The sequence below is a fragment of the Tasmannia lanceolata genome, unplaced genomic scaffold (assembly GCF_043159265.1).
Source record: "Tasmannia lanceolata isolate RefF3 unplaced genomic scaffold, GAP_Taslan_0.1 ptg000002l, whole genome shotgun sequence".
Lineage (NCBI taxonomy): Eukaryota > Viridiplantae > Streptophyta > Magnoliopsida > Canellales > Winteraceae > Tasmannia > Tasmannia lanceolata.
Window position 1 is genome coordinate 57,471,091 of NW_027518679.1, and position 265,837 is coordinate 57,736,927.

General features: G+C 38.1%; 19 protein-coding genes, 5 long non-coding RNA genes and 3 pseudogenes across 40 annotated transcripts; 15 read left to right on the forward strand and 12 right to left on the reverse strand.

Moving 5' to 3' along the window:
- Window positions 1–15,193: 15,193 nt before the first annotated feature.
- Window positions 15,194–17,909, forward strand: LOC143880797 (uncharacterized). 2 transcript variants are annotated; one of them, XR_013251790.1, is made up of 3 exons: window positions 15,432–15,830; window positions 17,487–17,547; window positions 17,623–17,909. It is a non-coding gene; the product is annotated as an uncharacterized LOC143880797 (long non-coding RNA). The 2 variants fall into 2 exon arrangements; XR_013251789.1 differs by having other exon boundaries at window positions 15,194–15,830; window positions 17,487–17,909.
- Window positions 17,910–31,755: 13,846 nt separating this feature from the next.
- Window positions 31,756–44,032, forward strand: LOC143880808 (HNH endonuclease). 2 transcript variants are annotated; one of them, XM_077383791.1, is made up of 7 exons: window positions 31,756–32,285; window positions 36,624–36,678; window positions 36,898–36,972; window positions 37,148–37,239; window positions 41,674–41,755; window positions 43,354–43,455; window positions 43,550–44,032. In XM_077383791.1, exons 1-7 carry the CDS (start codon window positions 31,900–31,902, stop codon window positions 43,673–43,675), a joined length of 918 nt encoding a protein of 305 aa, XP_077239906.1. In that variant the 5' UTR covers window positions 31,756–31,899; the 3' UTR covers window positions 43,676–44,032. The 2 variants fall into 2 exon arrangements, with proteins under 2 accessions (XP_077239906.1, XP_077239912.1); XM_077383797.1 differs by having other exon boundaries at window positions 31,758–32,285; window positions 43,372–43,455.
- Window positions 44,033–48,400: 4,368 nt separating this feature from the next.
- On the forward strand, window positions 48,401–57,110 carry LOC143880827 (2-oxoisovalerate dehydrogenase subunit beta 1, mitochondrial-like). Of its 2 annotated transcripts, XM_077383805.1 has the most exons (13): window positions 48,403–48,678; window positions 49,553–49,664; window positions 49,946–49,981; window positions 50,257–50,316; window positions 50,920–50,977; window positions 51,052–51,149; window positions 52,026–52,115; window positions 52,490–52,558; window positions 52,629–52,715; window positions 54,717–54,812; window positions 54,894–54,971; window positions 56,747–56,833; window positions 56,914–57,110. In XM_077383805.1, the coding sequence occupies exons 1-13, from the start codon at window positions 48,500–48,502 to the stop codon at window positions 56,947–56,949; spliced, it is 1,086 nt and encodes a 361-aa protein (XP_077239920.1). In that variant the 5' UTR covers window positions 48,403–48,499; the 3' UTR covers window positions 56,950–57,110. The 2 variants fall into 2 exon arrangements, 1 of the variants encoding a protein (XP_077239920.1); XR_013251796.1 differs by lacking the exon at window positions 56,914–57,110 and having other exon boundaries at window positions 48,401–48,678; window positions 54,882–54,971; window positions 56,747–56,795.
- Window positions 57,111–60,370: 3,260 nt separating this feature from the next.
- XCT (XAP5 family protein) lies at window positions 60,371–71,912 on the forward strand. 2 transcript variants are annotated; one of them, XM_077383829.1, is made up of 13 exons: window positions 60,371–60,526; window positions 61,861–62,042; window positions 62,239–62,304; window positions 62,432–62,496; window positions 62,606–62,718; window positions 68,867–68,945; window positions 69,068–69,144; window positions 69,225–69,286; window positions 69,548–69,679; window positions 69,782–69,835; window positions 70,442–70,507; window positions 71,164–71,238; window positions 71,674–71,912. In XM_077383829.1, the coding sequence occupies exons 2-13, from the start codon at window positions 61,872–61,874 to the stop codon at window positions 71,722–71,724; spliced, it is 1,011 nt and encodes a 336-aa protein (XP_077239944.1). In that variant the 5' UTR covers window positions 60,371–60,526; window positions 61,861–61,871; the 3' UTR covers window positions 71,725–71,912. The 2 variants fall into 2 exon arrangements, with proteins under 2 accessions (XP_077239944.1, XP_077239949.1); XM_077383834.1 differs by lacking the exon at window positions 60,371–60,526 and having other exon boundaries at window positions 61,844–62,042.
- Window positions 71,913–74,484: 2,572 nt separating this feature from the next.
- LOC143880839 (cation/calcium exchanger 1 pseudogene) lies at window positions 74,485–76,936 on the reverse strand (annotated as a pseudogene).
- A 9,142-nt stretch (window positions 76,937–86,078) lies between these two features.
- On the forward strand, window positions 86,079–115,412 carry LOC143880867 (uncharacterized). Of its 2 annotated transcripts, none has more exons than XM_077383844.1 (15): window positions 86,079–86,324; window positions 86,428–86,559; window positions 96,753–96,890; window positions 97,756–97,806; window positions 98,490–98,579; window positions 98,685–98,831; window positions 99,059–99,169; window positions 103,590–104,378; window positions 104,937–105,107; window positions 107,375–107,540; window positions 107,735–107,880; window positions 108,897–109,175; window positions 109,396–109,530; window positions 109,613–109,794; window positions 115,095–115,412. In XM_077383844.1, exons 1-15 carry the CDS (start codon window positions 86,232–86,234, stop codon window positions 115,159–115,161), a joined length of 2,697 nt encoding a protein of 898 aa, XP_077239959.1. In that variant the 5' UTR covers window positions 86,079–86,231; the 3' UTR covers window positions 115,162–115,412. The 2 variants fall into 2 exon arrangements, with proteins under 2 accessions (XP_077239959.1, XP_077239965.1); XM_077383850.1 differs by having other exon boundaries at window positions 96,774–96,890.
- A 1,320-nt stretch (window positions 115,413–116,732) lies between these two features.
- Window positions 116,733–130,323, reverse strand: LOC143880883 (T-complex protein 1 subunit theta-like). Its single transcript, XM_077383861.1, has 13 exons — window positions 130,015–130,323; window positions 127,307–127,569; window positions 127,063–127,209; window positions 126,795–126,956; window positions 125,474–125,551; window positions 122,228–122,361; window positions 121,087–121,159; window positions 120,932–121,009; window positions 120,699–120,821; window positions 120,430–120,524; window positions 118,075–118,284; window positions 117,602–117,659; window positions 116,733–117,120 (listed from the first exon to the last, which is right to left on the reverse strand). Exons 1-13 carry the CDS (start codon window positions 130,160–130,162, stop codon window positions 117,055–117,057), a joined length of 1,635 nt encoding a protein of 544 aa, XP_077239976.1. The 5' UTR covers window positions 130,163–130,323; the 3' UTR covers window positions 116,733–117,054.
- Window positions 130,324–132,171: 1,848 nt separating this feature from the next.
- LOC143887509 (pentatricopeptide repeat-containing protein At5g66520 pseudogene) lies at window positions 132,172–134,829 on the forward strand (annotated as a pseudogene).
- A 1,142-nt stretch (window positions 134,830–135,971) lies between these two features.
- On the forward strand, window positions 135,972–140,234 carry LOC143880891 (protein CYPRO4-like). The gene is made up of 2 exons (XM_077383874.1): window positions 135,972–137,827; window positions 139,776–140,234. Exons 1-2 carry the CDS (start codon window positions 136,160–136,162, stop codon window positions 140,055–140,057), a joined length of 1,950 nt encoding a protein of 649 aa, XP_077239989.1. The 5' UTR covers window positions 135,972–136,159; the 3' UTR covers window positions 140,058–140,234.
- Window positions 140,235–142,589: 2,355 nt separating this feature from the next.
- LOC143887514 (uncharacterized) lies at window positions 142,590–144,226 on the forward strand. Its single transcript, XR_013254218.1, has 4 exons — window positions 142,590–143,144; window positions 143,347–143,391; window positions 143,528–143,654; window positions 143,964–144,226. It is a non-coding gene; the product is annotated as an uncharacterized LOC143887514 (long non-coding RNA).
- A 981-nt stretch (window positions 144,227–145,207) lies between these two features.
- On the forward strand, window positions 145,208–149,406 carry LOC143880899 (protein NRT1/ PTR FAMILY 5.4-like). Its single transcript, XM_077383885.1, has 3 exons — window positions 145,208–146,377; window positions 146,814–147,277; window positions 148,269–149,406. The coding sequence occupies exons 1-3, from the start codon at window positions 146,213–146,215 to the stop codon at window positions 148,513–148,515; spliced, it is 876 nt and encodes a 291-aa protein (XP_077240000.1). The 5' UTR covers window positions 145,208–146,212; the 3' UTR covers window positions 148,516–149,406.
- Window positions 148,531–149,073, forward strand: LOC143845516 (protein NRT1/ PTR FAMILY 5.10 pseudogene; annotated as a pseudogene).
- LOC143880919 (uncharacterized) lies at window positions 149,387–151,879 on the reverse strand. The gene is made up of 2 exons (XR_013251817.1): window positions 151,087–151,879; window positions 149,387–151,000 (listed from the first exon to the last, which is right to left on the reverse strand). It is a non-coding gene; the product is annotated as an uncharacterized LOC143880919 (long non-coding RNA).
- LOC143880911 (uncharacterized) lies at window positions 151,488–152,409 on the forward strand. Its single transcript, XR_013251816.1, has 2 exons — window positions 151,488–151,836; window positions 151,981–152,409. It is a non-coding gene; the product is annotated as an uncharacterized LOC143880911 (long non-coding RNA).
- Window positions 152,410–157,737: 5,328 nt separating this feature from the next.
- Window positions 157,738–161,457, reverse strand: LOC143880926 (BEL1-like homeodomain protein 11). 4 transcript variants are annotated; one of them, XM_077383929.1, is made up of 5 exons: window positions 161,317–161,457; window positions 159,665–160,431; window positions 158,301–158,677; window positions 158,148–158,208; window positions 157,738–158,047 (listed from the first exon to the last, which is right to left on the reverse strand). In XM_077383929.1, exons 2-5 carry the CDS (start codon window positions 160,427–160,429, stop codon window positions 157,901–157,903), a joined length of 1,350 nt encoding a protein of 449 aa, XP_077240044.1. In that variant the 5' UTR covers window positions 160,430–160,431; window positions 161,317–161,457; the 3' UTR covers window positions 157,738–157,900. The 4 variants fall into 4 exon arrangements, with proteins under 4 accessions (XP_077240044.1, XP_077240029.1, XP_077240023.1 ...); XM_077383914.1 differs by having other exon boundaries at window positions 159,665–160,825; XM_077383908.1 differs by having other exon boundaries at window positions 159,665–160,825; window positions 161,222–161,380.
- Window positions 161,458–164,013: 2,556 nt separating this feature from the next.
- On the reverse strand, window positions 164,014–176,119 carry LOC143880956 (BEL1-like homeodomain protein 7). Of its 4 annotated transcripts, none has more exons than XM_077383935.1 (6): window positions 175,939–176,119; window positions 175,594–175,702; window positions 172,774–173,951; window positions 165,414–165,790; window positions 164,969–165,029; window positions 164,014–164,890 (listed from the first exon to the last, which is right to left on the reverse strand). In XM_077383935.1, the coding sequence occupies exons 3-6, from the start codon at window positions 173,809–173,811 to the stop codon at window positions 164,303–164,305; spliced, it is 2,064 nt and encodes a 687-aa protein (XP_077240050.1). In that variant the 5' UTR covers window positions 173,812–173,951; window positions 175,594–175,702; window positions 175,939–176,119; the 3' UTR covers window positions 164,014–164,302. The 4 variants fall into 4 exon arrangements, with proteins under 4 accessions (XP_077240050.1, XP_077240062.1, XP_077240056.1 ...); XM_077383947.1 differs by having other exon boundaries at window positions 172,774–173,993; XM_077383941.1 differs by having other exon boundaries at window positions 175,594–175,844.
- A 3,793-nt stretch (window positions 176,120–179,912) lies between these two features.
- Window positions 179,913–188,055, reverse strand: LOC143880986 (uncharacterized). 2 transcript variants are annotated; one of them, XM_077383964.1, is made up of 3 exons: window positions 187,954–188,055; window positions 180,291–180,433; window positions 179,913–180,191 (listed from the first exon to the last, which is right to left on the reverse strand). In XM_077383964.1, exons 2-3 carry the CDS (start codon window positions 180,382–180,384, stop codon window positions 180,043–180,045), a joined length of 243 nt encoding a protein of 80 aa, XP_077240079.1. In that variant the 5' UTR covers window positions 180,385–180,433; window positions 187,954–188,055; the 3' UTR covers window positions 179,913–180,042. The 2 variants fall into 2 exon arrangements, with proteins under 2 accessions (XP_077240079.1, XP_077240086.1); XM_077383971.1 differs by having other exon boundaries at window positions 180,291–180,413; window positions 187,954–188,031.
- An 894-nt stretch (window positions 188,056–188,949) lies between these two features.
- LOC143881009 (dynein beta chain, ciliary protein) lies at window positions 188,950–209,722 on the reverse strand. Its single transcript, XM_077383994.1, has 4 exons — window positions 209,583–209,722; window positions 197,915–198,112; window positions 194,972–195,099; window positions 188,950–189,651 (listed from the first exon to the last, which is right to left on the reverse strand). The coding sequence occupies exons 2-4, from the start codon at window positions 198,063–198,065 to the stop codon at window positions 189,352–189,354; spliced, it is 579 nt and encodes a 192-aa protein (XP_077240109.1). The 5' UTR covers window positions 198,066–198,112; window positions 209,583–209,722; the 3' UTR covers window positions 188,950–189,351.
- Window positions 207,971–209,444, reverse strand: LOC143881002 (uncharacterized). Its single transcript, XM_077383984.1, has one exon. It carries the CDS (start codon window positions 209,211–209,213, stop codon window positions 208,149–208,151), a length of 1,065 nt encoding a protein of 354 aa, XP_077240099.1. The 5' UTR covers window positions 209,214–209,444; the 3' UTR covers window positions 207,971–208,148.
- Window positions 209,723–211,368: 1,646 nt separating the features above from the next.
- LOC143881025 (uncharacterized) lies at window positions 211,369–217,003 on the forward strand. The gene is made up of 2 exons (XR_013251832.1): window positions 211,369–211,530; window positions 216,865–217,003. It is a non-coding gene; the product is annotated as an uncharacterized LOC143881025 (long non-coding RNA).
- On the forward strand, window positions 211,536–213,146 carry LOC143881015 (uncharacterized). The gene has a single exon (XM_077384006.1). The coding sequence runs from the start codon at window positions 211,894–211,896 to the stop codon at window positions 212,956–212,958; it is 1,065 nt and encodes a 354-aa protein (XP_077240121.1). The 5' UTR covers window positions 211,536–211,893; the 3' UTR covers window positions 212,959–213,146.
- Window positions 217,004–218,830: 1,827 nt separating the features above from the next.
- Window positions 218,831–224,154, reverse strand: LOC143881030 (Pentatricopeptide repeat (PPR) superfamily protein). 4 transcript variants are annotated; one of them, XR_013251839.1, is made up of 2 exons: window positions 224,014–224,154; window positions 218,831–219,417 (listed from the first exon to the last, which is right to left on the reverse strand). XR_013251839.1 is itself a non-coding variant. In XM_077384029.1 (2 exons), exon 1 carries the CDS (start codon window positions 223,396–223,398, stop codon window positions 221,536–221,538), a length of 1,863 nt encoding a protein of 620 aa, XP_077240144.1. In that variant the 5' UTR covers window positions 223,399–224,113; the 3' UTR covers window positions 218,833–219,385; window positions 221,408–221,535. The 4 variants fall into 4 exon arrangements, 3 of the variants coding, with proteins under 3 accessions (XP_077240144.1, XP_077240138.1, XP_077240150.1); XM_077384029.1 differs by having other exon boundaries at window positions 218,833–219,385; window positions 221,408–224,113; XM_077384023.1 differs by having other exon boundaries at window positions 218,833–219,417; window positions 221,408–224,113.
- Window positions 224,155–228,610: 4,456 nt separating this feature from the next.
- CLH2 (chlorophyllase 2) lies at window positions 228,611–232,042 on the reverse strand. Its single transcript, XM_077384044.1, has 2 exons — window positions 231,721–232,042; window positions 228,611–229,529 (listed from the first exon to the last, which is right to left on the reverse strand). The coding sequence occupies exons 1-2, from the start codon at window positions 231,982–231,984 to the stop codon at window positions 228,858–228,860; spliced, it is 936 nt and encodes a 311-aa protein (XP_077240159.1). The 5' UTR covers window positions 231,985–232,042; the 3' UTR covers window positions 228,611–228,857.
- Window positions 232,043–233,414: 1,372 nt separating this feature from the next.
- Window positions 233,415–234,467, reverse strand: LOC143845522 (uncharacterized). The gene has a single exon (XM_077353900.1). The coding sequence runs from the start codon at window positions 234,465–234,467 to the stop codon at window positions 233,415–233,417; it is 1,053 nt and encodes a 350-aa protein (XP_077210015.1).
- Window positions 234,468–238,786: 4,319 nt separating this feature from the next.
- LOC143881065 (protein LIFEGUARD 2-like) lies at window positions 238,787–243,366 on the forward strand. Its single transcript, XM_077384054.1, has 4 exons — window positions 238,787–239,534; window positions 239,638–239,751; window positions 242,753–242,910; window positions 243,019–243,366. Exons 1-4 carry the CDS (start codon window positions 239,282–239,284, stop codon window positions 243,223–243,225), a joined length of 732 nt encoding a protein of 243 aa, XP_077240169.1. The 5' UTR covers window positions 238,787–239,281; the 3' UTR covers window positions 243,226–243,366.
- Window positions 243,367–245,373: 2,007 nt separating this feature from the next.
- Window positions 245,374–249,961, reverse strand: LOC143881070 (uncharacterized). Its single transcript, XM_077384067.1, has 6 exons — window positions 249,730–249,961; window positions 249,480–249,626; window positions 247,669–247,761; window positions 247,452–247,586; window positions 246,078–246,188; window positions 245,374–245,741 (listed from the first exon to the last, which is right to left on the reverse strand). Exons 1-6 carry the CDS (start codon window positions 249,845–249,847, stop codon window positions 245,665–245,667), a joined length of 681 nt encoding a protein of 226 aa, XP_077240182.1. The 5' UTR covers window positions 249,848–249,961; the 3' UTR covers window positions 245,374–245,664.
- Window positions 249,962–257,695: 7,734 nt separating this feature from the next.
- LOC143881077 (pentatricopeptide repeat-containing protein At3g22690-like) lies at window positions 257,696–262,802 on the forward strand. 2 transcript variants are annotated; one of them, XR_013251851.1, is made up of 4 exons: window positions 257,696–258,854; window positions 258,951–260,276; window positions 260,411–261,885; window positions 261,992–262,802. XR_013251851.1 is itself a non-coding variant. In XM_077384079.1 (2 exons), the coding sequence occupies exons 1-2, from the start codon at window positions 257,766–257,768 to the stop codon at window positions 260,238–260,240; spliced, it is 2,379 nt and encodes a 792-aa protein (XP_077240194.1). In that variant the 5' UTR covers window positions 257,696–257,765; the 3' UTR covers window positions 260,241–260,367. The 2 variants fall into 2 exon arrangements, 1 of the variants encoding a protein (XP_077240194.1); XM_077384079.1 differs by lacking the exons at window positions 260,411–261,885; window positions 261,992–262,802 and having other exon boundaries at window positions 258,951–260,367.
- The last annotated feature ends 3,035 nt before the right edge of the window (window positions 262,803–265,837 follow it).

The window sequence follows — 265,837 nt, forward strand, 5'->3', positions numbered from 1 at the left end:
ATCGTAGGGTTGGGATGATCCTATGGATCTGATTTTTGTAGACACCCTATCTATGTGAGGGCCTTTAAAATGGATGGCTTGGATCACCCAAACAATGTGGGCCCCCACTGTATTTTAAGCTAGTGTGTAGAGAACTCTCTACACATATGTGTAGGAACCGTTTTCTCATATATATATATATATATATATAGTGTAGAAGGCGAACCTCGTTGAATTATAATGAGGTCTTGCCCTAATGAAGCATGCATTCCATTGAAATTGTTTCCCAAGATAAAAAAATTCCCCATTTTCAAAGAAAGTTACAAACGTATTAGTACTTGGATTTTTTTCATGGAATATTATTTTCCATGGCATTTTTTTACACGTCATGCATAGTATTACTGGGACTAACAATTTTACACTCATGTTTTGTTGGGGTGGGATCCACAATCTTCACCCAAACCCAGGCATTCGGTGGGGCCAACTATTTTACGTTATAATTCAATGAGGTTCGCCTTCTATACGTAAGAATGTTGAACATATGACACCTCATATTCACCTCATCTTGATATTCAACTTTTTAAACTTCACCAAAATTGTCTAATCATGATTGATTATTTCATAAAATCATCTACCCACTTAACATTGACTGAAATTTGGACACTTTTAAGTAGGGCTGCAACTCGGGTCGGATGGGTCGGGTTTTGAAGAACCCAACCCTACCCGAGAAATATCTCGGGTCGGGTCGGGTTTTTTTACGTTGATGCAATTTTTAAAGGAAAACTCTTGTTTGGCGAGGCAACTCAGCTGATAGAAGTAGAAAAACTCAATCATGGCAAACTCTTTAGTGCATTAACTAATGACTAGTCCAAAGAGAATAAATTGATGCATTACCAAATGAAAATGATTATACTCATATGAGATAAACAACAAACTATTTAGTGCATTAACTATTTAGTTGAAACTTGAAACCCTAGAGCTAAAGGGGGGGGGGGAGGAATGAATAGAAGATGGAAAGAGTCCCTGTGATTGCGTGCGAGCGTGAGTTTTACTTTTAAGTTTTCACTTTTAAAGTAACAAAGTTTTAGGAAAAAAAAATACATACTATAACTTAAGTAACTCGGGTCGGGTCGGGTCGGGTCGGGCTCCTTCAAACCGGCTCGACCCGAGATTCATGAGGGCTTTTGAATTGTTGACCCGGCTCGACTCGAAACCCAAGAAACATGAACCCGACCCAAGCTATTTTCGAGTCGGGTCGATGCGTGTCGGGTTTTACCCTACCCAAGTTGCAGCCCTACTTTTAAGTCTTGAAATTTTATTCAAAACTTAGATTTTGACCAAATTCAAACTCTATACATTTGTTCTATGGGATTTACTAGGCAATTTCGCATAAAGCCATTTTGCTGCTCAATTTTGCATGAGAGAACAGCCATGTCATATGAATTAAATCTGATACGAGATGACTGTTCTCTACTGAGAAAGTGACCCACGAAATGGCTATTCGTGAAATTGCCTAGCAAATGGCTACCCTATTGAATGATAGTTTATCAAGTGGTTGTAATTGAATCCTTGAAATTCCTTTTATACCCATCTTTTTAAGTGCTTTTTATGTCTTTCATTTCCTTGTGGACTTGGTGGACACTTCTAATTTGTGCCTAACCAAGAAATTATAAGGGGCGATGGCACTTGAAAGGCAAGGGGGACAATTGCCCCCCTTTATTTTTTAATATTTTTTTATACTTAGCCCTTTTTAAAAAAATATGCCCCCCCTTTTCCAATCATCCCTAAGATAGAAAATAAGTTTAAAATTTTAATTTTACCATTTTTCTCTCCCTTCCTTGTGCAAAATTTTAGATAGAAATTTTTTAAGATAGAAAAAAATTACTATAACTTTTGCCCCCCTTGTGCAAAATTTCTGGCATCGCCACAAAACGAACTACACTATATTGAGAGAATAAGGAAAAGCTGACTAACTGGGCATCTTCAAGGGAAAAATTGCCATGAGAGAATTGGTTGTTAATTAATTAACCAATTTAAATTTTAGGAATTGAAAAGGTGAAACAATTTTTATACTTATAAATTCATAACATGCAAAAATAGCAATTTCTCTAAAAATTTTAATTATTTATAAATTAATATTTATAATAGATTCCGTTTTTAATCTGGAATTTATCTTGGGTAAATAAAATGGGATTTGCTAGCGTCCATCGTAGAAGGCATTTCGCGGATGGGCTGTTGCATGTGAGAGCAGCCACCTTGTGAATGAAGACAAAATCTGCTGAAAGTGAGCTTGTGTGGCTGCTCTCACATGCAACAGACCAACCGCAAAATGCGTTTTGCGATGGACGCTAGCAAATACCAAATAAAAAATATCTTTTTAGTAAAAACAGTTTTGGTTTTTTCATTAACTCCTAAATGGTTTTGTATTACTATATTTAATATTTTGTTATAGTTAAAGAACCAATTCATCTTCTCCAATAGCCACAAGAAGTGAATGTTGGAGAGACGTTTTCTCCTTAAAGGGTGTCTCTTGCTCTTTAAAAAGAGAAGAATTAAACTGCCACGAACATAGAAAAAAACTGTGGACCCCGATCCGGGAGAGAGAGGTGGGGGACGAGCCCCCAGCGGCCTCTGGATCATCCACGTGTGAAGGAGAACTCTACCAAGGAACTCTCAAAATGGTGCCACCCTCATATCATAGCACGAGTGACGATATAAAAGAGATATCTCTCGATTCGGGAACAAGTCCGGATTCGAAACGTTCCTAAACAAACTCAGAGTCGCCATCCATGGTATATGGCCATGGATCCTTAAACAAATATGCTCTGTATACCATGGATAACCAGAAATGAATGGGTTCGTGCCTGATTATGAATGGAGAAGGTCCGAAAAGCACCCCCAATTCACCCGAGTGCGAACACTTGGTCTCTTATGCCATTTTTATTAATTTTAAGAAATTTTAGGCAAAATCATATGAAATGGGAAAAATCCTCAGGAGTCGTCTACCTAAGCATGCATTTCCTGATAATAGAAATAATAAGCACACAAAAAATAAATGAAAGAAGTGTGTCACCTGAGCATAGCTAGATTATGAGTGACATTTCTAATGAGTGTCTAAGTTCTGGTGGACAAACACATGCACACTACAGCTAAAAGTATAAGGTATGAACAAGATATAACGAATATGATAAGTAGAATAAGCAGGACAATAAAATAAGTAAATAAATGAGATATAATAAGCAGTAAAAGCGATAAATCAGTAAAAGAAATATAGTTAAGCATATAAGTAAGAAATAATAGACTGGTAAGCAGTAAAGATTTACAGCTAAACATGTAAGTGATCAAATAAGAAGATAATTTCAATCTAAAAGAAAAAAAACACATAAGAAAAATGATAACCACAAACACAGAACTCTAAAAAGAAACATTAACAACAAATCTTAAGGTTCTAAAATTGTCCTCGACTCTTGGATGGTCTGATATTCATCCAAGCAGCCTACGTATCCCCGCCTCTACAAGAATCAGAGGAACGTAGTTTTTCGCACCTATTCTAAACTATGATGCCTAAGACATCTAGACCTCTTCCTAAACTCGACCTAAAAGACATGACTAGTTATTAAAGGTTTCTGTACGATTATTTAAATTTCAGTGGATTATGGATTTTAGGACACCCTATATGCCCTAACTAAATGCAGATTAGCCCTAAGCTAATGCAGGTGATTCCTATAACCTATGTGTAACTGGGCTATTTCTTAAGGAAAACAAAGGGCGGACTAACGCATCCTATTCTAGTCATCAATCGGCGATGTGGATCGCCAACTGACCGAACGGAGGTGTTCCTATAACTCTAGGACAAACTCCTAACTCTAAAGCAAACCGACAACCACCAAAACACTCTACCGAAGACAAACCCTTAACTCTAGAGGAAGAGCTTTTTGAAATCAAGGTTTTAAAGTTGTTCATTCAAAAAAAGTTTAAAATGATATTTACAAAAGTTTGACTGAACTTGGGATAAAGATCCCAAGCTGCACTACGTACCTCGTGGGAGAGGATCAAGCTAACGTAGTTCGGAACATATTCCGAGATAAAGATGCTAAACAAGTAAACATGTGTGATTCACAAACAAGTAAACTAGCGTGCTCACAAACAGGTACATCAGCGTGGTCACAAACAAGTAAACTAGCATGATCACAAACAAGTGAAATATCAATCAGATAAAATATGTCTAAAGGAAAAGACACCCCTAAAACAAATGAGACAAAGCATGTCTCCTATGGGGCTCCAAGCTATTCACATTGTTGTAAAGAGAGGAAGATGAAAAGAGGAAATGCTAAGAGCATTTATACCCGAGTAGAAGGTACACTATCTCCTCTTGGAATGTTTCACCAACCCAAAGTAACCTCAAAACACAGAGACCTAATAAAACTCTTAAAAAAAACAACTTGCCTCCTTAGCCTTATAAAAGTAGTTGTGGGGATAGCTTACACCCTTGAGAGGAAAGGGAATTAATATCAACTCAATACCCATATGAGAATAGCAAATGAAACAGACTCCAACACTCACTCGTTCCCACCCAAATCACTTTTGGGTGCTCATATCAATCCAGTGCTTGCTGAAAATAACTAAAGAAAACCACCCATATCTCATTTGGGTGCCCATAACAGTTCAACACTCATGTAAGAATAACCAAAAGGGGTTTATAGCATTCCCTTGCTCGCCCCTACCCCAAATCACTTTTGACTGCGCATATCAATCTAGTACTCTGATGAAATTGACCCAAAAGACCCTTTTTGTGAATGGCATTTCCATGTTTCAACAATAAAAATGAGGGCTGTTAATATGAAATGGGATGAGGGCTATTAATATGAAAAGTGGTGTATGGGCTGCAATTATCAAAAAGGTTATGGGGGCTATCCATATCAAAAGTGGTGTATGGGCTGCAATTATCAAAAAGGTTATGGGGGCTGTCCATATCAAAAGGGTGTTAGGGGATGTCATTATCGAAATAAAGGAAGGGATGTGCTCTAAAAAATGAAGATGATCAAAGAATCCCAAAACATGTTGTTATAAATTGTTATAGAATGTCTATTCTCACAATTTTACTGTTTCAAAACTTTGTATAATCTATTTGAGAAAAGCAATGAGCCATAACACATAAAAGAATCAGATGTCAGTAAATGCCATGAACAAGATATTTTGATATGAGTACAAACTACAAACTAGAGATCAAGTTATATAATAGAGACTTAGGTATACAATACAAGGGACCTAAATGTCAGGTCCTCAAAATTCATTCTAGCATGAATATTGCCATGCCTTAGAAATCATTTCCAATTTTACCATGTTTCCTTACAAAAATTCTATTTGATAAGTCAGCCATGGTGAAAATTAGTTGCACGGTACGTGTTTCTTTTTGTTCGATCATACATTAGGAATGGTCCAATGCACCATTATGTACATACCCCATTTTGCTTAATCTACTTCACATGCTAGAACTAACTGTGTTCTAATTGTTAGGATCAGCCAATTATAATAGCACTCAGCCATGATTAATCTAGGTAGGTCCCACTAAAATAGTTAGTCCAATCTGACTTTTAAACTGCCCACCAGTAAGTGGCCTGTGTGAAATTGTCATAGCCGATGATGTGCTCTGAACCAATTATTAGCTTAAAAATTCAATACAATTTAGAGTCCAATTATCAAGTTGGGCTTTTCAATCAGTTCTCACAATCCCAAACAAACAGGGCACAAACAGAAGCACTATTTGACTCAATTTTTATGGCCTTAACAGGGATAAAGTGAGGTAAAGATGACATTCAAACATCCTGTTAAATAAAACTACCGAGCATGCATAATCATCTTCATCTAAACTCTAAACATGAATGACAAAATTAAAGAAAATGTAGGGAGAAAATTACCTGAAACTTACGGTATAAGTGATCACTTTCTTCTACTTCTTGTCCGAATTGAGCGTTTAGATCATGGTAATGACTGCAAAGAGGTTTGTAGGAATAAAAAGGAATGGATCTATGACTGATTGGGAGTTGACGATGGTGATGCCGGAGAAGATGGCTGAAGCTTCAATTTTCAGAAGAAAAGTCACCGGAAAAAGTGATATCACTCTCTTGCTCTACTGTTGCTTTGTAGAAAATGAAGAAACCCCCTGATTTTTCATTTATATGCAATGTGATGGCTAAATGATGGTGATGAGATAAGATTCTCACTAGAATTTCAAAGCATTGTTGCCGGATTCCATAGAGATCGTCGGATTCCGGCGAAACTTGCCGGTAAAGATAAGAAGTTAGGGTTAGATGTAGGGTTTTGGAGTGTAAATCTAGGGTTTTAGGATATATATCTTGACTTTGGTTGAGTATAAGAAGGAAGAGAACATGCTAGTGATGATGGAGAAGAATTCCGGCAGTCGGATATCCAGCGAAAAGGCCGGAATCCGGCGAAATCTCACCGGAGAAGATGAAGATTAGGGCTTGGACTTCTTAAATCTACTTTCTCTCACTAAAATCCCCACAGCTTCTCTCTTTAAAAGAAACATATGAAAACTCTAATTAATTAGCCATCTGAAATGAGAACTCTTAAGCTCTATTTATTGAGATTTTACATAATTCCCCCCCCCCCATTATGTTATGGGACAACCCTTCCATGTTATATTTGCACTTGATTTTTGCCAATATTAGGTGGTCGACAGAAAAATTTTAAGGAAAAAATGATGGAATAAATTCGTGCCCCTCTAATTGCCCAGGGACATCCTCCCGCAACAAATTACCCTTGTTTTATTCCCAACAGGTCACCTCCTGGTCAGGATAATTCACACCCCTTTTGTGGCACTAAATTTACACAATACTACCTACCCCTCTCGTTTGCTATGCAAACCGCAACGGATTTTTCTAAAATTTTAGATGGACCTAAATGGGACCCGAACCTATTCTAGGAAGAAACTTGAGATACTAAATCATTAATTTGGAAGGGTTTCATTCAAATACACCAAATTGGGGTTCGGTCAAAATGGGGTGTCTACAAAAACTCATTGTATTTTTTACAGAGAAGGTTGCAAATTGTTTGATAGAGAACCTACTGTTTTTACATTTTCTCTCATGTTTTGCTCTATCTTCCTCTGTTCCGTTCCATATTTGAGCATAGTTCTGAAGTGATTCGAAGTAGACAGGTAAGCGAGTTCACGTCTACTGGAGCCTGTTAGGGCTGTTTTATCATAGAGCGTTGATTCGCAGATCCCGGTTGCACCATAGTGGACAGATACGATTCTTAAATAAAGTGAACATGTGGCACGACTCAGCTGTTCGTCCTTCTTCAACAACAATCTAATTTTGCAAAGGGATTTTTGTCAAATCGTTGAGTGCAAAGTGACCTTTTACACTTTATTCTCATTTTTGAATTTTAGAATAGTACATAAAAATTGGGTTCGAGCAATACCAAATTCTGGTTCGACTAACCAGATTTGGGTTCGAGTGCACCAATTTGGGTTCGAGTAAGCCAAAGATCAATCCCCTTTTCAAAATACTTCTAACATTAGGCTTTTATCTTAGTTGGAAGGTGCTCTGTGCCAATGTGATTTTGGGTAGAAGCCCACTTAGGTGCCATAAAAAAAAAGTAAAAAAGAGAGAGTAATGCTTTGCCTATAATTGACTTACAGGCAAAAATCCTTATTTTATAAGGTCTAGATTTTCTGGCTATTGTAATTAATCTTTAGTAATGCTTTGGATAGAGTTTAAAGATAAAGATTTTTAAGCAAAAATTCATATCCCTAACCATATTATTAGCCTTCACTACAAGAAACTACACCTATCCCAGCAGTCGGCTAAAGTACAAATATGCACCGATAAAGCATGGCAAATTCCCGACGCTCAACTAACCACGGGCTAAAGTGGGAATGCTACTTAGCAAACTGTGTTTCAATTCATCATTTCACATTACCAATCTACAACTTCAACAGGGGATCAGGACCAATATCCGTTGCATACACTTATTTGCTTAATCATGCTTCCACAACATTTCCAAGAACAACACCTCTACCCCACATTGCCCTTGGCTCTCCACTCTACCTAAAAACAAATCAAGTAATTACCAGTCTTTTTCTGAGAGTTTGTCTATGGAACGCATGATCAATGGTCATTGCATAACATACCATAACAATGTGACATAAGAAGTATTGGATGTACTATATTCATACAAATATGTACATATTAAGTTACATATTGTTTCTCACTTGTGGCACGAATAGAAATAGAGTCGATGAGGTAAATACAAAGTTGAAAGAACTAGATCCATTCCATCAGATTTCTATTGAGACTCATATACCTTGGGTTCGCACCTCAAGAAGTCAAGAACCACCAAAAGAATACCTCTGTAAAATGCCATTTTCCGCTCGATCGATTGCACCCAAAAAACCAAGTGGAGCATTAGTAATAGGTTTTGCTGCTCATAAATATTACTCATTCACATTATCTGCAAACAATGAACCAATAAAAGACTCAAGATATATGGACTCCCAATGGCATAGCAGCCCAATCAATTTGACTCAATCAAATGCCACTGAATCAACAAAGAACCAAACAAGATTCGGCCATTGCACCGAGCAAATATCTACTCAATGCACAAATAAAAATTTTCAATGCAGCCATATGGTTTTGAATTTAACAGTGTTTGATTATCAATTTTAGCAAATCATTGAACTCAACATCAGAATTGAAGGAATAGACCCTCCATACACTTATGTTAGCCCTCTTAACTAAGTAAGCTATCTAAAAAACTAATATATACAACGTAAAAAACTAATAAGATCCGACACTTACTTCACTTAAAAAACTAATAAGACCATATACCATAACAACCAACTGAGTATTTGGACTCTCTGAATCCGCCACTTCAGAGAGACTGCACATACTATTAAAAACAATAATAAGAACGAGAACTAACTTCATATCCAATGTAAAACCCATAAATATGTTGTCCAGGAATACAATTTCATTCTTCTCATACTAATTTCAATCCTATAGCAACATTATCTAGAAATGGAAGAAGAAAAAGACCATAAAAATATAGAAACAGACATTGAAAATCAAATAAAAAGGGGCACGAAGAAGAAGAATAAACTGTAACCTTGACATCTTCCATGTGGTTAGACCCTTGTGCATAGATTCTTATTCCTGAAAAAAATACCAAAAATCATGAGTTTTCATTGCTTGTTGTGGGAGGCCCTCGGTTCAGAGTATGCCCGGAAAACTCGAATTTATTGTAACTCAAGCTACTTATCTTTTGTTGGCCGGTGCCCTTGTTGGAATGAGTTCTGTGGGCATTTGCCGAAGTTCGAGCCATTCAAAGGTTTTCATGTTCTGTGAGCATAGGTCACCTTGTGGGCACTTAAGCCTTTGAATTATTTATTAAATTGCTGTGAGCTATCAGAGTAGCTCCATTTGAAATTTCACTTGGCAACAAACATAAACTTGTAGATGGATAGAGTTAGAGGGCATATGGACAACTATGAAAATCAATTAAAATGTGTTAATGCAGGTAAGGAGAGGAATGAAATAAATTGGCTACAATCGTTTCTTTGAGAGAGGAAGCCTAGGCATAAAAAAAAGTCTCGACAATAAAAATTGGTGCATAGACTTTCTAGATTTAGCATCTGTTAAAGGTTATTACACTCTCGGTCTCCTTAGCAGCACACTTCCCAAAAATGCCTCATAAGCAACTTCACACAGAAAAGACAATCTTCGTTTGTGCAATTATTAAAACATGGTAGTGCCAATATCAATAGCCTCAATTAAATTATGATTCTCCTTTTTTTTTTCTCCAACACACGCATTTTTTTTCCTTTTTTTATCCAACACATACCAATCTGCACTTGGCATTTTTTTTATAATTTATTCTAAGTGTTTACTCACAAATCCCAACTCTCCTAGTACTCATTGCCAGGAAGCTTGAGTGATTGTCCATTTGAAATCACCTTCTTGAGAATTTTGCACTATCCTATCTTTGTAGCTTGAAGCTTAGGATAGCTAACCTAAGAGACACTTGTTGAAAGAACATAATATCATCACCTTCTTTGAACTCTTTGGCTCTGCAAAGATGGAAATCAACATCATGCTTGTACTTTTCATTACTTGGTATGTGCTTCTTTTCAATCTTAGTTAAAATATTTTGTAGTTTTTATATTTATCCCTTGATTAATCTTATAACATCGACCAATCTTATCACATGTGGCTGCTCAAGGAACTAAGGAACTAAATAATTAAAAGGATTATACAGTTAATCATGAATTAAGAACACCCATTAAAATTCCATTCTTTTGAAACTTTTTCCATACATGCAATAAAATTATTTTTGGACCCCTTCTATCTTACAGAAGATAATCCAATTTAAGAGAAGCCTATACAGTATTTACTTTTTTTATTAATTGTATTCTCAGGGTCGGATTGTGCTACAAAATTGGAAAATGTTATTGGGTTAGGATGGAAAAAGATGACAAATACTTGTAGAAGTTCAGAGCCAGTTGATATTCCTCTCCGGTCTTTATTGAGGTTGCTCGTGTCTTCTCTCATGTGCATTGAGGATGTTTCATATTGTATAATACGAAGTAGAACAATACAACGATAGTGAGAAATGTTAAACATCTTTCATACGTTGTTGGGCAGAAGAAGAAGATCACTTGTGGTAGAAGCCGGGGAGGTCGCAGAAGGGCATTTTGGTCTTTTCAGTACAATGAACCTAACAGGTCAATAAGTTAAAAATCGAACCTGAATGGTAATTTCAGAATCTTTCCAAATTTAAGTGATCAATTTATCTAAACAAATTGTAAGCTTTGCTAATAATGAATTTATAGGGAAAAAACCATATTTTTTAAGATCTAGATTTTTTTGTTACTTCAATTAATTAAAGTGATGTTTTGGGGAATAAACTTAAAAAGATAGATTTTTCAGCAAAAATCCCTATTACTAACCATATTCTTAGCCTTATGTAACTTAACTACGTATCTTTTGTCGGTGCTCTTGTTGGAATGAGTTCTTTAGGGGGGCTTAGTCGTGAGGGATTTTGAAACCACATTGTACTTTGCAAACTATGGGTTACTGTGAGGAAGTTCAGTAGACTGTGGATGACTCTGGGAAATGTCTTGGACTCTTCAATAGGCCACTTCAATGGTACCTAGTCTTTGAAATTCTGCATTACTCTTAAAGAAATAGATGACTGTAAAATCCTAAAAGGTTTAAGTCAAAATAAACAAATGTCGTGGGTCTATCTATGACAGGGTAAATGAATTGATTAGATCATGCAAATAAGTGAGTCACACCAAACTTATGGTCACTTTCCAGGAGAAAGGGTATCTTAATGATTTTTTATGAGATAAGGGGATTTTGGTCATTTTTTTTATACGAAATATGGACAATTTGGTTATTTTCACAAGATAAGGGTATCTTCATTATTTTTCATGAGATAAGGGCATTTTGGTTATTTTCTCTGAAATAAGGGTATTTTAAGGTTTATTGTTTTCTAGTATTTTTTTTTTCTATTTTTCTTATCTTATCAGAAGGCAAGGTTTAAAATTTCGGTTTCGGTATCTATTTCGGACCCCACCGAAATTTTGTAACAATTTTTTTTAATAAAAAAAATTCCATTAAAACAAAATTTTGACCGAAATTTGGTAATTGGAGAAATTTGGAATTTCGGTGGCGAATTTCGGTTTCGGTCGAAATTTAAAACAATGATAGAAGGATATTTTGATCATTTTTTTTTATGATATAAAGGCATGTTGTCATTTTTCACGACATAGGATTCTTTCCTATTTAGGATTTTTTGTATTTTCTCATTTTCCATGATATAAGGGTATTAGAAGATTTTCTTTAAGATAACATTATTTTGATTATTTTCCACGACATAGGAGCATTTTGGATATTATTCTATTTTTCATTTTTTTTCCTTTTTTCTCATTTTCTCATTAGATAAGGATATTTTTGGTAGTTTTCTTGAGATTAGGCTATTTTTGTCATTTTCCATGACATAGCGGTATTTTATGATTTTATCCTATTTTTAGAATTTTTTTCATTTCCTTATTTTCCTTGAGATTAGGTTATTTTGGTTATTTTCTTTTAGATAATGGTATTTTGGTCATTTTGATGATATACGGGTACGCATTTTAGAATTTCTATATTTTTAAAGAGTTTTTCCATTTTTCTCATTTTTATTGAGATAAGGTAGTTTGGTCATTTTTCATGATGCAAGAGTCCCCCCCCCCCCCCCCCCCCCCCCTATTTTATCAATTTTCCATGAGATAAAAGGTATTTTGGTAATTTTCCATGATGTGTATGTTATGATCTGTCCTTTTTAGAAAATTTTCTATTTTTCTTATTTTTTTTCATGAGATAATTAAGTGCATATTGATCATTTTTCATGAAAGGAAAGAACTGCCGATTAGAACTTTGAAGAACTGCCGATTAGAACTTTGAGAATAATTCTCAGGTGGCGATTTGCTAGGGTCCATCGCACGTGGGACGTCTGTTGCATGAGAGAGCACCCACCTATGCTCACTTTCCAACAGATTATGCCATTATTCATGAGGTGGGTGCTCTCTTATGCAACAGACTTCCCGCGAAATGCCTTTTGCGGTGGGCCCTAGTAAATCCCTTCTCAGGTGAGTGTTTTGACAAAAGAATGGGATTTTGGTGGAGTCTTGGAATAAATCCTAGACCTCCCAACTAACTCGGGTTTTTAGAGTAGAAGCTACAAGTCATGTGTGAATTAAGGCATTATTCCTCAAGTCCCCATGAGTTCCCCAAAGTCCACGCGACTAAACCTCTTTTAAGGGCATTGACCAAAGTTTTGGTCTTTATACCTTCAAGGCTTTTAAAGTTCTACGAGAGTGGGGACTTATGCACTATTTATCAAGCTTTAATATGTCAAAGATGCAATTGTAGAGGAATACATCTTTTCACTCTAAAAATTAGGTCACGGGTTCAGAAAGAGAAAAGAAAAAAAGAAAAGGTTGTTCTTGGGAAAGAAATCACAATGGATAATAGTTACTGCAACAACAACAAGGATGTGTTCCCAAAATCATTTCCATAGGATGATCGCAACCTTCTAATCTATAGAGGTTCCATAATATGCAGTTTCTCTTAGATTGGAGGGGTAGGATCATCCTGGAAATGATTTTTTGGTACACAACCTATGTACAACGTGGCCCATCAAATGGACCGTTTGGATCATCCTATGGTGTGGGCCATACGACTCATTTTGAAATACATGGGTGGGGCCTACCTTGCTCAAAGATTTAAACAAATTAATTGTTGGGCCGACCAACCGTTCATATTGGAGAGAGAGAGAGAGAGAGAGAGAGAGAGAGAGAGTGTGTGTGTGTTGTACCGGGTGTGTACCAGAAGGGGTGTATTTTATCCTAGATAGGGGCCGGGGAAATATCGCTGCCTATTTTTAATATAAGCCTTTTTAGCGACCCTAACATAGGCCGTCACTAAAAGTATTATTTGTGACCTTAATTTTAAATTCGTCGCTAATACTCTTGCGCCACCCATTGGTTGTTGCTATAAGTGTTATCTGTGACCCACATTCTAAATTCGTAGCTAATGCTCTCGCGCCACAAGATGCCAATTTTTGGCACAAAAAAAAATCACGTTTTGCGACCAATTAAGTATTAGCTACTACAAGAAAAACGTCGCTAATACAACCATCAGCGACCCATTTTTGGAGTTGTCGCAAAAAAAAAAAAGTATCTTTCTAATTTGAGGAGACGACTTTAGAAAATGGGTCGCAAATAGTACTATTAGAGACCGCTTTTAAATTGGGTCGCTAAAGAATGGTCGCTAATACTATATTTTCTTGTAATTAGTTATTAAATCGCAGTGAGCTATCAAAGCCGCTCCATTTAAAAATTCACATGGTAACAAACATGAACACGTAGATGGGGAGTTAGTGGGCATATGGATACCTATAAAAATCACTTAAATATGGGAACTCATTTGTTAAAAGGTGTTAAGACAGATCAGAAGAATAATGAAATAAAGTGAAAACTACTACCACCTCCTTATTTTCTTTGAGACAGGAAGCCCTACAGCTTCAAAAAAAGTCCTGACTTTGAAAACGGGTGCATGGACTTGTCGACACTTACGGAAAATATTGCCAACAACAAAAATGTTATATTATCTCATTAGTAAAGAGGAACGAAACTTGGCTCAGGTCGGCTTCTGAGGAACTTTCCTCAGACCCCGATAATAGCAAAGAGTGTGGGGGTGTGGAAATATCAATTCCATGCTTACTTTTTATTTTCAGAAGTAATTGATATTTCCACACCCCTTGCTACCGACCTGAGCCAAGTTTCGTTCCTCTTTACTAATGAGATAATATAACATTTTTTTCCTTATAAAGTATTTAAAAATTTGTTAATTATAAGAACTAAATAATTATACATTTAATCATGGATTAAGAATATTCAATAAAAGTCCATTTACTTGAAACTTTTTCCATACAATACACTTGCTTGTTTTACTATATAGTTAATCATGGATTAAGAATATCCAATAAAAGTCCATTACCTTGAAACTTTTTCCATACAATACGCTTGTTTTTTACTATACATTTAATCATGGATTAAGAATATCCAATAAAAGTCCATTCCTTTGAAACTTTTTCCATACAATACCCTTGTACGTTTTTGGACCACTTCATGTATAGCAAGGCTATGAAGTGACTATGTAACCATATATAGAAGATAATCCAATTGAATAGAAACATACATACAGTGTTCTGATCAAAGCAACTGCCATTATAAAGACATCGTTGTCTTAGCTACTTCTAAAAGATTGGTCTTGGTATAAGCTAATCTTTAATTTTTACTTAATACATGATAATGCATTGAATAATTACTTTTTATGCACACTGCACTACACAGATACATGAGAAAAAAGCATTAGATATATAGAAATACATGCTTACATATAAAGCTTTCTCTGAAGGAAAAAAGAAGACTTTATGAAATGAAGTAAATGCTCATCACATAGGGATGAGACAAAGAGAAGAGGGTCACATGATTTTGATAGGTTAAGATGCTTTTTTTCCTTTTGCTTCTGTGAGTCTGTGAACCTTATGCAACATAAAAAGAGGTCACGTAAGATGGTCCCCCTTACATCTCCTCTTGGTTTTATGCACAGTTTCTCTTGTGTACAGTGAGAGTGAGAGAGAGAGAGAGAGAGAGAGAGAGAGAGAGGTTGGCTGTAGAAGCATTAAAGGGCCTCTCCACCACTACTAAAGTTATTAAAAGTCCTTAGTAAATTTAGAAACCCTCTCAAACCTGCATAGTGGTGGCGTGGGTATGACAATATTCAATTTCTCTTTGTTTTTGGGACCACACCTTTTTACTACCTAATACAAAGACCTTTCATTCTTGGGTAATAAGTAATAAACTAATAAACAAAGACTTAATACATGAGATAATTGTCATTGAATCCCTCCCTCCAGTTTCTATTTATTCCTCCTCTCTTCCCCTCAAGAAGCCCCCTTGAAGAGAAAGAAAAAGAAGGAAAGAAGAGAAGGATTCCTTCCAAAGAGGGGTTCTCTTCCCTTATGGTGCACCACTAGAGGTTGAAGCTGCCAGCATGATCTGATTTATTTCTTCCCCACAAATCTCTCAAGGAAAAACCAGATCATGCTGGAGTTTCACCCTTTGATGGGAGCACAAGAAACCCTAGCCCCTCTTGCAGAAACTCTAGCCCTCTTATCCACCTCTCTCTCTCTCTCTCATCCAAGGAATTTATTGTATGGGTTTTGGCCAAGAGGGTCTATAGAAAGCCATAGTTGAAGAAACAGTCAACAGAAGGGTATATTGTTTTTAAAATTTCAATTGATTTCAGCTTTTGAGGTGCCCATGATTTCCTTTTTTTTTTCCTTTGCATGCAGTTATTTACTTAAATACTGTTATTGATGGGAGCACAAGAAACCCTAGCCCTCCCTCTCTCCCTCTCTCTCATATATCTAAGGAATTTCTTATTAGGGTTTTTGACCAAGAGGGCCTAGAAAGGCCATAGCTGAAGAAAAGAAGGGTTTGTTGTTTTAAATTTCAATTGATTTCAGCTTTTGAGGTGCCCATGATTTCCTTTTTTGTTTTTCCTTTGCATGCAGTTACTTACTTGAATAGTGTTAGTTATTTGGAAGGTCCTTCGTTTTCTGTTATGGGAAGATGCTTGAGTTTTGGAGATATGTAGGGTTTTGATTGGAGACTCATAGTTTAGACGTGGTTGCTATTTTCGAGACCTTTCTTTCTCGGGTACTGAACCGTGGTTTTTTGTCTCCTACACTGTTACTTTCCTCTAGGTAGGTATCTTTTCTTAATTTTTTTTCCTTTTTCCCCTTTTTATTAAAATATTCGTATGGCAGCTGTTAGATTTTTCTATTATTCTGTCAAGAAATTTTATCACCCTTTCAATCTGAAATAGAGTGCAATTTCTAACTATCAAACATGAAGAAAATCAATGAATGTTCGAATCTCTGTGCCCTGTACTTCAATGGGGATTCCACTTCTCTCTCTCTCTCTCTCTCTCTCTCTCTCTCTCTCTCTCTCTCTCTCTCATGCCAATGGGTATCCCCATTAGCATTTTCATGGCTTCTTCCCATTTTTTCTATGTTTCTTTTTCACATTGGTTTTACACCATTTCTCTCATTTTTTTTGCTACTTTGAAAATCTCTCTCTCTCTCTCTCTCTCTCTCTCTCTCTCTCTCTCATGCTCATGGGCATCCCCATTAGCATTTTATTGCTTCCCATTTTTTCTGCATCTTCATGGCTTCCCATCATTTCTAAGTTTTTTATTCACAATGGATTTACACTATTTCTCTCTTTTTTTTTTGTTGCTACTTTGAAAACCTCTCTCTCTCTTTTTTTTTTGTTGCTACTTTGAAAACCTCTCTCTCTCTCTCTCTCTCTCTCTCTCTCTCACACACACACACACACACACACACACACATGCTCATGGGCATCCCCCTTAGCATTTTCATGGCGTCCCATTTTTCCTAATTTACACTATTTCTCTCATTTTGTTGCTACTTTGAAAATCATTCTCTCTCTCTCTCTCTCTCTCTCTCTCTCTCTCTCTCTCTCTCTCATGCTCATGGGTATCCCCATTAGTATTTTCATGACTTCCTATTTTTTCTAAGCTTCCTTTTCCCATTGGATTTGCACTATTTCTCTCATTTTTGTTTTTCCTACTTTGAAAATCTCTCTCTACTTTGAAAATCCCTCCCTCTCTCTCCCATGCTCATCGGTATCCCATTAGAATTTTCATGGCTTCCCATTTTGTCTGAACTTCTTTTCTCATTGGATTCACACTATTCCTCTCAATGTTTGCTACTTTGAAAATCTCTCTCTCTCTCTCTCTCTCTCTCTCTCTCTCTCTCTCTCTCTCTCTCTCTCTCTCTCTCTCTGCGTTTTTGAAATTGAAATATCCATGAAAACACAGCGTTCTTTGTTATTTTTGTTGCAGGTATATGCTGGGATCAAACCAATGAGCACAAGCTGGAGGTACAAAACATCCTCGAAAAGAGGTACAACAAACCCCAGATTTGAAAAATTATTGATAAATTTTAGATTCACTGACTTGTTCTATTTCTCTTGAGTAGAGCTTTCATAAAATCCAGGAACAGAAAGGCTTACATTAATCTCCTCAAGTATAGTAGTACTGCAGAGGTCTTAACAACATAAAAATATTCTCTTATTGAAGATGTTTGAACAAATTTCTTTTGTTTTTTTCACTCCTTTGCATTAGAAAGATTAAAGCACGGGTGATGGATATTTCTTTGAAGATAAAGGCGTGCTTGAGAAAATAGCTTTTTTTCCTCAAATTTTAGCAAATCCATGTATTTTCTTAGGATCTGTAATTAAAAAGACTTGGTGGAATATTACTCTCTCTCTCTCTCTCTCTCTCTCTCTCTCTCTCTCTCTCTATATATATATATATATATATATATATATATATATATATATATATATATAATCTTTGTCTGTACTATGCAATCTTAATGTACAAAACCCAAAAAGATTTTGGATTGAAATAGGAAGAAGCCAGTAATATTCGTTCAGCTTCTTGTTGTTTTCTTCCAAGCCATCACAAAATGGCAGCAAAAGGAAAATGCACCTCATGAAATATAGTAGTGATGAATAAGCTTAACTACAAAACAAAAGAAAAAACTCGTCCTATTGAAGATGCTTGTTCAAATGTGAGATTTTGTGGATTTAGACTTGATAGTAGGATATCTTTTTCTTCTATAATCTCTTTTTTATTTGTCTGTTTAGAAAACTGATAAAAAGGAGATGAAATTTTCATTTTTGACCCTGACTTTAGCCGCCTTACATAGTTACATTGTATCTTTCCAACATATGTACCAAAAGAAACCATTTGAGGCAAATTTCAAGCTCTCTCTGCTTAGTTTTTTATTATAGTTTCTACATTTTCTTTCTTTGTCCTCTCCCTTATAGTACACTGAGTAGGTTTTTCGTTTCCAGTTTCTAAACTTCAATGACTTGTGGAGAATATATTCCTTAGACAAGCAATTCTCTCTCTCTCTCTCTCCATTTTTGCTTGGAAGCTGTGGGCAAAAGTTCTCAATGCCATAACATAAATAGGTTGTGCCCCAAAAAACATTTCCATAATATATATCGATCGGAGGGTTAGGATCATCATTTTTGGGACAAAACGTTGTGACCCAACAAATAGATGGTTTGGATCATCCTAGATGTGGGCCGTACCTTACTTCTTGAAAAATACGGGTTTACACCACCACACACCATATAAATTCTCAAGGTTCTACATGTATTTCTGATTTGAGTTTGTAAGTACTTGTACCCATGTAACAAAAAAATGCCAATAATTAGATTCCTTCACCCCCTACTATTGCTCTTGCGCTAGTCCTTCACGGGTTTGTTTCCATGCCATTTAAGGATCTTACCATGAAGTGCAATTCCTACTGTCTTGTTTGACCTCCCCATCAAAATGGAATTGTTTTCTTGCACCATTTCAAGTGTTATTAAGATGTGACTAGGCCTCGTGATGTGGTGACGTCTGAACTTTGAAGAAAGTGGGTTGTTGAAAGTGAGACACAAGGAAAGGCCAGTCGGGAACAAGTGCTATTTTTGGGAGAGAATCTCCTTCCAAATATTTCCCCGAAAAGTACTGTGTTTTTCTAGTGTTTGGCCCTAAGTAATTTTCCATGAAAATTATTTTTCAAAATCAATAATCTTCATGAAAATTCTATTTACACCATTGGATTCTAGAATTTCTTCTTCCATTTAGAGCAGGTTTGGATGTGCAGAAAGTTTTTTCTGGCCTGGAAAATATGTAAGAAGTTGTAAATCAAAATCAATATTTGTTGGTTTTGTGAAAAGACATTGTGGTCTTCTGGGATATTTATTTTGCGTGGAAAATGTGTGCCTTTTGTGGTTTATATAGTCCCTAACGTCTAGGCCGCTAGAATATGAAAGAGTCAATGGCCAATGGGCATTTCCTATGATCTTGCTTATGATTCCTAAAAGACTCATGGCATGAGTCTACAACTAGGTATTTAATATATATTTACTATTTTAGGTGTGGCTTGAGTCATAAGTATGGAGTCATTGCTGTAGAAATTGTAAGCTTAAGAAGTTTAAGGGAAAGCTTAGAGAGAAGCTTCAATGGTGGAGGCTTAAGTGGAGGCTTAAGTGAGAACAAGTGTAGAGTTTTCTTGTAAGTGTGTTTTGTTATATAAAGATCTTTATATTTTGGTGATACACTTAGTTTTTGGTGGATTTCTACGCATGCCCTTTGGCCATGTATCTCCCAAGTTCTTTTACCTTTCTCTTATGATCACAACACGCATAATCGAACCTTCAAAGTGGGCCAACAAAATATATTTTCCTTGAAAAAGCTTTTATGGATTTTTTTTCTTAAAAGTGAGTAAAGTGACCCTATAATAAAATGACCAATACCCTATCTAATAGAAAATGACCAAAATACCCCACATCCTTATGTTGTGGTAGATAAAAAGATGAATGCATTTTAGTTATTTCCTTTGAGATGACGGTTTTATTGTCATTTTTCGTGAGTTAGGGCTTCTGGAAGGGCAGTGAAATTACTTTCTTACCCTTAATAAGCCTTTAAACCTTCTGGTGCCATGTGTTGGCTCGGGCCTAACACGTGATCGCTTACGGTCCCCTCTTCTTGTTCTTCTTTTTCTTCTTCCTTTTTCTTTTTTGGATGACATAGGGTATCCCCACGCCAATTTTTAGGGTGGGACTACTCCCTCGCAATCATATGTAAACCACGAGCATCGGGTAAGCCCGAAGGATTCTAATTCGGGTTAATGCGGAGCAAAACCCATGACTTCAAGCCAAAGAGCCACACCTGTACGGGTTGTTAGGGTCCCTTCCGGAGATACAAGATCGAACACTCACAGCATGTGAACGGGTTGCACAAGAAACACAGTACTGCATCGTGCCATGTAGCTTTGGTAGGGTCTACCCATCATGAATATGGGCTTCCTACTTGCTGTTGTAATTTACCCCTAACAACTGCCTAGCAAATCCCATAAAATATATTCTAAACGTGTTTCTTTCCTTTGTTGGTCGTTTTCTTTCCATGAAAAAAATTTATTGGAAAGCTTTTTCGATTGATAATGTTCACTAGAATTTTTTTTCTACGGTGGATTTTTTGGCAGAGCATGCTTATGGGTGAGGCCCATCATTTTACAACACATGTTATGATTAGGTGAGGCCTATCATTTTACACCTCATCTTTTGATAGTATAGGGCCCACGATCTACCCAAACCCATGTATTTTGGTACGTCCACCATTTTAATTACAACTGTGAATGGCCTACCATCTCCACCCAAATCCATGAATAGGGTAGGCCCACCATTTTACCACATGTTTTGATAGGGTGGGTCCCACGATCTCCACAAAGGCCCGCACATAGGTTGGGACCCAACATTTTACACACGATGTTTTGATGGGGTGGGTCCAATATTTTACACCCAAGCATAGCATGGGTTGAATCTTAGGTTTATCATTTGATATCCTTACAAATAATTGCATCATTGCATCAGGTTCTCCCTACTAGTAAATAGTAATCCAGGCTATAATGCTAAAGTGAAGGCCATCCATGCAAAAAACCAATCGAAGGGAGGCATTTGAAGGGCGCCCACTGGCCGGATTGGAAGGGGAAGTGATATATCCGCCCCTTTTGATCACCAGGAACACCCCCTGTCAGTGTTTGTGGCAATCAGGGGCATCGAATTCTTCTGACATAAGTACAACATCGCTTCTTTAGTCATTGATACACTGACAGGGGGTGTTCCTGGTGATCAAAAGGGGCGGATACATCATTTCCCACTGGAAAATACACAAGCATAGTAAAGGTAAATGCACTTGGTGGCATGATCCAATGGGGAGCCGTTCAGTTTAGCATTCCACCTCCCCAAAAAATCAGTTGGGAGAAATAAAATAAAAACAAAGGGATAACGTCCAAACAATACATTATGAATCTCTCTTTGCTTCTTATCAAATAAGAAATCCAGAAAAAGGCCTCCGATACATTTAGGTTTACACCAGTATATTATTTTTTTGTTGGGTATGTTGGGGTTTGGCTGGGACTCCTACCAATGTCACAATACCCCATCCCTAACTCTGAACACAAGAGAGAAGGTGATCCAAAACTCGGGATAGATGGACACTAAACCTGAGTATTCAAACTACAAAGTACCCCGAATCGAATACTCCTTGTTGTAGATGCAAATATTATAACAATGCCTGCAAAAAAAGGGAAAAGATAAAGGGTTAATGAATGTTAGTACATGATAAACATATGAAGGGAATATATACTTACAGTGGTTCTCTCGTTTTGAACCTTCTCTATACGTGATTTGAAAATGGGTGGGAATTTCTAGTGCCATTCAAAGGGAATGAGTGATGCTGTCACAGCATGACCTATCTTAGTCTATTTTTCCCATTCTTTTGCTACAAGGGTCATAGAAAGATGATAGATCATGCTGGCAGCTTCACTTTTTCCTGAAGGCACTGTTCAAGAAAACTTAAGTCAACTTTCCAAATTAAGTAAAAAAGAGACCCACATCAACCTTTGCACATTTAGGAGAGAAGATTTCTTTGCATGTGTTAGTAGATAAAAACTTTGAGTGCAACTTTATAAACATAAAAAGTAACAAAAGAGGAAAGAAAAAGGAAAAGGAAAAGGAAATAAAACTTTCATTTGATGGGTTTAGAAGTTAGAAGCTTTTGAGTTCAACTTTCTTATCATAAGAAGCAAATAGAGAGAAAGGGAATGGAGGACAAGGAAAATCAGAGAGCGACTTTCTGAACTAAGAAAAGCTTGTGAAATATATATGGTTGAACTTGCACCATTGAATAGGAAAATCAGAGAGTAACTTTGAGTGCTAAGCAAGTAAGGAAAAGAAAAGATGGGAGAACTTTTGATAAAGGAAGAAAGATGAGAAAGAGAAAAATAGGAAAAAAGTAATTATGACTGCTAAGAAAATAAGGAAGACAAAGGTGGGACACTATTGGAAAAGGAAAACAGAAAAAGAAAAAAAACAGAGCTAAAGGGACTAAGGTGCAATCTTACAATTGTAGAGAAGCAGAATGGAAAGGAATTTCAAAGGCAAAGAGGTTGTAAAATTTAAAAAAAAAACATATGGGTGTTGAAAAATGAAAGCAAATAAACAAAGATATTGACAGAAACTACGGAGAAGCTGGTCTGGACTCGTGTGGATAAAAAAAGATATTGGGGGTTGAGAGAGAGAGAGAGAGAGCAAAAAAAGACAAGCAAAAGAAGAGTAGGTTCAGATGTTTTAGGCGTAGGTTCTGCTTGTAGGGCGGCACGGGAGAGGAGGAGATAAGGACCCTACAAAGGGCTAACCTTTTGGTTGGCCAAGAAGAGTAATAATTGGGCTGAAATATGAAACTGTGGCTGAGATGAATTAGCCGTTGAGAGAGAGAGAGAGAGCATTGAATGCATGTGTTAGTAACTCAGAGGTTTAATTCGAATTCTGTTTCCACAATAAAGTTGTGGATGTATCCAACTCTTGCAGAAAGATGTTTGTTAACTTACCCTAGACATCCTTGTTCTTGCATGAAGATGTTTGGTTTTGGTTGCAGGTAATTACCTTGACATCATTGTTCTTGCATGAAGATGTTTGGTTTTGGTTGCAGGTAATTACATAGACATCATTGTTCCTGCACGAAGATGTTTGGTTTTGGTTGCCGGTAATTACCTTGTGGAGTAGTGGTGAATTAAAACTTAAGCAGTCAAGAGGGAGGAAACAAGCCAAAGAAGGCTCCTCGTAGAGTAGTGTAGAGTAGTGTTTTGTTGTATTGAGTGGTGGTAGGGGGCATAGAGAGAACAGAGAGGAGACAAAGAGAAAAAGCATCAATCCCAAGATTCTACTAGCAAAATACTACTTGTTTGGATATATTTTGCTAATAGTTTGTTGGTATGCCACGTCACCCCGACAATGGGGAGACAAGAAGACAAGTCAAGTATTCCCCCGGTAGTTTGTGATTTAGCATAAGCACGACAAGTATCCACATGGGAAGGTATGAGGGGGGAAAAATTAACTAAAATTTTATTCAATAAAAAAAACTAACTCAACCTCTCCTTCTCTCTTAACTCCCATTCAACCCCTCTTCTTATCATACTCTCAAACTTCGCTCATATTAAATATCACTATTAACTATGACTAGGACTCCTAGATCTAGGAATTCTATTGTTACTAAAATTCATCCTACATCACTTTGAAACTCTACATGCAATCAAATGAAGTATTTTGCTGGCGTGGCAGCCAAAAACCACACAAAACCCCTACAAAACCTGAGATAATGTGTAACCCAAAAAGGGTCTGTGCAGTTTCGTTGTTTTACCTATGTCCCAGTAGAGTAGTTGTCAAGTGGTCTCCTGGTACAATAGTAGTGAAGTAGTCTTTAGACCCGTTCAACAAGAAAATGATCTGCCTCAAGTCACTCCCCTTTCTTCATCACGTATCACCATCATCTCATAAACCCCTCTTCTTTTTCATCTCTACACCACACTTCATTATCTCTTCTGTTTCCCAAATTCACAGCAAACCATACTCAATCATATTCAAAAATCAGAAAATGTTTTCAAAAACCTAGTAAGAAACCTAAAATACTCAAGAAAAAATATATGGGAGAAGGGCTCTTCCGTTTTACCGATCTGAGGTAACATTGTACTATTTAGTTTGAAGTACTGTATTTTTTTTTGCCTTGTCCGTGGATGTAGCCTATTGTGGTGAACCACATATATTCTTGCCTTCTTGTGGTCGCTTGTTATATATTTATTTGCCCCCCCCTTGTGGTTGTGATTATTTGGCATATATATTTTCTCCATCTTAATCATAGGGTGGGTCCCACGATCTCCACAAAGGCCCGCACATAGGTTGGGACCCAACATTTTACACACGATGTTTTGATGGGGTGGGTCCAATATTTTACACCCATGCATAGTTGAGTCTTAGGTTTATCATTTGATATCCTTACAAATAATTGCATCATTGCATCAGGTTCTCCCTACTAGTAAATAGTAATCCAGGCTATAATGCTAAAGTGAAGGGCATCCATGCAAAAAACCAATCGAAGGGAGCCATTCGAAGGGCACCCACTGGCCGGATTGGAAGGGGAAGTGATATATCCGCCAGGAACACCCCCTGTCAGTGTTTGTGGCAATCAGGGGCATTGAATTCTTCTGACATAAGTACAACAACGCTTATTTAGTCATTGATACACTGACAGGGGGTGTTCCTGATGATCAAAAGGGGCGGATATATCATTTCCCACTGGAAAATAAACAAGCATAGTAAAGATAAATGCACTTGGTGGCATGATCCAATGGGGAGCGGTTCAGTTTAGCATTCCAGCTCCCCATTGCGCTACAAAAAAATCAGTTGGGAGAAATAAAAAAAAACAAAGGGATAACGTCCGAACAATATACATTATGAATCTCTCTTTCCTTCTTATCAAATAAGAAATCCAGAAAAAGGCCTCTGATACATTTAGGTTTACACCAATATATTATTTTTTTGTTGGGTAAGTTGGGGTTTGGCTGGGACCCCTACCAATGTCACAATACCCCATCCCTAACTCTGAACACAAGAGAGAAGGTGATCCAAATCTCGGGATAGATGGACACTAGACCTGAGTATTCAAACTACAAAGTACCCTGAATCGAATACTCCTTGTTGTAGATGCAAATATTATAACAATGCCTGCAAAAAAGGGAAAAGATAAAGGGTTAATGAATGTTAGTACATGATAAACATATGAAGGGAATATATACTTACAGTGGTTCTCTCGTTTTGAACCTTCTCTATACGTGATTTGAAAATGGGTGGGAATTTCTAGTGCCGTTCAAAGGGAATGAGTGATGCTGTCACAGCATGACCTATCTTAGTCTATTTTTCCCATTCTTTTGCTACAAGGGTCATAGAAAGATGATAGATCATGCTGGCAGCTTCACTTTTTCCTGAAGGCACTGTTCAAGAAAACTTAAGTCAACTTTCCAAATTAAGTAAAAAAGAGACCCACATCAACCTTTGCACATTTAGGAGAGAAGATTTCTTTGCATGTGTTAGTAGATAAAAACTTTGAGTGCAACTTTATAAACATAAAAAGTAACAAAAGAGGAAAGAAAAAGGAAAAGGAAAAGGAAATAAAACTTTCATTTGATGGGTTTAGAAGTTAGAAGCTTTTGAGTTCAACTTTCTTATCATAAGAAGCAAATAGAGAGAAAGGGAATGGAGGACAAGGAAAATCAGAGAGCGACTTTCTGAACTAAGAAAAGCTTGTGAAATATATATGGTTGAACTTGCACCATTGAATAGGAAAATCAGAGAGTAACTTTGAGTGCTAAGCAAGTAAGGAAAAGAAAAGATGGGAGAACTTTTGATAAAGGAAGAAAGATGAGAAAGAGAAAAATAGGAAAAAAATAATTATGACTGCTAAGAAAATAAGGAAGACAAAGGTGGGACACTATTGGAAAAGGAAAACAGAAAAAGAAAAAAAACAGAGCTAAAGGGACTAAAGTGCAATCTTACAATTGTAGAGAAGCAGAATGGAAAGGAATTTCAAAGGCAAAGAGGTTCTAAAATTTAAAAAAAAAACATATGGGTGTTGAGAAATGAAAGCAAATAAAGAAAGATATTGACAGAAACTACGGAGAAGCTGGTCTGGACTCGTGTGGATAAAAAAAGATATTGGGGGTTGAGAAAGAGAGAGAGAGAGAGCAAAAAAAGACAAGCAAAAGAAGAGTAGGTTCAGATGTTTTAGGCGTAGGTTCTGCTTGTAGGGCGGCACGGGAGAGGAGGAGATAAGGACCCTACAGAGGGCTAACCTTTTGGTTGGCCAAGAAGAGTAATAATTGGGCTGAAATATGATACTGTGGCTGAGATGAATTAGCCGTTGAGAGAGAGAGAGAGAGAGAGAGCATTGAATGCATGTGTTAGTAACTCAGAGGTTTAATTCGAATTCTGTTTCCACAATAAAGTTGTGGATGTATCCAACTCTTGCAGAAAGATGTTTGTTAACTTACCCTAGACATCCTTGTTCTTGCATGAAGATGTTTGGTTTTGGTTGCAGGTAATTACCTTGACATCATTGTTCTTGCATGAAGATGTTTGGTTTTGGCTGCAGGTAATTACCTAGACATCATTGTTCTTGCACGAAGATGTTTGGTTTTGGTTGCCGGTAATTACCTTGTGGAGTAGTGGCGAATTAAAACTTAAGCAGTCAAGAAGGAGAAAACAAGCCAAAGAAGGCTCCTCGTAGAGTAGTGTAGAGTAGTGGTAAGTAGTGTTTTGTTGTATTGAGTGGTGGTAGGGGGCATAGAGAGAACAGAGAGGAGAGAGAGAGAAAAAGCATCAATCCCAAGATTCTACTAGCAAAATACTACTTGTTTGGATATATTTTGCTTGAATTTTGCTAATAGTTTGTTGGTATGCCACGTCACCCCGACAATGGGGAGACAAGAAGACAAGTCAAGTATTCCCCCGGTAGTTTGTGATTTAGCATAAGCACAACAAGTATCCACATGGGAAGGTATGAAGGGAAAAAAATTAACTAAAATTTTATTCAAAAAAAAAACTAACTCAACCTCTTCTTCTCTCTTAACTCCCATTCAACCCCTCTTCTTATCATACTCTCAAACTTCCCTCATATTAAATATCACTACTAACTATGACTAGGACTCCTAATTTATCTAGATTAAGGAATTCTATTGTTACTAAAATTCATCCTACATCACTTTGAAACTCTACATGCAATCAAATGAGGTATTTTGCTGGCGTGGCAGCCAAAAACCACACAAAACCCCTACAAAACCTGAGATAATGTGCAACCCAAAAGGGTCTGTGCAGTTTCGTTGTTTTACCAATGTCCCAGTAGAGTAGTTGTCAAGTGGTCTCCTGGTACAATAGTAGTGAAGTAGTATTTAGACTCGTTCAACAAGAAAATGATCTGCCTCAAGTCGCTCCCCTTTCTTCATCACGTATCACCATCATCTCATAAACCCCTCTTCTTTTTCATCTCTACACCACACTTCATTATCTCTTCTGTTTCCCAAATTCACAGCAAACCATACTCAATCATATTCAAAAATCAGAAAATGTTTTCATAAACCTAGTAAGAAACCTAAAATACTCAAGAAAAAATATATGGGAGAAGGGGTCTTCCGTTTTACCGATCTGAGGTAACATTGTACTATTTAGTTTGAAATACTGTATTTTTTTTTGCCTTGTCCGTGGATGTAGTCCATTGTGGTGAACCACATATATTCTTGCCTTCTTGTGGTTACTTGTTATATATTTATTTGCCCCCCCCCCTCCCTTGTGGTTGTGATTATTTGGCATATATATTTTCTCCATCTTATTTGTGCAAGATCTTGAGTTTTTTCGTGTATTCGCCGGTGGTGGATTGACAACGTTATTGAAGGTGGATTTTGGCCGCTACAATTGGTATCATAGTCGGGCGTGGTAGCCCGGTGTACCCTCGAGGATGGAGAAAATTCCTCTGCGAAGATCTCAGTAACCCCAGTGTACGCCTCGAGGATGAGGAAAAATCATTCGGGAAAGGTCTCGTAGTTCTCGCGTAGTCGCCGTCTGGAGGGGTAGATTGTTGGGGGTTCCAAGCAAAACCAAAGATCCTACATCACAAAAGTGAATAGATGTGGATGGGCTTATAAGGACTTGGGCACCCTCCCCTTACTAGTTAGCTTTTTGGGGTGAGTTCCACCCAGGTTACAACTAGTGGTCTCAGAGACAGGGCGTAGTAACTTCTGTGTGGCCTCGAGGACTGAAAAAACCTCAGGGAAGATCTTGATAACCTTGGAATACCCTCGAGAATGGAGAAAATTTCGCAGGGAAGATCTCGTAGTTCCCATGTTGCTCCCGCATGGAGGAGCAAGATTGTCAACATTGCTTCCAATGTGGAGGGGGAGAATGTTGGGGGTTCGGTACAAAAGCAAAGACCTACGTCGGAAAAGTGAATGGATGCGGAATGGCTTAGAAGGACTTGGGCACCCTCGCCTTAATGGCTAGCTTTTCAGGATAGAAAATCCCCCGGGGAAGATCTCGATAACCCTGGAATGCCTCCAAGGACGGAAAAATCCCTCGGGGAAAATCTCTTAGTTCCCGTGTTGCTCACACATGGAAGGGGCGAGATTAACCACGTTGCTTTAGCGTGGAACGGGAGATTGTTTGGGGTTCCATGCAAAAGCCAAGTAGAAAGCTTTGGTCTTGTTGGCCCCACTCGCGTTCCTGCTGGATTGGATACGTGTTAGCTGTAGGAAGTATGGTTCTGAACATGACTTCGGTTCGTCAGTTCAAGCTCAACTCCTCGCTTTAAATCCGTTTCTTAATATGTATTGCAGTATGGGGTTAGGGAAATTCTGATTATCATCCCTCACTCAGATATTTCGAACCAGCCAGGGCATCCCTGCATACTCCTTTTGTAGCCCCTAACTAATAGTGCAGTTGAGCTACTCTTTCTATTCATCGGTAAGCTCTTTCTTTTATGGGCTCCTTAAACGCCAATTGCCTGACAGGATATAATGACAATAATGGGTCTTAATCGGACGAGGCACATGGAGGGAAACTTGCACGTGTGGTTCTGGCTGGGGTTCCCAATATGCGGAAGAAGCAAAAGGCCGAGCAACGACTAGCGTGGAAGAACACAGTAATACCCTTAAAAGTAAGACCAGACCTCTTGAAAACAAGTTATGTTTCTGGTACTCAAGGTTACCTGTTACGTCCAGATGGTCCCCTTTCTTTTTTAGTATTAACTTATTGGTCGCTCTGGAGTAGCTCGTCGCCTCTTTTGTTTAAAGTCCTGTTGCTCGCCTTTTTAACCTCAAAAGAAAGAGGCTAGCATAGGTTCCCAACAAGCTAGCAGCAGTCAATCACTCATTTGTTTGGGGGCCTCCCCCAAGCCCCCTGTCCTCTCAGTCGCCGAGAGCTCGGACTACAGGCATGGTTCAATAGTCAAAGCAACTTCGTCACTTTTGGTCGAGTGACAACAAATCCCCCTCTAGTAGTCGTAGTGTACAACCACAAGTCAGTGGGAAGCAAGTGAACGGGGCTAGGCTGGATTCCTTTCCAATTTGCTATTGATTTCACACGATCACATAATAGCTCCATTTTGCTTTTCCACGGAAAAGTGAACGGATGTGGATAGGGTGTAACGACCTAGGCACCCTCCCGTGAACGGATGTGGATAGGGTTTAACGACCTAGGCACCCTCCCCTTAACAGCTGCCTTTTCAGGGTGAGTTCCCAAAGATTTATATCAGGGAAATGATACATCCGCCCCTTTGGGGCAGCCCCAGCTAATGTAAAAAAGTAGTCATAAATATACTAGAGGGGGCTATCCCAAGTAGTGAATATATCACTTACCTTTATATCATCGAAGAATGTGGGTCTCGCTATATTTTTTAAATACATGCTTGTATGTGCATGCCAATAATATATATAAAACGAGTAATGCAAGTCAAATTATATGATGACCTGATAGTGTATATCCATGCTTAGCAGAGGGTACATTGGGCTTGCCGATTTGGATAATCTAAATCATTCATATGTTGGTTCCTTGTTGATAGGCCTAAATAGGTCGAACAATAAAAAAAAAAAAAAGGGGAGTGATACACCGACCCCGTTACCCCATATATCTTAAATCGACCCCTCATGTGTCTTTCTCTCTCCTCTTTCTATCTCTAACCCAGATGAGAGAGAAAGAGACATACGGAGTCGATTTAAGATATTTGGGGGTCGATTTATCACTGCCCTAAAAAACCTTCTCCATAGGATGATCATAATCCTACGATTTATTTGGTGTGAAATGGATGGCTTAGAAAATTCTAAAAATGATAGCATAGAAACCTCCACATATTGAAGGGTTGGAAACATCTAAATATAAAGAGTTTGAGGGTACGACCACAACGGGACTAACAAATGAATAGTTTAGGGGCCATGTTTGGATGTATGGATTCTATTTTCTCAAAAAATACTGTCCTTGAAAAAAAAAAAGTTTTACACTGTTTGGTTAGTCATTTATCAGAGATTTTTTTCTTGAATTAAATTCTTCAAAAAAAAAAAACCCTAGAACACCTCCTATTTCACAAGAAATGACTAAAATACCCTTTTATCATGCAAACTAACCAAATACCCTATCTGATCGAAAATGACCACAACACCCCAATTTCATTGAAGATGACCCCTGCCCCTATCTTTTTAAATGACCAAAATACCCTTACCGCATGAACAATTGACCAAAATACTCATATCTCATGGAAAATGACTGATATACTCTTGTACAATGTTAGAGTATACTTTGTAACTTTGTCTATCCACAGTTGATTTGAGAAAAATGAAAAAATGATGAAAATAAAAAATAAAAAATCCCAGAAAAGAAAACTCCTAAAAACACTCATATTTCGTAGGAAATATCCAAAATAATGCAATCTCATGGAAAATAACCAAAATACCTATATATCATAGAAAATGACCAAAATACTCCATCTCATAAAAAATGGCTAAAACACTCTTATTTTGTAGAAAATGGCTAAAATATCCTTATCTCTTATAAAATTACTAAAATACCCCTATCTCCGACTGTTGTTTCATAAAATTTGACTAAAATACCCATATCTCATAGAAAAAGACCAAAGTACTCATCTAAAAAAAGGACCCATATTAGTAGAAAATCTCAGAAATACCCTTATCTAATTGAAAATGACGGAAATACTCTTATTTCATAAAATTACCAATCCACCTCTACCGCGTGCAAAATAGCAAGAATACCCCTATATCATAGAAGAAACCAAAATACCCTCAACTTTTATTCACCCATACTAGATAGTGATTAGAATTTAGAAGTGTTTTTGCCATTTTATATGAAATAGGGGTAGTTTGGTCATGTTTTATGCACAGGGATATTTTGATTATTTTTTCATAGGATAGAATAGGATGTTTTGGTTTAATAGTAGAATTTTTTTTTAGAAAAAACCCATAAAATTTTTTCAAGAAAAAACATTTTCTAAGTAAAAACCTTCCACATATCCAAATAGTTGGACCCACTTTACCTTTGTTTTTTTCCTGCATGTGGTTTTCATTTTCCAACACGGAGCAATGAAAATGAAAAGGCTCAAAATAGTCATTTCCCCTAGCTCAAGTATAGAGAATCAAACGCCGGCATAATATAAGATATTCTCATGTCAAGTGGTTGTGGATTTTTCGAATTCCCAAACTTGGAAAAACCCTCTTTTGAAGTTAAGAGAAAATATAGGAAGTACATGAAAAAGTGTAGTCTCAAATTCTCAATATCTTGCGATTCCCAACACTTAAAGCAGTAAAATGGGAAATATCAAAGCCCCTTCTTCCAGATGGAAGTTACCTTGTGAGAGAACACTTGTTGGGCAACATTCAATGGCGAAATTCACAGTACAAGGAGGCCTTAAACTGCTATTCAATGGTGAAAGAGTGTCATTTTCGTTTGATCCAAGAGACCCATTTCCATGTAGAGTTTCTGGGTTGAGATTCCTTTACAACCCAATACAAATACACAAAAACAAGGTTAGGGTTTCTAGGTTTGGAAGGGTTTGCTCAGTAGTGAAGAGTTCAAGCAGTTCTAATCCTGGAGAGTGTTTACATGATGTTGCTATTGATGATGATGATGATGATGCTTTTGAGAATGACGAGTTGTCTTATTTCAAGGGTTTGGTGTTAGATATCTCTTACAGGTCAGTGATTCTGGTTTTTTTTTACAGTAATTTGTTTATTTTTATTTGGGGTTTTCAGCAATTTGCTTATTTTTATTTCTTAATAAGGGTTGTGGCCTTGTGGGTCTTTAGTGTAGTGATGAGGTATTCTTATATGTTGGAGTTTCTCATTGGATTTTGGGAAGTTGTTAATATTATAATGTCTCAGTTTACTGTGTCTTACTTGTTTTTATAGGCTTTTTTTTTTTTTTTTGGAAATGGTGAGATTTCGTTAGAAAGGGTAACCACGACCAGCAGTCGAGGAGACAAGAAAGAACATACAAGAGAGGGAAGATAAACAAACAAATACAAAAACTCCTCAAGGGCGGGAGAAAGTAAAAAATCTCTTTCATCCCTTATGTCTGAGGCTGAGTACAATGAAAACTCAGGAAGGACTTTAGTCGAAGAAACGACTAAAGAGATGATCCTATAGAAATAATATGAATTACTTTTAACTGCATTCTTAAAAGTAGGAGCATTTCTGTGTTTTCAAAGAATCCAAATGGATGCCAGTAGAGACAGGTTCCACAAGGTCTTGCCCTTGTAGTGTCACGCAGCAAAAGGCCAGCAATAAAGGAGATACTGTCATATAAGCATGCGGTCCACTGTCTCACTTGCTCCCACACGTAAGGCACAGTGATTGACAATGAGCATATGGCAGTGATGGAAGTGATCTATGGTCTGAAGCCTGCTCTGAAAAACTGACCAACCGAGCGCTCGTACTCTGGGTGGTCCTGGAGTGCTTCGTACTTGGGAAAGCCATGAGGAAGGGGAAGGAGGAGCCAAGTGGAAAGGTGGTTGATGAGGCTTCTTGTTAGGTTGAAATGAAAAATTGTTCAGTGATTCTGGTTATTTGAGATTTCTGATGTGTTGGATTGGAGGTAGTTTGCAATTGAGCTATTATTTAGTAGTTTTTTTTTTATTGTGGTGATTATTTTTATACCTATTTACAGTTTGATTAAGATTTGCCCGTGCGGTGTTTTCTAGCTTTGTTTTATTCTAGACCTTTTTCACTCATTTTGGTGATTCTTTTTTAGCCGTTGCACACACGCAATATAAAGATTGTCATCTAGGTAAATTTAGGACTGTCAATAAGGATGGGCAAGTTCGAAGCCCACCCGTTCGGCCCGCTAAAAAGCCCGCCCATAATTAAAATGAGAGCAAGCCAAACCAAGCTTGGTCAAAGTTTGAAGCCCAAACTCTAATTTGGGCTGAGCTTGATCAAGGGTCGTCCAGCCCGTTATAGGCCCAGGCCCGATAATATATTTACTATTAATTTTTCAGGATTTTTTATGCCCTTAAAAATAACAGTAGATATTAATTAAATAGGTACTTAAACATTAACAGAATAGAGGTAGCCCAAGGATCACCCTTTAAGATGATCTTTAAATGAGTCCCAACGAATCATTTACAGTTGTTCATTTTCCAAAGCAGCTGCCTCTCTCTGGCTCTCTAGTTTAGTCATTCCCAAGCGGCAAGCATGCAAGGCATACACGGTTAATGCTACCAGTTCCAGCGCCCCTCTCCACCTCCAAAAACACGACCATATGCTCTGTTCTCTCTACACCTTTGGGCTTTGGCTTCGGTAGAGCCTTTATAGTCTTTTCTCGTGCAAAAAATAAGAGGTGATGGGCAAGCCCGAACTCGGCTCGAAGCCCGTTGTGGAGTTTGGGCTGAGCTTGGGCAAGCAAATTTTCTAATTTAGTCAGGCCCGAACTTGGCTCGTAGCCCATTGTATAGACATGGGCTGCGCTTGAGCACCTCAGGCCCGCCCAAGCTCGGCCCGATTGACAGTCCCCGTAAATTTTTAGATGGTTTGCGGTTTAGTATCCATTCACCGTTTTCGGTCTTTTAAGATAGTTTCTTGAGTTGGATGCACCAAGTTCACGGTGGCCTTTTCATTGATTTTTGTTTGTTGAGATTCTCTTGAGTTTGGGTTTTGATTTCATGACTTTCATTGTGGTTGGCCATATCATACAAACACGATTTTTGTTGAATATCTAATTTTAACTAATTTAGTGAATTTCAACGGCCTAGATTCTTCTCAGTTTGTAAAGATCTCATATCGGAAGCGGAGTATCAATTCCTGGGCTTTATATGTAGACCCCCACCTTCCCTTTGTAGATGCATTTTAAAAATGGGGCGGGTTGTGACCCAGAACCGGACAATATCTGCCGGGGCATTACAGTATGGTATCAGAGCCGTTCCTCCTCTAGTACGGTGTGCCAACGAGGACATTGGGCCCTTTAAGGGGGGTGGATTGTAAAGATCCCACATCGGAAGCAGAATGTCAGTTGAGGGCTTTATATGTAGACCCCCACCGTACCTTTGTAGATGTGTTTTAAAACCGGGGCGGGTTGAGACCCAGAACCGGACAACATCTGCAAAGTGGCTGGGGCGTTACACAGTTTAATTCTTAGGAGCTTTGGCATTGTTCATATTATTGTTTTCCTTACCCAAAGAGGGAAAATTTTATTAATTGGAATTGGTTGTCTATATTCAATTTTGACATATTATTTTCATTCGTATTGCTTTCTATACACACTACTAAGATTGTCATCTGGGTGAATTTTTAGATGTTTGCGGTTTAATATCCATTCACCATTTTCGGGCTTTTAAGATGGTTTCTTGAGTTGGATGCACCAAGTTCACAGTGGACTTTTTGTTGTTTTTTGTTTGTTGAGATTCTCTTTTGAGTTTGGGTTTCAATTTCATGACATTCGTTGTGGTTGGCCATATAAATTTAGTTTTCCAGTGTTTGGCTATCTCATTTTCCATGATTTTTTCCAAAAATCAAAATTCCCCTTATTTTCTTGGAAATTAGCAACTTTATTAAACCACATAATGTTCTTTTCCATGAACTATTTTTTCTCATAGATTTCTTTTTCTATAATTTTGTTTTCCCTAAATCTAGACGGCCCTTTATTGTTGTCCATTCTTGTTTAGGGATATACCAGTAATAAATGACTGAAATATATTAATAGAAAGGGATTTGCTAGCGTCCATCGCAGAAGGCATTTCGTGGATGGTCTGTTGCTGACAGAGATGCCACAGAGGCTCACTTTTCACCAGATTTTGTCCTCATTTATGAGGTGGCATCTCTGTCATGCAACAGACCATTCGCGAAATGCCTTCTGCGATGGACGCTAGCAAATCCCTAATAGAAGATGCATCTTATCCATTCTATGGATATTCGTGGATTTCTTCACTTCTAGCCGCTTTTTAGTGGGGCCCTCAACTAAGATAGATATGGCACTTCTCTTTTTTGGAAGGTTCAGTATATATTCTTACTTTTCACGGTCAGTATAAGATTACTTGTTTGTTTGTCTATCTCAAAGAGGGTGGGAGTTGTCCAATCTAGATCAGATAGATAGAACATTTTTTTTTTCTCGAATAAAATAGCAATGAAATTGACCCGATCGATAAGAAAGGAATTGGTGAGCGAGCGAGCCACTAATGGTGGAACAAGGACCCTATAATTGAGTAATGGGTAGCTTGATAGAAGAGCAAGTTACTACCATAATTGTCTATATCAAGAGCTAAAGAGCTTTACATTTAACTGATATAAGCATTGTTCATATTCCGGAAGTCGGTCAGAGAGGGAGGGGAGGGGAGGGAGGGCATTCTTTTTTTTCTTTGATTCCTTGAGGATAATGAAGAACACCTTCTATTTTCTTCTTTTCTCTTCCCTGACTCAAGGTATGTTCAACGCTTGTTCATCCGATGGATCTACTCAATTCTAAAGAGTACATAAAGTCGGAATTTATATGCGGTAGGTCCCGTTTGTTTGTTGAAGCGAGACGAGTCTTCTGCTCTTACTCACTGAGGCAAGGTAGTTCGTCTGTCTGTCCTTGGCAGGGGTTTAGAGCTCACAACGGCTTGACTTCTTAAAGACACACAATGGCTGAATGGATTTCTTAAGGCCATGCAAAAACTCTCCTATTAGTAAGGGTCTAGCAGAAAAGAAGAGATCAGAACCGTTGAGTACAAGAAAGACTTCATTGCTTACCAACAAAAGGGACAAGATTGACTCCCTAGCCCTTAGTAAGGGTCTGGTCAGAAAAGGAGAGATGAGAACCGTTGAGTACAAGAAAGACTTCATTGCTTACCAACAAAAGGGACAAGATTGACTCCCTTGCCCTTGACTCACTATTATTAAGTAAATGAATGTAAAACATGATTAATAGAAAATACATGTATCCATCCTCTGGATATTCGTGTTTCTTCTCTTATATTATGGTAAACAAATTATCTTAGTTTAATTCCAAACTGCACAATTCATTTCACATAATCTGCCTGATTGTGATTATACTGTGGTAGGCCTGTCAATGTCGTCTGTTGGAAGCGAGCTATTTGTTTGGAATTTATGGAGAAGGTTAGATCGCCTTTCTAGTTTTCAGTGCAGATTACTTCATTTGATGTTTGAACAGCGTATTAATTTTATTACGGTAAAATGTTTCTTGTTTTCATTGGCAGCTAACAGTAATTTTTCTTCTTCTTTTTTTTGTTGAAAATGAACATTAATTTTTCTTGTTAACAAATTTTGGTCATTCTTTTGTCCACACTCGGTTTTGAGACCTTTGTTTTGGTTCAGGCTGATGTTCTGGAATATTATGATCAGACTGTATCTTCTCCTCGTGGATCCTTCTACATTCCAGCTGTTTTGAGGGTATTCCTTCATTCGTATGTTATTGAATTGAGTAATTGGCCATTCTTGAGGAGTGTATATGGACTGCTTTATTAGTTGTTTTGGAGATATTGAGTTTTTCATTTTCTACTTGTGATCTGGAATTATTGTTCATTTCATAACATGTCACCCTACTAAAGTCATTCCTATTTTTCAGGTTCCACATTTGTTGCAGGTTGTCAAGAGAAGAAGGATTAAAAACCACCTGAGTCGTAAAAATATATTTTTTCGGGATCATTTCACTTGCCAGTGAGTACTATTCTCAAGCACATTAACTTTGATAATCAACTTAGAATCACATTGGTCATTTAGCTATAAATTTCACGGTGATCACAAAGACCTTAATGCTGCATATTAGTTAATGGAGTGGATTCCAGCCATACTTAATTTCAAACTATGGGATGAATTGGATGACAATTCCAGGCATACTTAGTTTCAAAAGATTGGATGAAAATTTAATATAACCTCTCTATGGTGCCTTAGTTGGTTAACAGATGGCATGCCCCACGAGAACTGGATTCGTTAGCTCTTAATCAAACTTAGTGGGATTTTAAAATCCAATAATTCGTAGATTCACGTAATATCCATAATTTATTCATCCTATTAGTCATCTTTGATCGTGTGAAGGTGAGAATTGGCATAGAAACTGGTCGTATACTTCCACTTTAACAAGAGGAGACTCACCTCCAAAAAATTTATGCTTGATCATCTGTGGATTTGCCTCTTGGTGATATGTGAAATCTAGCTTCTCAAAAACTTGAAGAGCATAGGCCATAGGGTATCTGGTGAACGCTTGACAAGGGGGGTCTTCTCCTTAGCCACATAATCACTTTGAGACAATCCTCTGCAGTCCATGATTTTTTATAGGGTGCCTCTTTCATAAAGTTAATCCTCTCCCATAGGGATAAGATTTCTTCTTTAATCACATTTATAATTCACACTTCCTATAAATTTGCCTATCAAATGCATATTCACTGGTGGTGGGGGCACCGCTTTTGTAAGGTTAACCTCCTATCACTACAATCTCAAAACTTTAACTAGTATCAAGGGGAGCTAACCAATTTGATCTTGGTGCCACCTGGGGTAATGAACCTTGCAAATATATTCGAATGCTAACTAGGCTGTCTTAACTCTTTCAATGTACTTTTGTATATTGACCTTGGAAACCTCCATAATGATTCTCTAATCACAACCTAGTGGTCAATGGACACCCTGGAGAAAACTCTTACATTCCTTTCGCTCCAAATGGTCAAAAAATGGTGAGACTGAATGTAACAGGACGACACTTTTCTTTTGAAAAGGCTGATGCTTTATTAAAAAACAAAAATTGACATCAGGGCAGAGGTTGGTCATGATACAAGGACTCTATGAATGCTCAATTATGCAAGATGGTCAGCTAAATCATTATCACCTCTACACACAACTCAACTCAACTAAGCCTTTGTCCCTAACTAGTTGGGGTCGGCTAATGAATCCTTTAGAAAATTTTCATGAAGAAGGTGAAAGGAGTAGGGCTAATTCCTACTCAAGTCCCTAATCTCATATATAAATAGAATGAGTCTCCATGTCTCATTACTTTTCCGGTTGCCTGTGATATCACATTTGAGGAGTCACTCTTAATAACTAGAGCAACACCAAGTACCCTTCTAAAGACGTTCAACCTCTTGAATAAGGCTTTGATTTTTGCCTCATTTGAGTCATCTACCAATAGTTGTCTGTGTCTCCAATAGTTGTCTTAGAAGGTGCCTCCTCTTACTAGGCCTGTGTCTTCAATAGAGCACCCATCAATTTCTTTTTGATAATGTTAGCAGGCGTCTTCCTCTATTTGGAATTAGATTATCTTCGGTTGCCACGGAAATAGAAACATTTTGAAATTTCAGTGGAATTCTTGTAAAATCTAGGAAACATATGCAAATGATATAATTTTAGAATTAAACTTCAGGAAATGCTAGAATAGGCACAAATACACACTTAAAAAACATCACATAAGTAAAATAGCCATACATAATGATTTAACAATATCGAACACCTAGTGAGTAGTGACATACACATTTAATTCATAATTTCGTATAAATATTTATACATAACATATATCGCATTTCACATGTAATTCATATAAATAAAATTACGTGTCACATATTAATATAGTATCCCATTAATGCACTTACGGTGTTGCTTTCAGTATGCACTACAGTTTTTATGTGTTTAGATAGGGATAGAAATGGAAACATTTTGGTTGTTTTGTGTCAGTTTCAGTGGAAATTTAAAACCATGAATAAAGTCTTGAAGCAAGACCTTGCACTCTCATATAAGAAAGGCCTAAATGATAATCGAAGCATTGGTCTTCCAAACCAACCTCTTGAAAGACAACTCCTTTTCCTTGAGAGTTTCCCGATTTCCTGAGAGGTACTTCCTCTTCCTTCCTGAGTTTTTGTTTCTTCTGATATCATGACTTGTAAGGTGGATTTCTGGATTGAATTTCGTGCTTTACCTTCAACACTGCATCAATAAGACTCAACAGCTGATGCTTGTTTACTACCATTAAATGGTCATGGTATCTTGCCTACACTTGGGACCTCCTCATCCTATTTTGTACCTACCTACCAGACAAGCACATTTTGGCATTTTTAGTTATTGCCCTCCTGCTACTACTTTGAGTAATTCTTGCCAGATTTATGGTACAATGCTGCCATCGTTTCAATGCAAAGTATCAGCAGGCAACATTCACTCGTCAATTTAGCCACAGTGCTTCTCGAGGCTCCACTCTCCCCCCCCCCCCCCCTCCCCCCCCCCTGAATAAGTAAGGCCCCATTAGCCTGGGCTGAGATGAGGATAAGGAGTCAGGATTCAAGCCCCCTTAGCTCTGCCAGACACTGGACATTCCAATGCAATTCCTTTTTTGTTTTTCCTTGGATTAGTCAATTTATCCTGAAAGGTAAAAAAAAGGTATAGTATTCCTGAATTATATGAAGCCAGTAAGCAAACAACAAATCCATGGGGATTTGAACCCGAGTATCCAGGAAAAAGCAGGATATTTTTCTCATCGAGCGAAGGGTATGAAATCAATATGCTTGGATCCTCTGTGCCGTTAGAGATCCATAGAGGTAAGAGCCGTACTTTTTGGAAGCTAATGTGCGGCAAGTAGGGGTAAACACTTCTTAATAGTTGGTACAAAAAATAAAGTAGCTGATTCAATAGCATCAGCTGCAATAAAGGCTCGGTGTCATTATGTTAATAAAAAATGGCTCCGCAACGAATTGGTCATATATCTGATGAATCCAGTGTTCTTTATTACTCGATTCCCTAAACAAGTTCTTCTCGAATAATCATGTGGGATGGCTCTTTGCCAACTCACATAGAAGCAAGAATCTTTCCTCATGGGTGCCGCTCCCTCCCCGGAACCACGATTTGGCGCTCCGTAGGAAGAAGCTTCCAAGGAGCGCGACCCCGAAGAGACATAAACCGCTCCCAACTTGCTCCTATTACTCCATCGGCCCCACCATCACCAACTTCCTTGCGTCAAACTCTCTAACGCTTCAAAGTACTTCATTGGCGCTAGCACAAAGGCATCTTTTGAAGGCGTGAGGAAAGAGGGCACGAAAATGAAGATGGTTAGAAATTACTACTTTTCGATGTACTTAAATTTGAAAGATATATATGAAGATGGTTAGAAATTTCTGTTTTTTGATATACTTGAATTTTGAAAGACGTATCCCCCCCCCCCCGGCTTCGTGCTTCTGTTCACATATCTCACTTAGAGCTTCCATTCCTTCTTGTTTTGGTCATAATTCGCCTCGTGAAAAACCTTCTTCTTCTTTCTTAGTTTCTTGGTCACATCATTGTCATTTCATTTTTTTCTTCATCTGTTTTTGTGAAGTATTTATCCTCTGGACACTACCACCGAAGGAAGCTGAAAGGGAATCTATATCTTCTATCTAGCCCTCAAGTGAAGCCTTCCCTGTTGCTATTTCATTTATTATTCCTGTTTCGGTGTGGTTCAATAGAATAGGTCATGCCAACTACGGTGTGGTTAATAATTTTTTGTCTAGTCATTTAATTTCTGCGTATTGTAATCATGTTCCTAATGGATTGATATGTCCTAGTTCTCAACTTGGGATTCATAAACAGTTGTGCTTTGAATTAGTTAATAAGCCCACCATTCCATTTTGGATCTTTTCATTTTGATGCACGGGGTACTTCCCTTGTTTCTTCTTTATCTTGTTGTTATATATCATTTTTTGCTGTTGACCTTACTTGTTATGTGTGGATTTGATCCTAATGAGTTGCTTGTAAGTGCTTTAAATAGATTTCAACATATGTGCTTCAGTTATTGAATAGAATACATGAAATATGAGTTGCTTGTGAGTACTTTAAATAGGTCCATTCAGACATACTTTCATTGAAGGCAGTACTCTTTTGTAAATAATTAAACCATTCATACCAATCCATGTGCCTAGTCTAGTGTCACCCTAACACAGATCCTTAGATTCTCTTTCTTTTTGGGTTTGCTACATTTTCAACATTTTGTATTAAATTCCATGCAATCTAGAAAATTCAAAATATCTACTCAATTCTCTTTCATTTTGATTGTGGATGTAAATGCTTAGCAAATACATAGAGTAACTTTGTATGCACACTTTCTAAACCTTAGGCATTATCACATATTCTCTCTTTTGTCAACAGATATTGTTCTTCTCGTGAGAATTTGACTATTGACCATATTTTTCCAATTTCTCGTGGTGGCAAATGGAAATGGGAAAATCTGGTATGTATGATTACTACATGTAGCATTTTAGTGTTAGCATGTTTGTTGTATGAACCTTATCTACTTTCTCTCAAATACATATGCTTATTATCTTGATGAAGCCCTGTTTAATAAGTGAATGTCGTGGAGGGATTTTGATTTATATTCCATTGCATGTGGTATTAGTGGATGTAGCATATCTAATGAGGATTAGCTCTGAACAATAGTTCCTTTACATGATAACAAGAACAATAGTTCCTTTACATGATAACAATTTTCACCAGGAAAAAATGTCTGATTGGTCTACTATGTGTTCAACTGATAGGATTTGAATGGTTCGTAGTTGAGGGTCATTATTTATTTTTAGTTTCCAAGGAGCATTGGGCGAATGCTCGCGCTTGGTCAAAACCTGAAAATTTTTTATGTAGCTGGAATTTTTTTTTTAAATATGGTTTTATAAAATGTTCTATAATGTCGTTTAAGCACTTGCAGAGACCATCTTCGCATGTAAACCCAATTCGTAACCAGCTGATCAATTTATTTTATCTTGATGGAAAATGACACATAGCTAGCTTTGATTCTCCAGCGAAACTTCTATATATAGAATGATACTGACATATTAATGCATGTCCTTGTTGAGAAATTGCGCTTCCACCCTAATGTGATGCCTTCAGCATGTTGCATTGAATTCAAGTGTTCAAAATTCTAACCTAATGTAAAAATTGTTATTTGATGGGGCCTATCACCTAATGTTAAAATTGTTAATTAATGGGGCCTATCACTTGCTAGTGCGTTTAACTTCTCTTCAGCGTCCTTCCTTTCTTCCTTATTTCTTCTCATTTTAACTAATAACATGGTATCAGAGCTATGATCTGGTCTTGTTCTATTTATCTCTTCTATTCCCTTCTTTTATTCTCGCTCTCAGTTTGTTTTTTTTTTCAAAGTTGAAGCTCTCATGAAACCCTAACCTAGGGTTTTCAACTTCTGCAACAAACACAATGGTTGATTGTGTTTCAGATTATCTGTATCCTGGCTGATTTCCTCTTTTTTATGGATCCAACTATAAAGAGGAATCAGATACGATGTATGTGTACCGCCTAAGCTGAAATCAAGCCCTAAAAAAGGGCAGATCCTAGTCTTCTTGGAATCCGTGATCGTTACGCTTTGATACCATGTCAAAGAATAGCTCCATCCCAATCATATCTTACATGTAGAAGAAGGTAGAGTGAGAGAAGGGGAAGAAGGAAAAGATATAAAAGAATGAAATTCACGTGGGTTAGTCCCCCAACCCCACAATCTGATATATGTATTAGATCTGTTCGAACAATATTTACGAAAGTTGCTACTAAGGCCATCAAGTGATGAGATCTATGAAACTAATTCAAAACAAGAAACTTTTAAGTGATATGAAAGGATTCTTGCATGGGCTAGTGGGGGTTATTCAACAGCGTTAGAAGGGAACCATTTCTGAGCGCGCCAATTTAATTGTAACAACTTCATGAACTTATGAGTTAAATGGGAGACACTATATCACAAAATGGTCACACGTACCCATAATTTTTGTTTGCTACCCCGTGTTTTCACTGTTTCGTATTTAACTTGAGATAACCTTTTTGTAGTATTACTGTTTATTGAAGGTTACTGCTTGTTCAATATGCAATTCAAAGAAAGGTCAGAAAACTCTAGAAGAAGCAAATATGAAGATTATTAAGGTCCCAAAGGTCAGTCAGCTTTCTTTCATACCATAACTTATGTAAGATAAGCTCCATTAATTTTCACTAATTGGGTGCATGTTACCTGCCATTATTACTGCAGGCCCCGAAAGACTTTGACATACTTGCCATACCCCTAACATCCACAGCTATAAAGATGCTGAAGATGAGAAAGGGGATGCCAAATGAGTGGCGTCAATACCTATCGAAGTCATCTTCAGACCATTGAGATCAATTATTCCTGTGCTCAATCGCACATTGTATAGCTAGAGTTACTCTAATTATTGGTCCTGTTGATCAGTGAGAACAGTTTGCTGGGTCATTCACATATCAGTTCCCCAGGGTAAGTACTTTTCTAAGTGTGCCCAATGTACGTAAAATCCATCTCATCTGATCATACAGTTTCTCTAATTTAATGTGTTATATACATGCGCATTATATGATGCTAATTGTCCCATTTTAGAGTTCGCTAGTTTGCTTGTGACGTTTCCTTGACCACCTAATAGAATTCTTGATCTGTGAATATGATGAATCCTAGCAGTAATGTTGATTTTGGTTAATGCATATTCACCATGTTACGCGGATTCTTCTGAATGGTCCAATTACCTATGTCGGACACGTGTCAGATTCCAATACTTTCGGATTCTCTATGACACTTCTAAATCTCTTTTATCTGTTTTTTTGCTTAATGTTACTGCCACAACTTTATAATTACAACATGTTATTTGTGTTTTATCCATCCTAATAATAAGTTTTTATATGATACTAAACTATTATTACCATACAAAAAAATGATAATAAAATATTATATTTACTTCACATATTAAAAATTTTAGTATACTTACTTTTATGACCGTATTATTATGTAAAAAATAAAATTTAAGAATTAATTAAATTTTTTTGGTAAATTACACGAATCATTCTTTTTGAGGTTTTGCTGAATCTGAGACTTGTTATCCGTTTCGGATTCCGACACCTATACCCGATGCAACAAAGATATGCATGCATATACATAGAGACAAAACACATTCTTGCCTGCCTGTATAAGCCCACATGCATAGAGACATGAACCTATATATTGTGTGTGCGTCTGAAATGTGTTTATCTTCACCTCATACATATCTTTTCAAGCTTGCACTACTGCAATAGTATGGCTAGAGAAATTGAATATATGACATTATTATGATGATGTATGTTATTAGTGCTGTAGCACAATGCATGGTTGGCTTAGATTATACCTTTGTAAAAATCTATAATATTTTTTACCATTAAATTTTTTTATAATATTGTGACACTGCAACTGTCCAGATGGTTGGCGTGTCATTTAATTCTGTGAGTAAATTTCACCAAACCACTCAAAAATTCCATGAGTAAATATGTCTAATTGTCTATGGCTATTAGGCCCACTACATGTTATACATAAGGAATTGTTTTTTATAAGAAATTTCCAAAGAAATTGTAGCTTTACCGAATTATGGCCCTTATTGAGTGTTTTATAGACAATCATTCAAGTTGTGGCAGTGTGTTTGAGGACTGATGTAATTTCATTCATCCAAAGGGTCTGCAGTTATGCACCACCCTCCCGTCATTCACCAACTACGAACATGGGGTAAAGGGTGAACTTTATTGAACCTTTGATTTGCTGTGTAGCCTATGTTAGAGAAAAGTACGGAATGTGGTTTAATGTTTGGGGAAATTAAGGATTATGGGCACCTTTTAAAACAAGAACGAAACATGGGCTAATCTTCAAAATCGGGTGGTCAAAAGACCCTGATGCCCTTCTGACATCGACAGAGTCTTCCGTTTTCATTGCTGCCTATTAAACTGGCACGTTTCATGAGGATTCTTTTGGTTCGTTTGAATGGGTATTTGAACCGAATGAACCTTGGGTTCGTTTCTATATTGGCCGTCGGAAATAACTAGAGATGGATGGATGCTTGCCACGTGTTGGAAAACTTAAACTTTTTGGAACGCTAACGTTATTGAATAACTTTTCTCACTTCTCTTTTGGCTTAGAACAGTAACGTTATTGAATACATCTCTTTTGCTTTAGAATATTTTCCCTTCTCTGTTGGTCTCCATTATTTACACCGGCGTACCCATTATTTCTTTTTTGGCTTATAATCTTTTTCCTTCTCTTTTGGTCCACATTATTTATACCGTCTTACCCCATTATTTACGCTTTCCGCCAATGTACCCCATTATTTTCGCCGGCGTCCCATTATTTCTCTTTTGACTTAGAATCTTTTTCCATTCTCTGTTGGTCCCCATTATCTACGCCGGCGTACGCCATTATTTACGCCAGCGTATACCCTATTTCCGCCGGCGTACCCATCTTTTTTCTTTTGGCTTAGAATCTTTTCCCTTCTCTTTTGGTCCTCATTATTTATGCTTTCTGCCAGCGTACCCCATTATTTACGCCGGCGTACCCATTATTTCTCTTCTGGCTTAGAATCTTTTCTCTTCTCTTTTGGTTCTCATTATTTACGCCAGCTTACCCCATTATTTACGCTTTCCGCCGGCATACCCCTTTATTTCCACCGGCGTACACCCTATTTCTGCTTACACTCTATTTCCGTCGGCGTACCCCTTAATATTCCGGCGGCGTTCTCAGCCAAAAAAGACATGAGAAATAATAAAATATTCAATAACGACGCCGTTCTAAGCTAAAAGAGGCGTATTCAATTACATTACCGTTATAAACGAAAACAGAAGTGAGGACCAAAAGAGAAGTGAAAAGATAGAAACGAACCCAAAGCAAAAGAGACGTATTCAATAATGTTATCGTTCTAAGCCAAAAGAGAAGTGAAAAGATAGAAACAAACCCAAAGCCAAAAGAGACGTATTCAATAACGTTACCGTTCTAAGCCAAAAGAGAAGTGAGAAAAGATAATGATCGACTTTGGGTTGTCAGCGTTCCAAAAAGTTTTCAACACGTGTCAAGCATCCATCCGTCTCTAGTTATTTCCAACGACCAAGACAGAAACAAATCCAAGGTTCTTTCAGTTCAAATACGCAATCAAAGGAACCAAAAGAAGCCTCGTGAAGCGTGCCAATTTAATAGGCAGTAATGAAAAAGGAAGTTGAATGACGTTTCTGTCGATGTCAGAAGGGTATCAGGGTCTTTTTTCAACCCGATTTTGGAGTTTAGCCCCCTTTTTTGTTCTTGTTTTAAAAGGTGCCCACAATCCGCAATTACTCTAAACATCAGCCCACATTCCGTACTTTCTCTCCCTATGTTATATGGATTTTTCTGAATGAGCAAAGTACTCGTGTCTGACACCCCTTGATTCTGACGCTTCATGAGTTCAGCGCAACTCTTTTGTATCACTTTTATTTATTTATTTTTCTCGACTTGCATAGATTTGTAGTTACCAGATGTTCCGTTCGTCCCATCCTAATAGTAAGCTTTTTATATGAAAAATAAAGCATTATATTTACTAAGCCTATCAAAACTTTGATGTATTACTGTTATAACCATATTATTATGTAAAAGTACTAAACTTTTAGAATGGATTAGGGATTTGCCAAAGGCATTTCATAGATGGTCTGTCGCATGTCAGACCAGCCAGCCACCTTGTGAATGATGACAAAATCTGCTGGTCCCTCATGGTAAATTAAGATGGGATCCCACCTTAGTTCCATGCATTACTTAGCCGTTGTGCCCGTTCACATTTAATTTGTACAACAGTTATCTAAACCATTCATCTGCTAGTAGGTGTGCAAATTGGGTCGAGTTTCGGGAATTCTCGATGAGCTTTTACCATAGAATTGGGTTGGGTTCGGGTCGATTCCAATTCATTTTTAGCAAAAGCTCAACCGCACCCCAACCTCCAACGGATGGCTCACTTGTGCATCACTCACCATTAGTTTTGCGAACCTACTTCCAAGAAATTATGTGCATTTTATGTACACGCATGGTTCGATTAGATGCGATGCCAGATAAGGCATGCGTTCATCTCTGCCATTCACCTCATCTATTGCGGTCTTCTCATTAGCATCTAACATAAAGGTCTATCTGTGCTTGCACTGAGTCTGAGACATCGTGCTATACATGGGTGTAAAATAATAGGCCCCCGTCCCATCAATAATATGATGTGTACAATGGTGGGCCCATCCTATACATGGGCTTCGATGGAGATTGTGGGACCCACACCATACAAATATGAGGAAAATGGTGGGCCCCACCCAATGCATGGGTTTGAGAGGAGTTGGTTGGAGCCAACCTGTCAAAACATGGTGGGTCCCAAGTCCCACCCTATTCCTAGATTTGGGTGGGGGCCCACCATTTTACACAATGATTTGATAGGGTGCCTTCCAATTAAAATACAGGGGCAAATATATATCATTTCCCTTAAAATATGGTGAAAATTGTTGTGCCTGCCCTATCAAAAGATGGAGTAAAATGGTTGTGCCTACCTGATTTGTGTGGAGATGGTGGGCTCACTCATGCGTGTGAAATAGTGGACCCCCCATATGCATGGGTTTAGTTAGAGATGGTAGGCCTTACTACATCAAAACATGAGCTGCAGAAGAGTGAGCCCCACCCCACATAACATCTAGGCCATTGCTCTCTCCTTCAAAAGGAAGCCACAAAATAGCTTTCCATGAAATTGCCCGGCAAATCTTCAAAACCACCCCCACCCACGGTGGGGGCCCACTATTTTATATGGTGTGACCATATAGTCCACTATGTTTCAAATAGTACTGAACGGCCCACTTCATACGATGATCCAAACCGTTCACTTGCGGGTCAACAGCATAAATAGGTTGTGCCCCCAAAATCATTCCATAGGATGATCTTAACCGTCCAATCTATGGAAATGATTTTGGTCACAACCTAATTACGTAGGCCCCACAAATGAACGGAGCATCCTCCGAAGTGGGGCCGTACAGTACTTTATGCAAATACAGGACCACAATAAAATCTCCTCTTTTGGTATGATCAAAACTCTATCATGTTAACACGTGACTCTGTCTTTCATAGAACAAATCAAATCTCTCGTGAGATTTGAAGAACAGGTTTTTTTTTTCAATCGCGTCCAAGGTTTGCATGGCAATGGCAATGACAATGGCTGTGAAGAGATTGGGAACAAGGTTTTTGATTTCTAAGAGGGAATTATCAAACTCTACTTTCAATGAACAGAAAAAGAACCCACAAGAAGGAAAGCTCGTAAATCTCTTTTCTGCAATCAACCAAGCACTTCATATCGCTCTAGAAACAGATCCTCGGTACTCTTTCCCATGTTTACAACAAGACCCAGATTTTATTTTCTAATTTCTCATGCATATAATTTTTAATTTCGGATTTTTATGCTTCTGTCTGTTACACTCAGTAGAGTCCTGAAACACTTGGGTTTATTTTTCTAGAAAACCCAGATCTGATTCCCTTTATTTGATGTATGAAATCTGTTTTATTCAGTTATATATTTTTTCTTTTGTTGGATTTTTTTTTCTTTTTGTTTTTCTTTTATGTTGGGTTTGGGATTGGTGCTTTGTTCATAGATGCTTAAGTAGAAGAGAAGTAAGAGAATCCGTGATCTTTTGATCAATTTAGAACCAAACCCATGTTTGAATTTATGGTGTTTCTTTTTCTTTTTTTATGGGTAAGATGGGGTTAGGCAGACCCCTTACTAATGTGTTAAAATTAAAGGATAGTACATTCGAGATTACAAAACGCAAGCCCAATCCTTAGAACAATGTTTAAGGGACCAAACATAGATTTTGGATCAAACCAGGCAAATTAGAAACTAAAAATACGCGAGCTGGGTCCAATTTCTTGTTCATGACTGAAATGGGCTTTCCTAGATATGATCTTAGGGTTGTTTTTTTACTTGTCGATCTCATTAATTGAAAGAAATTAAGATAATTTTATATTTCCCCGTCTCATTTTGATTTCGCTTATAGATTGAACAAATTAGTTTTTGATGAATAATGGATTTTATTCAAACAAAATCTCATATACTAGAATGTGACATATTGATTGAGTCTTGTGCTTTTATGCAGTGGATTATTTTCTTCCCTCTCCTGCTTTGTCTTATAAATAAAACTCAGTGGAAGTTTTTCATTTTTTTTTCCTTATAGACTTTGGCTCTTTTTTTTGCAGTGCTTATGTTTTTGGGGAGGATGTTAGCTTTGGTGGTGTCTTCCGCTGTACAACCGGATTAGCGGATCGGTTTGGTAAACAAAGGGTATTCAATACACCCTTATGTGAACAGGTAGTTTTTCCACTACATTTAAGTAACAAAAACTTTATATGTTTATGGAAGTAAGTGTTTGCATTTATTCTAGAACATAGAGGTATTGAGTTTGAATGTGTTGAGCTCAGGAGGTTACTTGTATAGTGGGTCGTGGCTGATAAACTCTGCCGTTACAAAAGGATTTTGATTTGAACTTGAGGATAGTTGCCTCTTTCTTCGGTCTTTCTATATTCAATATACTATTTTGCTTTCTTTCTTCTTCTTTTTGTTATTTAAATGTTTTATATCTTTGTACACAGGGTATTGTTGGATTTGGAGTTGGTCTGGCAGCTATGGTGAGAGTCTGAATGCTTTATTTAATATTTTATTTTGCACTTAGTTATTAAATTCCAATGAAATTTTTCTAAAGGATTCATTTAGCCGACCCCAACTAGTTTGGGACAAAGGCTTTGTTGAGTTGAGTTGAGTTATGAAATTCCAACTTTCTTTACTTCCATTTTCAAGTTTTCATTTGTTCTGACTTCTGATCCAATTTTGTTGTCTTTATGGACAATTTTAGCTCTTTCTCGTGTAGTGTTTCTTACATTTTTATTTTATTTTTGTGTGATAGGGAAATCGAGCTATTGCTGAAATTCAGTTTGCAGATTATATTTATCCTGCTTTTGACCAGGCATGTATCCTGTACAGTGTTGAATATTTTAGAAGTTATATTTCTTTCTTGTTTTCCTTAGTTGGGTTCTTGAACTAACTCTAAACTAAACATGCATTCAATCTTCTATTAATGGTGGTTTTCGTCTTTTTATTGATTATTGATTAAAAATTTTGGGTATCTAATTTCTCTCTTTGTTCTTCTTGCTAGTAGATATTTTTTTGGTACTCTTCAATGGATTTACGAATAAGATAGTGATTATAACATATCCATGTTCTAAACTGTTGAAACTGAATGATAAGGAGCTCGTTGAACCTGGAGCAAAAAATGCTCACTCTTGCCATTAACAATCCTCAAAGAATCACCTGTCATATTCTATTTTTTATTTCCTTTCTGTTTCATTTAACAAGAGTCATTGTGCTTGATACCCTTTTTCTGTGCTTGACACCAACACAATTTCAAACTCATATAGGAAGTTACCATGAACTCTCCCTTACTGCATTTTAATTTTGATTTTGTGGTGAATTTCCTGTTTATGGATCTGGTTGCTCTCTCTGAGTTGTTTACATGGTCAAATATTCTGATCATTATCTAGATCAATTTGACAGCATTTCTATTGTGTAGATTGTCAATGAGGCAGCAAAGTTCAGATACAGGAGTGGGAACCAATTCAATTGCGGAGGTGCAGTTTTGGCTTTGTTTGATGCTGGGATTTTATTTATTATATTTCCATGTTTTTTCACTGTATCTTTTCAGGTTTGACGATAAGATCACCTTATGGAGCTGTTGGGCATGGTGGGCATTATCATTCTCAATCACCAGAGGCATTCTTTTGTCATGTTCCAGGACTTAAGGTTAATTTCTTCATGCTTCCACATTTCAGATGCCCACCCAGGCTATCTTTGTTTTTTAATCATATCTGAATAGCTCAATTTTATGAGGAGGTATTAAATTAGCGAAAAAACAGGTCTTTTTGGTGTTTTAAATATTATAGGTTCATAACATATTGAATTGAACTTAAATAAAAAAAACAATATGTGAACCAATTTGCAGACTGAGAGGGGAAACGTGTACAACAATGTTCTGTTCCTTTTATAAAATTACCAAAATGCCCTTGCATCTCTACCCTTATTCATCTTGTCTGGATACTATGCCTTATTTTTCACCCTATATGTCTTCAACCTTTTTTTGTTCATCTTTGGCATATTCTCTTGAAACTCTGCTCTCTGCTCTGCTCTCTCTCTCTCTCTCTCTCTCTCTCTCTCTCTCTCTCTCTCTCTCTCTCTCTCTCTCTCTCTCTCTGCAATGGCAGGAGGCAGCAACGATCCAACGAGAGAGTGAAAGGGCAATGGAAGAGGGGCGTACTTAGTTGGTCTGTTTCCCCGTCTTGTCTTGCCACTTATTGCTAGGAATTTTATGTTATCCTCTATATCACCTTCTTGTTTCTCCTAGAAATATTTTGCAAAAATGCTACAAAACTCACTTATCAATGTGGAACTTGCTCAATGTGTGGACTTGGTTTGGCTGGAATCCAACTATTGAGTCCTCACTATGATTTTCTATAATCCTGCCAAGATTTTGACTGAATCCTCCAAGTCAAACTTAGAAATTACAAATTGAGTCTTATTTCTGAACATTGCTAAGAATTTTGTGAAAGAACATCTGTTAATCTATGCTTTAGAGAATGTGCTCATAGATTCTGAAGTTTTCAGAAATTTTTCGTGTTACAGGTGGTCATTCCTCGAAGTCCAAAACAAGCAAAAGGATTACTATTGGCGTGTATACGTGATCCAAATCCGGTTGTATTTTTTGAGCCCAAGGTAACATAACACTTTGAGATTGTAAAATGATATGATAACAGAAAGCCAAAACTTTGCCCAATTTTAAAGTGTACAGTGTAACTGTATAGTAATATGTTGTCTTACGGAGTCACAACTGGCCATTAAACTTTTATTAATCAGATAGATGACTAATTTAAATTGACAAGTAACTCCTTTGAAGTATTAAAATGCACATATGACACAGTGAAATAGAAGATAAAAAATTATACCGGTAAGAATATAAAATAGATGAATGCAACCACAAGAGAGAGAGTGTGTGTGTGTGTGTGTGCGTGTGTGTGTGTGTCCTTTTCAGTCAAAAATTTCTGCATGAAATTTCTGGTTCGAATATTGATATCATGTGGGTCTTTCAGTGGCTTTATCGCTTGGCAGTAGAAGAGGTTCCTGAGCATGATTATATGTTGCCCTTATCTCAGGCAGAGGTAGGAAACTTGCATCATTTTCATATTCAGTACTTGGAACGCAAAATTATAAGTTTTTTTTATTATCTAGGTGATTCGTCATGGCAGTGACATAACACTCGTGGGGTGGGGAGCTCAGCTTTCAGTGATGGAAGATGCATGTGCTGATGCTGCAAAGGTAAGTAGTCCGTAAATGGGGGTGAGATTTTGTGCCTCCTTAAATAACATTTTGTTGAGTGACTGCATTCCATATTTTAAGTTTTTAACCTTATCCTCCTCAGATGTGACACTTTTCTTTAAATTTTATATGACTGCGCAGAAAAAGTGAAATTAAAACAGAGATATCAAAACAAAGTGAAAAGTTATTAAACATAATGTTTTTAACAAAAGCTAATCAAAGAAATCAAGAAAATAACATTGAAATCCTTGTCTTAATATTTAAACTGTTTTAAAGATAAAACCCATCAATGGAAATATATGGATAACATGACTCACCGGATCAGCCTGTTGAGATATATCCTAATTCTTTAGGGAACTCGGATATTACTTCCTTGGTAGTGGGATTTGACTATTTGAGTGATCCATCAAAGGACCAAGTCATCATAAATCTTTCACTCTTGTAGGATCCAGTTCACTTCTGCAATCTTTCTTAGTGAGACCACCCCGCCTTAGTCATCAGGCCTTACGGGACTTAATCGTATACAAAGATACTGATTACGAACGCAATTGCTTTTTGTCCCATATTTCATCGAGAAATAGAGGCAGGAAGAATCCCTAAACCCTAAATCCTAATCCATTATTTTTATTTAGGTTGGGTAGTCAATAACCCCAAAATAGAATCCAGTTCACTTCTGCAATCTTCTTAGTGAGACCACCCCGCCTTAATCTTCAGGACTTTTGGGAGTTAATTATATACAATGAAATTGATTACAAACACATTCAGTTTCTAGAGAATAGTTGGATAATCAAAATCATGTTTGAAACATAAAACAATACACAAAACATTAAACGGAAATGGGCATTCTATCCTTTATTGCAAATCGATGGAGAAAGCTTCCATCTCTCTTTGAATTAACTACACACTCACTCAAAAACAGACAAATAAGCACCCAGGAACACTTACAAAACCGAAACATGACATGCCTTCTCCCAGCCCATTAACTCCTATTCATAGGAGGGGTCTGGTGGAGAATCAAATCAAAGGGCATATCATCAAAACACTATTTCACCTCCATGGAATTATTATACCTAACACCCTTCTATTTAAGGTATCTTGGTATCTACTTGCCATCTATCAAGAACTATTCTACCTGCTTTTATTAAAAGAAAACACTAAAGTGTGTCATCGACTATGGTAGATTCTTTTGTGTGTGGGGACACAAGAATCCGATGTTGGATATCCAATGCTAGGGTTTGCTTGCCATCGAAGAAAGAGTTTTCCTATAAGACAAGCAACCTTGTGATATCATCTAGCATCGTAGTGGGGCCAAGTAATTTACCACCCTTTGTTCTGACCTTTGTGAGCCCATAGGCTGAGATTCCCTTGTTTGTTGGCCCTGGGGTCACCCCTCCCTTGCTGATGGTTGAGATGATTGTGAAGTTATCGGTTGTCCAGCCAATAGTGGGAAGCAGGCGCCGATTGAGCGGGTCGGAAGGCAGGCTGTGAAGATGTTTAAGCATTGGTCCAAACCCAGTCGGAGTTGGTCTAGGACTGAGAAGCCCATCGCTTAGCCTTGCCCATTGTAGCCCAACTTGTTCATCCGGATTCCTTAATTAACTTGAAAAAGATATTTGTGGCCTTAAAAATGTTCAATTGATTGTAGTCACTAAATGCCAAGTGCTCTGATGACATGCTTAAGAACATGTTATGCATGTAGACAACAAGGAAAAGATCAAAACAAAGTGATGTGATGATATGCTTAAGAATCTGTCACACATGTAGATACCTTCGAATTTTGACTAAATCAGTCACAATATGCAAACTCACAATATCATACAAGTGTAAGCTGTTAACAAATAGTACAAACTCTTTAATTAAGGGACTTAACATATGAGATTCAATGGTGATCTTCACTGTATGTATTGCATTATATGATGACTGCAGACATCATATGATTTACTATTATATGGATTAACCTTTGTAAATGCTAAAATTGAATTTGACCTGGGAAATTCACAGGATGGAATTTCGTGCGAACTTATAGATCTAAGAACATTGATACCATGGGACAAGGAAACAGTAGAATCCTCTGTCAGAAAAACTGGAAGGCTTCTTGTGAGTAGAATTTCTCTTCACATGATCTACTTCTTAATGAAATCTTGTATATCTAAGCAGTTTGTCTAGTTCTATTTCTAGGTAAGCCATGAGGCTCCCGTGACTGGGGGATTTGGTGCTGAAATCTCGGCTTCAATTACTGAACGCTGTTTCTTAAGGGTAAACACTAACAATTCAATGTCTATTAGATTCTTTTAGCTTTAAGAATAATTCTAATCCGGGAATCCCTGATGAGTTGGTGCTTTCCCGTTGCACTTTGGTTGTCCTTTCCCCTAAGAGTTCCATGGATATTCCTGTTATAATCATCAAATCTTAACTCTGCACTTTTTTTTTTTTTCATGTCAATTTTGTTAACCTTCTTCCTAGTTAGACAACAAGGGGAAATTTCTTTGATGGTATAGAGGAGAATATCTCTATGGTGTAAATGCTAATTGTTCCATCTGTTGCATCACCAGGCCACCGTGCTTCGATTTTATCAATGTTTTTCGTTTCTTTTGGGGGTTGTGGTAAATGGTGAAAATCAATGTCAAGATCTTTTTATTGGAATATATCTATTTGTATTCTGTAAAGACTAATATTACTAGGATAGTAGGATGAAATATTTTCCTACACTGCCTTCTCCAGGCACACGATACTGTGACATGCACAATAACCATGAACTATATGCCTTCGGAAAATAATAGAATGCCTTGGAATGTCAAAAGTCTAGCATGGATCCCTGTCATCCTGCAACGCACAATCATCATAATAAAATAGTCCCTGATACCACCTCTCAAACTAAAATGGAGAGGTCAAGAACAAAGAGTTTGTCACCTAGAACTAATGTTATTTTATACCTGTAGGCATTATTATAATACATATTTTGTCTGGTGTGTATCCTTTAGTTAGTGTGTGTTTTCCTTGTATGATCTTATGTTGCGGATTATGCAATATGCACCAATAGTGGCATAAGTTATTAGCTTGACGCGGGAGTGTTAGAGATTTCGTTATTTATCATTAAATGTATATAGCTCATTTTACGTTGCATTAATATCGAATTGGTGCACCATGAGTATTTCATAATACTGAACTCAAGAGACATGGATTTTGTAGTCTCTCTCTCTCTCTCTCTCTCTCTCTCTCTCTCTCTCTCTCTCTCTCTCTCTCTCTCTCTCTCTCTCTCTCTCTCTCTCTCTTATCCTTCTACCTCATCTTCTTCAACATCTTAACAGTTACTTGGCCCAGGAGAGTTCAAGTCGAGGTTGAAGCGCGCGCGCACGAGAGAGAGAGAGAGAGAGAGAGAGAGAGAGAGAGAGAGAGAGAGAGAGAGAGAAGTGAAGTGGAGAACAGAAGAGTTTTGGGTGTAGATGTTGTGTGTGAAAAAAACCCATGGTGCATGTAATAAAGGGATTACAAGGAGAAATAAATGGGACAAGTATGCCCTTGATAAATACTGAAGAAGACAAAAGAGAGCAATTACTAAACTACCATAGTAAAATATGCACACTTGCACCTTTAATTGTGACAAATAGTTTATGGCTATACATAGAGACTACAAAATAAGTGAGAGAGTAGAGGAGAATAATACATGGATTTTTTAGAGGCAAAATGGAGCTTCTCCTCTTTTTGATATAGTGAATAATGTTTTTCTTTCCCGTTGGTTTTTCTTTGTTTCCATAGTGTGTGCATCTCTTGGCTGGTGATTTCATATTTATGCTTCTAGAACACTTTTGTGGTAACAGGCCATGGCCAACATACCAGAAGAAAATTGTAAAAGGAGGAAGTTGTTTGGTCATTCATCCTTTTGTGTCCATTTTCTTTGTTCTTTTCCATGTATCTGCCCTATAAGCAATTTTCATTGTTAGTTTGTGGCTATTTTCTTCGTTCTTTTCTACATATCCGAACTATACTCTTCTATGGAGATGATAATTATAACTTCTTTATGACATTTGCAGTTAGAAGCTCCTGTATCCAGAATATGCGGCCTTGATACTCCCTTTCCTCTTGTTTTTGAGCCTTTTTATTTGCCCACAAAGAACATGGTTGGTTCATTTTTAATCTTTCATTCTGTGTTATTATGCATGCGATGATTATAATATGGACTGCCATCTTTTGACTGTAGATCTTGGACGCAATCAAAGCAACTGTAAATTACTAGCAGCCACAATGCTTCTTGCTGGCAAGTTACTTTAATTATCCTTTTCTCCATGTAATTACTCCCTCTATTTTATGTTTAGTGTGGTTGTAAACTGACAGACAATAAGTGCTGTTATGTAAGCATTATACCCTTCAATATAAAGCATATTTATCACTGGCTAACGCAGAATCTTCTCAGTCTTGTTTTTCCTCATGCCTTGTTATCGTCTTCAAGCTTCTAAATTTTAAAGCCCCTTCTGAGTATTTTTATATGACTAATTTCCAAGGATACTTAGGCAGAGCACAAAAAACACGAACCCTTATCTTCATTGTAAGATGGCGAATATGGTTCATAACTTCATATCATTCTGCAAGTTATGTAAGGCAATTAGTTGAGAGTTTGTGATGACACTGGAGACTCTTGTAAGAAGTGAAGCATTCTGTCATAGGATTTGTAGGATGTACCTTGTATTTATAGACCTACTGACCTACATCTTTCCTAAGGTAGTTGAAGGCTAGGTAGGTGGCTTTGGGCTGAAAATATACCAATACAAGTCGGATACGCCCATATTCTAACAATTTCTGATTGCTTTCTTATGGATGAAATCCAATGCAATGATTGTTAGGGATAAGTTTAATTTTTTGTATGTTTTCCCACCAGTTTGTGTCCTTTTTTCTATGTATATGGGTCTGTTGCTTCCTCCTGCCAAGGTTTGATCTCTGTGATAACACTTGGGCAGTTTGGATACGCGGATTTTAGAATCCAGGATTTCAGTTTGAAAACAGTGTAAAAGAGGGTTCATGATCGCTTACTGTATGCTGTCCTGATAGTGTTTCTTGGATTTTAAGTGAGAAATTCAGATTTTAAAAATTTCTTCTGCATCTTGAGATTTCTAAAACCTGGAAATATGGGATGATCTGCTACTCTCTTGCTGACGGAAAGAAGGGCGAGAAGTTAAAAACGAGTCAAAAACAATGGCTGGTCCGCTTTTTCTCGTCTTTTAGCTACAATTTTGAAGAAGTCCTGAATTCTAAAATCCGTGTATCCAAACGGCCCTTTTAGGCTCCATTTCTTTCAATGTAAAAATGGATGCAAAATTTGTTTTATGTTGTAAAAATGATCATAAAACAAATTTTACGTCCGTTATTACATCAAAAGAAACGGAGCCTTAGGGGCCGTTTGGATACGCGGATTTTAGAAACCGGGTTTTTAGTTTGAAAACAGTGTAAAAGATGGTTCGTTGGTTCATGATCAAGCTTCTGTATGCTGTCATGACAACATTTCTTGGATTTGAAGTAAGAAAATCAGGTTTTAGAAACATCTCCCACATCCTGAGATTCCTAAAACCTGGTTTTCTTACTTAGAATCCAAGAAATGCTTCTAGGACAGCATGCAGCAGCTTGATCGTGAACCCTCTTTTACACTATTTTCAAACTAAAAACCTGGATTCTAAAATCCGTATGGAAACGTCGGCCGTTTGGATACGCGGATTTTAGAATCCGGGATTTCTTCAAAATTGTAGCTAAGAGACGAGAGAAGAAGCGGACCGGCCGTCGTTTTTTACTCGTTTTTGAGTTCTCGCCCTTCTTCCCGTCAGCAAGAGAGTAGCAGATCATCCCATATTTCCATGTTTTAGAAATCTCAGGATGTAGGAGAGATTTTTAAAACCTGAACTTCTCACTTAAAATCCAAGAAACGCTGTCAGGATAGCATACAGTAAGCGATCATGCACCCTCTTTTACACTGTTTTCAAACTGAAGACCTGGATTCTAAAATCCGCGTATCCAAACGGCTTCTTAATAAGTGAAAAATCATAGCAAAAGCACAAACAACTTGGAGAAGTGCCCCAAAAATCATTTCCATTGGATGATCCCAACCCTACGATCTATAGATGTTTCCACAATATTCAATTCCTCTACGGAGATGATTTTCTTGGCACAACCTATTTACATTGTGACCCATCAAATAAACGGTTAGGATCATCCTATGGTGTGAGTAATACAATACTTTTTGAAAAATACAGGACCATACGGGCTTATACCATATAAAACTCCCTTTCCATTATCATATCCAACAGCATAAAAACGTCTAGGCTAGATCATGTAGATGTAATCTTGAATGTTTTCATTTAAGGTAAATTTGACGTCCATCCCCAGCTCTCGATGTAGTGTACAAATGTACAAACTAAGAGAAAAGACGGGAGAGACACATGGCCTTTTTCTTTTTTTAAGTTTATTTTCCTAGAATTGATTTTAGACCTTTTTTTGTTGTCTTAGTTCTATTTTTTGGGGGATTTTCAAACAATTTCCTTCCCTATAAAAACACATTTATGAGGAAATTCAGCACAAAATTGATTTCACTGGAAATCTATTTCATCCCGAATAGTTTTACAAAAGTTATAATGGGCCCCACCTCTTAGGATGATCCAAACCGTTCATTTTTTGGGGCCACAACCAAGAATATTCATTTGTTGGACCACAAATCCACCGGGTACTGCCCAACAAATGAACGGTTTGGATCATCCAAAGAAATGGGACCCACTGTTGAAAAATACTGGATTTAACGAGCACATAGACCTGGCAAACGGGCGGGCCAGGGCCGGTTTTGACCTGTGCGGGTCAAACGGGCTGGGTCAAAATGACCCAGTAAATTCTACGGGTCACTAAGCTTGGACCCGGACCCGGCCCGTTTTTGACATATTTTTTAAGATTTTTTTTATTTGTATAGAGATTTGCTAGCCACCTTCACCAACCATTTGTGAAAAAGGTGGCTAGCAATAAATAATAAGTTTTAAATGAGAAATTAAGGGAAAATGGAACCAAAGTAGAAAAATTAAGGGAAAAAAACCCAAGAATGTTCTAAAATATGATAATGATGGAAAAAAATACATAGAAAAGTAAAAGTTATGACAATTACGGAAAAAAAAGTGCCAAAAAGGTGCCAAAATAAAACCTTTGCCCTTCTCTACGGGCGCCCGCGGGTCCACTCGGCCCGGCCTAGTTTTGACGGGCCGGGTGGACCCGTGGGTCAATTTCAAACGGGTCACGTATTGGTGACCCGGACCCGTAATTTATTGGCGGCCCGGGCGGACCTGGAGGTCCGGGTCACTTTTTGCCAGGTCTACGCGCACACACCGTATAAAAGGAGATGATAAATTCGCACCCCCTTTAGGATTATCCTCACCCTTGTATTGTAACGTGATCTGCCCTCAAAAAGCGTCAAAATGACTTTAAAGCTATTTTGACGCCAGATCACATTACGGGGATGTGAATAATCCTACAGGGGTGTGATTTTATCATCTTCCCTTATATGCTGTGTTCTTTTAGTTCCTTTTCCCACTTTTCCGCAGAAAGTTCCCTTTTTTCCGTGGAAAACTCCAAAAACCGTGTTTCTTTAGTTTCCGCGGAAACTTTTTTAACTTACGTGGAAATTTTTAAAAAATTACGTGGAAAAGGGCTTTCCGCGATTTCACGGAAAGCCCTTTCCCCACCTCATACATCGGAAACCTCTATATTTCCCCGACTTTACCCAGACTCTCTCTCTCTCTCGCGCGCGCAAGACCACTGTCGACGTCTCTCTCTCGCAAGACCTCCGTCCGGTAAGTCTCCTCTCTCTCTCTCTCTCTCCACCCCTCTCTCTATCTCTATCTTTCTCTGAATTTTTTTGCTGGATATAGGGTTTCGGATAAGGGGTTTGAGGGTAGGGATTCGGATTTACTAGTTAAGGTTTCGTTTTTTATCTTTTTTTTTCCATTATATTTTGGTATTTAGGGTTTCCGAGTTTGGATTTAGGGTTTATGGTTTTATGCATTTAGTTTAGGGTTTACAGATTTGGGTTAGGGTTTATGATTTATATGGATTTAGGGTTCCAGAAATAAGGTTTATAGATATTCTGTTACGGTATTTTTTTGTATTTGGGTATTTGGGTACATCTGTTACAAAAAAAAATTTGTATTTTTTTTGCAAATCAACAAGTTTTGTTACAATATTTTTGGTATTTGTTCCTCATTTTTTCATATTTTGGGTAGATCTAGGGTTGGTATTTGTTCCTCATTTCTTTGTATTTGGTACAATATTTTGGGTATTTGTTCGTACCTGTTCGTATTATTTTTTTGCAAATCAACATGTTTTGTTTGGTATTTATTCTCTTGTGCTGGATATTTATTTTGCTTGGTATTTATTCTCTTGTGATGGGAAATAGGGTTTAAGGGTTAGGATTAGGGTTTAGTGGTTTATGGTAATGAGATTCACATTTCTGATTTTTTTAACACAGAATTTGGGTTTAATGTATTAGTTACTCAGAATTCTACATGTTAGTTTGTCACAGTTTCTGTTTAACAGGTTTCTATTGAGTTTCGTTGAAACGCATATTTCTGTAGTTTTTGGGAAGTTTCTGTGAGCTTTCTGTCAGGTTTCTCAGGTTTCTGTGCAACGAAACGCTCATCTGACAGGTTTTCTGTGAGGTTTCTTTTCCTTTCCTTTTCTTTCTGCCACGTCAGTTTCCTTCTCTTCCCTTCCATTCCCTTTCCTTTACTTTCCCGACGAGAGAACAGAGCATTAAATTGTTAAAGCTAGAAATGTTTTTGGAGATCGCTCGAACTTCTTCATCTGTTCTTTTTTCTCCCGTCGAAACCCTACCCCGAACCTCCTGCCGTAATTGGAAGATCAGAAACTGAGTCAGATATTCTTCTTCTTTGTCTTCTTGAATCTCACAGGCAAAGGTAAGCTTGATGGATTTTCTGAGTTTTTTTTTTTTTTTCTGTCTGGATCAAAGGATTTTTTGCAAGTAGATTTTTCCATTCCTCTATGATATGCTATTCATGTCTCCTAATCCGTACTAGTAATTTGTATTGGAAGATGAAAGTATGGCACAGATTGTAGTAAAAACATTACTTTGTAACTATATTTTCAGTTCATCCTCTTTATATAACAGGGTAGAGAGCAATGGCTGGGATGGGTGATGGGTATGTGGGCACGGCCCAAGACGCAGTGAGGATACGAAGGTTGGAGAAGCAAAGAGAGGTTGAGCGCAGGAAAATCCAAGAGCTCAAGAACAAATCTGCTTCTGTTGGTGGTCAGACTGGTCTCCTCCAATTTGGGTCCGGAACCTCTGAGGTACATACACATCTATTCCTTTCCATGATTAGGGTTTGCCTTTTCTCATATCAATTTTTCTTTAGTCTTTCGATTTTGAAATGTGTATAGTCATTGTTAAGTAGTTTATTGCTCTATTGGTTTTGAGATTTGAGATTATGAAATTCATTGTTCAATAGATTTTCTATTGAAAATTTTCTTGGGTATTGATTTTCAGATTCTTGAGACTGCTTTTAAGAAGGAGACTGTTGGTCTAGTTACTCGAGAGCAATACGTTGAGAAGGTAAGAAATTCCTCTCACTGTTGTATGTTGAAATATTTATCATGTTTTTCATATTGAAGCAGGGCAACATTATTGTCTACAACCAACAATATTCTAATCTGTGTTTTGGCTCTCCATTCCTACGTAGAGGGTCAACATTCGGAACAAGATTGAAGAGGAAGAGAAAGAGAAGCTTCAAAAGTTACAACAAGAGTAGGTGGAATCTTATAATTTTTTATTTTTATTTTTGAATGATGCTTTGTTAATATCTTTTTTAGCTATGAGTGGGCTTTGATATTTATTGTGTTCATTGACATTGTAGGGAGGAGGAACTTCAACTACAAAAACGGAAAAAGAGGAGGATAAAGGGGAATCCACGATTGTCCTTTGCTGATGACATTGATAATGGAAGTGATGAGGAGGAAGCAGAAAACAGTGAGTATATTTTCTTGCCTACTTTTTTTGTTTTTTAACATTTGTTTCACTTTATTCATACATAAAGATTATGAATGGTGATTTTTCATAGTTATCATCATTAAAATGGACCATCTGCTCACTTTGGAAGGTAAATTTTCTTGATTCCAAAATTATAAAAATTGCACTTCTAGCTCTTCCGAGTCCTATTTAGGAGGGGATTTGTTTGTTCTTATGGAGTTTTTCAGCCTTTTGGTCATACCAAAGGAGTGTATTTAAAACTTGAAACACTCGTTAAAACATAAAAACACCCCCTTTAAGTTTCCAATCAAATTTGTGTGAGATTTTCCTCCAAACCTTATGCAAATGCTGTGTCCTCAAGCCTTCATTGATTGGCTCCTTGCTTGATGGATACAAAATAACCAAGGATCAAAAAGTTCAATTTGTCAGGATGAAACCTGGAGAATAAGCTGCATGTCATGGATTATCCACCCATTGTTCAATGGAGGGAGATTGAAGCCAAACATAAGAGAAATATCTTCCGAGAGATTTTTTGTTTTGTTTTTTGAATATCTTCCGAGAGATTGTCAAGAGTTAATACAGATAGTTGATCACTTTACGACAGGGTGGTTTGACATTTACCGAATACGTGCGGAAATTGAAAGAGCTGACCATGCAATGTATAACATCAGAAAGCTTCGCCTAGATTCTCTCGCAATATAAGAACTGGCTACAGGTAGAGATCAAAAGAGAGATGACTTCGATTTTGAGGACACCATTCATATGACTCAAAAGGTAGCGAAGACAATGCAGAAGCATACTACGTAGCGGAGCATTAAAAAAAAAAGCTTACTAGAAATCCTTTAGACATTGGTCTAGGCCCAATGCCAAAACCTAATTATAGCAACACTCAGCGTAGGCCAAGTGTTCCACAAGTCGTAGCTTCAGCGCCCATGACACCACCCTCTGGAAGACTTTCACAGAAGATTGGTGCTTCTTGTGCAGAGGCAAAGGGCATCTCTCTGTTAATTTCCCTTACAAGAATTTACCTATGGGCGTCGAGAATTGGTGACTGAAGACTTTTTCTAAGGAGCATTTAGAGGATGTTGACACGTCTTTGTCCTGCATAGCATGATGACTCTTGACTATGCCGAAGGAGGAGATTTAAGAAGATTGGCTCTCCATCACTATCCTTCATAACTTGGTCAAGAGTGGAGACAAGGTCTGTAAGCTCATCATTAATGGGGGTAGCAACATGAATGTTTGTCTCCAAATCTACCCTTGATCATCTGCAATTTAATGCTCAGCGTCACCACGTCCATATAAATTGCATTGGTTGACAACACCACAATACTTGTAACACAACACATCCTTATTACTATATCTTTTGGTACCTCCACGAGTCGATTTAGGGTGATGTGGTACCCATGAACATCATCCATATATTTTTGGGCTGTCTTTGGATATACACGACTATGATGTATACATTTTGGACGGGCTTACATCTATCAATTTATGCAGAACGGAAGAAATATTATTCATTTATATTGAAGTCTATGTCCCCCAAGGGTCTCAAGAGTCGTGCGAAAGTGAAGCGCCAGACTCCGGTAAAGAAACCACTCAACTTGCTCCTCGAAAAGTAGGTTTAAGTCTATGTCCCCCAAGGGTCTCAAGAGTCTACATGGTCGTATCCAAGGAAGTCTCAAAGCTTGTTGATGAGTTAACTCTTGAAGTTCTACGAGAAATCAAAGCCATCTTAAAAGACTTCTTAGACATGATCCCTAAAGCGCTCCCATATGAGCTACCTCCTGTGAGGGTTGATATCACGCCACTGGCCTTGTTCTAGGTTCGCAGCTATCTAATCTTCCAACATATCGAATGGACCCAGTGCAGTACGCCAAGCTTAAGCGGCAAGTGGACGAGCACCTCAAAAAAGGCTTCATCTGTGAAGGCTTTTTAGCATGTGCGCTGTCCTAGACTTATTCCAAAGAAGGACGATTGTTGGAGAATGCGCACTGATATTCATGCCATCAACAAGATCACTGTCAAGTGCCTGTTTCCCATCCTGCGGCTTGACGACATGGTGTATGATGGCGGGATCATCCATTTTCACAAAGCTTGATCTTTGTAGCTGCTACCATCTGATCCGGAGTAGATCATGTTACAAGTAGCAAACGTCGTTCAAAATGAAAGGCGGACTTTACGAGTGGCTCGTTATGCCATTTGGCCCTTTGAAGCCCTTAGCACCTCGTGAAAGTTATGATCCGAGACTTCCAGCCTTACATTGGTAAATTTTTAGTTGTATATTTTGATAATATTCCTACTCACAGCAAATGTGAGGAAGAACATGTTACTCATCATCAGCAGGTATTAAGGATTCTTCATGAGGAGACGCTTAATGCTAATTTGAGGAAATGTTCAGTTTTGACCATCAATGCAATCTTTTTGGGATTTGTAGTATTGGTTGATGGTGTAAAAGCTGACCTTGAAAAGTTGAAAGCTATTTTAAATTGGCCGGTACTTGCTAACATGTACAGAGTGCAGAGTTTCTATGGTTTCGCTACTTTCTACAAGTGATTCGTGAAAAAAATTTACCACCATCATGACCCCTATCACAGATGCTATGAAGAAAGACAGTTCGTGTGGTCAAAGACGGCTACTAAAGCGTTTGAAAGTATAAAGCAGAAGATGGCAAAGATGCCAATAGTTCAACTTCCCAAAAGAAACTCAGTCATAGGCATGGTAAGTTTGTGTAATTCTTACAAGAATACACCGTCGTCATCAAATATTGTGCAGGAATCAAAAATAAGGTTGAGATCGCTTTAAGCCGAGTTGTATACATCTTGCATTCTATTTCCATCCATTTTTTTGGATTTGACTAACTAAAGAAGCATTATTCTGCATGTATGGACTTTGACACTATCTATGACAACCTTGTAGCTGGATGACAAGACAATCCCATAGACTATATAATGCATGACGGGTACCTCTTTCGAGATATTCTCCTTGTCTTCCCGACACATCGCTCATAGACCAAGTTGTGTGGGAGTTGCACTCTAGAGGCGTTGCCGGACACTTAGGTCATGATAAGACCATTGTGATGGTTGAAGACAGATTTTTTTGCCCTAGCCTTAAGAATGGCATACGAGGCTTATCCAAGGTGATGTACTTGTCAATTAGCAAAAAGACGAAAGCATAATATAGGTATATACACTCCACTACTGGTTCCACATGAACCATGGCAAGACTTAAGCATGGGTTTTGTCCTTGGCTTGCCAAAGACAATTAGAGGTCATGACTCGATTTTTGTTGTGCTGGACAGTTTCTCCAAGATACCCCACATTATGCCTTGTAGTAAAGCATCAGACGCGGTGCACATAGCTCAACTTTTCCTCAAGGTGATTGTCCGATTGTATGGCTTACCAAAGTCAATCAAGCTTGTCTGATCAAGATGTCAAATTCAATTGCTATTTCTGCCATAAATTGTGGAAACCTGTCAATACAAAGTTCCAATTTTCGTTTGGTTTTCATTCACAAATTGACGACCAAATTGAGGTGGTGAATTGAAGTTTGGGTCATTTGCTCAGATGTCTAGTCGATGATCATGTGGCAAGATGGGACCAAATTTTGCCTATCGTCAAGTTTGCCTACAACAATTCCATTAACAAATCCATGGGGTAGAGTCCTTTTTGTGGTAGTCACGACAATCTAGCCAAATCGACCAATCGATATTGTGCCTTTACCAAGATAACCTAGAAGCAGAGTAGAAAGTGAAAAGGATTTGCCATTTCAAAAAAAAAAAAAAAGTTACAGAATTTTGCTGAGCATATGTGAAAGCTATATGATGAGGTACATAGACGAATCAATCTTAGTAAATGAAAACTTACAAAACAAGGGCAAACTTGTATCGTCACTTTGTAGAATTTGAAGGTGACATGGTCATGGTACAAGTATGTCTAGAAAGGTTTTCTAAGGTTGTACCTACAAGAAGCTTAATTCTAGAAGTGCGGGCACTTACAAAGTCGTGAAGTTGCATATGTGCTCTAACTCCCTGATGATGTAGGAATCAATCCTATCTTCAATGTAGAGGATCTTGTTACCAATTTCGGTCATCAGGACAACCCCAAAACCAGCATGGCCCGGGTTTCCTAAGGAGTTTCCATCAAAGTTCAGTTTGAAAAAACCCTCCCGTGGTGGAATCCATTGCGGAGCAATTACCATGCAACCTCTGCCTTTTGTAATAACAGAAAACCATTTCCTTAGCATTTGCACCGTCGAGTATGGGAATGTTCCAGCCGCCTTGGAATGCAACGATAGATAGTTTAACTTCGAGGCTGATGTGATTCCAATGCCTCTCCTTTCCTTGGAACATTCTACAGTTCCTTTGAGCCCATATATGCCATATCACAGCATAAGGTATACATGTCCACATAGACTTCCCCAATTGCCCTTGAAAGGCGCCACACCAATTTGAAATAATCTTGCAACTTCTCCGTTGCGTAAACCACATCATCCTAAAACATCTGAAAATGGCCAAGAAGGGGCAGTGAAGAAATAAATGGTCCAACGTCTCATCCACCTCTCGACAAAGGACACACCAACTAGCAAGACGGAAAGATCTCTTCTTTAAACGGTCTGATGTATTAATACATCGGTGTGACATCATCCATGCAAATGCTAAGAGGCGCTGAGGAATTGGCCGACGCCATATTTGAGCTCTCCAAGAAGACCTTCCTCGATTGTTATTTAGTTCCAAGAAGGACCGAACTGAAAATACACCGTTCGAATCCGGAATCATTTCTGAACACTGCATTTTACTGTAGAACCTTAGTGCTAAAATAGGGTTTCCAAATGGGTAGCATATGCACTACGAGAAGTTTAAAGTAGAGAAGGTTGGAGATTGATAGTGGAAGCTGAACTGGTTAGAATTTTTCGATGCATGAAGCTATTGCATTTTCCTTCCTATATGGTTTCACCTTACAACTGTATACAATAGACAATTTATTTTCCCCCATTCATGAGCTGGAACATAGTTACCGGATTCACCATCCGCCCTCCGATCCGCGTTCCGAAACGTGGTTCACTAATGACCCGGATCGCCAAAAATGACGAACCGTGGCGACCCGCGGGAGAGAAAGAGAGAGAGATGCATATAGACTAGAAGAGAGATGGAGAGAGCTTCAAATTTTATATATTTTGGGTTGAATTGGAACTAGAGCTTTATTTTGAAAAAAATATGTAGGGCATATATGAGGTTTTCTTATTTTTTTTATTAAATGGATGTAGTATGGACTATGGAAGGATATTCATATATTCCAACGGGAACTTTCTTTTTGAAAAAATATGTATGACATACACGAGGTTTTTATATTTTGTGTATTAAATGTGCGTAGTGTGTACTGTGGAATGACACTCTTGTAAAAATATATGAAATAATATATATATATGAGGAATAAGATTGTACGCTCGACCGTACCTAAAGTTAGGTACGGTAGAGTGCCAAATCACATGGGTCCCCCATTTTTGGTGGGCATCTAAACCATTCATTTGCAAGGCCCCATCATAGATAGGGTGCATACCAAAAATCAGCACCATTGAATCATCCTAACCCCTCCAAAACTGGAGGCCAAAATGGGCAGATTTGTGGACAAACACTGTCTGTCCATTTTGGCCTCCACAAATGGATGGGTTAGGATGATCCTATGGAGCTGATTTTTGGTATGCACCCTATCTATGATGGGGCCTTGCAAATGAATAGTTTAGATGCCCACCAAAAATGTGGGACCCATGTGATTTGGCACTCTACCGTACCTAACTTTAGGTACGGTCGAGCGTACAATCCTTTTCCTCTATATATATATATATATATATATATATATATATATATATATATATATATATATATATATATATATATACCCTCATCGTACCGCGTACCGGACTACCATCGTACCGCGTACCAGAACGAACCGCGTTCCAGGTAGCTGGAATAGCCTCTTTTACATTTAATCTTTTTTTAATTTCTCAGTTCTTAATTTTGATTATGTTACTATGTTGGGAGAGAAATAATTAGCATTAATTCTGTTTCAAGTTCAGTAATTTGGCTTTGGATATGTAACTGCTGGCTATTTCTTCCATATTGTTATCTGAGTGCATTCGCTTATTTCAGACAATCAAGAATCAAAGATGGTTGGCCATGGGAAACTTGGCAAGGATCCAACAGTGGAGACAAGCTTTTTACCAGACAGGTATTGCGTTTCTCCATAGTTATTTCTGCAGTTAGTATTAACTGAAACGAATTAGACTTTTCCCCCTATTTTTGCTTGTGCTTTAATCCCGTGGCTTAGGGGCACTGAGGATAATCTTTCAGTGAGAGAGAAGCAGAGGAACAAGCTGAGCGGGAACGTTTGAGGAAGCAATGGCTTCGTGAACAAGAACAAATTCGAAGTATGTCTCTTTTATTAGTTGCCAATTTTGTCCTGAGAATAAATATATTGTCCAGTGTGCTGAACTACACTATATTTCAGATGAGCCCCTTGAAATTACTTACAGCTACTGGGATGGAGCAGGCCATAGGAGAGTGATACAGGCTTGTAAAAGACTTTCATTTCAGTTTTGTTTGACAATTTGCCTGTTCTTTTCTTTTCCTTAATCGGTCAGGACACACTGAAAGTACATGAATCCGAAATTCGGGTGAAATTTCCGAAATCCAAAATTTCCACTGAAATTTTAAGATTTCCTCCAAGATTACCGAAATGACCAAAATTTCCACCGAAATCTTGTTAAGTACCAAAATTTTGCATGATTTCGGCCGAAACCGACATTTAAAACCTTGGTTTCTGGCCTTCAGGTTCGCAAGGGTGATGCTATTGGGGGATTTCTTCGGGCTGTTCAGCAGCAACTTGCACCCGAATTCCGAGAGATCCGAACAACTTCTGTGGAGAACCTTCTTTATGTAAAAGAAGATTTGATCATTCCTCATGTAAGTACTTTTTTAGTTCAATTTTTCTTTTTGCTTTTTCAAGTGTCTGCAACATACTAACAGTGCCTTATTTCCTTGTTTCCATGGATTTTGGGAGCTCAGCAGCATAGTTTCTATGAGCTAATCATTAACAAAGCAAGGGGCAAAAGTGGACCGGTAAGGCTCAACCTTGTGGATGGTTATATAGAGATTGTGGCTAAGCTGTCATGGTTTTGTAGAAACTTGTGAACCAAAATAGCCTTTATGTTTTTAGAGAGGCGAGCTTAACTTCTTCTTTTCTATTCTTTTTTTGAATTTTCCATTCTTTTACTTAGATAAGCTGTCCTTTAAAACCAGATGCCTCTAGATGTACCCACCCATAAGACCCAAATTTATGTTCTAGCTTTACAATTTTGAAAGTTTTGATATTTCTGCTGAAATCCATAACATTGTTGGACTATGATATTTCAGCAATTATCGGTATGATAATGAACACCAAGTCAGGGTCTTGTTGGTTTGTCACGGATCATGTAGTTAAAACATACATGAAAAAGTGGAAATTAGGGTGCTGTGTGAGTACCCGTTAAAATTTTATTCTTTTCTCATATCAAAGTGTTATCTTTCCATGAAAAGCATCACAGCTTTTATAATTATTCCGAGCTTCCTTCTATTGTCGTGTTACTTCAGTAAATGTAAACATGAATTTTCTATCTTCCTTTTATATGGATTGGGCTTAAGCCAGAGTTGATGTGCCTAACTGTGGCTACTTTCTCTGTTCTGCAGCTTTTCCATTTTGATGTACACGATGATGTGAGGACTATAGCCGATGCCACGATTGAGAAGGATGAGGTATCGTATCTCCTAGTTCCAGCCTTTACTGTTTTTTATCTGAAAGTAAAAAAGCTAGAGTGATCTGTAGTCTTTCTGCGTCTGGTTGTTGGATCAAATGGGCCCATAGGTAGCACCAATTAAAATGGGCAAAGTATAAGTTGAGGAGCAAGGGCGCACAACTGGAGAGTCCTTTATGTTATATGTAATTTTAAATAGAGTTGCTAGCAGGACGAGCAGGGAGCGTCAGGACCAGGGCAGAACCCCTCGTCCTCTCATTTTCCTTTTAGATACTGTACCTCTTTTTTAACATAGTTTTAAATCGGTTTGGACTGAAACCGAAAGTTCATTGAAACGGCATTTTACATGATTTTGCCAAAATTTTGATGAAATTGGTTGAAATTTCTTTTTTCACCCTTATTTGCAAAATTTCTACCGAAATGTTAAAGTTTTCCACTGAAATTTTATACACTTCTGTGGAAATTTTAAAAAATAAACCGAAATTTATGTCAAAATATTACATTATTTCTACCGAAATTTCCCTTGGATCGGAATTTTACATGAATTTTCCATGATTTCGCCAAAATTTTACTTTCCGTCAGCCTTTCTTTGTCTATTCTGCCACTTTGTGCTTGTTGCAAACAGCATAACCTCGCTACATGTTTGTTGTTTTGCAGTCCCATGCTGGGAAGGTGGTGGAGAGGCATTGGTACGAGAAAAACAAACATATCTTTCCAGCTTCAAGATGGGAGGTCTCTCTCTCTCTCTCTCTCTCTCTCTCAACAAAAAGTACCTAACTGGAAGTTTAAGATTGCCTGACTGGAGTGATTTTGGGGCAATAGGAGATCCAAAGCAAGGCCTATCAAATGGAGTGTTCAGTTCAATCAAGTGCCCCACACTATGACATAGTAGGCGCGCCCCATTGTGGTACAATGAGGTTGTGTCCTACTGGAGCATTCCCCTTCTGATTGAAACTAAAGGCTCTGTTTCTTTCAAAGTAAAATAGGAGTAAAACAAATTTTGTACTTATAAAGGATTAGTACAATGGACATAATGTGAGGTTCAAACAATTCAAAACGAATGTGGGCTTCAAATACGATCTGGTTGGCTCTTTTGTTTAGGACTACACTTTTTTTTTTTTTTAATATTGTGGAAAGACACTTGACTGTCATTTTCTCTGGTTGCAGATATACGATCAGACGAAGAAATGGGAGCGTTATACCATCCATGGGGATTGATTTATCATTAGAAGTTCCTCTTTTAATGAAAGATATTAAATCGGTGATTTCTTTACGTTTATCTCTGTATTTTATCATGTTATATCTCTACCGTTCTTTACAGTGAACAAATCTCTCGCTCATGCACGCATGGATGTATTAGGATTTATTTGGGAAATTATTATAAATGATGTGGTAATTGAATTGAAGGAGAATGTTTGAATGATTGGCTTGCTTTAGGGTAATTGAACTGATTACCTTGATCAAGGGAAAATGAATAGATAAATAGAGGCAGGATTCAGTGGTTTGGTTATCCAAACCCTTCATGGGCTATGCCGTATGGTGGATTTTCCACATAATGAAATTCTTATGCATTGGATTACCGCAAGGTTCATTTGGTTGTACAAGGAAAATCAAAGTAATAGGACAAATGATGGATTTTCCACATACTGAAATTCTTATGCTTGGGATTACGCCGCAGTTCATCTGGTTGTACAAGGATAATCGAAGTAAAAGAACATATTTTCCTTTTACTAGCATTGTTTTGTTTCCATTTACTATTGTTGACAAGGAAATTTCATATTCGGATGACAGTCCTTGTGGCGGTGAAAAAGGACTTGCATTTGGAAATAAGGGCCCGTTTGGATGCCGAGAAGATTTTGATTTGGATTTCTCACATTTGCAGCCCTTTTTTCATTGTAATCTGGATTGGATCAAATTCTTGGATTTCTAATTCAGCAGCTGACAGTGAAAAAAATCAGATTTCTAAATTTGCTATGGAAATAAGAAATTGGAAATCCACATAACTGGCAGTTTCCTTCACCCTCTTTGCTCCTCAACCTCTCCCCTCCACTAGGAAGTACCCCCTTTCCTCTCTGTCTCCCTCTACATGAGCTGCCGGATCTAGTCATTTTGTATTCAAAACTCAAATCCAAATCCAAATCCTAATACAAAATGTGAAGTATCCAAACGGGCCCTAAATGGAATTTATGTTTCCTTTTGTTCTACTTCTATATAAGGTACGTTTGGTTGCATTGAAATAGTGTTTATATAGTAGTGAAAAGTAAAATAATTTTCATTCTACTTTCCTAGTCAACTAAGAGTGTTTTTTTCTTTTCTTTTTTTAATAATAACCTTTTGAGTTTGGGAGGGAAAGTAAACTAGATATTTACTTTATTTTTATTTTTACTTGGAAAATAGCATCATTTTATCTCGTCATTACTCTTGCTTATCATGCATCCAATAGTCCTGTTTGGATTGCAGAAAATAAAAAAGGGAAGTGACATATCAACTAACCCGGGACAGCCAGCTGCAGTGTGTATCCAGGACTGCAGAGGGGTCGATGTATGTACTTCACATGGGAAGGATTCAATGGACCTGATTGCCACGTACACTGCAGTTCCAGAGAAGCGGTTTGAAAAGGAAAATTTTTATCGAAAATTTTTTCAATCCCCCCTCCAAAATCCTTGCGTAGGGTGGGCCCCCATTTTACACCCTGTTTTGATAGGGTGGGCCCACTAACTCCGCTCAAATATCATTTCCCCTGTTTTGATGGGGTGGGGCCTAGAATGCTAGTTACAGTATAAATTTTGTTATATGGAGATTAATTTTGGGTTAATGATGTCTTCTGTTTGTGACAATTTTTTTAATATTGTAGAATATTCAGTGTGATGTGGCCAAGAATGCATCCAACCCAATAAAGATGTTCTCAAAGGAAGCCAAGTTTACCACGTTTCTAACGAGTGATGACAAGCTTTATAATTGAAGGGAGAGAAAAGCTGTTACATCTTGCATCCAACCATGTATGTTAGGTCCTACAATGGACCTGACTTTGGCTCCTTCTGTAACTAAAATGACCTAACACCAATATCATTGTACCCCGTGCACTAGACGTTCATGCACCAAACCTTTGCCGACAGAGAGGATACAAGCATTGGATTTATTTCGAACTTATCTTGTAGAATAGTGGTAAGTAGTGTTTGGTCATCAACCACGTCCAGAGTAGTGGTATGGTTGTCCTTACCAATATAGAGAAAGGGGGAGAGGTAAGAAAGCGAAAGAGAGAAAAAGCATTGTTCCCAAGAAATCCAAGCAAAATTCCTCCTTTTTTGTGGATTTTGGCATGGATTTGATAGGAAGGAAAAAAGGGTGACACATAAGCAAACATGCAATGATTAATCATGAGACTTCCCTGGTAGTCTCATGAGATGTCAATGCTATACTGGCAATCAAACAAGGGATTTTGCTGACATGACACCCAAATGCCAATCAAAACCCCTAAGCTATAAAGGCTTTTGTGCAACTAAACGCACCCTAGGGTATTGTCTGGATTTCAGTCCCAGGTCTTTCAGAGTAAATAAAATGATTGATATTTGCACCCTTCTCTTTATTTTGATTCTTCTTTCCCAGTGAGCTGTTGCTGTTTTAAGTGCAATGAAGAAGTGGGGTGTTCTTGTAGATAGAAGACAAGGGGATGTAAGCAGTTTTGAAATACCTGCATGAAAAAAGAAACTTTGCCCCAAGGTCTACTGGGGATGAGTCCTTTTAAAGACTTCGGTGAGTGAAAGGAGTTTTTGGTTGACTCCATAGAGCCAATTCATGATTGACTTGGTGAGTTTTTAACAGTGAGTGTAAATCTCTACTCTGTTAAACACATTTTTATACACTTCCTCAGCATTTCTACCCTCTTGTTTGTCTTTTTTTGCAAAAAAACATGAAGAAAAAGACAAACTAGAGGTGAAAATGCTGCCATCTTTAGGAAAAGCCAACCGAGAAGGGGTGGAAATGCTGAAAAAGAGAGTGGAAATTACTACCATTTCACCCTCCCTTATGTACACATATATTCTCTTGCAATGTCCTTGACACTAGGGCATTTGACAACGATGCCACTTCTCCTATCTGATTTTTCACATAGCAATTTAATATCAAAGATTACAACGATACCCTCTTTTAGGGTCTAGAAGTGCATGGAAGTCCCAACCAACTAAGGTGTCATTTTGTTACACCAAGCCAAGTATTTGGAGAAGACTTAGGAGCCATGAAGTTGAACCAAACCAAGTGTTTGGACAATACTTAGGGAGAGAAAGCAGAGATATATAGACAAAAGCCCAAATCCTAAGAACCTATCCAGCCTCATACCTTTCCTTGGCAGGATCAAAAGACCCCAAAGCAAGCCACCCACCAAAAAGAACAATGTTTGGAAAAGTGAGTCGTCTTTTGGGACCACATATGAAGATGGGTATACTTTCCAAGTTGAGAAAACAAGAGACAGCCCCAACCCCACCAAAGTGTTGAAAATAGGCCCTGCATAACAGCCACAGATTGCAATTTGGGTCCCATCTGATCCATCATTCAGCGCCATTGCAACATTGGCAATCAAGTCCCCAAGTGAGTTACCCCAAGCAAGGACAGTCAGCCCTAGGATTGAAGTGCTTATACCAAATATATCCGCTAATGAAACCAGCAAAGAAACCAATTCCTGAGCAATAATGTAAGTCCAAATCACACTCATCAGAAATCCTGCAACAAGCCAAGGGAATAGAAATCTTTTGGGTGGGCTAGACTTCTCAGTAGTCACAAATGCAAGAGTTCCTAAAATTATCCCAGCTACACCTCCAGATATAAAAATAACGAGGCTTGTTTTCAAGCCCATATTCCCTCTTTCAGAAGCCCAAATGGCTGCCACAAGTACTGGTGCTAATGTCGCCGAAGCCACCGCGAATGGCCTAGACCATCTCTCCTCACATACCACAGGAATAGTCAATCTCCTTGGTAGATAAATTGGCAGCTCCAAAATGTAAAGAAAACTACCCCAGTAATAACAAGTTGAGGAATTGAAGTTACAACATCTTGTTTTAGCCCTCTGTTCCTCATTTTTAAGAGCTTCTTTCTCCATCATCAAAATGCACTCTTTATCAATACTAGCCAAGAGAGGCACACCCAATTCGCCGAATTCTAATCTGTCAATAGGCAATAGAGGAGCTGCAACAGACAAACTCACCTCTGTTTCTTTCCTTCGACAGAAATGCGAAATAGAGACTATAAACACATATATAAAGTAGAGAGAAGTGAAACCCATTGCTCCCCATATATTGATCCTTCCAACAATCAAGATGGCAAGCAGATAAGATAGAGTTAAGAGGAAGAAACAAACATCTCTAATAAAGCTAGACTTGTCTAGAGAAATGCGGCGGGGGCCAACCAAAATGCTTATTATTCCAACTACTACTGTGGAAACGAAGAAAGCGCCACCTAGTATACTGTTGAAGCCAACATCGGCATCCCCAGCGCCCATGAAGGAGACGATACTCGCGAAGACATCGGGCGCGCCATTGCCTAGAGAAAGAAGGGTGACTCCAGCTATAGTGGGAGAAAGCTTCAAAATTATTGACAATCTCTCTAAACAAGAGCAAAAGTAATAGGCAGCTGTATTTCCCAATAGATAGAAAAGCAAGACAAGCCAAACGACTAGTATGGTGTAGCCAAAAATTGGGTGTTGGCCACAGACACAATAGAAGAGATTGAGATAGTCTATGTAGCCTTGTGATTTGCATCTTCTTTCAGATATAAGAAACATGCACTTGGCTTCATTGCCTTGATAATTTTCTAGTCCTATGCAACCAAATTGGGAATTATGAAGAGGTTGAGATGGGGGGATGAGGGGTTTTGTGGGTATGGGTGTTGTGAATTGATGGAGAGAATGAGGATTTGAGGGAAAGATGTGAGATGTGAGGTAGAAAGAAAGGAGGAAGAGGAAGGATATGTTGAGGAAGGGATGGGATTTTTTATTGGTGTGGGAAATGGAGGCCAGTTTTGCCATTCAAGGATTTGGAAAATAACATATGATAAGGAATATAGTTGTCAGAGGGGTGAAGGTTGAGTTGCGGGTTTCATGGTGATGGAAGTGTTGGTAGTTAGTGAATGAACAGCCTTGGCTTTGAACTTTTGATTGAGTGATAAGAAGTGGTTTATATGAATGAATAGAGAGAGAGAGAGAGAGAGATGTACCATCACAAAGAAGGAAAGCTTATTGATGCAAACTATGCTGTCAAGAAAACTCCAAGGTTTGTATGGACCTCCCTCAGTTGTAACTTTTATCTTTAATCCGGCAATTATATTTGCACACAGACACAGAGAGAGACAGAGAGGGAGAGAAGACCTCTCTCTCTCTCTCTCTCTCTCTCTCTAATGGTACACTTATTGGGTTGTATGGACCTCCCTCAGTTGTAACTTTAATCTGGCATCTATATTTAGTACAAGAGAAACAGAGAGAGAGAGAGAGAGAGAGAGAGAGAGAGTCATCTTATTTATGTTTTAACTTTTAACTTCTTGTATACTCTCTCTAGTGGGGTTTGGAGGTAAGGCGGCACGTCTCCCTTTTGTATTGAGAATTTGAGATTCACCTTATTTTGGGATTTGCTCGGCAATTTCGCGGAAAGCCATTTCGAGGCTGGCTTTTGCATGTGAGAACGGCCACATCGGATGAATGAATGAAATAAGACAAAATCTGCCAAAAAGTTAACCTGTGCGGGTGTTCTCTCATGCAAAAGGCAGCCGCAAAATGGCTTTCTGTGAAATTACGTAGCAAATCCCCCTTATTTCATATGCTTCTTAATTATATAGTTCCTCTGCCCTCTGGATTGTTTTCTGTGCCTATGTGGCTTCTCTCTCATGCAATAGCCCGCCCGTTAAATGCCTTCTGCGACGGTCCCTAGCAAATCCCTAGTAATAAAATTTAGGAATTTTTACCAAAAAAGGTCCCTATCACGCAAAATAAAATTTAGGAATTTTTACAGGTCTATGTAGTTTGTCTCTAATGGGTTTCGGACAGCAAGCCATCTTGTATGTTTTCCTATTATTAATTAAAGAAACTTCATGTTTAATGTTCTTTGACATTTACATCTTTTGATGCTATTACTATTTATAGATGCACTTTGCTGAAGGTGACAGTGCAACTAACGGGGCATCCTTTCTAAGGGTGCTCTTGAGTTTAGCATTCATATGTAAAAAGAAAGTAGAGACTCTTAGAAATTAATTGCCACAACATCCCCAAAACCAACCATCGTCAAATCCTGTTGTTATTAATTTTAGGACAAATCTAGCCTATTTTAAAGTCAGTTAAACCCAACTATAACTAATTGCTAGCGTCCATCGCAAAAGGCATTTGGCGGATGGTCTGTTGCATGTGACAGCAGCCACCTCATGAATGAAGACAAAATCCGCTGAATAGTGAGCCTGTGTGGCTGCATTGAGTACTTTACTAAGTGGGTTGAGGCAATCCTGCTGTGGAAGGCCCATAAAATAAACATCTCACATTTCCTCAAAGATAAACTTCATCAGGAATGCATCGTCACTGACAATGGCTCTCATTTCACTAGTTCACACCTCAGAGAACTCTTAGTAAGAACTCTCATTTTACTAGTTGACAATCAAACATCCCTTCGACAACCAAGTCGAAGCACATAATAAAATATTTGTGCTTATATGAGAGATGGGGTAAAATACTAAAATCCATTGTGCAAGAAATCTATTATTTGTGCTTATTTAGATGACATAAAGGATATTTCCGATTATTTTTTTTTTCATGACTCAAGCCCAATAACGATGACGCAACAATATTGGAATATCCAAAACGTGTCAACCTCTACCTGGTCATCTCCCATTCCATATGCATAACTGAACAATTAATCGATTGCTGATATGAAAAATAACTCCAAAAGAGGTTGAAAAGATAATATGGGGTTATCAGATGTCAAGTCACTCGACAAGAATAACCAAGCAGCTATATACCATCAACCTCATGCAATAGATTGGGTATAAATTCCTTGTAAACGAGATGCTATGATTTTTTTCCCTATAATATTAGCTTACCCAATGGTGATGGAGAAAGATAGATATGAGAGGGACTGAGTGATGAGAGGGTAAGAAATAGGGGTGCAAGTTTGGCCCTGTCCGCCCTGACCCGTCCTGAGCCCGAACAGGGTCAGGGCGGGTCAGGGTTCATTTTTTTTAGACCCTGACTCAGGTCGGGTCGAGTTTTGGGTTAATGCCTCGGATACCCTGACCCGGCCCGACCCTAAGTTTTCTATTATAGAATTGAACCATCTGTGCATGTTTCTTTTGCTAATGTTTTCTATTATCTTGGATTGATGTTTCTTTAGATTATTATTATTAATTGTCTATGTTGCCTGTCATGTTGTTGAATTCATATTGTCTTATTTTGTTCCCTTTCTCTGTTTATTGATCATTTTGTTCTATATGATAAGTAGTTGCTTTATTTTCGGCACTCTTAACAGGTATTTGCACTAGGGTCAGGGCGGGTCAAGGCCGAGATAATGGGATCCTGGGTTGGGCTAGGGTTTTGAAAAACCCGACCCAACCCGACCCTGTTGCAGCCCTAGTTAGAAAGGCATGAAAAACAAGGAAACAAAAAGCTCTACCCAAAATATGATGACTTTTTCCTTGTTTGTTAGCCACTTCTCACCCTCTACTCATTAGTGCCCTCTCAAGTCTCTCCTTCTCCCACCTGCCCTACCCTCTCTCACCACTTGGAGAAACTAATTCATCATGAAAAAACATTCATGGTTGCCAGACATGGCATAAGGAGAAAAATGTTTCATGGAATACTAGTGGGGCCAATTGTGAGAGATGGATGGAGAGGGAGAGACATAAGAAGATGAGAGTGAGGGGAGCATGCAATGCCCTTAGAAAATTGGGGAAAAAAATAAATTTGAAGTAGTACATTAATTTTCACTGTTTTGTAGGAATTTCTCATTCTCTCTCCGCTTGTGCCCCCTTCTCAGTTCATCTTTTACAATTAAGCCATGTCTGGCTGTTAGGAATTTTTTTTCATTGATAAGTGGTAAGAGATGCGTGTGGGTGGGTGAGAAGTGGCTAAAAATCATGAAAAAGTCGATCCAATTTTGAGTAGTATTTTTGTTTCTCGATTTTTTGTCCCTTATCATCACTTTGGAGACACTAGTTTCCTATTTTTTGTTTCCTAGTTTTTAGCCACTTCACTAGTCTACACTTCGAGACACCGATTTATCATGAAAAAAATAAATCATATGTGATAGCCAAACCGGCGCGAACGTGCCCTTGAACCCTCGAATATTCCATGGATTAGTTTTTCATGGTTGGCATACATGCCTTAAATACCCCAGCAGGGTAGATACCATTTCTTCATCACAAATCTGTCTTTTCTCAGGGAGATATAAAATACCAAACCAACTTCGCTGGCAGTTCTTTTTCTTCATCCTAAGGCATATCCTCGTGCTTAGGCACTGTTTGTTTTGGATTCTGGGAAAGGATTCTGAGTCCAAAACCTCAAAATTAAAAGTAAATTTGAGTCCAATAATCAGTTTTGGAATCTCAATCGGTTCACAAACATGGCTTTAGAGATTTGCTCAACGGATTAGCAACCCAAAAACAAGAAAACGTCAATGAAAACAACATTATAGTCTACATGAATTGAATATATATAATTGAGTCCTACAAAATGATAATGAAAAGAAGGTGGGCAGAATTTGTGAGCAAGGGTCCAAAAAGTAGTGACCCACAAAAGCACAAAATATGTAAGCTCATTGTGGATGGATTAATTTAAAACGAAGGGCGTATGGAGAGTTTCACATTTGCACGTTTTTTAGGCAATGAGTTGGCTTTGGAAAGTAACTTATGGAAAGGATATGAAGGGTTAAGGATATGAAAGGTTGAGAAGCATGAGAGAGCTCTTTATGATGTCACATGCATCTTATCATTGCATGACACATGTCAGATTAGAATCACGCACGCGATGACTAAGCAAGATGTGCATAGAATCATTTATTTACATGGCACAATGTATGTAAGCTATATTCAGTTGCAATCATCTGGTTGGAAAACCCGTGGAAATGATGTGGCGAGAAGAAAGGAAAAGGAAAAGGAAAACAAAACAAAAGAAGGGCAGCTAGCAAAACAGAATTTAGTTTGGAAAATAAAGACGAAATCCCATGTTGTGACATGTGCGCAATAAGACAGAAGTGAGCTCAAATCCCCGCGAAATGCAAAAAATAGTGGAAATAACCAAATCGTTGGTCAATTTCACTTTCGTATGTGAAACTACCAGTTACTCCAAAAGCTTAAGTTGTTGGAGAAGGTGGTATTTAATCTTTTTACTTTAACACTCCCCATGATGTGTAACTCTTTTTTTAGGTTTGGCCTACACGCGGCACATGTGGCCCCTTTTTTTGGATTTGGCCTACATGCGCCACATGTGGTCCCTCTTTTTGGGTCTGGCCACTGCATGTGGATTCCTCTAATCCATCTTATCCGTCAATCTCTTGGATCAATCACAATTTTTGATTTGATTAGGTCTCCGAGTATCTAGGTGTGTCTACCCTTTGGGCTTCAACACCCTCTACTTGGTTTAGTCGCGCTCATTGCCTCAAAAACATGTAGAAAATAACAATATGTTCCTCCTGCTTTGGCATGTGACCATTGTATTATTTCCATTTTCCTTTCTCTTGAGGAATCAAGCAATTGCACTAATTTGAAATAGTGAATGACTTCTGCTTTGACATGTGACCAAGGTCCTTTCCAACCAGTCAACCCCACAACGGCTATGGAAGGCCATGACATCCATTCCTTCGATTAATGGCTGTTATTTTGCAACTAAATATTCCTTTTACAAGGGTATTTACAGGTGATTTATGTTAAACAATTGTGCATCACATGCGCAGTATAAACATCACATGAAAATAAACCACACTAATTAAAATCTTATTTGGCATCTTGGGATATGCAAGATTCTTCCACTAATCATATTGAGAATCAAACAATTCAAGGATAATACATATAAGTTATAACGCCATATTGCTAAACAAATAAGTGATTATGAGCAACCAATGTTTCACGTTGCGGAAAAATTCACTGATCTTAAAGTAATTTTTCCCGAGGATTACGGTGATAAAAGCAGTGTTCAAATTTTCATTCATAAATTAAATAAAAGATAACTAAAAATCTCCATAAATAATAATCACTCAACCTGTCAAGTTTTCAGACGAACAGAGCTCTATAAGGTCCACTATTGATGTTAGCATGATGTTCCAATATGCTTCTCTCGAATAAATCTTTCCTAAAGTATTGGCATGTTCATACTTGAATTAGTGAGGTCATCATAATGTTTTAAAGAATTCTATGGCATATAGACATTTTTGAGGGCACCTATAACTCTTCCAATCTATGATTCATGACTTGTTTTCTATAAAAATACTAATCTTTCTTGAGAAGTGAAAACTTTGCACTGTTTTCTGGCCAATGCATCAATTCAACTATTTAATTAACAAACTAGTTTTTTTTTCTCATTTTCCTTTTCACTATTGCAGTTGGACGGCAATCACCCACTTATCCCACCACGGAATGCTCTTTGTTCCCATTGGGTACACTTTCGGGGCTTGTATGTTCAAGATGGATGCGATTAGAGGGAATTCTCCATATGGTGCCGGAGTTTTTACTGGCGATGGCACGAGGGAGCCAACTAAAATTGAACTGGCACTTGTAGAGCATCAACGCAAGTACATGGCTGCCATAGTCAAGTGGCTAGCACAAGCTTGACTACTTAGCTCAGATTCCTATCCGGCCCCCAACTCCACATTCTTTCATTTGAAATCTTCTCTTTCCTCTGATTCAAAAGATTCACTTGTTTTAATCATTGTTGTTCTATAAGATGGGCTGAACATTATAGAAACATCTAGGGATCGGAGGCTTACGATCATCCCATAAAGATGATTTATGGGGTACATCCTATTTACGTTGTGGCCCAAGAAATGAAAGGTTTGGATCATCCTTTGAAGTGGGCACTGCTGTACTTTACGGAAAATACTGGATTTCACTCTAACTCAGCTAAGAAAATCTCGACCTGAGATAAGCCTTCATCACCTGGACTTGAAGTCAAGTTCTCCTTATGTAGAAAGATCTTTCTTAGGTTTGTAAATATAAATTATATAGAAACATTCTCAGAGATCTTTCTTATGTTTGTAAACAGACATTTTGATTCCTATTTCTTTTAATCATTTGCATGCCCCTTTTATTGAAGCAAATGTAAACTACCCAAATAACTCTCCAGATTTGTCCCCTTGAGAAGTAACATGGATAGTATGAAGGTTATGATATATGGTCGATCGTCCCAATCTGATTGAACTTACCAAATAACTCTACGCCATAATAGTCAGAGCTACTACAAGAAATATGGTTTATATTCAGCATACTTTAACTAGCGGTCAGTAAAACCACCACCAAAGGTATTCAGTTAGCGGCGGCCCTAAATAAATTGCCAGCATAAATTGTTTTTCAGCGGAAAAAACCAAACAATTACCATTGGAGTAGGTTTGGGTGTGTTCTTCAATGCGCTCACAAGCCAATTGAAAGAAAGGATAAACTGTGTCTGTGCAATGCTGTACTGATATCATTTCCCTAATAAAATAACACTCTTTTCCGTTAAAAATTCATGCTTCCTTGGTGTTAATATACTTTGCCATTGAAAAGAGCAATTAAGTGGTGGTTCTCTAAGATTTCCAAATTGTACATGGATTTTATTTAATAGAATCGTCTTTCGTACTTCATTATAATTAGGATAAGATGTGAAAATTTTGAGTTTTATTTTTGAAGTAAAAGGAAAATGGCACAATTATTTGATTTCAAATTTGTCTGGCCCCATACAGTCTAAAAGACCGTTTGCCTCTTCTTCTTCTTTACTTTTCTTTTTTTTTTATGTTTTTTGTCTTCATTGCTGGTGACTACTGCAACTCGAAAGAGGAAGAAGATGAGGGAGAAGAAAAAAAGAGGAAATAGAGGAAAATGAATTGAAGGAGGAAGAAGAAGAAAAGAGGTGGAAGGAAAAAAGATGACTGGATGCTGGAAAAATTGGAAAGCACGGGAAAAAATGAAAGGTGCTGAAAAATAAAAATTAAGAGGAAGAATAAGAAAAAGAAGAATCAACGCCGAGAAAAATGGAAGGCATCGTAAAAAACAAAAAAGAAGAAGGAAAAAGTTGGAGTCGAGCCGATAAACATTGGCGTTGACTAGAAAAAAATTAGAGTTTTCCCGAGTTGACCCCTACTTTTCCAAGTAAGCCCCTCTTTCCAAATTCGGCTCCAACTTTTCCGAGTCGTTTTTCTTCTTCATCTTCCTCTCCTTTTCTTTTTTATTGGGCCTTCCATTTTTTTTCTAGCGTCTTCCATTGTTTTCCAGGACGATTGTTCTTTCTTCTTCTTCTTTTTTTCATTTTTCCAATGCCATTCATTTTTCCGGTGCTTTTACATTTTTTCATGCATCTATTCTTCTTTTTTCCATCTTTCTATTTTCTTCTTTCTCCACTTTTCTTCTTCAACTTCCTCTCATTTTTCTTCGTCTTCCTCTCCGTCTTCTTCCTCTTTTGAGTTACAACAATGTTCGACGGCGGTAGAGATGAAAAAATAGAAAAAAAAAATAGAGAAGAAGAATAAAAGGGCATTTTGATATTTTGGATGGTATGACACCGAGTAGACATGAAATCAAATAATGGTGTCATTCACCTGTCAGTTAAAAAAAAATGATTTTTTTTCATATTTTACCTATATAACTAGGGAAATGATATCAGCGCTCTACTGTTTTGATATTTCCGCTCCACTTTCTTGTCTTTTAGTATTTAAAAAGGCTGTCAAAAGGTTATTACGGTTCCCAAAAAGCTCTCACAAGCCCTTTAAATGCTAAAAGACAAGGAAGTGGAGCTTAATTATAAAAAAAGTGGAGCGCTGATATCATTTCCCTATAACTATGGGTAATCTTAGAATGTGTTGTATGATTTATTTAGGGTGATGATATTTTCACCCCTAAGGCATGCGCCCCGTTGTAACGTGATTTGACGTCAAAAAGCGTTAAATTGCCCACTGTTCATGTCAAATCATGTTATAAGGGGGGCGCATGCGTACTGTAGGAGGAGGCGGGGTGAAAATATCATCTCCCTTTATTTAAACACATGTTTTTCCAGATAACATTGTAAGAAAATTATGCTAAGAATTCACAGATCCCGGGTAGGGAGATATGATATTCCATTTACTTGTAGACCTAAAACAGTTCACAGTTGGAAGGTGAGATTGACATGTCATCCTATAACGCCTTACCTGTGTGAGGGACTATAGTGACCTATCTTAGTCAATGGGTTGGAGACCCTAAGAAGTGACAAACGAGTGTGGTAAAAGTTTATGCACTGAACATAACACGATCACGTCAACTTTGAATAACTTGAGGAAAATTCTTATACCTGTTAAGGTTATTCTAACTAAGTACTGCCCTTAAAAAGAAGAAGTGGAAAATAATATAAATCAAAAGAAGAGTGACCATATGGAAACATGGGTTGGAATATCATCTAATGCATTAAACCTCATGTTATGATGTAATGGTCTCACCCGAGGTTTAAAATTTCAGTTTCGGTACCGGTTTTGGAGTTTGAAAATTTGAATTTTCGACCGAAATTTCAAATTTGCAGTTGAAATCTGGTACAAAACCCCGAAAGTAATATTTTATTCAATATTTCAGTAATTTCGGTGAAATATTAAAATAATATTAAAGAAAAAGATTTTTTTGGTCAAATTTCGGGAAAACCGAAATTTCGGTCCGGTCGAAATAAATGACCATTTCGGTTTTTATGGGTTTCGGTGTCTGTCTCCACCGAAATTTCGGATTTCGGTCGAAATTTAAAACCATGGTCTCACCATCTCTATGCATATGGTAGGGCCCGCTATTTTCACATCATGCTCCAATGCGTGGGGCCCACCATCTCAACCCAAACCTATGTATCTGGTGGGCCCAACTCGATTGGGATATCATCTCATGCATTACAACTCATGTTTTGATGTAGCGGGCCCACCATCTCCATGCATATTGTAAGACCCGCTATTTTCACCTCATGCTCAGATGGGTGGGGCCCACTGGCATGGAATTATTGATGTAGCGGGCCCACCATCTCCATGCATATGTTAAGGCTGTAAGGCCCACTATTTTACACCTCATGTGATTGATGGGATGGGGCTCACTATTTTAAACCATTTAACACCTAAGATTTTGATGTGGTGGCCATGGTGGGTGGGGCCCACTGGCACGGAATTATTTTAGCGTGTTAAATTTAGATACGGTCCCATTAGTCTATGAGACATAATTAATAGGGAGATGATAAATTCGCACCTCCTGGAGGATTATTCACTTCCAATGAACTCTTTTTGACGTCAAAAAGCGTCTAAAAAAAGAGGGTAACGTGAATAGACACTAACGCTTTTTGACGTCAATTCACGTTGCCAGGGCGCGAACAATCGTAGAGGGGGTGCGAATTTATTATCTCCCAATTAGTATTGCTTAATCAAAATACAGTGGCAAGGGCCTCTCTCCCTATCTCTCTTCATTTTTCCCCTCTGCTACTTTGAAGCCCTAGAAAACCCTAAAAAAACCCTAGGAAATACGATTCGGAGGGTTTGGATGGTAAAATCTTCTCATCTGTTCTGTTCTTCCTCTACTTCACCATGGGAGCGAGTCGCAAACTACAAGGAGAGATCGATCGAGTTCTGAAAAAAGTTCAGGAAGGTGTTGATGTCTTCGACAGTATCTGGAACAAGGTATCTTTCCGAAAAATCATATTTTTCTTTTGTTCTATTTTATCATTTTTGTTCTCTGTTAAATTACTTTCTTTTTCTGTTTTTTTTTTTCCATCGTGTTTAGGTTTACGATACGGAAAATGCGAATCAGAAAGAGAAATTCGAAGCTGATTTGAAGAAGGAGATCAAGAAGCTGCAGAGATATAGAGATCAGATCAAGACGTGGATTCAATCCAGCGAGATAAAGGACAAGAAGGTTAGAATATTCTCATCCTCTTTCTTTTATCTTTGATCTCTTATTTTGATGTGTTAGGGTTAGGGTTTCTGTTGTCGGACATTTTTGTGATATTATGTCTTTCTTTTTGCAATTTAAAGTTGATTCGAGAAACTTAAGACTTCGGTTGTGAAGTTTGATGCCTGCAATGAGAAGTTGATTAATAAGAAGACTTTGAGTTGTTATATACTTATATGTAATATAGAGTTTCTGTTAATTAATATAAATACTGGTCAGTAAAGTGTCGCAGAGCTTTTTGGTCAGATTAGGGTTAGTCTAGAGCATAGTTAGCAAAATGTGATTCGCCGAAAAAAAGGGGACTGGAAAAATTCTGAGTTTAATACAGTATTGGTTCAAAAAAACGTAGTAAATAATGAAAACACCAAAAAAATGATGATAAAGTTGGAAAGTTGGCCAAAAAACGAGTTTAGCACGTTTTAAACTTGTTTTAAACATTTTCCTAAGAAGGCGCGGTTTTTTTTAATGTAAAAGTTTATTATTGAGTATTAAACGGCAAAGAAATAAAATGTGTTTAAAACAGAGTTTTGCTAACTATGGCCTAGAGCGCTTTTCTTTTTTGAATGGTTAGATATCATTAATAAAGGAAGAAGAATGTACAAAGCCGGCCGAGATGGACGACTAAAACCAGAAAAAAGAAAGGAAAAACAAGATAGCAAGCAGAAAACATCACGGGGTAAGTCAAGCTCTTGCTTCCCTGCACCCTCCCTAGCGAGCTTATCTGCCTCCTCATTAGCATATCGTTTCACGTGCTGAAAGGTCATGCTAGCCCCTCCAATGCGATCCCTGATCTCGTCCATCCAACTTCCAAATCTCCTAGGTGCATGTTTATTTCCTTTTAACCAGCTGATGACATTAAATGGTCTAGAGCTTTCACATGCTGAAAGGGTGATGCTAGCCCCTCCAATGCGATCCCTTATCTCGTTCGTCCAACTTCCAAATCTCCAGGTTGCATGTTTATTTCCTTTTAACCACCTGACGACATTAAATGGTTTAGAGCTTTTTTATTTTTCTTCCCGAATGGTAGAGCTTTTTTATTATCTTTCCCCTTGACTCTAGTTCAGGCTTTTTGTTCTTGTTCTGAAGTGGTCCCCGTTCTGACCCCTTGGTTGCCCCCCCCCCCCCCACTCCCCTTTTTCTTCTTGAATAATAAATATTCTTGCCATTCAAAAAAAGAGTTGCAGAGCTTATGCTTGGCAAAAAAAAATTAAAAAAAATCCATAGAGTACAAATATAGGCACTTTTAAGGGATCTTGAGTTGGTCCATTAAAAAAAAAGGATCTTGAGTTGGTGCGCTGCTCCCACACTTCATGTATGTAGAAGCCAGATAACTCAAGGAGAACTGACCTAATGAATAGCCCTAGATGAAATATCTTTTTTCTACAAACAACAAACCTCCATTTGAAGTTGCCTCAAATGGGGAAGCTGTAAAACCATGGCTGATTTATACCTAGTACCAGATTAAATATATGAAGTTCTTGTATTCTTTTAGTCTTGTTTCTGTGCCATGGGTTTCGTGCCCCCAAATTAGGAAGTGATTCTAAAACCCCCAATTTAGTGCCTTCAAACCAGTTTCCAGCCAGTTCTATTTTTTTTCTTCTTCTATGGTTGTATCACTATCACTCATTTAGTTAGCTTCTTTCCATGTAACAATGAAACTGCATTTTCAATGTTCCAAGCTCATGTACAAATATACTTAGATATACCTATTGGGAATAGCCTTATCTTATATCTTGACTTTCAATATTGTTAGTGCACTGTATCTATGGCTTTATGTATTCCTAGTTACCTAAATATTTTTTTTCTACAATCTGTACCTTGTGCTTTTATGAAGTACTATGCGCTTACCCGTGGATTTTTTACTTTTCAATATTATCTTTTGTCGAGTTTTTTAGGTTTCTTGCATGCCTGTAGGTAACCCCAAAAAATATTCCTCTTTCGAAGTTATACAGGTTTTTATGTTACATTTCTTAAAGTTATGCTTTCTACTAATCATTCAAAAAAATAGAAGTTATGCTTGCCATTAAATCTCTTAGGTATAAAAGCTCAAGCTGCATTTAGAGTAGTTTTTTTTTTTTGGACCAAAAAAATTATTAATATTTCAAAGAAAATATAGAATGGCTTCTAATACAGACCCTAACACTGTAATGCCAAATGACCTCAGCACTATATAATGACGATAGAATAATTCATATTATGGGAAGTACCAAATTTGATTGGGATGTAAACTCACAAGCTTATAGATTAGCGAATTTTGGTATTGTTTGTAACATAGTTTTAAATTTCATCCAAATTGACATGAAATGACCGAAATGTTTTCGTTTCCATCCCCACTGAAACACTTACCAAAATCGAAACGCATAGCAAAACTAAAACCTAAGTGTATTAGTGGTTTACTAGATTAGTATGTGTCACACAATTATATTTATATGAATTGCATGTGAAGTGTGGTGCATGTCTTTTGTATAAATTTTATATAAATTACATATAAAATTTGATATGTACTAAATTACCAGGCATGCATGACGGCGCATGTTACTAGGTGTTCAATGTTGTTAGACCATTGTGGGTGGTTTTTTATTATTTGATGGTTTTTTAGTATGTATTTGTACTTATTCTAGCAGAGGGCGAGCCTTGGCGCAACAATAAGGTTCCATTGTGACCTCGTGGTCACGGGTTCGAGTCACGGAAACAGCCTCTCTGCAAAGCAGGGGTAAGGCTGTGCATGTACATCTAGCCTAGACTTGGCAAACGGGCGGACCGGGTCTGGTTTGACCCGGCCTGTACGGGTTCGGGTCAAAATGACCCGGGAAAATTTATGGGTCACTAAGCTTGGACCCGCACCCGGCCCGTACGGTACGGGCCGGGTCGACCTGTGGGTCACCTGTGTTTCTAGTAAATTTTTGCTTTTTCTGGTTTTTTTAGTTTTTATAGGTATTTGCTAGCCACCTTCTCCAAAGGCTACTTCTCGCCCATCTTTTGCAACTGATGTGTTGAGAGATTTGTCTTATTAGACGTGGTGAAAACTCCAAGGAAATACTTTTTTGGAAAGGTGGCTAGCAATAATAAGTACCGAAAAAGCTAGCAATAATAATCATAATGTACTAAAGTTTTAGAGGAAAATTACGGAAAAAGTGCTATAAAGTAGAAAAATTATGGAAAAAGTACCGAAAAGGGGTTCCTTTATATGACAATTACATAAAAAACTACAAAGAAGAGGTATAGAAATATGACAATTACCTAGAAACTACTTTTTTGTTTCACTTCTATGGGCACCCGCGGGTCCATCCTGACCCGCTCAGTTTTGACAGGTCGGGTTGACCCGCGGGTCAACTTCGAAACGGGTCACAAAACGCTGACCCGGACCAGGAAATTACGGGCGGGCCGGGTCGACCTGCGGGTCCAGGTCAATTCTTGCCAGGTTTAATCTAGCCCTTCCCAGACCCCACAATGGCGGGAGCCTCGTGCTTTGGACCGCCTTATTTGTACTTATTCTAGCACTTTGTGAAGATTTATCTTAAATATCCACCATTTGCATATGTTTCCATACGTTTTCGTAATTTTACAAGATTTTCATCAAAATTTCCATCCGAAACTGATATGTTTCCATCTCCATCATGACCGAAGCACATACTGAACTTGAAACCTGGAACCTTGCTTTGTAGTGCCATAGTTGTTAGGAATGAAATGCCTTATTTTTAGTTTTTTGGTACAAACTCTGTTTGTGAGCCTTGTTTTTGTTATCTGTTTTTTCTTTTCTTTGTAACCCCTTCTTTAGTTTTGTCCTGTTAATATATTTTTCTTCTATTAAAAAAGAGAAGAACTACCATTTGCTAGGAAGCACGGGTACTCTCCCGTGGCTCCCGCACTCGTACCCGACACGTATGGGGTCCGGGTACGTCCTGGGTACGTACCCCATTTTAAAAAGAAAAAAAAAACCAATTTTGGTTGTTGGGTGTGTGTCGGGTGCACACCCACACGTACCCGACACGTCCTGCTTCTTCCTGCTGCTTCTCTTTCCTCTCCTGTACTTCTCTCTTCTTTCCTTTACTCGATATCTACATGTAAACCATTTAAGTAAATGGCTTACTTAAGATTTACATGTAACTAACGGAATACCCCCCATTTGGATTTATTAAAAATAGTTTCAAGACCCAAATCTAAAAGGAAAAAAAGTCAACTCTCCTGTTCTAGTACAAAATTCAAAGAAAAAGGGTCAGGTCAAAATTTTAACTTTTCTTAACTTCCAAACGGTGAGGTATTTTTCAAATTTTAAAAATTCATAAAATCTATCGTGTCCAAACATTATTAAATCCCAAAAGTTCGGTAAAGAAATTCTCATAATTTGGTCTCTAAAAAGTATTTATCTTGTCAGGCACTGGTCAACACACTGGCGACAAATTTTTTTTTCTAATGAATGATGTATTGATGCCTCATGTTATGAAATATGGAACTTAATCACTTATGAAATGAAGAGTAATATTAGAAATTTTCATTTTGGTGATGTTATTGTTATTTTATTGCTCTACAATTTTTTTTTAATTTTTATAAATATATAATAAAATATTAAAATATATTATTATATTCGGTGTACCCGCACCCGGTTTTTTTGGCAAATCACGTACCCACGTACCCGTACCCGTGCTTCATAGACCATTTGGTTAGTGATGCAGTGCCAACATGGTAGCCATGTCATGCCTAGGTGGTTTTGGTGGAGTTCCAAGGTGCAGTCCCTCATTAATGTTGCTGGCCCGTTTGGAACCTGATCTTCTTAAGCACCCGCATTAGTTAGCAACACAGTTGCCTACCTAAATGATTTGCACATTACCACATGCTAGAAAAGAATCCAAATACGAATCTAACTCACTACAACCATCAAGGATTTTCCATGTGGAGGAACATGTGGAGATTCCTTCTTCAAGAAAGAGTCTCTTCTAACACAATTTACACAACAAAGGGGTACACATACACAAAAGTACTTTAGAAAACATTAAGTATGTAATGAGATATTGCACCCCAAAACAACAAAGAGCATGTAAATAAAAGGTAAAAAAAGATCAAAGAACAAGAAAATGATGCAAAATAAACATGAAAAATATTTGCTACTGAGAATAATAAATGCATGGTAAAAAACAATGAAGCAAAAAGGAATAATAAATATGGAAAAACACTATAAAAATCAAAGAAGCAAAAAGGAATAATAAATATGAAAAAAACACTATGTTATTGACAGGGGGGATGGGATACGAGACTAGTTGATGTTTCTATGGATACAAACAGTAACATTCCTTTTGGATGCCACAAAAACTTGGAAAGTAAATGGAAAGAATCAACAAATATTCTTGTCAGTCTCCTGTCGGCTAATGTGACACCCGAAAATGATGATCGAATTTTTTTCCTAAATCGAGTCGATGTAGGCGGAAAATTTCTCTTCCAGGTCTCTCTCTCTCTCTCTCTCTCTCTCTCTCTCTCTCTCTCACACACACACACACACACACACACACACACACACACACGCATGCACGCACCCAAAAGTGATTGGATTATTTCTCTGCCGAGATGGACAACAGTCTGTTCGATCTGAAGCCCAATTGATATTTATATTTTCTCATCCTTTTATTCCCTCTTTGCCACTTTGATGATCATCTTTCTTTGCTTCTCGTTCTCTGTTTTCTTCTTTTCAGGAGGAAGAAGCCTCTTTTTATCAATTGCAAGAAGCCCTAGATTATGATCCGAACAAGTGCTCGAACAAAAATGGATGAGATATAGGCGAGTGCTCGAACATCTTCCGACAGCTTCAAGATGATTTCCCGGATTGTGCTGCTGTATCTTTTGCTATAAAACGATTTTCCAGCAGATTTCCCAGATTCTGTTGTTGTATCTTCCTGCAACTTCAAGCCGATTTCTTTCAACATCAAGCCGAATTTTCTGTTCCTGTCCATCCTTTTAATAGATTGATTTTTTCCCCTTTCCAACTGAGAAAACCAAACAAGGAATTGAATCGGAAAATGCTCCATTCCATTCCTTTTAGGGCATGTTCGGCAACACTTCTCATTTTCGCCTAAAGAATCGGGCGGAAACAGAGTGATGAGAAACTTTAGAAACGGTTATTTATCGCTTCAAGGAATCTTATTTTTAGTCGAAAAAGTAGTGGAAATTTTGGAAACGGACCTTAGCGGGTCACGCAGCCGAACAAGATTTTTGAGATTTTTTTGGCTTTCGTCATTCTCCACCCCTAAAAAAGGGGAAAATCCCGCAAAAGAATAGTTGCCGAACACGCCCTTAATTTCCCATTCGCCACATCATTCCTTTGCGGCTCCCTTCTATTCCCAATATCCAAGCAGATCCTAATTACTATAAGATGAAAGCAAGGTTTTAAATTTCGGTTTCGGTCGCCACGGAAACATGTGATTTCGGTTGGAAAGTTTAGTGAAAATCTTCCAAAATCATGCAAACATATAGAAACATATGCAAATGAGGCTTTGGACTATAGTCTTGGAAAAATGGGTTTTGGTTCTCGGTGGAGAGGTTGGATTAGAGCTTGTGTATCTTCTGCTTGGTTCTCTGTCCTCATTAATGGCTCTTCTAAGGGTTTTTTCAAATCATCTAGGGGGCTAAGGCAAGGGGTTCCTCTATCCCCCTTTCTCTTTGTGATTGTTGCGGAGTCTCTTAGCCGGCTTTTGAGAAAAGGTAGTGAGTTGAGACTTTTTGAAGGTTTCTTAATCGGGAGTAATAAAGTGGAGGTTTCGCTCCTTCAATTCGCAGATGATACGTTGCTATTCTTTGCTCTAATTTTCTCTCAGATATTGAATCTTAAAGCCATCTTAAGGTGTTACGAGATGGTTTCGGGCCAAAGAACTAATTTTTTGAAGTCAGGGTTATATGTTATAAATGTTACTTCTTTCGAAGCCTCTGTCTTTTCTAGGATTCTGGGGTGCTCTTTGAAGTCTTTGCCTGCTTCTTATCTTGGCCTTCCTTTGGGGGTGGGAAGACCGAATAAATTATTCTAGAATCCAATCATCCATAGAGTTGAGAGACGTCTAGACACCTGGAAACGTAATTTGATTTCTAAAGGTGGGCGGTTAGTTCTCATCAAAGCAGTTCTATCAAGTATTCCAATTTATTTTCTCTCCTTGTTCAAATGCCCAGTGAGTGTAGCCCTCAGAATTGAACAGATTCAAAGGCGGTTTTTGTGGGGGGCTCTCTTCCCTCTGGTGGAATCCCCCTGGTTAAGTGGAGTTCTGTGTGCCTCCCTCTGAAAAATGGAGGGTTAGGGATTCGGAGAATAAGAGGCTTTAACATGGCTTTATTGGGCAAGTGGTTGTGGCGGTTTGGGTCAGAACCCTCTGCTTTATGGGTAAGAGTATTAGGGAGCAAATATGGGGTGAGGGAAGGAAATTGGTGTACTGCGGATAATTTTAAGTTCAAAGGTCTCACTGTTTGGCGGGATATTTTGAAGGTTGAGGTTCCATTCTCCAAAGGTATTCGCTTTAAAGTTTATGTTGGGGATAAAATTCGTTTCTGGTCAGATCCGTGGTGTTCAGCAGCTCCTCTCAAGGAAATGTTCCCTAATCTGTACCTAGTGTCTTCTCAAAAGACGGGATGGGTGGCAGATTCTTTTGAAAGGGTGAACTCAGTAGTGGTTTGGAAGCCGCAGTTCAGACGAAATTTTTTTGATCGGGAGTTGAATTCAATCCTTGAATTAATGGCCTTGATTGAAGGGTGTTACATTAAGAAGAGTGGGAGTGATTCCCTCGTATGGTTTTGGTGTACATCCGGATTTTCTCTGTTAAATCATTCTATCATCAGTTGGTGTGTAGCGAAGTGGAGGCTCCTTATGCTTCGATCTGGAATTTCTCTTGCCCGCCAAGGATTTCCTTTTTTGCATGGGCAGTATGTTGTGGTCGTATCCAGACAGTAGACTTCCTGCGCAAGAGAGGGATGATTTTGGTCAACCATTGCCCCTTATGTTCTTCAGATGGTGAATCCATTAATCATCTTTTCATTCACTGTAAATTTGCTCGAGATATATGGGGTTATATTCTATCTCGCTTTGGGGTATCTTGGGCTCTCCCTAACACCCTATCTGATTTCATTAAAAGCTGGGAATGGTGCCCCTGGAAAAGTAAGGGTAAGTTGCTATGGAAGATGTGTATGGTGGCTTCATGGTGGTTCATTTGGAAGGAAAGAAATTCCCGAGTGTTTGAAGGTGTAGCAAAATCGTCTTACTGGATATTTATCAATATCATTTCCGAGGTTATTTCTTGGGCTAGAAGCATACCTATGTTTCATTTTGTCTCAGTGTATGATCTTTGGGAAGGTTGGCAGACTATTTGCCAGGAGGGGAACAACAAACTTACAATTAATCAACCTTGGATCCCTCCTCCTGAGGGAATGATAAAGATGAATTTCGATGGATCCTCTCTTGGCAATCCTGGTGATGCAGGGATTGAGGGTTTATGCTGAGATTCCAAGGGGGATGTTCTCTGGGCTTTCTCGGGCCCCATTGGAGTGGCGGATTCGAATGAAGCGGAAGTGAGAGCTGTTCACTGTGGGATTAAGTCGTTGGATATGTCTGTGATAGATAAGGTGATTGTGGAAGGGGACTCCTCTAATGTTATTCTTTGGCTTCTGGGTGCGGCCTCTCCTCCGTGGCGTTTTTTATCTCTCTTTGAGGAGCTAGATGATTTAGTTGTTCTCTCGTCTATATTCTTTAGGCATGTGAGGAGATCAGCTAATTCAGAGGCTGACTCCCTAGCTCGGAGTGGTGTATTTAGGCCTAGATTGGAGCGGTTTGATTTTCTCCCTCCTTGATTTTGTATTTTCTTTCTCTCACTATTTCTGTATTTTGCTTTGAACCAGCTCGGTTCTTAATATATTCCTTTCCTACCGTCTCAAAAAAAAAAAAACATATGCAAATGATAGAATTTAAGACAAAACTTATGGAAATCCTTGAATAAGCACAAATTCACTCTTATAAACCATTACATGAGTAAGACAACCATCCACGATGGTTCAAAAACATTGAACACCTAGTGACATGCACTTTCACGCATGTCTCATACATTCGTGCAAATATTTATACATAATACGTGTACCACATTTCACATGCAATTCATATACATATAATTATGTAACACATACTGATAGAGTATAGCGCTGTTACACTTACGATTTTGAATTATGCATTTCGGTCGTTTTGGTTTCGGTTTTAGTGGGGGTGAAAATGGAAATATTTCAGTCTACTATTGTATATCGCACATTCAATGAAGAAAATTTGTTAACTTGGGAAAGTAAACAACAGCATTGTTGCTAGATTATAAGGTGATATGGTTACTTGGCATATAAATTGATGGATCACACTAAAGCCAAACTGGTGTGGAGCACATTTAGTGAGAGATTGATTATAAGGTGATGGCTCAAACTAAAGCTAAACCGGCTTGGAGTGCTTAGATTTTATGAAGAAATTCAGCTCAAGCGTAGTTTGGTTAAAAGAATGACTTCTATCCTCACTGAGTGAATGCTGATTCTCTTTTACGCAAACGCAAACGCAAACTGAAATTAATAGGGTTCTAGTCGTCAATAGTGGTGTTAAAAAACTCGGACTCAGACAATAACTCGGCCGAGGTTAAAAGGAGTCGACTTTGGTGAGTCAATGGTTGGCGCGGTCAACTTTTGATTCACTTGGCCACCTCAAAGGAGTTTTGATTAAATTGGTAGGGCAAAACTTGGACTCGAAGGACAACTCGACCAAGGTAAATGGAAGTCGACTCGGTCGAGTCGATAATTTACTCGAGGATATTTTTTAAACATTGCTCAGTAGTATTCATTGGAATTGTACTTAGTTCTAAGCTCATCATTTTTTCAGCTAAATTGGATGTTAAGGTTCATGTTCTGACATTATTTTCATCAATAAATTTTGAATCCTTTCTTTTGAATATTTGAAATATTATCTCATTGAGAATTTTTTTACTATTTTGTTGTCATTGATCTTCCATATTATGTGGTTGGAATATGTTAGGTTCTCCATTATCCAATCAGCTTCTTAGATTAATTGTTACTTTTAAGTGATGCGTAATGTGTGGATAATCTCATATTGAATGTACTACTCATGATTCTGGAGTTGACAATCAGTTTTCTGATATATGTTGACATAGGTTAATGCCTCTTATGAGCAGGCTCTGATGGATGCTCGCAAGCTCATTGAGCGTGAGATGGAACGATTTAAGGTCTGCGAAAAGGAGACCAAAACAAAAGCCTTCTCAAAAGAAGGATTAGGCCAGCAACCTAAGACCGTAAGCGTCTCTACCCTCTTCTCTATCATATAGCGCTGCAAAATGGAGTGTTGTATGGTCAATTTTCCCTGTGTACTGTATCTACATCTGTCCTCATACGAGCTCCTCTAGTGCTGAACTTAAATATATCATTACTTGTGTTCTTGTTATAGCTGACACAGAGACATGTTCAGCTAAATGCTTTTATTATTATTTATTTTGGTAACTTTCCCATCTCATTATAATTGTGTACACTTTGTTCTAGTATCCGCCATCATGAACTTAGAGTTTTCTCTTGCTCTGTCTACTTTGGAGCTACCTCTATCTGCTCACGCTGAAATTAAATTTTCATAATATGTTCATGTTACAGTTGATAATGATATGGAAATAACTTTAGTGCTTTTTGGTGTTCTTGTTATGTTAGTGTCTTTAAGCTAATTTTTTTCACAATTATTGTACTAGGGCTGAAGATATTGTACGATATTTATCTTTTCATATGCCACAGGCATGCATCTTATTTGTTGTTACGGCTTTCTGTTTGCGGTACTTGATGCATATCAGTGACCTATTGTATTCCTGTTTCTTTTTAGTACGAATTTTTTCTCCAAGATAAACTAATTATGTATCAGTTATGTGGGTTTTTATTTTTGCCGAAGGAAAGGATTTTTCCTAGTTATTTATAGTTATTGTCTGATATAGGTTCTTTTTTTTTGGTTGTAACCCTAGTTTTGGTTGTTTCCTGTGGGCTTCTTAGAGTCCTGATTAGTAAAATGACGGGAAAACAAATATATCCACATAATGACCAGTATAAGCTTTGACTTGTATAGCTGTTTAAAATCTTCTCTGTCGATTATCTCATGTACTGTTTTTGATCTTTCCATTATAGGATCCAAAGGAGAAGGCTAAATCGGAGACAAGGGATTGGTTGAACAATGTGGTATGCAATATCTTTTTTATTTCTTGCTGTTTACTTCCTGAGGTTGAAATTCAAGCAAACATGGGTAAATCGGATCTCCTTCATTCCTTCTATGTTTTTTATTATATGGCAACGATGGTCTACCGTATATTTCATTTGATTGTGGCCTTCAGTTATATTCTTCGACTTTATATTCACCATTCCACATTTCTTTCGTGTTTTCTTGGCTTGTGGAAATTGGTATTATAAAACCTCCGAGCCATGTTTTGAACTGGTAAGTGGCAACAAAACCTCCCAATCATGGTCAGTTGGATGTATAAAATATTGTATTTTAGATTTCATTTTGAAGTCATGATGCCTTCTGTTATATTTTTTTGACTCTGGACGTTCATCATTTACTCTGGGTGAAGGGTTTTAATTGGCATACCTTTTCCTTCTTTAAATGATCTCCTCATTCGTAGCTTTTTTAAGGCATTTATTTTTGCAATGGTTCTTTCTATGTAATTAATCTTTGTAAGCTTAGTTTTTGTTGTTGTTGGGCCTTTTTTTTGTGAGAGCTAATTTGTAAGCTTAGTTACTGGTCAGGCTCTTTGATCTGCTTAAATTTTGATTTCGTTGTTTGTCTTGCTTCTATGCTTACATAATGGGATGAGAATGGAAGTAGAGATGAGTTTCCAATGTATTTATTCTTGTGACTTTGATAGGTAGGGGAACTGGAGTCTCAGATTGATAGCTTTGAGGCTGAAATTGAGGGGCTTTCTGTGAAGAAAGGAAAAACAAGGCCACCTCGACTGGTACATTGAGAAGGAAAAACCAATCCAAACAGTTGATCTCAATCCAGGTTGCTGTGTTGTATTTTTCTTGGACTCATTTATATTGATGATATCTTTGTTTTGCAGACGCATTTGGAAACATCTATTGTTCGGCATAAAGCTCATATACTAAAGTTAGAATTGCTTCTGAGGCTTCTAGATAATGATGAGTTGAGTCCTGAACAGGTCAATGATGTTAGAGATTTCCTAGAAGACTATGTTGAACGTAATCAGGTTTGTACTCGGCTGTCAATTTAATCAAATAATCCATTTTCAACTTCTTTTTAATCAACTGGAATGTAAGTAATCTTCTCTCGATTGTTTGTCAAATTGGTATAATATGCTTTTTGGTTCCAATTTTTTTATTTTCAATTGTCTTTTGTCTAAATCCCATTCGATATTGCTTGTTTAGTACCTTTTACTGGTGATTGATATTCTTCTATTTCTATATGTACGTGAAGGAGGATTTTGATGAATTTAGTGATACTGAAGAACTTTACAGCTCTTTACCACTAGACAAGATGGAATCACTTGAAGATCTTGTTGCGATTGGTCCTCCTGCTCTTGTTAAGGTAACTTTTATTTTTAATTGCCTTAATTGGTTATCATCCTTATCGTATTGTATCTCTGACACATTGTATAAAGATAGACCAAATGGTCATGTTCTTTTGGAATTTAATGCATATGCTCTGGTCACTGAATTACATATTAGTTGTACTTTTATTATGTTTTTGACATGAATTTGTATTCTTTTGGTTAGCTTTGATAAACTGCTCCCATGGTTGGAAGTGTTTTTAAACTTGATGGATGCTCTAGAAATGGTCCTTGCCAACGTGTCATAAAGCATGTGTTTTATTTTGACTAACTTTTATTTTGTCGACACAGCAATATATGGATGCAGTGCAGGAGATACTAAGGGGCCGGTTTGATACGCGGATTTTAGAATCTTGGATTTCCTTAAAATTGTAGATGGGAGACGAGAGAAGAAAGAGACCAGCCTTCGTTTTCTGATTTTTCGCCCTTTTTCCGACAGCAAGAGAGCAGAAGATCGCCGCATGTTTCCAGGTTTTAGAAATCTGAGGATGGGGGAGAGATTTCTAATACCTGGATTTCTTACTTAAAATCCAAGAAACGCTGTCAGGACAGCATACAACAGCTTGATTATGAACCCTCTTTTACACTGTTTTCAAACTAAAACCTGGATTCTAAAATCCACGTATCCAAACGGCCCCCAAGCTTCACTGTTCGAGCACTTAAATGACTGCTATGTACTTCTTTTAGTCTTTTATTTGGTTTTTATACTTCATTAGGCATGCCATTACTAGTTGATTTTTACCACTAATTAGCTATTTCTAATTTTAGTCAGTTGCCCTTTGGCCATCTTTTGGTATTTTTCATAGTTAGAACATGCACATATTTATATATTTGTCCCGGTTGACATGTTATCCTTAAGATTTTCTCTATTTACTAAATGAAAAGGCAGTCTCATTACTGATATTTGAAAGTCTTGTTTTTTTTTTTTTTTGAAAGATGACAATTTCATTGATATTCGAAAGGCATTGGGGACCAGGAGTCCCGCCCTGCATTACAACATATCAATAAGACTGGACCGGGCATACCCGGAACCAGAAAAGGTAAAACTAACCAGAATATCTTTTCAACAAAATAGAATTTCTTCACTGTACGATTCATACCCTTCTATGATTCCAAATAAATTGCGGCATTCCTCTCTTTTTAAAGCCAAAGCACATTTCTCAAGTTAGCGTCAATAGAAACAAAAACCAGAAGTTAACAGCACAGAGGCATTTGGGATTTTTATTGACCACCTTCCAATTGACCACCTTTTTATTCATTGCAAGGTAACAAGGGAGATTTGGGGTTTCATTCTGGACAGGTTTGGCATTTGTTGGGTTTTTCCAAGGTCTATAGCAGATGTATTTTCGAGTTGGGATTTTGTGCCCTGGAAGAAGAAAGGTAAGGTGCTTTGGAGGTTATGTTTAATAGTCATGTGGTGGGTCATTTGGAAGGAAATAAACTCGAGAGTTTTCGAAGGAGTAGCAAAGTCATCGTATTGGTTATATAATAAAATCATAGCTTTAGTTATTTATTAGGTGAAGAGCATCCCTCTGTTCACATTCGTATCATCATTTGATCTTTGGGAGGGGTGGCGCATTGTGTGCTCTGAAGGTATGAGGAGAGAGAAGAGTTTTCTTAAATTAAATTTTGATGGGTCTTGCCTGGGTAATCCGGGTCCAGCTGGAATTTGAGGACTTGGTAGGGACTCCAGAGGGGGGGTATCGTGGGCTTTTGCAGGTCAAATTGGAAGGACTGATTCATTTGAAGCGGAAGTAAGGGCTGCGTATCAGGGGATTTAGCGACTAAGTAATGATTCTTATGATAGTGTAATTGTGGAAGGAGATTCTTCAAATGTAATTAGTTGGTTAACGTGGAGAGTGACTCCCCCGTGGGGATTTTTGAGTTACTTTGAGGAAATTTCTGATCTCATTTCAGAGTCATCTATGGTTTGTAAGCATGCTAGACGTGAAGCAAATCGGGAGGCGGATTCCCTTGCTAGATCTGGCGTTCTCAAAGAGGGGCTGGAGTGGTTCGACTTCCTTCCCCCGTGAGAAGTGTGCTGTATTTTCTATTGTGGTTTGTTGTTATTTCTGTTTTCTCTCTTTGTATCTGGTGGACCACCTCGGCTTCCTTTTCAATATATTACCATTTCAAAAAAAAAAAAAACAGCACAGAGGCAAACACACCCAAAAGGCTCCTGCTATATCTATGAGATCAACGGGGACATAGAGACAATCTTCCTTACCCTGAGCATTTCTCCAAATCTTCCAGGAGATGAGTTCACCAAGGACCAATTCCTCATCGAAAGCTTGGTCTTCCCTCATTTAAGTTGGATTTTTCCGAAGCCTCTGCGCTTGACATCCAATCCTCCAGCCTTCGAAGTCCATCCTCTTTCTTTGCTTCCCAATTCAATCGCCTTTCTTGTTTTTCATCCATCATGAATTTGACAAAGAGGGGGTGTTTGTGCAAAGGCTTATGGGTTTCTTTCACATCGTATAGCTTAACTGAAAGAAGACCTCCCTCTTAAAATTAGTCCATTCCTTTTTCAAGAATGCACCAATATCCTTTCTGGGTGTTGGAGAGGATTTTGAAGCCTTTTCTTCATTATAGCTTAATCCCCTGAAACGAAGAAGGAATTCCTCCCGATATGAGGACCGCTTCCTTTTCCTACTTGGTCCTACAACGGAAGAGGGGGAAGAGGGGGAAGGTTGGTTCTGATCCATACTCTTGACAGTCTGAGAAGTGATTCCAAGGATGAAAGACTGAAAGGTAACCGCCAAGGACTTTTAGGCCCCAGGCACTATAACCAATAACCGTCCCCATAAAAGACCATCCCCATAAAAGACAAAAATTCCAGGTGGGCACCATCTGCTTATGTATGTATCGATAAACAGAGGGTGCCCACCTGATTATCGATAAACCGTCCTCAAGATAAAAGACAAAAATCCTGATTTTACGTATGTATCGATAAAAGGACCCTAGCATGTACTCTGTCATCTTATAATCATTCTCTTTAAGGGACAGCACATTGATATAGCCTCCACACGCCAAAACTCTAGAGCTTTTAACATTACATCTAAGAAAAGACAATTAATTGGCCTACTCCTGAAAGTTAGAGTAGTTACAGACACACAAAACCAGTCCCCATGCCCCCACCACTGGTCATGCTTACTTTTTCCAGTCGGAATCTCATCCACTGGACGATAAACTGCGATTGGTGATGCCTTCTTCTTCTGGTGACACCATCGACACCTACCCCTCCATTTGAAATTGTAATAATCGCAGAGTGAACAGAACCAGTCCCCTTTGTCGCTGGTTTTTCCAAGACACCACCATTCCGCTGTTTTCTTAATGCCTCAAAGTCTTGTTTTGCAATTTGTCTATTGTTGCAAGTGTTAGAATGTATAGGTCGGTCAAGTTTAAGGCTCCATGTAACCTTTTCTCTCTTGCTTCAGGGAATCATTAAAATCTAAAATGCCACATTCATGGTTCTCGAGTTCCCGGCACGAGTCGATGTTATACATGTATGATGGAATCTAAGTGATTATTTGTTAAACTGAATTGCGATTATTTGTTTCCAAGTGATTCTGTGACAGAGTCTGAGCATGCAAGAGTGCATCCAAAATTCATTCCCTTTGGTGCTATACCTAGGGAAGTTCAAAATTTGTTGCATATTTGTTACTTATGCGGTTCAGTTATAATAGAAAATTCTTCCTATGAATTGTGTTGAATTCACTTTTGATTGAACAATGAAGCATTGAGGCATATTTAGGTAGATTGAATGGAAATTTCTCAGTCCCGAAAAAAGCTTATGTTCTTGGATAACTTTTACGTCTTTGTTTGTTGCTAATACCAGTAATTCACTTTTTCTGTTGAATCGGTATGTTATATGCCTTTCGTTGGGCATTCCAGCCACCATCCCAATTTTCAGCATCATTTTTGCAATTGGCTTTGATAATCCAAGTTTTGCAGTCATTCACTCTAGTAGTCCTTTTAGTTATCGTGTTTTCATGGTATGTCTGGTAACTTATAGTTTTTTGTTCTTTACGATTCAGTGGTGATGGCTTTGATGTTATTGGTCAGAGAAAAAGAAATGTTGGCTTTGAGTTATCCATTGGCACATAAATCTGTTACCAATTTCGTCAAGTTACATTATAGTTATGGTAGGGGGTTGGCTCTGTTTCTACTGCTGGTGCCATTTTAAGCGTGAATACTTCTATAGCTTAAAAAAGCGTGAAATTTTCTATTGCAACTTCATCAAGTAACCATTCCAAAAAAAAACAAAAAACACCTTCAACAAGTGGAGTAGCTGTTTCTGCTGCTAGTTTGCTGTGGTATTTTTGCTTGCAATCAAAATCGTTTACTTGCCTTTGATTGCTGATAATTATTGACATTTCTATTCGTTGATATTTGCAGGTTGCTTTAGCTCCTACTGCTCAACAGGGTACTGACATTCAAGACCCAACTGAAGAGGAAGCTTCTCTGGACAATAATTCTGACATTGCTCCAAGAACCCCGCCATCGAAAAACGGTGTAATGAGCTCTTTAGTTCCATCAGCTCCACCTGGCATTGGTTCTGGGACACCAACAGGGGCTAATACGGCCACTGTTCCTGGCAACATATCTGCACATGGCTTGGTTGGCAGTTCAACTTCTCCAGCAATCCTTTCTGGTCCCGGATATGTTCGAGGTGTAATGGAGAACTCCGCTGTTGATGTCCCATCATCCCCTATAAATCTGGCAAGCTCAGTGAAGGAGGATGATAATTCAAATTTTCCTGGCCATAGATCATCTCCAGTTTTGGTTGAAATTGGACTAGGGAGGGGTATTGGCAGAGGATCTGTGGTTGGAGGTCTATCCAGCCAAGTGTCTAGCGTTCCTTTGAGTTTGAATTCTGGAAGTGGAGTTCCTAGCAGTGGAGCCCTTGGTGCAGGGCCTGCGGTTCCTGACATGGCAAAGAGAAACATTTTAGGGGCTGATGAGAGAATTGGAGGTAGTGGTCTTGTGCAACCACTGGTTTCACCACTTAGTAATAGGATGCTCTTGCCGCAGGTTTCAAAAACTAGTGATGGAACAGTTTCAATTGATTCTAATAATGTTGGTGAGGGTGCTGTAATGGGTGGAAGAGTTTTCTCCCCTTCAGTGGTTACTGGGGTACAATGGAGACCTCCCAATGCAAGTACATTTCAGAATCAGAATGAAATGGTAACTTTCTTACCATCTCCTAGGTACCATCCTTTTTTTTATCATCAGAATGAAATGATATCAGCTTGATATTAAAGCATGTCTAAATAAAATCTCTTAAGCTGAATTGATATATTCTCGATTCTCTATCAGCTATGGCATCAAATTATACGGAAATATGATAATAGATGATTGCTTTGATTTGAGATTTTGTTGTTTTCAACTCTTGTTTCAAGATTAAATGTCTCCCATCTTTTGCTGTTGTTTAATGTTCAGTTATCTTAAATTGACTGAATCTTGTGTTCTTGACCATTGAATGATTCTCTTTTCTGAGTGCATACATTTCCTGATTAATTATGTTATCATATCTAAACTAATGAATTACATATGTAAAGCCCTGTAGTGACCTGCTTTTAATGACAATTTTACTAGATATTTGATTGTTGAATTAGATTTATAATTAGTGCTATATCATGTCAGGCTTGCAATATTAAAAAAAATCATGTCAGCCTTCCTTGGGAAATATGGTTTATGTCATTAGAATTGGGAAAAGATTAATCTGTTTAATTTTTTCTCCAGGGTCAGTTTCGTGGGAGAACTGAGATTGAACCTGATCATAGGGAGAAATTTCTGCACCGGCTCCAACAAGTGCAGCAACAAGGGCATAGCACACTTCTTGGTGTGTCTCATCTCCCTGGTGGAAATCACAAGCAATTTCCTATACAACAGCAGAACTCACTACTACAGCAGGTCATTTTTCCCGCTTGGCTGCAGAGTTTGTACCTAAAAGTTGTGCCATCTTGAAACCAAGGATTGAAATTTCGGCTCGGCCTCAGCCAGGCCGAAAGCGAAATTTCGGCCAAAATTCCGTGAAAATTTTGGAAATTTCCGATTTTTTCGGCCGAAATTTCATTAATTTTGGCTAAAAAATCGGAATCTCAGGAAAAAAATTGGCTGAAATTTTTGAAATTTCGGAATTCCGGACAAATTGGACTGACACCGAATCAAGGTACCGAAATTTCAAACCATTCTTGAAACATGCCCTGTGGACAATGACTTCTAATGTTGAGATTAATGTAGGAGTGGTTTCCTATAAGCTTCTTATAGTGATATTCACAGCAGAGGAGTGTTCAGTGCAACTCTGAACAGAAATATTACGATGCAACAAATTCATATTAGACACATGGACTGTCTTCTCATTCATAACAAATTCATATTAGACACATGGACTGTCTTCTCATTCATCTAGACTTTTCACTAAAGTGTCCCTCATCTTTGATTGCCCATGGAACGAAGAAATGACTCTGATTGCAGGATCCTAACCATTTGATCAAGAGACGTTTGAGGTCAAAATGTAGACCATTCAATGCTTCAATGCTTCATCTTTGATTGCCCTTAGAACGAAAAATGGCTCTAACTGGAGGATCCTAACCATTTGATCAAGGAACTTCTGCTGTCAAAATGCGGACCATTCAATATTATACTTATAAGCCATTAGTAGAAGTTTCATATTTTCACAAGATGCTAAAGAATGGATATAAATTGATGGAATTTTGTTTCTATCATAGCTGTAGATCTTAACAAACTCTGCAGGAAAAGAACTGCAGTTTAATAGGCTGATTAGGTATCAGCTTCAGATTCACGATTCAAGGGCAAATTATTTTTCCGAAGCTCATAAATGAGGGCATGTATTGCTTAGAACCTTAAAATGAATAACTTCGATCCGATCCCCTCTAAATTATCTTATGAGAAAGCTTAATTGCAGCACATTCTACCAGAATTTCAACAATGACACAGAGTTGATGTTGATGGAAATTTAAGATAAAACTTCAAGAATTGCTAGAATAAGTACAAATACATATTGGGAAACCATCACATGAGCAAGACAACCATCTGTAATTATATAACAAGATCGAGCACCCACTGACATGTCAGCGAATGTCTGGACTGGCATGGTCCATTTAAAACTGAAAATACATATAACCGGATATACATTTGCTTCAAATAAACACCACACATGGGAAAAAGCCAATTTATACATAATTTCATAAAGAAAGTACAATATATCAAAGGACTATAATATAATGATGAACATTTAAAAGATTTTTAATATATAAAGTAATTAATTTAAAAAAAAAATACATTCTAAAATTGTTAATCAGTAGATCGGGGAAGAATAATTCACATTTAAAAAATTAGAAGCTATCATGCATATTTTTTTGAAGGACAATAGAAGCTAACATACATATATGATAAGCTTTTTTCAAAAATATAGTTTTTTCTTATTTAATTTTTTTTAAGAAAATAAAATAGAAAAAGTTGCTGTTTCAATTGGTAGATCGCGTAAGAACTCGCATATAATAAAATTAGAAGCTAACATGTCTATCCACTTTGGTTGAAATTTTGATGTGTCGACTGGAGTTTTGTAATTTGCATACTAAAGTGGTAGAGGTTTACTCAACATGACCAAAACATTACCGAAATCTATAGATGTCAATCAAAGGATTTTTTTCGATGGGGATGAAAATCGAAACATGTCGATCATTTCATGTCAGTTTAGTCTGACAATTGAAACCATTAATCTGGTTAGAAAGAACTATTTGGATTGTAACCGAAATCGGTTTTGTTGGATGAAGCACTACCACTCTAGTATGCAGTGCTATTGTTGCCATGTAAATGGATTTAATAAGAACAAGGTTACTTCAACTGATGACTACTGACTTGCAAGTATGGTTTGATGTTATGTGTTTGGCAGGATAAGTTGGATAACTAGGTATGACCAATGGATTTATTAGATTTAAAGTGAATTTGGTCAAAGCAATTGGTTTAAATGCATCTTTCAAGTAAAAAAGGGGTTGACTTGCGTGAGTCAACAACAATTTGTGTGTGTGTTTGTTTGTGCGTGGGTGCGTGGGGTTGTTTTAAATAGCCCAAACACAAAATGCAAGCTTATGCATGCAAAAAAAAAAAAAAAAAAAAAACATTTTCCCTGATGTGGAATTTCTAGTCTACTGCAGTTCAATTCACAAAGCTCATCTCTATCACCTCAAGTTGGGCTAGGACTTGGAGTTCAGTCGCCATCAGGTCTTGCTGCTGGTGTAACTTCCTCACTACCGCAACATAATGCTATGAATCAACAATCTGCTCAGCAGGCCCTGATCTCAACTGGACCTAAAGATGCCGGTACTTTCCCTATGGTTTCAGTAGATTTTGTGCATGCTCAATTTATGCCTAACTAGAGTCCGTTTTATTGGAAACTTATGTTGAATTAACTCAATTTTTGAAATCACGGTCTACAGTGTAGCATTTGTGTTTTTTTTTTTTTTTGAATGGCAGTCTACATCATTTGTTATATGTATTTTTTTTCTGGAATGCAGACATCAGCCATGTGAAAATAGAAGACCAGCAGCAACAGCAGAATTCATCAGATAATTTGAATGCGGAGACTGCTAGTAATTCTGGTCTCAACAAGAACATTATGAATGAGGATGATTTGAAAATGCCATATGCAGTAGACACACCTGTATGTTGAAACCCTAGATTTTGTTGCTTTTTAATTTGTATTGAGTTTTTCAACCAGTACTCTCCAAATAGATGACTTACCTGTTTGGATTCACCTTTAACATGTGTGATTAAGATAACGAGAATTCATGTGCACCGTGATGACCACGGTCAATATTTCTGCTGCATTGCATTGTAATGGAATTCCATATTCATTAGCATGAGGTGAATCTCATCTTGTCTGCATATTCCCAATACCTTGTGAAAATACTGGGAATCCTGTTGATTACCTATTATCATCCTTATTCCGCCTAGTTGGAAAATGTTGTCCTGATCCCCTCTGCCAGCAGCCTACCTTTTAAACCTAGGGCGCATTTGTATGTCCAAGTCCAACCAAGTTGTGATTCGGGTGTTCATCCAAACACACCCTTTAGATGCCACTTTTCTATCACTTGCTGCCCATGGCATATTATAAAGTTGAACTTCGATTTGATTTCTGATTTTCTAATACTACCCATACACTCGGACGTAGCCATTTTCTTAAAGGAACTCATCCAATACCTTGGAGATTTGCTGCCTTCTTCAATCAAATCCACGATTGGGTGGGCGATGCAACCTTGTCCGGTCATGTATTTTGTTCCGCTAATGGTGAGGCGGATAGGTTAGCTAAAGATGGAGTATCCAGAGAGTCTATTGAAATGTTTGAATTCCTTCCCCCTTAATTGGGGCTAAGCCATGGTTGCGCCATTCTCTTGTTTTTAGACCTACTCGGTCTATCTTCTTTTAATAAAATCTCTTTACCATTAAAAAAAATATTGTCATACACTCTGACCTGGCCAGTCTCTTTGCCAGGCCCTGAAAGTAAATCAGAGGAATGTCAGACTTACAGTGTGATCTGTGCTAAGTAGTTCAAGGTGGCTAACACGACATATAAGAACTAGAAACCCTCATTCTCTCTGTATTATGCAAGCAATGTTTTTTAGAAAGATTGACACTGATACCATATTTTTTTTAAGTTGTTAGAAACTTATACTGCAGGCTGGAGGTTCGACCACTTTAACAGAAACTAGTCAAGTACCTAAAGATACTGATCTTTCGCCTGGACAACCTTTACAACCGAACCAATCCTCAGTTGGCCTTGGTGTCATTGGTCGAAGAAGTGTTTCTGACCTTGGTGCTATTGGTGATAACCTCAGTGGATCAACTGGAAATTCAGGAGGACTGCATGATCAGTTATACAATTTGCAGATGCTCGACTCTGCGTATTACAAACTTCCTCAACCCAAAGACTCGGAACGTCCAAAGAACTATATTCCAGTATGGGACTTGTCCTTTTTCTTGTGCAATTATTTAGGTCCTGTTCATTTAAGATTATGACAACCGATAGTGTGTGCCAAACCAATTATTGGATTCAAAATTAGGTCTAAATTTGAATACAATAATCGGTTTAGCACTCATAATTGATTGTCATAATCTTAAACGAACAGAGCACTAGTAACGGTTATTTTGATTTACAATTTTGTTTTGACATTTGCAGCGGAACCCTGTGGTGACTCCTCCCAGCTATCCTCATGTTCAGGCTCCTATTGTTGACAATCCCGCCTTCTGGGAACGATTAGGTGGAGATACTTTGGGTACTGACACACTGTTCTTTGCATTTTACTATCAACAGGTATCATTATTTCTATTCTTTCCATTATCTTCTAATGTATTTTCCACATTACGGGCTTCTTATGTGGACTTTATTATTGCAGAATACCTACCAACAGTACTTGGCTGCAAGAGAACTAAAAAGGCAGTCATGGAGATATCACCGGAAGTATAACACATGGTTTCAACGGCACGAGGAGCCAAAAGTAACAACTGATGATTATGAGCAGGGGACGTATGTGTACTTCGATTTCCACATAGCAAACGATGACTTACAGCATGGATGGTATACCTCGCACACTTTGCATTGCATTTTCATGTTTGTTAGTCAGATAAATGGTTAAAATATTCTATGTACTTATTCCATGTTTTGTACTTCTGCCCATTTAAGTAGCAACATGGTCATATAAACATATTTATATCAGAAAATTGAGGGTCTGGTTCCGTATGGACTCGCCATTTCGGGTTCTATAAAGAGTTGCATTTGTATTAGGGCTGTATCGGGTCCTGTTTCAGCAAAACTGGTTTGTATTGGGTTATTAATACGTGATATTCATGGTTCCATAAAATGCAACTTGTGTTCTACTTTTTTATTTCCTTTTTTCCTCAAAGAGGGTTTTACTATCATTTTTATGGTCATGTACAAAATCTAGTTTAAAAAAACACAGATCAAAGTACAAGATAACGGATCAAATATGGATCACACATTTGTTTTTTTCTTTTGAGATAAATGGTCACTTTTCCCATTTTCTCAAGGATTTGTGGTTCCTTGTTAACAACAACCATGATTATTGGATATTCTGGTTTTGGGTCCTTTTTTTTTTTTTTTAATCTTTTTCCACTTTTAGTTTTGTTGCTTGTTTGATCAATCTTTTCATTATTTCTTATTGTTTTGCTTTTCTTCACTGTTTGTAGCCTCGACATTTTTCTAAGGCTAGATCCATGTATATATAGATCTATGTTTTTGTTCTATTTTCACTCTTTCATTCTACTCCGTAGGGAGCTTCTGGTAACTATGATCTAATTGATACTTTGCAAACATAAAATAGAACTTATTTATCAAATAGACCAAAACACAAAAACTGTTAAAATAAAATAATCCAAGTCTAATGGTTTTACGTTCAATTCATCTATTAGAGGATCAGATGAACTCTTTTGCCAAAAATCCAAGGGTAACGCTTTTCCGTTCAATTCATCAATTAGAGGATCAGACGAGCTCTTTTGCCAAAAAATCAGAGTTGTCAAAATAACACGTTCTTCCATAACTTTAAAATCCAAGTTGAATGGGGTGAGGTGAATGGGTTCTTAAGTATTTCATTCATTCATGTTCGATATACCTGGAGATATACATGTGAGATTTAACATATTGAGCCGTGTGGCCCATATCGTTGATTTGTATTATAGTGTCTCTCAGGGGGGGTTAGTCGTGCGTGATTGCTGGTCACTCTGGGAATACCTGGGACTCCAGGTCATTCTAGGAAAGTCCGGCTGATTGTTGGTCACTCTGGGAATGCCTAGGACTCCTTTAACAGGGATTTCATTCATTCTTTCAAGTTTTGCGCTAGTCGTGAAGAAATGAGGATTCTTAAGTTCTAAAAAAAGTTTTACGTTCTAAGTTGTCACTACTACCATAGGGAGTTTGGGAGTTTGTGGACCCCAATTAGGGGACCAAATAGAAATATTGAGAGAAAATATTCAATAATATTGAAGACAGATGCTAGCTACCATCCAACAATTACAGTGCATGACCAGTTTCCTATCTTCTTGCATTTAATTCAATCAAAGTCTCTTGTATTGACTGAATTAGTATCTGAAGAGAATCCACTTAAGGCAACAGCCATGTAGTGTTCTTGGTTGAGCAAAGTGTAAGCCTTGATGGTTACTCTAATGCCAAAAGATTGTTTCAGAGTTAACATACCATAGGGAGTTTGGGAGTTTGTGGACCCCAATTAGGGGACCAAATAGAAATATTGAGAGAAAATATTCAATAATATTGAAGACAGATGCTAGCTACCATCCAACAATTACAGTGCATGACCAGTTTCCTATCTTCTTGCATTTAATTCAATCAAAGTCTCTTGTATTGACTGAATTAGTATCTGAAGAGAATCCACTTAAGGCAACAGCCATGTAGTGTTCTTGGTTGAGCAAAGTGTAAGCCTTGATGGTTACTCTAATGCCAAAAGATTGTTTCAGAGTTAACATACCCTGAGACATTTCATCAAACGGCTAGTGGGTATCTTCCCCTACTGATCTCCAAACCAAAAACAATAAAAAAGATAAGGCTACAACTTCCCGCAGAACTATTGATATAATATTTTTCCATATTATTAAACATCAATGCAACATGGATAATGTTTTTTTCAAATTATTAAAACATCAAGTCAAACCGTCATTTACAAGCACTCAAAACAAAAGAGAAAAAATACCAAAAAACAGAGAACCCATTCAACAAACAAGAGCCCAAAGTCCTCAGCAAATAGCATATGGGTCATCTGTGTATTCTTTTTGCAAAACGATCGATGACAGAAAAAGGCCCAAAAATCGAAATGCATTTCTGCTGTAAAAAGCCCCAAAAATGGCGCAAAAACGAGAGGGTGCTGTTCGTGGTGGGTTGAGGAAGGAGAGTGATTTGAGAGAGATGGCTGCTAGGGTTGAGGAAGGAGAGATTTGCTCGGTGGAAGAAGAGAGAGGCTGCTAGGGTTGAGAAAGGAGAGTTATTTGCTCGGTGGAAGAAGAGAGAGGCTTCTAGGGTTGAGAAAAGAGAGATTCCGTCGATGTTTTCCATATAACGATTTTACTAAGCGCTAGGGTATTTAGGGGATTCTTTACACAAAATCCCTACCCATCCGACTAACACTGTATTTGAGAGTGGGAGCGGAAAATCGCGCCAGACTAACCCGGCACTCCTAAAGTCTAACCGAGTCCAAAAGAGTCTAGCGCGACTAAACCCCCCTAATGATTTGCTTGAAATAAGCTTGTTATAGTTTGTTATGTATAGCTATCCCCCATCATTTATCGCTTACCGAAAATATCGAAGATGTAGTATCCTTACATCTCAAAAAATCTCAGTACAACATCAGTGGACAATTATTGTAGCCGATCCAGATTTTTAAAATTGTAAAGTTACGTTATTGCAAGACTGCTTAAACCACTTTCTGGTGACCAATTTATATTGTGCTGCAACTTGGTTTTGGTTGAAACATTTTTTAACCATTTCCTGAGTAGAAACTTATCATTAGACATAGTATAAGCTGAAAAATAGCAAATGCTAAATAAACTTAAAATAATCTAGATAATGTGGTCTGATGATGTTTTAGTGATTTTTTTTTAATGGTAAATGTTTTAGTGAATATTTTTTTATGAAATTGTTTTATACATTATTAGTTAGAAATTTTTGATTTTCTATTGATTTAGGAGTCCTGATTAGCTAGTTTGCCACTTGTCAATATTTCAGTGTCATATGTCAATAAAGTCAAATATTACTAAACTACCGTCAAGTATGCTGATAAACCATGAAGCATCCAAGGAATGGAGAAAAAAAAGCCCGGCTCTCATCCTCCCTCCCTCTCTAGGTCGATGGAATCCCTAGGGAGGGAGGTGGCTTCATCTCTCTCTCTCTCTCTCTCTCTCTCTCTCTCTCTCAATGGGCAAGGGAGAATATGGTGGCCGGATATTGCCCGGAGATGGGCCGATCTCGCAGGAATTGCAGAGATAGTGGCTGGAGGGGCAGAATGGCTGGATCTGGGCTCGAGAAGGCCGGATATGGTTAGGGTTGATGGAGAGAGTGGGTGGGAGAGTCGTCGGAGGCTATGGAAGGGGCCGAAGGAAAAGGGTGTCCAGATTTAGGGGAAATGGAGGAGGTTGGATGTGGAGGTGAGGGAGGTTGTGGACGGCGACAATGAGACGCATTAGTAGCCATGTAGGGATAAGGTTTGAAGGAGGAGGAGGGGAGTATTAGAGTTGTTAGGATTAGGGTTGAAGGGGGAAGGAGGAAGGAGGAGGGGAGTATTAGAGTTGTTAGGATTAAGGTTGAAGGAGGAAGGAGGAGAGGAGTATTATAGTCTTTAGGGTTACGGTTTAGGGTTAAGGCTTGGAGTATACTTTCGGATGGGATCTGAATGATTTGATTCTAGTGGGGAGGAGGATTCTAATTTTTGGGTTAGTGGAAGTAGGTTTTGAAGAGGATGGTGGAAGGATTTGATATATTTTTAATGGGGAGTCGCCGGTATTTGGTGGTGGTTCGAGGTGTAGGTCGCCGGTGATCGGACGATGATTTTGGGTGGTTGGTTATCGTGTACGGTTAGGGGCACACAATAGCTCTTGGCCTTTGAGGAACATTTTTGAAAATCGAATTTACCAGTTGGATTGTGGTGGAGAAATCGGTGTGACGTGGCAGGTCATGATCTTAACTTAATGGGCTCCACAAATATGGCACTTTTTGCTGGATTCGATTCAATTGAGGCTATTGGGTAATGTAAGGGGTAATGGGTTTGTCTTTTGGGCCAACGAGAATGCTCCTGGGCAATTCATACTATGTAAATCTGGTGGGTCTACTGGTCCCCATTGTAATTTTGCTAGTATGAATATATTTGTCAATTTTCAAAAACAATAGATCATGAAGCATATCCCTTTCGGAAAAAAAAATAGACCATGAAGCATCATGCATGTAGTAGATGTAATCAATCATACAGATCATTATATCAACAGTTCAAGATAAATTACAATCTATAAATTATGAACTATTAGGAGGATTGAGAAATCTGAGATCTGCCTTACTAGAAGTAAACTGTGCATCAAAACCTTATGTTAGATTTACAGGTTGAGTTAAACTCATCATTTGCGTGATGCATGAATGAAGATTTTGGCTTGAATGTCAACACTGTAACGAATATTGAGGTTTTAAATTTTGGTTTTGGTATTGGTCGGCATGTAAACGGAAACATTTCAATTTCGGTCTTTTGAGTTTTCCCCAAATCTTTCGTCTGGAAATCTTGTAAAATGACAGAAACGTATGAAAACATGCAAATGCCGAAATTTTAAGATGAAAATTTGGGAAATGCAAACTATCACGTAAGCAAGAAAGCCATTCATAATGGCTTAGTCACATCAAACACCTAGTGACATGCGTTGTCACACATGTCTGGAACAACAAAGTCAATAAATAAGTGCAATGTAATGAAGTATAAGAAAGTACAATGACGAATCTCCCCTCCAAGGACTCCAACTCACTGTCAATACCACATAGAGTTAAGAGATATTATTGGGTGCAGACCGTTTCGGTCGAATTTCGGAGATTTCGGTTTGAAATAATGACGTGGAAGGAATTCATTGAGATTTCGTTTCAGTGGGGATGGAAATGGAAACATTTCGGTCTTGTTGGGAAATTTAAAATCATGACGAAAACTAGTATGTTTCACCTAAAATATTTTGAAACACGCTGTAACAATAGGAACACATGCATGAAAAACCACTGTCATTGCACATGCATGTTCTACAGCGCTAGGTCCAAAATGATCTAATGCACTTCTGTTGTTAAAATGAAATTTTGTTATTCTCATTACTTTGCCCATCACTGATATGCAGGTGCCAAAGGATCAAGACTGAGTTCACATTCGAGTACAGTTACCTCGAAGATGAGCTCCCTGTGTAGATGTGCAAGAGTAATCTCAAGTAACCGACAGTCGTGTTTTCAGTATATGATGACCCCTCTGGGGTTTTCTTCTCCTTAATTTAATTTATTTAGTTCAAAGAGCATTGGAAATTCCGTGTGGTTGGCCGTAAGATTTTGTGCCTTTCTAGCATCCCATGGTTTTTTGGTGTATATAAAATAAAAGGATGGGCTACTTTAATATTGTAAAACTAAGCAAAGTATCAGTTATTTAATGCTTCTTTTTTTTTTTTATATAACTATTGGTTTCTTTTCCCATGATTATATTGCTCAAAATGTGCAGGCACTTCAAACTTCCTTAACAGGTAGAGCTGTAGAGCTTTGGCAGAATCAATCATATCTTTGATTTCCATGTTGGGGCAATCTTTCATATGTATAGTGAATATGTTTTATTAGAATCCAGTCCTAGCCATATGGGGCTAATCTCCCAAACAGTAAAACCACTTTTAATCCATCTACCCTCTTAGCTTCAATTACCGAGATATTTCCAAGAACTAAAACCTGTAATTTTTTTTCTATTGGTTGCTAGATAAATCTTAATTTGTACTTGACCAACTTGATCAAGCATTCAAGGAACAAAAGGGAGAGATGGTGGGATTTGAGACTGCTAAATCACCCTTCAATTTGGTTTGGTTTAGCAGTGTGGTGGGAACAAGTGACCTCATTAGTTCATTGTGTAAACTGTTCCTCACCCTAAAATCTTAGGACTAGTAAAATTTAGTTTGCTAGAAATATGTTTTGCTCCCACCATTAAAAAAACTGTATCGCTCCTGATTTTTTTTAGCCGCTTCTCACCCTCGCCTCATCTGTCCCCTTCTCAAGTTTGCTTTGCCCACCCGCACTACCCTACTCTCACAACTTGGAGAAACCAATTTATAATGAAAAAGTTTTCATGGTTTCTATATATTGTTAGGGAATTTTGCGTAAAGGCATTTCGTGGCTGAGCTTTTGCATAAGAACAGGCTCACTTTTCAGCAGATTTTGTCTCATTGATCTGAGGTGGATGTTCTCTCATGCAAAAGTCAGCCGTGAAATTCCCTTGCAAATTCCTTGTTACTTTTAATATTTAAGAGTACCCAGAAGGAGTCACTTTTACAACCAATGGTAAATAGAAGTTTTGAAGTCTTAGTGGGCAAACGGGAAACATCAAGAGGAAACCCGCATGATATTTGGCCCAATCTTGAATGGACATCTAAGGTAAAACAAAAATCAAGCCTAAACAAGATTTGGCTGGTCAAGGTCCTAGAACAATCCACAATCAAGACGAAGCCATTTCTACATATTAAATAGTACAAGTTTTTGAACGCAGAATAAGTTGGGTGGAGTATGATACAATCTCAAATAAGCATTTATCTATCACTAGTCTGACAACTAATCGATGAGAAGACCACTCGTATAGAAAAAAAGTACTCAGATATACAAGGATAACTGCAATTCCCACCAAGAGGTGCCACTGGACTTACCCTTAATTTGTTTAATATGAGGAGTATTTTCCACAAAACACACATCATAAGTTTTTAGAGGCCAAGAAATTATGCCTTAGAAAATCAATCTGCAAAATAAACAAGATTATCTATAACTCATGACAACATACACTTGTTCAGATGAGTGTTTTGTTGTTCTTTAACAGATATTCTCCCTAAGGATCAAAACAAAAATGGACAGTCACACAAAATAGTCAAAAAGGAGTTAAAATTCCATTAACGGGGACACAAAACCACCAAGCTCCTACCTTCTTCTCCAGCATCAAGTCAAGCACAGATAGGATTTGCGCATAGAAATCAAATATGACTTGTCTCTCTTGAGAGAAATCAAAATGCTCACCCGCGTGAGGAATCAATGCCGAGATGGCCTTGTATAGAGAAAATTAGAAAACTAATCCTCATCCATCCCAGCGGGCTGATCTCTCTTTGGGCCACCTGCTTGTTTCGCTATTATAATCTGCAATCATGAAAAGGTGAAATTTAGTTTGTTGCAACTGATTAACTGATGACAAATCGGAAAAGGAAATATAAAGATTTGTAAAAGGAACTAAGCTGCAGCTAGTACTAGGGATGCATAAGAAGAAAAAAGTGAAACTGTTGTTGACATTAGTGGTCTCAAAACGGGGGTGTGTGAGCCAAAATGCAGCAAAGCAAATCCTAGTCGACTCGGAACGGAACGGTCGAGTACTCAATTGATGTAGTTGAGTACTCAGTTGACATGGTCATAACTCAGGATAGTCAAAAAGGAGTTTTGATTGACTTTGTAGGGTAAAACAAAGACTCGTAGAAGAACGTGACCAAGGTAAAAGAGAGTGACTCAGGGCTATTTGACGATGACGGGGGAGTTTTGAAACAATGGTTAGCATTGATTAACGAGAATTCTTTATAGTAAATTGTAAACACAAAGAAGGAATTGTAATTCATGAGTTTAAGATTACCAGGTCCACCCGAAGAACAGTGCAGGCAGCATCTGCAGCATACTTGAGAGCAAAGAACCTGTAAAGACGTCCAATGAAATGATTATGACAAAACCATACAAAAAGGGCAAAGAAAAAGCAAAATTCACACATACAACCTAGGCTACACCCTCATGCGAATTTCAATATTCTTAAAAGGGGGAAATGATATCAGCACAACCATGTTTTGATTTTTTCACTAATGCTAACGCATCTTGTCTTTTAGTATTTAAAGAGCTGTCAAAAGGTAATTACTGATCCCAAAAAGCTCTCAAAAAGCAATTAGAACATGGTTGTGCTGATATCATTTCCCTCCTTAAAAATTGTTGAAATTATAATTCTAAAAAAAAGATTCTATGTTTACATAGACCATATAATCAAGGATCATATTTGAGAATTAAGGCAACAGGGAGTCCATTGAATGATATTTGAGCAAAGGTTGGAAAAAGGCTCACTTGGTGACGTAGAGGTCCCAAATATTCATGGTCGAGACATCCTTGCAGTCCCCTTCTTCCACAGCAATACCCACTTTGTTGTTTCCATCCGCATGTGCAGCATATAGTTTAGAAATGATCTCCATTGCATTCAGACCAGCATTCTCAGACAGTGTTTTAGGTACCATTTCAAAGCTTTCTGCAAATTTTGCGATAGCATACTGATCCAATCTACAATCCAAATATATAATAAAAATTAGTGTCATAGCATTAACCTAAAGCATTAAAACAACAAGACATACATAATCATAATTAATTCACATCCCCAGATATTCCATCCGTCCCTCCCTCCCTCCCTCTGTGTAAACACTAATAAAAGCTATTTGCTCCCTTGGGGTTGAAGGCCTGTAAAGTCATAGGGTGTGTTAACAGGGTGTTCTGTGAAGGGGGTTAAGGGAACAGATGGTAGGGTTTTGAGCAGTTTTTGAATATGTGACAGATCAAGGACTATTCAACTAACTAGAGAAGGGACTGTCATATGTGAATCAATTCAATCTTCAATGTGCAAGATCTTACTACTTGTTAGGAACATGTTGACTCTCAAGCCGCACATTCATCTCCACAATTATGCCTGGAGAATGTGAGACAAAAATAATTCAGGCTAAGGATGCAACCCGCAGCATGAAGGAACTATGAAGCTGGTTATCCCATATTATATCCAACTAACTTTTCAAAAGCATGTACTCCGACTTCTAATTCTTCAACCTCTCCCCTTATAGCTTCCTTGGATTTATACCTAGCCTCATAAATACCCTATTGCAGGTTTGCCTTGGTGGTCTGCCAAGCAAAGTACCTTAAAAAAAAAGGCTCATCAGCATTCAAAATGAAACTACAGTTAGACCAAAAAGAATTGGCCAACAGTATGCATAATTTCCTGACTCGATGGATGTTTGACATACCTACTAGAAGAATATTTGTCAGATACAAACATATGTTGCAGGACTTTCCTACGCAACCTAAGATGGTATCATCGGGAAACTTGCTACAAATCTCGTGCAAGTAGAATGACACAAATCTCTCCATTTACATTCAAAATGAAACTACAGTTACACCAAAAAGAATTGGCCAACAGTATGCATAATTTCTTGACTTGATGGATGTTTGACATACCTACTAGAAGAATATTTGTCAGATACAAACATATGTTGCAGGGCTTTCCGATGCAACCTAAGATGGTATCATCGGGAAACTTGCTACAAATCTCGTGCAAGTAGAATGACACAAATCTCTCCATTTACATTCAAAATGAAACTACAGTTAGACCAAAAAGAATTGGCCAACAGTATGCATAATTTCCTGACTCGATGGATGTTTGACATACCTACTAGAAGAATATTTGTCAGATACAAACATATGTTGCAGGGCTTTCCTATGCAACCTAAGATGGTATCATCGGGAAATTTGCTACAAATCTCGTGCAAGTAGAATGACAGAAATCTCTCCATTTTGATAAAAAAAAGTACTCAAACATAGCCTCATGCCACCAAGGCATAAATTATTTTGAAAGTTACTAGTAGATTAATGATAATAAGATCCAAATGCTTAAAAATCAGATAAAAAGTACCGTCTCAAAAAAAAAAAATCAGATAAAAAGTATTCAAACATAGCCTCGTGCCACCAAAGCACAAATGAGACAAGCATGTAAAACAAAAACTTGAAAATGGATCCATACCCGTCTACAACATTATTTCTATTACCAATATTTAAAAACTCAAACTCGGAGGAGAACTAGGCCAACGTAAAAAAGAAGTCGACTGAGACGAGTCAATGGTTGACATGATCAACTTTTCATTAACTCGAACAAGTCAAAGTAGTTTTTGATTGACTTGGTAGGGCAAAAGTCAGACTCGGGGGAGAGTTCAGCCAAGGTAAAAGGGAATCAACTTCAGCGAGTAGATGATTGACTCAGGGAGTATTTAAGCATTGTCTAGGATACCCACTGCATTGTGTAACCCTCTTTTTATCCTTTCTTACCTATTGGAAACCACAGGCTAACAGGAGAAATGTTACTATGTATGGTACACATGCTAGACAAAAGATTCTACATCTTACATGCTTTGTGTGTTCATTTCAGCACTTGCCTACGATAGATATGCACATGATTGCATTTGTACATGAGACAAGAACTAAGTCCCAAAATTGACAATGGGCACTCAGTATTATTATATATGTGCACGGGTAAATGTTATCTAGAGCACATCCAGAAGTATGAGATTGAGTCCAACAACAACAATGCAAGTAATAACCGATTCAATAAATTGGCTCAGGGAAAAAAGCCTAAAATGTTACCTAGATGAAAAGAAGAAGAAAAATTACCCCGTTTCTTTAAAAGAGAACTCCTTTAATTTGCTTGCTAGCTCAATTTCAGTTGCTCCTGCTCCAGGTACTATGCGACTATCCCTGCACATTGCCTGATGCAGAGAAACTGTATGAGACAAAGAACTATTTTGAGAAAATTGAGAAATAAACAAAATTGCAACAAGAAGAAAACAAAGAGTAACATGTCATTCCACAAGTAATTAAGACCAAATAAGTTTATCTCATCAGAACAATTGAAGGTATGTTATATTCCACGGAAAACATACCTTGTAGGTATTCACACCATCATCAACAGCTCTTTCAAGGTCATCTAATATGCTATCAGTACTTCCTCTTAAAACCACAGTGGAAACAGTGTTGCCACTCTCCTCATTTTTTATAATAGTGACCTTGTAAAAAAGAAGCACAAGTTTACCATTGCAAATACAGCCATAGTGCAAATTTAGAACCAAAATGCTTTAAATATGACATTGTAACTTATAAGAACTAAGAAGCATACCCGAACACCACCAATTTCCTCTACTGAAACGGAGTCAGCATATCCCAGTTCATCTGGATTCGGCTGGCTAAGCTTCAACTGTGATCCAGATTACAGAAGAAAATCAGGAACTAATCAAAGAATTTATATACAAAATCATGTGATAATAGACTTACAATCGATACAGCACCGGTTGTGCGGCAAAATCGCCGTAGTTCAAACTTTGAGCTGATTTTTAGGACCATCAGCCTAAAAGCAAGAATTTAAAAATAAGTCAGTAATATGATGAATAGCCTGTGTCAGTCCTCCACAAGAGGACACTTAAGGAAACTCCATGGCTTCCAATTGTTGGAAATAGATGGTGCCCTATAACAATAACAATACCAGGAGGCCGTGCCCATGCCATGCCAAAAAGGTCCTATCACCCATTAATCAGAATGCCAGAGGATGCCCCCCTCCGGCAGAATAAAAACATTTATCTTACAATTAATCAGAATGCCAGCAGATGCCCCCGTCCGGCAGAGTAAAAACATTTATCTTACAATGGAACTTGCAGACCAAAGGCAGTACAGTATGTAATGCTGAAACAATTAAGAAATCAAATATAGCACTGTTGCTCCCATGACAGGATGTAATCCCACATAAAGTCAATTAAAAACTAATCATTGGACACAAGTTTCTTTTTCCAACATAGCTTATCATGCCAATATGGAGACAGCATCTAGATGCCAATACACTAAGTGGCCCATATGGCTATGAATCAACAAAAGCAAGACCCGCCACAAGGATGGAATCATTTTGAAAGCAATGATGAGCACCGATTATCATATATAAAAGGAACATCAGTGTTCCAGGAATCGAACATGTTAACAAGTACTGAATCAAAATTTTCATGTCCCCAAATGCCCAGAAATATATTGAAGGATAGCAGGTAAGCCAATAAAGCAATAGATATGGCTTACACCTCGAGTGAAATACCAATGCACTGGGGGTCTTTTAAAGATTAATCTGCATAAAATATGATGACCAGCGCCCTTAGGCAGGAGCAGATTTGGAAATCAGTGGATAATCCTAAACACCCACAGTCAAGAACCATGGAAACATTTAAAAATCATGGAAAATAGTAATCTCAAGAGTTGTAAATTTGAACACAACTGATGTAAATTGTAACAGAGATTTCAAATCAAATGTTTATAACAATAAAAACAATACACAGAATTCAGTTGCATATTGTCATGGCAATCCCTTTATCTATTCTGAAAAAAAAAAATGACAGGTAAGGGAAATCCATGAATATAATGGGGAAAGACTGCTTACTTGTAACGCTCACAAAAATGCAATGCCATCTCTCCAACTGCTCCCCCACTGACAATAATTTTAGCACCTGAGTCTGCAACTGCTTTTATAAGCTCCTCAACTTTTGCTTCCTCTGTTTTTGCATAGTTCTCTAGCTGAAAAATGCCCATAAAAAGATATTCCTTTCAATGAATAATAGCATTACAATTCCTATTAGTAGAAGGGGCTAACATCAGTAAATTTCATATACTGATATCATTGCCCGTTGAACATCATTGCAAAGCAAAAGAGAAAAAGGAATAATCAATGTCAAGAATCATGTGTATCATGTACTGCTTATCAAATAAGCCTTGACAATATATGGATGAAATTTACAAACGAACCCTAAGCCTCAACACCTGGGACTGAACTGCCACCTACCACCTAAAATTGACATTCGTTCTAAGGAGCCGAACAACCATCTAGAATTGGATCATTTTACTTTTGATTGTTACTGAATTTGCAATTCCCAACAGCTTTGCAGCAGTCTAATATTATAGTAATATGTAATTGCTCTTGGTATGTAATTACTCTAAAGTACTATTGATCTAGAATAGGATCATTTTACTTTTGATTGTTACTGAATTTGCAATTCCCAACAGCTTTGCAGCAGTCTAATATTATAGTAATATGTAATTACTCTTGGTATTAGATACAAGAACAGAGAACGGTCAAATATAGACTAAACCCAATGAGAAATCCAAATATAAAAAAACCACTATACTGAAGGGGTATGACTAATACATAATTACGCTTGCACCCAATAACAAGAGTGCATGTATCATCCAATCGTTTGGACATGAATTATAGGGCGGAATAACTGTAATATGTAAGGCTGCATACATCTAGCCCTCCCCGGACCCCGCAATGGCAGGAGCCTCGCGCACTAGACTGCCTTTAATAACTGTAATATGTAATTTCATAATTGAATATTTGGATGTTTAAGTTCCAAAGTACACGCAGTCAATGACACACAAACACCTATAAGGCCACTGCATATCATGTCCAAACGATATGATATGATACATGTAATAGATCATCATTTTGTTCATCAAGCGAACTTTACAATTCAAATACATGGAACTCATATTCACTGTCATGCTTCTTGTCTGTTAGTGTTGCATTGCACTTTAAATATAGAAAAATGTGAATCTTGTAAATTCTATAATAAATATACTATTGATCCCATTTCCTACTGTAAACCTGATTAATTTTTCTAATATTCTAGTTTTTTCTATACACATTTAAGTTTCCTAATGTAAATCTATTTAAGTTTTCTAATATATGTCCCATATCTTATCTCATGTTATGGAGTACCCATCCTTCTAAATTTCCAATGAAACCAACACGAAACGACTGAAATGTTTCCATTTTCATCTCCACCTAAGTGCATATCAAAATCAAAACACATACTGAAACCAAAACCTTCAGTGTATTAATGGTATAAAAAATTATACCAATTGGTATGTTATATCAATGTGTTGTATAATTATGTGTATATGAATTGCATGTGAATGTGGTATGTGTTATTTATAAATATTTATATGAATTACATGTGAAATGTGATACATACTGAATTATCAAACATCCGCAATAGCGCATGCCACTACTCACTAGATTTTCGACGTTCTTGAACCATTATGGATGGTTGTCTTGCTTATGAGATAGTTTCTAAGTGTGCGTTTGTGCTTATTCTAGTATTTTCTGAATTTTCATCTTAAAATTCTATCATTTGCATACATATGGTTCTGTGGTTTTACAGGATTTCTACCAAAAATTCCAATCAAAATTGAAACATTTCTGTTTACATGGCGATTGAAACCGAAATTTAAAACCTTTGATACAGACTAGGCAGGTTCTCCAATTGATAGGGAGCAACTTGAGGCTATTGGACCTTCATGAGCGAGGATATGGTGAATTGGAATAGTAAAAAAGAGTCAAGGATGCAAAATCGAGTGCAAAGGCAGAATATAAAGCCATGGCTCATGCATCTTGCAAGATAACTTGGCTCAAGATTCTCTTGATTGAGGAGGTCCGCTAATGGTCCTTCTAGAATTATTTTACATTCTTGACCGTTTACTTGTATGCCCTAATGGATGATCACTATAAAGTGTACCTATTCTAGGTACTTTAGCATGGGAATAGAGAACATATTTAGCAAGGGAATAGAGAATGTATTATATTCTTTTTTTCTCTCATTTTCTTCTTTTGCACAAGATGAATAACAATCTAAATCTAAAGTACTTGATTGGAATTTGGATCAAGAGCACAAATTATGACTTTTTTTCTTTAATAATCAAATTTTAAACAACTCCACAATTCCAAAAGAGAGTCGTTCTTCATGGAATACCTTTTCCTTTGGCGGACATAAAATAAAATATGCACATCATAGCCATCATAAGGCAAGTATGCTACTTCCCAACATAGTGGTGCCAACTCCATGAAGATGGCCCAATACACACTTGAACAATGATGCTACATCAAATCATTTTCTTGCATCTTTAGATTATAAATTCCAATGTTTCCTAAAAGCTACACACAGCAGCTAGAATTATGTATGCAGCTAGACATACTTATGCATAAGAGATAAGCATGCACTTGTCACATAATTGTTGGACCAAGAAGCTTCAAACCAAACACTGGCACACAACAACAACTAGATGCCCTGACACATGCATACCCACAAATATTCTCGTATTAACATTTAGAAGAAATTTATTCACACTTCCAAGCAACAGTTTCCTGCCACAAAATAGCATGTGCAAATGCAACATACATGTGAAACCAAGAACAACATGCTTCCAAAAAAAACCAACTTGAATGTTAAAGCATTTGCAAGAATGTACAAATCAACTATATTTGTTTGCAGATATTTACTTAGACATGAATATGTGCAAGTGCGGCTTACAGTCGGGTAAATCTTATATTCATGGATGCATATGGAAATATGCTAAAATAAATTATAGCAAAAAATTTGCAACTAACATGTTCAAGCAACCACTCATAAATGCTTGAAATACATGAAAAGATGTTCATATAAAGTGTAGAGAGTCGAAACAAGTGACAAAATATCAGATCTGTTAGGTAAGATTTCTACATGCTAATTGATTTTCATTTTGTACATGAATGAATTTAATTATGTTCGAGAATAAAAAAGACAATATGTTCTAGAATAAAAAGACAATAAAAGCAACTAAAAACAGAAAGCTTCTCCTCTTTAAATACAACCTGCTCAGCACTATGAATTAGAACTGTTCCTTTTGTTTCAGTTGCAGACGTGTCAACACCTCCCACAAAAACAGCAATCTACAAAGGAGAACATAGGGGGATTTCATTAAATAACAAATCAAGAAAAAAAAAAAAAAAACTACCATCAATCAAGTCCGTGACGAGTAACCAACAAATTTATTGTCTTTTCGTCTAACAAATTTATTATTGTTACATCAGAGAGAAAGCACAAAGGACACAACCCCAAAGCTCCAACATTGAGAGCATGAAGATGGAGGAGGACTACATAGATCCTATATAGCCTGGGTAGCATTATCATTCATGGGCACCTTTATTATTGGAGTGCCAATATCATTATCAGAAGAATACCCATTGGACACTTATGATGTAAGGTGGCATCATGTGATTTAAGTTACAAAGAGGTCCCACTTCAAAATTTTGTTGGGTTTGGATAAGGCCATGTTACAAGTTTAATTCAAGAAGTTTATTTGTAATAGGAGTTAATTTCAAGAAAGGTTAGCCGTTATTTGAAAAGGAGTTCACTTTACAATAGGAAGTTCATTCTTATGCACCGACGACTAGTAGTTGAGTAAGTAGTTATAAATTGAGAAACAGGACGCCTAATTATGCCCTACGCCTTACAAAAGTTCGGATCCCGCCCGATACGTTGATACAAATATTAGGACATCCTAACAGTTACATTAGAAAGCATAATATCTTACCTTACACTTGAAAACACTCTGAGCTCCAAATGAAAATTCTAGAGAAAATGCAATAAGTTATTCTGATAGTCATCACAATCGTCCATGGAGCCAAAATCAAAGATCTACAAGTTATTCATAAAGACAATAGACTAAACCTCTGTGATTCCAGATCATAAGCATGATTAAAGATTGACACTGCACTTTCATCACGTCCCTTAAACCAACAAAGTGGAGCCATGTGCTCCGGTAAAAAGCATCAACTAATGCAAGTTCAACAACCGAAAACAAAATAACATAAAATAGAAACATACAAGTAATATTCACAGTATCAACTAACGCAAGTTCAACAACTAAAGAACATGACATAAAATAGAAACAAACAAGCAATATTCACAGAAAAATTGACACTTTCCAACTAAATCATGTCATCCAGTATGAAAAGACAAGGAGAATGAAAAGCAGCAAAACCAACCAAAGAAGGAATTTAACACATAATCGAACCACGAAAATTGAAATCAATGCCAAACGTTGGGAGTCCACTCTGAAATTTACAGCCGGAGAATAATTAAGAAGGTATCAATGGTCTAAGAAAAACAATAAATTTCTGAAATGCACACCTTTGCCTTCTCCATTCGTTTAATACTCCCAACAGCATCATGTTTCAAGACCATACCACGAACTATTGAACAATTGTGCAGACCTCCTCCAAGGAGCTTTACAACACGGACATTATCCACATTGAAGTTTGCTGGGTTCTTCGGGCAAACCTGGATACATGCCTAAAACACAAAAGAAATCCGCATTTGAGCATTCATTGAAAACAGGGAACAAAATAGTAGAAATAGTACATAAGTGCATAAATAATAAACAATTTAATACACTCACATCTGCGATAAGGGGGCACAAAATGTCTTCTTGCCCGAACTGCTTGCTAGCAACAGCAGCTTTCATGCGGGAAACAACTTCGTCCTTATTCCGCACATCCATTGTTTCTGAACCCTTTTCTACCAACTCATCCAAAAGTTCAATTGTCTGATAATTGATGATATTCAGAATATGGAAAAAGCAATTTTCAACGGAATGCTGAGAAATATACAGTTTTTTCAGATGTTCAGAAAACAGAAGGAACCTTATTGATTGCTTTTGTGTAGCCACTAATGATTTCACTTGGATGCAGCCCCATCCTTATAAGCTCCTCAGCATTTTGTAGAAGCTCTCCAGCAAATGATATTGTTAGATTAGCTCCATCTCCAATTTCCTCCTGTTGTGCTTTGCCGGCTAACACCAGAATCTTGGCAGCAGGATGTTGAACCTCAAGCTCATTCACAATAGTGGCAGCATCATTTGTAACAAAGAGCTTGTCCAAATGATTGATAACCATCTTATTCATGCCTAAATACATCAAAGTAGACAAGTATAAACCCAACCCCTTATGAAGTAAAAACAAGACCAAGGAGCATGGCATGGAGCCATGTCAAGAAAAAATAGGCTAACATAACAAGCCATGATATTCAAGAAATGATGGAACTGTGACTTTGAAGAATGAAAATCATAAAGCATATTTGCATCTACGAGCCATAGAAAAAGCAATAAAATGTCTGAGAACAAAGCGTAACTAAATGACTGTCAAAACAGCCACAAGTGTCAGGCTTCTCCCACCTTACTCACAAAACAAAAGAAAGAGAAAAATAACAAATCACACAAACAACCATGCCAACTCGCGTAGCACACTTAGAGTGCTCTGGAGGTCAGAACCTAATAAAAAAACCTTCCATGTTCACAGTGTTTTTAGTTTTTACAATTCATATCCTCAATATTAAAATACAGAAGAAATGTCTGGCCACTTGTGCTATCATGTCTAGATTTTCCAATAGCAATTAGACTTTGGATCCGTGTCCATGCAAACATAGCATCTGTGTGTGGATAAATTAATTTACTATCTAAGTAATTACACCATACACCGAAAGCTGACAATGAAATTAAAAAAATTTACATAATAAACTGACATCCCATAGTCTCATAGCTAGATAAATGCACTGACGCATAATAATTCTTTGAAAAACTTTGTAATATTTGGTCCACTAAACAGAAATTAAACCACGCTAGAACCCAAACAAATTACCTACTTTAGCAGTCATTGGGCTACTAATGTCAGTAGTCAGCCCCAAACTCCGCCTTACAGAGGTGCACTAAGAGCAACCAACCAGGCATACATAGAGGTTCACCGTGGATGGGCCATGGTCGAAAAGCCTTACCAGTGAGCTGATCCAGCCAACTGATCGTTGGCCTTTAGACAAACAGTTGAAGAAGATATATCCAACAGTGAAACATTAAACAAATACAAAAGTCCATTAATCAGAGGCCCAGATCATCTAGAACTGATGGAGGACCCTCCAAGATGACATGAAGAACCAAGGAGTTAAGAAGATGGAGCCCATCATTAGTGTTAAAAGAGTTTTATTTAGTTTTTAGAGTGTTGTTTGAGTCTTTTTAAGTCATGGGAGGTATTAGAGTCTTTTTCCATCAAAATAGCTCAAGTTCTTTGACTTATGGTTGTTTTAAATAGGCCCCACACATGTATTACGAAATTTAAATGGGAGCAAGTTTTTAAGTCCTTGGAAAGGGTAGTTTAGTCCTTAGAATTTTTTTATTTATTTGATATAAATACTTTTTTTAATGGAAGTATTTTGTTTGATATAAATACTTTATATGTTGGATTTGTGAGAAAAAAGAATACTCCATTCATTTGCCATTCGATATTGAGAGCTTCTTGGAGAAAAAGACTCCGTCTTCTTTTTCTTTCCTTCTTCTTTTCTTCTTATTTTCTTCTTCTTTGGTGAGATGTCAAGGATTCTTTGGCGCGATGCCAAAGAAACTCATGGTGTGAAGCTTTGAGTTAAGTATATTACCTCTTATTACTTGTCATTTATTGTTTCTACTAATCTTCTCTAATCTTGTTTGGTTTTTTTCTATAAACCACCTTCCCATAAACTCAAAACCTGTATTAATCCCACCCAAAACCTTTGATGATAGCTAATGCCATTCACCAAAAAAAAAAAAAAAATCACTCAAAACCTTTCTTACGTTATTTCAACCTATATTCTACCCAAAACCCCTAAAATATCCATAAAAAAATATTTTTCCAACCTTATAAACATCATTGAAATCCATCTTTATCCCTTGTCTCTCTCGTTTTCTCCTAAAACTCAATTTACACCTTCATGGCATCCTTCGACAGCTTCCCGATATACTTTTGCACCACTCCAAACCTATCCTAAACTTTGTAGAAATATTTTTCCAATCCAATCAACTATTTTAGGACCCAAACCCTTAATTTTCACAGATCTATTTCACTCATAATCTCTACCACAACGATCTACACCATCCCGGCATTAATCTACAACTTCTTGGCTAGTTTATGCACACCTCTAAACCTTCTCAAAAGCCCTCTTGGCGGTCTACATCTTTCTCATAGTCATATTATTATTGTTTTGAGACCTTGTGAGATTTTGTACATTCAAATTTGGTATCAGAACTAGATCATCCTCCATGAAGTATCAGAGTGAACTAGTATTAGTGCTTCCTTTGATCATCCTGCATCAAAGGACTCATTTAGGTGTGCAACCTAATTGCATTTTGGCACAACTTGCGTTCATCTCATGTAGCAAACAAACAAGTAACTTATAAGCATTTTTAAAACTAGGGTTCCGAAAAAATGATTGTTGATCCCAGAGAAAGCTAAAAAATCGATATCACACTAAATGAGCTCAGATCTAAGCAAGTAAGAATCAGAAAAATCGCATTTTTATAGACGGGGAGATTTTGTAAAACACTCACCATTGGGTCCAAGGGAAGTTCGAGTGATGATGGAAAGCTGTTTGCAGGCATCGATGTTCTTGAGAACCGCTTCGTCCAGGCCGGATAGATGCTTGTGCCCTTCTTTCAGCATCGATTGGATCCCATATGGTTGCATCTGGAACCCCATTTTTTATTTTATTTTTTTCAAGCGAGAGATTAGGGCAAGATCTAAACCCTAGAAATGGCTTCTCCTTCTCAGATGCTCTGTTTTTCTGTATTAGAAATGGAGGATAAGAAGAGAACCCTAAAAAGACCCTTTGCTTCTTCTTCTTCTTTGGTAGCAAAGCGACTTTAAATAGAGGACAGGGAATTCCAGAAAGCGCGAAAAGCGATTTCCGGAAACCATGAAAATTTCACTAACTGATATCGGCACTACCCCGTTTTGATAATTACACTAACTCATCTTGTCTTTTCTTTTATAATTGCCAGAGGCGAGTTTTTAGGGAGTTTTTATATGGTGTAAGCCCTTATAGTCCCTTATTTTTCTAAAAGTAATGTACGGAACACACGATAGGATGATCCAGACGAAACACAACCGTAAATATGTTGTTCACCAAAAATCATTTCCATATGATGATCCTAGCCCTCCGATCTATAGAGGTTTATCTTTCTATCTCGTTTTTTGGGAACTGTAATAAACTTTAACAACTGTTATAAATAATAAAAGCCAAGATGAGTCAGTGCAGTTATTAAAACATGGTAGTGTCAATATCAATGGCATTATTTTATTTTTGCACAAACATGTTTTGATAATAAGCCGAATTCGTGTTAAGTTGGCATTGAATATTGATGTGATCCAAGTTCTTAGTCCTACTAAGGCCATGATTATTTTTCAAGCTTTTCTTACCCTCTCCTTACTGTCTATCCCTCTCGCCCTCCCTCATCATTGGGCGAGCTAATATTCCAAGAAAAAAAATCATGGTAGACAAACATGCCCTAAGGGCCGGTTCGGATTGCAAGAAAAAAAAAATTCTAATGGGATTTTTTTTCTTTATGATTTAGACGGAAATGATATGATTATGGTTAATTTTAAGTAATATCATCATAAATTGAAGCGTTCTCTAATTAAAAATTGAATACAGTTGGTTCAAGTAATATTTTTGTGTGAAAAAATTCTAGGAAATTTTAGAAAGAAGACCATAAAACAAATTTTACATTGAAAGAAATTATCAATAAAATCTAAGGTGCCAATCCTGTTCCTACATAAATTCCAACACCAAGAATAGCTTATCCAAGGATTTCTATCCCCTTAGCAACCCATTATGATAAAGCTAGCATTTCAGGCTCGGACTATGGGTGAGTGTAAAATAGCGGTCTCCACTCTATGCATGAGTTTGGGTAGAGATGGGTGTAAATAATGGCCCCACCCTGTATGGTTTTATGTGGAGATGGTGGGCTCTATTCACGCCACGCATCAAGTTGTAAACTTTCCATGGAAAAACGTTCAAGGTTTTAGTAGGTTTGTTCTTTCCCTTGAAAACAAGGAAAACAAATTTATATTTAGGCATTGTTTGGGTTGTAGGGATTTTCTGGAAAGTTTGGAAAGGAAGAATATTTTCAAAATGAGGAAATGGTTTGTGTGCAGCTGCACAGATAAGCTATATGTGCACGACTGCACAAACCATAGGGGGCACATTTTGGGAGGATCCATAGCATTCATTTGGAAGGTCCTTCCATGGATAGGGTGTGTACCAAAAATCACCCATTTAGGATCATCCTAACTACATCAATATTTTTTTTTGCCTATGTGGCACTGATGTGGCCTGCCGGACTCATCTTCCAACTAAACTCTAACAAAATGGTAAAATTTTGAATTGTAGAAAAGGTTTTGTCTTTTTTTATCACTCTCTATCTTCCATATATCTCTATCCCTTCTTTTTTGGTAATGACACCCCTACTTTCTCCACTACTCTCCGAGAGAATTGCCGTTCAATCAAACACTACTTACTACTATTCAACTATTCTTCTAGACAAACCAAATGCTTGTCTCTTCCCTTTTCACTTCTTATCTACTGCTTCGAAGCCAACCTGCGCAACCAAACGTAGGGAAGGGACAAGGGTGACATGCACTGACATCTCTGGCATTCTTCGGGAGTTCAATGCTACATTGGCAACTAAACAAGGTATTTTGCTGACCTGGCACACAAATGCCTAGCAAAATCCCTAAGTAGGATTACAAGAGTTTTTAGAAAAAGCTTGGAAAGGAAGAACTTTTCCAAAATTCTTATCTTTCAACTCTTTTTTCCTCAGTGTGCGTACGCAGGCTCAAATTCAAAAAGCAGATTAAAGGAGCTTAGATACGGAATCACAGACGGAATGCTCCGAGTTCTTCCTCAAACCAGCCCACCTCTCATTCTCCAAAACTCTTTACATCCTGTAAAACCCTTTACCGAAAGCCTCCACAACCGATCTCAAATTCCCCCCAAAATCGCCTCCAAAGTCGGAAAAACCGAAATCTCAAAAAACCCATTTCCATGGAACACCAAAATCCGAACTTACGTCCAGAAAAACCAGCACGAAGAAGCTCTACTTCTCTTCCTTTCCATGCTCACACCAAGTGTTTCACCAGACGAATTTACCTTCCCTCTTCTTCTCAAAGCCTGTTCGTCTCTAAAGGCAGCCAAAGAAGGGAAACAGATTCATACCCACGTGATAAAAAATGGGTTATTCTTTGCCCATAACGTTTTTATCCAAAATTCTCTACTTTACATGTATGCTAGTTGTGGGTTCTTAGAACTTGCACATAGGGTGTTTGATGAAATGACTCAAAGAACTTTAGTTTCCTGGAATTCAATTATTGTTGGATATTCTAAGTTTTGTGACTCTAATTTGGAGGCTGTCTTATTTTATGTCCATATGTTGAGACAAGGGGTTGCGCCTGATGAGTTCACTTTTAGTGTTTTGCTTAGGGCGTGTGCTTGTGTTTTGGCTGTGGAAGAAGGGATTCTGATTCACTGTCATATTATTAAGCTTGGTTTCGAATCCAATGTGTTTATTCAGAATAGTTTGATTGATTTGTATGTGAAATGTGGGAGGATGAAAGAAGCATGCCAACTGTTTGATAGAATGACGGAGCGGAGTTTGATTTTGTGGAACACTTTGATCTCTGGTTTAATGAGGATGGGTGATTTGGACTCTGCAGATTATTTTTTTCATGAAATGGATGTGAGGAATGTGGTGTCTTGGAATTCAATGATATCGGGCTATGTGCAAAATGGACGCTGCAATGAGGCATTGGACTTATTTCAGCGAATGCAGATTGAGGGCGTAAACCCTAATGCCGTAAGTGTAGTTAGTGCACTCTCTGCTTGTTCAGTCATTGGAGCATTGAGTCTGGGGAAATGGGTTCATTTGTACAGTGAGAAAAATGGGTTTGGTTCTAATGAATTTGTCACTGCTACTTTAGTTAATATGTATGCGAAATGTGGGGATATAAAAAGTGCGCGTCAAATTTTTGAGAGAATGGAAAAAAAGGATGTGGTTTCATGGGATGTTATGATTGAAGGTTTTGCAATGCATGGGAAGGGCAAAAATGCACTGGAGCTATTTGGGGAGATGAGAAGAGAAGGTGTGACGCCTGATGAGGTTACCTTTGTCGGTGTGCTAAGTGCCTGTAGCCATTCAGGTTTGGTGGATGAAGGCTTGAAGTATTTTAAAAGCATGAGTGTTGAGTTTGGAATTGAGCCGAATTTGGAACATTTTGCTTGTTTAGTCGATCTTCTCGGCCGAGCAGGCCAGTTAAATGAAGCATTGGACGTTATCAAGAAAATGACTATAACTCCAGATAGTGTTGTGTGGGGTGCATTGCTCAGCGCTTGTATGAAATATGATAATCCTCTGCTAGCAGAGTCCGTGTTGAAACATGTTATTAAATTGGAACCGGGGAACTCGGCAAATTATGTTCTTTTGTCAAATATTTATGCTGCTCGAAACCAATGGGAAGATGCTACAGATGTGAGAAGGATGATGAAGTGTGGTGGGATTGAGAAAGAACCCGGATGTAGTTTAATTGAGATTGGGGGATATGTTAATGAGTTCTTTGCTGGTGAGTGTGCTCACCCTCAATGCATTGAGATCTTGCATAAGTTGGATGAGCTGATGAAGCAAATTAAAGTGATGGGTTATGTGCCAGATATGGATTTAATTTTGCATGATAAGGTTGAAGAGAAGAAGGAAAACAATCTATATCGGCACAGTGAGAAATTGGCTGTTGCATTTAGGCTTATCAATTCTCCTCTGGGAACCCCGATCAGGATCGTGAAGAACCTTCGTATATGTAGCGATTGACATTCTGCCATAAAGCTTGTTGTTCTCATTGAAGAAAGAGAGATAATTGTAAGAGATCGGCACCGCTTTCATCAGTTTAGAGATGGGAAATGTTCATGTGGTGACTATTGGTGAGCTCCTCCACTGGTTATTCCTTTATCTTACAACCTTCAAGAATTTGCTTCGTTGGAATATTGAAGCTTCACTGAAATTAGTTAGATTCAGGTTGAGGTTCTGGTAAATTCAGAGTGGTTTCGCATATGGACTTGAATGGAGGTTTAGAGAACCTATGATCCGATTATATTTGAAGCTGTTCGGATGAAATTTTGCAACTCCGTTGAAAGATGACCTTGATCACAGAACAAAGAAATTGGATTTGAAGTTTGAACATCAAGCATAGAACACATATTGCACATGGAATTTAGAACATTGCCATTGTACACATTCTCTACTTGGCAATTTCTCTTGCTTCATGTAACCCAATTACTTCCTGTGTTTCAATAATATTTTTCATACATACTTTGTTCAGTCCCTGTTCTTCATTTTTTCTACAAAATTGTTCCTAAATAATTCATCACCAAGATAGGCCACAATTTGTTACAATTGTTTCACTTGAATATTGTAGTAAAAATCCAACTTGAACTAAATATATGCATGATGTACCTTGTTTTTTTTAATAGTAAATGCAAGCATGATGTACTTGTGCCTTTTTCTTTAAGTATTTATCAATTAATGTTATTTTTTAATTTCAGATATCTATGAGACTAGCTTGAGCTTCTATATTTTCATGAAGGACCTCGCTTGAGATGGATTGGCCCGCCATTGAAAGTTGTATTTGGGGAAAGTTTCTTTCCCAATGATTATTGTGGAGAGGAAGATAATGCCATGTTTTGGCAACCATGAATCCTTTTTTCCTTGGAACATTAGTTTATCAATGGATGAGAGAGGGGTAGAGAGAATTGAGTTAGATGTGGCTAAAGGGACTGCACGTCATGGAAACATCTATAGATTGGAGGATTAGAGGACCATCCTATGGAAATGGTTTCAGGGGCAAAACCTATTTACATTGTGGCCAAGCAAATGAACGGTTTGGATCGTCAAGTTAAGTGGGCCGTATACTGGACTATACGGCCACACACCATATAAAATTTCAAGATAAACACATGGTCACACGACTCGCACACGCTCATTCGAGTTCAAATTCAAATAGGAAAAATTGCCAATGGGAGATATCAAAATAAGAGAATTGGCAACGGGGGACCCCATTTCGTCCCTCTCTAACAAATTTTCAAAAGTGTGTCACCCGTTGGCAATTCTCGTATTTTGATGTCCCCATTGGTAGTTTTTCCATTCAAATAGTACTAGTGTCTGATTTGAATTTCAAACTTGGGATCTGCTACGCAATTTTGCGGAAAGTTACTTCAATTGAATAAAATAGATAAGACAAAATTTACTGAAAAGTGTGCATATGTGGCTGTTTTCTCATTCAAAAGTCACCAGCAAAATGGATTTCCGACAAATTGCATAGCAAATGCGTTCAAACTTTCAGATAAGATCCTACTCCAACGACATTTGCTTACACCGGAAGAAAACAGTGCGTCCGAACTACGCTACCGGCGTCAGCCGGTTACCCTCCCTCCCCAACCCTAAAAGATACCAAAACGTCCAAAACCCACCCTCATTCTCCGTTAATTCAAAATCTCTCTCTCTCTCTCTCTCATTTGCTTCCAAAAAATTCAAACTCTCTCTCTATCTCTCAAACCCTAAAAAGACACCAAAACCCTCACCTCATTCTCCATTTTCCTTCCAATTCAAATTCTCTCTATCTCTGGTTTTCTTCTGTTTTCCATAAAAAAACATGGGTGGTTCTCACAGTCGTGAGGGTTTGGAAATCTCAGATGACGAAGAAGAACAGGAGGAAGAACAAGAGAACAACGAAGAAGAAGAAGAAGAAGAAGAGCAGCATCAGAAACAGAGATCTGGAGACAAAAAATGCACATCAAAAACCCTATCTTCTCTCGACGAAGTAGACGCTAAGCTCAAATCCCTCAAACTCAAGTACTCCACCCCCTCCTCCCAAAACCCTAACCCTAAAAACGCCATCAAGCTCTACCTTCACGTTGGTGGCAATTCCCCCAAAGCCAAATGGATTCTCTCCGAAAAACTCACCACTTACTCCTTTCTCAAAACCTCACAAATTGTTACCTCCACCCCCCAATCCGACGAATCCGACGATGATGATGATGCTAATGCCTTCTGGGTTCTGAAAATTGGATCCAAAATCCGTGCAAATGTTTCATCCGCAATGCAATTGAAGATGTTTGCCCACCAAAGCCGCGTTGATTTTGTATGTGATGGTGTTTGGGCAATGAAATTTTTTACTGATATTGATTATCGTGATTTTGTGGCTAAGTATCAGGACTGTTTATTTGAGAATCTGTATGGTTTGGAAGCGAATGATGAAAATAGGGTTAGGGTTTATGGGAAAGATTTCATTGGTTGGGCAAAACCAGAGTCCGCGGATGATTCAATGTGGGAAGATGCAGAAGAGAGCTTTGGTGCAAGCCCTGGCCCTAACCCTAGTCCCGTGGCGGGGACCCCTGTGAAAAGGGGACATGATCTTTTGGAGGAGTTTGAAGAGGTGGCGAATGGGGGGATACAGAGTTTGGCTTTGGGCGCGCTTGATAATAGCTTTTTGGTGAGTGATTCTGGTATTCAAGTGGTTAAGAATTTCAGTCATGGGATTCATGGGAAAGGGGTGTATGTGAATTTTAATAAGGCTGGGGGGAGTACTAGTTTGGGGGGCAATTCGATGTCGGCGCCGAAGAAAACTCTTCTTATGAGGGCCGAGACGAATATGCTTTTGATGAATCCAATGAATGAGGGGAAGCCCCATTCGACTGGGCTTCATCAATTTGACATTGAGACAGGGAAGGTAGTTACTGAATGGAGATTTGAAAAGGATGGAACTGATATTACCATGAGGGATATTACAAATGACAGTAAGGGTTCGCAATTGGATCCTTCGGAGTCAACGTTTTTGGGGTTGGATGATAATAGGCTTTGCCAGTGGGATATGCGCGAAAGGAAAGGGTTGGTTCAGAAGTTAGCGGCTGCGAACACCCCAGTTTTGAATTGGAACCAAGGGCATCAGTTCTCTAGGGGGACTAATTTTCAATGCTTTGCGACTACGGGTGATGGGTCGATTGTTGTTGGGTCTCTCGATGGGAAGATAAGGTTGTATTCGAAGACCTCAATGAGATCGGCAAAGACTGCTTTTCCAGGACTCGGTTTGCCGATCACCCATGTGGATGTTACTTTCGATGGGAAGTGGATATTGGGCACAACCGATTCATATCTGATCCTTATCTGCACTTTGTTCACGGACAAAGGTGGGAAGACAAAGACTGGTTTTAGTGGTCGTATGGGAAATAGGATTGCAGCTCCTAGGTTGCTGAAACTGACTCCTTTGGATTCCCATCTAGCTGGCGTGAGCAATAAGTTTCATGGGGGACAGTTTTCGTGGGTAAGGCCTTTTTTATTTACGCATAGTGCATATGAAAAGGTTCACATATTCAATTTACCTCCATGTTTCATTTTATGATCCTTGGTCACTATCTATGCATTTTTTATGTATGTAATTTGTTTGATGTAGGCAGATCTTCCTTTAGACATTGAATATAGACAAGAGAGCATGATAGTCTAGGTGTGATGTTATGATGCTTATTTAGTTTTCACTTCATTATGGGAAGTTCCTTTTGGTTGTCATTATGGACATTTCTGCGCATCTAATCTATTTTATGGTTGTCAAATCTAGATCGTTTGCTTGCATATGTTGGTTAGATTGTTTTCTTTACGTGTTTTGACATTCTTGAGCCTGGTTTATGAGTAGAATGACTATTCCATTTTTCTTGGGTTTTATTGTATAAAGTTGTACAAATTTCTGATTTCATCCTTGTAATTTGGCTTGACTTCTATTGTGCCTTTCCATGTTGTACTTTCTATCTTTTAGCACCTAAGAATTTTCAAAGCCAATCGTATGAATCCTCTACTTGAAAGTGAAAATGAAGCACCCCCCCCCCCCCCCCCCCCCCCCCCCCCCAAAAAAAAAAAAAAGAAAAAAGAAAAAATCTCTGGTGTTGTACCTAATGTTCTATTTGTCCCATCTACATTTTGTGTTTAATTGGAGCATATGTATATGCGGTTGTATACAATCTCAGTTTAGAATAAACCTTATTGTTCCCGACATACACAACACCGCATGTTATTAGGTTTTTGCATAGTTTTAAAACTCCTCTGTGTCGACGAGGACTCCCCCGAGTCGACTCCCTTTTCCCCTCGCCGCGTTCTGAATTCGCCCCCGAGTCAACACTTGCCTCCTCATTTTGAAACACTAGGCTTTTGGTCCTGTTAAATTATTATGGATGCTTGTCTCTCTTATATGATGTTTTTATGTATGTATTTGTGTTAATCCTACCACTTCTTGAAATTCATCTTAAATTTCCCTCATTTGCATGCATTTTTATAGACTTGTGTGATTTTACAAACTTCGCCGAAAACTACATGTTTTAATTTCTATGGCGACCGACGTGCATATTGAAAGACTTATAAAATCTTTGTGGAGATCAATGTATATTTCATATTTCTGTTCAATTTGGGACTTCTCTCACTTTTATTTAGACTAGAAATGCATTGTTTTTTCTCCAAATTTGGGATTCTAGGTAGAATCAAAATGCACTCAACTGGCAATCCATATTTTATGGACCCTCAGTGCTGATTCCTGTGGCATCCATACATATCTTAGTGTACAAAGTACTATGGAATTGGAAATTAGACAAAGATATGAATGTTGAGAATATTGAATTCATGAGAAATGAACATTTAGAACATGTGTGGACTTAGTAGAATTATAATAAGATGCAAATGAGGTCTTGGGTGCAGGTTTGTTGATTAGTTAACATTGTTGTGAATAATTTTGCTCTTAGTGGTGGCTCCAAGGCTGGTCTAGATTCTTTGAGATTTTGACTTTTGGGTAACTTCATGGAGAAGTCCACCTATGTTTTTTTCCTGGCTTTGTTAGTTTTGTCCATGTAAGCAATTATGCATTCGCAATCCTTTTGTAATATTCCTAAACACTAACTTTCCGCATTGCTCCCTTGCCTTCAGATTATCAAATCCCAAGTTTTATGACCGTGACATTAGAGATTGGATTGCTCTGAACTGTGACTGGATCACTCTGTTGAACCCTCATAACTGAGTTTTGTAATACAAGGACAGCTTCTGAACTGAGTGATCTTTGAAACTAATTTGCATGAAACCAGGATCCTTACCAATTTCCACAGACGACACTAACTTGGTTAATTTGATGCATGTGTTTATGTACTTGTTATAATTTTGGCTAATTTTGGTTTCTTCTTGTTGATCTTCACTTAATTGACTGCTCTTTCATCTTCTTCTGTAAATAATTTCACTAGGTCACAGAAAACGGAAAGCAGGAACGCCATCTTGTGGCGACCATCGGAAAGTTCAGTGTGATTTGGAATTTCCATCAAGTAAAGAACAGCAACCATGAGTGCTATCAGAATCAGGAAGGTTTAAAGAGCTGCTACTGTTATAAGATCGTTCTAAAGGATGAATCAATCGTAGATAGCCGCTTCATGCACGAGAAATTCGCAGTCAGTGATTCTCCAGAGGCTCCGCTCGTGGTCGCGACCCCGATGAAAGTTAGTTCTTTCAGTATATCCAGTGGACGATAGTGTGATTCCACAGTTCCTGAGGGAAGCTTGGTTCCCATATCTGTAGGATAGATAGTCATGCATTCCATTTCTGTAACTTCTGTATTTTAGATTGTTTCAAATGTTTGGCTTCTTGACCATGTTCTTCTGTAGTGAGGATGTTGAAACTCTCATTGTCAAAAAAAGGATTTCTAAGCATTTTTGGGTTGCCACTACTATTCTCCTTACAGTTCTTATCGGCTATTTTAGGTTTCCTTCTACTTGTATATTATGGGCATCCAAACAACGGATGCTAATGCTCCTTTACTTTCGATGAAAGATGGGAGCAATACAAATTTTAAGCCTATTTTTTTTGCACTTAAAAATGGGCTTAAATTTTGTTTTACGCCCAATTTACCCACGTTTTATGTACACAGAAATAGAGCCTAAGACAATAATTTGGGAAGGGACATAGCTATGATAATAAAAAGAATGAATATAATTTTTCACCTGGTAAAGATTTTTAGGATTTGAGAGTGGATGTTGGTCAGGATTTGGCCTAACCACCTTAAAATTGGTGCACTTCTTCTAGCTCAATCTCTTCTTTACTGTATTGTACTGGCTATATTGTATTGTCTTGATTTCTTTTGTTGTGGTCTGTGTTGGATTCTTATCCCCAAGATGTTGGCTTTTAAGCCTCCTTGATTGTAATTTTTCTTTTATTAATGAATTCTGGTAGGGGGTCTGCCTAACCCCAGCTTACCAATAAAAAAAATAAAAATAAATAAAAAATCTCTTCTTTACTTTTAAATGTGTGCATTTAATTTTACGTATTGGAATCATTTTAAACAGAAACAAGTTTTTAAAATCCCAATTCACAGACCCCCATATCCTCTCTCTCTCTCTCTGGTTGCCTTACCTAGTGTAATACCTAGCCCTAAACCTGTCTCTTGCATGCACCAGCACATGCGAGAGAAGGCTGTAGAAAGTTAAAGATAAGTCTTGAGTTGTTTTTAATATTTTTTATTCCTGATGTTAGTAAATAGGTTATAAAGTTGGTCAAAATTACAAAGTTGCCATCCAATAGAGATAAGAAGCAGAGAACGAGTTATGTTTGTTCTGCTCTTATGTGGGTTATGAGAAACATGTCTGCATCTCTTTTTCTCCCTAATTTGAGCATTGAATATTTTCAAAACCCCTTCCTTAGCTACAACCTAGAAAACCTCGTACTAAGAAAATGAATCGGCGAAAGGAGAACTCTCAAGGCAGAGTCCCTGATGATTTGATTGAAGAGGTACATCAGGAGGAGATACGAAGTGAATGGACTTATAGAGATCATCCATCTGCTTCGTCTCAAGCTGCCCCTTAGCCTACCATACATCAAGGGAGTAGGGTGGAAGAGCTAGGCATTGCACGAGAATTAGTTCAAGAATTAGTGGGGTTTGTTTGAGAATAGAGATCACAACTGCACTCCCAGTCATATGCTCAGGACAGGCATAGTCATGACAGATCTGAATTCATGAGAATGGCTCTCAGGATTTTCCTAGGTACTGGTACGGCTCATAATGCAGAAGCATGGATGAGAAGAGTAGAAAAAGCATTTAGGGCAATGAATTGTAAAGATGATGAGGCAAAAGTGAGATATGCAACATATATGTTAGAAGATAATGCTCTTGATTGGTGGGAAGGAATTGAGAGGGCAAATGCAAATAAACCAGAGTTATTTAAGTGGCAAGATTTTTGTAATGCTTTCTACTCGAGATACTTTCCTCCGAGTATGCGCCGTAATTTAGTAAGAGAGTTCATGAAACTAAAGCAAGATGGGAGATCAGTTGAAGAATATGAGAGTGAATTTGATAGGTTGGCTCGGTTCGCACCTACTTTAATAGCAGATGAAAATGCTAAGATGATAAGTTCGAGGAAGGATTAGAGCCCTATATTCAGATAAGTTTGGCTTCAGTAAAGTCCACCAGCTATGATGAGGTAGTGGATAGAGCAAAGAATGTAGAAATAGTGTCAAAAAGTAATCAAGTTAGAGGAAGGGGAGACCAGAAGAAGAAGGGCCAAGACTCTGGCGCTTTTAGAGAGGAGAGTTCTGAGGGATTGGTAAGATTACAGCCTTTTGAGGGACTACCGATTTTGTCAGGGGGCGTCAGCCAAGCCAGGAGATTCAGAGTGGGGTTACGCCTCAGTTCAGACATTCATGTGGTGCTTGTCGGGGATTACATAGGACAAAAAAGTGTAGATGGACCTCGGGCGCTTGTTTCAAATGTGGTGAGCTGGGCCACAAGATAGCCGAGTGTCCTCAGATGGAGTTAGGAGCTCGTTCAGTTCAGGGATCTCAGACGACCAGGCCAGTGCAGAGAGCTCCGACAGTTCCGAGCCAGAGGACCCGACCAACTCAGCCTCAGAGAAACCAGCTAGCATCGACTCAGTCAGCTCAGGCATCTACAGCGCAGCAGCAGACTAGTGGCAGACCTCCTACAGAGGGCTGATTGTTTACTATGACTCAGCCGGACGGGCCAGCGTCGAGAGCAATAGAGCCAGGTACCCTTACGAGTTGTAATTAAGCTTGCTTGTATTTAATTTGTATAAGGTTTAATGTTCGCAGTCCTAAGCTTTGGATTGTGTGCATGTGTCTTGATGGATAGAATCTGTGGCAATTGATCAATATGATAGAACAAATAAAAATAGAGAGATGTAGATAGAAATATATTGGTCCAGGTAGAAGTAGCTTGTTTAAGTTAAATTTCGAGGACGCAATTTTTTTAGAGGGGAAGAATGTAATACCCAGCCCTACACCTGTCTCTCGCATGCACCAACACATGCGAGAGAAGGCTGTAGAAAGTTAAAGATAAGTCTTGAGTTGTTTTTGATATTTTTTATTCCCGATGTTAGTAAAAAGGTCATAAAGTTGGTCAAAATTACAAAGTTGCCATCCAATAGAGATAAGAAGTAGAGAACGAGTTATGTTTGTTTTGCTCTTATGTGGGTTATGAGAAACATGTCTGCATCCCTTTTTCTCCCTGATTTGAGCATCGAATATTTTCAAAACCCCTTCCTTAGCTATAATCTAGCTGCATATTTCCTCCACACATCACTTTGCTGGAAAACCGCTATTTTCCTTGGGTAAGAATTATTTGATATATTTTTTTGATTTGTTTATTTTCTTCACTCAGATACCTAAAAGTTAATGGGTCTTTGGGCATATTGATGATCAATGGATGAATTTCTAAGGTGGGATATTAAGGGGGATTCATTTGTGTATTTAGATAACTTAAGTAAAACTTGAGATTGTAAATTTTATGTTTTTGTTTTGTGTGGAGTGTAGTTGAGCGTAATGGGTCACAGAAAGAGAAGGGAAAGGCCGTGGCAGGTAAGTGATGTGATGCACCGTTAGCGTGTTCTGTGTGTGTATTTCATATTAAGACTATAAAAATTTGCATTGTTTTAGCATGATGTGATGAATTGTTTCTATCAGTAATAGTAAATTGTATTCTATGCATTGTTAGGTATATCTGTAATTGCACGATGTCGGTATTTGTGAATACCACTCATGGTTTGGCTCATGATGGATGGTACGTGTTTGTAGGCCCGCCAGTAGGAGAAAAATTCGTTGGCCCTCTTATGTCAATGGAGGTAAAATAATTGACCCTGTCGACTTGTATCAGATATCAGACTGCGAGAATGCAGTGTTTGTTGACGGCCATGCCTATTACATGAGCATATGTTCATTTTTGCCTATTCCGATAGCATGATCAGTATTTTGATATTGTGATAGCAAAGTATTTGAGTTTGCATCTTGTGATACATACCCAGTAAATTGTAGTTTATGATTTGATAATTGTATTTGTTCTTAGTTTACAAAACCGCATAGACCATGTTTTAGTTGTGTTATGTTACTTACCGGCTTTCAAGCTGATATGTGGTTAATAATTTTTTTTTCAGATACTGAGACTGATCGTGGTGAGGGATCCACCCTGTACTTGCGGGATTTTTTGGACTAGGATATATGTGATCTTTTTGACATTTTGGGGATTGTGAGTATGTTGTTATAGATAAACTAATGTAAGATAAGGGGTTTTGAAGTTTGTAAATAAGAACTTTGGTGGTTGTTTGTATATAAGGTTTTAGAAGTTTTAGTTGCTCTGAATACTATCCAAGTAAATTGTGAATGTATCTTTGGTGTTATATTGATGTTTTGTAAGAAAGCCTTGCGTGCCTGTGAGGTTTTATTTTGCAGGTACGCGGCGACTGTTGTGCCATTGGTTCGGGGGCGTGACACCTAGGGCTAAGAGGCTGTTTTATTTCGGAGCGTTGATTCGCGGATCCAGTTTGCACAGTAGGGGGCGAATCCGAGGGCGAATCCGAGTGCCACGATTCAGCCGTTCTTCCTTCCTCTTCAACAATTTGATTTTTGCAAACGGTTTTCAACAAATCCACAAGTGAAATCCGACTTTGCAACAATACAGAAAATTTGGGTTTGAGTAATACCAAAGTTTGGTTCGAGTTACAAAAATTTGGATTCAAGTTGCACCAAAGTTTGGTTCAAGTAAGCCAAATATCAGTTTGCCTTATATCTGATCAATATATTTGATCCAACAATCTTAAGAATCGTAGTATTCTATTAACTTTTTTAACAAATAAAAGTTGGGAAGTGATATATCTGCCCCTTTTGATCACCAGGAACACCTCCTATCAGTGTTTGTGGCAATCAGGGGCATTGAATTCTTATGACATAAGTATAACAACCCCTCTATAGTCATTGATACACTGACAGGGTGTATTCCTGGTGATCAAAAGGGGCGGATATATCATTTCCCTAAAAGTTTGGTATCTTCAGTGACAACGAAACTTTCAACATCGTCATCGTACTAACCGTCAGCGTCATCATCCTCGCTTTTTAAACAAATCAAAGCTTGGTACCTTCAGTGACAACTAAACTTTCAACATCGTCATCGTCCTAACCATCATCATCATCTTTCTCGCCTCCATCGGATTCCTTTCCAGCCATACCCATCCGCAAACTCCGCTACAGATTGGCAGCTGCAACCCCAATATTTTCGGTTTAAAAATTTCCTCGAAAATACGGATTTTATTTTTTTGGGAAAAAAATTCATAAAAAATGAGTTTACTAAATGCTGGAAAAATCATTTTCCATGAAATTTTTTTCAAAACATCCAAATAGCACCTACAAAAATTACCTAAATTATTGAGTAGAGTAAGTACGTGCTTGGTTGCTTTACCACACTTGACTAGACAAATAAATTGATGTTTCTCTTGTTTTCTAGTCTCCTTCCCTGCCTCTATCTAGTATCCGGATAATCTTTTTAATTGAAGGAGAAAAATCCACTTGGTAGAAAAGGAAAAAAAAGCCAACCGAAATTACCGACGCTGCCAAAGGATAAAAATCTCTCCAAATAACTCGCAAAGCAATGACGAAGTTTCTTTCAAGTAACAAATCTTCGCTAATAAAAGACTTGATAATTTAGCAAAGGTGGTTCTATTTTTTCTCGTTCAAAGTTCAATCCACAAATCTTCGTTTATAAAAACCTCACCATTTTGAGTTGTGTATGAGAGATGGAGGCCTCACATTCAGCATCTCGCCAAGTGAATATTCACAAGGGGGTGCAAAAACCAGCCATAAAAGGATGGAGGTCTGCCATCTACATCATTGTTAATCTAAGCCCCTCCTCCATTCTTCAAATTAAACCCTGTTTAGAGGGAAATGTTATGATTATGGTTAATTTAGAGGCATATTATCATAAATTAAAGGAAAAGTTTCGCTAAGGCCCTGTTTGGATTGCATGAAAAATAATTCCCTAGTTGTTTTAACACATGAAAAATTTAATTTTGACCCAACCCTATTCAATTTTCACTTAGAGGAACCTTCCATTTATGATAATATCTCGCACGGTTCGTTTTAGATTATGATAACCGATTGAAGGTGCCAAACTGATTATTGGATTCAAAATTGCGTTTAAATCTTAAGTCCAATAATCAGTTTTTCAATCACCATTGTTGTCATATTCTTAAAGGGACAGGCCTATGTCATCGATTATTGGAAATGTTTTTCTTGCAATCCAAAAAGGGCCTAAGTAAAAATTGAATGGTTCTTATCTTTAAATCATCCTTGTTTTGTAGTGGTGGAGGTTGCCGAGAGATTTGCCTATTGGGGCATTGCAGGAAATCTGATAATGTACCTCATCGGTGTCCTCCACGAGCCCACCGTTGATGCAGCCAAGAACGTTAACCTCAGGTCTGGCGCAGCAAACCTATCTCCATTGCTCGGAGCCTTTATTGCAGACTCCTACTTGGGACGCTACAGGACTATCCTCTATTCCTCCTTTCCTTATCTTGTGGTCAGTTTCTTCCCAAATTTTTCTTGGAATTTTTTTTCTTGGAAAAACTTCTTATATTCCTGAAATACCCATGTTTTCTTTAGCTGAAATACCCATCTTTTACAAAAGGGAGATATGATATTTTCACTCCCCTGCAGTAGGCATCAGCCTCTCTTAGAAAGTGAACAGTGTGCAACTTTAACGCTTTTTGACGTCAAATCACGTGAAAATAACATCCCCCATACAAAATTTATGTGCATTATTTCGTTATGAAGTCATCCATCATTTCTATTGAGTCAAGACAACAAACTCATCTAGATTCTGTACCATGGATTATCTTCTACTACTACTACTACTACTACTACCACTCCTACAATTGCTGTTGCTATTGCTTCTTCTCCCATCATTTTATGTTCTTTAATTAAATTTCATGTAATTAGCCATAAATTAATTGCAGGGACTCATCACATTAACTCTGTCTGTGGGGGGTAGTAAATTGTTATTTTTTATTTCTCTTTATATGGTTGCAATAGGAGAAGGAGGGCACAGGCCATGTGCACAAGCGTTCGGAGCGGATCAGTTTGAAGAAGAGAGTAAGGAAGAGAGGGAAGCTAAGAAATCCTTCAATTGGTGGTACTTTGGAGTATGCAGTGGTGGGGCCGCAGGACTTCTAATTGTGACTTACATTCACCAGAATGTAGGATGGACGGCCGGATTTGCAGCTCCCACGATTGCCCTGGCCTTTGCACTTGTCATCTTTCTTTCGCGAAGGAAATCATTCAAGAAGCAATCTTCGGGTGGGAGCCCATTTACTCGTATTGCACAAGTATTTGTTGCGGCCGCTAGAAAATGGCGCCTTCCTTGCACAAAGCATGTTGAAGAGGAAGGGCGGGGCCTACTCGCTCGCACCGATCAATTCAAGTAAGCAAAGCTATTCAATTTTTTAGCCACTCTAAACTTGAGTCCTAAATTAGGTTTTAAGACCATGAAGTTGAGTCTTTGCCCTAGTGGTGATGCCCTTGAGGCCAGGGGGTGTTTGGATCTATGGAAAAAAAAATTATGGAAAATAATATTTTTCATGAAAAAACATTATTTAAAAAACAAAATTCCATGGTTTAGTAGGTTTGTAATTTTCCTTGAAAATGATGAAAATTTTCAATTTTTGAAAAAAAAAAATCATAGAAAATGAGTGAAAATTCATTTTCCATGACCTAATTTGCAAAATTCACTCAAATGTGATGACTCAATTTGCAAATTGTCAGACTAGATGACTCTTTTCACAAATAAAGTAAAATAGAAGACTTTTTTCTTCTTCTTCTTTTTTTTTTTTTTTTCAATTTGAAAACCCCCCTTTTTACCTATGTCTCCTCACCACCTTGCCTCAAAATTGGCCCCACTAATATTCCATGAAATATTTTTCACGGTTACCAAACACACCCTTTTATTTTTCTCTACCATCCCTCCCAAACAACCAATTACTCTAAAAGCGTAAGTCGTTATCGCTGTTATTTATTCATTTTATACTTCAACACTCCTCTCACAATGTGCCCCATACAGGTAGATTTTTAATATCAAGGAGTTGTTGGTGTAAAATTCTGAGATTTCTATTAATTTTGGATGCTATTACAAGAGAATCAAGTAGTGCTTATATAGAGCACTTAAATGATAAACAAAGAAATAGATCAAGATAACTATGGAAAGAGATATGTGTAGAATATTCTAATCTAACCTAATTACTACTCCAATCTAGTTGCCTAATCTACTACCATGATAATCCAACGGTGTGACTTCAACCCAATCCGACGGTGAGATCTCACATATTCTAACACTGGAACAACCAATTACTCCAAAGTTAAAGCTGTTAGAGTTGGTGTTATTTAATTCGCGACAATGCCTAACTAGAAAATTACAGGTTTTTGGACAAAGCTGCCATGAAAGACGATGTGGATGAAAAGGGTGAAAATAAATGGAGACTTTGCTCTACATCTCAAGTAGAAGAAGTGAAACTACTCCTCCGTTTGGTCCCCATATGGGTGGCCTCCTTAATGTATGCAGTGGCCGTTTCTCAGCCTAACACTTTCTTCACCAAGCAAAGTAGCACTGTAAACACAAACATTTCCTTCAAATTCAAACTCCCACCTGCATCCATTCAAGTCTAAATTCCCTTTATATCAATGCTCATAATCCCACTCTACGACCGGTTTTTCATTCCGGCCGCCAGAAAACTCACCGGAATCCCTTCCGGCATAACGACACTCCAACGTATTGGATTTGGGATATTTTTGTCTATTATCTCCATGGTATTGGCAGCTCTAGTAGAGGCAAGAAGGCTTAGAATTGCACAACAAATGGGTTATCCTTTGGAAGTTCCCATGAGTGTGTGGTGGTTGATTCCTCAATACGCTATTTTTGGCGTTTCCGACGTGTTTATGTTGGTGGCTTTGCCAGAATTGTTCTATGATCAAATGCCTGATGGGATGAGGAGCCTGGGATCTGCAGCTTTTGTTAGCATTCTTAGTGTGGGAAATTTCTTGAACAATATTATCATACTTTTCATTGAAGACTCTAGGCCAAAATGGTTAGCTGGTGATCTTAATCATTCACGTCTAGATAACTACTATTGGGTTCTTGCAGGGTTGAGCGCTTTGTGGCTTGGGTTTTATGTTCTTGTATCTAGTCGTTTTATTCCCAAGAAAATTCATGGTGCCCCTCATTAGATCTTTGTGTTTGGGGCTTCTGGTGTAACTTCAGTCCTTTTGTTGGTAAAATAGGGAACAAAACTTGGCTGTGCAAGCAACGCACTAAAATCAAGGGGAAAAAAATGCTATGTTATGAGAGTTCATTCCAATTCAGATGTCATGAGATAATGTTGACATGATGAAAAACATGCGATGTTATGAGAGTTCATTTCAATTCCGATGTAATGAGATAATTTGTGGGTTTAGATGCCACCAATATTGGTCCTTATTTACAAATAAGATTTGTATTAATTTAGGACCAGATTGGATTGCAGTGATTTTCTAGAAAAAGTTTGGGAAAGAAAGACTTTTTCCATAATTTCTTGCCTTTTCAGGTATTTTGAATGGCAAAGCATTGGATTAAAATAAAAAAAGAAATACATGGGGAGCACCCCAAGCGATAGAGAAGATCAATTGGATAAAACAAACAAAAAAAGAACACAACTAAACAACCCCATCAAGGGGGAGGAATCAAAGAGTTCCAAGGCCTCCCTAGACCTGCCTTTCCCTGCTAGTCTAACAACGCTCTTGGCCGCCCTTCACATGGTGAGATGAAATGGAGGATCCCTACACTTGGTCTAGTATATCCTCTATCCAATGAGAAAACCTCCACGGACGTAAGAGACTTTCCTTCCACCAGTTGATGATATTGAGGGAGTCCCCTTCCACTATCACTTGATCCACACTATATGAGAAACTGCTGACGGCTCATTTCCAACACCTTTTACAAGTTTGCCGTCGCTATATTGTTTGCGCCACGGTTAATTTATCATCCCTAAAGTCATCACAGCTAAAGAGTTACAATGACGAAAAAGTGACCGTCGCCTATTATGAGAAATTGCGACGGTAAAGACCGACACAGAAAGTTATTATTTGGTCTTTTAAAATTAATTTAAGTTTTTATGGGCAACAGCACAGTCCCATCGCCTGAAATTACTCGTTACTAATAAATATAGGTCTAGAGATGAATATAGCTGTTGCAATATCATTTAAAATATGGGAAACCGACTCATCCGCTTCCACACATAGGGCACAATGATCAATTATGAAAAAACGACATCATCAGAGATAATCAATTGTTTGAATCCTACTTTGAAAAGCAAGCCATCCAAACGCCCTAACTCTAGGGGGGACTGGAATTATCCATACCTTGGATAGCCTCGAGGGAGGGGAAGAGAAAGCCAAATGAAGGTAGACAGATTTAATGGAGAAGACGCCAGAGGAGTTGAAGATCCAGACCCCTTTATCTTTGCCTCTCTTCCCAATGCAGTGAGACTCCAAAATATGGGTTAGGGAAGCAACTCTGTCCACTTCCCTATCAAAAAATTCCAACTGAACTCAACTTTCCATGCTACCCTATCCTCTTATCTCTTAAAACAATCCTTAACCAAAGCTTCAACATCAGTTGCTACTCTGAAAAGATTAGGTAAAATATTCATTAAAGGCTCTTGTGCACACCACTTATCTGGCCAAAATTTTACTCTCATCTCCACTCCGAGCTCTGAATCTAACACCTAGAAAGTTAAAGTTGTGCCTTAATATATCTCGCCAAATAGTCAAAGCTTTAGGACTATATCTATCAAATGAAACCCAAGCGCTAGCATAGGCTTGATACTTCATTTAAATAGCCTTCGTCTAGAGCCTAGATCTTTCCTCTCCAAACCTCCAAAGCCACTTTCCAAGCAAAGCTTTATTTACATTTCTCATTCTTCTAATCCCGATCAAATAATTTTACCTTCGCCGTATATATAAAAGATAGCAGCATCGGTTTACATGCCATCGTAGTGATGGAAGTTAGTAGCCGTTAATGTTGTCACGGCATAATAAAACCGTTGCCGATTGTTAAATATTTTTTTTAAAAAAGGAAAAAGAAATTTACCCATTGGCTGCCAAAATTTCAGAGCCCCTGCAACATTATAAACTACAAAAATATTAGTATGATGATATAAATGATGAATATGAATACAAAATAAAATTAAATGCACAGATTACCTGTTCTCAACTTGTCCTGGGCTTGTTTTGAGTTGGGAGGTGGATGTGTATCGTCAAGTTTATCATGACACCCTCTGCATCCGCTCAACTTGGGCCTTCAGGACCTCCATTTGAGTCAAAACTATTTTCTAATTGTGCCATAGTATCTACTACTTCTACCCTAAGCAATTCCACCTTACGGGCATCAACAATGGGTTCTTACATGGGACCTTGACGACTCGAACCGAAGATAGCCTACAGGGTAACTCCTCCAAGTACACTGTTTTGATCTTGAGCACATTGAGGCCTACATGGCTAAAGATGTGCCACATAGGGAATAAGGTCTACTTGGGGTTCACATGGCCAAACTATGAACCACATATGTAATCCTACAGACCCATACATAATCATACAACAAAATTTGGATGGCATCCCTTATCTTCTTATTATTAGAAGCTGAGAGGAGAAAAAAAAGGAAGAAAAGTGAAATTTAGCTGACAATATAATAGTCATCCACATGTTTTCAAGGCCCATAATAACCCCGCCTTTATCGAAACCTCGTCCCATTCAAAACCATTACATTTGAACACTTACCCTTAATATAAGCCATCTGACCGTTTCTCAAACCCCTTATAAACCTCTCTAATTTCACCTTCACACCTCTCTTTCTCTCTCTCATTTCACCTTCATAACTCTCTCTTCTATGTCAGATTCAGGCGAAGACGCAGCTATTTTCGACATGGGTTCTCTGAGAAAACATCTTCCAAAGAAGTAACAATGCAAATCCTTGATTTTTTTTTCCATCAGGAAAATGTAAAAAATTTTCCATCAGGAAAATGTAAAAATAAATAAACAAATGAATATAAAAAGATAGCTTTCGAGCCCATTTTTTACATTTTTTTTGTGTGTTTTCAGAAGAAAAGGGCTATCGAAATTCTTCTCAGGGAAATCAAGGTCATTCACCTGCATAACGGACGCAAAATGTATAGATGATCTTAGAAAGCCCGAAATTCCCGAAGCAAAGAAGAGAAAGAAGTATTCAGAAATACAGGCTATGCCTCTCCCTCCAGTATCTTGTAGGAGGGCATTGAGTAGTGCACAATTCACTCATTATGTTGGCGTTTAGTGGCGTTTAGATCATCGGAGAGGAGCGACATGTTACCGACCATTTTTTTGCTGATTTTGTACTATTCTTATACAGAATCCAGTTTTGTGATATGCATACATTGCATTATTTGCACTTTTAAATTAAAAATTTTCTAATTTTGATTAGAGACTGTGTGTTTGATTGTTAATGTAACAGAAGATGGTTTGTGATCTATTTTCATTTTAAACTTCCCTTCTTATGTGACCTCCAAATGTAATAGAATGAGAAACATAACTTTTTATATGGTATCCGTGCGTTGCTTCATGTATTCAGTGCTCCACCCTTGACATTTGATCCAACAACAGCCGGCATTGGATCAAATATGAAGGGAGACACCCATATCCGTTAGTAACTAACCAATTTGTGGAGGTAAAATGGACGTGTATAAACCTTCACAAATCTGTTCATTTTTTGCCTCCACGGTTCGAAGGATTAGGATGATCATATGGAGCTGATTTTTTGTGGACACCCTATTTATGTGAGGGCCAATCAAATGAATGGTTTGGATCACCCAAACAATATGGGCCTCCACTGTATTTTAAGCTAGTGTGTAGATAACTTATCTACACATGTGTGTAGAAACCGTTATCTCCCTCTCTCTCTCTCTCTCTCTCTCTATATATATATATATATATATATATATATATATATATATATGAGGAAAATGATTGTGAGCTTGAAGCTCATATAGCTTATATGAGCTTGAGGGCTTAAACACATGTGGGCCCACATTGTTAGGATGATCCAAAGCATTCATTTGAAAGGCCCTTACATAGATAGGATGTATACAAAAAAATCAGCTTCATAGGATCATCCTAATCCATCCAAATGTGGAGGGCAAAATGGACAGACACCGTTTGCCACAAATCTGCCCATTTTTGCCCTCTACTTTTGGAAGGGTTAGGATGATCCAATGGATCTGATTTTTGGTACACACCCTATCTATGATGGGGCCTTGCAAATGAATGGTTTGGATCACCACAAAAAATGTGGGACCCTATATATATATATATATGAGTTAAGTGAAGCTACACTACTTAGCTACACCGACAGCTTAAACTACAGTGGGCCCACATTGTTTGGGCGATCCGAACCATTCATTTGATAGGCCCTCACATTGATAGGGTGTGCTAAAAAAATCAGCTCTATTGGATCATCCCAACCCTTCAAACTGTGGAGGCAAAAATGGACCGATTTGTGAAGGTTTTTACACGTCCATTTTTGCCTCCACAAATCGTAGGGTTGGGATGATCCTATGGAGCTGATTTTTTTGTCACACCCTATCTATGTGAGGGCCCATCAAATGAATGGTTTGCATCACCCAAACAATGTGGGGCCCACTGTATTTTAAGCTGTCGGTGTAGCTAAGTTAGCTACACGTATGTGTAGCTACACTTTTTTTTTTCTCTCTCTCTCTCTCTCTCTATATATATATATATATATATATATAAGGTTTTTACACGTCCATTTTTGCCTCCACAAATCGTAGGGTTGGGATGATCCTATGGAGCTGATTTTTTGGGCACACCCTATCTATGTGAGGGCCCATCAAATGAATGGTTTGCATCACCCAAACAATGTGGGGCCCACTGTATTTTAAGCCGTCGGTGTAGCTAAGTGTAGCTACACAACAAAAATGGACGTGTAAAAACCTTCACAAATCTGTCCATTTTGGCCTCCACAGTTTGAAGGGTTGAGATCATCCAATGGAGCTGATTTTTTGGGCACACCCTATCAATGTGAGGTCCTATCAAATGAATGGTTTGGATCACCCAAATAATGTGGGCCCACTGTATTTTAAGCCGTCGGTGTAGCTAAGTTAGCTACACGTATGTGTAGCTTCACTTAACTCATATATATATATATATATATATATATATATATATATATATATATATATATATATATATATATATATATATATATATATAGAGAGAGAGAGAGAGAGAGAGAGAGAGGAAAATGATTGTGAGCTTGAAGCTCATATAGCTTATATGAGCTTGAGGGTCCAAACACATGTGGGCCCACATTGTTAGGATGATCCAAAGCATTCATTTGAAAGGCCCTTACATAGATAGGGTGTATACAAAAAATCAACTCCATAGGATCATCCTAACCCATCCAAAAGTGGAGGGTAAAATAGACACACACCGTTTGCCACAAATCTGCCCATTTTTGCCCTCCGCTTTTGGAGGGGTTAGGATGATCCAATGGAGCTGACTTTTGGTACACACCCTATCTATGATGGGGCCTTGCAAATGAATGGTTTGGATCACCACAAAAAATGTGGGACCCATGTGTTTGGGCCCTCAAGCTCATATACTATATGAGCTTCAAGCTCACAATAATTTTCCTCACAATCATTTCCCTCAAGCTCATATATGCTATATGAGCTTGAAGGCCCAAACACATGGGTCCCACATTTTTTGTGGTGATCCAAACCATTCATTTGCAAGGCCCCATCATAGATATGGTGTGTACCAAAAATCAGCTCCATTGGATCATCCTAACCCCTCCAAAAGCGGAGGGCAAAAATGGGCAGATTTGTGGCAAACGGTGTTTGTCTATTTTGCCCTCCACTTTTGGATGGGTTAGGATGATCCTATGGAGCTGATTTTTTGTACACACCCTATCTATGTAAGGGCCTTTTAAATGAATGCTTTGGATCATCCTAACAATGTGGGCACACATGTGTTTGGGCCCTCAAGCTCATATATGCTATATGAGCTTCAAGCTCACAATCATTTTTCTCTATATATATATAGAGGAAAGTGAGGCTACACCGCCGGCTTAAAATACAATGTGCCCACATTGTTTTGGTGATCCAAATCATTCATTTGATAGGCCCTTACATTGATAGGGTGTGCCCAAAAAATCAGCTAGGTAGGATCATCCCAACCCTACGATTTGTGGAGGCAAAAATGAACGTGTAAAAACCTTTACAAATCTGTCTATTTTTGCCTCCACAGTTTGAAGGGTTGGATGATCCGACCTAGCTGATTTTTTGGGCACACCCTATCAATGTAAGGGCTTATCAAATGAATGGTTTGGATCACCAAAACAATGTGGGCCCATTGTATTTTAAGCCAGCGGTGGTGTAGCTTCACTTTCCTCATATATATATATTAGTAAAAAACCCCGTGCAATGCACGGGCCGACAAAAAACTGTACGGACCACGTCATAGGGTTGATCCAAACCGTCCATGTGATGGAACACAACATAAATAAGTTGTGCCCCAAAAATCATTTCCATAGGCTGATCCTAGCCCTCCAATCTATAGAGGTTTCCATAATTCCTCTTAAATCGGATGGTTAAGATCACCCTATAGATTTTTATAAAAAACCATAAAGGAGGGGGGTAAGATTGAAATTATGTGGCTTTAATGGGTGCATTTGTTAAAAAGCATAAAGAAGGGGGTAGGATTGAAAATATGTGGGTTGAATGGGTGCATTTGTTAAAAAAAGTAAAAAAAAGTAATGTGTAATTCTCATAGAATTTTCAAAAAATTCAAAAAATTCTCTTATTTTCTCTTTTGCTATATATATATATATATATATATATATATATATATATATATATATATATATATATATATTCTGGTTCCCTCAATTACGGTGCAAATGTATGAAGTAATTATTGATCAGATGCATTTACACATTGAGATTGGCATTGTCCTTATCAGTATTGTTCAACAACATTGTTAAAGCGGATTGAAGAGTATAGCTCATTATTTTTTTCACTCTAATTTTTTTTTTCTGTTTTTTTTTAAAACTTTTTTCCCGTTTTCTTAGTTTTACCTTGGATGGCATTTTTCTTTTTTTCTTTTTAATTCTAATATATTCTTTTGAGGTCATTTTTAATGTGTTGATAATCTAAATAAAGTCTTGACATGTCTGATCAGAGATAGACATCAATTCTAAATTATCTGATGAGTGAAGAAAATTAGTCTTTGGATTTTATTTTTCGTGTATTGAATGTTGTCATATACCTTACTTAATTTTTAATGTGAGAATTGATAAATAATTTTGCAAGACTGAAATATAGACATGAATGGAAATATTTTAAATAATTATTGAAAAATACTAGTAAAATAGGGGAAAAGAAGTATCTCTAATTTTTCATGATAGATTCAATGTTTTCACCGTTGGTATTTTAATACAAAAAAGAGTTGTTTTGGCATTTTAATACAAAAGTGAGACTTGTTGGTTTTCAAAATGTTTGTTTTATTTAAAAAACTCCCACCTTACTTTTGAAACGTGAATTTTCACTCCTCTCTCAAAACTAGTACAAATGATGTAAGAAACCATGTTAAGTGAAAAATAAGACTAGTGATACATTCGGCCCCTTTTCTTCCCTCCTACTGTTTATTTATGACTACTCTTTTTACAGCATAGGGGACGGGGAGAAAACTTGGCAAATATATCGGGGCGACACAGTGCACGAGGCTCCCACCATTGCGGGGTCTGGCGAGGACTAGATGTATGCAGCCTTACCCCTGCAAAGCAGAGAGGCTGTTTCCTTGACTCGAACATGTGACCACCAGGTCACAATGGAGCAACCTTACCGTTGCGCCAAGGCTCGAAATTTGGGCAAATATATCATTTCCCAAAAATAAATAAAAGGGGGCACCGCCTTCTGACACTCAAATCACACTACTTGTTCCAATCTAGACGACTATATCCCGTGAATTGCTGCCTAGAGTATTTTTAAATGCAACAGAAACAATTAACTGGCTGAGTGGATAACCGTCCATGAAGGCATAAAGCTTGCTAATTCTATAAGGGTCAGCTTAATTGAACTTAGTTGCATTGTAGAGTAGTGGTGAATTAGAACTGAAGTAGTCAACAGGTGTAATAGCAGTGAAGTAGTCTCCTCGTAGAGTATTGGTAAGTAGTGTTTGGTTGTTGTAAAACAACCAATTACTCCAAAAGCTTAAGCATGTGGAGAGGGCCTTATTTAATCTTTTTTACTTTTTTTTTTTTTTGGAGAAAGGGGAGATTTAATCTTTTGTACTTTAACACTCCCCTTCACGCGTGGCTCCTCTTTTTAGGGTTGGCCTGCACGTGACACATGTGGCCCCTCTTTTGGTTTGGCCATCACATGTGGATTTTTAATATCAAGGAATTTTGAACCCAGGTCCTTTGCTTTGATGCCATGTGAAACGACCAATTACTCCAAAAGCTTGGCCATCCTCCAAATTTTGTTGAAAATCTTGTTATGGAAGACATCTTTGGACTTGTTTATCTTCACTTTAAGTAATCTACATCTATTTCTGAACTAAAAAGGATGAAGAAAAAGTACTAAATTCACTAGAAAGAGAATTTATGTTTCATAATTTCAAGTTTCATGGAAGTAGGATCATTGACTGAAAGTAATTCATCTAAAATCCAGCAAAAAAAGTAGTGTGATACTGTCATTTCTCTTGGTCAAAAGACATTGGACTATATTTGCAGGATATTATGAGGTCTGAGAAAAATATTTTCTACAGGGAATTCCAATTTAGATGAATGCGCAGAAAAAGAAATAAAGGAAAGATGTAAAATTTTCATTCAACTGAATTTTCCACTAGACTAATATGGAAGAACCAGTAAATGAAAAAAAGACCAGGATTCAGGGGAATAATGGAACATTACAGTATTTAAATGAAGGAACATTATCCATAATCGATCTCTCCTCTACTTTCCTACTCAATTTGAGACACACTTCTCATTTATAGACGTTCTTTCGAAGGATTGATTTGAATCTGCAGAATCATCTGAGATTTCCTCCCTGTACATTTCTTCTATCATAGGCTTCCAAAGCCGAACACGGCCATTTATAAACCAGTTTGCAACCTGAAACAATTATGAAATGCTCATTTTGGAACCAAAATCTAGCTAGAGTGAAAATGAAACACTTCTGCCAGAGTTTACAAATGAGCACCTGGAAAATTACCTGGTTCCTTGATAGGCCTGTTTGTGATGCCAACATCAGCTTTTCAGAGTCGCTGGGATAACTGTGATACCATACTAATCAATATGAGAGCACTTGAAAGCAAGTCAATGTGCTATTTGAAAGAGACAAAAAATGCAGTCTCAAAGCACTTACGGATGGAGAAAGTGCTCAAAAAGCCAAGCACGAAGCACTGCAACAGAGTTTTCTGGCAGTCCTCTTAGGGGCCTCCATGCTTGTTGGGTTTGCATCATGCCTAGTTGTTGAAGAGCTGGTCTCTTTTGTCTAGTATTTTGATCAAACAAGCTAAGCTGGGAAAACCCACCGTGAATTTTTGGGATCTCATCTGAAAGACATTGTCTTGCCACATGTATTCGGGCAATAATTGCATCTCTTAAGCTGCCAAAATGTCTGGACATCGCTTGGAGTGCAAGAGCAGTGTAAGACTTAGCAGTCCCTGAGCCCGCTACAGCCTCAAACGATGATTCCACTTCCTCCATTTGTTGGCGGTACTGCTTGTATCTGTTGTCAACCTGAAAAGTGAGAAAACGTAGTAATGAATATGCAATATCAGGATATCCATCTAGATCCCCAGAAGTTTAAGACTAATCAGATTATAGTTATAAAATATTGGGGAGGGGTTCTCATCAATGTTACATGATTTCTTACCCATGTCGAGACACGTCTCGGATCCCAATACACCTCCCATTTTGTATTTGGATTTGGAATTGAGTTTTGAATACAAATTGAATAGATCAGGCAGCTCATGTAGAGGGAGACAGAGAGGGAATGGGGAACTTCCTAGTGGAGGGGAGAGGTTGAGGAGCAAAGAGGGTGAAGGAAACTGCAAGATCTGTGGATTTCCAATTTTTTATTTCCACAGCAAATTTAGAAATCTGATTTTTTTCACTGTCAGCTGCTGAATTAGAAATCCAAGAATTTGATCCAATCCAAATTACAGTGCGAAAAGGGCTGCAAATTTGAGAAATCCAAATCAAAATCTTCTCAGCATCCAAACGGGCCCTAAAAGATTTCGGTGAATTTACAAATCGTTCTCTTTGAGGTTTACCGAATCCGACATTTGACACCCATATCAGATTCTAACACTCGTACTTGTACTGATGCAAGATAGTTTCTCATGGAAAAAACCCATCACACTCATTACATCAGAAGTGCAAAATAGAAAACCATATCCTCAACCATCAATCACCATATATTTTATTTATACTGCTCTTTTGTGAGCAAATAAATTGTTCGCTAGCTTAAACACCAAGTTTGAATGAGGCTAATTTTTGTTTGACTTTGATGTTCATGAGTTCAATTATCTTCATCTATTTTGAAACACTAGAATTGAGGGGCATTCCATTTTGAAATACAAAGAAGTCAACATAATATACGCTCAATGTGAGTAGACACGAATCCAGACAGTTATGACTACGAATTTCGGGCAAAAGTTGATATTTACACAAATTTGATGGCTAAGAAGGCTACAATTGAAACAGAGGAGCATGCATAATTACCTCATGCAACAAAGCAACAAGTTTTGTAATTCTGTTCTGAATGTCATGTTTCTCAGCGTATAAGTACATGTTTCTTGTTTGTTCAATCGTCGTCTTCCCTGCTTTGATAGCTGCTCCAAGAACTCTATCCTTATGTAATTTGCTTGAATCGATCCCAACAGCCTTATTGACACTAACAACTTCCTTGAGCAGGTGTTGAGCCGGTTTTAGGTATCTAGGATTACGAACAATGGATGTTATTGATACTAGTTCATTAGAATTCGAACCTGAGTGGTCCTGTGACACTGTAGATCCATATGTGTTATCTATGGTATCGCCCCCACAAAATGAATAATCATCTCTGGTTTGTTTCATTCCAGGATTAAGAATATCACTTGGACGTCCTCTACCAATTACATGACTAGAGCCCGCAAGATTCAAATTTGGATCTGTTTGCCTGTAATGGAATGAAGGAATTAACACATTGGATGGGAGGTTAGAACCAAGAGTCAGGGACAATCCTTTGCATTTTGCAGAGTTAAAATGTTGTCGATCTCTCTCTTTTCCAGATTGAATACTCATCAAATGTCTCCTCCAGCATATATCAGAATCCTCAGACGACAAAACTTGAACTGGATCCACTGGATCCACAGACCTATACATTCGTTCCCCAAGTGACTGTACACTAGGTAGAACACAGTTTAATTGACTCAGTGCATTACTGTTCCTCCCACCCCATTGAAAAGAATAATCATGGTCTTCAAAACTAGTCGGACTCGTACCCATGTCTGCGAAATTTGTTGGCAGTGAAATGAATATCAACACAGCAGAATTATCTCTCTGGGTATAAAAAACAACACACTAACAAGCCATTGTCTTTATCTTCTTCATCAGGAATGTGCAAAAACTAATAACACCATGAACATGAGAATGGGCAATGTGGGTCCAAAAGAAATCAGACTTAGGAACAGCTCAAACTCCCTTTTCACATATGTTTTAAAGTTAGAATTGCAACGAACCATGGACAGGGTGGGTAGGAATGAATCAAGAACTGTCTAGAGACTTTGATAATCAATACCGAACCGTAACTCGTCTACTCTTAGGAACACCAAATAGCCTTGTTCTAAATACACAACAAACAATTTTGAGTGCTTATAAGCTTCCTAGGTGAAAAGTGGAACCCTGTGAAAAAAAAGGGGAGAGAAAGGTTAGAGAAAATTTTGAAAAAAACCAGTCCAATAGAAGAAATTGAAGCAAACTCATCTGCTAAAAGAGCCATCAGTATGTGGAAACCAAACCAGTTCAATCCAAAAAAAAAAAAAGCTTGAGAACATGAACATTAGAGAAAAAAAAACAAACATAACCCAGTTTTCAAAAATCCATAAAAGAGCCAATTAGCCAAAGCAGTTCAATAAAATTAAAGTTGAGAGAAACCAAAATCATTAGGAACCAAGTGAATCTGAACCCATGAGAAAGGTGAACTAAAACAGACTGTAAAGAAAATAAAGAAGACAAAAAAAAAGGAGAAATGCAGGAACAAAAATTAGATGAAGGCAAAAGAAAAAAAAACATATTTACCTGGATGATAAAAAGAACCAATTTTGAAACCACTCTCTCTCTCTTAACTGGAAAGAAGAGGGATATGAAAGAGAAAGCAAAATGACATCAATTACCTCCCTGTCAGACAAAGTAATCAAACTTTCAGCTTTAACACCTTCTACCTTTGAAAGACTCCAAGTCTCTCAGCCTAGCCAAAGGTTCTTTTTCTACCCTTTATTCTTTTTCCTTTTTGGTTTTTGGGCATTGTGTGCAAAAGGAACGGAAATCGAAATGATGTGTAAAAAGTAGAATTTCTTTTCCAGCTTCAGTTTGTCTCTAGTAGATGGGAATATCTTCTTTTCAGTTGGGTACTAATAATGGATAGGAAAGGACACCGAATTCGTATCTGAAAGTAGATACGTGGGACATAGAGGGAGACAAGGACATCGGAGATTAAAAGCTTTGTATTTTGAGGGTGACTGGTTTGTTGCTTTTGAATGATTTAATGCTCCATTTGGTTGCTAGTAAAATAAAAAATAAAAAAAATCCCTAGGATTCTTACGGGAGAATATTTAGTTCTTTTCCTTGGCGACATCAGCTTTTCCTTTCTAAAGAATGATGCTCTCTCTTTCTTACTCTTCCTTCTCTCTCCACTCATACTAATATCTTTGTCTAATTAATGCTTGTCCCTCCCTTGTCCCCTACCTTTTCCCACAAAAGTCTTAAGAACTCATGGGTTTTTCCAGTTGGCTCTTTCAAAAAACATGCCTGTTGTTTTCTAACACCTTCTGTTAACTTACCAACTTCTCCAAAAGCTTAAAATGTTGGAGAAAGGTGTTATTTATCTTTTATACTTTAACACTCCCTCGCACGTGTGGCTCACTTGACAAATACGTGGCACATGTGATCCCACTTTAGGCCGACCATTGCATGTGGATTTTCGCTATCTGGGAGGTTTGAACTCGAGACCTTTGGCTTTGATACCATATTAACTTACCAACTTCTCCAAAAGCTAAAGGCGTTATTTATCTTTTATACTTTAACACCTTCATCATAATTTCAATTCAAAAACGAACCCAATGCTTTGAAAACTGAAATATTGGCCGACATGGAAATAATATTTTTATTGATATTGGTAATGGGTCCCTCTGCATCAAATTTAAGGACTCACTCAAAGGCCATTTTGAGTCCGACGACCAGTTTTGGACTCAAAATCGATTCTCAAAGTCCACAAAACAGACAGGGCTTAAGTTTCCACATCTCAATTTAGAGATATCATTTATGTTTATCTGTTCTTTAGATAAATATGTAAATGAATTGATGTGTTAGAATTTCTAACTTTCTGAATTGATCATATGTGTAATTTGGTTGATTTTAGATAGGAAGCAATTCAATTAATGAGTGATACCCGCGCATTAGATGATCAGAACCTTTGATATGATGTGGCATGACTATGAGACTTCTTAGAACCAAGCTAATAACGGTCCAAATTTAAAAGATTATACTGTTGTTGGCGAAAGTTCAAGGGGCTATGATCATCCGATCTTATGGGCCCCGGCTAGATCAACGGATGTGGTAATGTTCATCTAAATTAATTCGGATGGGACCCATCCCAAGAGTGCTTCTCTTCATTTTTCAGCAAAAGAAGCTCAGTCTGAGGTGGCTCGACCCGGCCCGATCCAGGCTGGGCCCATTCAAGTATGTGTGAAAGCCCAACTGGCCGAGCCAACAGACTCCAATTGCAATGGGCCGGATCCAGGTAGTTGAAACAAAGCTCCCACGGATTCTCAAGCTCAATCGGTATAAGCTTATGCCTAGGCTTGCATTTCAATGCCCATCCAGCCTGGCCCAATTCAGCCAATGCAAATCCAATGGGCTTAGAGTTTGGGATACAGGCCCATTGGGCTCGTCTGCATACCTTATTACCGTAAATTGCACTCAGAAACACTTTGCACCTCTCCTTGTAATCTATCCAAAGGCCAAAGAGGAATGATAAGGCCAGTTTCACGAATTAAAAATGTTTTTCTATCCATGGGGCCATTTTATGTGAGCCATATGCGGCGATCAGGCCCATGGATTTGGTGGGCCAACAGTAAACACATAAGACAAGGCCAATCTCTTGCCCAGTGGATGCTCTTAACCCTCAAACCAGAGAGGGCTTTTTCAGGCATTTCCCCAGAAATTTTCGACCATTGTGTTTGTAATCCATGATCGGAGTGGTGGATCTCCAAGCGACATCGGACTCTACAATTTGGTCTTTTTGGTGGCCCATCAAATCAATAAATCCAGTTACCATATATGTATGTGCAATATGCATAGTGGGTCCATGATAGAAAAAGTCCATCCTATTAAAGTAATAAGGCTTAACATTTCTCAAAGAACAAAAAATAGTTCAAAGAGTTACCTTGTGAAAAAAAAATAAAAATGGGCAGGAAGAACTACAAGCAGGGGACACTGTAGTAAATCTCTGAGCAGCAAAATCCCTTCATCTTTGCTCCTTGACACTCCATTGTAGTGTGTCTGTAACTACAATAAATCATAAAACTCAGTTAAAAGAAAAGAAAGAAAAATTTATATAAAGAATCCGCAGCCACAAAATGCCAATTCGAGACATTTTTACACCCATCCTATCATTCAATCAGTCCATCTCTCAAATGTATAAAGCATGGATGGCGTTACAGACCCGTAATTCAAATATTTTTATTCAAGACCCAACCCGACAATATCACACGGTGAAGTTAGTAAAATTCCCTGTAAAATCTTTAAAAATGATAAGTGAAATCACCATTATCGTCACCAGTCCTGTCGTTGCCATTGCCGAAATCACAGTATTCAACTTAACAAGAAGGATCTGCTTTCTTCAATACCACATATAATACTTCCAATGAAGTAAATTTTACATGTTCCTTCAACAGATTATACAAAATAATGAACCTAATCTTTACAATATGCTACACCATTATATATGTGTGTCCCCACCAATCTGTATTACATTACACTCTTTTCATTTCATATTGCCGTTCCTTGGCATTGTTTCCAATTGACACCAGAATTCCAAAGAACAGAAGGCTTAATCATATTATTCTCAAGAACTTCAATTTCCACCTCAGAATTAGCATTTCAAGCTACAAAATCATGTAAGAGATGGGAGGAGCTGAACCTGTGCCGCGGGTTCGCCAGATTCATATAATCATAATCCGTTGTATCGTCCCCAACAGAGGCTCCATTGTAAATCTCATCCCCTTTGACAGTTACGAAACTCGGCTGACTACCAGAGACTGGTAGACTGCCCTCGCAATGCTGCAGGCCCAATGTCAATGACACCTCACCACTCCCAAACCTTCCCAGCTCTGACATTTGGTATGCCATAAGCCCCCCATTTAGACTAGGCTGAACCATTGCATCTTGAAGAAGACTGCAATCATCTAAATTGGGTCTTTGGTTCATTAAATTCAGATTCCCATAGTTGGGTCCTTCGCTGTTCGTCCCATTCATTTCTACGTCGGATATATGATCAGATTTTGTGTCACTGAATTGGCTGGTATGGCTTCTTTCCCTATCAGACGGCCCAATTTCTTCCCTAGTTTTAGGAACATTGTCCGATGATGAATTGGAATCCATGTCGGCATCTCCAATCTCTTCTTTATACATCTCCTCAACCATAGGCTTCCATAGACGCACACGAGCATTTATGAACCAGTTTGAAACCTGAACCAGAGGAAAGAATAAAGATTAAATTGCATTTGAGAAGGGTAAAATGAAAAATAATTTACTTCTTCAGGCTACCTGACTTCTGGTCAAACCAGTCTCCCTTGCGAGCATTATTTTATCCGAATCCTTTGGGTAACTGGTGAAATGCATCAAACAAAAAAAAAATCAGGAATGGAATTGCTTAATGGAATTGTGAAAACACCAATTACTCCCAAAGCTCAAGCTGTTAGAGTTGGTGTTGTTAAATTATTTATACTACAGCACTCCCCTTCATGTGTGGCCCCTCTTTCTTTCTTTTTGGGTTGGCCGTAGTACACGTGGATTTCGAATATCAAGGAGTTGTTGGATTTTGAACCCAGGACATGCCGTGAGGCAATGGGTGCCAGGTGAAACAACCAATTACTCCAAAAGCTTAAGCTGTTAGAGTTGGTGTTATTTAATCATTTATACTTCAACAGGAATCTTGCACCTATGGGACATTGAAAAAAAAAGGAAAAAGAGGCTGTGATGAGGGACTTACGGATGAAGGAAGTGCTCGAATAGCCAAGCACGAAGGATTGAAACAGAGCTTTCAGGAAGCCCTCTTTGTGGCCTCCAAGCATGTTGATGAATAATACCAATCTGTTGAAGAGCCCTCTGTTGCCTGAGCTGCTGGTCTACAAAACGGAGGCGAGATATTCCACCTTCTTTGTTGTTTACACTATCCTGCTCACCAAGGCTATTCCTAGTCGCTCGAATTTGACGACTGATAGCATCTTGCAAGCAGCGGAAATGCCTGGAAATTGTCTGGAGGGCAAGTGCTGTGTAGGGTCTAGCAGCTCCACTACCTCCTATCACATCAAATGAAGACACCACAATCTGCATCTGATGGTAATATTGCTTGTATTTTCTATCCACCTGAAATAAGAGAAATGAATGTAATTACCACCAAAGAGAAAACAACCAGTTCTTTGAAATGAAAATAAGATCTTATTTATCTTGTACCTATAAACTTTCTAACTATCTTTTTTTTTTTTTTTTTTTGAATGGTAAACTTTCATTGTATTGGCTTTCGAACCCCTCCAATCCCCTCACTGTAGAGTTTTTCACCTTGGAGGGGTTTCTAACTATCTTGGATGCTCTATGATCCAACTAGACTCCCACGAAGGACTCTCACCATTATTCTTTTTAAGTGAAAACTTTCCTCTTTCCGAAAAAAAATTCTTTTTGCTTAATTGAACTACATCTGATAGTTCATAATATATAAAAGAATTAGACAACATGCAATGATGCAAGTATACTACTACATCTGCATATTAAAATTCAAAATTATAGAAACTCAAATATTTTCCATGATACTAGCCACACATTGTTTGAATGTTTGTCAGAACTGAGACAAATAACCACCCCAATTTACACCATCCTCCATGTTCATAACCATGCAAGTTACTCAAAATTTAGCACCCATAACCCAACACTCTCTCACTATTATTCAGAATATAAGAACCTCCTATTTTTTTCTCCCAGAATATAGTTTCCATCTCAGGGTTTGAGATATGATTTGACAGGTTCTCTAAATTACATAACTGGCAAATGTAACAGGCCATTGGCTCATTTATTTAGAAACATTATATATTAACCAAAGCAGATCTCTTGAAAAATGTAGACCAAGCAAAACAAAGATCAAACAAGAAATTTATCGGAAAATGAGCTAAGGATGCATTTGAAAATATAGACTACATAGTAAATAGATGAAATATAATGGTTTCGCAAAAGATAGAAGCTGTTGCAAACCTTGCTCCTATATCATCAAGGAATTTTTTAAGCTAAAAAAAAAAACCCCAAGCACTTTCAGAAAAGAGTGAAATGGAAACGAAGCGATCAGCCAACGAACAAGCACACAGGTTGGCAAAGGCCGGAGCAGAAGAGAGTCAATGGAAACCATTCTTATGTAACATTGAAGCTGATTGGGTGCGTAGGTAGAAGTGCCATGTAATTAGGAACTAAGGCTCATAGGGTGGGTTCAGTAGCTTACATGTGCATGGCAGGACGCCTTGTCCCCTTGTAAATGCTTGGATATTTATAATGCAATAAATATGTTACCATTTAAAAAAAATATGTAGAACAAAACGAAGACATAAGAGAGAAGAGAGCATAGGAAGATAGTGTATGGTGTGACATCATCCCTATGGCTATGGATGCATGCCATATATGTTGTCGAAGGTCCTAGCAGTACGATTGAGGTTCTCTCGATTATGAACACAAGAAAACACACATTTTTTTAAAGGAGAGAAGATCACAAATTTGCCAATGAAATGAGAGACCAAACCAAATCTCGCAAAGAGGTGAGACTTTCGTAACAAGGCACAAGTAATTAGAGGATAGCAAGGATATTGGAATGGTGTATGGACTTGTACTGAAAGAAAAAAACCACAACAACTATTCCGAGGACTCTTTAACCTCTCCCCACGGACTACGAGAACATAACACTAGAAGTTTTTCTTGACGAACATCCACCAATGTGCAACATTCAGCATCACATTGACCTAGTGCCTCGATCAGCATTATTGCATTTGCCCCACTAATGCATTATTCCAACTGAGCAACATCAAAAGGTCAATAAAATTGAAGAAGGGATTGATCCGAGAGAGCATGTCTCCATGTATGGTTCCTGCCTTGCTTACTTTGAAGAAGGATGGAGCTTAGAGGATGCGTGTTGGTAGTCGTGCCATCAACAAACTGCAATCAAGTATAGGTTTCCAATCTGACAATTGGAAGATATGTTGGATGCGCTAGATAGATCCAAGATCTTTTTGAAGATCGACCAATGGAATGAATGCCACTAGATCTGCATCTGATTTGGCGATGAGTGGAACACTTCGTTTAAGACGAGAGATGGCTTGTATGGGTGGTTGGCATGGCATTTGAGCTCTCTAACGCCCTGAGTATCTTCATGCTGCTCATTAACCAAGTATTCCATCAATTTCTTGGTGGACTTGTGGTCTTCTGCTTTGACGATATTTTGATTTTCAGTCATACCCCAAAAGAGCACATAAAAATTCAACAGTTGGTGTTAAACGTACTATGACAAGAGCATTTGTACTTAAATCTTAAAAAGTGCACTTTTCTTACTGATAATGTCACAAATTTGGGATATGGTGTTTTTCGAGGGTGTCAAAGTAGGCGAATAAAAAAATGAAAACTATTGTAGATTTGCCCACGGTGACTATTATCTCCAAAGTGAGAAGCTTCCGTGATCTTGCTACCTTCTACTTATGCTTCATCAAGAACTTCAGCACGTGCTAATGAAGTCTGACATTTCAAGTGGACTCTAAATGAAGGGAAGAGATTCAATCTCATCAAGGAAAAGATGACTCACACTCCCATTCTCACCTTGAAATATCGACAAGTTGTTTGAGGTTGAGTAGAGTGCCTAATTTGTGGGAATTGGGTCAGAACCTGAGCCAGGAGGAATGTTCAATAGCTTATTTAAGTGAGAAGATGAACACCACATGTCACTGATACTCGACAAATGATGTGGAGCTCTACGTTGTTTTTCAAGCCGTAAGGTATTTGAGGCACTATCTCACACATCGCGAGTTCATTCTATAACGAGATCAAGAGGCCCTCACGTACCTTAATTCTCAAAAGAAGCTCAATCTGTGGCATGCCAACAGTGTTTCCTTCCTACAGGAGCTTACGCTTTTGCTCTAACATCAATCTGGCAACGAAAATTGTATTGCGAATTCATTGATCCAATGAGTAGCCTTGTTGGGTACTCTTTCAGTTGTAACCTGTGGGGTTCTACTTCAATAACATCTGCAAAGATGACCCTAATTCAGCGACATATTACAATGTAGTTCGGAGGGAGATGATCATAAGGGATACTTTCTACTTCATGATGGATTATCTTTTGAGGCGAGCGTTCGTTGAGAGAGATCATTACCCGAGCTTCGTGGTGGATGTTTGGGACTAATTGAGATGTACTAATGGACTCATATGAACGTACATGTTGCATGCTATGTTGACTGATGTCATATTTGTCAAGTTTCTAATGGCTACTTGCAAAATAGTGGTCTATACACATTATTACCAGTTCCACATGCTCCATGGGAGGATCTAAGCACGGAATTTGAGTTGGGTTTGCCGCGATGACTCGAAAGGTTCTATATTTGTTGTTGTAGGTTAGTTCTTGAAGATGGCACATTTTCTACCATCCCAAGAGAATCAAGATGCTTTGAATGTTGATCAGATCTTCTTAAAAGAAGTTATACTCCTTGATGTGAAGTTTATGAGTCATTTTCGAGTACTTACCATCCATAGACAAACAATAAAATCGAGGTAGTGAAGAGAATCCTTGAAACCTATTCCAAAGTAAGTAACATCAAAAAATCAATACTCATTTCACCATGCCAAGTTTTTCTACAAGGCTTTGGCAAATTGGACTATGGGCATGTCACCATTTGATATCATTACCCAAAAAGCCCAAAACAAGTTCCAGACTAGGTCGCTGTGCTACTGAAATCTATTCCAAAATATCATCAGAGATCAAAAGACTCACTTCACCATGCCAAGTTTTCCTACAAGGCTTTGGTAAATTGGACTGTGGGTAGATCAACATTTGATATTGTTACCCAAAAAAGCCTGAAACAAGTTCCAAACTTGGTCCCTGTGCTACTGCAAACAACTCACATCTAGGATGCTGATGCTTTTGTTGGCCACATCTACGACATCCAAACTCAAGGCAAAAGAATGAAGAGAGCAACAAAAAACTATAGCAAGTCCAATAATCAACACTGGATACCACCAGTTTTGACTGAAGTGATTGTATGGGCAAGATAAGTTCCATGTTGTCAAGTTCAACTCTGTCAAAGTACTTCTATATATTTCTACAGACAAAGCATGGGCCCTACATTAATTAGATGAGAAATATTCATCCTTCATGGTGATCTTCAAGAAGAAGTTTATATGGATCTTCCTCAAAAGGGAGTCTCTCCTCAACTTTATGTATTGTGTTTAATCCATTGAGTACATCTACAGCAGGTGCCGATCCTGGACCGGGGGCACGTAGTTGAACTGTCATAATAGTGTTGCGGGTTGGTGGATTTTGGTTCATTGCAGTTTGTGCCTTGCATTGGGTAGAATGCCCCGTCCCCTGTAATGTAACTCATCTTCAGCTATTATTAAATCTGTCACTTTTCATAAAAAAAAGGGTTCAGCCTAAGAGAGAGAAAAGTGAAGTTTGTTGGTTGCAGAAGGCTATCTATTGCCTCAAGCAGTTTCTTATGCTTGGTTACACAAGTATAATTCAGCAACTATTAACATATGATTCAAAGAACCAATTAAGATCACTCTGTGTATGTAAAAAGATATGGAAGGAGCACTATCTAATTAGCTGTGTATGTTGATGATATAGTGACAACAAGTGATAATGCTCAACCTACTCAAGAGCTAAAGCATTATCTTGGAAGGGTCTTTGACCCAAAGACCAGGCCCTCTTAAGTAGTTCTAGGGGAATGGGGTTTCTAGGTCAAAATGTGGGATCCAACGTAAATATGTTCTTCAATTGCTAAACAAAACAAGTAAACTAAGAGAAAAACAAGTTGAGACTCCTATGGAACAAATTCATAAGGTTCATGACCAGCAAGGAGTGTTGTTGAGTGGCCTGGGTTCTTGTCAGAAAATAATTAAAAAGCCCAGATATTGCATGTGTTGTGAGTGTGGTATTGCAATGGTTGGGGCACCTCTTAGCTTTGACGGCAACAACTATTTCTATTTGAATCGTAGTCACCAAACTGGAGCTTAACCCATTCTTTTATACTTGCTTTCACATGTTTTTAGCTTTCGAATCAGCCTTTGTCACATCCACACCTTGACCTCGTACAACTTCAACCACTCCTTGATTCTGTCCACCATTCTTGATTCTTAAAGCCACAATAACTCGAAGAAAAAATAGAACAATGAAGAGTCACTCAAGGCATATGAAAGTAACCAAGCAAATACGTCCATATCTATGTTGCATGGATTATTTGCCCCCCTATGCCGAATCCATGTCCGAATCGGACATGGATTCACGTGGGACACACCCGGATTCTTGTCGTAGCCGTGTCCCGCACGAATCCTGTTTTTTCGGGCGAATCCAATTCATCATTGTCTCTTTTGAAATGCGAATCCTGTATATTTTCCCTTTACTTTTTTTATATGAAGGCACAAACCTGTACTCTTTTAATAAAAACCCTAGTGCCTCGACCCTCGAACATCGACCCCATTCCTCCTTCAACTCTCTTAATACAAGACTCGCCACAACCCTCTACCCTCAAATTTTTCATGAATATATACGTATATATATAATATATATATATATATATATATATATATATATATATATATATATATATATATATATATATGTGTGTGTGTGTGTGTGTGTGTGTGTGTTTAAATTTTGAAAATTTTATTTTATTTAAAAATTACCGAATCCGAATCCTACTTTTGGGGGTTTGCCGAATCCGACACCTCGAATCCGTGTCGGATCCTGACACGCGAATCTGAATCCATGCAACAATGGTCCATATGATAGTAAATGAGTGTTATTAGTCATCTCCCAATTCTCAAACCATCAATACTGAAAACAACTCCAATTGAATATGTGATTGTTTATTTCAATTCAGCCAGTGATTACAAATAATAATCATTCCAACTATTTTTTTTCCCCACAGAGAAAGTACCTTTCTAACATACAGGGGTTGATCTTAGGGTTGCATTAGTCGAGAGATTATGGTTTCCATAGAGAGGATGTGTGTTAGGCATACCAAAAACATGAGTGAAAATTTCTTATAGTAGAGTAGAATCCATTCATCAAAGGATTGACTCGCTTTTTTTCCTTTTATTTAATGAATAACAATGATACTGTTAGAGAAAGAAGTGATAAAGAAATACAGAAGAAAGCAAGGTAGAATCTCAAAATATCGTTAGTCTAATACTCATACTAGATCAAGGAACCCATTTGTCTGCCTTATTTTGCTCACTTTCGTATCAAGCAAAAGTTGGGAAACATGGACCTCTTCAAAAGACCCAAGTCAAGAAAATCAAATTCAACATCCTTCAAATTTTTCTTAAAATATATCCCCACACCAGCCTGAAAATAATTTCCCCCTTGTATTTATCCCTTTTTAACATTTTCCCAAAGTACCTTTGACTTTATTGGTCAAGTTTCCTGGATATTACTCTCCCCAATTAGCTATTAACATATTAACATGGAGATTTAGAATATATGAGAAGCAGTTCCTCCCGAAACATACCTAAAACTACATACAAACAAGATAAGTTAATAAATGAAAGAGCTGAAGGAGATTTAAATCAAACTATTAATGAATGCTCAATCACAAGTAAAATAAGTACTATAGTAGGCGGACAAGTAAATATGTGCATTGATTCACGTGGCTGGAGAACATGTCAGATAAAGTGAATTTTGTGCCTAAACTGAATTCTTCTTGGTTAGTAATAAATAACCAAAAATTCTTCTGGTTTGACAAAAAAAGTAAGATACATGGAATCATGCAACGAAATTCAAACTAGCAACCAAATCCAAAGAGGAATCTTCAAGAGAAGCTATTGCCTTCCAAGATCAAAGATTCATTCCTGATCGTGGATATATATTAAATAGAGATAAAAACCCATGAAGATAGAAAGTAATGACATGAATCCAATTGTAGTGTTGTAGTTATAATTATACTATACCATGCTCTCATTATTATAGCTCGATCGCCAAACAAAAGTAGAAAGAACATCTACATGAAAAATGAAAATTAAGGCCTAAACCAACTGCCAGCAACATAGCAAGGACAATTAACACCATTAAAAAAACAAAAAAAACCAAAGAAAAGTGAATGCAAGTGTACCTCATCCAACATGGATAAAAGTTTGGTCAGCTTTTTCTGTAAATCTTGTCTTTCAGATGGTGAGAGACCAGTAGTAGAGTTGGCGGATGAGTCTTGCGCGTCTAAAGCCATCCCATCTGAACGAGTCAATGCAGTACCTTTCGACCCTCCATCAGCCTCTTTGCAACCTCCTATATCAAAAGACATATGGAAGCCTTGGGGTTTGTGTGACTCCTTCTTTAAGGCCTTTCGGACATTAACTACTTCATCGAGTAGCTCTTGCACTGCCTTGAGATATTTAGAGTTCGGAATGGTGCTAGTTAGACCCGACATTACATAGCTCTCGTTCAACATGACTCCTTTCATTGGATGATCACCTCCGGAATAAGCCAGGGGGAATTCAGCATTTTTTGAGTGTTTGCTAAGAGAGCTATCATCTCTACACGAGCCTACGTCGCCCGAATTTGGCTGATGAGAGCCCAACAAAGAAATGTCTGTATTTGTATGCCGATATTGAAATGAGGGCATGGGAATGGCAGAGGGTAACTGTGTGCTGAGGCTAAGAGATAACCCTTGTCCTTGAATAGCCGAAACATTTGGCCTCTGTAACTGGATGCTCTGCCCACCATGTAAAATGCCTAGCTGTGTTCGAAAATCCATCTGAGGATCCCCATTGACAGAATTCCGAACAAGATAATTTGTAGTATTTACATGCCCACCCATTTCTTGCATATTTGTGAGAGCACTAGTCGGCTGCATGAACATCATCTCATTTCTCCCATCCCTCCAAACGCCATATGTATGTTCTCCAATACGGGAAGCACTTAGGTTTGGATCTTGTGAAAGTATGGAATTAGGGACAGGGAACTCGGCACAGTTCTGTTGGGACTGTGAATTGTCTGCCAAATTATCTGAATATGACCCGGCAGATGAATAGTTCGGAAATATCATGTTACCAGGAAGTGATGGTTCTTGATACAAAGTATCTCCGGGACCCCTTAGATAAAGATTTGGCATGCCATCTCTTTGGTTACTTGAAGTAGAGTAATAAGTAGCCATTAACTCTTTCTGAATCTCCTCAAATGAAGAAGCTTCCCTTTAGGTTGAGGATTTAGTGCAAATCAATACGGTAGCTTAAAGAAATTGTCACCTTTTTCACCAGAGACTGGTGTGGTTGTCATCTACAATTTCAATAGAATCTGCACATCCAAAGTGTTTCTCATTCCAGAGAAAAGCACTATCTATAAGAAAAGGCTAAAGTAAGGATAGAAAAACATTACATATATTGATTATTGCTTTTTGTTTGTTTTTTTACTTTTTCTTGAGAGAAAATGAAGAAACTTCATTAGAAAAGAAAGAAGATAATTTTCGTATTTGCTGATGATCATGCAAGAAAGACAATATCACAAGATACTTAACAGTGCATCGGAAAATGCATACTTGATCAAGGCGGCCGAATACATAAACATTTCAGATGATTTTATATGTGGAAATGCATACCATACATCATAAATAGATACTAAAATTTAATCATAACACCAACAACTAAGAGTAATGTTGAATCATAAATTAACAATTCTGCCTAGAAATCACAAAATTTTGAAGAGCCCAGAGTGCGCCGATGAAACAGCTCAACAGAAACAACTGGATTTAACAGCCATTCAAAAAAAAAAAAAACTTGGATTAAAAACTTCAACCTCAAGTTGTGAGCTTATCATTTAGTAAAGCATTCACCCTTTCAGAATCACTCTCTTTGAATCAACCTTGAACTACATGAGAGTTTCGCAATTATATCTTAAATGACCAAACCTGATTACCGCTCTTGGATAAGCTGATGAAAGAAACCCTTGAACTACATGAGGGTTTCAGCATTTGTCTGAGAGGATTTTAACAAAACCTGAAGCTGAATTCTAGTCCATAAAACTGTGGATTTCATATATGTGGAACTGATTCCATTGTTATATGGAAAAACTAGATTTTACAATAAATATCTGTTTTTGTTTAGAAAGAGAGAAGAGATAAAAGAACAGTGGAGGAACCCCTGGCAAACCTCTAATTCTGTGAGATATTGCAGACAACAGGAAGAAACCCTTAAAAAGGCTCAACACCCAGAACCCAAAATACAACCCCCCCCCCCCCCACAACAAAAAAAAAAAAACTTAGAACCAAGAACCCAAAAACTTAGAACCACAACAGAGATAAAGAACACAGAAATCAACAAAAACCAACCAAACTCAAGAAGCCAAATTAACCAAGCAACCAGAAAACTTAGAACCACAACAGAGATGAAAAAAACAGAAATAAGCAAAACCCAAACTAACCCAAGAAGCCCAATTAACCAAGCAACAAAAAAAAAGGTTCTAAGTTTCTAACTGCTCCACAGAAGCAGAGAAATTCACATAGGAACAAGCAAACAAACCCAATAACCAAAATATCAAATGAGCATGGTCCAATAAAAAACTGAGAACTTTCCTTTTCTGATCAAAATCAACAAAACACCAACCAAACCCAAGAGGCCCAAAAACCCAAGCAAACCAAAAATATATTTAAAAAAAAAAAAAAAAAAAACAGGTTCTAACTGTTCAACAGAAGCAGAGAAAGTCACATAGGAACAAGCAAAGAAACCCAATAACCAAAATATCAAAGGAGTGTAGTCCAATAAAAACTGAGAACTTTCACTTTTTGATCATCATCTCATACACTCAAAACCCAAATCACAAACACAGGTTATTGCATACAAAAAGAAAAAAAAAAGGAAATTCAGAAGAAAAAAATAAACAAAAACGAAAAATGAATTTCCTTTTTCTTCATAGATAGATAAAATAAACACAAAATACTCACTTGTGGGGGGCAAGAAATCTCGAATTTGAAGCCGATCCGATGTAATAATCCTCCCAAAATGGAGACAAACTGATCCCAAGATCCAAATCAGACCCTTTTCATAGGCCAACTACAAATAAAATAGAATAAAATTAAAAAAATGGGAATATATATGTAATCTTCTATTGTATCATTACTATTATTTTTCAATATATTCTCCATCCATCATCAGAACCCAACATTCTATCCTTTGCACGTGACACCCTTTTCAGCTTTTGTTACAAAAAACAAACAAATGTAAATCAAACAGTACAATAAAAAAAAAAAAACAAAAGCAAAACAAAACTCTCTTTTATTTCTTCTTACTTGTGCTGTTGTTCTTGTTGTTAAGGTGTTCAATCCTCTAACTACCAGTAGGTAGACCTAAAGCTCTCTTAAATCCCATTTTTTTTAATTCTTTTTCATATGGAGGAGGGATTTTTCATACTACAATCTGCACCATATAAATCTTCTCTTTTAATCCATTACAAAAATGGGAAATGACTTTAATTATTCGTTAATATTAATTACTTAGTTAGCTAATTAAATGTGCTCCCAACAATAAGATGCTGATATGGGTTGTGACGTGTGTAGATTTAAAATCAATCATTTTTCTGTTTCTCTCTCACCAGTCACACACACCATATAAAAAACTGTATGTCTACGTATAGATATAGATACGGAAATTTGATATCGCCACTCCTTTGGTTTATTAATTGCAGCCTCTCTCAGTTTGTTCACTTTTTTCTGAATTAGGAAGCAAAGTCTTCGGAATTCTCAGAAAAGTATCAACGGCCAAACAGGATTTTTTTTAATAAAGTAAGTCATTATCAATAATGCTGCTGATATTGGCACTACCATGTTGATTTAGTGCAGTTATCAAAATATGGTAGTGCAAATATCGGCAGCCTATCAAAATCAGTGCATGTGTATTGGAAAATGGCATCAGCACAACCATGTTTTAATAATTGCACAAACCTGGTTGTTGTTTTTTTAATTGGCTTGGGAAATGACATAGGTGCCATCCTTGATATTTGATCTACCGACTGGCTATTAAAAAGTCAGCTGTCATTGGATCAAATACAAAAGGCTGTGCCTTAATTGGGCGCTTGTGGACACCATAAAATCTCTCTCTCTCTCTCTCTCTCTCTCTCTCTCTCTCTCTCTCCCCCCCCCCCCCCCCGGGTGCAGCTCGGGTCGATTTTTCAGAATTCAGGTTGAGCTTTTACATTAAAATCGGGTCGGGTTCAGGTTGATTCCAATTCATGTTTTTTAGCAAAAGCTCAACCTGACTCAACCCAAGTTGCACCACTCTTTCTCTCTATCTAATATTATATTATGTGTGTGGGATTTGGTAGGCAATTTTGCGGAAAGGAATTTGCAAATTACAAAATAAAGTGCAATTGCAAATTACAAAATAAATATATAAATAGGGAAATGATATGAAAACTCCAATGTTTTGATAAGATGCGCGAAGCATCTTATGTCTAGCATTTATGCTTCGTTTGGTTGCTTGGCATCCCGGGGAGTAGTGGAATAAGAAGTCAATAGGAAGAATGGTAGAATTCTGCCTGGAGAATTCTCGTGAGTATTTAAAGGGTAGTCAGAAGGATTTTATAGTTCTCAAAAATCTCTTATAAGCCCCTTAAATACTAAAATACAAGATGCCGCGCGCATCTTATCAGAACAATGGAGTGCTGAAATCATTTTCCTATAAATATCATTCAAGTTTCATTGTTTTTTTTTAATGGTACAAGTTTCATTATTTTTATTTTTTTCTTGGTCCTCAATGCATTATTAGGTGGAGTGGGGCAGAGTTGAAGTGTTGTATCAAATTTCTTTCATTTGAAAAAACCCAATTTTGATGTCATTTATTTAAGCGTGTGAGTTTACATCATCAAGGGATGATTGTTGTGTATAAACTACAATTATTTGGTGTATAGACCATTGGATCATGCAGCTCTGAGTGAATTAATATCCTGAATATACACCAAGTTTTGGTGTATACGTGAAAGTAAATACTAAATAGAAATTTTGAAAAAGTCAAAGCTTTCCTAGGTCCACTTGACGTTGATTTGATCTAGACCATTCATCCTGATCAAGAGTGATCTAGCCCCTTGATTCCTTGCATGGGTTAATCTTGAGAATGGGAATTCAGATCTGCGTAGGATCTGGCCGCATTAGGTTATCGACCCATCAAATCAACAGTCCAGATCGCTTAAAATCGGCGATACTCTATCTCTTTAGTCCCTTATTTTGTTAGTAACGCTCCTCTCTTAATTTTGAAGTTTTAAGAGTAATTTTTAATATCCCTTTCGGAACAATAACAGCTAATCAGAGGACTATAAAAATAAATAAAAAAATTTAGGCTACTAATATTAACACTACCATGTTTTTGATAACTGCACTAACTAATTTTGTCTTTTATTATTTAAGCAGCCGTCAAAGATTATTATAGTTCCCAAAAGATTTAAGTAGCCAATCAAAAAAGATAAGAAATGTTGAGTTGTGCAATTATCAAAACATGGTATTGCCAATATCAGCAGCCAAATTTTAAGCTCAATTCGTACTATTTTACAAATAATTAAATTTTAAGAGGTCAGGTAAAGAGAATGAGAGCTTTTTACTTTTCTTTTCTTTTCTTTTCTGCAAGAAATAAAACAAAAAACTATTTATAATTACAACTCTGCCCTCAGCTTAAAGATAATATTACAAAGAATCCTGACCGTGGTGGACCCAAATATGTCTTCATCACTTCATGTGTGTCGAATCTCTATTGGCCCAAAAGGGAAGAAGATACGATGGCGCGCTTCTGACAGTGTCGTCCCCCAAAAAAAACCCTCCTAAACATTGTCGTGTGAGGTGGCAACTTTACCAGACCCGCATTGGACCATAAAATAACATGGGTCGGGTTTAAAAATAAGGCCCGAAACCCGACCAGACTCATATAGGTGTATTGACTTTCATAAATATCTCTTGAATAACATATCAAATTATTTTCCAATCTATTAATATAATTGTTTCATTGAGATGATCATGTTTGTGATGTGAAAATCTAGTTCCGTTCTTCAATTTTTACACTCGATGACATAAATTTAGAGATTTTTGGTGTGAAAATTTGTTTTTTTCTACGTTCTTTAAAATTAGTCACTATCCTACGCTAAAAAATAAAAACCGGACCCGATCTGACCCGAGATAATTTCTCAGGTCGGGTAGGGTTTTGAAAAACTCGACCCGCCCAACCCAAGTTGCAACCCTATTGTCGTGTGTGGACACTTAGGAATATATATTTGTTATTTATCAAAGATATAAGGGCACTTTTGTTAGCTGAAAAGAGAAGTGATATGTTGGCCCCTTCTTTTATTCATGCCTTATGGATGTCAGACTATTTCGGCTGAAATATATGTATATAGAGCGTAGTCTAGCACAAATTTCCCAAAACCAATTCGAAGCAATTCAGCTGTGAAGAAAATGGCTAGTAGAATTCAGATCCTTTTTTATTGTCTTTTTCACTGTATCAGCAACGATGATAGAGATCAACGTACTCAACATATGGCCTGATGGCCAAACAGTTGCCGGTGTTCCGTTTGCAATTGTAATATTAATGGATGCGGCGACATCACATGAGTCACCGGCCGCGGCCGCAGCACCTGCAATTGGCCGCGGCGGCACAGGCAATGGCACAAGCAATGGCAACAGCCCATCCGCAAAGTGGCTTCTGCGATGGTCCTTAGCAAATCCCTTAAAACATATAGTGCAGAGTATTCATTGTTATATAATGTGTGGACTGGTCTCTCTCTCTCTCTCTCTCTCTCGAGTTGCAAGCAAGTACTAAAAAGAATACTATCTGGATGCACCCATCATGTAGAAGTTCTTTAATCCATGCAGTTATTAAGGGGGTGCAACTCGGGTCGATTTTTGGAAATTCGGGTTGAGCTTTCTTCTTAAAATCGGCTCGAGTTCGGGTTGATTCCAATTCTTTTTTTTTTAGCAAAAGCTCAATCTGACCCGACCTGATGGGAAATGTTATCAGCACAACCATATTTTGATATTTTCACAAGCCCAGATATCCTCTTTAATTGGCTTGTAAGACTTTTGAGAAATTCAATAGCAACAACCTTTTGACAGCTCTTTAAATACTAAAAGACAAGACGGATTGTGAAAATATCAAAAGATGGTTGTGCTGATATCATTTCCCTTATTTATATGAGGGCTATAAGAAAAGGGGGACTGTGTTTCACTTAAGCCAATCCAACAAAGAAGAAAAGTTCCACGCAGTAAATCAGCAACGAAGAACAGAGTTTGAAAGCTTAATGTTTGTTTTATTCCAATATTGTTTTCAGATCCAAATCAATTATTCAATCAATAAAACCCAATGTCAGTTATTATCCAGACAAAAGTCCAATCCCATGGGCTAATAAAAGCATTCCTTCAAGATTCAGAGTGAGACTTAACTATAAAATTTTGACGGCTGATGGGATTCATAACAACAGGAGGTCCGGCCGTACGAGGCCATGCCTGAAACTTATTATCTGTTTCTCCCCACCATGCTTTATCAGAGACGGTCCGAGGTGTAGTACCTGCGATTTCAACTCCCAGAATGTGATTGAACATAAAACTTAAATTGCTTAACAGTCATGAGCAAAGTTTTAAGTTTGACTTAAATGACATCAACTGACCTCCAAATAACTTCTTGTCAGCGATCATAAGATCCGTAACATATGCAATTGCGGCAGCTCCCACCAGAGATCCTATGATGTATTTGGTTGTCATGGCGTTCAAACTGCACCATACATCCAGAGCTAAAAAAATGTCACTTTTCCTAATACCAACAAGATAAACGAACAGTAGAAGATAATAACCATGCAGAATTCAGGAGACAAATAGGAAGAAATAATGGAAGAGGTGAATAAATTCATGCTTGCAAGAGATTTTTTTATTTTTATTTTAAATGATAGCCAATTTTATTGAAAGAAACGACTGACGTGGTCAAGAACTCAAGATACAAAGCAAAATTCAACGAAAAGAAACCAATATTTACGAGAAAAAAGAGATAGCTAAAGGGGAAGAGAATAAAAAAGAGTCAGCGCATCCTTTCAAACTCCCTCTCTCGCAAGATGGTTGGCCACTTGGTTGGTAGAGCGACGAACATGATGAAAGGACAAAGAAAACCGAGCCATCCAATCAAACATTTCGTCAAAAAGGTGATCAAATCGCCATGGTGGATTTTGTGATTTCTTGAGCCACCATATGGCATTCAAAGAGTCTCCTTTTTTTTAATGGTAAAAATTTCATTAAATGTCGGGAAGACTGAGGTGGTCCACCCAAAAAGAGAACAAAGAGAGAAACAAAACAACTGAAGGAGAAGAAAAAATACAATGAGAAAAAGAGAAAGATAGTCAGGGGAGCAAGAAATCAAACGTCTCTAGTCCCACTCTACCAACCCTATCCCGCGCCAATCTGTCTGCTTCACTATACGCCGATCTCCTGACATGGTTAAAAGTGATTGAGGATCTTTCTATCCGATCCTTGATCTCATAAAAAAGGCGTGCAAATTTCCAAGGTGGCACAACCATCCCTCTATGCCAGTGAATCATATTCAAAGAGTCTCCCTCTACCATCATACTATTCAATAATGCTCGATCTAGGTATTAGCTTCTGCTTCACTAACGTCGGCATCTCCTATTGCGGCATCTCCTATTGCACCTGAGAAAGCCCAAATGACTCCACCACTAGAATCCCTTAAAATTCCACCAATACCTGCAAGACCGGTGTCACGGACCTTTGGTTTGGGGTTGAGGTCCGTGCGGCACTTGCGTTGCCTCACAACAAGCAAGTAAGCCTAGCAAAGTTATGAGAATCAAACCTACAAAACAAACACAAATGGAGTGCTAAGTTTCCAAACACACACAAAGCAATAGGGCACGCGAGTAGGCAAATGTTAAGCTTTATTGATGATTCTAGAACAAGTTACAATAGGATTATGCCAAAAGGTCTACAACTCCTAAGGGTCCCCGATCACCCGTTGACTAGAATGGAATCCCTGCTAGGATATGCACTAGCAATGCACCACTCGATAGCCAACCAAGATCTCAGGGTAAAGAGCTTTAGCAACCAACCCACTTAGCGGCGAGTGGCGACCAAAGGTGCTATAAACAACAACTTTACAAGACGCAACGAGACGAGCTACGTTTGGATTTTAATACCAACTACGTCCTCACTACAACATGTACATAGGCATGAGTCTTACATATTACATTGATAGACCAAGTCACGGGCCATAGGCCATGCGAACAGCGCTGGACGAAATGGCCACGTGACACCGGGGTTGCCAAAACTAGAACCATCGAAATTTAATTTGATCATGCCTTCCAGTGGAGCCTTACAAATTTGTTTTGTCAAAGGTCGGTTTTCCCTACTAAAGCACACCTCCTTCCACCCCTCCCACAAATTAAAGGCCGAAACGAATTGGAAAGGAGGGAGAGCCCTATCCCGGGCAATGACTAAGGCAATTATTTTGATGTAAAGAAAATAGGGAGATTTTGCAATCCCCTCAAAAGTTCTTGCATTTCCCTCTTTCCAAAGTATCCAAATAGATGCTAATAAGCAAAGATCCCACAACACTTTACCCATTTTCTTCCACGGAACTCCTGCCCAGCCTAGCACCATCTCGGAAAATTTGGGGGGCAAGACCCAATGCACAAAGATATGGTCTATGGATTCTCCATTCTGGCTGCACAAAAAACAATGATCTACTAGCCAAATTCCTCTTTTACAAAGAGTCTCCTTCTAGTAGCACATTTTCCATCCGGTCTCTAGCTAACAACTTCAAGCCTTGATGAACCGCTTTCACTTCAGCCTTCGTTGCATCAGTAATGCCAATGGGGATGGCAAAAGCCCACAACACCTCTCCTCCACTGTTCCTTAGAACCCCACCAATACTGGCCGGGCCTAGGTTACCAAATCTAGAGCCATCAAAATTGAATTGGGCAAGGTCTGGTGCCAGAGGGACCCACTCTTGGATCGATTTTTGCAAGAGAAAACTATTGGACCGCTCAGTGCCCCTTTGGGAAGAACTTCAAAATTATAGGCAAACATGCAATACAAAGGATGAATGAGGACACCAGTTTTTATGAAATTCATCCCTGATCTTGGCCAAGGTAAAAGGGAGGTCGACTCAGGCGAGTCAACAATCGACTCAAGGAGTTTTAAACAGTGATAATATCTCATACACACTAGTTATTTATTGAGGTATATGTTTTGTTTTGTTATAGATAAAATTTAAGTTGAATACTCGTTATTGTTGTTCTATTTCTACTACATTATAATTGGTACCAGAGCAAGTTTAATCTTTCAAATTATATTTGGTAACATGGCTATCAGGAATCGTGGCCATGGAAATTTTGGTGGAGGCTAATGATGAATATCAATCAGCATTTTGAAATTAATAATTGCCCTAGCGAGACAAGTAGATACTTTGACGAGACAAATGGATCGATTATGTGTGAGATTCAATTATTGTGACAAGAATTAGTTGAAGCAATACCAACGAAGGCCAACAATCCTTTATGTTCCGTTTGATTGACATCCCAGCACGGATAAACGAAGGGAAATCGAGGCATTTCTCTATACCGGGTCATCAACCAGGTCTTTGGTTGCCATTTTGAGTGGATTCTACTTTTCATATCGGATCCATGTCGACTGAGATGACTAATACCCAACCCCTCCAAAACACCCTTGAAACAAAGGTGTTTTGGAGGAAATCTGCTGGGCTGTCCTCCACCCTCTGCCCCTCGCCACTCTGCCCCTCTATGGGAAACAAGGAAATGGAGTTTCTTTGAGGAAGACAAAAGACTCCTTTCTGAGACAAACGGCACATGATCGGGTTGATATTCAAACCTACACTGACTTATTGACTCCAGTCTCGTGCATTTCTCCTCTGTCGACGTCTCCATCTTCTATTTGAAGATAAAGGAATCGAACATAATAATATCTAAAGAATAGCAGTTCCCAGTGGATTCAGCTAGGAATAGAGTTACCATATAATTGATAATGATAGAAATGTTCTGAAATGGGAGGCTGGGAAGAAACACAGAACAATAGTGCTGAAAGGGATATGAGAAGGAGAGGTTGTGGAGTTTCATGATCTTAGGCAAGCACTACTTTCGTCTTCTTGACTGTTACTGTAATTATATATCTTTTGGTTTATATATTATTGTTGGGTTTGAATGTCTCTCTATTCCTTAGTTATGGAGATTGAGATTTGGTTCTTGTTTGGAATTGGTCTGGTAATTAAATAATTCATCTTCATTGGTGTTCAAATCATGCCTAGATATATTTAAAGGATTAGTTGAAAATGGAGGTTTGGACAATGGGAACTTGGGTTGGGAGTTATACAATTGAAAGAAGGCTGGTTATGATAGTCAATTTTCTTCTTTCTCACTGGACGTGTCGCTTGAATGTAGTTTGAGCGGTGGATGCCACGTAGTGGTCTCATCAAAATGTTCAACATATTGAGGATCACAAGCAAGTTCAAATAATTCTATGTTTTCTTTAATTACAATAGTATTTTATTTGTTCTTAAATGTTAGCTTATCTTTCTCTAAATTTTGAGTTATGAAGAAGCAGGTGAGAAAACCTTGATTATTTCACTATGCTCACTCATAGTTCCTCAATTTTCTTAAAGCAGGAGTGAGGACAAACATCTTTCTTATACTGTCTTTTCAGTCTCCAGTCTCAGCTTGACAGTCCCTTCGGTTTCATGACTGCTTGAAATCATTTAACCATGGTGAACTGTCGCTCCTCGATTTGGCAGCAGTAACATCAGAAAATGGTTGAAAAGCATAGAATACATGAAGTTGTAGCTAAGTTTATGAGTCTAAAATTTTGATGCTATAATTAAAGAATAAAGATAAAATCTACTTTCTTGCATTTCATTCGTAATTTTATCATCGATCCTTACATAGTCAGTGACTCAGTTAGTTCTACTCAGCTACCTACTAGCAGAAGCTGGGCAAATTCCATAGTTACGACTTACGACTTAAACCATGTAATGCTTTCCTGATTGTAATGGTTACCATATGTTGACACTATCTACATATAAAGTGGTTTATGAGATTTACAATCAAGAAATATGCATGGCTTTTTTCTAGTATATATTTACTTGATATCAGCCCCTCACAGATAGAATCATTGTCTGAGTACATCCCTTTTCCCACTTCCATTATTTTGGAATTTGGAGCCCTACATTAGGCGTGGGGTATACCATTCGTGGGTCCCACAATAGGTGTTTGGAAGGCTTCATGTGTGCCCCAAATTGTGAAGGTGGTCCTCCATATGTGGGCCCAATTTAGTTCAGGGGGCCCCCAATAGGTATTGTGAGATGTCACTACTACGGATGTATGCCATCTTTTGCCCAGTGGACCTTGTCTATAAGATCATAAGGGTGAACATGCGGTGAGAATATTTACTCCTTTATGGAGAATTTGAATAATGTTCTCACCACATCTAAAGGGTTTAGGCCTAAATCGAAATGGAGAGAGAGGGTACCAATCCTCTTAGTTTGACTATGTTTATCAATACCATGGTGGAATTGGGTGTTGTATATCCTTTAGTGATCAAGGGGAAGTGAGGATTCAGTTCCCTTCTAGATGTGGTCAGGCCACTAGAAAAGATGTCTTCGGGTGTATTTATTGAAGAACCACCTACTGGCCTCCATGTGAAATATACTTCATCACATAAACATTATGCTGAGAATGAGTCTACAAACCGAACACATTATAGCATGAGTACAGTAGATCATGAAGAACTGCGCAGAGAAGTCAACTAGCAGCGTGAGAGATGTACTTTTGATTCAGCCCAACTTCCCACTTTATACCAACGTAGTAGCTCCAAGAATCCAATTCCAAGTAAAAGAAGTGTATTGACAAGCATTGCCAAAAGCTTGTTTTTGAGCTTCGTGACTGTGTGGGTTTTTTTGACCAAGGATTGAGCACCAAAGGGCGTTAACAATAAGATGAGAAACTTAAAGATTGGACGGTATGAAATAGTAAAGAAGATTAACGATAACACATATAGGCTGAAATTGCTGGCCTTAACTATGGATTTGATTATGGCTTGATGGTAGTGCCAGAAATCATTTCGCAAATTATTTTGGAATTCCTGTTCAAAAAAAAAAAAAAAAAAAAAAAAAAATATATATATATATATATATATATATATATATATATATATATATTTTTTTTTTTGGAATGTTTGGAAGGTATCGGCTAAAATTGCTAGCCTTGATTGTGGATTTGATTATGGCTTGATGGTAGCGCCAGAAATCATTTCGCAAATGATTTCGGAATGTTCGGAAGGTGTCAGGGAACTTAGTGTTTTTAAGTCCTTTTAAGTCTAAATAAGTGGGTCTACTATTTATATTATTGTGCAGGCTACTGTTCACATTTTGCAGTATGTCATTTTGAAAAGGATTTCTAACAGACTTTAATTATTGAAAGTGCGACTTGCTTTGAGAGGCATGACTTACCATCCTTCTAGCTCTTTCACGTTATAGGGTTTTGCAAACCGTAGGGGAAATTATCTCCTTGTCCTTCTTCTCTTTCTAATTGTGTTAATCACATTTTGTTACTGTCAGGGATCCAGATTGAGTGCGTTGACAAATCTGGTTAATTATTTTCGAGAACCCGTACCTCTTCAACTTGTTGGTAACAGGCAATTGATGCAATTAAACTACTAGGAATCTACCAAAAGTTGATTAAGATTTAAAAATCGCTTAAATAATCCAATATATCTTCATAAAAGAATTCAGAGAGAGATCAATGACAACAGATTTGATCAAAACATGATCAAAATAGAGTAAAACACAAAACCCAAGAGAGAAAACTTATAACTATTCATTAACCTCTTGAAAGTGCATAAAAAATTCATATTTATAGTCCCAAAAAATCTTAAATCCTAGTTTAACCTTAACCATTATTACAGGATCATATTCAGCCCATAAATCAACTTAAATAAAGCCTAACTTCTATTTTAGAGTAGCACAAACTAAAAATAGAAAGGAAATTACATGTTGCTGTTTAGAATAACTAGTCGTGTTTTCTCTACATAGGGATCAGCAAAACGTATTGATTGTAACAATGTTTTCAATTTTTGGGACAAACAGAGGCTTGTGGGGCCCATTATGGATGTTAGAATAAGATCAAGACACTTCCACATCATCTTTTGGAGACTACGGGCCTTTGATTGTAGGTTTGTTCTTCCATGCCCCCCCCCCCCCCCCCCACAAATTCGTGATAACCGTCTTTTAAAAAATGACAAAATGACATTTTATATTAAAAAAAGGTAAAACAACTAAACAAAGTTAGCATCAAAGCTATACGACCAACAAAAAAAAGAACAAATTCAGCATAACGATCGAAGAAATGACCAAAGATGAAGAAGGGGAACGACAATTTGCAAAATCAGCCTACGTGACAATTTTCAGAAGATTTAAAGCACTTGTTTTGAAAATGATGCAAGGGCAACTACAATTTGCAGAAGGCTTGAACAAAATCAGCAAAGCGACCGAGGAAATGTGCAAAAATGAAGAAAAATCGAATCTTGAAAATGTTGATGATAGGGTAGAGAATAGTGTGAGAATTGATAGCGACAGAGATGATTTAGATGAATACACTGCCAAAATGATCTTGATTTTGCCGACCCATTTGATCTCATCACGAGGGATTTTGAAAGTGGGTTCGAATAAACACGGGTGATATTTTTGAAGAACATGAAGGTCTAATGTTAACGAGGGATTTTGAAAGTGGGGTTCGAATAAACATGGCTGATATTTTTGAAGAACATGAAGGCTTAATGTTAATTGTGTTGCTCAACAAAATTGTGCCCAATAAGATTAAGGTCCCCATTTAAATTGTGGCTGATACCTTTGAACTCGTATTTCAGAAGTTGTATCTTAATAAAAATGCAAAAAAATTTACAGCAAAAAAGGAAATTTATGTTTCCGGAGTCATGGTTCCTCTCGAAATGAACCATTACGAGGTCTAGTTGGCTCTAGTCACCTTGAATCAGCCTCTCCCCCCCTCTCTTTCATTCTTTTTCCTAGTTTATTTGTGTTAAGGCCAATTAGGCACATAACAAAAGCATTCCGAAGAGTAGTTTTATCAGTAAGACAAACTTCTATACATTTGATTGGAAAAAAAAACCCTGAAAGATGGTTTCAAAATCTTTTTGAATTTAAGTAGTAAAATTTTCATAGAAGAACTGAATCAAATGCTAATAAATATGCAAATAAAATACCAATCAGTGATACAGAGTTGAGATTTATCGAAGAATTTGGATTACCTTGGAGAGATGTGATTGGATTCGGCAAGGGTTTCTCCCCCTCTTCTACACAATAAAAACCCTCTTCTACATTTGGTATGTTTTATAATGTAGGGGTTTTTGCAAAACAACTCTTATACTTCGCTTTATTTACAAAAGCACCGTGGCAGATTTTTTAAGACAAAATATTAACATTATAAAAAGACAAAAATACCCATCACGGTTGTCATTAATAAGGTGTGGGAATACCGTTCCTACTATGCACATCATGGGCATTTTGGTCTTTTACAAGGTAATTTTCGTTTCCACTATGCACATCTGGGCCCAGTGATAAGTATGGTCCCACGTATTAGGAGTTGTTTGGAGTGTTTTTTCCCAAAAACAGAACCCCGTTTAAAATGGAGTTTTACCAACTATAATCTTACCATTCAAGAAAGTGATAAATTCGCCCCCTTTCCTTCCCCGAGCCACCCCTCTAGTAGTAAAAAGAGTAGTTAACTTATCAATACACTAGAGGGGGTGGCCAGGGGAATGAAAAGGGGGGAAATATATCATTTCCCTTGTTATTCAGATATCATATACAGCAGATTTCTTCATGTTGGGTCCAACTTAATTCGGTTACTCATTTGTTTATACTAGAATTGAATTAGCAGATTTGAGCAATTCTTTTACTCTTTAAGTTTAGACCCACATTGGAAAGGGAGCAAAGAGCTTTTATATTACCAGTAAACACATTAGAGAGAGAGAGAGAGTTAGAAGGACCCAGTTTGTTAGGATTTCAGCATGGAAGTAGTGCCTAGAGTTATTGCAGTTTTTCAGCAATATTGATCCAAACACACCCTAATTGCGCAAACATTCAAAAGGAAGGGCACATGACTTCAACTGCATAGATTCAGAGCTCATGCAAACAGAACTCTAAAGAAACCATAGATTATCTTGAGCCTACATCAGCACTGCTCAAATCTCTAATTTTATTGTTGAACAGAGAGAGATATGAAAGCAATATTGAAAATAACGCAATTACAAAATGAATAATGCCCATTCATTGAATTGATACATTGGATCCTCATCTCACCTCTACTTAGAAGTAGAGGTTTTTAGTTTTTTACTATCTGTAATCTCTATCTTCCGCTTAATAAAAATCTGTTAAAAGGTATAAAATTCAGAAACTTACTCATCAGTTCTTCACCCAATGATTAGTGGGAATCCTCTCATACAAAACTTCTTAAACAAAGACTTGCCAACACCTCTCTTTACCTTGAGTTATTAATTGACGACATGTTCATGGAATTCATTCATGCCTTCTTGGGCCCATCATCTTATAGGTTGCTTTTGTTCACCCCACTAACTACGTCTTCAAAGTAAAAAATAAATAAATTAGTTAAAAAAAGAAAACAAGAATGTAACAAATAGACATGATTAATCTAGCCATCGGCATTGTTCGTCTTTCTTTCGGCTATTGTCTTCAGGCGGCAGTGAGACGAACTGCAAGATTCTCTGCACATGTTCAATGTCGACTCTGAACTTCTCGGCAATGCCGTGGGCATCCATTGGCCCATCATGGTCGTCGGCCTTTCCTTGATGTAGGAGGAGGATTTGCTTCACCTGAGTGAGGTTGAGAGTTCCAGAAGGTACTGGTTTTTGCTCATGTTGGATGGCATCCTCCCTTGTACTCCGCAGCTTTGGCATGGGTCGCTTGTCCCTCTCAACAATTAATGCCTGCATCAAAGGCCAGAAAATGCCAATGAGAGGGTTTAAAGGTTAACCAATAGAGGCAGCAGATAATATCCATACATGTAAGGTTACTTGATTTTAACTGCGGATTTAAAGGGGATAATATTGATGCAGTCCAAAGCATAAAAGTCAATAAGGCAGGCTCAGAACTTAACATGAAGGACTTTTCCATCATTTACTATGCTAAAAAGGATATAATGGAAAAAGGACAAAAGCAAAGATAAGGCAATTAACATAAGAGGGGTACTTTTCGAGAAAAAAAAACAAGAATGATGGTCAATATACTTTGACAACATGTTAGGAGCCCAATGGATATTTATGAGATAAGCATTTTCCAAAAACTGACTGAATTGAAACTATGTGTTAGATTGTTCTTAGGTTTAATGCATCTAGTATTTAAATTCTCCATGCATTAGAGGTGATTCTGATGCAGCAGTGTCATTCTCTACATCAATCCTTATAGCTCATTAGTCTAGGCCTTTTCATTTGTCTTAGCATAGTAGTGGTAGTTTCATGTATTTTCATGTCATTTTAAATTAGTAGGGGTAGTTTAGGTATTATATTTTTCATTAGGGATATTTTAGACCATTTATGTTGAATTAGGGGCTGCCTATATAAAGCCTCCTCCCTCTCATTAGTAACCAGTTTTTGAAATTTGAATGAGATTGTAGAGATTCCTCCTTTGGAGAAATTAGAGGGAGAGATTTTCTCTTCTCTTGTATCTTTTTCTTTTCTATTGAAAATGGAAATTCAGATTAGGCTTTTCTAATCTTTGATCATCTTTTATCTTGTTTAATAGATTAATATCGGATCTGTGTATTCTTGCATCCCCTTGCAAGAAACGAGATTTTTCGCCGAAGATCCATTCATCCTCTGAAGATCGACGAACGCGCTTCCGCGGCAACTTCATCAAGTGGTATTAGAGCTTAGGCCTGCAGAATTTCTTAATTCCTACATATCCTGGAAAAAAATATGCAAGTTTAGATCTATCACAGTGAAGAAATTTTGTTACGGAAGGAATCTAAAATAGTTGAATTACACAAGCAAGCGAGAACAAAGATCAATTTCAGTTGGTTTATGCTGGAGATCAAAAGGAGAAGCTGAAATCAAAGTAATTTCCCCATCTACTGTTCATGCAAACTGATGATAATGAAAGGTTGGAACTTGAAATCCTCCACTAAAATCATGAAGCAGCTACAGATCAGTCGATATTCTACTAAGTAATTCCTCTAAATTTTGTTTTGTTTCATGTGTTCAGAGGACAGAAATAAGCAATTTGGATTGGTTCCATGACTGAAATCCATGATCCCTAAGGAATATACGAAAACGAACCAGATTTGGAGTGTAGTTTTTCCTCCAAATCTGTCCGTTGACCTGGTTCTACAAACAAGAGGATTAGGTTCTGTTACATTTGGATTCAATTCAGCCAAGGTATCACTGGCGTCCAAGGCTATCCCGTGATTGGTCACTGATTTGAGGCCGTCTCTTCCTTCCGATATAGAACATGCATTAATATTGTTTTCAGATATGGTGTTAAATCCGGGGTCCCACATTTAACCAATACTACTGCTGGAGTTTATAAATGGAGATTCATCATCCATCTATGGGAAGTTAACCATTGTGAAATCAAACTGGAACAAGACTGAAAAGAAAAACCATGAGCAGAAAACGAAACAGATCAGGAGCTTGTAGTCTTTCCTCCAGATCTGGCCATTGAACTGGTAGTTTTGCGGTTCTCTCTTTCTATCATCTTGTTGGTCAAGCCAGCCCATCTCCAGCCATGAAAGCTTGGATTTCTAATGCCCCCAGAGAGTTAAGGCATTTTGTTGGTCTGCTTGTCTTAATAGGATCCTCACAATCAATCACCTCGTTCACAGAGAGAAAATCATTGTCAAATCACTATGTGCTTTGAATGGTTGACGCCGAGTGTGTCAACCATCTCTGTCTTCATTGCAACTTGGCTAGTAAGATTTGATATTTCATCTTAATCTTTTCAGGGCTAGTTGGATCCTCCTGGGTCACATTGCTGATTTATTTGAAGCATAGGATTTCTTCTCATGGCCTTAGGTAAAACTCTTTGATTTGGTTCATGTGGAAAGAAAGGAATAAAAGCGTCTTTAAAGGAGTTTATAGCAGTTGGCAATGTATTCAAAGGTAAGTCTCCTGTTCAAAGAATATCCAGTGTCTACGTTGTACATGTCGTAGGATGAGATCCTCTTGAGCTGCTATAGGCAGGTGCGCCCCAACCCCAGGTGGGACCCTCCTCAGAGATTTCTGAAGTTGAACTCCAATGGTTTGAGCCTTGGCAATCCAGGTCCGATAAGCATTGAGTCTGTTAAGGAGTTCTTGTTGGGATCCATTGGTGAGAAAGATTCAAAGGGGTAGAAGTTCTAGCCCTTCATTATGGTATCTTTCTTGTTGAAGTGGCTTCACTTGATCATCTTATCATCGAGGGCAACTCCCTCAATGTTGTTAGATGAGGAAGAGAAGGCTCCAGCTATCTATGGAGAATTGCAAAAGTAGCGGAGGCAAATCGTGATCTGATTGAGGGTCACAACATTGAGCTTAGACATTTGTGACGATCTGCTAACAGCGACATTAATAGAGCCGAGCTCAATCTGGGGTTCACAGGGATCTGATTTCGTCTTTTGACTTCCTTCGTCATTGATCTTTGTTCCTTTCTATATTTTTCTCTATTTTTTTTAGTTGCTTGATATTTTGAGCCCCCTTGGTCTCCTTACTTTGTATTCGGTTTTCCTGTTTAATACATCTATCACTCAAAAAAAGCCCTTGAATCCCTCAATGTTGTTAGAAGAGTTAGATAAGGCTCAAGCTATCTATGAAGATTTGCAGACGTAGTGGAGGAGAATCGCGATCTGATTGAGGGTCACAACATTGAGCTTAGACATTTGTGATGATCTGCTAACAACGACAATAATAGGCTAGCTCAATCTGGGGTTCACAGGGATCCGATTTCTTCTTTGGATTTTCTTCGTCATTGATCTTTGTTCCTTTCTGTATTTTTTCTCCATGTTTTTTTAGTTGCTTGATATTTGAGCCCCCTCGGTCTCCTTGCTTTGTATTCGGGTTTTTCCCATTTAATACATCTACCATTCGGAAAAAAAAAAACTAAGTCCAAATCAAGTAATTTTTATTGTTAATTGGAATTGTTTTTGCTCTGATTTTATTTTGAAATTCGAATGAGGCATTGTTGACAATGTTAAGTTTCTTATTGAAGTTGCATGGTAATCCCAATTGGGGAATGTTTGTCCTAGATTACAAACCTTTGTTTCCCAGATTCACAGCCAGTATTAAAGTTCGATGAGATGCAAAAGGAATAGTGCTTTCACACAGACTATGAGAAGAGGAATAGACTAGAACATCAGAGATTGAACGATTTGGTCTTTGAACACTAAATCCTGAAGTTTTGAGAAAGGCATATTTTTGTAATGATTTTACGGTCACAATTTTATACATAACATATGTTCGCTTCATAGTCACAGTCACAACTCACTATTTGGAATTGGTATTATATTGTAATACGGATATAAAGAAGAGGAGATCAAACACTATTGACGAAATTAGACTAGTAAGCATTGGCACCATGCCACAATGGGTAGCGGAGGAAGATCCTGTTGTTCTCAACAAAAAAAATGAAGACTGGTAATTTGTGGAACAATCAAGTATTACAATGTCGAGAGAGAGTATGTAGACATCAATGATGAGGATGGTCGTGGTTGAGCTGTTGATGGTGGAGATAATGATAAAGATGGGTGGAAGTGGGTAGAGGGCTAAGAATGAGAGAATAGAGAACATTAAGACTTGCAATTATTTTTTGTATAATTATATTTTGAATTTTGTATTTATGCTCGGTTTCCATTTCATAGTTTATGATTGTGAACTGAATTGCGATATAAATGAGGCTCATCAAGGGCCAATTTCATGAGCAGATACATTTCATTGATGTTTTAAAGTAGTAAAAGGTGTCCCTAATAGCTGTCATGGTTTACCTAATTCTTTTAATATTTTCATTTAAAAAACAAATTTTAAAAAAAATCAAATTTTGGAGCATCTTCTCCAAACCGAAGCATTGGGAATGCCAGAATTGACAACTAAGGGTACAATTGAGAAGGGCAGAACACCATAACGTTTCAATCTAGGAGAAAAAACAGAACAAACACCGAAATGTAATTGACAATCATAGTTTTAAATTTCAGCCGAAATCCGAAATTTCGGCCGAAATATTTCTGTTTCGGTTTGGACCGAAACCAAAATTACATTGAATCGGATTTTTACATGATTTCCCCGAAATTTTAACCGAAATTTCATTTTTCACCCTTATTTCCAAAATTTCTACCAAAATGTAAAAGATTTCCGCCGAAATGTAAAGATTTCCACCGAAATGTCTACAGAAATGGCCGAAATTTCCACCGAAACCGAAATATTTTGGTTTCCGTTGTGGCCGAAACAGACACCGAAACCGACATTTACAACCTTGTTGACAATCAAGGCTCCAATTTAAGAGGTCTTATCAATAAACTTTCCATTTGTCCTGAATATAGGTGTAGTTAATAATTTGTTCCAAGAGGTCTTATCAATAAACATTCCATTTGTCCTGAATCTAGGTGTAGTTAATAATTTGTTCTATAATTCTAATCATCACCCCTCAAGGAAAAACAATTCCATAAACTAAGGAAATGTACAATATGAAATGGAGGTGAATATAAGCTCCCTAATGTCATAACAGATACATAAATACAACTGGTAATTTGAGCTAATCTCCAAAAGATTTTGTCAATGCAAACTATATCCTGTTATGCAAGAGACGATCGGTTGAGTTCCAGGCATTGTCAAGTGTGACCATGGATTTAAATTTCGGTTTCAGTTTCAGCCTTGGGCGAAACCCAGAAATCCAGTAAAAAAGAATTAATTAATTATTTTGTTAATTTTCGCTGAAATTACCGAAATTTCAGGAAAAATACTAAATTTTTGAAAAAAAAAAATCAAAATTTTGAAAATTTTCGGTTTCGGTCCTAACCGAAATCTGAAATTCGGATTTCGGACGAAATTTAAAACCATGAGTGTAACTACAGCAGCTATTATAGCACAAATTCACTCCTCCACAAGCAGGAGAAAAGTCTTATAAACATTGTGAATTGCCTGAACAGTTCAAAAAATAAATGACAAAAATATGAAATGCATACCACATCTAACATAGAGAATAAATATTTAAGGATACCATTAGAGTAGTTTGTAGAATACAGAAAAATTGAGTACAGAATTGCCACAACATTTATAACCTTACCTCACCCATTTCAAGTTTCCCTCCAGGTTTAGTTGTGATCCTCCCTACCATCTTATTAAGCATAGCGTCATACCCTGGGTCTCGTTCTTCAAGGACGTTATCCACATTTTGTACACTTGGGATGCTCTCTGAGACAGATAAATTGCAAATATTAACAAATAAAATGTAACCAACTAACATTCTCAATCACAAAAATAGTATAACTTATCGGGCCACATTCATTTTTTCTTATACTAAACTAATTTAGTAAAGTGTGGTTGCTCTGCCAGAATTTAGCCTGGTCTATTGTTCCAAAGAAAGATAACCAATAACAATAATTTACGTTCAAGGTTGTGAATATCCAAAACACACGAAATGAAAAAAGAATCTGCAGCTCCGTGCAAATGCTGGAAAGTATGGTGCCAGGTTAGTTTCCTAGTTCAATCTTAAGAATTTCTCCATATTCCACCATAAAGAAATGACCTAAATGTCATGCATTCTGTGCCTTCTGTTTTTTGAGAAGAGGTCAAGTATTCTGTGGCTAATGGGATCTAATCGGTATAGGGAAGCCACAAGCTTTACATTTCTGACAATTTATTACAACTAGCTTCCAAAATAGAATCCCAAATTAATTATGAGCAACCAAATTAATCCAATTTTTTCATTTAAAAAAAAAAATCATTTTTTCAAACGCATTGAGCATATTGTGAGTGATCATTACTGTGTGCGAGAAAAGGTACGGGTGGGTGAATTGGCTACTAAATATATTAAAACTCAAAGGATTAAAAGGAAAGTGTGGACTGATTGATCATACTTTGTGCGAGAAAAGGTAAAGCCGGCGGTGAATTGGTTACTAAATATATTAAAACTCAAGGGTGGGGTTGAATTGGCTACTAAATATATATATTAGGTATATAGAGGAAATGGTTTCTGCGCTCGAGCACATAAACAGGGTGGGGCCACATTTTGGGTGGGATCCAAAGCATTCCTTTGATGGGCCCTTCATGGGTAGGGTGTCCACCAAAAATCAGCTCCATTGGATCACCTTAGGGTGTCCATTTGTGGGGCCAAAAATGGACAGATTTGTGGACAAACAGTATCTATCCATTTTTTGGCCCCACAAATGGACACCCATTGGTGATCCAATGAAGCTTATTTTTGGTAGGCCCCCCATCCATGATGGGGCCTTCTCAATGAATGCTTTGGATCACCCCCCCCCCCCCCCAATGGCCCCACCCACCTGTTTCTGTGCTCGAGCGCAGATAAGCTTAACTACTCTCGAGCGCAGAAACCCTTTTATCATATATTAAAGGGTAAGGTAGATGTTTTCACGAACACTATTGCAAGAGATCGGCATCACTTTTTAGTTAGCAAGCTTTCTATTTTTAAGGAAACATATTATCTTGAAAGGGTTTGGGGGATGGCTGTTAGAATATAAATAATTTACATGTGACAATGGGTATTTTTGTTATCTCATGCACTCACATAATCTCTGTAAAGAGGTCATTCGACCCCAATTGAATACAAGGCAATGTTCTCTTCCTCTCGTTAACCCCATGGCTATTATTCTCTTCAGTAATCTTCAATATTTTTTTGGTAGGTAAGCTGGGATGAACCTGCAACCTCAAGGTTGAGGTACAAACCTAGACCAGTTCATTGACCTTCAATATTTATTACAATAAGGAAAATAAATTGAATCATTTTTCGTAAGATAATTTTTTTTAACCAAACACCTATCATTATGGCTCATAATTCATGGAAGTTATAGAATCATTGAAAAAGTTTGAACTTTGAACCCTATCCATTTCTAATTACGTATAAGACCAAGCAAATTAGGTAATTGTGAGAAAAAACATTAAGAAAATAACAAGAATACCTCCCTCCTCTCACACAGATTCTCGAAGTAATCAGTAATGAAAAGGATATAAACCCTAAAAGGTAATTTCACAAAGAATAACAGAATTAAGTCTAAAAGGGAAGTTTTGGGATTGAAAAGAGAGAAAATAACAGTTAGGAGTGGAATTTTCCAAGCTAATATCACTAGTATTTAAGAAGCCACAGTTAATAATAACTAAAAGTGTTAAAATACGGGAGCCAATGAGGTATTTATACATAATTTCAAGATAACATAGCCCATACTGGCATATATAATCAACTAATCTAATCATGCATACGGTACCTATACACAACACATGATATAACATCACAACAAATACATGGAATGTAGTTCTATATAGTACACAAGTGCACACTAAAACTACCACGCCTGAAGTAATTGTTTGCCAATAACACTACTCAAAAATGTCAGAGATGAATGCAAGCATCTTCTAGTGTGCACTAACAACAAAACTTAACAAAAAAGATAATAGCATAGCTCCGATATTGTTTGACAACTCCAATTCCAATTCCAATTCCAGATCCATTGATAAAATTATAGGGAACAACTCTTTTTGAAGGGAACAGCCGATGGCAAGATGTTTAATTGCAGTGGAAAGCCCTGGCCAGTGATGAGTGATGAAGTGGTTAAAAAAGGAGAAGGTGAGAAAAGGGTGTAAAACACGACCCATCCAAACTACAAAAAATATACAGGTCATGTCATATCTCAAACAGTATGGTCATTTCATCTGATATAGTAAATGGATAGCGAAAGGGAATGGAAGGGTCCATAGTCATACTCAACATAGTTGAGGTCTATATATGGGAAAGTCGTGTAGGAATGAAAATTTCTTAACACAATCAATATGTCCATAGGTTACATATGAACATAGCAACCAATATGCCCATATGTTACATATGGACATATGTCCATATGTAAATTAGATCATCAACTTTAAATCAAGTGCTCCATTCTAAAAGGAATTTTATAAAAACATGCAAGCATATTATGCAACAACAGATGCATACTGATGAATTCAAAATCAAAAGTTATTAGATAGACATAAAAAACCCATATGTGAAATTCACCAGAATCAGGAACACCAATTCGATCTTCAATGTTCTTCAAGATCTTTGTGTCAACCGCACGCGGCTGCTGCTCAACATTCTTCACTTGGGCTGATTGATTGAGACTAGAACTCCGAACTCTTCCTGTGGCTCGCCGTAAAGCCTGCCCCATTTGCTACCTTTATCCCAATGTTATTGTCAACCGCAGGGCCTCTCTAGCTATACACCAAATTAAATGTATGCATTAAAAAGTGACATTCACATATGGTAAAACAACAAAGAAGGAGCAAAGTTGTATCAGAAATTAGGAGCCAACAAAATATTTCCATAGAAAAATCCAATAAATAGTGCAAAAGAGATGCCAACCCACCAAAGAACGAGTAACACAATTAAAAAATTAATGTTGCTTACTTGCTCAAAGATTTTCGTGCCTAGGTAATGATTACACAACTTTGAAACCACATTAGAGTATTATTTTCAACCCTTCCTACATCAATATCATTTAGGGGCCGTTTGGATATGCGGATTTTAGAATCCAGGTTTTTAGTTTGAAAACAGTGTAAAAGAGGGTATGAATCAAGCTGTTGGATGCTGTCCTGGCAGCGTTTCTTGGATTTTAAGCAAGAAAATCAGGTTTTAAAAATCTCTCCTACATCCTATGATTTCTAAAACCTGGAAATATGGGAGGATCTGCTACTCTCTTGCTGATGGAAAGAAGGGAGAGAAGTAAAAAATGAGTCAAAAACGACAGCTGGTCCTCTTCTTCTCTTGTCTCTAACCCTCTTTACACTGTTTTCAAACTAAAAACCTGGATTCTAAAATCCGCATATCCAAATGGCCCCTTACTGTTATGCAGAATATTCATGCTTAATTTACTGTTTGATCGAAATAATATGTTCATGGGAATTAATGGGAAAGCCACTAGACTGAATCAATCACGTCCTATCTTCTATGCCAATGTACATCATATCAGTTCTTAACACTCTGATTTCTGTTATTTAAAGTCTTGAAAGTATATTTGCGAATTTTCGGTGGGGATCCACTGATTATGGCAATAAACATCATTGGGTTACATGTAATATACTATACAACAATAAGGAAGGAGGAGCAAATATTATGTCCCTAGTTGATTATTGAAAGGCTTTCAGATTAAAGGCTATCCATAAGCTTCATTTGAGATCATCACTTTGGAATCCATTCGTTGAGTCCAGTTATCTCAGGAAAGAACTTTTATACCATGCGCAGGTAAGAATGAACCAACTGAAGCAATGGAAGCATATGCTGAAGTGAAAGAAATCTGGTTTGATAATAGCAAATGGTTGATTGGCAATGGTCTTGTTAAATTCTGGACGGATAAATGGTTTGGGAAGAAACATCTTATTGATTATGCTATTGATGCTGAGATTGTTAGAAATTTTTTAACAACTTTGTGCCGGGTGATTATAGAATCAAAAGCATGCAGGTTCATCTTGCCTCCGAATGTACTTTTTGTCAAAAGAGTAAAGAAGAAGCTATTGATCACCTATTTGTGGACAGCACTCTTGCGCAGAAATCTGGAGTTTTTTCTCCAACACCTTCGTCATTCCTACGGTTCAATACCAATCTCTCAATGCTCAGTTGATCTATTGGTTCAAATGTTCTAACAGGAGGCAACAGACAAATTCTGGCCTTGTCCTCAAGATCGCTCCTGCCATTATCGTTCGGAAATTTCGAAAGAATGCCACAGAAGACATATCGTTCGGTCCCTTATTCCATTCATTTTTCTGAACAAAGTTAGCAGAATAGGAATAGGAATAGGATGCCTATTCTAGCATCTGATTCCAGTCCCACTAATTAGATCTACTTTAGATTAGACCTGGCAAACGGGTAACCCGGGCGGGTACGGGTACAACCCGGGCGGGTACAGGTACAACCCGTGCGGGTACGGGTAAGAAATACCGGCGCGGGTACGGGTAGCCTTTCATGAACCCGGAACCCACCCGGGCGGGTACGGGTATACCCGCGGGTAACCCGACAAATTTAATGAAGAAATTATATATATTTACGAAAAGAAATTATATGATGAATGGGTGTATGAACACATAAAGGTGATACGATGGATGTACAAGCCTTGATTTTAATCCAACAACAGCTTCTTAACAAGTCAGCTGCTGTTGGATCAAATATCAAGGATGGGATGATGAGTACATGTTTATACGCCCATTCATCATACAAATTTTCATTTACTTTAACAAATGTTTGTTTTGGTACAACCAAAGATACCAGTCACATGGTCTGATTGCTTTGACTTGTTTTGTTGGCCTACCCACATAGTCTATTTTTTAGTGTTTAGTGTTTAGGCCTTAAGAATAAAAAGTTGAAAACCGAATGGCGGGTAACCCGCGGGCACCAACGCCCGACCCAGACCCACCCGCGGGTCACGGGTACGGGTATTTTTTTTTGCGGGTATTGAAATTGGTACCCGTACCCCTGCGGACTGGGTGTACCCGCGGGTACGGGTCCCATTTTGCCGGGTCTACTTTAGATACGGTGATTGCTTCGTGACCCAAACAGACTAGTTGCCACACTTTCATTTTGATCAGGCGGGAAGAACATTGCAGGAAGGATGGATGTGAAATCTTTCCCGCATTCAACGGGCCTAGATCAAACCCTAGTACCCCTCTTTTGCTTTCCATTTTGTTAGATTGTTTTGCGATATTGATATCTTTTTGCCTCTCTCCATTCTACGTTTTATATTTGGTGGATTTTAATGTGAATGCCCATGTCATGAATTATTGATTGCTGGAACGAATTCATCTATTGCTTTAAGGGCTTTATGTTGTTTCAATTTAGTTAGGAAAAGGAACACAATTTCGTGAATTAGGGATTGAACTTTTACGCAGAGACTGAGCTTCTGTTGAATTTTGTTTGTTGGGTTTTTGTCAGAGCACCAACTGTGAGCTTATGGATTATTAGTTTTAGAAGCTTCTGTTTATTGGTTTTCAAGTTTAAGTTTCAGAAGAATTTTGTATATATCCATTGAGCCCTTGACTCTTTGAAGCTTCTTTCTTTTTTGGCTTGTCACTTTTGGGCACTACTTAATCAATTAGTGGGTAGCTCTTTTAGATGATTAGATTGGACCTCTAGGTTTTTTACTCTTTTTGCTGGGCAAGATTTTGTTTTGCTTTTCTGGTTCATTGTCTTTCTTATTGCTTTTTCTAATGGATTGGGTCTTGTTCATGGAAACATCATGTGAGTCATTGGATGTTTTTCCTTAAGGCTCTGTTTCCCTCAACGTAAAAATGGACGTAAATTTTGTTTTATGTTTTTTTTTTTTACAGCGTAAAACAAATTTTACGTCCATTTTTATGTCGAAAGAAATGGAGCCTAAATGGTAGGAAGTTAGGGAAGTCTGCCACAATGGCAAACCATAGAAAGGTGCTTATTCACTAGGTAAGCTGGAACTGGTATCAAGACTGGGTTTTGTTATCCCTCAGTCCAATTGTTATGAAATCTTTTGAATTCATACACTGACAAAATTCCAAACCTCGGAGTGGTTAAATTATCCTTCTCCATATGTGTCACACCCCGACCCGACTGTGTAGATATTGTCCGGTTCTGGGTCATCTACCCTCCCTCCCCGGTTTTGTTTTCCAGCAGCACTAACCGTGCCCGACCCACTCCGCGGGGCCCGCCCTTTGGAGATGCTGAAAACGTGTCTACATAGGGAGAGGAGAAATCCACATATATAGCCCAGAAACTTTTCCTCCCTTTCCGATGTAGGATCTTTCAATATGCCATAAGGATTGATTTGTTTCTATTTGTTAGAGGAGGAGGAGGAAGAGGAGGAGAAGGAGGAGGAAGGAGGGTGTGTGTGTGTGGAGGAGAATAACGAGAAATGTGGGTGGAGAGAGGATGATTGCAGTTTTATGAACTTCGGATTTCGACGTTCTTGCGGGCATTGCAGATCACACTTGAAAAAAGACTGTCTCAACATTTTCAGGACATGCCCTACCAACTATGAGGAAGATAAAGGGTTGGTCCATTGTTCTATATACATGAGGGAAATGATTTAATAAGGAGGAGTGGGAGGAGGGTTTTTTTTTTTTTTTTTTTTTAATAAGGAAGAGTCATGGAAACAGCTGGTGGTCACGGGTTCGAGTCACAGAAACAGCCTCTCTGCAAAAGCAGGGGTAAGGCTGCGTACATCTAGCCCTCCCCAGACCCCGCAATGGCGGGAGCCTCGTGCACTTGGCCGCCTTTTTTAAAGGAAGAGTGGAAATCCATAATGAACGAAAACTTAAAATAGAAGCAAGATCAGAGGATAAGAAAGCCACCTTTTCAAAAAAGAACCCAAAAAATGCACCAAAAAAAGCATTAGCTATCACAGATATTAAGCAGGCAATGGTAATCACATCGCACTGCACCTTTAGAAGATAAATGGAGCTGATACCAACTCTGAAAAACGCGATTAGAATATGTATCATAGCCATAATTCGCAAGAGTGTCAGCAACATTACTACCCTCCCTATAATGATGAGATATTTAAGGTTTGATCTCCATAATCAATGTCTTAATGTCCTTCCAGAAATAATAAACGAATCAAGGGGCGAAGCTAATCATGTTAATAAGATTAACAAGAACATGTCTGTCGAATTCAATCCATACTGGTATGGGATAGGTGTAAAGGGCCTACCCTAACACGTTCCATTAGCTCTGGAGCTTTTGACGTATTGGTTAGGTACCCAACCATTTATGTATTGTAATTGCACAGGGCATGGTGATGCAGAGGATTTTGAAGTTTTTCTGTCGTGTGCTTGAGAATGTCTTATTCTATGTCGATGTCATACATGACCTTTAAAAGTAAACCTGAACTTTGGTATTTGGGCTCTCATTGATGTAAATTTGAGTACCTCTTGTCTTCACATGTTCATATAATCCATCTTGAGTGGATGTGCCCGGTCATGTGTGTTTCAGATAGGGTTTTCTCTTTCAGATAAATATAGTTTGCAATGTACCCATGGCTCACTATTTCACAAATCAAAGATCTCTCTTCATAGGTCTCCTTTGCTTAATTTTCACCTTAACATCAATCCCATGATCAATGACAGACTGAAGCACAATTTGAAGTTTCCCTTCAAGTTTTTCCCCTTTTCTCGGTGTATATACACAATTGTGGATATCATCGGCAATTGCGCGCTGAGCTAGAACTCCTCCTACAGCAACACAAGCTGAAGAGTCTTTTGTTGATACCAAGTCATATTTCATGTCCTTAGAAATAGAACAACGACAACCTCACTGGTCACCCTATGAACTATGCAGGCACGAACGGAGCTTTTGGATATGTAAATATCCAAGCAAAAAGGTAGATGGTAAGGATCTGTGAGTTGATTATATGTTGGAGTTCTCATCTTCTTGCCCTCTATCGACCTGGTTGTGATACCCATGCTACTAGGCTCAAGACGAGAAATATTTTTCAAAATCATGTATTTTGCATGTTTTAGTGTTTTGGAAAATGTTTTATCAAATGCGTTTGGGAAAAAGAAAATGTTTTCTTGGAAAGATTTGCTTTTACAAAAGGATGTAGAAGTGTAGTTGAAAAGATAGTCCCGTACCGGATGAGAGAAAGGAAAGAGAAGGGCTTATAAAGCACTACACTTCTCTAATACTTATTGATTGCACATTGGGTTGGACCCGCGGGACGGTGCAACGCACCGTTCGCACAGGCGCACGAGCGTGCGCGGCGTGGGCAATGGGCTATAGGGCGCATAGTGAAGCTTTATTGGCGCTTTTTTAGGCGCACTTTGCACTTCGCACGTACGCAACGTCGCGATGAGCGATTGGAGCCTTTAATTTTTCCAAATTTGATCTGCACCGTTGGATCAAGATGAAGGTGGACCGATTGGATGGGTGGGTCAAATGGTTCGTAGGCCCATCAAGCCGAATGGTTCGGTTGGGTTGGGCTTCGGTTCGGGCCTAATGGTCGGCCCAACGGGCCCATAACTCCAACGGTCAAAGAGTGTGATCAAATGGGTTGTGTCCCTTCCCCCAACGGTCAAGTGCCAAGGGGGTGCGATCCACACCATAGATGGTTGATCTAACGATGACTGGGTTGGAAAGAGGTTTTACTCAAACCAACAGTCACCTCTAGGATCGATCAGGACCGTTCAATATCAATGGGTGTGATCTAACGGTCAGATTTCAAACATTCTGGAAAGGTGCCCTGTAGAGGTGTTTTTCACACTGAAAAGACACCAGGTGGTCTACAAAATGTGCAGAATTCAGTCATTTCATATAGAAAAACGAATTGGCAATTCTGACAGACTTTACACTCTCTTCTACACTCCTACAAAATCCCCAAGTATTTCTATATACTGTTTTTCTTTTGTTTACTGTTCTAGATACTGTTTTTCTGCAAAAATATTATCTAGAAATTTCTCTAAGGCTTGAAATTTCGGAAGGGCATTTCGGGTTTGATTCCGCTAGTGCTACGCGTCATCAAACATTAGTAGGGCTTCCCTACTAGGCTTCATTGTATCTTGGAGGCAATTTGCGGATCCCCTTTGCACACTACTAGTGGGGGCGAATCTTGTCTTAAGGAAAGTGATATCACGCCTTGAAGCAACAAGTTTCTGTTTTCTATCAACAATAGTACCCTCAATTTTTTCCAACAAGAACCCTATGATCCAAAACCTTCAAATTAGAAAAGAGCAGAATTTAAAACCCTTCATCCCAATTCTCCCTTGGAAAGTCGAACAATTTTCCTACAGAATATTTTTTCACGTCAGAAATAGATAAACAGAAAAGTTCAGAGAAATAAATAAAATGGAAAGGAAACAGAAAAGTTCATTTTTTTTCTTGTTTTCCCCTGAAAATTCTTAATAACCTTACACAATTAAATAATATGGCAACGAACTTCAATCCTCAATAACCTTATGCCATTTTCCGAAATCGCTTTAATCTTTAATGGATCAATCTCAATGCCTAAGTAACTTTCTTGAGGTTACTCCAAATGTGCACTTCAGAAATTTATCTTAAGCTGATGTTTACGAAGCATGCAAAACATTTGGCAGAGGTCCATAAGGTAATGGTCCCATGAGCAGGTCGTCACCATAGCACTCCATAGTGTTCTGTTTGTGTAACAAAGAGCATTACTCTATAGAAATAAATACCTTTGGTCATGCGAAAACCAGTGTTCTTTTCGTCTTCAGGTTCCATTTTATCATTGGTTATAGCCAGAAAACCCATCCACGGCATTGACCATCAATTATGTGACGGGTAGAGAAAATCCATCCTTAGGGAAAGCCTCGTTAAGGTCACGTAAGTCCATGCAGACTTTGACTTGTCCAATGTTGGCCACATTGGCCACCCATGTAGAATATCTCATGCTTTTATGAAGGAGACGGCAATGATCTCATTAATATTATCTTCAGACGGTATATAGTATATACATCATTCATGCTTGCTATGGACTCCATGATTTTGTTAAAATTATCTCTGAACGAGTCTTTGAAATTTTGAGGCATGCATTCCTCGAGAGTGATCGGAGATCTTTAAGGTTGCTCGTATGGAATTACTGTGACTTGGGGAACCATTTTCTTCTCCTTGAAGGCTTCCATTCTCTCTATTTTTTTTTCATCCTTCTTTGCATATAGATGAGGTACGCCTCATATAGGTGTTGAGAAATCCAAAGTGCAAAATATGATCCAATCACGTGCAAAGAAATGCAAAGACACACAAGAACAAGATATATGTGGTGTGGCCATGATGCCTACGTCCAAGGAGTGAGATCCAATCTTCTACTATGAGAAAGAAATAATACAAGGACAACAACAGGATTAGCCCAAAACTCATAAACCGCAACCCTTCCCGGTCTCTCTCAATCAAGACCGTATCCAAAATAAAAAGAAAAAACCCCATCTCAATTTCAACCCACATTAGAAATTCCCAAGAGGAAAACTCGCACTTTCCTCTCATCACCCACCCACTTGTTTGTGTGTCTCACCCCCTCTCTGTAAGGTATTCAACACCTTACATAAACTTAGGTATCTCTCTCCTAGTCAAACTAAGAAACACCTAGGACACCTAGCCTAGACCTGACCCTAAACTAATTAGGAAACCTAAATCAAAGGGAGGTCTCCTCTTCCTACTTACGTAGGAAACAAGACACCTAAACCCAACAATAGTAACAACAAAAGGTGACGGGGGTGATTGTGACCATATAGCAGTCTTCTTCTGTCATTTTGACATAAGTAGTCCAACCATCATCTCCATCCTCCATTATAGAGGAATATGTGGCAAAGTTTGGGACAGGTTATTCAAGACACATCCAAAAGGACTTCGTAGAGTAGGAGACCGGTTGATAAGGGAAATCGAGACATGCCAGGGTAGGCCCAGAGTGCCAATTCAGCCCAACCCTCACATATACAGTAAATTGGAACGCTCCAAGACGGAGCTCAACCGTGGGGACTCCTGTTTTCTTGCTAGTGCTTGTTGAGCCTTGCAAGGTAAAACCCTCCAATAGAACACAGTCTGGGATGGACATCTTCATGATAGGAGAACTTCTGTATTGGGGTGAAGACCTCATTTGGTGGTAATTCCCCGAAAGCATCGTATTCGTAGACAACAACTCTTTTCCATCTGAGCTGTTGTCGAGGACACTGGCTCCATTTTCTTTAGGACTAGGAAGTCTTCAAGAGTGTATCTCATGAGGCAGTGGTACTTTGGATTACCGGTTTTGTGAACTTCCTGGCATTGCTTTGGTGCATGCAATTCAATATGCCCTGATTCAACCAGGGAAGAGTTTAACTAAGTCGTCATTGGAGAACAAAAACTCTTCAGCTTGCTCCTCCAGCAGTATATGAACCCAGTGACATTCTCTTGAGCCTGCTACTCGGTTTGTCAATTCAGTAACCATCACCCTTTCATTCTAGCTGAAGAACTGTACTAGAAACACGGTTTGAGTAACAGTAAAAGAAACAGAAAGATGTCTACTCCAACCCAAGACTCTCTACTCTGCCAACACCAAAAGAAAAGGAAAAAAGATATCTACAGACCCAAAATAACAGTAAGAACAATCAAAACCTATATCGCATATCAAGTAAAAATTAGAAATATACTAAAATCCATTATCACAGACACATCAGCTTTGAGCAAACATCATAAAAAAAAACATATCATGAAGACCACACATGAAAAAACATAACCTTTGATCAAGAGCAAAACTCATGACCCTAAAGAACAAAAAGGCAAACAAACAGATAAAGGAAACAGAAAATGGAGACACATATAAAAAATCTATATTCCAAAGAAAAGAAGACCGAAATTTAGCTAATGACAGAAAATAACTTCACAACTAAGATGATATTCATCTTCTTCATCAGATCACAAAAAAAAGAAAAAAAGGAAAGATGAAGAGAGCTCAAAGCTCAAATCAAAATACATACTAATAGAAAAGAGGAAAAATAAAATGAGCAGAAATCAAAAGACAAACACCATGCTAATGAGGGAAAAAGGAAACCTTAGTTCTGAGAAAGAATTGGTGGGGCCTTTTCAGATGTCGGGCATTACAGTTGCTGGTTTGAAATTACCTTCTTTGGGAAAAAAAAGGAGCGCTATTGTTTCTTCATTGATGATTCCTTAGATCTTGAAGCTACAGACTCTTTTTCTTTGTCAACGGATCAGACCTTGTGCCAAAGAACTGCTTGGTGGACACAATAATCACCGATGTTTTAAACAAAATTTTTCAAAGTTCTGTCTCAAAGAATATTTGTTGCAATAAAACTTGGACGCTGATACTTTCAACCCCCCGGCAGTACACATTCGCCCCCCCCCCCCCCCCCCCCCTCTTTTAACGTTAAAGATGGCCACTGTTCACGTTAGTAAAAGAAGTATTTTTGTTACAATAAGCTTGATTTCATTGCACATCCAATCAGGCCCTTAGCATTATTCCGCAAATAATTCTGTACATGGGCTATCCTAAAAGGTAGAAATGTTTCATTATTAGAACTAGATTTGAAATCAGTGTGAGCAATTACAAAGCCTTTATTGGCTTCACACACATTTGCAGACTTATCAGGCCTTTTCACAATCAAATGCTTAAAAAAAGTGATTTGGATTTCAGATTTGAAACTATGTACACAGTCAATACTCATTACATCACAACATTAGCACATAAAAATTAAGGAAAAAGGCATCAACTGCCACATCTAATGGATAGCACTAACAAAACATCAAGAAAAAGGATAAATATAGTTTGCAATGTACCCCTTGCTCACTATTTCACAAATGAAAGATCTCTCTTTATAGGTGTCCTTTGCTTAATTTTCACCTTAACATCAATCCCACGATCAACGACAGACTGAAGCACAATTTGAAGTTTCCCTTCAAGTTTTTCCCCTTTTCTCGGTGTATATACGCAATTGTGGATATCATCGGCAATTGCGCGCTGAGCTAGAACTCCTCCTACAGCAACACAAGCTGAAGAGTCTTTTGTTGATACCAAGTCATATTTCATGTCCTTAGAAATAGAATGTGCCACAACGACAACCTTACTGGTCACCCTATGAACTATGCAGGCACGGACGGAGCTTTTGGATATGTAAATATCCAAGCAAAAAGGTAGATGGTAAGGATCTGTGAGTTGATTATATGTTGGAGTTCTCATCTTCTTGCCCTCTATCGACCTGGTTGTGATACCCATGCTACTAGGCTCAAGACGAGAAATATTTATCTTTTGAAGTGGAGCAGCATTACTTTTGTGATTCAAAAGCCTTTTGTTTTCCTTTTCGTTTTCTTCATTTTTTAGCACCATCTGCGTCGGTTTCCCCTTGCTCTTCTTTGAAGACTTTTTCCGGTGGAAGTCGAAACTGTATTCTTCGAACTCCCGGGAATTCCTATCCAATTTGTAGAAGAGATTGCCATGAAGTCTCATGTCCTCAATTTCATCAAAGTCGGGGTCTTTCTCCACTCTCGGAATATAATTCGCTGTTCTGCCAAACATTTCTGATGTTTTTAATGTTTCATCCCTTACCCTCAATGCGTGGGTTAACCCAGATGAAACCCGCCAAAGATCAGGATCTACAAGCTCAATATTTAAGCCCTCTAAGTAATCTCTACTAGTGGGAAGCAATAGAGAGAGTTGCAACATGCTTGAATAATTCGCAGACGTTTCATTCCCACTAATTCTCTCACTGTCAGATAAAGATGATGACTTCACTTCATTATCCTTATCAAGAATTTTGATAGCCTCAGAGTACAAATTACAGACCTTGGAAATAATCGGAGTACTACCCATAAATGGGATGGTGATTCTTCTTCTTCTCAAGAAGAATCCCGCCATTAAATGCAAGTTCCAGTCAGTATCCCTCAATCATTTCTAGTATTCGTGTGAGTGTCTAACACTAACCAATATAAGAACATGACCAGAAAAAAAATAATGCAAGAAATGGAAGATGAATCGATCCTTATCAGTTAAGCCATGAAAAGGGTTTTGTGATCCGTATTTTGATTTTGTTTTTCATACATGTCATGATAAGTGATAACGATAGTTTAGCACCTCCAATAACTAAAACAGAAGTATACCTAACAGGAACGAGGAGATGTCTAAAAACATGAGATATCGAGGCTGCAGAGATCAGAAAACTGGGACTACAATACCAGGAAAAAAAAAAAAAAAAAACTCCCAAAAGCAGAAAGAAGAGAAATTTACCTATCTCTGCCCGAGAGAGATATCATGGTTCTTGGGTTGGGTCGCGTTTTAGGTTAAAAAATCCGAACGAACCGATCTTGGGTCGGATCAGGTTTAAAGAAAAACAAAACACCACCCAACTCTCATAAGTGTACTACGACTTTCTTAAATGTCTCATGTTATTCAAGGAGAATTTATATGATGGGTGGCCGTGAAAACACGTGAAGTCTAAAAAAAAAAAGTAGGTACGGCCCACTCGATATGATGATCCAAACCGTTCATCTGTTTGGGCACAACGAAAATAGGTTTTGCCCAAAAATCATTTCCACTGGATCATCCTAACCCTCTGATCAATCATTTCCATTGGATCATCCTAACCCTCTGATCTGAACTGATCTGAATATGGAGTGCCCCAAAAATCATTTATGGAATCTTCTACAGATCGGAGGGTTAGGATCATCCGTTCATCTGTTTGGGCAAAACGTAAATAGGTTGTGCCCCAAAAATCATTTTCATAGGATGATCCTAACCCTCTGATCTGAATATGGAGTGCCCCAAAAATCATTTATGAAATCTTCTACAGATCGGAGGGTTAGGATCATCCAATGGAAATGATTTTTGGGGCACAATCTATTTACGTTGTGCCCAAACAGATGAACGGTTTGGATCTTCTTATGGAGTGGGCCGTACCTTCCTTTTTAGACTTCACATGTTTTCACGGCCACCCATCATATAAATTCTCGTTATTCAAGAGACATTTAAGAAAGTCACAGTACACATATAAGAGTTGGGTCGTGTTTTGTCTTCTTTTTTTTTTTTTTTTCTTTAAACCTGTCCAACCCAAGATTGGTTCGGTCTGATTTTTTAACCTAAAACGCACATGATTTGTAAACCCGACCCAGTCTATTTTCGGTTCGGGTTGATGCAGGTGGGTAAAACCCACCCCAATTTGCAACCTTAATAAAAATAAGGGGTTTTTGCAAAAAGAGTCTCCAACTATAGCGGTTTTGCAAATAGAGTCCTCTAGTTTATCAATTTGCAAATCAGGTCATGGCTTATGGCTTTTCATTGCAAATCAGGTCATAGGAGACGTCTCTTGACGGAATACATGATCGGTGAATGCACGTGCAGCCCAAAAAGGCAGTGGAGCCCACATTGTTCGTGTGATCCAAACCGTTCATTCATTGAGCCATGGCTCCATGAAATCTCAGAGGTTGAATATTGAAGGCACAATATGAAAACCTCCACAGATCACAAGGTTAGGGTCATTTTATGGAAATGATTTTCTGGGTACATCCTATCTACATATGGGCCCAATAAATGAAGGGTTTAGATCACAAAAGCAATGTGGGCCCATGGTATTTTTTGGTGCATGTGCACCTACGGTCGTCCGCAGTATAAATTGTCTGTTAAAAGATAAAAATACCCTTTGTTTCAATTTTTGGTAAAGTCTCAATAACAAGGATTGTTAAAGTGCTATATACATGTATAATGCATTTAAGGTTGTTCTGACCGTTCATTTAGTGGGCCCATGTGTAGATAGGGTGTGCCCCAAAAAAGTTCTCCATATGATGATTCTAACCCTATGATCTGTGGAGGTTTTTATATTGTGCCTTTAATTTTAAACGTCCAGAAATCAGAGGGTTAGGATCATCCCATGGAAAAGCTTCCTTGGGCACACCTAGGGCCCAATGAATGGTTTGGATCACACAAACAATGTGGGCCCACTTCCGTTTTGGGCTGCACGTGCATGTATAAGTTCTTCTTTTAAAAAGCAAAGGATACTTGTGTTTGCAAATTAGCAAAATAGAGGGACTCTCCAGCAGTTGATCTTGACCCTTGATCTAAAAAGGAGTCGGATCTAAAAATAGGTTGGAGATGAAAAAGTCCACACAGGGTTCTCCCCAATCCACATACCAGATGAAAAACTCTCTCTCTCTCTCTCTCTCTCTCTCTCGGGCAGAGATAGGTAAATCTCTCTTCTCTCTGCTTTTGGGAGTTTTTTTTTTTTTTTTCCTGGTATTATAGTCTCAGTTTTCTTATCTCTACATCCTCGATATCTCATGTTTTTAGACATCTCCTCGTTCCTGCTAGGTATACTTCTGTTTTAGTTATTGGAGGTGCTAAACTATCGTTATCACTTATCATGACATGTATGAAAAACAAAATCAAAATACGGATCACAAAACCCTTTTCATGGCTTAACTGATTAGGGCGATTCATCTTCCATTTCTTGCGTTTTTTTTCTGCCCATGTTCTTATATTGGTTAGTGTTAGACACTTACATGAATACTAGAAATGATTGAGGGATACTGACTGGAACTTGCATTTAATGGCGGGATTCTTCTTGAGAAGAAGAAGAATCACCATCCCATTTATGGGTAGTACTCCGATTATTTCCAAGGTCTGTAATTTGTACTCAGAGGCTATCAAAATTCTTGATAAGGATAATGAAGTGAAGTCATCATCTTTATCTGACAGTGAGAGAATTAGTGGCAATGAAACGTCTGCGAATTATTCAAGCATGTTGCAACTCTCTCCATTGCTTCCCACTAGTAGAGATTACTTAGAGGGCTTAAATATTGAGCTTGTAGATCCTGATCTTTGGCGGGTTTCATCTGGGTTAACCCACGCATTGAGGGTAAGGGATGAAACATTAAAAACATCAGAAATGTTTGGCAGAACAGTGAATTATATTCCGAAAGCGGAGAAAGACCCCGACTTTGATGAAATTGAGGACATGAGACTTCATGGCAATCTCTTCTACAAATTGGATAGGGATTCCCGGGAGTTCGAAGAATACAGTTTCGACTTCCACCGAAAAAATTCTTCAAAGAAGAGCAAGGGGAAACCGACGCAGATGGTGCTAAAAAATGAAAAAAACGAAAAGGAAAACAAAAGGCTTTTGAAACACAAAAGTAATGCTGCTCCACTTCAAAAGACAAATATTTCTCGTCTTGAGCCTAGTAGCATGGGTATCACAACCAGGTCGATAGAGGGCAAGAAGATGAGAACTCCAACATATAATCAACTCACAGATCCTTACCATCTACCTTTTTGCTTGGATATTTACATATCCAAAAGCTCCGTTCGTGCCTGCATAGTTCATAGGGTGACCAGTAAGGTTGTCGTTGTGGCACATTCTATTTCTAAGGACATGAAATATGACTTGGTATCAACAAAAGACTCTTCAGCTTGTGTTGCTGTAGGAGGAGTTCTAGCTCAGCGCGCAATTGCCGATGATATCCACAATTGTGTATATACACCGAGAAAAGGGGGAAAACTTGAAGGGAAACTTCAAATTGTGCTTCAGTCTGTCATTGATCATGGGATTGATGTTAAGGTGAAAATTAAGCAAAGGACACCTATAAAGAGAGATCTTTCATTTGTGAAATAGTGAGCAAGGGGTACATTGCAAACTATATTTATCCTTTTTCTTGATGTTTTGTTAGTGCTATCCATTAGATGTGGCAGTTGATGCCTTTTTCCTTAATTTTTATGTGCTAATGTTGTGATGTATTGAGTATTGACTATGTACATAGTTTCAAATCTGAAATCCAAATCACAAGCATTTGATTGTGAAAAGGCCTGATAAGTCTGCAAATGTGTGTGGAGCCAATAAAGGCTTTGTAATTGCTCACACTGATTTCAAATCTAGTTCTAATAATGAAACATTTCTACCTTTTAGGATAGCCCATGTACAGAATTATTTGCGGAATAATGCTAAGGGCCTGATTGGATGTGCAATGAAATCAAGCTTATTGTAACAAAAATACTTCTTTTACTAGTGTGAACAGTGGGCATCTTTAACGCTTTTTGATGTCAAATCACGTTAAAAGAGAGGGGGGGGGGGGGGGGGGGAATGTGTACTGTGTCCAAGTTTTATTGCAACAAATGTTCTTTGAGACAGAACTTTGAAAAACTTTGTTTAAAACATTGGTGATTATTGTGTCCACCAAGCAGTTCTTTGGCACAAGGTCTGATGCGTTGACAAAGAAAAAGAGTCTGTAGCTTCAAGATCTAAGGAATCATCAATGAAGAAACAATAGCGCTCCTTTTTTTTCCCAAAGAAGGTAATTTCAAACCAGCAACTGTAATGCCCGACATCTGAAAAGGCCCCACCAATTCTTTCTCAGAACTAAGGTTTCCTTTTTCCCTCATTAGCATGGTGTTTGTCTTTTGATTTCTGCTCATTTTATTTTTCCTCTTTTCTATTAGTTTGTATTTTGATTTGAGCTTTGAGCTCTCTTCATCTTTCCTTTTTTTTTCTTTTTTTTTGTGATCTGATGAAGAAGATGAATATCATCTTAGTTGTGAAGTTATTTTCTGTCATTAGCTAAATTTCGGTCTTCTTTTCTTTGGAATATAGATTTTTTATATGTGTCTCCATTTTCTGCTTCCTTTATCTGTTTGTTTGCCTTTTTGTTCTTTAGGGTCATGAGTTTTGCTCTTGATCAAAGGTTATGTTTTTTCATGTGTGCTCTTCATGATATGTTTTTTTTTATGATGTTTGCTCAAAGCTGATGTGTCTGTGATAATGGATTTTAGTATATTTCTAATTTTTACTTGATATGCGATATAGGTTTTGATTGTTCTTACTGTTATTTTGGGTCTGTAGATATCTTTTTTCCTTTTCTTTTGGTGTTGGCAGAGTAGAGAGTCTTGGGTTGGAGTAGACATCTTTCTGTTTCTTTTACTGTTACTCAAACCGTGTTTCTAGTACAGTTCTTCAGCTAGAATGAAAGATGGTTACTGAATTGACCAAAACCGAGTAGCAGGCTCAAGAGAATGTCACTGGGTTCATATACTGCTGGAGGAGCAAGCTGAAGAGTTTTTGTTCTCCAATGACGACTTAGTTAAACTCTTCCCTGGTTGAATCAGGGCATATTGAATTGCATGCACCAAAGCAATGCCAGGAAGTTCACAAAACCGGTAATCCAAAGTACCACTGCCTTATGAGATACACTCTTGAAGACTTCCTAGTCCTAAAGAAAATGGAGCCAGTGTCCTCGACAACAGCTCAGATGGAAAAGAGTTGTTGTCTACGAATACGATGCTTTCGGGGAATTACCACCAAATGAAGTCTTCACCCCTATACAGAAGTTCTCCTATCATGAAGATGTCCATCCCAGACTGTGTTCTATTGGAGGGTTTTACCTTGCAAGGCTCAACAAGCACTAGCAAGAAAACAGGAGTCCCCACGGTTGAGCTCCGTCTTGGAGCGTTCCAATTTACTGTATATGTGAGGGTTGGGCTGAATTGGCACTCTGGGCCTACCCTGGCATGTCTCGATTTCCCTTATCAACCGGTTTCCTACTCTACGAAGTCTTTTTGGATGTGTCTTGAATAACCTGTCCCAAACTTTGCCACATATTCCTCTATAATGGAGGATGGAGATGATGGTTGGACTACTTATGTCAAAATGACAGAAGAAGACTGCTATATGGTCACAATCACCTCCGTCACCTTTTGCTGTTACTATTGTTGGGTTTAGGTGTCTTGTTTCCTACGTAAGTAGGAAGAGGAGACCTCCCTTTGATTTAGGTTTCGTAATTAGTTTAGGGTTAGGTCTAGGCTAGGTGTCCTAGGTGTTTCTTAGTTTGACTAGGAGAGAGATACCTAAGTTTATGTAAGGTGTTGAATACCTTACAGAGAGCGGGTGAGACACACAAACAAGTGGGTGGGTGATGAGAGGAAAGTGCGAGTTTTCCTCTTGAGAATTTCTAATGTGGGGTGAAATTGAGATGGGGTTTTTCTTTTTATTTTGGATACGGTCTTGATTGAGAGAGACCGGGAAGGGTTGCGGTTTATGAGTTTTGGGCTAATCCTGTTGTTGTCCTTGTATTATTTCTTTCTCATAGTAGAAGATTGGATCTCACTCCTTGGACGTAGGCATCATGGCCACACCACATATATCTTGTTCTTGTATGTCTTTGCATTTCTTTGCACGTGATTGGATCAGATTTTGCACTTTGGATTTCTCAACACCTATATGAGGCGTACCTCATCTATATGCAAAGAAGGATGAAAAAAAAATAGAGAGAATGGAAGCCTTCAAGGAGAAGAAAAATGGTTCCCCAAGTCACAGTAATTCCATACGAGCAACCTTAAAGATCTCCGATCACTCTCGAGGAATGCATGCCTCAAAATTTCAAAGACTCGTTCAGAGATAATTTTAACAAAATCATGGAGTCCATAGCAAGCATGAATGATGTATATACTATATACCGTCTGAAGATAATATTAATGAGATCATTGCCGTCTCCTTCATAAAAGCATGAGATATTCTACATGGGTGGCCAATGTGGCCAACATTGGACAAGTCAAAGTCTGCATGGACTTACGTGACCTTAACGAGGCTTTCCCTAAGGATGGATTTTCTCTACCCGTCACATAATTGATGGTCAATGCCGTGGATGGGTTTTCTGGCTATAACCAATGATAAAATGGAACCTGAAGACGAAAAGAACACTGGTTTTCGCATGACCAAAGGTATTTATTTCTATAGAGTAATGCTCTTTGTTACACAAACAGAACACTATGGAGTGCTATGGTGACGACCTGCTCATGGGACCATTACCTTCTGGACCTCTGCCAAATGTTTTGCATGCTTCGTAAACATCAGCTTAAGATAAATTTCTGAAGTGCACATTTGGAGTAACCTCAAGAAAGTTACTTAGGCATTGAGATTGATCCATTAAAGATTAAAGCGATTTCGGAAAATGGCATAAGGTTATTGAGGATTGAAGTTCGTTGCCATATTATTTAATTGTGTAAGGTTATTAAGAATTTTCAGGGGAAAACAAGAAAAAAAATGAACTTTTCTGTTTCCTTTCCATTTTATTTATTTCTCTGAACTTTTCTGTTTATCTATTTCTGACGTGAAAAAATATTCTGTAGGAAAATTGTTCGACTTTCCAAGGGAGAATTGGGATGAAGGGTTTTAAATTCTGCTCTTTTCTAATTTGAAGGTTTTGGATCATAGGGTTCTGAGGCTGCAACATACATTTAATTGGGCTTTTTTATTGGAATCACAGCTTTATCCCTGTTTGTTTTTCTTGTGATTTGGCATCTGTTTCTAAATTAGTTTTTCTTGAATTGAGTTTTTTTTTTCTCTGGGTGGGAGTGATGATTTTAGACCAGTATGTGTTTTGATTCGATAGACCGGGTGTTCTGGTTTTTTTTTTCCTCCTTCTTTCTTTTCTGTGGATATCTTTGATTATGTGATGGTTCTTTTTTCTTTTTAATTCTTAGTTGTGTTTGTTTGAATTTGATATGGTTGTTGTATTTTTTGTGGGAGCAGTGATTGATATATGATAGTTGTAGTGAGACTGGGTCTATTGTAATGAACTTTACCCATGTTCTGGGAGTGACAACTTTCATTCTTTGATATTGTGCACAAACCCGCTTATAAATAGAGGTAAAAGGTTCTGTTTCAGGCAGCAGTTTGGTGTCAGTGTAGCTGCTTGTAGGGAGTTAATTCCCATAATAGAAGGTATGTATTCTAAATGAGTGTGAGCTCTCTCTTTGCTCTATTGTTAGAGATAAAAGGTTCCGTTTCAGACAGCAGTTGGAATCAGTGTAGCTACTTGTAGGGAGTTTATTCCCATAATAGAAGGTGCATTCTAAATGAGTGTGAGCTCTCTCTATTTTGTTGTAAACTTGTAATAGTGAATAAAATTGAAGGAAAGGTTTCTTTCTGACCTATAAGGGCTGTTTCCCTTGGACGCTGTTTGAATTCCAAGAAAAACATTTCTGACAGTAATTTTTTTTTCTTGGGAGGAATTTTTTCCTTCACACAATTTAAAGTGAAATGATATGATTATGGTTAGTTTTGAGGGATATCATCATAAATTAAGGGCCCCTCAAAATAAAATTGAAAAGTATGAACTTTTAGAAATAATTTTCCTTTTCATACTTCTCCAAAAAAATTCCTGAAATCCAAACATGGTGTTGATGGATGATTTATCCTCTCATCTTTTTTCCCTTTAGCAATGGTGCAATGCCGCTTGTAGGGAGTCTTATCTCTTCAAAGAGTGCAGATACTTTTCCAGTGACAAACTGACAATAGGTATTGACCCATTTCAGTGAATAAATTCCCTTATTTATCTGCAATATGCATTATTCTTTTTGGGTACTCGTTAAACTAAGATTAATGCATGCACGTAATGTTCTACCCCGATAATTCTGATAATAAGTGATAAATTCGCCCCTAAAAGTCACCATTCGCCCCCCTTTGACATTTGCACTGGCTGTGAAGCCCACACCGGTACCCCTCTCTCTCTCTCAACATGAACAATTGATGGGGCCCAACAACTGGATGGTTTAAATCCTTGAACGAGGTAGGCTTCACTGTATTTTTAAAGAGGAATGCTAGATTCACATGAGCCCTTGCAAAATGGGGGGCCAAGGGCGCCCGTATTGGTCAAATTCCATTGAAGACATTTATGTTCTTAATTTTTTGTGCCATCTTAAATGGGATTTGACCAATGGGAGCGCTCTTTGCCCCCCTTTTTGCAAGGGCGCGTGCGAGTATAGACTCCCTCATTTTAAAAATATACACTCAATAGCGCACATAGGTGAAATTATTTATAAAAAAAATAATACTTGCAGGCTTACCGCCTACATTGTTCAAAGATCTAAACTTGTTAATAAAAGGGGACTTGGAGGGGGCGAAGTTGTCAGCTACCTAAGTGAAATTCTACTATTTAATTTAATGGTCTTAGCTCCAGACATGTTCATTGAAAATTTTATAAAACTAAAGGGCAATGATATTTTCCCCCCCTCCAATGGACATTTCCTCCCCCCCCCGACAGAAATCGTTAACTTTTCACCCTTTTGGAGTTGACGGTGGCTCCTCTACCCTTTGTATATCCTGACGATATCTGTCAGGTGGGGTGGGGGGAGATATCACTGCCCAAACTAAATATGTATCTACACTAAAATGTGGTTCAAGTTTAAGCGTGGCATACTAATAAGGACATGATGGAGTGCTTGGCTTGTTTGCTTACTAACTATTCGAGCTGATGCGTGCAAATTGCGAAAGAAGAAGATTGCTAGTTGTGGTTTTATCTTTGAGATTGGTTGCAAGCGACCCAGCTGGGGAGAGAGAGAGAGAGAGAGAGAGAGAGAGAGAGAGAGAGTCCAATCATGTTCAGAAATATCAGATCTTTAGCAAGATGAGCACTCAAACTAAACTTCTCTGCAGCCAAGTCGCATGAAAGCTTATAGCATGGTTCTTAGGAAAATACCAGATAATTACATATCCAAGAATTTACTAGTCAGACAAAGCATTTAAGTGCATGAAAGTTTATAGCATGGTTCTAAAGAAAATACCAGATAACTACATATCCATGAATTTACTAGTCAGACAAAGCATTTAAGTTGTTTCGCAGTCAAATAAAGAAACATCAGGTGACAATCCTCAACTACAAAGCACCAGATTAACATCCAGAGTAACAAGATACTAATAATAAAATCCAATGAGCAAAGATGAGTTGTCCAGATCAATGAGCAACACAACCCATGTCTGCACCTGCCACAGTCGCTTGTAAAGTATCACCCCTGCTACCCTCTGGGGGGTCCAAAGATGATGCAGTATCGCCCTCAGTACCCTTTGCGAAGGAAGAAGGAAACTTGGTGGTAAACATAAGACTCTGAGAGGGATGCAGTCTGAACCTGGTCGTCCATCCCCACATGCTCCGTAGAAGGTATGTGTGGCAGTGTGTTGTAAGACTGTCCAGGATCTGTGTTACTTCTAGTCCATTGCCAATGGGGCGGTCTTTCCCCAAAACTTCCCTCATCTCCTCATATAGTTTATGCCGCTGCCCAGAAAATCTCTTCCACTCTCGGTAAGCTTATAATAAAAATGAGGACAAAAATATAAGACAAATGTAAAATCATAATGATATTCCATCACTAAACATTGCATTTACATTGTACTCGAGCTTATAACCAGAGAACAAATCTAAACATTAAGACGGACAAAAATCTAAGACAATGTTTCTTTCTTCATCTTTGATGAGATGCCAGAGAAAACTCTTGGTGGGATGCCTTAAGTATCTTATTTTTTAACTACTTGAAATCTAGATTTCTCCTAGTTTATCTCTTCCCTGTTTTTTCTTTTTGTTTTACCCATCCCATCCCATCCCAACCAAAACCCTAGCTCCCTTAATCTTGCCCCAAACCCTTGTTTGTAGCTTCCTGGTATACATCTGCATCTTCCTAACATACGCCCGCACCTTTCTAAACCTACTCTAAATCTAGTAGAAATATTTTTCTAATTTAATCACAAATTTTAGGAACGGCAAATCAGAGAAATAGATGGAGCAACGAAACCAGAGATGGAACCAAAATATGGGAGGAACCAGAGATGGACAGAGAAGTTCGCCGAATCACATTTTCCACCCATGCATATCACTGGCCAAGAATGCTAGTATATATTATATACATGTATACGGAGGCTGGGGACTCGGAATCCCATCTCCCCCCCCCCACACACACACACACCACCACCACCACGACACACACACATGGGCCGATGGGGAATTTAGGGGGGCACTTGTCACTCCAGCTCTATGTCTAAAGCAAAGCAATCGGCGGCAAAAGCCAGCCTTTGTCACCTTACTAATAGGGCGCTGTTGGGGCACATATCATTTCCAACTTCGAGCCTTCAACAGCCAGCATTAGCTGTCTTAAGCTAGTTGTTAGAAAGCCGTAACCACTGTATTTTAGGTCCCTTAAAGTCTGCCTTTGACCTGTTAAGTCATGTTTACAAATTACAAGTATGTCAATCATAATTGACATATATGCTGGGGCCTATCATGTATTATACAATATACTTAATATAATAAACTCTCAACAGTTCCTAATCTAAATGAATTGAAACAAACAAATGGCTACAGTTCAATGGTCATGCTCACTTGGTGCCTCAATGTGGCCCTCTTTAATAGCAGACACTGATGTTTTGTATCAGCAGGTCCTCAATGAGTCATGTTAAACAACTGAATCCAAAAACAAGCTTAACGTAGACAAACAAAATATATATTGACCTAGAGTACTTCTAATGGACTGTAGAGACCATCAAGTATAATGGTGTGATATAAATAGAACATTGTAGCAACCTTTGAACTCCTAATTGGCATATATAAGCTCAACAGATGTTTGAATCTATTTTGCTGATGCTCTAAGAAAGAACGTACAGTGGTTGATGCAGTCTAAGGCAGTCTTGACATAGATTCAGATATATTTGTATACTAACTCAGAATATGTTTTACTGGACCATAAAACAAGTTAATAGGAACATTGGCAATAAAAAAGGGCGGCCCAGTGCACGAGGCTCCCTCCATTGCGTGGTCTGGGGAGGGCTAGTTGTACGCAGGCTTACCCCTACTGTGCAGAGAGGCTGTTTCCGTGACTCGAACCCGTGACCACCAGGTCACAATGGAGCAACCTTACCGTTGCGCCAAGGATCACCCTCTAGGAACATTTGCAATCCTAATTGGAAATAAATAATCCTGATATATGTGACATAATATAAGCTTGGCTTGGAAAAATTGTGCACAATTGAGGTTGACTACAATGTTATTACAGACTACTAAAAAAAGAAGGATAAAATTTCACATACCTGTTATGTTGGGCATTGAGTCATAAAGTACCAATATAAGAATTTTATCTGATGTGAAAAGAAAACCCAACCAACTTCTTGATTCTATATAATAACAATTTTCACTGTCATTATGAGCCAGAAATTAAATAACACTTTGAGAAGACGTTCACTCTACCATAATTAGTGAACTCTCCTGTGGTTAGAGCAAGGCAATTGTTTCAACAAAAGAGCTGCTAACCTTAGTAATTTTATCAATAGACCAAAACGTGGATGAGAGACAGCTATCAACAAGAGAACCCATCTTTTGTATTAACTTGACGTCTCACAAAACAAACTTTTTGATGATTTCATTTGGATTCTTTCAGGCTATCTCCTCAAACTCATGCTCTTCCGCTTCTGATTTATTGCGAAACGCCTTGCCATGGCAGGGTTGTAAAACCTTCTCATATGCTCTGAAAGTCTGTGGATAGCACGAAGATTACCAATTGTTGAAAGCCGCATCAGAAAGGCATCAAACTTTTGATATGGCAATTTCATCCCCTTATTCACTACATCTTCCAAAAGAAAGCATGCATCCTCCACTCTATCACTACTAAACAAACCATCAAGCATTACACAATAAGTATCGACATCTCGCGTACAGCACCACTTATCCATCTCATGCCAAATATCAAATGCCCTGTCTGGCTCACCAATCTCGAAAAACATTGCAATCAGCATATTAAAAGTATGCCCACTAGGCATACAACCCATTTCATTCATCCTCTTGAAAAGCCTCAATGCTTCATCAACCTTCTTAAGGTTACAAAGAACCTTGAGGAAACAATTATAAGTAACAATATCCGGCGGGTAACCTTTGTTGCCCATCTCTTCCAAGAACTTGTAAGCTTCCTCAACCTTTCCAGCCAAACACATACCTTCAATGAGTTCCTTGTAGGTTGAAACATCAGGGAGGCAACCGCTGTTCCTCATATCGGCTAAAAGTCTAAAGCACTCATCCATTTTGTCGCACTTTGCAAGTGCCACAATCATGATACAATAAGTCTTTGCAGTGGGAGAAGACATGGTTGAACCTTTTGTTCTCATAAATTCAAAGAGTTCGGCTGCCTCCGACACCATACCACCTCTACAAAATGCATCAATAGCAGTATTGTAAGTAAAGTTCTCGGGAGTGTGACCCCTCTGTATCATTTCTTCTAATACTTTCATTCCTTTGGTTGGGTTTCTCACTCTACACCACCCGAAAAACAAAATATTAAATGTATTCGCATCTGGGTGTATCTTATTCTTTACTTTCTTAAACATTTCCTCAGCCTCCTCTACCAGACTGCACTTGCATAGAGAATCCAACATTAAGTTAAACGCATTGATTTCTGGCTGTGTCTTTACCCTTATCTTCTTCTTCTTTGTGAACTTTTGGAGATGGGTCAAATGCTTTTCAGTGTACTTTCTCAAGATTGTGAGGAGAACCTCGACGGGCACTGAGTTGTTGCTCTTTCTTTTCATGTAATCTAAGAGATTACATATAATACCAAACTGTTTTGCCTTATATTTCGTACTCGAAAGGATATCAAGGATCTCATTGTATGTCTGAGGTTCATGGGAATAGCCTTCTTGATAGCCTGCCCATGTGAAGAATCTCAAGGCTGTTTTTTCCTCATAACGGAGCTTTTGAAGAACCTCATCAACTAACTTAGTTGTCATTTCTACCCCAACATTTTCAAGAGCTTTTTCCATGCTTTGGTCAGCACTAATGTTCTCTATAATAGCTTTGTGAACTTTATCAGAGTCACAGGCTAAATGCTCATCCGGAAAATTGTTTAAACAACAATCACTGCATTGGTCCAAAGAAAGAGTTTCTGAAGACAATGTGCATAAACAAACCTTGATTCCAGGGAATGTATGTGGTAATGTGAGTAAACCAAAATTTTTGTGGGAAGTACACCATGAATGCGATAATGGTGGTCCAAAGAGAGGTGAGTGGGAGAAAGCCCTAATTGCACGATTCAAAGACAAAGGGTTTGACAGTGTGGCTAGGCATAAATTTCCACGAAAAAAGTGAGAACTCGAAGAAAATGCCAAGTGAGTAGTAGATGACCATGAAAAAACTGCAACAATGGGAACTGGAATCAATGAATACAGTGACTTGACAGAGCTAAAATTTCTAGAAAAAGAGTGAAGGAGAATTGGCACATGTGGTCTAGACAGATATGAATACGCAGGACCCATTAAAGAAGAGATGAAAACAAACAGAGTTGGTGATGCGGGCAGATTTCTACAAAGACCATGAAATTGCCTACATGTAAAAATTGAAATGAATGAATATTGTGATGTGGGTAACCTTAAAATGCTATGAAAAGGTATAAACTGAGGTGGAAGTGTTAGCCCATATGTGGGCAGACTTAAATTTCTACAAAGAGCATGAAATTTTCTACTTGAACAAATTGAAATAAATGAATATTGTGATGTGGGTAACCCTTAAATATTAGGAAAAGGTAAAAACTGAAGTGGGAGAGGCAACCTAGATGATGATGAAGCTGAAAAGCTCCTGATCGTAAGAACATAAATAAAAGGAAATGGTGGTGAAATGGGAATTAGTACATAAACTAGTCCAACATAGAAGCAATGAGAAATCAAAGAAACAAAGTCAGGAAGAAGATAAACAGGGAAAAGGGAAATCTAAGCATGGAAAACCATGGGAATGACCCCAGAGTAAAAATTCTGTTAAAATTACTAGGGTTTAGGATGGGAAAAATAAGAGCGTAAAAGAATTTCAAGAGAAACGCATGATTTCTTCTATCTAGGGTTTTGGGGTGATTGAGAAAAATGAAAGAGGGAGATTACCGTTTGAAATGCGACCTTCGTTGCAGAGAAATCAATGAAGGAGACTGCTTGGGGGGCGAAGCTATTTTATAGAAAGAACATTGTAGATTTGTAGTAATAGACTTGAAATGGAGAAAGATTACGCGTAGGATAGAACTGGGATTGATAAATTCGCCCCCTTTTGTTCCCTGGTCCACCCACATGTTGACTAATAGTGTAATACACTAGAGGGGCTGGCCCGGGGGAGAAAAGGGGGAAAATTTATACTTCCTTAGAAGTAGTTAAACTGGAAAGAAAAAAGTCAGGTCTGTTCTGTCGGAGCGTAGTGGAATCAAGGTCTTAAATTTCGGTCCTCACCAAAGCCGAAATTTCGGTCGCAATTTGGTAGAAGAGCTCGAAATTTAGGTTTTTTGGGCTGAAATTTCGGCTTTGGACGAAATTTTGTAAAGAAATAAAAAATTATTATTTTATCAAAAATTTCGACGGCAATTTCAGTTTCGGTCCTGACCGAAATCCGAAATTTTGGATTTAAAACCGTGAGTGGAATAAGTAGTACAGGGAGTAGACAAGCAATTGATTTGCCTAAAACTTACTTTGGAGAGTAGTGGTAAGCATGGTTTTAAATTTCGAATGAAATCGGAGTTTCGGATTTCGGTCAATACTGAAACCGAAATGACAGAAATTTGAAATGCACCGAAACCAAAATTTCGGAAATTTCATTAAAATATTAATTTTATTATTATTTTACCGAATTTCAGCCCAAAGAAACTAAATTTCTTAGCTTTTTACTGGATTTCGAACGAAATTTTTACCATGGTGGTAAGTAGTGTTTTGTTGTCAACCTAGTGGAGTAATAATGGTAAGAGTTGTCATTACCTTAGAGAGGGAAGAGACTGAGGTGAGAGAGAGAGAGAGATCTAAGCAAAATTTCACTATTTTTTGTGGACTTTGGCTTCGATGTCATAAGGAACAAGGGTGACACATCACCAAAGACATGGTTATTAGCCAGGAGACTCCAGGGATGTCTCCTGGGATGTCAATGCTAATATCTATATTGGCAACCAAACAAGGGGTTTTGCTAATGTGGCACCCATATGCCAAGCAAAACCCCTAAACCATACTGGAGCTAAAACATCGAAGCTAAATATGATTGGTGGTGGTGGGTGCGACCTTTGTTTGTGATGGTCCGACTATCGTTTGTTGATTGGGATCACCATCCTATGGATTATGTGGGATGATTTGAGCGGGAAATACTGAGATTTGTATGCTGAGCACATCCTATGATACCTAAGAGATATACTTGGTTTTGTCCTTTGGCTTATACCGTGCTCTCTATTGATAATGATCGCTTAGTGCGGATTGGTCTAGGGGTGGCAACGGCATGGGGCAGGGTATTGCACTCCCCGTCCCTGCTTCATGGATGGCAGGGAATCCCGTCCTTGTCCCTTAGGGAAAATCTAATCCATTTCTCCTCCCCATCCTCGTCTCGCACACTACGGGAAAAATTCACTGCCCCATCCCATCCCCGCCCTGCTCAACTCAACTCAACTAAGCCTTTGTCCTAAACCCAGTTAGTAAAACTCCGTTTTAAACTCTGTTTTTGTTTTTTGAAAAAAACGTGTTTTATTGGTGTGCCGTTAAAAACTCCGTTTAAAACTTTCACAGTGAATAAAACTCCGTTTTGTTTTTTGAGGCAAAAGTTTAAAACATGTTTTTTTGGGGCCAGCTTTCCAATTTTACCCCCACCATATTTTGTAAATGACAAAATTCTAAACTAATTTTCTTGTGTTTCCGTTTTTTTACTACGCTTTTTTGAACTATATTGTATTAGACTCGGATTTTTGCCGTCCCGTTTATTTTTTGGCGAATCACGTTTCGCTAACTATGGTCCCAAACTAGTTGGGGTCGGCTGCCCCATGCCCGTCCTGCTAAAATAACAATTTCTGCTTTCTTTTAATCTAATCAAACAATTATCAAATAGGGAAAAATACACTTAGACCCCCTGTGGTTTCTGACACATTCAACTTAACCCCTAAAGTTTAAAAAATTACAAGTAACCCCCTGTGGTTTCATTGGGTTTTTTTTAACTGGACGGAGTTGACGGCATGGGGAAAAAACCAAAATGCCCTCGTCTTCCCCAACTGAAAATTAGGATTTTCATACTTGAAAACTAAAAATTGGGGTTTGATTCAAACCCATGTTGATTTATCAACATAAACCCTCCATTTAGGAGTTTTATTTGTCTTCATTCACATCATTATAATGATTTGCACAAAAACCCTAATGTTTTAGGGCTTTATCTTTTGTTTTTATCAAAGTTTTTTTCTTGAAATGTGGGTTTGATGTAGCCATGGGGTGGGGTTCGATTGTCTGTGGTGGAGGTGACGGCGGTGGGAGGAGATGGCGACAGCGGCGGTGGGAAATGACGTAACCTTAATCCCTCTGCAAATGAGGGTATTTCTGTCCTCAAAATATTAACCATGGTTAGTTTTAGTCTTTCCGCCAGGTTAAACTGACGGAGTGTTGACGGAGGGGGTGTACTTGTCACGTTTTGAAACCACAGGGGTCTACTTGTAACTTTTTAAACTTTAGGGGTTAAGTTGAATGTGTCAGAAACCACAGGGGGTCTAAGTATATTTTTCCCTATCAAATAAGAATCAAAACTTCCAAAGTAAAATATAACACTTTATGGAGGTATTATCGTAATATTAGAGATATATAGGGATATATATGTAATTTTATATACGGGGATTACGGGGCGGGGCCATCCCCATCCCCCGACCCCTCATCGTTCGGGGAATTTTTTTTAATCCACGTCTTTGTCCCCGCTTAAATCAGGGAATCCCCGTCCTGCGCAAGGCGGGGCGGATAGCCATTTTCACAAGTTCAATTGCCAGCCCTAGTTGGTCTGGGTGTCCTACTACTTGCAATTCCACTAGTAGGTTTTGCACTTTTTTGGGACTTAATCTCGTTTGCTCGGGTTCAAAGAAGCAACTTACAACTTCTCACTTCGTTATTAAAGCTAAACATAAGGCTCACTGTTAGTCTGTTATTGTTGGAAGGTTGCTTTATTTCCCAAGCCACCGACGTGTGATTTGCGGAAACAGAGAGGTTGCCAGAGAGGACATGCAAACTTACCAAAGAAATGAAGCAAGGAAGGTTTCATCTCAATCTCCATCGCATGTGTAACAAAAGTAGAACCAGATGAAAAGGCCATATGGCTAAAAATGCTTAAGGAGACTGCACAAGTTCTCGTGATACCGGAGCGTTGTGTGGGTGTTTCCTTCGCAAATAGCTGGATCGCGGAACAGAAGTCGCTGCTATTACTCCCGCTTTCACTTTAAACTGTGATATGGCCTTGTTGAAGCCTAAAAAAAAAGGGAAGTGGCTTTGGTTTTTTAGAAAACTAAGAATTTGAAAATCTCACACACGACTAAAGTGGGGTGGAAATAGAAGGCATTTTTTCTTGCTTTTTGCAAGGGGAAAGTGACGTTTTCTCTATTCTTGAGAAAGAGAAGAAAAACTAAGTTAGTTTGGTGCCTCTTTGGGAGGAAGAGAAAAAACAAGTAGAACCAAAGGGTTTGTGAAGATATTCTCTTGACTTGTTGAGAAGGAAGGAGGCGACGGATTTTCTCTTGTGTGCACTTCAAGAGAGGTAGTCAAGAAAGGGTTTTGTAAAGGGTTACAAGGGAAGGATTTGGGAATCGATCAAGTGTTGGATCGATTGAGGAGTCTACTGTAATCTTTGTATCTTTCTTGATTAGTGGAATATTTCTCTTGGATCGCCCATGGACGTAGGCTTTGCCTAACCACGTAAAAATTGTGTGTTCTTTGTGGTTGCTATTGTGTGGTTTATTTTATCTTGCTTAATTTGGATCGCGGTTTCGATCAGAAATTATCCATCAATTTTCTACAGTTATATATATATATATATATTTTTTTTTTTTTTTATTTTTAAATACATTGGCTCTTTTTACCTACTTAAAAATTTACAAGTATCCATTCAGCTACCACTTTTACTCAATTGCTGACTTTCTTGGTACTTCATGCCCGCATTAAAAACATCAAAGTAGACTCACTTTGTTACTAATTTGATTGTCAAATACTCATTTTGTGTTGAATTTGTCTGATGGCACTGTTTCTTTCTATGTAAAATGGGCGTCAAACAAAATTTACACCCATTTTTAAGTGGAACAAACGGGTGTGAAACATTTTACACCTATTTTACGTCAAAAGAAACAGAGCCAAAGGACCACCTAGTCCAGCCTTCATCATCGCTACAAACAGTTATTCGTTTCTCACATCAGTCAGTGAATGTAACTTGGCGTGATTAACGCGTTCATTATATACTGTATCATATTTTATCCGTTCATATACTTATGCAAAACAGCATTCTCAAAGGTCCTTGATTAATTATCAAATATAGAGAAACTTGTGTCAAACCTATCTAGGGTCACACAATTTCCATCATTAAAACTTCTGTGCTCATTGAATGCTGACTAGATTAAGGTTCATTTCCAAAATCTTTCTGTCACTTCTTAATACAAGTTTATTACTAAGCCTACCCAGGAAAATACAGAACATGCAAGCCAAGTAATTAAAATGATTTCCTGAGACATGCATAATTAAGCTTCTTATTTATGGAATCACAACAAATATCATACTTGCCTCAACTTCACCACATAAGAGACCTGTTTGAAACAGATAATGAAGTAGCTAAGCATATATAGATAATCAACAATACTTGTATGTATTGTTTCAATTTGTGATGTTTACTCAAACAAATTAGCTTCTCGAGTGCCCTTTCAGAAGCCCAATTCAAAGTCTTAACAAATTGACATTATTATTCACCATCTCTTTTTTAACTAAAGGAAATCGACATTTCTAAGTACCACTGGTGCAATCTCAGGGTCATCCTTTAGGGCTGCTAGCTCCCTAGAGTCACCTTCCAAATAAGCTTTCATGAATGCAACCACAACTCCTCCCACAAATCTCCTCATGGGTTCTCTTTCTTTCCCATTTTTACACAAGCAATAAGAAGCCCTCCCTCTTATCCCCTTGGTTTCATCATCCAACATGTCTAAATGACCATAGTCCTTGGCTACAAAATGCCATGCAGGGGAGCAACATTCATTAAAGAAATCCTCATGGTTCACTCCTTTAGGTGCACAAGGTGGGAACAATGGATTCTTCTTAACTTCTCCAAGGCCAGATCCAACCACCAAAACTGCCATTTTAAGATCAAAAGAATGAGGGACATAGGTGAGGATTGGGGGAGGGGTTTGCTTCCCTTTGTCCATTCCATCAACTGGGTCTATGCCCATCAAAGCTGAAAATTTTAGCAAAGTGTTAGCATGGCCTAACGCCAAAGCAAATGCGACCTTGCCACCGCGGCTATGGCCTGAGATCCCTAGCTTGCTTAGGTTCGGCCGAACGTTTGTGGGAAGTACAGCTGATAATCCTTCTAATAACCAATCCGTCGTCTCAGCTGCAGACTTGATGTCATCTCTCGAATCTGGTCCTGCCACTTGGTATAGCTAAGGCAATACCATAGAAGGGAAGTTAAGAGCTGAGGCCTATAACAAGTGTCAACATTTTCATATACCATTAGTAGAATTCAAGAGGAGTGACATATTAAGAAATAAGGGATTTTACACATGGGCTTGACAAGATGGACTTATTTCAACATCTAGCCCTCCCTAGACCCTCGTCACTGGGCTGCCCATGTGTATGTTATATGTTGGGACGAATTAGAATGGTGGACGAATAAAGTGACTATTTAGAACAAAGGAAGAGAATATGAGGAAAGAAAGAGAGGTGCGCAGGGCAACCCGAAGCTTTCTCTTATAGACTGTATTTCCTCACTTATATAATCAGGTAGCTACATGAAAATAAGTCCCGAGGATACAATGCCTACGCCAAGAACAAGGACTGCACCCGCGTTCAAGACAACCAGAGTGCCCACACTTAGAGAAAAAAGTGAAGAGTGAAAGAAGACAAAATCTTGTTCATAATGAGACCCCAGGACTTATTTTTATAGAAGATAAAAAGATATGAAGGAACGCTTTCAATTGAAAGTACCATTTCATTTTAAAATAACATCTTTTCACAACACAAGAGGCTTTAGAGGCTCTTGAGTAGAAATGCCACTTTACAAAGAAAAGCAGTGTCTATCTGAAAATTCTCATTTTTCTATTTTAAAAAAATATAATATTTTGAAAATATCAAACATTATACACTTGGGAATTAATTTATTCACCCCATATTCCACCATTTCCATTGCCTTTTCAATTTTATTTTCATGAAAAGTCAAACAAAAGAGATCTAAATGCAGTTATTTACAATGAGAGACCCATGAAAGGGGATGTAAATGGTGGCTAGGCTAGAGCGGTGTAAATATCATTTCCCAACACACAAATAAACACACATATTAGCAGATATTGAAGACTAAGATTTATAATGTATCAAAATCACTCAATTATTAGATCCATGGCCTAATATATGAAGAGTAGAAAGAAATAGTTGGAAGTAATGTTTCTAAACGCAGATGCTGGTAATCGTTAATTTCTATAAAAAAAAACGCAGATGCTGGTCAAAATGCGGCCAAAGAAAATTCTAGTCGACTCAGCATGAGGTGGTCGAGTACTCGGTTGGCTAGGTATTCGTTGACACGATCTCAACTCTGATCTCAACTCTGAGAGACTAAGAGGAGTATTGATTAACTTTATAGGCCAAAATGTGGATTCAGACAAAAAACGAGAGGGGGGGGGGGGGGGGGGGGGGGGGGGGGGAGGGGGTTGGCGTATAATAGAACACAATAAAAGGTTTTGATTGAAAAAAAATTCCTATCCCTTGTTTCAGTACTTGGTAGATGATCAAAAGTATTAATACAATATAAATTAATTAGTCGACAATCTTTGTAGATTAAATGAAAAGAAATTCACCATTCCCATTGATTTCCTCATACACTTGCTTCTGTAATGGCTCACCTCTCTTTACCTTGGAAGAAAATATACTCAGATTGTTGTCCCGATAAAAAAAAACATTCTCCTATAAATGTATACAAATTTAATTTATATACATATATTTCTTAGATTATAATGTATGAAAGGTAGGTTACTACAATTTTACTATAAATATATTCTATGGGTCAGATTTTTTTAGTGTTTCTCCTTTTACTTTTTTGTCTGGCTAGTCAACACGGATGAGTTTTGAGTTGAGTTGACGAAGGTGAAGATCAAGTGTGACTCCTCTTTTTTTTGGGTTGGCCGTACACATGGAATTTTAGGATCCGTTTTGGATACGCGGATTTTAGAATCGTGGATTTCCTTAAAATTAAATATGGCAGATGAGAGAAGAATGAGACGATTTCTAGCCCTTCTTTCCTACCGCAAGAGAGCAGGAGATCTTCCCATGTTTCAGGTTTTAGAAATCTCACCTCGTGGGGAGAGACTTCTAAAACCTGAATTTCTAACTTAAAATCCAAGAAATGATGTTAGGACAGCATACAGCAGCTTGATCGTGAACCCTATTTTACACTGTTTTTAAACTAAAACCTTGATTCTAAATTCCACGTATCCAAACAGCCCTTTAATATCAAGGAATTGTTGGGTTTTGAACCCAAGAAAACCGTGAGGCTCCAAAGGCTTAACCTGTTAGAGATGGCATTGTTCAGTCATTTATACTTCAATGGAGAAGAAACAGAGAGAAGAAAAGTAAGAAACCAACCTGAGGGGCAACAACGATGAAGCCATGAGAGGCAACATGTTGGAGAAGCTGAGAGTAAAAGGAGTTGAAGAGGAGGTAGCCATGGATGAATACAAGGACAGGGAATTCTCCTTCATCGGATGGTGTGGCTATCAAAAGAGGTTTTGGAGGAGAATTAAGAGAAGGAGGCCTCGATGTGGAGGATGAGAAACAAAAGGTGTCTGGTTCCAGTCGAAGTAGCAAAACCTTGTGCTTTCCCACTTGGAAGATACTATTAGTGGACATGGCTATGGCAATTCGGCTCGTTCTCCTCTTTCCATATCCTCTGTAATTTTTCTTTTTAAGGTGATCTGAGATAGATATAAAGAGATGAAATGATAAAAGTTGGTGGGTCCTGTTTCATTTATAGCCTTTCCTTGTTTAGTGGCAGAAATTCATTTCTTACATGGGAAGTAAAGGGCACGTAGAGAGAGAGAGAGAGCAGGCTCACATAGCATCCTTGGCATAATTATGGAGAGAGATGTCCATGTCATTGGACCACATAGGCATGAGTATGGTGATCGGGTTTGTCATCTAGTGGGCTACTATGAGATTGTTTCAGCTATGTTTTCACACGTTGAAGTTAGATGCCTCTTGCTTGATTAAAGCTCAATGGATCCACTTTCCACTTATGTCCTGGTCATGATCCGTTCAAATATCTTATCAGACACATCCTTTTTTTTGGAGTATTTTTGGGATCTTGATTTTCTTCTGTGTCATCGCCCATTTTGAATCAGATTGTCCATCTAAGTGTCCTAGGTCCTACTTATGCTGTACATAGTTAGGGCTTATGGTTATAGAAAAGAAGGGGAAAGACACTTGAGAAAGAGAAGCGAACTGTAACCGATGTTGTTTGAATTTTTGAGAATTTTTTTTCCCTCATCGATAAATATCAATGAACGAAAATACAAAGGGCATTTGTACACTAGCATCATTCATTTGGATTTTGGAAGCTTCATTAAGTTTTGTATTTACGGGTGATCAATGTTACCTAGAATGCGGTTCGTTCCGATATTATAGCGGTATGCCATACATATTTATTCAAAAAGAAACTTCCAAGTTTAAAACTAAAATATATAAAATTTAAAGATCAAAATATCACTGAATAAAGTAGCATCATATGGGATATGTGACGCAGGGGCGGATGGCGGAAGCTTTGATGTCAAGGCACAGATACGGTAGTGGAAAGTTAAAGGGTATAAGATGGTGGATGGTGGGTTAAACTAGATGGTTGTTTAGAGGGCTGAACCAAGGTTGAGACAAATCAAGGGTGGTGAAAATCATGTGCTGTTGGGCTGCTAGGAATAAGCATGGAAAGGGTACTATGGAGGCTGCTAATGTGACTCTAGGTTGATCTTATGGGAGATCTGAAGGGGCTAATGTTTGGATCGGCTAATGAAGGCTAATGAAGTTTCAGGAAAGGAGATGGGGATGATTAATCGAATAGGTTTTTTTTTTCTATTAGTAATCGGGGTTAGGCAGACCCCAAGACCAGAGAACAGAGAAAAAGAAAAAAAGAAAAAAAAAAGATATTACAATCTATAATAGAGGGTTCCTTCATCATTCTCTTTGACATAGTCATAAAGAGGATGAGGGAGGGATACCCCTTGAATACAAGAACCTTTTAAAGGGCAATCAGCTTTTGAAAGAAAATCAGCATGTCGATTTGCTTCCCTCTAGATGTGAGACACCTTCCAAGAAACGAATTTTAAGAGAGTGTTCTTCAGATGAGCTAATGGTAGTCTTTTCTTCCACGGGCATGGGACAGAGCCTTCAATTACATTCGCTGCCAATAGAGAGTCTGACTCAATCCAAAGGCGATCAATATTAAGGGCGGAGGCCAGGGAGTCTCCATGACAAATCGCTTCAAGCTCCAATCCCTGGATGGTCATTTGAATCTTGTCCTGGGAATACATGGCTAGAACTGAACTATCATTGGTACGCAAAAGACCCCCAATGGAGGCTGATGAGCTTGCCAAAGACACATCACAGTTTAGCTTGACACATCCAGGTTTTGGATGAACCCATTTACATCTTTTGGTGGGTTTCTGGGACCTGAACATGGGTAAATCGAAGGCCTTCGAAAAAGCCAGATCTCTGCTACTGGTTTGGCTATCTAATCTAAGAAATATACATCTGCTTCTGATAGTGTGGAGGATATTACTCAGGATCACTCTCTTGTGAGAATTGTCTGCTCCGTGTAACTTGTTATTTCTTTCCTGCCAGATGAGATAAATTGAGGAAGTAAATGCTATACAGATAGCGGTAGGCAGTTGATTTGAACCAGGAAAAGTGGTTCTCATCCATTCTTCTTCCTCCATAAGCTTTCTTTTTTGTTTCCTTCTAATATTGAATCGCCATAGCACAGATCTCGAGATCCAAGCCGAATACGAACATTGAAAGAATAAATGATCAATACTTTCAGATGCAGCGGAGCACAATGGACATCTGATCTCCCTATTTTGGCCCAGAAAAATCAGCATGTCCTTAGTACTGAGTATTTGGTGAAGGCCTAACCAAGCCGTAAAGCTCATTTTGGGTATGTGACCTTTGAACCATACAGAGGAAGCCCAAGCTATTTTTGAGTGATGCTCTCTGATGCCATTCCAAGCGCTTTTCAGTGAAAAAGACTCATCAATAGTATCTTTCCATATTGCTTCATCTTCAGCACTTGAGATAACCAAAGCCTTCTCAAGTATCAGGTTGATGGAGGGAAGCCTTTGTAGCATGATCGGGTCCTATATTCCTTCCCGGAGGACTTGATGGACAGCAGTTTGAGGACGAATTGCATTTAGATATTCTCCATCAGGAGGATATTGTTCCACAATAGGCCCATCCTGGTGCCAAGGCTGAGTCCAGAAATCAATACCTTTTCCTTCTCCAATGATATAGCATATGGATTTCTTAGCTTCTTCTCGACAATTAAAAACTGTTCTTGCTCCCCACAACATTTTGCTAGGCTTTTTTATGATCCAAAAGTTCCTCGTCCTTACATATTTGTGATGAAACCAGGAGACCCAGAGGGAGTTCTTCTTCTTGATTATGCTCTAAATCTGTTTCATGTCAGCTGCCTTGTTCATGTCCTTTAGATTTCGTAAACCTAGACCTCCTTCGGCCTTTGGGGTGCAAATTGTATCCCAAGCAATAGGGTGATAGGATTTCTGAAGAGAGGGGCCTGCCCAAATGAAATCCCTGAATATTTTTCTATTTTGTCCAAAATGCCAGCTCGAAGGTGAAAAGAAACCGCCCAGTAAGGAAGAAAAGAATTTAGAATGGACTTGGTGAGTTCCACCCTTCCAGCCCTAGACAGTAGCCTGTTGGACCAAGATGCAATTCTCTTGTGGATCTTGCTTATGAGTGGAGTACAATCTGCTGCTGAGAGCCTTGATGTTATGAGAGGGAGGCCTAAATATTTTATGGGAAGGCTTCCTTGAGGAATGCTAAGAGTGTCTTTGATGGCCCCCTTACATCTGGAATCACCTTCAGAGAAGAAAACCTCACTCTTGTTTAAATTTACTTCTAGACCCGAGCACTGCATGAACCGGTTGAAACAATCTTTGATACCCTTTGCCGAGACAACAGAAGCTTCAGCAAATAAAAGGACATCATCTGCAAAAAGCAGATGGGTGATGGATAAACTTCCTTTAGAGAAGGGAGTGATAATCGAGGCAGCTTCATCAATAATGACTGATAGCATTTCCATACAAACACAAAATAAAAGAGGAGACAAGGAGTCCCCTTGCCTGATGCCGTTTGTAGAATTAAAATACCCACAAGGAGATCCATCTAGAAGAACCGAAAAAGAAGCAGTTTCAATGCATTGCTCGATCCACTGGCACCACGTTTGATTGAAACCAATCTTTCTCATGAACTAGATAAGAGTTTGGTGATTGACATTATCAAAAGCTTTTTTGATATCCATTTAAAGGCACATGACCGGGGTTTTTTTTTTTTTAGATGAAAATTGTGAACCAGGTCGTCACCCAGGAGGATATTGTCTTGAATGGCTCAGTTCTTTATAAAATCGGATTGATGGGGGCTAATTATGTCATCCATTACTCCTTTGAGCCTAGAAGCAAGAATCTTTGTGATAATTTTGTACATGTAGTTGCAGAGGGATATCGGGCGAAACATATCTGGGGAGGACACATCATGGGACTTTGGAATTAAGGAGATGAACGTTGAATTCAGACCATACGACATTTTCCCACTTCTGAAAAAATAAGAGATAGCATCAGAAACTTCGTCTCCTATCAGGTACCAGAAAGTCTTGTAAAAATTTCCGTTAAAACCATCAGGCCCAGGAGCCTTGCTGCCTTCTGTGCAACGAATGTTCTCTTCAATTTCTTCTTGAGTGACATGCCTGGATAGATTTGCAGCTTGAGCTGAAGAGAGGGTTATATTCGGATTAGGGGTGGTGGAATCAGAATCTGTTCTCCGCTTGTTTAGGAGGTTTTCATAATATTGAATCAGGGTGGCTTTGATGGTATCTGGATTTGTGGAATGGTACTTTCATAATTGGCCAGAGCATGGATTCCATTATAATTTCTTCTTGATTTCATGGCTGAATGGAAGAATGACGAGTTTGAATCACCAAGATTCAGTCAGTTTATCCTAGCCTTTTGCCTGAACATCGATTCCTCTCGATTTGCTATCTGAATGTAGTTTTCTGTGGCCTTTTTCTCTTCAGTTCTTACCTCCATATTTTTTGGATCTTCTTTCAGTCTAGTTTGGATGCTATCAAGAGTCTTTTTGGCCAGAGGTAGTTGAATATCCACCTGCCCAAAGACATCAGAGTTCCAAATTTTGATACACCTTTTGACTTCTTTCAGCTTTTTTGTTACCTTGAATAATGGATTCCCCTTACATTTTATAGCCCAAGCTTTTTCCACCACTTCGTATAAAGAGAGGTCTTCTAGCTACATATCGTGAAATTTGAAAGGTTTGCTCCCATGAACATTTGCTTCCAAGGATTGAATGATGATGGGGCAATGATCAGATAACCCCGGATTTTTTAAATTTGCTACTGAGTGGGGGTAGCGGCAAAGCCATTCTTCATTTACCAAGGCACGATCCAACTTCCTGAGCTTCAGATTTTCTGGGGAAGATTTGTTTGACCAGGAAAAGGTGTGCCCCAGGGCCTTAAGATCCGAGAGGTAACAATCATAAATACATGAATTGAATTCTCTAATATCTTCTTGAATCGGACCGGCCCCTCCATATCTTTCATCACAGAATCTGACAATATTAAAGTCACCCACGACCAGCCATGGTTTATTGATTGTTGGGGCAATAATTCTAAGGTCATCCCAAAGATGCCTTCTGTCAATTCCGGAGTTGTTAGCATAAACGATGGTAATGGAGATCTTGATGCCTGAATGAATGTAATCGATGTCTCCATGAATATGCTGAAGGGAATCATTATGAACTGTGAAATTTACCAGGGCTGAATTCCACATAATCCAGATGCGAACTCTATCAGTATGATGGTAATTTGCATACCTAGAACAACCATCTGCAATTTCAGATGAGTATTCTTCAAAAATATCTTCAGATGCTTTGGTTTCCAAGAGGCAAATGAATGGAAGTTTTTCATCGATCATGAGGCTTTTGAAGGGGCTGTATTGTAGGAGATTTATGTGGTTAAAGGATTAATGGGTTCTATGTGAAGGGGCTGTATCGTAGGAGATTTATGGGACTGACGAGATGGCTTTTGTGAGGAGAAAACAAGCAGGTAAGTGGCTGCTTTATCTATAGTAATTGGCTGAGAAAACACTTGTTGTTGGTCACCTAAATAACAGGAATATGTGGGCTGCTATTGGATGATAGAAAACGACAAAAATACCTTGGGCTCTTGGCTGAAATTGACTTGGTCGATGGAAACTTGAAGAAGCAGAGAAGCCACTTCAATGGCGGATAGAGGCGGGGAACTAGGAAGAGCTGGTTCGATGAAGGGTGTTCATGGAATCCAAACAAACACATGAAATTGATGGGGATATGAAGAAGAAAACTACAAACACATTGCGTTTTACCTCTTTGATCCAAGGAAGAAGATGAAGATAAACAAGGAATATAATTCCTAAAAAAACTCAAACTTTATTCATAAAATCAGCCTTCAACATTTACATAGAGCTGCCATATTTATAGGCTTTTGATGGATTTCCTAAAACTAATAAAACAAAGAAAAGAAACTCCTACTTTGCGTCTAACTCAAAAGAAATATTCCTAAAGATTCTCAAATTCCTAAATCTTGGCTAACTTCCTAGATAATTTCAAATTCCTAAAGTTTCTCAAAAATTTGGACCATCCAAACTCCAAGTAAATTCGTCCAACTAAAGTTGCCAGAAATAAAATTCTAATAATAAAAAGAAATAACTAAAACTCCTTAGGATCAACGTGAGCCGTTGATCTGCATGCTCGGATGAGATGCACCTGCATCGATATGCTGCCGTACATATTTATTCAACTTTCATGGTAGAATGATCAGATTGTTCAGACTTCCTATATGCAGCATCCAACTAACTTGGTAGTGAGATTATCCCTACTGCCTATTATTATACCATGAGGCTAAACCTAGGCCATTACTAATCATGAAAATCTTAAGCGGAGTGATAAATCGACTCCCCAAATTGATAAATCGACTCGATCCCCATGTGTCTTTCTCTCTCTAACCTAGAGGAGTGATAAATCGACTCCACATGTGTCTATCTCTCTCTTCTTTCTCTCTCTAACCTAGAGGAGAGAGAAAGACACATGGGGAGTCGATTTATCACTGCCCAAATCTTAAACACTAGTTTATAGAAAGTGATTTGGCTAGTGATAATAGGAGCTTCTTTTCCACCATTATTAATGTTAATTTGATCTTCAACACATTTTAACTCACGTTTCGATCGATGGGTCCCACGTTCTCCACCCAATCCTCTTCATAAGGTGGGGCCAACAATTTAACATTTCATGTTTTGATGGGGTGGGGCCCATTACTAGTATATCCGATAAATATACTAAAAACTTGAGTCGGTGGGTAGGCATCTTACACAAACCCATATCCGTTGATAACTGAAATTCCGAAATTCCCCAAAAGCCGTATAAATTACGCTTTTCTTCCACGCAAAGCGAAAAGAGAAAAAGCCACAAATTTCTTGAACGTTCGTTCCATCTACCAATAAATAACGACTGAACAGTTTCGTGATCTTTCTCGATCTCTCTCTCTTGATTTATATATACACAGTTATTATTCTCCTTCTTCGTTACACTCAAAACCCAATCCCTAATTCTCTCTGCAACTGACTTTTTCCCAAAAAAATCCCCCCAACAAACTCCTCAAAAACCCTAATTTAAACTTCCCCAAATTCTCTTCAGACCCAAAAAAGAAAAAAAAAACCAAACCCAATTCCTTCATCCTCTATACAAAAACCCAAACCCAAAAACACCCACTTTGTTCATCTCTTTCTTCTTTCATTCCCTATCTCAATTTCCCAAATTACCCTAAAAAGTATCCCCATCTTTTACAAATTCAGCCTCTTTCTCTCTTTCTAAGCAAAAAATGTGGCAACCAAACTATAGGAAAAACGGAGACCCAGAATCAGGGACCCGACCACTGTATCCAATGATGCTCGAGAGCCCCGAATTGAGATGGGCATTCATCAGAAAGATCTACTCAATCCTGACCGTCCAATTGATTCTCACGATCGCTGTTGCCTCTGTTGTCGTCACCGTTCGCCCAATCGCGAATTTCTTCGTCTCTTCTGCTGCAGGATTAGGGCTTTACATCTTCATCATCATCTTACCCTTCATTGGTATGATCTACGCAATCCTCACCGTCCATTTTCTTTTAATTTCAATAATTTTTTGAGGGGTTTCTGATTTTGTTTTTCTTGTTATTTTTGTGTAATTTTACAGTTCTGTGTCCTCTGTACCATTATTATCAGCACCATCCTATCAATTTCCTTCTCCTTGGAGTTTTTACAGTCTCAATCAGCTTTGCTGTTGGATTAACGTGTGCATTTACTAGTGGTAAGAATGAAAACTACATTATCTCAAGGCTGCTGATATGCGCACTACCTTTTTTTATAATGCCACTAGTCGTTTTGTTTTACATTTCTGTATTTAGATGTTGATATAATCTTGAGCTTTATAACTGCCATTTAAAAGATAATTAAGAAAGAATCAAATAAAGAGAGTAGCGCTATTATCAGAATATTTAGTGCGGATAACAGCCCTCTTATCTCAATCTGATTCTCTACTTTTAAATGTTAAATAAAAAAATATCATTGATTTTATTGGTAGGGTAATTATCTGATTTTGTGTGGTTTCTATTAAATGGTTCATCCATTTTTTTTTTTTTGAAATGGCAACATTAAATATATTAATATACAGAACCGAGATGGTCCATAAAGATTACATTAGGTGAACAAAAAGTAAAACGAAATCAAGGAGGAAGGAAGTCAAACCACTCCAATTCTAACCTATGCACACCCGCTCTCGCTAGAGAGTTTGCTTCACTATTAACAGACCTCCTTACATGCTTGAAAATAATAGAGGAGCCTAACACTAGATCAGAGATTTCCTCGATTAAAGAGAGGAACCTCCAAGGAGGAGTTGCAAGTCCCGAAAGGCAAGATATAACATTTGAAGAGTCGCCCTCCACAATGACCTTATCATAAGAACCGCTTTCCAAATGCTTTATCCCACAGTACGCGGCTCTTACTTCCGCCTCATTTGAATTCGAGAAACCAATGGGCCCCGAGAAGGACCACAGAACCGCAAAGCCGCCAAAACCTGCTGGACCGGGATTACATAAAGCTCGATCCATCAAAATTTATTTTTACCATATCAGCCATAGTGGCTTCCTATTGTTGTGATATTTGAACTTTACTCCCTCTTTCATTACAAATAATCTGCCACCCTTCCCAAAGATCAAAGCCGAAACCTAAATAGAGGAAGACTTCTAGCCCACAGAATACAAGCAACTATGATCTTTACGTACAACCAATAGGGGGTTTTAGACACCCCTGCAAACACCCTAGAATTCCTTTCTTTCCAAATAACCCACCAAGTTGCTTGAAGACAAATTTTCCAAAGCACTTTCCCTTTTCCAAATAACCCACCAAGTTGCTAGAAGACAAATTTTCCAAAGCACTTTCCCTTTCTTTTTCCACGGACACAGCTCCCAACTTTTAATCAACTCAGATGGAGTTGGGAAAGACCCAACACACACCGAAGGGCGATAAAATGAGGCCCCAAACCTCTCTTGCCACTTTATAGTGAATAAACAAATGGTTAATGGACTCTCCCGCGGAGAGACACAAGGGGCAGTGATCCACCAAGTACATTCCTCTCTTTCTTAGAAATTCAATCGTTTGAATTCGACCACTCCAAACAGACCATCCAAAGAAGGCCACCCTAGGGGGGCACTGAGATTTGCATATCATGGATGGAACAGAGACTTCAACACTAGGCACCAAGTGAAAATAAAAAGATTTAACCGAGAAGAAACTTGAAGAACACCACACCCACACTCTTCTATCGTAGCCGCTTCTTTTAATATAGCACCCTTCAATCATCTCATATAACTGTTGTACAGATTCAATTTCCCTATCAAAGAAACCTCTTCTAAACTTTAAACTCCATACCACTTGCAAATTTACCCTATTGGCTATATGATCATCTCCGATCAGATAGCCAACTTGTTGAGATCATTGGATTTGGGAGCCCTTGTTTAAAAAAAAAAAAAAATGGAAAGGGAAATGATTTCAGTGCTACCATGTTTCGATAATGATGCGCGAAGCATCTTAACATTTCGTATTTTAAGTGCTGTCAGAAGAATATTAGAGTTATCAAAAAACTCTTACAAGCCTTTAAACTCTAAACGACAAGATGCATCGCTCATCTTTATCAAAACATGGTAGCTCTGAAATCATTTCCCTAAATAAAATAAAAATGGGAAACAAAGTTTATTTCTGGATACTCCTCTGTGAGGTTGCAACTTTAGTCAGGTTTAACCCGGCCCACATCAACCTGACCCGGAAATAGCTTTGTTCGGGTTAGAAATCATGGATATTGGGTTGGGTCAGGTTTCAGATTGTAAAACCCAACCCAGTCTAAGGTTTGGTTGGGTTTAAAGGGGGGAAAATGGGTTTAAAGGGGGGAAAACGGAACCAGACCGACTCTTGTAGTTTTACCATGACTCGTAAGGCCATGTTCGTTTAAGATTATGGCAACCGATTGATTATTGGGCTCAAATTTAAACGCAATTTTGAGTCCAATAATCGATTTGGCATTCAAAATCGGTTGTCATAATCTTAAACGAACATTGCCTAAATATATCTTGAATAACATGACAAATTATTTTCCAGTATATTGATATAATTGGTTCATTGAGGTGATAGTCTTATAATGTGAAAAAGTAGTTTCCTTCTTAAATTTAAGGACTTGACGACTTTAAATTAGAGATATATAGTGTGAAGATTTGCACTTATTTCTTTTGCAATCTTCGAAATAGCCACTATCCTAAACTAAACATTAAAAACCAGACCCGAGAAACTATTTTGGGTAGGGTAAGGTTTATGAGAAACTATTTTGGGTAGGGTCAGGTTTATGAGGTTTCCATTAAAAACTTAACCCGATCGGCCCAAGATAATTTTGCGGTTAGGATAGGGTCCTGGGAAAACCCGACCCGAGAAACTATTTTGGGTAGGGTAAGGTTTATGAGAAACTATTTTGGGTAGGGTCAGGTTTATGAGGTTTCCATTAAAAACTCAACCCGATCGGCCCAAGATAATTTCGCGGGTAGGATAGGGTCCTAGAAAACCCAACCTGTCCGACTGGAGTTGCAACCTTACAACTCAGTTTCCATTACTGTTTCATGTTTTGGAACTCGGAGCACTCATTTTTATGTTCAATCAAACAACATAATTCTGCTTCTAGAATAGTTATCTCTGTCAAATTCAATCCTTCCCATGTACTTATTGGTGTTATGTGTCTTGACCCTAGTTCTGGTTGATGTATATAACAGGAAAGGTGATTTTAGAATCTGTGATTTTAACGACCGTGGTGGTGGTGAGCCTTACTCTTTACACGTTCTGGGCGTCTAGAAGAGGCCATGATTTCAACTTCCTTGGGCCCTTCTTGTTCGGTGCCATTCTTGTTCTTATGGTCTTTGGTCTCATCCAGGTACAAAACCCACATCCTTTGTGAGCTGATTTCTGACCATTTTTCCATTTGGGTCTGTATTGATACTGTAGAACTTCTAACTAGATTCTTTCTATTCTCATTTGGCAGGTCTTATTCCCCTTGGGTAGGATCTCTGTGATGATTTATGGGGCTTTGGCAGCCATTATATTTTGTGGCTACATAATCTATGACACAGACAACTTGATCAAGCGCTATTCGTACGATGAATATATATGGGCTGCTGTTTCTCTGTATCTTGATATCATCAATCTTTTCTTATCTCTACTTACTATCTTCAGGGCTGCTGAGAATTGAAATTCATTCCTTCATGATCGAAGAGAATCATAAGCATGTAAATTTTACTTGAACTAATTCAGACAGAGTGTGTATTGTTCCGAATTTGTTATGAACTATGAAAATGCTTGAGTTTCAAAGCTCATGTTTTTATTTTTTATCTTTTCGTGCTTCGTCATTTTAATCTACCATTGGGTGTCTTCTGTTTCGGTCGATGAAGCAAATTTCATAGCCAAAAACTACGAATTAAGGTGAATTTTGCCATGGAATTGCAAATTTCATGGGTAGTTGCAGTTAATCGTTGTTCATAAGATGGCTATAAACAAAGAACAGATATTAGCTACATGCAAATTTGCTTTCTTTACTGGCCCACTTCTTTGGGATGTAAAGTTTCATAGAATCCTGGCCGGTAATATTTTTCTAGACCTCTTTGGGATATTTTGGGTGATTTTTTAGTCCTTTTTTCCATCGAAAGAAAGATTCTCAATCGATTTGGCAATAGCTAAAGGACGAAAGAAAGATTCTCAATCGATTTGGCAATAGCTAAAGGATGAAAGAAAGATTCTCAATCGATTTGGAAAGAAAGATTCTCAATCGATTTGGCAATAGCTAAAGGACGAAAGAAAGATTCTCAATCGATTTGGCAATAGCTAAAGGATGAAAGAAAGATTCTCAATCGATTTGGAAAGAAAGATTCTCAATCGATTTGGCAATAGCTAAAGGATGAAATAGCTAAAGGATGAAAGAAAGATTCTCAATCGATTTGGCAATAGCTAAAGGGTGATTGCACGCATCCAGGGGTTTAACCCGTACAGGTGTGGCTCTTTGGCTTAAAGTCTTGGGTATGCTCCCCAGAGACGAGAGTTCGAATCCCCCTGGGCTTGGCCGATGCGCGTGGTTTACGGGTGATTGCGCGCATCCAGAGGGAATTAGTCCCACTCTACAATGTGGGGTGGGGACACTAAAAAAAAAAGAAAAGAAAAAGCTAAAGGGCACCCGTGTCATTGTTACTCTAGTACATAGCTATGTAGACATGTATCTCAGTATGTTATTCGTCTCTATTACAACATGGTGACTATAAATGGTTTGAATTAAAGAAAATACTTGGCGATTATAAATGGTTCAAATGAACGAAAATAGGAAAGAATCAGAATTTGGAGGCTCCAAGCCTTGCATCTATCTTGTTCTAAAAGTTGGGTCCTTGTTCCCTAGAGCGCGGAGAATTCTTTTGGGAGTTTGCCATTTTTCTTTGCCGGGTTTTTTTCTTTTCCTGGGATTTATGTGGGTAAAGGTAGGAGACAAAAGAGGAGACAAGCATTAATTAGAGAAAGATATTATGATGAGTGGAGAGAGAGGGTAGAGAGAGAAAGAGAGACTACCATTTTCAAGACAAGATTTTGCTGATGTCAGCAAGAAAAAGCTGATGTGACCACTAAATATTCTCCCACATAAATCCTAGGAAAAAAAAAACCCAGCAACCAAACGGAGAGAGGACTTTCCCTAGTAAAGCGTAGTTCTTAGGTGTGAGAGGTTTACTTAAAAGAATATGATGCCATGTTATTACTAAAGATTCTAGTGAAGCAGAGGTGTGGGCATCAAGTTTTTAATTGCATATCTCTGTGCTTAGCAGAAGGAGATTCTCTTGATGTTATTATATGAGTCTGCTGCGTTAGAAAATGGCTTATTGCAAATGTATCTGGATATGTGTGCTTAATTTGAGATCTCCTCTTTGTATATGTTCGACACTTGCTCCACAAAAAGTTGGACTAAAAGATTCAGAAAAACATATGTACAAACTGGCCTTTTGCATAAACCTAGGATTTACTTTCAGTCCCTTCATTTGTTGGTTACCTTTTCATTCCAAGAACCTTTTGAGCCATCCAGGACATCAAAGGCATTTTTTGATGCTTTGAACATCTAGGGAGACAGACTATTTTGCTTGACCCATCCTCCTTCAGGATCATCTTTGATAGTATTTTGGCACAACTCTCCTCTGTAGTTCTTTCCTTTCCTGTTTCATTTTGTTGTACTTAACAGCCTCGGGCATTGGGCTTTGCCCTTTTATTTAATAATTTTTTTACCAATAAAAAAATTGATTTTGTTCTACATATTTGGATTGATGGAAGAAAACAATTTCCACAGGCTAAAATACCTCCGCATTCTAGATCATTACAAAAAAAAGGAAACAAATTCAATTAAATAAAATGGCCAACAGAACTTATTACACACAATATGTCTAGATATGCTTCCTCTTCAATCATGTAACTGTAGGGATGTTTCAGAGGTCATGAACTAAGATGAGCAAAAAAAAACACCTGACCTCTAGTTATTCTAACTGAAATTTACATAAAAACTGCCGATAAATCTCAACAATCATACTAATCTGTGAATCTGTTGGTAAACTGCATGAAAAACTAAAGAAGGGCAGAGGGAGGAACTTCTGCTAACACTGACACTCTTCTATATCCAAGGAACCATGGCCATGGAAATAGTCAAGACCGCCGACCAGAGCAAGTTCGCCGGAAGGTTAGAGCAAGCTGAAAAACAACAAAACAATCAGTTCAAGACTGTTCATAATTATCAGTTGCCCATGAACATTGAGTGACAGATGTTCAGTTCAGTTTCAATCCCAGTTTCGCCATAGAAGTATGAAACCAAAACTCTAATCATTATGGCTCTGTTTCTTTCGATTTAAAATGGGTTAGAACAAATTTTATGCCCATTCTACATTGGAAGAAGTCAAGAAACTGGGCAAAAAAATTTACGCCCATTTTACATCGAAAGATACTGAGCTAACTAGAGCAAAATACTGCCAATTTAAATGATTCTAAATACCAGATCATACGAGACATTATCTGCACAATCACGCTTACCTCTGTTTTCGCTGTTACCGCTGTCAGACAAACTAGGCGGCGAAGAAGCTGAAGTAGCTGACCTATTTGTCAATCCAATCCCAAGATCCGCACACTCCGCTCCGAGAGAGCCTATGAATCAATATCAGATTATTATGTTAATGTGATATTGAATTGTTGAGTTGTTCTATATGTATTTTTTTTCACAAAATGTATTAACCAAAGAATTTGCCTTAATCATGAGAATCAAACTGGTTTCATCCATGGGTGCAACTTGGGTTGGGCTCAACCCAAACCCGACAGGTTCATCCCGATTTCGGCTTGGGTTGTGTCGGCATTACCTCAGGTTGGGTTGGGGTTGGGAAAGGCCAACTTGTTTTAATTTCGGATTGGATTAGGGTTTAGATCTTGTGCGACCTGAACCAACCTATCCCGAGTCCTTTTATTTTAGGGCGATGATATTTTCACCCCCTTTAGCATGATTTGACATAAAAAAAACGTTAAAGTTGCCCACTGTTCACGTTATAGGGGGGCGAATGCGTACTACAGAGGGTTGAAAATATCATCTCCCCTCATTTTATCATGATTTTCAAACACTTAGGCCATGTCTGGCAGCCAGGAATTTTTTATGATAAACTAGTGTCTCCAAGTGGTGATAAAGGGTGGCGGGAGAGAGATTTGAGAGGGCACGATTGAGATGAGGGTGAGAAGTGGCTAAAAATCAGGAAAAAGTCGACCCTATTTTGAGTAGAGTTTTTTGTTTCTTGGTTTTTAGCCACTTCTCAACTTGGACACACTAGTTTACTGATTTTTGTTTTCTGTTTTATGATATTTAGCCACTTCACCAGCCCTACGCCTCTTGAGACACTAGTTTATAATGAAAAAAAAAAAAAAAAAAAAATCATGGTAGCCAAATGTGCCCTTAGGGCTATTTTTTTGTTTTAGCTACTGATATTGGCACTACCATGTTTTAATAATTGCACAAACTAAGCTTGTTTTAATAATTGCACAAACTACCATGTTTTAATAATTGTGCAACCTCAGCTTGTTGTTTCCTTCTTATATGGCTTGTTAAAGCTTTTTGGGAACTTTAATTATCAACACATGTGGGTGCCAACATCAGTAGCATTTTTTTTTTGTTTATTTTTTCATTTTTGCCCTTACTAACCTGAACCCAACCTGACTCAACCCGACCCAATTTAGAAAATATGGGTTAGATGGGTCAGTTAGGAGGTTGACTACTCTTGACCCAAGGCTCGGGTTGGGCCGGGTTAGGGTTGGGGGAATGCTATCTCGGGTTGGCCTAGGGTTGGCATCAAACTGACCCCAACTTAGCCCGAGGTGCACCCCTAGTTTTATCACTACTGCTAAGGATTTTAAGGTGAGAATTCTTACATTCACTGAAACATGGATAGCTAGTGATGTTGAGAAGATTGGAATAACCCTGATTGCATTCGCAGGTATGCTTAAAAAATGTAGATGTTGATGTCTTCTGGCACGAGCCTTCTCCACAGTAGGCCCACTCGCACGCTTGAAAATCACAAAAAACATGTCAAACATAAACAAATATTATGATAATGCTAACAATGATGACGAAGATGATGATTATTACGATCAAAGAAAGAGTGATTAGTTGGTTCTGGTGAGGTTGCCGGAGAAGGGGTGACGGGGGTGACGGCGCGGGTGCATGAGCTATTAAAGGTACCTGGAGAAACCAAAAAAAAAAGGAGTAAACTTAAAACTTGCACTCATTTTGGAAAATTACAGGCATTTTTTCAAAGTAAATGAACAAAAAGGTTAGAAATATCAACTACTTTTGTATAGACATTAAATATAAGCAACCATTCAAATAAATAGACATTGAATATAAGCGAATATAAGCAGACGATATCCTCACTACCATATTTTGATACTGGCATAACTCAGTTTGTTTTACACTCTTTTTATTAGATGTTGGTAGCATCAGTAAAAAGACTGTAAGACAAAGTGAGTAGTGTCGTTATAAAAATATGGTAGTGCAGATATCAGTGACGTAAATATATAATAATGTACCAAAAAAGCTGGAATGAACCATTTAACTTGATCGACTCAAAAGAAAAATTAATAACATTCCTATTGGTTGCATCTCATCAATCTACACCATCCGAATCACGACCAAGTCAATCAATATAAATAATGTGAATTTTGGAAAGTGAGACCCACATCACCAACTAGACCATTGTTAGCTACATAACCAATACACCAAAAGCTCAGCCGATGGAACAAATTAGGCTTGGTCCTTTAAACCATTCACATAGGCTGGGTCCCACCGAGCCCCATACCTAGGCAGGCTCCCACTCAGGACCATAACATTCCACCACACCTCCGCATCTGTTGTCCTTGGTGGCCCACTATGTGAGGGATTTCAATCTATACTTTCATTCAGGTAGCTAGCTTTTTCCGCATGTCGCCCCTTTTATGACTCAAACGCGGGACACGGTGGTTGCTCTGATTCCATATGTTAAGTACCTAGCCAATACACCAAAAGCTCTAGAGCTGATGAAATCTGTTCGGCTAGGTCGTTTATACTTTTCCTATACCATGCTGGGTCCCACATACCTAGTCAGGCCCCCCACTCAGGACCGTAACAACCATCTGGGTCAATCAAAGTTGGGGTCCTCTCATAGTATAGGTTTGTTCGTCTTTTTCCGTCTTTTTCTTTAGTGACAGGTGGTGAAGTCTCGATTTCATATATGTACAACGTGTTTCTGGTTTTTTTTGGTAAATTAATATATTTTTAGACCAAGATTTGATAATTGTACTAACTCATCTTGTCTTTTATTATCTATACAGCTAAAAGTTCACTGAAACTTTGGCAAGGCAAGTGCAACTGTGCAAGTGCACTCACCGAAAAATTAAACCCAAAGCTCCATGAAATGACCTTTATGTCCTCTAGAGACATTCAGAAAGAGAGAGCAGAGGGTATTTCGGTCATTTAAATTATGTCTTTAGTTGCAGAAACTTCTGGATGGTTCTGGAGAGTGGCACCCGGAATGAGGGATGGACTGAAATACCCTCATCACTTAACCTCAGAATTGAGGACAACTTTGTCATTTTAAAATCTGAAAGGGTGCTCCGTGCTCGTGAATTCCAGTACTGCGAGAAAATTACAGTGGGGCCCACTTCAAAGGATGATCCGAACCGTCCATTTTTCTGGGTCACAACTTATATAGGCTATACAACCATAGATAATCTCCATAGGATGAGGATGATGATGATGATCCTAACTCTCTGATCGGAGAATTAGGACCATCTCATGGAGATCATCTACAGGGTACAACCTATTTATATTACAACCCAACAAATGAACGGTTTGGATCATCCTATGAAGTGGGCTCCATTGGACTTTTCTCAAAATAATGGAAATAAGAAGATATATCTTACAGTTGGGAACGACACAAGGCAGAAATTGGAGATGATCGGCGATATGAAACTGTGTCCACCCCCGATTGCATTCGCAAGCAAACCCAAACGTATTATTTGATGAAATTCTGCAATTCCCTTCTCCACACACAGCTGTTTCACACACATCTGTCCACACACACACACACACACAAAAAGAAACCCATATGTAAGAAAACTAATCAGACCCAACAAAAGAAAAAAGTATGAAAGAATAAGAGAAGAGCAGTACTGAAAACAGGAGACAGAAGAGGAGATAGAAAGTCATGTGTGGCTATGGATGGTTGAGGGAATAAGAAGAAGGCTGTAAGGAAAGATATGAGAAGAGTAAAAATCATTTGTTTTTCCATGTTTGCTTTCTGTTTGAAGAGAAGTGGGTTTGTGGGGATTTAATAGACGGTGGAGTTTGAAAAATAAAATGGGTTTGAGCAGAGTAGTTAAAGCGGGTCGGTGGGGAAAATGAAGGGTCTTTTGATCTTTTTCTTTTTTGTGTTGCCGTTTTTGGAGCTTTGTATTTGCAGGAATACTAAACTGAAGTGTGCCATTTAAAAATACGGCCGCAAGAGCAATCCATTAGCATGGTTTTAAATTTCGGACCGAAACCGAAATCGCCTTATTGTAACAAATTTCGGTCGAAATTTCAGTATACTCAACTCAACTCAACAAAGCCTTTGTCCCAAACTAGTTGGGATCGACTAAATGAATCATTTAGAAAAAATTCATGAAGAAGGTAAAAGGAATCTACCCGATTCTGACTAGTTGAGTTCTTTTATGTGGATCAATTTCTTCCATTCTATTATATCTAAGGTCATGTTCTCTATTATGTTCCTAGCGATTATGGTATAATTTCGGTATAAATTTTGATAAAATACTAATTTTTATTTCTTTACATAATTTCGGCCGAAATTTCAGAACAAAAAACTGACATTTCGTGAGCTTCTACCGATTTTTGACCCACTCGAAATTTCAGTTTCAGTGAACACCGAAATTATACCCGAAACCGAAATTTACAAAAACCACGTCCATTTATCACGTAACCAATGTGCATTTATAATATGTAAAAGTATGTTTTTGTAAGTGGCTCCCTTTAGTTTAGCATTCATTAGTAGGAAATCAACGAAAAGGATATGTTTAGGGACATGGACTAGTTTGAAAGGTCAAAGAAGCCCACGCCACGCGGCACGTAGACCAATTCTTGTACGCTCTGAGGTGATCGTGATCCGACTTTTATTTTTCTTTATGTTATTTAAAACCTTATAAATACAAATTTTCAATTGAATATAGAAGGGAAATGATATATTCGCCTCCTTTTCTTCCTCCGCCCACTCATTCTAGTGTAAAACGAGTAGTCATATATATACACTAAAGGGGGTGGCCCGGGGAAGAAAAGGGGGTGAGTGTATCATTTTCCCACATCACATCTTGTTTAAAACCTTACAAGTCTAGATTGCCCAATAGCTATTAAATACCTTATGCCTCATAAATATAGATTCCTTTTTAAGTACTTACCTAGACATATTATAGTATTATACCTTATGCCTCATTAATATAGATTCATTTATTTTTATTAAGTAGTAGCTTGCCTATAGACATATCCTTGGGCCTCATATCTCTCTCTATATGGTGGGAAAAGTTGGGTTGGCATGCAAGCTCCCCTATGTTATTTAAAATAAGGGATTTGCTAGGGACCATCGCAGAAGGGATGCATGAGAGTGCAGCCACATAGGCTCGGATTTTGTCTTTTTACTTAATTCATCTGAGGTGGCTGCACTCTCATGCCACAGCCATTCAGCTGAATGCCTTCTGCGATGGTCCCTAGCAAATCTGATAAGTATATGTTATGGTGTATGGGAGAAGTTGCAAGGTAGTTATTGTAGGGATTTGCATTTTAGGTTTGTGATTATGTGGTTTAGAGTCATGGGTGTTAGTTTTTATTATGTGTCATGTTAGTGGTAAGTGGGTTGATGATGTGGCATTCTCATTGTACTTGTATTTAAGTTTATGTATTTCAATGGAAGGAGAAAGGAAGAGAAATTTTACAGCACAAAGGAAAGTTTGTTCTCGGAGAGTTACGGCTCCTCTCGATTTGAACCACTAGGAGGTCCGGTTGCCTCGAATCAACCTATCTCCCCCTCTTTTCCTATTTTCCGGTTATTTATTTCCATTACGGCAGATTAGGCACGTAACAAAATCCCTTTAAAATAATATAATCATAAATATTTTCTATAAATAATTAAATTGAACTCCAAAACTCATACCTTTTCTACTTTTTACCCAATAAAAGTACATGCAAGTACATCTTCAATAAGAATTTTAACATCAAGATTCATTTAATACATCATTAAGAAGTCAATCTCTAGAAACTAGAAAAGAGCAGGTAGTCTTTAATGGACATGGGAAGTTGAAGTCCGAGTCATATATATATGCGCACTCCCATTTTTTAGTAAGGACAATCCACCCTTCATTCTAGATTCTACCCTTCATTTTAGATTTTTCAAATACTTAGATTTCCTTAGTCATTTGCGCCCTCCGAATATTGTTCATTTTTCCTTTGTTCACATTGGACCAACGCAACGTCTGAGAAATGGGGGCATTGACGATAAGAAATCTGATTTTTCAACACATTGAAACTAAAAAATTAAGAAAACTACAACACGCTATGCTTTATTAATTAAGTTAGATTATATTAGAGTATTTTTTTTTAATATTTGTAGTTCTATTTATATAGATCTTAACACATATAATTGTATAATGGGACACATCACAGTTTGTTTAAATTCACAAGTGTAGCATAGATGTCTAGATGGGATGATCCAAACCGTTGGTTCAAAAATCAAATTGATCAGACAATCCAAACTATTTTACTGACTGATTTTGCACCGTTGATTAATGAACTGGAAGTCATTGATCGTCTAACTATGATTGTCATAATCAGAATCGGAATCAGAATCGAAGTCCTACTCTGATTACGATTCCGATTTTACTGTAAAATAAAAAATTTAACTCATAAAAATTCCAATAAAATTTTCATTCTGACAAAGGCAGGATTAGAATGCCTTCTCAATTCCGCCAAATTTATTCCATTCTTATTTTGAACCAAATGCGGAATCAAGCGGAGTTGGAATTAGATCCCGATTCTAACGCCTGATTGTTAAGAACTTCATATCATTCAAGTGCACACAAGTATGTGTGTAATGGTGACGTTCAAAGATGGGGTTGTTAAGGATAACAAGAAACAACGACCGTACGATAATAAACACCCATAGTCAAAAAAAAATTATTAAACACGTTAGTTTAAAGTTTAAACTAGGATTTGTATCTCTCAGGCTGTCAGTTTCTTTTTCCAACTTTGAAATTAAGGGATGCATTGTTGTTCTTTCTAGATTATTTCATTAATCGTCCTATAAGGGGCATGTTGAACTGTTTTCCATCTTTTAAAATAACTTAAAAGTAAAACCCCACCTTGAAAATCAATCAAACCATTGACCCAGTTCTAGAAGAAGAAAGCAGCAGTCAGATGGAAAGTAAGGTACATGGGTGTTGGGGGGAAATTAGCACCAAATCACACGGGGATACATGGTACATGTGGATTCAAGGGTGCCTGGGACAAAAGAGTAACTTCACACCTCTTCCGGAAGCCCTAGAAACCGGGAAACTATATTGTAAAACTCACTGAAGATAAAGTTGGAAACCCAATCAAGAGAGAGCCAAGAGGCAACTTTCTTAATTGGTTGAGGACTCTCACTCTATATAAAGGGGACCAAGGCTCAAAGGTATGCATTCTGAATTCACAATCTTGTTTTCATTGAGCCTGCACATAGCTCAATGGAAGCAAGAAAACGAGTGTGGAGTGCTACCCCGGAATTTTTTCTCACGACTTTCTGCTTGTAAATTAAATTTCCTTATGGGACACTACCCTGGAAACTCCCGCAGAGTCACACTGCTCCTGCACCCCCATTGAGCTATCCGCGTAGCTCGACCCGCATGTGCGTAGCATATATTAGTCCGTCTAGGTCTTTCTTCTAGTGTTTGCCTTTTTACTTGTCCTTTTAACCAAGTTTAGCAGCACGTCGACTTTCTTCAAAATGCCTAGGTTGCTCAATTTTAGATTTTCGAACCGAGCTTAGGAGCGTGTCGACTGTCTTCAAAGTGCCTGTGCAGCTCAATTTTGGAGCGATCAATCTATTGGCCATGACAGACTTCCTGTAGCTCCTTAGCTACCACAACCTCAGGAGGCCATACCGACATTGGAGTCCTTCAACTTCCTAGCCCAACAAGTCGTGGCGCTGGCTAAGCAATTTAAAACCCTAGGGACCACCCCCGAGCGGGTCAAGCTATTGAAAGCCAACAATCATTCGAAGTGCCCGGGCTCCAAAACCGAGAAGCCCGGGCACTTTGAAGGAAGTTGGCGTGCTACTTAGAAACACTTAGAAGAAGGACCTAGCCAGACTAATATGTGCAATAGACACACGGGGCGAGTTAAGCGGTTAGCTCGCTAGTCGTGCATGGGGTAGTGTGCCCCCACTGGATTTTTGGAGCAGTACCATGGAAGGAAAATTTAATTTACGAGCAAAATTTCCAGGGCAGCGCCCCACAATCATTCTCTTGCTTTCACTGAACTCTCTGTGGGCTCAGTGAAGGCAAGAGAATGAATTCAGAATACTTACCTTTGAGCCTCGGTCCCCTTTATATAGAGTAAGAGTCCTATGCTAACTAGGAAAGTTGCCTCTTGGGATTCTCTCCTGATTCAGTGGCTTACTTAAAGTCTCGAGTTGCAAGTATCTTTGGCGCCTATAGGTTGTAGCTTTAGGCTATAGTTGTAGGGTTTTTAGAGCTTTTGAAAGAGGTGTGAAGTTACACTTTTGCCCCCGGCACTTTTGAATCCACACGCACCACGTGTCGCACTCGACTGGGTGCTAACGTATATGATTTTCTTCTGTAGGTCCTAGGGATAGCATCATCCAATGGAAATGATTTAACCAGCAAGGCTTGTTTACGTTGGTGCAACAAATGAACTGTTTGGATCTTCGAACAAATTGGGCCCGAGTGATTTTTATTTATTTTTTATTTTAAATACAATCGTTTCCACGCTTATTTTTTAGAGGGAAATGATATCAGCACAACCATGTTTTGATATTTTCCCCAGCTCTTCTTGTCTTCTAGCATTTAAAGAGCTGTCAAATGTTATTAGTTTCCGAAAATATCTCACAAGACAATTAAAAAGAAAAGACAAGTTGGGTTTGTGCAATTATTAAAATATGATTGCGCTGATATCATTTCACTATATTTATTGCATCACTATAGTTACTGCAATTAAAACAGAAGATACAAGGTGAGTTAGTACAATTATTAAAAAGAATGGCAGTGCCAATAGCCTGTTTTAAAAATTTTCATTCTGACAAAGGCAGGATTAGAATGCCTTCTCTTGGGGCAGAATCGATTCCAACAATCTGCCCTCTGTAATTCCGCCCCAAAGTCAATTCCGCCAAATTTATTCCATTCTTATTTTGAACCAAATGCGGAATCAAGCGGAGTTGGAATTAGATCCCGATTCTAACGCCTGATTGTTAAGAACTTCATATCATTCAAGTGCACACAAGTATGTGTGTAATGGTGACGTTCAAAGATGGGGTTGTTAAGGATAACAAGAAACAACGACCGTACGATAATAAACACCCATAGTCAAAAAAAAATTATTAAACACGTTAGTTTAAAGTTTAAACTAGGATTTGTATCTCTCAGGCTGTCAGTTTCTTTTTCCAACTTTGAAATTAAGGGATGCATTGTTGTTCTTTCTAGATTATTTCATTAATCGTCCTATAAGGGGCATGTTGAACTGTTTTCCATCTTTTAAAATAACTTAAAAGTAAAACCCCACCTTGAAAATCAATCAAACCATTGACCCAGTTCTAGAAGAAGAAAGCAGCAGTCAGATGGAAAGTAAGGTACATGGGTGTTGGGGGGAAATTAGCACCAAATCACACGGGGATACATGGTACATGTGGATTCAAGGGTGCCTGGGACAAAAGAGTAACTTCACACCTCTTCCGGAAGCCCTAGAAACCGGGAAACTATATTGTAAAACTCACTGAAGATAAAGTTGGAAACCCAATCAAGAGAGAGCCAAGAGGCAACTTTCTTAATTGGTTGAGGACTCTCACTCTATATAAAGGGGACCAAGGCTCAAAGGTATGCATTCTGAATTCACAATCTTGTTTTCATTGAGCCTGCACATAGCTCAATGGAAGCAAGAAAACGAGTGTGGAGTGCTACCCCGGAATTTTTTCTCACGACTTTCTGCTTGTAAATTAAATTTCCTTATGGGACACTACCCTGGAAACTCCCGCAGAGTCACACTGCTCCTGCACCCCCATTGAGCTATCCGCGTAGCTTGACCCGCATGTGCGTAGCATATATTAGTCCGTCTAGGTCTTTCTTCTAGTGTTTGCCTTTTTACTTGTCCTTTTAACCAAGTTTAGCAGCACGTCGACTTTCTTCAAAATGCTGGGTTGCTAAGTTTTAGATTTTCGAACCGAGCTTAGGAGCGTGTCGACTTACTTCAAAGTGCATGGGCAGCTCAATTTTGGAGCGATCAATCTATTGGCCATGACAGACTTCCTGTAGCTCCTTAGCTACCACAACCTCAGGAGTCAGGAAGCCATACCGACGTTGGAGTCCTTCAACCTCCTAGCCCAACAAGTCGTGGCGCTGGCTAAGCAATTCAAAACCCTAGGGACCACCCCGAGCGGGTCAAGCTATTGAAAGCCAACCTATGGGAATGGATCTAAAACGAGGGGACCACCCCAGGTTGGAAAAACTCTGGAATCACCTAATGCTGATCGCCCTAAAAGCAAACCTAATCTAAAACCAAGGACCATTCCAGGTTGATCACAAAATCCTAGGACCCCGGGGTGGGTCGAGCTATTGAAAGTCGGTCTAGGGGAACCGATAAAAAAGTAGGGAACCACCAAGTTGATCGCCCTAAAGTTGACTTATTCAAGGGATCACCCTAGGTTGATCACTCTAAAGCCGACCTATTCAGCCCGACCTAGATCATACCAAAACCAAGCAGCCCAAGCATTTTGAAGAAAGCCGGTACGCTCCTAAGCTTGGTTCGAAGATCCGAAACCTAGAAGCCCGGGCACTTTGAAGGAAGTTGACGTGCTACTTAGTTTGGTTCAAAGGACAAGTGGCAAACACTTAGAAGAAGGACCCAGCCAGACTAATATGTGCAATACACACACAGGGTGAGTTAAGCGGTTAGCGCGCTAGTCGTGCATGGGGTAGTGTGCCCCCACTGAATTTTTGGAGCAGTACCATGGAAGGAAAATTTAATTTACGAGCAGAAAGGCGCGACCAAAATTTCCAGGGCAGCGCCCCACAATCATTCTCTTGCTTTCACTAAACTCTCTGTGGGATCAGTGAAGGCAAGAGAATGATTTCAGAATACTTACCTTTGAGCCTCGGTCCCCTTTATATAGAGTAAGAGTCCTATGCTAACTAGGAAAGTTGTCTCTTGGGATTCTGTCATGATTCACTAGCTTACTTGAAGTCTTGAGTTGTAAGTTTATCTTTGGCGCCTATAGGCTGTAGCTTTAGGCTATAGTTGTAGGGATTTTAGAGCTTTTGAAAGAGGAGTGAAGTTACTCTTTTGCCCCCGGCACTTTTGAATCCACACGCACCACGTGTCGCACTCGACTGGGTGCTAATTTTCGCGCCCAACGTATATGATTTTTGTCTGTAGGTCCTAGGGATAGCATCATCCAATGGAAATGATTTAACCAGCAAGGCTTGTTTATGTTGGGGTGCAACAAATGAACTGTTTGGATCTTCGAACAAATTGGGCCGAGTGATTTTTTATTTTTTATTTTTTAAATACACTTGTTTCCACGCTTATTTTTTAAAGGGAAATGATATCAGCACAACCATGTTCTGATATTTTCCCCAACTCTTCTTGTCTTCTAGCATTTAAAGAGCTGTCAAATGTTATTAGTTCCCGAAGAGATCTCACAAGACAATTAAAAAAGAAAAGACAAGTTGTGTTTGTGCAATTATTAAAATATGATTGCGCTGATATCATTTCACTATATTTATTGCATCACAATATTTATTGCAATTAAAACAGAAGATACAAGGTGAGTTAGTACAATTATTAAAAAGAATGGCAGTGCCAATATCAGTAGACTGTTCTAAAAATATTCTGTGAAGCACTTGAACAGTTGAAAGAAAGATGAGTAGATGAGTACAGCCTAGGTGGAAGGTTCAACAATGATAACTGGTTCAGTTTCACCACTCCATTCAACTCGCCATCTCCAACCACAAACCAGCTCCCACTCCTCCACCATAACCCCCAACCCACCTACCTTCACCTATCCCAACTCTTTCATCTCCCTTCTCCAAGAATGCTCCACCATTCAACATCTCCACCAAATTCATGCCCAAATGCTCAAAACTGGCGCCATCAACAACCCTCCCCATCTCATCAAACTCATTTCCTTTTGCTCTTACTCAAACTCCAACACCCTCGAATACGCCCTTAAAATTTTCTCCACACTCCCATATCGTAATTCCATCATTTGGAACACCATAATCCGTGGATTCTCCATCAGTTCAAACCCAGAAAAAGCCATACAACTTTATTCAAAATTGATAGAACAAGAGCCCCATTTTCTGGATTCTTATACCATTCCTTCTGTTCTCAAGGCATGTACTAGGATTTTAGCACTCTCTGAGGGAACCCAAATTCATGGATATGTAATTAAGATTGAGGGTGGTTTGGATCCTTTTGTACAAAACACACTAATGAAGTTGTATTCTCTTTGTGGAAGAATCAGTAGTGCACGCCGTCTGTTTGATAAAATGCGTGAACGAAATGTTGTGTCTTGGAATTGTATTATTGGGGGGTATGCTGAAATGGGTTGTTGGGAAGATGTGAAATCTTTGTTTTGGTTGATGGTTGAGGAATTTGGTTCAGTACCCAGTTCAATTACAATGATGAGAATGATCACTGCGTGTACTAGATCAGGAGATTATGATTCGGGGAGGAGGATTCATCGGTACATAGAGGAGAACAGGATTGATTTGTCGCTGAATTTGGGGAATGCTTTGGTGAATATGTATGCAAAATTTGGGGAAATGGATATCGCACTTCGAATATTTGATCAATTGCCTGACCGGGATGTGGTGTCGTGGACTACTTTGATTAGTGGATATGTAGGTTTAGGGTGTTTGGAGCTTGCTCGTGCTATATTTGATAAAATGCCTGCTCGGAATGTAGTCGCTTGGAATGCAATGATTTCTGGCTATGTACAGAATGGTTCCTTCCAAGATGCGGTCTCTCTTTTTAAAGAGATGCTGGTGCGATCATTTGTCTTCTTTTATTATTATACGCTCATGCTTTTGTTTCCTTTTTCTTCATTTTATGGCTCTTTTAAATTGTATTGGTTTTGATAGGTCTCTGATTTGAAACTGGATAAGGCTACGTTTGTTAGTGTACTTTCGGCATGTGGGTTGTTAGGGGACTTGCTTATGGGGAGAATGGTTCATGGGTACATTGAGAAACTTGGCCTTGACATGACCCTTGATTTAGTTAACTCTCTTCTGAGCATGTATTCTAAGTGTGGGAACATGGACACTGCTGAGTGGTTGTTCAACCAAATGACTACTAGGAATGAGATCTCTTGGACTTTGATGATGTTGGGTTATGTGAAATGTGGAGCAAAAGATGTTGCACAAGAAATCTTTAACGAGATGCCTTGCAAGGATGTAGTGTCATGGAATGCCTTGATAAGTGTATTTACTCAATGTAATTATTTCAATGAAGCCTTGGGCCTTTTCCAAGAAATGCAAATGTCCATGGTGAATCCGAACGGTCTTACGTTGGTAAGTGTATTGTCTGCTTGTGCAACAATAGGGGCTCTTGAACTGGGCAAATGGATTCATACTTATATTGAAAGGAACAACATAGAAATGGATGTTCACTTATGCTCTTCTCTCATAGATATGTATGCGAAGTGTGGATGCATAGACCTATCACTTGAGGTGTTCAATAACATGCCCAATAGAGATGTTTTAACATGGAGTACCATGATTGGAGGGCTTTCTATGCATGGTCGTGGCAATCTTGCTCTGAAGCTTTTCAAGGAAATGCTAGAAATTGGTCTTCAACCTGATGGTATCATGTTTATTGGAGTATTGAGTGCTTGTAGTCATGCGGGTTTAGTAGACGAGGGTCGTCATTATTTTAATTTGATGACACAAACGTATGGTATTTCTCCTGAGATCGAGCACTACGGTTGTATGGTGGATCTCTTTGGTCGCCGTGGCCTTCTTATTGAGGCAAAGGAATTAATAGAAAGCATACCTAAAACCTCAAACGGGGCTGCTATTTGGGGAGCTTTTCTTGGTGCTTGTAGGATACATGGGAATGTGGAACTAGCTGAGTATGCGACAAATCATCTCCTTGAGGTCGATCCAAGCAATTCAGGAGCTTATGTGCTTTTGTCGAATGTTTATGCTGAAGCTTCCCAGTGGGATGGTGTTGGAAAGGTTAGGAATGTGATGAGGGGTAAGGGGGTCCAAAAGGCGCCTGGTTGTAGCTCAATTGAGGTTAATGGAGTAGTTCATGAATTCTTTGCCGGGGACTTTTCCCACGCACAATGCAAGGAAATTTCTATGTTGTTAGATGGAATGAAGAAACAATTAGAATACGGTCATGTTGTGGCCATAACACATCTCTATTGAATATGGATGGCGACAAAAAGAACCCAAACATCTCTAGTGAGGGGAATTTATATGTTGTTTATAAATTAAATTTTCTTCTCAAAAAAAAAACATGTGTTGATTGAGTAAATGGAAAACAATTAGAGTATTCTAGTCATGTTGTGACCATATTACATACTGGCAATGAAAAGGAGGACCCAAACAGCATAATCAAGCAAAGGGCTTTAAGTTCCCTTGCCCAGGTTGCCGGATGCCGGTGCAAACAATGAGAATTTAAAAGTGTGGCCAGATAGTCACTATGCGTAAGGGCTTGTGCGTTAACTCTACCATTGAATTGTCATTATGGTACAAGATTTGGCAGAGGTTAGTGATTTTATGAATCTTACCTCATTACTTGCAATGGATATAACCATCAAATCATATCATTCTCAAATATTACTTCTTAAATGTAACTACATATCCTATTGAAAGGTCATGCATTGTGTCTTATATACCAAATTCAACTTATCAGCATCTAGAACAATTAACATCCACCCAAGGACATTGTTTGATACAAATTTATATGAATAATATTTGATGGCTTATGAGGTATCTAATCTTTCTTCTTGTTCCTTTATTTCCATAATTTCCAGATCTTTTCCCTTCTCCATTGGTGATTTGCAGGTTTCATATATGGACTTGTGAGCAAAACTAGAAAATGCAGAGGTCATCTCTAAATTGTATGCCTTTTTCCTCACAAAATCATAGATGTGTTAATAAACTCATTCCTTCCCCTTTCTTTCATTTAACTTTGTTTTCATCATTCAAAAGAATTTTGTAGTTGTGATGTTGGTCGTGAATTCTAGATTAAGTCTGATTTCTATGAAAATTAAGCGAAGATTCATACACCTTTTGAACTACCCAAATCTTTGATTGTGTGCTGGTTTTGAGATGGTCTGGAACACTGTTTAGAAACTCCCGAAGTCGATCATCGACTCTATTTTACCTTGAACGAGTTCTCATCCGTGTCTGAGTTAGGATTTAAATGACTGAGGGAGCATAGCTCATTTCACAGAGGCAATCCATTAACAGAAAGTCACCACGGGACAATCGCTTTAGACAGTCATGTGTAAGTAATCAGCTCACACTTCTGCAACAATTTTCCAGTTCGGTAAGATTTTTCCACCAGTAAATATAAGTATAATTCGTATACAAATTAGAAATTAAAACATTGTTACAATAATAAATAAATAAATAAATTAGATCATATTTTAAAGATTGGCGATGGACAAAATGTAAAATTTTGGGCATGCAAGAAAACTCTGCACCTGTATTTTACATGATTATATCAAGTCTGAAACGAACTGGTATTAAATTCTATCACTGAACTACAATCTGATCTTCCATCTATTTAGGTGGACCGAAGCATGGAGGAGAACATTAAGATTGTGGAGATGGTATCTCGGTGAATCAAGAGGCAGTTCCAAGAGCAGGAACTGCTACTCAAACCAACAAATAGAAAGAGCGGACAGATTTCCAGCAACTTACAGTGGACAGCGAGCACATTCAAAGCTAGACCACAACTCTGGATTTCTCCCTCTCTATCGGCATGGACTGATATGAGCCCAAGAGCCTGCAGAGGACATTTTGAGGAGTATTCATTCACCGCGGCACAGAGCAGTCCTCGGTATTTGTCAGCAGTGTCCAAACCTGACCTAACTAGATTTCCTTTTACTTTACTTCGGAGTATGCAGATTCTCTGTCTCATGACGTCTTATTTCCTAATAACACAGAGTCTTCAAAGGCCAAAGTCTGATCGCAGCGTGCACCAAAGCAAAGGCCTGATTCATGTGAGAGCCCAGACAGAGACAATCAATGGAAGGAAAGAACATCCCTCGAGGTGTTCGGATGCAGTGGTCATCGTCTCACTTTGGCAGCAGTCATGGTCAATCAAGCTCGATAGATCCAGCATCTCTCAAGGATAGTGAATGTGGTTCAACAAATACTGTGCTCACAAGCATCAACTACTGCAAATCAGTGGTTCACAACTTTGATAGGAGTTCCAAAGGAAACCTGGGAAAATCCAGCATAGGTGGACTGTTTCACGACGAAAATGGTTGTACCTCTCTTGTCATTCTCCGGTACAGCTGGGGTATGCAGTTCTAATGAAGCGGAGGTGAGGCCCTACTATGGGGATTAAGGTGGTTTGCAAATCATGGATTGGGGCCCTTAATCATTGAAGGAAACTACCCACGTTTTGACATGGGCAAGTAAGAACTCACAAGCGATCCGCTGATGAGAAGGCAGAATGATTGGCGAAAGAGGGAGTCGAAAAGGAGGAGATGGAGATTATTGGCCCTTGTGTGTCAAAGGGTGATGGGTGGGTGTTTTGTGAGGTTAGTGTTCAGGTTTGGGAGCAGCAGTTGTAATTGTAGTGTGGGACGTCACATCCCCTTTGCATTGCATGTATTGCAACTTAGACATGAATCGATGTAAATCTAGGTCTGTATATATTAACACTTAGACATGAATATAACCCCAATGACTAATTACTTCCTCAGATTTAACAGAAATTCAAGTACACTATTTGCTGAACAATTTAAGATCTACATCAATTTGGATTCTGAGTTCATGTCATATTATGCAGCAGACCCACAGGAGCAGATACTAACTATTCATCTCTCTTAACCATCTGCATTGGAATTCTGTGTGCGCTGTGATATCGTTAGAATAATAACACAGATTCTTCACAGCTGATCTGAGCTTTAAAATGCAGAGGATCCAACAAGAAGTGTTCTGAAGAAAAACCCTCCTGAAAATCAGTCAATTCTATTTATGATTCCCCAGTGTTTCTCCATGGAAGCCTTCATTTTCTAGCTTTCCAGTGCAAAGTCATACTCTTGATCTGGGTGTTTCTGAGTTTTTTGCATGCATGGTTTTAGTGAGGGCAGATTCCTTTGGTAATAACTGACATTCATGACCACCAAAAAAAAACTGACATTCATGTAACGGCAAAATCCAAGTTAGAACAGAGATATATGCATATATCCCTAAAGCATAATAAGGATCTATGCATTGTTTGTTATTAAAATGCTCTTTATATTTCTTAAACTGGACAAGGGCTTTTTGAAATTATAACCTTTATTTGTAGAAATTTCCCTTTGGTTTCCAAATAATTGACTAAGGTTTAGAAGTCTGAAGTAGATAATTTACACTGCCTAAGCATGTCACTATTTTGAACTTAGAATCTTCATTAGGACATTTTATATTGGTTTGAGAATGTGTGAAGTCCAGTATTTTTCAAAATGTACTGTGGGACCCACTTTATAGGATGATCGAAACCGTTCATTTTTCGGGCCATAACGTAAATAGGCTCTGGGATGATCTTAACACTTCGATTTGTAAAGGGACTGCACAGTATAACTACCTCTATAGATCGGAAGGTTAGGATCATCCTACGGAGATGATCTTGGGGTTACATCCTATTTACATTGTGGCCCAACAATTAAACTCTTTGGATGATCCTACAGAGTGGGTCTCACATTACTTTTTGAAAGACTTCATGCTCTCACATCATATAAAAGCTCCCTCAATACTTTATTTTTCTACATTATTGTTCGACTTCACAATGATCAATATCCACCATTGTGCATTTATTATGGTTACAATGGTGACATTCAACCAATGGATGCACCCTCTCACCCCATTTTTGCAAGGGCGCTCCTCAGTTTAGCATATCTCTTTTACATTTATGCTCTGTTTCTTTCCATGTAAAATGGGGTAAAAGCTAATTCCCACAAACAATGGGCGTAATAGGGAGGTTAGCGAGAGTAGGAGCTATCTATAATTAAACTCTATTTCAGGAAAAGTGTTCTACTGTCAAATTAAACCTTCAAACAACAAGTAAAAATTAATTATCTATTTCCTTGTGGAAAAAATAGTAACTTTTTAGAAATATTTTTCCTTTCCAAACTTTTGTAGAAAATTCCTGCAAGCCAAACATGACCTTTCAATACTTTCTTACAGCAGCTTCTTTTGTAATTTTCCAGTACAGATGTGTCTTGTTTGAAATATTGAAGAAATGTTCCTGTAAACAATTTATTCTACAATTGTATTTGGCACATGCATATTTTACTAATCTCTAGAAAACAATGGTTGAATAAAGTGAATTCTCAGTTTTGCCTACCTAAATATAGATTTAAGAAAAAGAGGGATGCTAAACTCACAGGAGCCCTTGCCGAATTGGGCTACAAGGGCTGGATCCACATCAACCTCAGTGCCTTTATAATGGCACTGATAACAGTAGAAGTAAATGAGTTGGATCCAATGGTGCGGCCGCCCTTGTAGTCATTTTCTACAAGGGCTCCTGTGAATTTAGCATCCCAGCAATGTGTTTGAGGATTATTTTTTGCCATAAACTAGTAAAAGATTTCAGCAGTAACTGGATTCTAATTAGGAGTTTAGGAACATCTAATCTACTTTCTAGTTTCTTTTGGGCTGCTATAAAATAAAAGTTAAATTTTATTTCGGTTGATATTAGAGATGAAATTGATATTAAAAACTCATAATTAGGATTGAATTAGGATTTTAGGTTGATATATATGTGTGTGCGCGTGCGCTAGGTACTGATATTCTCACCACCTTGTTTTGATAATTCCACTAACTCGCCTTGTTTTTTATTACTTAACAAGTTGTCAAAGGTTTATTACGATTACGATATCCAAAATGCTCTCTGTATCAAAACATGATTGATCAAATTATTTCTTATTTTATCAACATCTATCATTATTTCAAAAGATTGATTGGATTGTTTGTGCAATTTGTTCAATTTTCTACCAAGTCTTTCACCTTTTAGTGGATTCTCTGTAGTGCGCTAGGCACCAAATTGGTATCAGAGTAACTTTGATTCGGAAAAGTTTCAGAATTCATGATGAACCTGAAGAGCATGGAACCTCTAATGATCCTGTTAAAAAGGAATGATTCATAGCAAAAATTATTAAAGAGATTTTTAAAAGTATAGATCAGCATTCAAACATGGAGAAGATCCGAAAAGTGAAGATCAAGCTACTTCTTTAAATGGTTGGCTCGGTTCACGGGAAGTAAATGAGTGTTCATGGGCACTAACCTTTTCATCATCGTTGAGCTCTAGCCCACAAAGATAATGGAGATTGAGATCATGCTTAGGATCAGCCTGTTCAAGCACAGGAACATCTTAAACATGAAAATGAAGCTAGTGACACCTAAATTCCAGGGTAAATATTGCAAGTAGAAGTTTCTCTACACAAAGTCGAGATAAAATTGATTCAACAGAAGTTAATGATGTAGCCTATGATGAGTATCCCAGATGAAATTAGTCTAATATAATCATTCTCAAACACCTCCAATGGTCATCAATGAAGAGACCTAGATACATTCAAATATCTTCCGATTAAGGCATCATTTTTCTTCCTTAATTTGCTCGTGAGAACTTTTGGTAAATGTAATAACCTTTTGACAGCTCTTTAAATACTAAAAGACAAAATAGGTTAGCACAAATATCAAAATATGGCTGTGCTGATATCATTTCCCAATGCATATTGAAAATTTAAAGAGGTTAAACAAATATAATGGCATCAGACATGATTATATGTAGATTGGCA

What these genes read in the sequence shown, in the direction of transcription:
- LOC143880867 (XM_077383844.1), top strand. Translation starts at nt 86,232, where the DNA reads ATGGGAGCGAGTCGCAAACTACAAGGAGAGATCGATCGAGTTCTGAAA. An exon ending in TCGACAGTATCTGGAACAAG is followed by an intron (nt 86,325 to 86,427) that starts GTATCTTTCCGA and finishes CATCGTGTTTAG; the next exon opens with GTTTACGATACGGAAAATGC. An exon ending in GTCCTCCTGCTCTTGTTAAG is followed by an intron (nt 99,170 to 103,589) that starts GTAACTTTTATT and finishes TGATATTTGCAG; the next exon opens with GTTGCTTTAGCTCCTACTGC.
- LOC143881009 (XM_077383994.1), bottom strand. Translation starts at nt 198,065, where the DNA reads ATGGGGCAGGCTTTACGGCGAGCCACAGGAAGAGTTCGGAGTTCTAGT. An exon ending in AATTGGTGTTCCTGATTCTG is followed by an intron (nt 195,100 to 197,914) that starts GTGAATTTCACA and finishes TATCTGTCTCAG; the next exon opens with AGAGCATCCCAAGTGTACAA. An exon ending in GGAAACTTGAAATGGGTGAG is followed by an intron (nt 189,652 to 194,971) that starts GTAAGGTTATAA and finishes CCTTTGATGCAG; the next exon opens with GCATTAATTGTTGAGAGGGA.
- LOC143881065 (XM_077384054.1), top strand. Translation starts at nt 239,282, where the DNA reads ATGTGGCAACCAAACTATAGGAAAAACGGAGACCCAGAATCAGGGACC. An exon ending in AACGTGTGCATTTACTAGTG is followed by an intron (nt 239,752 to 242,752) that starts GTAAGAATGAAA and finishes TGTATATAACAG; the next exon opens with GAAAGGTGATTTTAGAATCT. An exon ending in TGGTCTTTGGTCTCATCCAG is followed by an intron (nt 242,911 to 243,018) that starts GTACAAAACCCA and finishes CTCATTTGGCAG; the next exon opens with GTCTTATTCCCCTTGGGTAG.
- LOC143881030 (XM_077384029.1), bottom strand. Translation starts at nt 223,398, where the DNA reads ATGGGTCCTGCGTATTCATATCTGTCTAGACCACATGTGCCAATTCTC.
- LOC143880808 (XM_077383791.1), top strand. Translation starts at nt 31,900, where the DNA reads ATGGGAAATATCAAAGCCCCTTCTTCCAGATGGAAGTTACCTTGTGAG. An exon ending in CGGGATCATTTCACTTGCCA is followed by an intron (nt 37,240 to 41,673) that starts GTGAGTACTATT and finishes TTTTGTCAACAG; the next exon opens with ATATTGTTCTTCTCGTGAGA. An exon ending in AATGGAAATGGGAAAATCTG is followed by an intron (nt 41,756 to 43,353) that starts GTATGTATGATT and finishes ACCTTTTTGTAG; the next exon opens with TATTACTGTTTATTGAAGGT.
- LOC143881015 (XM_077384006.1), top strand. Translation starts at nt 211,894, where the DNA reads ATGGCGGGATTCTTCTTGAGAAGAAGAAGAATCACCATCCCATTTATG.
- LOC143880986 (XM_077383964.1), bottom strand. Translation starts at nt 180,384, where the DNA reads ATGACAACCAAATACATCATAGGATCTCTGGTGGGAGCTGCCGCAATT. An exon ending in TGACAAGAAGTTATTTGGAG is followed by an intron (nt 180,192 to 180,290) that starts GTCAGTTGATGT and finishes TTGAAATCGCAG; the next exon opens with GTACTACACCTCGGACCGTC.
- LOC143880883 (XM_077383861.1), bottom strand. Translation starts at nt 130,162, where the DNA reads ATGGGGTTCCAGATGCAACCATATGGGATCCAATCGATGCTGAAAGAA. An exon ending in ACACAAAAGCAATCAATAAG is followed by an intron (nt 127,210 to 127,306) that starts GTTCCTTCTGTT and finishes ATCAATTATCAG; the next exon opens with ACAATTGAACTTTTGGATGA. An exon ending in TTCTCTTTTAAAGAAACGGG is followed by an intron (nt 118,285 to 120,429) that starts GTAATTTTTCTT and finishes TTTGGATTGTAG; the next exon opens with ATTGGATCAGTATGCTATCG.
- LOC143845522 (XM_077353900.1), bottom strand. Translation starts at nt 234,467, where the DNA reads ATGCTACAAAGGCTTCCCTCCATCAACCTGATACTTGAGAAGGCTTTG.
- CLH2 (XM_077384044.1), bottom strand. Translation starts at nt 231,984, where the DNA reads ATGTCCACTAATAGTATCTTCCAAGTGGGAAAGCACAAGGTTTTGCTA. An exon ending in TCATCGTTGTTGCCCCTCAG is followed by an intron (nt 229,530 to 231,720) that starts GTTGGTTTCTTA and finishes GTATTGCCTTAG; the next exon opens with CTATACCAAGTGGCAGGACC.
- LOC143881070 (XM_077384067.1), bottom strand. Translation starts at nt 249,847, where the DNA reads ATGGAAAAACAAATGATTTTTACTCTTCTCATATCTTTCCTTACAGCC. An exon ending in TCTTCTGTCTCCTGTTTTCA is followed by an intron (nt 249,627 to 249,729) that starts GTACTGCTCTTC and finishes GTGTGTGGACAG; the next exon opens with ATGTGTGTGAAACAGCTGTG. An exon ending in GCCTTGTGTCGTTCCCAACT is followed by an intron (nt 247,762 to 249,479) that starts GTAAGATATATC and finishes TGGTTTCTCCAG; the next exon opens with GTACCTTTAATAGCTCATGC.
- LOC143880926 (XM_077383929.1), bottom strand. Translation starts at nt 160,429, where the DNA reads ATGGGTACGAGTCCGACTAGTTTTGAAGACCATGATTATTCTTTTCAA. An exon ending in TTTGAGCACTTTCTCCATCC is followed by an intron (nt 158,209 to 158,300) that starts GTAAGTGCTTTG and finishes ATGGTATCACAG; the next exon opens with TTATCCCAGCGACTCTGAAA. An exon ending in CAGGCCTATCAAGGAACCAG is followed by an intron (nt 158,048 to 158,147) that starts GTAATTTTCCAG and finishes TAATTGTTTCAG; the next exon opens with GTTGCAAACTGGTTTATAAA.
- LOC143880827 (XM_077383805.1), top strand. Translation starts at nt 48,500, where the DNA reads ATGGCAATGGCAATGACAATGGCTGTGAAGAGATTGGGAACAAGGTTT. An exon ending in ATACACCCTTATGTGAACAG is followed by an intron (nt 49,665 to 49,945) that starts GTAGTTTTTCCA and finishes CTTTGTACACAG; the next exon opens with GGTATTGTTGGATTTGGAGT. An exon ending in GAGTTGGTCTGGCAGCTATG is followed by an intron (nt 49,982 to 50,256) that starts GTGAGAGTCTGA and finishes TTTGTGTGATAG; the next exon opens with GGAAATCGAGCTATTGCTGA.
- LOC143881077 (XM_077384079.1), top strand. Translation starts at nt 257,766, where the DNA reads ATGATAACTGGTTCAGTTTCACCACTCCATTCAACTCGCCATCTCCAA. An exon ending in CTCTTTTTAAAGAGATGCTG is followed by an intron (nt 258,855 to 258,950) that starts GTGCGATCATTT and finishes TGGTTTTGATAG; the next exon opens with GTCTCTGATTTGAAACTGGA.
- LOC143880891 (XM_077383874.1), top strand. Translation starts at nt 136,160, where the DNA reads ATGGGTGGTTCTCACAGTCGTGAGGGTTTGGAAATCTCAGATGACGAA. An exon ending in ATGGGGGACAGTTTTCGTGG is followed by an intron (nt 137,828 to 139,775) that starts GTAAGGCCTTTT and finishes TAATTTCACTAG; the next exon opens with GTCACAGAAAACGGAAAGCA.
- LOC143880899 (XM_077383885.1), top strand. Translation starts at nt 146,213, where the DNA reads ATGTACCTCATCGGTGTCCTCCACGAGCCCACCGTTGATGCAGCCAAG. An exon ending in CCTCCTTTCCTTATCTTGTG is followed by an intron (nt 146,378 to 146,813) that starts GTCAGTTTCTTC and finishes AATTAATTGCAG; the next exon opens with GGACTCATCACATTAACTCT. An exon ending in GCTCGCACCGATCAATTCAA is followed by an intron (nt 147,278 to 148,268) that starts GTAAGCAAAGCT and finishes AGAAAATTACAG; the next exon opens with GTTTTTGGACAAAGCTGCCA.
- XCT (XM_077383829.1), top strand. Translation starts at nt 61,872, where the DNA reads ATGGCTGGGATGGGTGATGGGTATGTGGGCACGGCCCAAGACGCAGTG. An exon ending in TGAGGAGGAAGCAGAAAACA is followed by an intron (nt 62,719 to 68,866) that starts GTGAGTATATTT and finishes CGCTTATTTCAG; the next exon opens with ACAATCAAGAATCAAAGATG. An exon ending in AAGATTTGATCATTCCTCAT is followed by an intron (nt 69,680 to 69,781) that starts GTAAGTACTTTT and finishes TTGGGAGCTCAG; the next exon opens with CAGCATAGTTTCTATGAGCT.
- LOC143881002 (XM_077383984.1), bottom strand. Translation starts at nt 209,213, where the DNA reads ATGGCGGGATTCTTCTTGAGAAGAAGAAGAATCACCATCCCATTTATG.
- LOC143880956 (XM_077383935.1), bottom strand. Translation starts at nt 173,811, where the DNA reads ATGGCTACTTATTACTCTACTTCAAGTAACCAAAGAGATGGCATGCCA. An exon ending in TTCGAGCACTTCCTTCATCC is followed by an intron (nt 165,030 to 165,413) that starts GTAAGTCCCTCA and finishes GCATTTCACCAG; the next exon opens with TTACCCAAAGGATTCGGATA. An exon ending in CTGGTTTGACCAGAAGTCAG is followed by an intron (nt 164,891 to 164,968) that starts GTAGCCTGAAGA and finishes CCTCTGGTTCAG; the next exon opens with GTTTCAAACTGGTTCATAAA.